This window comes from Emydura macquarii, unplaced genomic scaffold, assembly GCF_026122565.2.
Source record: "Emydura macquarii macquarii isolate MOO-44397 ecotype Brisbane River unplaced genomic scaffold, CSIRO-AGI_Emac_v2 contig_2699, whole genome shotgun sequence".
In the NCBI taxonomy this organism is placed as follows: Eukaryota; Metazoa; Chordata; order Testudines; family Chelidae; genus Emydura; species Emydura macquarii.
This window is the reverse complement of record NW_027132836.1, coordinates 1,160,317-1,442,937: the sequence shown is the minus strand read 5'-3', so window position 1 is coordinate 1,442,937 and position 282,621 is coordinate 1,160,317. Positions and strand designations below refer to the sequence as shown.

Genomic DNA, 282,621 nt, shown 5'->3' with positions numbered 1-282,621 from the left:
GAGGGGAGTTTGGGAAAGAGTTAAGACTCCCAGCAGGACAGAGAAAAGGCAGCTTCTCTGCACTCCAAGAGCTGTTTTTCAGAGCCTGTTGATGCTTTGAGCATTGGACACCAGGCTGCCGAGGGATCTCATTCCTTTGTAACCCTATATCCCCTTATCCCTCCTTCACTCTTAATTTCCTCTCCTTTGAAACCTGCTTGCCACTATCCTCACAAATGGCCAAAATTTCCTTAGCTGTTTTTAAACAGTCCAATTTTATCCTAAATTACATCTAACGCTTCAGCTTTTAGTTGACCTAATAAATGCACCGGGCATGTGCTTAGCTACTCCTCACCCTAGAGCAGTGAGGTATATCTGAGTACCCCCTTTTCTGATGTCTCTGATTCAGCAGGAGCCCAGTCTAGCTAAACTTTGGCACTGCCTGTCTGTACAAACACCTTTTCAATAGTCTTGTGTAGGCAGCAGACTCTCCCCGTCTTCAGGAAATTGAATTCAAACATTGCTGCTGAGTCTTGTTCAAGTCTTTGTGCTAATCACTCTTCTCTCTTGTGCTTGCTTTCACATTTTCCATCGCTCCAGCTATGTCTACAATGCAGCCTACAGATCCTCGCTGTGTGTAACAGTATGTTGTTCTCACAAACATGAGGTCAGCCGCTGCCCTCAAAACAAGTGACACCATAAAATGAACTGTGCTGCATTTGTTCTTTAAAGCCTCTAACTTTTTAACAGCACTTTCAGAAGCTGTTTCATCCTCTCCTTTACCTCCATGTGTGCACTATCTGGCTTACTGGATTTCTCCCTGCTGTAACTACATCTCTTCCAGCTTGGTGTGCCTCTGGCCTGGTTTTGTGGCTTTTTTAATGTGCCCAGACAGTGCCGTAGACACAGTGGATGGTAAGGAGAGGCCTCTACGGCAACAGCTAGGCACGGGCTAGCCAACCCGAGCTAGCTTGAATCTGAGCACGTGGGTACCAAGGGTCGTGAAGACAGTGCTCGCTTCTGTATGAGCAGTGCAAGGCTGGCCCAGACCTGGGTGTACACACAGCTCGCTAGTCTGTGCAGTACTGGCTTCCCTTCGATTGCTGCCCACGCTAACTAGATACAAGTTAGCTGGGATGCGCAGCCCCTGGGAGTTCCTGCAGTGTGGACACACCCTTACAAACAACACAAATGGAGGGTCACCATCCAAGGTCCTGCCAAAACCCCTCCATAACCAAAGCTTGTTCTCCCCCTCCTCCAAGGAAGCGGCTGTGGACAGATTGGATTTGCCCCGTGATCTCAAATTGAACACACTTGGTGAACCAAAATGGGGCATGTATCCTACAGCTGACGACTCCTTGTGCAATTGCACAGCACTTGAGATCATACAGGGTAACCAGGACCCGATCCCTGCACAGTTTTGTAGGCTGAAATCAACATCTTCCAGAAACACAAGATGCCAGTGCAGACATGGTGCATAGGTGTAACAGGAGCCCTCTGTAGCCAATCATTGCATTGATTAGAGGATGCATTGGGTATAATAAAGCACTGGGTGATGGATGGCTTTAAGTAGGATCGGAGCGTAGGAGTATAAGATTGACCAGCATTTGAGTGATGAATCTGGGGTGGGCACATCCGCAAAGGCTGTACTGCAAGGCTTACAGGGTGAGGCCTGTAGATTTCAGCTTAACCAGACCAAGCCTTCGGTCTCAGGCCAGCTGCCATACGTAGCTGACCCAGGAATAACCCTGTACTAGCATGAGAACTAGGGGAACTTTTTTATATTTGTTTGTTTATTTACTAAGTATTTAACAGCTCTACAAATCCTTGCCATGTACACATCAGGAACCAAACAATCATTACAACACTGAGCTTTTGTTTAGAGAGACCATATCTAGGAATACAAGCATCAGATCTCTGTTTAACAGGGTACGACCGTATTGTGGAGTGAGCGTCATTACAGCAGCTACGATGTGTCTGTCGTTTCTAGTGAGTTTTGTTAAACACAGGAGAACTCTCTTGAAGGGGAGTGATCATAGACTGTCACCCCAATGCCGAGTGAATCCTGGCTGCTGCTGATAAAGGCAGTGTGGGACTCTGGGGTGAGGTCCTGCCTCTGAAAGGAAATATTTGGCCCCTTCTGGATAAGTTTTGGCACCACAAGTAGCTGAAAGAACATGCTTGATGGCCCCCAGGAATGATCACTTCATAGCATGTGACCCCACTGAGGCAGTAGCTGGCAGTCAAGTGACTCCAAGTTAGCCTGGGGGGTTAAGAAGTGGTGTTGGACACACGTCCAGAGTAATTTTTAAGCTACCCCAGGAGACTTAATTGTATCCATCCAGTACCAGCTTTAAACAAATGTTCTCTTACGAAACATCTCAAACGCTGGTTTTTAAACACCATCAGAAGAAAGCTATAGCCAGAAGCTAGTGCATAGAGTAGTGTGAAACTACAACAAAATGCATCTCCTACGAGCATCATAAACTAGGAATGGAGAGGTGGCTATAGAAATAACCAGTGAATGTCTGTTGCCAAACAGCACCTGCTGGTATGAAAAAGCAACTGTGATGAATTCATCAGCCAAACACAAACCCAAGCCCCCGTGAGAAGGGATTCCTTTATTTTTTTTCCACTCTGGGGCAGCAGGTTTCAGTAAAAACCCACTGAAAGAAACTATTTATCCTCCTATTTCACTCTGAAAGGTCCCCTGCTCTTCTCTCGTGGCAGGGACACAGAGTAAGAAAATGCCAGTGAAACAACATGATATTTGCAAGGGCCAAAGTTGAAGTTGTGAGTCCAGGCCTGGCTAAGTAATTGGAGCCGGGGGGATAATCACGATGCGTATACAGCCGACATCCAACGGACACCCACTTCGCACCAGCACACAGAAAAGTTCCCTTAGAGGCTACCTTAGCTCTGTGTTTAGGCAGCTGCAGCTGCAACCACAGTGTTGCCTGTCTAACAGCACCAGAAGTGGGGTCCAGCCAGAGGAGATGAAAGGAGGCAGGCTTCCTTTTTCAACGCAGTATTAGGAATGCAGTGGAAAAGCTGCAAAGAACCCTATACGATGGGGCTTGCCTCAGCCCAGCCACTGTCTCCTGCTCCCTTGGGAACAGAAGAACTCTTTTCTTCTTGGAAGATCGCTGCACTGGTAGTTGGAGTAATGTCAAGCAGACTGTGAGACCGTATTTGTGTTCATCCAGGCAGTGCTTTTCTCTTGACTATTTCCCACTATAAACAAATTCATGTTTGTTCTGTTCTAATGTAGCCTACAGCGAAGGAAGAAACCGATGCCCCAGGAGGATCTGCATATTTATGTCACTGTGTTAGATGTGGTCTGTCTTTCAAGCAGATGCCTGCCCTTTCTCTGCTGACTGACTTCCTGCCCGTTGCTAGACTGTGGTTTTGCCTTAACCCTTTGCTAAGAGCTTTTCTGAGGCTGCTCTGCTTAGGTCTGTCCCCTCAGCGAGCTTGCTGCAGCTGTGCTCTGGTCGTTTGGCTTCCACCTGCTACTATTGGTTGCAACTCCCTTCCTCCCAGCGCATCAGCACTTTTCTCTTCAGAGGCCAAACAGCCTGTGTCTAGTGAAGGTGTAGGAGATGGACACCCGACCACCGGCAGAGACGAGGCACAAAACTACACCTTCCTGCAAGTCAAGGGTGGGATGAGAACCAATGGAAGAGGCCCTGTAGCATGTTCCCACGTTCCTGAGCCATCCAAACCTTTGCTAGGCCCTTTCCACCAGCTGCTGGGAGGGGAAGTGAGAACAACCCAGACAAGTTTGTTCTCCAAACCCCGTGCAGGCAGGGAAGTTAGGGGTATGGGAGATTACAGTCTTGCTAATTGGTCCAAGGAGAGAAGACACTAGAACAAAGTCTGGGGGGAGAGAGGGCTTCTCTCAAGCTCAGGTGCCCTGTCACCTGCTGCAGTAATTATAACACTGGGGATTAGTGGCACCCCAGGACTGGTTGCCTTACAATTCCCCTGGAGTTCAATTACCTACCTGTAAACACCCCTTCTGCCTTGTTCTTGGAGACTGAGTCAAAACTGACTCTTCCCCAAGCTGCTAGGAGAGAGAAACTACCACAAGTGAGCCCTTAAAAAGTCAGAATGTGTTCTTGTCGTGTTCCGACTCAAGGATTCCCCACTCTCCGTGTGCCGCACGTCTGTCCACCAGCCTGCCACCCAAGGAGGACGAGACAGATCTCTAGAGATGCTGGATGCTTTCTAAATCCACCTCCCAATCATCTGCAATTGCTGATCTTTAACAGCTCCAGGGCTCAGTGCGATGGGACGTGCAGCCCTTCTCTTTCCCCAGGGACTCAGCATGCTGTCTCTGTAGCATTCCAACAGCTGGCAACCAGCAACTGAGACCAGCTCTTCCTCGAGCCTCATAGACTTTAAGGTCAGACGGGACCGTCGTGATCATCTAGTCTGACCCCCTGCACAGTGCAGGCTACAGAACCTTACACACCCACTCCTGAAATAGACCCCAAACATCTGGCTGAGTTACTGAAGTCCTCAAATCATGGTTTAAAGACAAGTTACAGGGAAGTTGCCATTCGCACTAATTTAAACCTGTAAGTGACCTGTGCCTCCTGCTGCAGGTGAAAAATTCCTTCCTGACCCAAATATGGTAATTAGTTAGATTCTGAGCACAAGGGCAAGACCCACTGGGCAGACACCTGGGAAAAAATTCTCTTTAGTAAGCCAGAGCCCTTCCCAGCTAGTGTCCTGGCTCCAGCTGGTGGAGATTTTTGCTACTCATAGTTGCCGATGGGCCTCTATTCTATTCTCGGTTCTGCCACTTCACCTTTCTGTTTGTTTGTCTTCCTATTTCACTGTCCTGCCTATTGAGTTCGTGTCTCACCCTGTGTATGCAGGGGACGCGAGGCACTACTGTGATGTTGTTCATGGTGCCTGGGGGGTCAGTTCCAGTGAAAGGAACAGACTTGCTTGTTCAAGGCCTTCTGGGAAAAACAGATAAGTAACGAACTCTCTGTTCCACTGCACCAGCCCTGCTCTCAGCAGCCATTGCCTGCAGAGGGGCCCATTATAGGGCCTTCCACTGAAGCTCATGCCAATCGGCTGCTCGAATGGGAAAGGCTTTTGCTCTGCCTGCTGCAGAATTAGTTCCTTGTCTAATTTCCCTCCGATCAGTTCAGACTGAACGGCCTGAATTCTGAAGGGGAAACGGGGAGGGACGGTTGTGATGGTGCTCTGGGGATGTGTGCACTAAGACGGTCTGATGCCGCAGGGCTCATTCAGGTGACGCTTCCAGGGAAGCCACTGTCTCAGCACGCCCTGCAGTACTTTCCCTGAAAGCCAGCCCAGCCCTGGCTGCACCGCCCCTTTCTCTTCATGCACATTGCAGCATGTACACACTTCGCTTGCCTAGTCTCCATCCCAGGGAGTTGCTAGCAGTTGCTCCTGACGGGCTTTCCCCCAGCAAGCTGTTTGCCACTGGGATTTACACAACATCTTGTGCAATGTTCATGTGCAAACAAACCCAGCCTGTCAGATTCATTAGCTGAGCCAGCTGACTGGGCAGAGGCAACGACTCCCACTGGCTTGGCAGGAAGCAGCTGAGTTGGCAGGTTTTGGAACCACCCAGATCTGCCTGGGAGCTGGAGCCAGACCGATCCCTGAGCCCTTTGCCCCACATAACCTGGAAACGGGCCATGCAGAGCTGGGCTAGGAGAGCTGCTTACGCGAAGGAGCTGATAGGATGTAGGGCTTGTTTGCTGCTGTTCGAGTGAGTCTCCCGGTGCTTTTCTGTTACTGCCTCTCCACGCACCCACTTCCAAAATAAAGCACCCAATCATTAGAGGAAACTTTAGATACCGGTGGCAGGTGGAGTGATCGGGGTGGGCAGGGGCAGCCGAAAGCCAGCGTAGAGCTGTAGATCTCAGCTGGGGTTGGGTGGTCCTCTGACTAGGTCCGGTAGGTTACAAGATCAACGGGAGAGCACGTAGCTTTCTAGCACCACCTCATGGACAAGACTGATGCAGGCGCCCTGGCCCAACCCCCAGAGCCCAGCACAGAGATGTTCGTTTGGGGGTTTGGATTGATTCATTCAGACACGTTGGCAACCAGCATCCCTGCCACCGAAACCCCACGCGCATCACTCGGGGTGTCTGCACCGGGGCAGCACGGTTGTGCTGCTGGAACCATGACCGGGTTTTGCTTCCCATCAACAGAGGTAATCCACCTCCCCAAGAAGCGGCAGCTAGGGCTTCTGTTGACCTCCTTGCCTCTATGCTGGGGGTTAGGTTGACCTAACCCCACTGCATAGGTGCAAATGATTTTACAGCCCCGTGATGTCGCTAGGGCGAGCTAATCTGTAGGTGTAGACCAGGCCTAAGACCCTTGTCCACAAAGCTATTTAGGGCCTAATCTTAGCCTCGGCTTTTCCATGCTAGATATAACAGTGAGAGTAACTGATGCTTTGGAGAGAATTCCAAGTAAACTTGGTACTGGAGCATTGTGAAGGAGCAGTTCAGACGGCACAGCAGTGGGAAGCAAGCTGGTTCTGAAACTTCCGTAGAGTAAGTCAGGCCCTCTCCCAATTCCCAAATTCTCTTCTTGACCTTTGGCATGCACTCCGCATGTGGTTGAATTAACACACCTCTTTTTAACAAGCATCCTGGCCAAATCCCAGTGAAGGGGATTACAGGCCACCTCCCTCACAAACCAGCTGCATTGTTAGCCACTGATTAGCGTATTTGCCTCCTGGCCAAACTGTTGTGTGATATTGCTGTACATAGTTAACTGGCTGCTGTGTTCAACCCCCAAGGGTGTCTGCACCTCAGTGGTGGGTGTGGTCATCTGTACTTTGAGTTTGTCAGTGAAGGCTTTTGAGATTCTTTGGGATGAAAGGTGCTGTACAAAGGTGAGTTAGTAACAATTTTATGCAATGGGGCCTCTCACATGAATCCACAGCTGTGCTTCACGCCAGCCTGAGTGGACTATGGAGTTCACTGGACTTGAGTTACGTAATTCTAATCTAACTGGGCTTGAAGTGAGGCTGTACAGGCAGCTGTCTCGTAGGGTGATCCTGTTTGGACGGGACTGGCAAGTTTCCCTGACATTACAAAGGAACGTGCAACACAGAGGCTAGGGATGCAGAAAATGAAAAACCACCTGTGAGAGTCTAGCCGAGTGCCTCAATCTCCTCACTCTGGCTGCCCTGGCCTGAGCCCATGTCAAGACTCACCAAGGACTAAGACACGCGTGGGCTATATGGGGAACCAAGACATGTCAGCCAGCCCAAGCATTCCTTGCCCCAGCCTCTGTTTTCATTCTCTTCTCTCCTGTCTTATTCGTCCCACTGCACACGGTGAGGGTATTTGCTGCCCGAAACAAATTGGAAAATTTCTTCCCCACCCAGAGTCAGACACATATGGAAGCTGGTTTCAAGGATCACTGCTTACATGGATCATTTGCCCCTGACATATACTACTCACTGGGGATTCAGACAAAGTAATTTCTTTGGTTTTCTTTGTTTACAAAGACTGGGCAGAATTTCACACCACTGAGAGCCATCGGCCACATGGAAAGAATCTTTCAGCTTGCGAGTGGCCGGGGCGAGCCTGTTCTATACAATGGTCCTCGCATCTTGCAGAATTTTCTGCATAACATCTCTAAGAGATGACATTTCCTATCCATCTATGCAACTACAACTTTCAGCCTGGCTCTCATCATCTCACATCTTGATGTTTGCAACACCCTTTTGTGGCCTTGACCAATGCAGTCTTGCCCAGCTCATCCATTCAGAAATGATGCTACAAAGATCATTTTCCTACCTGTTGTGTTGACTATGTCATCCTTCTCTTTGAATCCATCCACTGGCTCCTTCTTTACTGCATCAAACATAAACTGCTCGTCTTCACTTTCCAGACCTTTCATGACCTATCCCCACCTCTGTCGTCTCTTATTCGGTGTTGAAATGTCAACTCCCACCTCTCATCAGCCCATGACGCAGCCTCCATCACCCCTTGTTAAATTTTCAAACAAGCAGTGTCACACGTGGGAGGAGCTCCCTGTAAACATCTGCAAAACTAGCACCTTCTCCTCCTTCCAATCTCTTCTCTGAGGTAATGCCTACAAAAAAATTGACAACTGTTAGGCTGTTGGCTTGCTGAGACCACTGCCTGCCATGCTGACCCCTGTTGTCTCATTGTTTCCATGTGTTCCCCAGCTGTCTGTCTGTCTGTCTATCCATCTGCTGTCTCTTCTCTTATGTCTAGATTGTTTGCTCTTTCGAGCAGGGGCCCATCTTTTGTTGTTTGTACAGCACCTAGCACAATGGAGTCCTGGCCCACAACTGGGGCTCCAACGTGCTATGGTACAACACACAATAAAGAAGAATAATCTGCCTGACCTACTTGGGTGTTAAAATATGTGGGAGGACTCACTCAAGGGCCATTTTGTTTCTGTGCAGCTGTCTGCTTGGGAAATTCATTCTTTCACACATCTGGAGGTCACTCAGACAGAATGAAGCAGGGGGTGGGGTTAGCCAGATGGACCCTTGTCACATGATGTCACTGTAAACTACTTTTCCTTCAAACCCCCTCACATCCCCCTTACCCCAAAAAAAACCCCCAAACTGATTTTTTTTTCAACAAAGACGCTTAGGAAACGGACTCTGGACATTTCTCTCCCCAGAATCTTTCTGTTCCAATACAAAGGCAGTTTGCTGAGATATGTGGATCTAGGTGGAGGGTGGAGCAGCAGACATGTTTTGTGCTTGAATGAATCTGCTATTGACACATGGGAGTAGGAGCTTTGCAAACCAATGCAGCTTGACCATAGTAAAATGAAGTGGAGAATTTATCTTTGGGAGCAGAAACCTGTTAGGAAACAGGTTGACGTGTGACTGGGTCAGATGTTGCTGGTGGTGTATGGAGACTCTTTGTAATCGTCCCTCTGAAAATCATAACATTTCTTTCCAGGCTTATCTTTTTTTTCCCTTTCCTATCTTTATCTTCTTTACCCCCCACCTCCCGCTCTCTCAGCCCATCACCTCTTCCTCTTCTGGGACGTAGGTGCAGTGAAAGAACATCATCTGGATATTTGACAAGGAAATCAAGTGAGAGAGACTGAGACCTGGAGGAAATGGAGTTAAGATTTTAACAAGTGTGGGACTGAGACGTCAAGGTGCTACAGTCTAGTAAACAGTTCAAGGTGGGAACAATGGCCCAGATCCTGAAAGAGATTTAGGCACCTAACTCCCACCAATTTCAATGGGAGTTAGGCACTTTATACCTTTGAGAATCTGGGCCAATGTACGTAGAATTCTATAGAACTTGCCAATAACTACAGGCAAGAAAATAACAGGCAACTAAATATTAAAGGCCCAAAATTAAGCATACAGACGTGGGTGTTGTTTTCTTGAAAACACTGTACCGGTGACCCTGGGCTTGGGGCCAAATTTCTTTAGTGGGAAGGGCAAATTCAAAGTAGGTTGGCGTTAGGGGCTGGGTCATGTTCTTTGCACTCAGTGCTGTCGAGCAGTCCGGGGAGAAGCTGCATTTAAGGTAATTTCTTTTCATAACAAGTCGCTTTTGTTAAAGCTTGATAGCAAACTACCTACCTACCAGAGAAGGGGCACCATGGATAGTTACTATGAAACATCAGCCCTTTGTTTTCTCAGGCAAGGAACTGTGCTCCTGCAGGAAAAGCTTTCCTCCTCCTGCTTAGATATTTTTATGTAATGGAACTGCTCATAGTAAACTCTGCCAGAGCCAAACTCCACTTGCAGAGAAGTAGAATGAAATCCCTGTATCGTTTTAATAGATGGGGCTGGGGCGAGGGCAGTCCCAGCTTGCATGAAGTCTCCATTTATAATGAAGTTCTGTGAGCACAAAGGACTTCAGTAAAATCAGGGGATCCCCTCGTAGTAAACTGTGCAGTGGTCAAGCTGTTTTGCAGGCGGGGTGCCCAGCTAGTAGAGTGAATGGTGCCATGCTCCAAAATAAATTCCTTCTTGATATTTACAACTTTAAATAAATGAAGGGTGGGGGTTATTTTTAAATAAATTCCCAAAAGCTGGGAAAGAACTTGGCCAGATCAGATTTGTCAACTGCCTACCTGACCCTGGGAAATGACAATGAGAGCACTGGGTACCACATGCACCCCTCTGAAATATACTCATTCAGAGAGAATTCCAGAGGTTGAGTAGCTGTTTTCTGTTTGTGTATTTCTGTAAGTTTTTGCTATTTGCATGAGCATATGGGTCATTTATTGCTCAGGAGTCCCTCTGCCCCCTGCTGCCTGTTCCCCTAACTGCCACCATAATCCTCTGCTTGCAAGTTCACAATCAACTCAGAATTAAAGAGCAGAGGATTAGTACCCCTACCAACCGTCGCAGGGCAGTGGCAGAGACACCAGCTCCCTTGGATGGGTATTCCAAACCTGGGCCCAGCTGTACCTGCTGGGAGGTGTGAGCTAGCTGCAGGCAAATGCGTATGTTCCTGTTTGTTTAAATGAACCTTACATGTCTGCAACTATTGACGCAGATGTACAAGCCAAGCCTGAGCCTGCAAGAACCCTATAATTGTCTGCAAATTTGCACAGAGGGATTTTCCCCATGCCTAGCTGGCAATGGCTCCTTCATTAGCTGTTCCACCCTGGCCTATGTCTCTATCTTCATCTCTCCTACATCCCACCCCTCCCTGAAGCGACACCTCTCCCCTGTGAAATTCAGATCCAAGCACTGCATGCTTTCCTTTGTTTGTTCTACATCATACCTGCTGCTCCGGCCTTTGGCACTGCAGCTGGGGTCGTGCCTCTCAATCCCGGTAGGCAGATGGGTGCTAGCTCTGCTCCCGCTAGTGCGCTAAAAATAGCAGTATAGACATTGTGACATGAGCTAGCCACTCCAGTACAGACCCAGGGAACCACCCAACCTTGCATCCACTCTAACACTGCCCCCACCCACCCCTATCGCTGCACCCGCTCACCAAGGATCCATGTCTGCCCTCATGCACCCACTCTGACTCTCCACCCACACCACCAGGGACCCATGCCCACCCTGATGCTGCCCCCACCCACACATCATACCCCCCCCGCACAGTGCACCCCCGAGAAGGACGCACATCCAGCTTCTCTACAAACTCCTCGTGTGCTCAGGCGCCAGTGGGGCGTCTGGGTCCTTCCATTCACTGGATGTGTTTGGGGGCACATCTGGGTGACTCTACCCAGGAGTCCCTCCGTTCTCTCTTGGGGGGATGGCTGAATCCCCCAGGGACCCCTCCATTTCCTCTTGGGGGGGCACTGAGTCCCCCTGAGAACCCCTCCATCCCCTATGGGGGGGCTGGATCCCCCAGGGACCCCTCCATCCTCTCTATCTATGGGGGGGCTGAGTCCCACCATGGGGCCCCTCTATGTTCTCGGGGGGGGTTCCCCAGGGACTCCTCCATTCTCTGGGGGGTTGGGTCCCCCATGGACCCCGCCATCCTCTCCCGGGGGGGTGCTGGGTCCCCCCCCCCGGGCCTCCCGTCTCTGCTCTTTCCATGGGGGGGGGGGGCCCTGGAGTGGTTGGAACAGGAAGTGCAGCGCCCTCTCCCCGTCAGGTGACCGGCCCGGGCGGAAGGGGCGGGGCGGAGCGGACACACCGCCGGGCAGAGCCGCTGGTGGGGCGGGGCGGTGCTGTGCTGTGCTGTGGGCAGCCTGCCGCGCGCCACACCCAGAGCCGAGCCGAGCCGAGCCGAGCCCAGACAAGTGAGCGCGAGGGCGGGAGCGCGCGGCGCTGTAACGGCTGCCCCCGGCGCGTGAGCGAGCGAGCTCGCGGCCGGTGAGGAGGCGTCGGCCGGCGGGAGGGGGGGTCCCGGGCTGACCCTGCCGCGCTGGCTCCTCTGCCCCGGAGGGAAGCCGCCAGCCCCAGCTCGCCGCGGGCTGAGCGGGGTTTACCCGGCAGCCGCTCCCCGCGGCCGCCTGGCCTCCCTTGACAGCGCCTGCGGCGGGTAGCGGCTTGCAGGTGTCTGCACCGGCCGCCGACAAGCCCCGGGGCGGGAAGGCAGCCCAGACAAGCCGGGGTGGGGGGCGGACACCGGCCCGGGCCGCCGTCTGACGGGCCTCCTCTCTCGGCAGTTCGCTAGGAGCCGCGGACAGGATGGAGCAGGTCGTGGAGCGCGCCAGAGCGGCCTTCGACAGCGGCCGGTCCCGCTCCGTGGCCTTCCGCGTCCAGCAGCTGCGGGCCCTGGAGCGGATGGTCCAGGAGAAGCAGCCGGAAATCACCGCCGCGCTGCAGGCGGATCTGAGCAAGGCAATCCGTTCTCTGTCAGCCGTGTTACCTACCCTGGGGTCGGACAAGTCAGGATGGGAAAGGGCTTCCCCGGGCAGGCCTTAGATATTAGAAAGAAAAAAGGCTGTGCCCTCAAAATACTCGGGTCGCAGAGTTCTCGCCAGACCTGCTCTTTGCCTACCATTGCAGGTGTGTTCGAAAGCAGACTGAGGTGAGGGAGCTAAGCATCAGGACTGGGATGGCGAGACTCTCCCATTCCTGCAGGGTCATGTCAGCCTTCTTGTCACTGTGCTTCATTTAAGGCCCAGGCGGCCGACGCTGTTATTTTGGCTGAGGCTCTGAAGCCAGGGTCATGTCTGTGGTATAGACGTGTCTTCTCACCTCCCCACTGTTGGGCAGTATGTGGGCACCAACTATAAGTGAGACCTTCTCAGAAGAACTGAGAGTAGCCATCAGTTAGATGCAGATTCAGTTTGTGCTAATTATACGTGCCCTCATCCTGTTTCTTGCTTTGGGTGTTTCTACAATAATATGGCACCATTGCTTTGGCGTTCACTTATCGAGCACCCTGTTGTTACAGAGTGAATGCAATGCATACTCCTATGAGATCATAGGAGTGCTGGGGGAGATCGCCCTGATGGTGGAAAAGATTCATACCTGGGTCGCCCCGCAGCCTGTTGCAAAGACCATAATGACGCTGACAGATGAGGTCTACATCCACCATGAGCCATTGGGCGTGGTCCTGGTTATTGGGGCTTGGAATTACCCCTTTGTCCTGGTGATGCATCCTTTAATTGGAGCCATTGCAGCAGGTGTGGTACAACCCTTATGCCTTGTTTTGTGGGCCTTTACACATGATCATCTTTTCTCCCTTTGGAGTGTTAACATGCTCACAAAGACAACTCATTGTCCTGGTTTTGTCTCTTAGGAAATGCTGTAGTAACCAAACCTTCAGAGATAAGTGCAAATACAGCAAAACTTGTAGCTGAGCTGCTCCCCCAGTATATTGACAAGGTCAGTAAAAGACAACATTCCCACAGTTCTGTTGTTTCTGGTTGTTGTGAATTTGTCTCATAGGGCCTGGGGGCCCCTGATCAGAATTCCACCGTGCTAAGCACTGTACAGGCACATAACAAGGATGGTCTCTGCCCTGAAGCATTTGGAATCTAAGGACAAGATGAGAGCTGTTAGGTGGATACAGCAACAGGGTGAAGGCAGAGCACAGAGTAACAGAGAGACTTATGAACAGCAAGATAAACAAGGGTGAGTTTACAGAGGGATTGGAAGGAAAATAATGAGGTGGCTTTGCAGAGTTCATGAGGAGTGCATGTATGAGGGAATGTTCCATGCAGTTAGTGTATTGTGAAGTCAAGCAGGCTGTAGCCTTTCCATTTAGTGTTCTGAATTGCATCTTAACGAAAGGGTTCTCTGTGGGACTAAGTGTGGTATCATTCCTTTTAGGGTCTGCTTCTCTGATAGAAATTAATAAGAGTTTTGCTATTGACTTCAGCAGCGGCAGGTTCAGGTCCCCTAAGGTTTAAATCATGAAGGGTGACCTGATCTCTCCAAAAGTATCCAAATGCTGCAGATAGGGATGCTGGGATTAGAACTCTAGCACAAAGGAGATCCCAGCACTATTGCATTCTGACTGCTATTGTGAAATCCTGCTCTCTTTAAATGTTTTGCAAGTGAACTTGGGTGCTGTAAAAAGATAGCAATACTGTTTAGTAGCACCAGGGCTGTGGAAGCAGCAATATTTCTAAAGTGAATAGCTGCTGCTTTTGTGCCAGTGGCATTGAAATCAAAATGTTGCACCCACTCTTAGTCTGCAGTCACAGGTGTAGAAACTGGGCTGTTTCTGGCCATCTCTGGTGGGCTAGCAGATCTCTGAACTCTCAGTGAGAAGATAAAGGCCAGTCCACCTTTGAGCCTGTATGTGTCCTACCAAATCACTCTTAGGGTGAGATTTGCTGCTTTTACTCTTCTTTAAGGCTGGTTTTGATTCTCCTATGCTAGCCCTGACAGTACTTGCAGTGTTTGAGTGTTAAAATCTCAGTGGGGATAGATATAAAAATTACCAATTTGTTTGGCCCCAGCTAGGAAACTGCTCCAGCCTCCATTTAGTGAGATCCCCAAACCCACTAGAGCTGGTGCAATGTGATACGTGAGGGGTGGGTCCCTGCAAGTGGTTCTGTATTAGGGGAAGGGGGCTATTTGGGAGCTGGCTTGAATGCCAAACATTTTGGAGACTTTCATTTCCAAACTCCTCCATTGTCTAGTTCTGTGCAGGGCTGGCAGGTGGTTTGCCAAAAGGGAATTCCTCCTTCCCCCAGTATTAAACCAAACCATGGTTTTCTATGTCTTTCACAAGCGGCTGCATTAGTTTATTAATGAGCACAACCAGCTGACCAATGAGTCAAAGTTGCAGCTGTTGCAGGTATTTCCTATGCTGCTGTTGTCAGGGCTGTTTAGAAAGTGGTCTAAAGATAATGAAGCCATGAAAGTAAGCCAGACTTCCCATCATGTTGTATTGTTGTGGTGTTTAACCAGATGGCTTATACTGATAAATCGGTAAAAATGTCTGAGAACTAAGAAACAAATACCATTTCTGTACCAAAAACTGCTGCTCTTTGCTTTGGTTTCATCTTGGCTCCTGTGACATGGTAATGGAATAATTACCTCCCAGCTGGCTGTAGCTTTGTTAAAGGAATTGGTGCTTTGCTTGCAGGAATCAGACTCTGAATCTGGAGTTAACAGCTCATATCAGGTGTGAGAAATGTTTTGTCGTGTTGAGATTTCTAGGCAAACAATCCAAATGCGATGCTGACTGCATTTGCCATGAGCTTGCTGTGCAGCAACAGCAAAGTAATGAGACAAATGTTACAAATCTCACAAATCTCTTGGCCTTTATTGCACCAAAGTCAAGTCAGTTACACAAACATCTTGCTTTTTCTGTCTGCATTTTAAGGACTTGTATCCAGTTGTTAATGGAGGGGTCAAGGAGACAACTGAGCTGCTAAAGCAGAGATTTGATCATATCTTCTATACCGGGAGTTCCCAAGTGGGCAAAGTTGTCATGGAAGCTGCTGCCAAGCACCTCACCCCTGTCACTCTTGAGCTGGGTGGAAAAAGTCCATGTTATATTGATAAGGACTGCAATATTGAAATTGCCTGCAGGTGAGACTGAGTCATCCTCAAAGGGTTCAGTTGCGGGGAGTGTGGAGTGTTTGTGGCTCTCACAGTGGGATACGTACCTCTCTGACTGTGGTGGCGGCTTGTAGCCAGACTGTCCTTTCATAAACTGGTTTCTCTCTGTCTTGGGGCATTGGTAGGATCCTGGGAGACAGAAAGTGACCCCACTTCAGCCTGTTTGAGTTCTGACAAATAGAAACAGAAAGATGAACCTTTCATTTGAGCATATCTGGCTCTTTATTAATATTTTCTAAACACTTTTACATAATTAGTTTAAATTAGAGGTAGCAGTTTGTACAGTTGATTATACTTGACTGACCACATTGGGCTAGGGAGGAGACTTTAAAAAGTGCAAAAATTAGCTTAACCTGCCCCTCATTATTTAAATAGACCCCAGTCTTGCAAGTTGCTACATATGCAAGCAGGATGAAGGCCATGGTTTTGGATTTTTGTTCATATCATCCCATTCAGTTTCACAGCCATCCTGCAGAATCTTATTTTAAAAAAAAGGGGGGGGGGGGAGCATGATTCGAGTCAAGTCCCTGGCAGCCACCTAAGAACACTCCCCAGCCTTGTGTATGGCAGCTGCCATGCCTTGATGGGACCCGTTCTCTGAAGTATTGAGCAGGATAAAACCAAACATTTAGAAAGGTCTTTTTTACAATAGGAAGCAGCATTCTTTAAAGCAGCTGTTAGAGGCCTAATTCCATAACTCAGCTTATGGATGCTAGGATATTAAAACTTTTCCTGCAGCAGCACCAAAGAAAATGGCTCAGATTGAAAAGTTGTGGAGAAGAAGTGTATTTTATTGTACACTCCTAAGTTCTCCATTTGCATGAACAGAACTTGAGGATCTTGTATGGAGAACCCAAGGCTTGTGTTAATTGTAAAAATGTAGAGTTCTTTAACATATGAAAATCATAGCATGGCAAAAATGGCTTAGGTTGCATTTCAATAATTGCAGCCACTGAAAGTTTTAATCTCACTTGGTCTTGCTTTGACTTTCTTGGGTTTGGTGAGTGGTACCATCTTTTCCAGAACACCAAAATATAAATGCTTACATGCCTGTGCTGCTGTTTAATGTGAAATGAGACCAAAACCTGTACTCATTAGTACATGTCTGTACAAACTGTCTTGCTTGGCAGAGACTTTGGAATGCTGCGGCCTGTAGATAGGATAGATTGATAGCCAGTGCTGATGCAGAATGTTACAGAAAGATAGTCACTGTACCTTGCTCAAGGCTTTTGCTCTAATTCTTGGCAATTGTCTTACATTTATCATTGAAACAGAACATGGCAGGGTTCGGCTGCTCTTGAACTGCTGGGGTTGTGCTGTGATTGATCCATTACTCTTTAACATCGGCATGCAGCACTGGTTTCACACATTCCTGTCAACATCAGCTGGGGGGAAATCCTCTGACTCTGAATGGGGGTCCCAGTGAGATCAGTCTGTAGTTTATCTACATTTCAAAACTGATTTGCAAATCAGTAGAAGAGAGCATCACTGGGGTGTAGTCTCTTGTAAGAAACATCCCTCATCTCCTCCACGTGAATCATCCTCTTTCAGGGAGGTGTGCTCCTAGAAGAAGCTGAATGTCAAGCTAGTAGTCACTTCAGAATGGTTTGGGGTGGGCGCGATGAGTCAATAGTGCCCCAGGTAAAGATGGCTCTTCTTGTCATAAAGCACTAGCATATGAGGATAAATCCTTTTCTTCCTTCCTTAGACGGGTAACTTGGGGCAAGTACCTGAACTGTGGGCAGACCTGCATTGCCCCCGATTACATCCTCTGTGACCCATCCATCCAGAATAAAATAGTGGATAATATCAGAAAGACTCTAAAGGTTAGTGTTAAGTAACTCTTGCTTTGGAAATATGCAGCTGCTTTCATTGTAATGGTAGCTGTGTGGTGTTTTGTCCCCAAGTTCCCATGATTATAAACCTGTATTTCAGGTGTGTGCTTTGGAATGTTTGTAAAGCACCTGATATCTCCAAAGCCCTTCCTGTAGCGGTGCCAGGTATGATTTATTCTGTCCGATGGTCCCCCTTTGCATTTCCTGGTGTCGAGTCACTTTTCTCAAGCCTGTCGAGTTTCAGATATGTGCTGTGCAAGTGTTGATGAAAATCCACACCTGCAGAGAGCACACTCATAGATTTCAGGGAGATAACAGGCACTTCCAAGTCTGAGCAATGGCCTCATCTGAGTAATGACAGAATTTACAGCCTCCACAGTAGTTCATCTGATCTCTGTGCTGACCCTGGCCTAGGTGGGTAAGTGCCAGATTATTGATCAAACATTTCCAATTTGTAAACCCCTTTTTTACAGGAATTCCACGGAGAAGATGTAAAAAAATCTCCAGATTATGAAAGGATTGTCAACAAGCACCACTTTAAAAGACTCGTAAGGCTGCTGGAAGGACAAAAGATTGCTTATGGAGGAGAGACTGATGAGGCTACTTGCTTTATAGGTATTCCTTCCACATTCGCTTGGGACGAGAGGGAGGCATAGGTGTTACCATGATCCTTATGCCCGCGTGTATCCTCTCTTCTGAGCTGCTGTGTAGTCAGACTGCTAGCTCATTTGGCCTGTATTTAATCCAGTTGGTGCATATGATTAAAATAAAAAGCAGACACACAGGAATATATCCTCCTACTGCAGCCTAACCTTCCTAGGGGAGAGGCATTTGTGGAGGCCTTTCAGTGTTTTGATAGCTATTCATTCTCCTCAAGCCTAGTATGAACAAAGCACGGGTGAATGGCAGTACAACAGACCAGCTTCAGTTTCCTCATTTTCAGGTCCCTTCTTAGAAGCTCTATGTTTCTGTTAATCTGTACAAATCTCTTGTAAGTGACAACACCCTCAGAGACTTGTGGTACCTGTTTGGAAGTCGCGCCATGGTGCAAAGCCTCTTGCTGCGCTCAAGTGGTGCTAATAGAACAGCGATGAGGCCTGCCTATTTCATCTTGCAGCATAGGGCTGGAAGCCAAGCGACTTGGGTTTGTTCTCAGCTCTGCCATTGACTTGCTGTGTGACCTCGAGAGTCACTTCACCCAATTCCTAATGATACCTACTGTAGCTTGGTCCATCATGAATGCCAATTGGTACTCAGCTAATGAGGGGCATGGACTAAGGTTCTTGTCCCAGAATCAGACACAGCAGAGTCAAAACTGACAAGTTCAATATCTTGTGGGGAACCCCAGGATTTGGCAAGAGCATTCACACGGAGAGCAAAATACAACCTTCGCCACTTTTATTAATACAATTAATAGAGACAAGAAAGTTCCAAGCCACAGAAGCAAATAGCAATAAGATGATTAGAGAAATCTTAAAGGTTATTTCTTGCATAGCCCATGCTCATAGACTTATATACTCACACCTCTTTACTGGAGACCAGACCTGTCTCTGGCATGCCAAATGGGTTCAATGGGCCAGATCCCCAATGCTTGAAGATAGGTAAGATTATAGCAATAAAATATTGAGAGGGGAGGGCTAACTAGTTCTTCATGCAGGTTCTTGCTTCTATAGGGCCTGGGAATCCTCATGCATATTCATACAACACCCAGTCTTCTCTGCCCATATCCCACTTCCTCACCTTCGTAATATTGGGTTGCCTTTCCCTGATTGGCTAGCATGTTAATCCCTATTGACTCATCACCATATTGCTAAAGCAAATTTGTGGTTTGAGATCTGTCAACAACCCTATCTGAAAACATCCAAGCTTAGTATCAGTTCAGTAGTCCTCCAGTTGCTTAGTCTCATGCTATGTCAACGAAGCAAGCTATTCTCAGTTCCCCAAAATCTAGAGTGACTGTTAGACCACTTTATCTATGCTAAAGGTCATAGACTATGCTTCATTTATGTTAACTTGCTTAAGCCAGTATCTTACAGGATGTAGGCCTGGAGGGATAATAGCTGCAATTGACCATTGCTGGGCTAGATGCAGGGGGGCGAGGTGGGACTTCCTGCACCCCAGCATTTATTTCTCTCTATCCTTATTCAGTCTTCTCCCCTGTCTGTCACAGCCCCAACTATACTCACCGATGTTAGCCCTGAATCCACAATCATGCAGGCGGAGATTTTTGGCCCCCTCCTTCCAATCGTGACTATAAAGAGTGCGGATGAAGCAATTCAGTTCATAAATCGGCGGGAGAAGCCACTCACGCTTTATTTATTTTCCAATGATAAAAAGGTAGGTTGTGGGCGCCACTGTACAGTTGGACACACAACTCTTCACTGCATATTATAAACACGGAGCCAGGTTCATCCCTGGCATAGCTTCATTGAGTGTGTTTGGCTTTAGCTCGTGTTAAATCCCAGCTCTTGGGTCATGTGGCATCAAATATTCTCAGAGTTTCTGGAAACTCCCATACACTCCCTCATTGGTGGTAGGAAATAATTTAAACCAGTCTAATCAGAACTGACATCCATCCCTCTCACCCGGTGGGAATGCAACATAGATGGGTCATGTTGGCAGGCTTCTTACCACCACTCCACTGCTGGGTCGTAATAGCTCAGGGTGACCTGCCTCTTGAAACAGGTCAGGCCTGTTTATACACCACCAGAAGAGTGTTGTGTAAGAACGAGTAGCTTGGGAAGGCAGCAGAGACTGAAACACTAGCTCAGGTAAGGACACAGTCAGTAACGGAGATCGGTAACCTTCGATTACAATGCTAGGCAGGTTGAGTCCTCTGGACTTGCAAAGATTCTAGCTAGTACAGATCTTGTACTGACCCTTGAATCAGCTGCTGCTAGTGGGAACATGATAAAGCCAAATATATTCTAAGCAAAAGGGAAAGATGTCTGTCTGGGAAGGCTAACTCTAGCCCAGCTGCTGGAGCAGTTCCACTGACGGGAGTGGGCTTGTTCTTGATTAGCTAAGAGAATTTGTTGTCTATGAATCTAAACATTTCCAAGTCCTAAGACAGCAAAGAACCCTGGTAATGCAAAGTACTAAGACTCTGTCCAAAGGGTTAGGTCCTCCTGGAAGAGACAGTTATCAGGCAGCTCAGAGTCTGAGCATCTAAGAATCTTGTGCAGTCAGCACCAGCTTCCTCATTGTGGCACCTGGCCCTAGTTAGTCTGCTTGCCAGCTCTTGGAATGTAACTGCTAATTCAGCACCAACATTCTGAGATTTAATTTCCTTTATCGCTGTATAAAACCTGCATCACTTACAGGTGGCTTATTACTCTCAGGGAACCTTTCAACCTTTACTTTGTGTCAGGGCTAATGAATTAGCAGCTGAATTCCAGAGCTGTGTGATGGTAACCCTCATCAGGCACCAGTTCTCACCTCTTGATTCTCATTGCATTTAGCTTTGAAACATTTGTCCCTTTAAACATTTCTAAAACTTGATTCCCTAGTGATGTTCTTAAAACATTGATTACAATGCTGTAATCTGACAAGATGCCAAGGAAAAGAGGGTGTGCTGTGTGAACACTACATGGCACTGGTTTGCAGACTTCTACATTAAGTTTTGCCCATTAAATGTGTCTGCAAAAACAACATTTCTGAAGGCATAGGCAGTAAATTTCATGGGTGGGTTCCCATCATCCCTACATTTCTTTTTCAGGATGGATAATCAATACAGTGATAGAAGCTATCTAAAATTTGATACTGAATGCAGCCGGTAAGTTATCTGGTGTTGCACCTTCTGTTTGTGTTTTATTAGTTGATCAAAAGAATGATATCTGAGACCTCCAGCGGTGGTGTCACTGCAAACGATGTCATTATGCACTACACTGTCCCAGATCTGCCCTTCGGTGGAGTTGGTGAGTCACAGGAACTTTGTGTAATAAATCATGACTGCTGTGTGTTCCTGCTCTCTGTATCTTAACCACTGGTTCTTTCTAATGATCTTGTGACTGATCAGCACCTTGGAGTTGTGTACAGCAGGAGGCCCCTCATCCTCTTTAAAAATAAACAAACATACATCAGGTTCCCAGGGAAAGGTGCTGGCCTGATAAACCTGGGATTTCAGTCTCCCAGGCTATCAGAACAGTTAGACACTCCCATACACAGCTTCCAGTACACCCACATGGGCTGTACCAGCATGCCTACATCTTGGCCTGGAATGACCTCTTCAAGGGGCAAGCTGCTAACTTAGCTTCCAGGCTCATTCAGTCCTTGATCCCTCTGCTGAGCGTGCCATCAAAGGATCTAGTTGTGATGTGGACACCTGTACTCCGGGAACTGGACTTAGACCCACCAAACATTTGACAGCTGTGTTTCAAAAGGAACTTGTCTAGTGAATTCCAGCCTACAATTCACATTAGGTGCCTGTTTTCATGTGACACACTGCTTAACTTGATCAGCCAACTGCATGCTAACCAGAATATGTGTTGAAACTCTCAGGGTACAGTGGAATGGGTGCCTACCATGGCAAACACAGCTTTGAGACCTTTTCCCATCGCCGCTCCTGCTTAATTAAGTCTCTGAAGATGGAAAGCGTGAACAAAATCCGATACCCACCAAACAGTCAGAGGAAGTTGGAGTGGGCAAAGTTCTTCCTTTTGAAGCGATTTAACAAAGGCAAAGTGGGGTTCATTGCCCTTGCCCTGCTGAGTGCCATACTGGCTGTGGTGATAAAGGTGAGCTTTTAGGGCTCTATTTTTCTGTACGATTGTATGTTTTAAATGACGGCTTATTACTGAGCCCCTTTAGCGCTCAGGTCCCACTTTCCGGCCTTGCTCCTCTCCTAGAAGCTAGTCTGTTTTAACTTCTGATCTGTGTGAAATCAGGGCCAGCCAGAAGCACTAAAATCTGTTTCTATTTCACTTAGTCATGCAGGATCCAGCCTGGTAACAGGGCAGAGCTGAATCTTGGGTAAACCCTCTGAGTCTGTTAGGCCATTTATTACTCTAATTTGATGGATAACACATGAGAAACTGAGTTCTCCTGGAGAAGAGATGTTTGGGACTTGGCTGGATGGGATCTGCAAGGGCTTTGGAAAGCAGGAAGCATGAGCTGCTTCCACAGCTCTTTCAGCATTCGAGCTTTTTTGGCAGTAGATTGGTACATACCTACCCAGCTAACAAACTGAACATGTGGCATCTGGAGCTGCACAGTGCTCACAGGGATACTGTGGAGGTGACTGGGCTGAGTGTGGAAAGATGGCTCGTGGCTCTGCTGCAGACACCCCTTGTGACCTTGGACAAATCATTGCCCCCTTGAGCCTCCATTTCCCCATGTGTACGTGGGGTACTTACTTCCCTCCTAAAGGTGGTGTCGAGCTCTGGAGGGGGGAGCAGGGCTGTGTGGGTGGCATGAAGCTCTTTTGCACTTGGGAGTAGATGGAGGATTCAAGACGATGCAGTAAGAAAAAAGTCTTAAAGATCTAAATGAACAACTTCCAGCAGTGCAGCAAACCGGGCATTCCACGCTGCCTTGATGAAGTGAGGGTAACCGGGTGCTGCGCATGCTGTTGTACCACATAGCACACCTGCACTGGTTTGTTCATGTCACATCTAACCTGTGTATCTTTCCGACCACAGGGACATGAATAGATCTGCACTTCACTAAAGAATAGCCATCCCGTGTCCCTCCAGTGCAGTGTCCTGTTTGACCATGGCCAGCCCCAGCTGCTTCAGAGGGAAGTGCAGGACACCCCCATCAGGCCATTGCAGGCGAATCGTTGCCCAGCATTGTCTCCTGGTCCCCAGTAGTCAGAGATTGGCTTAAATCCTGAAGCACACTGTTTACTATCCCTTCCAGGATTCATTGTTACCATGAGATGAGGTCCCACTTAAACTATTGTGCAAGACTTGTGACCAACTGTGTCTTTAAAATAAAACCTTATTCTACCATCTCTCTCTCTCTCTCTCTCTCACTCACACTCTCACACACACACACACCCTCTACCTCTCTCATTACAAGCCGCCTTAGTGAAGAGAGGGTAACTAGTTACACTTCTAACTCATCAGCCTGTCCTGAAGAGAATAGCTCTTTGTGGTGTTTTGGCTCAATCAGCATTCATGAGTAGCAGGTTTCAAAGTCTTGCTAATCCTGTTAAAGCAAGATAGGACTTTCCTTGTGTGGTGTCAGACGTGGTTGGAGAGGGGGAAAATCTTTCAGAGCAGTGAATGGGGGTACTATATGGGATGATGCAGACTGTCGTCCTGTCCATCACTTGGAATCGTCCCCCTTACAGTCTGTTCACACAGGAGTTGGGAATGGATGATTTTTCTCTTGCATGCAGCATCTAAGTGGTGGATTTTACAGAATGCTCAAAGTAGGAGTCAGAAGGGGCGTGAGAATAGGGTATAAGAGAATGTGACAAGCGGGCCAGGAAGAGCAGTGCTTATTGGATCTAGTCTTGTTGAAATGGGGAGTGTGTACCCACCTTTGTTAATATCTAGGAGTTGGAATTTACTCCATCTTGTTGCAGGGGTTATACAGTGTCTTTCTTTGCCTTCACAGGTAGCCTATTCTTGAAGAAAAGGAGTGATGTAACATGCTGTAACCAGTCCGCACTACTTGTATCCTGAATGCACACTTTATGTAATGGAATGATCTTTAACTTGAGAGTTTTACTTTTTTCTATGAAATAAGGGCACAAAGCAGTTAAGTAAAGCAAGACTGTACTAGCTAGTAACAGAATGCTTGGGTGGGCCCTTGATGTTGATTTGAAAAGCCATGCTGCTATAAAGGGATTAATGCATCAGTCGTGCAACCAACAGTGCATTAGAAGAGAACTGCAAAGCAGGAAGCATCAGCATGCTCTACTGCTGCTCTGTGCTGTATAAAGACCACTCAGAGGTCTTCTGCTTGTTTTATCAGGCATATCACCTCCTGAGCTCCCCCAGCCTTTGTTCCAGAACTAGAACTTGGGTTTGTCTGTGAGCCACCACAGTTCAGTTCCTCCAATAATTTTGCCAGAGTCCTCCCAAAAGAGGCAGCTCAGGACCAACCTGATACACTTAATGTAAAGAGTAAACCCAAAATAGAGCTCAGGTAGCCTTTTTATATCTTAATGGGCAAAAACCTTTTCGTTGCAGTTCCCTTTAATGAATCTGCCTAGTGGTGTTGTAACTGCCTTCCACACCTTGTAATTAGGCTGGCATGTCTTCCATTTCTGGTATGCTGGTGACAGATCTACTCATGTTCCAGACCTGTTCTGAATAAATGTACATTGAGGCTGCTGTTCACCATCTAACCAAGGACATGTATCCCTAGAACTCTCCCAGGAAAAAAGATTATCCAGTAGTCAGCCCTGTGATTTAATCTGACAGCAAATCAGTGAAAGACCTGCTACAATTATTGGAGGGCTGCAAAGTATCTTTCTTGTGATGCTACGAAGACTTAGGAGCACGGGTGATTGCAATCTTCCAGGCTTGCATTTTGTGATGCAGGGGCTGTGTTAGAGAAATAGAAATTAAAGAACTCACTCTAGGCATATTTCCATTTGCTGGTGGAGGGAAACCGGAACACACAAGTGAAGTATACCTAATCTTGCAAAGACATCACCTAATTAACAGGGGACTTGTTTCAGCTAAGGGGGAAGATACGGGGTGTAAACGTAGGCACAGAAGAGGTTCCAACTTTTAAAAACAAATATTTTTAAAACTATAAGGAAAATAAGCAACTTGCTATACTAAAGACTATATTGAAAAATTATTTGCCTTTAGTTCAGTAGATGTGAATGTATTATGTTTAGTTAAATCTAGCTGCTTAAGCAATGTATACATGCATCTAGATAGATATATAAAAAGAACTAAAACACTGACTGACGAACAAGAATTAATTGAGACTTCTTGGTTCAATAGAGAAAGCAGCCAAGAGCCAATATTGATAAGCACCTGAGAGAGAGAGAGTCAGGAAACCAGGTTTACGTGCAGCTGTGCGTTGATTCACTGTGTGATCTCTGGCAAGTCTCTTCACCTGACTTTCCCCATTTGTAAAATGGGAATATTTACCCCCCATAAAAACATTTTGACCTCTAGGTGAACAATGTTATGAGTAGTAAGTTATTACACATGTAATAACATGGTGCTCTAATTCAGTGCTCTGATGTACCTGACTATGGGCTAGAGAGGGAGCCAGCAAAACGCTATATACTGGATGCTTCATGCTGGATCAGCAAGTATTATTGAAATCTCTTCCTGGTGCAGAGACAGGCACTGAGGTAAGGGAGACAGATCTGCACACACTTCCTGTTTTGATACTAATGCAAACTCCTTTGGAAAGCTGTTCTTGTGGTGACTACTCTTTCCTATGCAGCAGTCTTCTAGGCAGCATGCGTGTAAAACAGATACACCACTGTGGAAAGCAGACAGTGAGAATATGCTCTAAAGAGGTTCTCTGCTAACCACAGTTCAGTGACTGGCTCTGCCATGGCAGCCAAGCACGAATATGAATTTCAAACCACAGGAGCTCTTGCAATACACCATACATATCCTCATAGGCAACTTGAGAGATTTATTCATCATTGAACAATGCCATTTAATCACCATGCCAGCAGTCCTGTACACAGAGAAGCTAGAGCTGCTGTTACAGTAGAACCTCAGCGTTAAACACCTTGGGAATGGAGGTTGTTCGTAACTCGGGAATGTTTGTTACTTTGAACAAAACGGTGGGGGTTTTTTAAAAAATTTACAATGGGACATTGTACCTTTGAGGCTATGGTGCAGAAGAAAAATGCTGCTTTTCCTTTTTTTAGTAGTTTGGTTTTAACATGATACTGTACTGCATTTGCTTTTTTTTTGGGGGGGGGAGGGTCCCTGGTGCTGCCAGATTGCGTACTCCAATGAGGTGTGTGGTTGACCAATCAGTTTGTAACTCTGAGGTTCTTCTGTATCTTCTTACAAGCAATAAAAGTTCAATGGGGTGATAAGTCACCAGTGCTTGCAGGTGAATTTCCTACTAGCTGCTGTGGGTAGAATGAGGCCAGTGCACCAACGTATTTCCAGCCTATTCAGCCAGTGCTAGGACTAGATTCCCATAGCAGCCTGTGGACATTTCCAAGGGCACCACACAGAGCAACTCATAGCTCTGGTCAGCTAGTGTCGTCTGATGAAGTGGGCGTCTTTGCCCTTGCTGTGACACCAGGACCCATGGAGTTAGATTGTTTCATAGCTGAATCCATGTTTCATGTATCTAGCAAGTCAGAAGGATCTCCTTCCTTTTACCCACACGCCTGGCCGGTCGCTGACATAACATCAGTGTTTGATAGTCAGGACCCGTATTAGAACACCTATTGTGAGCACAGCAATAGCTGCGGTGATGGCCAGCCCACGCCATATGATCAGCTGTTTCACAGACAGCATTTTACCAACAGTTGAAAGGGCAGGAGCAGCTTCTGGGAGTTTTATCTGGTACGTCTGACCCTCGCTCTTGGTGATGCGCATCAGAACAATGCCATTCTGGGCTTCTGCTTCCCCTGCAACACAGAGGGGATGTTACTGCAGGGCTGCTCACAATGTGGGATTTAGTTTGCAGCTGTCAGTACTAGGGCAGCTGGTAGCTCTGGGAGTGCTGTACTTAACCTGCTTCACTCCATGCTTGTTTTTGTGTTTCCTCTTAGAAAGGGAGGAATGAAAGACCTTCTGCAGCCCTTACAGCCCAGATTATACCCTCCTCTTCTGCTTTCTGTGCACCGCAAGTTCCCCTGCTTCCAGCTCCTGTTTTCCCCTTCTCTCCAAAGCCTGCAGGAAGAGCGTGGTGCCAGCCTGCCAGTACAGGTGGCAGGGGGGATGGAGCTGAGTAGGCAAAGCACACAGCAGAAGTAGGAGGGGTTTTGCTGCCTCTGCTCCTTAAAACCCATGTATTGTTTTAAGATAAGCTAGATTGCAGGCCACTGCCGCACTGAATAGGTTACACCCTCCAACGTGCACAACAGGCGCTCCAGCGCTGGGCTCAGCGAGCTGGTGCCTAGAAACTCCACTCTTTATGAAGCCTGGATCTTCACTGGGTGGGAAAGAAAACAAAGCTAAAGCAGCAAGGGCCAGACTCTACTCAGACTGGAGCTCTGCAGAGCAACTCGCCTGGTTTCCTTGCAGTTATTTCAGGTTGCCACATCAGGACTCGGGTTCCTTTCCCAGTGATTACTCTCCTTAACCTGTCTTGTGCTTCCTTTAACTACTGCAAAGCACAGTAATGCTTCTTTACATGTTATATAATCAACGTAGTAAAATCAGCTTCCCCCAAATGTCTGTCTGTCTCACACACACACACACCCCCAACATAGTTGCCAAGGACAGGAGTGGTTTTAGTTAGCTATCTGCTGTGCAGCACTTCAGTTACTCAGGGTTCATATAGGCAGTACCTACACATCTGCATGCCATGATGATAGGCCATTAATAAATAAAACTTGTTCCATACCGGAGGGGAGAGAGATCTTGTGTGGGACAGGAGCTGAGTTCGAATCCTCTGCAACCAGCTGGCTCACACCTGCCCGTTGCTGAGCCTAAAAACAAAACCACCCGATGCTCAGACGATCACTGTTGTATACCGCAGATAGGAACTGAAAATGTGTTTGTCTTACAAAGCAAGTTTTACCATCATATTTCAAATACACCAGTTTGTCTCGCAGGAGATATTACTGCCCAGCCATGAGATTTGTACTGAATGAATATGAAGCTTTTGCTGGTATGGATGGTGTGACTAAAGCAGAACCCAGAGCGTGACCACAGTCCAAAAAGTAGCCAAGGTCTGAGAGATTTTAGGTGGTGTATGTTTTATCCAAACTGGTTTGCTCACAAGCTCTCTATGCAGAGCTGGCATTAAAACCCTGCTAGGAACCGATGAGTTATAGGTGAACTGAACTGCTTTTTAACTATGTATGAAAAACTAGCAGGAGCCCAAATCATGGATACACAAACCCCTCCCATTAAGCCAAAATAGCTGAAAACCAGTTTTCATGGTCCTGTCCAAACTTCTCCTGCAACATGGACACGCTCAGCAGTGCAGGGAATGGCACCTTTTGCTGGGCTTCGCATGTTCAGACTGGCAGCAAAGATTGCAGGTGCTCCGTGGAACTCAGACCGGGGCCGGGAAGAGGCCTGCCTTCCAGTTCACCTTTAACCACCTGCCCAGCTGGCTCCCTGCCAAAGGGGAGGCACTGCTCATGGCTAATGCTTTGAGAAGCATGACTGGGAGGCCCCTAAAGACATCACTGATTATTGATCATTCAGGAGGGATAAACACAGTGCAGTGAGTTAGCCAGATCATCATGATTTTTAACATTGCTGCATCAAGCCCACAGCCTCTATCGGAGACAGAGCTGTTTAGGGATCCTAAGACGTTCTACTAATACCTCTGCTCCAGTGCCCTCCCCCCGTGCACACGGGTCAGGTGCAACCTGAAATACACTAAAGTAAAGCTGGTTACCTCCTCAGAAGCCCTTTTCCAGTTCATCCGGCAGATGTAGATGATAGAGCAGCTGGACGGTATAAAGGCACTGATCAGCAAGCCGAGCCAGAGGCCTGGGAGGGGGAACGCTGGCGTTAACCAGATGAAATCTATGGCAGCAGGTCCTTTAGAATCACTTTAGGCAGGTGGAATCTCCTGAGGGCTTCGCAAGCCTTTGCTGCCTGTATGCCACCATCGTGGGACAGACCACGTGTGCCTGGCACTTTGGATTGGGCACCTGGGCACCTGCTCACTGGGGCAGGGCCACGCCAAGCCCCCATGCACCCCTGCATGCTTGGCCTGACTGCAGCAGGCTGTACCTGGCAGGGAGCTACGCAACACTGCTGCCTGGTGGGCACCGCAGCACAGGCCAATCAGGGCCCTTAATACTTGCACCTGCTGCTCAGAGGGCTCCTCCCCCAGCCCAGGCAGGACGCCCAAGGGAAGCAGGAACTACTAAGACCCAAGGCCCACAGGGACCTTCTACCTTCCAACCAGCCAGGGCGAGAGGCCCTGAGCAGCCACCAGACTCCCCCAGCCCCGGTCAGCAGGGCAGGTGAGTGCTAAACAGCCAAGGTGTAGAGGAATGTGGTGGTGGACGATGGAATGGGGGGAGAGGGAGTTTGTGTTGATGCTGGGGGGACAAGAGATGCATTTTGGGGGGTGGGAGGTGGAATTTTTCATGGCTGGATTGCTGGGGGGTGATGATGAGCTGGGGGCTTGGGGGGTCAGTGCTGGCACTGTTCTGGGGGGCAGAGGGAGTGAGATGTAGAATGTGAGGGGGTAGGATTTGTAGGGCAGGGTGGAGGATAGCTGGAGGAGGGGGACAGGGACCGAAGACAGACATCCCGCTGGTCCCTTCCGGCCTCTGAAAACCCAGCTTCGTAAGCACGCTTCAGCTGTGTTTTGTATGCACCAAACAGGAGCAGAGTCCAAAAATCATGCCTTAGATACCCACCCCCAGCCTCTGACCCATCCCCGCTACCAACACCAGCCAGCACAAGGACTGTGTAACCTTAAGGCACATTTTAGAGGCAACAAAGTTTTTATGCCTTGGGTTTAAAAAAAAAAAGCAGCCAAGAGATGTGCCAAAGGCAGGATACCTGAGCCCCGTTCCCAAGACACGACCAGTGGAGTCTGACCTAGGAACAGCTGGCGATGGTCTCATTTTGCCCTGGGATCTTGGCCTCTGTGTTTCCAGGGCTAAAAGGCCAATTTCTTTCCCCCCGCCCGTCCGAGGTTTGTACCTATCATTCCAGTCCTGACCACAAACAGCAGCACGATTCCCACCGGCAGGCCCACGGCGTAGTAGCCAATAGCGTTCAGGATTGCGCCGACCTTCTGCCTCCCGGAGCCGCGTAGCACTCCGCTGGTTACGCCCTGCACGGGGGAGGACAAGCCCTCGCTGAAGGTTGTGTGCTGTTTGTAGGGCGGCCCTGAGGCACGGTGCTGGTTGCAGCACTGCCCACGCGGACTGGTTGCTTTACTTCTCTTTATTGCCCCCTCTTGAACCCGCGGAGGGATGCCCTCCCGGGAGCTGAGACTCTCACTTCATGGCGGGCTGCAGCTGGTAACCCCCTGGGAGCTTGCAGCTGAGCCTCGCCCCAGGAAAACCTGCTTTCTTCAAACCAGTCATTGGCAGCCATGGGCTGCTTCCCAATGACCATGATTTGTCCTCCTTGCTCTGTCTCATGCTCAGAGATGATCCATACAGGCCTCAGGCAGGGAATGTTTCCTATATTCCTTCCCTTCTCTTCCCCACACCTGCCCCCTTCCTCTATGCTTCCTTCCATTTGTACGCACCATGCATCGATTGTGAACCCGGTTATAAAATGATTTTCCTTTTGGCCAGTTTACCCCATTGCATAGGATGTATTTGTTCCTCTGAGTCCGTCCAGAGGGCCTGGGATCTTGGAGGCAGATACCGGTCAGGTTCTTAGCCACGGGAATAACTCTGAACTGTCTCTTTTATCAACCTGGAACTGAATCTCACCAGCAAATACAGCAGCACAGTTAATTCCCTGATGTACTTACGCAACCGGCTTCAAACAGGTGGACGCCAACATATACTGGCATGACCCAAGCCACCAGTGCAATGATTTCTCTGTTTAAGGAATAAAAGAGACAATCACATTCAGGAACAAAGTGTATCTGTCACAGCTAAAATAATTCATGCCCCCAGCATACTGCTGCATTATGTACCACCTGCTGACCTTAGCAGACTTGCACGAATGTGCCTGGAGAGAGACTCTCTTGCAGCACACACTTTATATTGCAACTAGCACACGGTACTACACGGCCGTCCCGCAGGCTGGGAGTGAACTGTGAGTTACAAGGCAATCGGACCCTCGGTTCTGCTCCTCCACTGGGAAAAGTCAGCACCTTGTAAATCATGCTTCACCCTCGGTTGGTCTTTAACCAGCGAATGAGGGTTTCCGGTGTCTTTTTGTGTGATCAGGCAAAGTGAGTTGGTCCGGGTGGGATCTGCCCGGCCCTGCTGACTAAGTGTTTGCAGCAGGCTTTCCCCTGTGACTGGATCGGCTGATGTCTCCTGAAACAAATTTTACTCTGATCCAAATAAAGAGGAACATGCTCCGAAGCACTCTCTCTAGGGAAGCCCAGCGCAGGTGGAGTATTGGGTCTCCAGGGAAATTCCTGCTTTGTACTCAGATGACGAAGTGGGACTGAGTGTAGGATAAGGGACCTGTCTCCACCCATTGCAAACCTTCCCCCTGACTACAATGAGCTGGGAGCAGGCGCTAAGCCCCCAGATAATTCTTCCCTTGGCTCAATCTTGAATAGTAACTTGTAATACTTGTTTGTGCTGAAATGCTGGTCGTATAGATTCAGAGCAACTCACTTGTCACTGGTAAATATATATCCCAGCACGTCCTTTGTGGCTGCTAATGTGATGCCCACCAGCACGCAAAGAAACCCTGAAAAGCAGAGGCAGGAGTCAGTAGATCAAAGCAAGCACCACGCTGACTGCTACGTGAAATCCAGTTCCTGCCAGAGGCGAAGCAACCTGGCTCCAGTCACAGGTGTAATCAAAATTGGTGCTGTCCCCCGGGTCCCTGCTTGTTCATATCACTCAATACCTGCAGGCCCTTCGGCCTGGTGGGCTGGCTGAGTCCCAGGACTGGAATAAATGGGATGCTGCAGGGGAGAACTGAGGTGCCACTGGCAAAGATGGGTGTAGGACGCTTGCAGAAACACCTGCCCGTGTCCTAGGCAGAGCCACGAGCATCTCGCTGTGACTGGCCCCGTCGCGTATGGGCTGCGCCGCCAGTTCCTGACCACAGCAAAGGGATTGAGCCAAGGCAGAGTCACGCACCTGTGCACCGCAGGCTGGTGGTGGAAGATCTCTTGGCCTCCTCTATGTTCCCAGCACCCAGCGCGTTCCCCACCTGAACACTGACGGCTACACTGAATCCATAGTGAATCTGAAATCCCAAAGCATCAACACATTGCTCTGGGGAGGGGACATGTGTGACAACACCTCCAGCTGAGGCAATTACCAAGAGGCGGCCATGAGCTAATGAAGGTGAATGCGGACTGAGTTCTGCAGAGAATGGGGCAAAACTTTAGGCTGGGCAGAGGGAGGGACCACAGCCAGGTGTGATCAGGGCACAGGCAGGTAGCCACGAAACTCAACGCTCTAATCCCGCCTCTGACCCTGATTCCCATCTGTGACCTTGGGCAAGTCACTTCACCTCCCAGCTTCAGTTTCCCCATCTGTAAATAAGGGATGATGCTGGCCTGCCTGATGGCTGGGGAGTGTTGGTAACGTGTCTCTAAACCCCAGACTGCTGGGTATTATTAGGATGGACAGACCAGAGGCAGGAGACAGGGGCAGGTCTGGGCTCATGGGGCGATGCTGCGGAAGCTGGGCCTTGGAGACAGATGAGGGAAATGGTTCGGGCTGACTGTAGTTGAGGCTAATGCTTCAGTATGACTGGCTGTCTGGGGACAGGCGCTGGCGGGGGAAACATGAGCCTGGGTAGCGTGGATAAACTCCCACAACAGACGCACGGAGAGCAGGGTGAGGCGTGCCAAGGGAATGGCTATAAAGGAATACAGAGATCAGTCTAGTTTCACCCCTGCCCGCGACACAGGTCCTGACTGAGGGGGAGGTTAAAACACTCGACTGGGACTCGGAGCTGGGTTTGATCTCGCTGCTCTGCCACCAGACTCCCCGTGTGATCCTCAGCACGACTCTCGGGGCCTCAGCTCCCGCTCTGCCCAGTCTAATTAGACCGTAAGCTTTTCAGAGCAGGGACGGTCTCCTTGTCTGTACAGCGCCTAGCAAACGGGGCCCCACTCTTGGGGGGGGCCTTTAGGTGGTACCATGAGATCAATAATAACCCCAAATTCTTACCATGTACGTTACGGTGGCAACCTCGTAAATAATTGATTGTGCCGAAAGCTCCACTACGCTCAGCAAGCCTGAATTGGGGGGAGGGAAAGTCAGAATTCTGATTTCCAGAAAGGAAAGTCCTTTTAAAGGCCAACTGAAACGCCAGCTAGAGCCTTCCTGGTGAGACTATTTCTAGTGCCCCAGCGCATGCCCAGCGCTGGGCGGAGCATCCGCCCTTCACTCACCTATCAGGAAGCTTCCGATTTCGTAGGTCCACCACTCGATGCATATCATCAGCATGCTGGGCACGGCCAGGGCGACGAAGGTGTCCCACTCCTGGAGGCACTCGCTGGACCAGCCTGGCACAGAAGGACGGAGCGTGGTGTCAGCCTGGAGGCCCACGGAGGACCAGGAAGTGAATGTAGGCCTGGGTCTGTTTTCACTTTCCAGGGCAAGTCACGTGCAAAGAGGAAAAGGCCCAGATTCAGCTGCACCCAAATCCCAAGCGAGTTTCCTGCTGGATCTAATCTCTTTGGAGCCTCGGCTGTGCTAGAGAGGGCTAGGGACCGGTTGGACATTTTTGTAAATCCCAGAGGGAAACAGCCACCTTTTCCGTACTCCGTGGGCCACACCACAGCCTAACATAGGCGCTGTGACAGCTGTGCCCTCAGCAGGAACTCCAGCAATGGCAAGTGTGCGTTCTCCCTTAACACCTCCCGGTGGGCCCACATCGACAATCCCAGGGCCCAATTCTACGGGTGACTCCTGCACCAGTGCAGAACTGACAGCGGGATGGGACATGTGCCGTTCCGACTGCAGCGCCGGGACCTACAGCAGCTTTCGAAGGGAGGGGCGGTTCCCAGGAACGCTGCACACTGGTTCTTCCCAGGCTTCCCCAGCATTCGTGATACGCTCTGCTGGGATGAGCTGAAACGTACACACCATGGCATCTGGCAGACACGTGCATAGCCAGGTTAATATTCCCCGCCTCTAACCAACAGAATGAAATCATAGAAGGGGGAGCTTAGAGGGTCCCTCATGTGAAGCAGAGATTTTTGCAGACACGAGCGTAAGGCAGAAAGACATCACACCTCCCCAGGTCTTCACGTGGAGCTTCTTCGCGACAATAATCAGGAACAGGAAGATGGCTTGTGCATACTGAGCGATGGTGTTTGCCAAGGCAGAACCCCTGGGAAAGGGACAGAAAAACTATTTGGACCTTCTGCTCCCGTAGAGAGCCCTGTCTATCCTGCAGTGGCTCTAGCTAAAGCCTCGCTTAGCTCTGAACTGAAGACACTTGCGTAGATGACCATAGCATCTGGCCCACCCCGCACAGCATTGCTTGGTGAGCGGGTCCTCTGAGAGCAAGGAGTCGGCCTCCCACCGAAGCACTAGAAATCGGTCACTTCAGGGCGGGGAGGGGGGCAGGATGCTGGAGTGGCTGGACTCGCCCCCTAGCTGGTTCTGGCTAATCCTCATGGGTTGGTTTGCTAACGCACGAACATCTCCCTACGTACGATCTGATTGGTCTGCACGCCGTATCCCAGAAGGCTCCATGGAACCCTTTGCTACCAGCCAGCCGCCGCTGGCGCGTGTAGGTTTGCCTTGTGGTTTTACCTGGATAAATGCCTCCGTCCTACAAATAACTAGCACTTTAATCTCCCAAGCGTCGCACAAACATGGACTAACAGAGTCTTCACTGCCTAGGCTAAAGTGTTTGGGTCCTGAAGTCCTTTCTCCGCCAAAGTCAGCGTTGACAAGGACAAGGGGGAGTTACGGAGGAAGGCCATCAGGGCAGCAGCTGTACCTGTTCTGTCCCTGGTGAACGTACTTAGTGTTTTGCTGCATTTCTGCGATGGGCAACATGATCCCTAATGATCATCTCGGGGCCTGGTTTTCTGGATGAAGAGAGCTAGATGTGCCACTAGGTCAACTCTTGAGCACCTTGCTTAGTTTGTTTTTTGTAACAAAAAACATTGGCTTCAATTGGAATCGGTGTGCAAGTGAAGAGAGCTAATGATGTGGGGATCTGATTTTTCAGAAGTGATGTGCACCTGCTCTCTGGAAAACCAGGCCCCTTTGTGGGGTCTCAAACTGGCCATCCAAAATCACTGTCACCTGGGATCAAGCCATAGTTGGAAGTCTGTTTTCTTTCTTCCAAATATTCAGGCACTACTCACATGACTCCGAAGTCCAGCACGTAGAGAAAGACATAGTTTGCAATTGCATTTATGACATTGCCAGCGACGCCGCTTAGTACCTCAGGCCAGATGATCCTCTGAAATGAAACCAAACACAGATCTCTGGTTTTTACCGGGGCCAATGGATTCCTGTCTCCTTGTCTAAAGTACAAACATGGCTTCTGGAGAAGGAAGCACATCAGTGCTTCACTGATCTGATCAATACCAAACTCTTGGGGAGCAATGGAGGAAGATGGGGAGGGGGTGACTGGGGAGGGTAGAACTAATGATGCTGTTGTGGAATTTTATTCAAGGGAGCAGCCTTGTATGGAGGGGAAGCATCTGGAGGTCATTCCGTATTCTGATTGGCTAGGCGCCTCCAATTGTATCAGAATTATTGCTCTTTGCAAACCCCATTCAGGAAGCAGCAGGTTGAGGGGTGACAGCAGGGGACTGGGAAGCAGGAGATCTGAGTTCTAGTCCCAGTTCCATCACTAACTTGCCATGTAATCCTGAGCAAGTAATTTAGGTCCAAATTTTCAAAAGGGGCCTCTAATTTAGGGTACCTTCAGACCCCTAGGGCCCGATTTTCTGAAGCACTCAGCACCCACAACCCCATTTGAAGTCATTGGGAGCTGTTGGTGCTCAGCACCTCTGAAAACGTGGCCACAGATTTAGAGGCCACTCTTGAAATTTTTAATTCTTAACTGTTCTGTGCCTCAGTTTCCCTACCTGTGAACTAGGGATAATGGTACTTTACACTTCCTTGCAAAGCGTGTTTGAGATCCTCAGGGCTGCGTTGTTTTTGAGGAATGGAAATACCAAGTTGAGCGGCAGTTTTTGCTAAAGAGCGCTTCTCCGAGAAGGAATACAGATGAAGAACTAATCCCCTACTGTCCTGTCAGCTGCAACTGCTGCTGTTATTAGCTAAAGTCAGGAATGCCCACAAAAACCCACGTAACCAAAGCTGGCCAGAAAGATTGGCCTGTGGGGGAAAAAAAGCCAGAGAGCAAAATTCACTGTCACTGTTGCCTTGCAAAATAGGTGTCATGTAGCTAATCCACTGAAATACTAGTATGTGCAAAGTAAGGAGATGAATTAGCTGGAATTAAAAAGCTAAATGGGCAGATAATGCATTCGGAGTGAGCTCCAAAGGAAACATCATTTTGTAGAACCTTTGTTTTCCTCAAACTCGTAACAGGTAGGATTGGCCAATCATTAGCGCACATGCAAACAAAGCTGCTGCAATGAATAAAGGCCTGGCAGTCTGCACAAACTGCAGCAATACGGACACTACCTGGCACGCATGTTTTATACTGCCTACTGGACATGCTGCAAAACAGCTGTGAGTTCTTGGCTAAGTTACCTGAGAGAGAAACCCTGAGCAACTGCACAGAATGAGAGATTTCCCCCCGTTACTCAACCGAGATGTGAACATGAAGGCAAAAGATATTACGGCAGCCTACCTGGTTCTGCAAATATCTCGTCTCCAGCTGGTACAGAAAAGCTGCCTGAAAAAATCAATGAATCAGTGTGTGAGATCTGCGCTGAACAGAGTCTAGAGAGGACAGGAGAAGAAGAAAGCACAGTGCCCAGCTGGTGTTCATGGGACTCAGGAAGTAGGGTCTGGTTTGGACAGCATCACTGCGGCTGCGTTTGTGCAAGACAAAAACGTACTTCCAGTGCCATTCAAATGACGTCTAGGGTAAGAGAACTCAGGACTAACTGCAAAATGAGGGTGCGATGCCGGGTGCATCATGCTTCCTGGATTAAACGTACTCAGGCAGCTTTGCAAAACTTGTAAATGAAGAAAATCTAACAGCCCAGGCCCAAAAAACCTTAAGAGACCTTGGGAAAAATAACAGCAGTAATAATCATATCTACTCACTAGCCCTTTGCAATTATGATAAAGCCAAGATAGTTTACTAGCCTGTCCTAAAAAATCCCACAAAGCACTTGCCCTGGGCCAGCGCCAGTCGATTCTTGCCAGGTTCCACCCAAGGCTGTCTCCAATTTTGAACCTTCCTGCAGGAATGAGGGATTATTTCACAAGCGGGAACCCACTGCAGGCAGAGACGGGCCATGTTTAGGGTGACCATATGTTCTGTTTTTAACTGGACAGTCCCTCTCGCAGATGTCCAGACTTTTTCTTAAAAATTGGCAGATTGTCCCGTATCTTCTCCCTCTTGTTCAGTACTGGGTTTACAACAGCACTAAGCATGGAGCCCGCACTCAGAAGGGGCCCATAAGGGGATGGTGCTGTGGTTGCCAGATCCCTGCTCGCCAGCTGCCTGCCCACCAGTGGTGAGTCGGGGGGGGGCCTAGTGGCTGATGGGGGTACAAGGCCACAGAGTGCAGGCCCAGGCCACTTCCCCTGCTGGTCCGGCACCGCAGCCACTGCCCACCTGCCATGTGCCAGCTTGGCAGGCGGCGGCCTCGGACTGGGAGGGGAAACCGCCCCCGGGACCAGCTGGGCAGGGAAGGTGAGTTGGTCAGGAAGGGCTGTGGGGGGGGAAGGGTGTGTGTGTGTGTGTGTGTGTCACTTGATCGGTTCGGCGTGCCGCCCCCTCCCCAGCCCCCGCAGCATGTAGGCCGTCGCAAGGGGCTCTCGACCCTCTCTCGGTAGGGGCAGCGCAGGCTGGCACCTGTGTTTCTGGTCCATTTTGGTGCCCGGTTGTGGGTCGGGTGTGGGGTGTTTGTGTCCTCGGGGGGCCGCACCCCTGCCTGCTGCAGCTTTGCCCATGGCTGGCGCCGGGTGACAGGCGCACGTGGGCTGAGAATCCAGTGGCATGTGCGTTTCCGGGACTCTGAGCGTGACACCAGGTCGCGTGGCGGTGGGTCTGCGGAATGGCCAAGTCTGCAGGGCCTGCCCCGCTGGGGGCTGGGTGTGTGTGGGCGCCGGCTGAACTGCATCGTTCTGGTGGGTTGCCATTGAATTCACTTGAATGCGAGTCATTTTACCAGGTGTCCCGTATTCGGCAGAGGGAAATATGGTCACCCTAGCCACGGGACTCCACAGAACTGGGGCGGGGGGTGGGGGGCAGAGGTGGCACCCGGCTTTGAGCTCTGGGAGAACTGATTTCCTGGCGGTGACTGAGGAGAGTCGAGGGCAGTGAGAACTTACGGGAAGAGCTGGGATAAAAATCATCACGTAAACCTGGGTTAACCTGGGGGAAGATACAAAACCCCACAGTTAGTAACAACCCTCTTTCCCCTGCCGGCCCTGGCCTGCCCTCCCCTCTCGCGCTGTAACGCAGGGGACGTGGCTCAGAGCCGGCCCAGCCAGCCTCTACTTTCCTGGCTGCTCCTTCATGTTTGACATCCCTCGCGCAGGGGAAGGGCGGGTCAGGCACGTCTTCCACGGGGGGAGAGAGGGAGAGACTTTGCCTTCGGAAGACGGCAAGATTCAGGGCCAAATTCTGCCTCGGGTTATTCCCCTGCAACCCCAGTGAATACAACGGTGGGGCTCCCAAGGGCAGAACCCACCCAATCGGGGGAGAGGGGGTTGCACGTGCGTCGCCGAGGACTGGGCCCAGCCAGTCAGGGGGCTACTGGCGTTAGTGAGGGCTGGGCCCAGCCAATGGGGAGAGGGGAGTGCTCCGCCAGGGTTCCTGAGGGCTGGGCCCGGCCAATGGGGAGAGCTCCGCCAGGGTTCCTGAGGGCAGAGCCCGGCCAATGGGGAGAGCTCCGCCAGGGTTCCTGAGGGCTGGGCCCGGCCAATGGGGAGAGCTCCGCCAGGGTTCCTGAGGGCTGGGCCCGGCCAATGAGGGGGCTGTTCTTGTGTCGCCGAGGCCTTGGCATGTCATGGAAGGCGCCCGCCGCCTTGGTTGCTTGGCAAGCGTGTGACCTGCAGCCCGGCGCTGCACGCACTGGACCACGCGCCCGACCTGGAGACCTCCGGGTCCTGGCGCACCAGCAGCAGGATCTGCTCGGTGTTGATGAAGACAGCCCAGCAGGGGAAGCAGCAGAGCAGCAGGACGAGGGTCCCGCGCTGCAGGATGGTCCCCACCCGCTTCATGTTCTGACCGCCGTACGTCTGGGGAACGAGAGGTTAAACCCAGTGGCACCCTTCAGCTGCCCCGTCTCCACCTCCAACCCCTCGCCCCGCTGACTGGGCTAGAGGCCTGCGTCTGCCTCCGGCACGGGGACGGGGTCCATCCAGGAACGGCCCAGGAGTCACACACGGCCTGTTGTGGCACCGGGGCAGGGGGGGACTTGGGCTTCATGAAACATGCCCTGGGGCCCTTCCGTGTCCATGCAAAGCAGGCAGGACGCGGCTTTTAGGCTGGTCTAAGACCTGCTAGCACAGCTCTCTGACCCCACTTAGTGGCTGAGGAGTTTGTTACAGCCCTGGAGTTAGTGGCCCTGGTCTGTTTGGGAATCCTGAAGGGCAACACTTACACAGTTCTGAATTTCTATGTGGCTATGGCTCTTACAGAAGCTCAGACACCCAGTATGACAGCACTCTGCAATATGGGGGCTATGTTAAAACACCCACGTCAGCTCTAAAATAAAGAGATCAGAGTCCAGCAGCTGTTACTTACCTGGGATATTAATGTGTCACATGCTGAAGATAAACCAACCCCCACGGAGATGCCAGTAACGTTTATAACCTGGAAATAGTCATAACGATAAAACAACAATGTGCAATTTCAGCTGGTCACAGGTTTCAGCTAGGGCTGGGTTTGAAAGGCAAAGGAGATGTCAAAGGGTCCCCCTCAATCCAGGCTGTTACCAATCCTTCAACCATCAACTCACCTCCCCACCTACCTCATCAGTATTTTATAAAAGACGCTTAGGGCGAATGAGCTGGCATTCAAGGATATGAACTATGCAAAGACTCAGAACAAAAATACTTACAGAGATAGCAAGTGTGACAGCGGCCAACTCCACCTTCCCCAGATGGCCACAGAATATAGAGCTTACAACGTGTATCATAAAGATCAGCAACTGGATCAAGATCTAGAAAGGGACGGAAGGGAAAAAGCAGAGACCATGGTGACTGCAGGTTGCAGAGTCTGAGGTGGGAATATACAGAGAGTCTCCCGAGAACACACTCTTCATGTACTGTGCAACACTGAGAGTGAGGAATCCTCTGCATCCAAATGGGTTTAATGAATAACATGAGAATATTAATAAAAAACAACCACAGATGAAGCTGCTTTTAGGTTTATCCACCAGCCATTGAAAACTCTCTGATTCTATGACTCTACGTCACAAAGTTGTTTCCTCACGGCTCAGCAACCTGTTTTCAGCCGTGTCCCTGTTCAGCTCGGGGTTAATCACTCCACCCGAAGCCCCACGAGGGCTGGTGACCTCAGATGCCGGCCGCTCTCAGTGTTTTGGCTAAATAGGCAAAATTCTGATCTTTGCTACATCTGGGTAAGTTTAGAGGAATTGCAGCCAGTCCAGATTGGAAGGGGTGCGACGCAGCCCACGTTTCCAGCCCCCAGGCCCAGTTTATATGAGGGATGTTGTTCAGAAGTTTCTCGTGTTTGGTAATAGCTGATCAGTTCCATTGATGGTAAGAGCCTTAGTTTAGATGGGCCACAAACTGCTGCCCCCATTTTAAATGCTTTAACTAGCCCTGCTCTGTTCCTCTTGGGTCACAGCATCTCCTCAGCCACCCTCTGCAGGCCCCGGCTCTCCTCTGGCTCCATCATACCCAAGACACCAGCCCCCAGGTGCACGCCAATAAGACTTCACTAGCCCAGCCCAGGAACAGCCCTGCCACCCACTGATCTCTAGCTCCTTCCGGGAACAGGGACTGCTCTGTGATTTCTCGTCCTTTTCCCTCTCTGAGTGAGTTCTACCCACCTGTATCGCTAGTGCTGGGGGCCCCTTCACCCTCACCGTACCTCATCCTACGTTTCCTCCCTCCCTTTCATCTCCCCACCCGTTTGCCCTTTGCTGACACATCACAGGAAGCAACGAGTGATAGTTTCAGCACGAAGCAAAGGGGACGGGGGGGGGGACAGCACCAGGGGACAAATTGAACCAGGAGCCTTAAGCCTGGACTTTCTAGGCGAATCAGTGGAAGAAGGGTAAGAGCTGAGCTGGGCGGGCCAGCTTGCCTGCCTGCCAAGGGAGGAAGATCCAGGATGGGGCAGGACGACGGGGACCAGCCACCCAAACGCCATTTAAAATCTGCAGGAGCTTATCAGCTGGAAGTCTGGAATCCATCCAGCAGCACCCGGCAAGCAGGATTCAAACCCATGGGGCGCGGGGATCTGCTGATCCAGCTTGTGCAGACCTGTGGCAGGGGGCCCTGCACAAATGTGTTGGGCAACCCCGGCTCTCTCTCGCCCTCCCTCCCCATCGCGCCTCTCACCAGTGGCCCCGCCAGCATCATCAGCTTCTTTGCCTCTTCCCAGAAGTTGAATGGGATCAGCTGGCGAATCCAGTGGCTGCTCTTCTGGCCGCAGCCGGAGGACGGAGGGTGCGGGACGATGCTCCTGGCGTCTCCCAAGGGGCTCTCGTTGGTGGGGCTGGCGAGCTCCATGCTGCCGCGGTACCAGGGGAATAAATGACCCTCTTTGCCTTCTCCGTTTGGATTCACCCAACCCAAGCGGGTGAACGTTATGTAACCGCAGCAGAGTGCACTTCGGCCATGGCTGAGTGAGCATGCCCTCGTATCCACCACCCCCTTTCCTGGCATGGCCCGAGAACAGGGGATGGTTAAAGTCCCTGGGCCGTATGGAGGAGGAGCGGGTGGGCTGGGAAGCAGAGTTGGATCCTGTTCTAGCTACACGTGGTTCTGTCTCAGCGCCGGGGGTTGGCCTAGCTGACCTCTCGAGGTTCCCTTCCAGCCCTGCCCGTCTATGGTTATGGGTTGGAGCTGCATGGGCAGCCATGATGCAGGCGGCAGGAGACAGCAACCTCCAGTGACGGGGAGTTCCTGCAGCCAGACTGCCTTGCGATGTAATCCTGCCTGCTCAGCACGGCTGGGCCTGGGCTGCGATTGAATGGGAGACCCAAGGAAAGAAGAGGTGCTGCACAAGGTGGCACGGCTGATCCGGACGGGGGCATTCCTCTTTCTGAGTCCGTAGTGAAGCGGTGTCCCCTGCCTGGTGCGAGGTGCACTGTGCCGACAGCAGCCCTCCTCAGTAAACCCGTGGCATTGAGCCTGGGTGTCCTGTCACAGGCTGCTTGCTGGAGGCAGTGGGGCTATTTGGCTGACGAAGGAAAGCGGGATTTGTCCCTGGGGATTTGTTTGCCTGCCCGAGGCCTTGTCTGGACTGGCAATTGTTTGCGTGGCAGCAGTGCCAGCAAAGTCCCATTGTACCGAACGCTGCACAGACACGGTAAGCGGCATTTCCTGCCCGAACACGGGTAATCTCCAGGAACAAGATGGAAAGGGCGCAGGAGGTGAAGTGACTTGCCCAAGGCCCCAGGCTCCATGTCAGGGCCAGGAACAGAGCCCAGGTTTCAGACGAATAGTGTAGCCACACTGCTGCGCAGGCGTGGCCAGGACTGGGGTTTTTACCCACCGTGCTAGAGTCTATGCAATTGGTGACAGAGCACCCAGCGACTTCAGGGCAGGCAGGATCGGACCCTTAAAGCACTGCCTGCCTGGTTTTTGACTAGCTGAGGTTTTCAGCTGATCCCTTCCAGGGACTGCTGCACTGTCCTCTTTACAGCGTCTCTGGGTTGCTCTCTAGTCCACCTCGCTCCGAGGGTTGGATTTGCTTGGCTGCAGGGGGGGAGGCAGTGCCATGCACAGAGCTCTGCTAGTCTCTTTCTTTCGCATTGCTCTGCTCTGGTCCATGCTTGCTCACTCCCGTGGAAGGAAGGCATGGTTGCCTTTTAGCCCAGCTGTGTTAATGAAAAACCAAGTCAGAGGGAAGCCGGTCAGAGGTGATGCTGGGTTTATAGCCTGTCAGTCTGCCTTCACCCCGTGCTCACAGTCAGTGCCTGGGGTTTCATTCAATGTATAAGCCATTGTACCCTTAAACTGGCTTGCTTTGTTCTCTTGCGTTCCCTGCTCGCTGCAGTTCTACCCCCATTGGCTCATTTTGTGAATTGAACATTAATTTGGACTCGGATTTCTCTCTGGGGGAAAGGTTTTTGCCTGCAGGGACTTTCTGCATTTCAACAGATGCAGCCTCTGCTCATTTCTTTCACCCCCTTGTGGGTTAGCATTGCCCTTTATTCCCTAGGCTCATTTGTATTCTGGTCAGTTTCACAGTAACCTTTGCTACAGGTTACTTATCTATAGAAATTTCTTACAGCCCAACGCTGGGCCAGGAGGCCACTGCCATGTGCCTTTGAAGCCGGCCGTGTGGGGTTAAAGATTGCAGGGCTGCAGCGTTTCACTGCATGAATCACATTAAGCAAAATTCCAAGCTGATGCCTGCACTATAGAGTAGAGGGGGCAGGTATTTCTACCATTGTCTCCTCTACCCCTACGCTGCGCATGATAGGAAGAGCAGTAGGAGGGCTCTAGCCCGGCTCTGTTACTCCCTGCATTTTCCCAAGTGTAGACTAGGGGGAAGATTCACCTGGACCAAGGAGCTGGGAGTTCAGATTAGGAGGTAACGGGGTGTTGTGGATCTTTGCGACTCAAGGCATAGCGAAGCATTTCTTGAGCAGCAGTCCATGGCGTTCATCAAACCCCCACGCTCAGTAAGGGAGCCAGCGAAGAATCCCCGCACTGTGTCAAACACAGGGGTCCTGTTGAACCATGTGTGCCTTCGTAATTAGAAAAGCCAGCGAAGCAGGGGCAGCCAGGCGCCGGTTAAGACATCCTGCTAGTAAATGTGCACAGCTCAGTGATGTGGCGGCAGCGGATTCAAGGCTGGGCTACACAGCTGTGCTGCTGCAAGCTTTATCGGTACAGCTGTGCCCAGTAAGAGGCTTTGTGTAGCTGTGTCATGTCTCTCCCGCTGGTATAACACAACCACTTACACGAACGGCGGTAGTCATGCCGGAGGAGATGCTCTCCCACTGATATAGCACTGTCCACACAAGCGCTTATGCCAGCATAATGTATGTCTGGCAAGGGTGTGGAAAAAAAATCCCATGAGCAAAGTAAGAGCTAGTCTAGACAAGACCTAATTGAGGGAGGTTCCACTTTTACGGTGGGAGATGTGTGTGTTTCAGGATGAGCCAGTTCATTAGAATGGGAGGGACTCGGTCAGAACTCAATGGAGACTATTGTATTCACTTCATTCCCAGTTACGGATGCAGCAGGCTTTGCAAAGGCCTTTCCAAAGCAAAGAGAACTGGATTGCTGGTAATGTTTCCCGGAGTACATAGCACCAAATGCATAGTGACCAGCTCCAGATCTTTTTCCTGATACCTTTCTTTGACCATGCTAGGGTGACTAGAGACTAGTAACGGAAGGACAAATTGGAAGCAATCCCTCAAAAATCAATTAAACAACCTGAATGTTTATTCATAAAAAATATACGGTATCAAAATGCTCATTACGAAAGTGCAGAAGAGAAGATTTTTGTAGGCAACATGCCTGCTGCATGCTAGAGAATGCCTCATGAAGCGTGTCAGCGTGCTCCCACTATTGCTGGGTGATTCCATAACCACTTTCCAACAGAGCGAAACTTGCCCTCTGTTTGCTCTGTGCTGCACTGTAAGAGTCACAGATCAAGTTTTGAAATGTAACAAGTGCTCAGAAAAAGGTCTCGACTAGAACAGGGGAGGCACAAGGCACATTCAGGGCAAACCCTGTATTTTAATCAAGCAGTAGAACAAAGACAGGAACAAATACTTCTCAGGATAAGGAAACCGTGAACCACGTGGTAATGTTTGGGCATCTCCGTCAGTGCATCAGTACCCATTCTCTGCCAGCGTTGTACAATCTGTCCATCAGCTGCGTTGGGGACTTGCCTTACTATCCCCGTCATGCCGCTGTAGAAGGAATAAGCAAACATCCACTCCTCAGTATCACGCGTAATGAATGCATGTGTGCTGAGCCCTCACCCAGGAACAATCAGGATCCTAGACAGGACATCCCATAATGCCAAGAGAAGTGGTTCTTGGCAGGCTACCAGAACAGATGAGTGTACTGTTTCACCCCAGCATGGCCTCTTCCTATAGCACCAAAGCATGGCCTCCTGCTCAAGTTCACCAATCCCCATCTCCCCACTGCTGCGCCTAGCCATTACCCATCAGGAGCCGGACTAGAACCCCCACTAGCAGGACAGCAATGGCCACAGCCAAAGCCAGCCCGCGACGGAAGATCAACTCCTTCCCCGGCAAGACGTTCTGTCCTGGAGAGGCGAAGCCGAGTGCAGAATCCTCCTGCAGGATGTACTGGTGATCTGGCTGGCTCTCTCTGCTGGAGACAGGGTCAGGCAAAACCGCCGCATCCTGGACTTCCGCTTCAATTGTGAAATACTCTGTGTGGCAGATTGGTTACGTTAGGCCTGGCCTTCCATCAGGGAGGTTGGAATAGGCAGGGGCTGAGCTGCAAAGGCAGTGGTTCCCAGCCATTCACACCTGGGCCGGGACAGGCTCTACTGACAGATCTTAACCCTCCTTCCCTTACCTCGATGAGCCTGCCCTTCGTGTGTCCACTTTTAGAGACAGCCGCCAGCATGCTACTGCCGATAAGACCTGGCCCAACTGACGGGCAGCAGTGGAGGAGGGCTGGCTGATCTAACAGAGGTCTGATTCAGAACACTGCTGCAGTCCCAGCCACACTCAGGATCAGGCCCTCTCTATTCCAGGCTTGGTCCCATCCCCGTGAGAGGCCGGAGCGGCTGCTCTCAATCTCTCTGCATGGGCAGCTGTCCCTGTTCTACACACGGCCGCAGGTCACTTGTCCCCACGTGCTATTTTGCACAGTTTTACAACGCAAGTGATCCAGCTCCAGTGTCTTCCTGCCAGGCAAAGGGCATCGCCGGGGATTTGCCTGCTTGGAGACTGTCACTTAGGGTGGGAGGGACACGCGCGAGCAAGATCACATTCCCACAGAGGTGCTGCTGCCTGCCCAGGGGAAAACCCACCCCATGCACAGGGTCCATCCCTGATCTGCTGCTCTGCTCAAGGGCCCACAGCCCACCCACTGAATGGCCTGGTGCTGCAGGGTCCGTTACTCTGGCACTTCACCCCACCTGTGCCTTACGCCAAGCTGGGCTTTTCCTGACCGTGCCAAGGGGCTGTCTGCACAGACCGTGGCACACAGCCTCCCTGCATTGCAGCTGTTCCTGGCACGGGCTGCGGGGCTATTCCACAGGCCTGGCAGAGCCCCCCAGGCCACTCTTCCTCTCTCTCTATGGCCCACTGAGGAGTGTTTCCAGGTCCAGCCTGTTAGCATTAGCTCACGGGGCACCAGAGAACTGCAGCCCTGTCCTCAATGCCAGGCCACAGCCACATACCTGAAGCAGCTGTTTTGTTAGCTCCAGCATCACCGGAGGAGACAACTAGTGGCTGCTCTTTGAGCCCGGCTCGGATCTGAGCCTAAGATAACACAGAGAACAGGGTCAGCATCTCCATGGGCTCCGTGCAGCCACTAGTGCAACCAGGGACACATCACAGTATGAACCTCCTCCCGAAAACCCTACCGCCGTCAAGCAGGACACTAAACACAGCACTGCCTGCGGGGAGAAGGCGAGCGAACGAGCCGCACGTGACAGATGGTCGTCACGTTGCTTAGTGCATTCAGCTACTAGTGATGAAGGCAGGATAAGAGGCGGCCCAGAACGGGATTGAATGCAGCCAGAAGAACAGAACGGCTTGTTGCACGGATAACTGCCCGTCCCGTTGATGGCGTAACAGAGACCGTTAAATATTCCATTTGCTTTAGATCGTCTCTAGAACTAAAAGGCTAATCCCACCTTTGCCACTGAGCTGCTGTCTTCGGAGAGTCACTTCACCTCTGGCTCTCCGTTTCCCCATCAATAAAAGAGGGTTAATGTAGACATTAAGGGAATGGGAAGTTTAATTAATTGACACTCCCCCTTCATCTGAGGCCCCTCATGTTTGAAAAATACTTTGAGGTCCTTGAAAGAAGAGCCCGAGGGATGTGCAGTTAAGATGAGGAATCACAGGGAACAGGGAATCTTTCCTTTGATTGCCCATACACAGGAGAAGATCTTCAGTCAAGGCTTGTGGTATTTTCCTTTGTCTGGAGAGCGACAATGGAATGGAGGGATCACTTCTTAAACGGTTTCTGCACCGCAACGGTTGAACCAAGGCAACCAGAGCCACAGCACCGGATGCAAAGCAAGACCCCTGCAAAAACAATACTGCTAGGGCCCAAGGTGAGATCTCTGAAGTATCTCAGAAACCTTGTCCTGAGAGTGATCGAAAGAGAAATGACTCTTCAGTTGGGTGTCTGTGACCCTTCCAGCTGGCAGGTGACTTCTCTGGTAAGCTGAGAACATTTTACACATACTCCCACCCAGTTCCACTGATGCTGGAGAGCCAGTGTCCTTCCAACCCCTCATACTCTCACAACGTGCCTCCAAGGACATTACTTCAGCCTGGAGAATCTTTTGTAGGGAATAACCCTGTCCTGCCCTCCACGGGAGATAGGCTAGATGGGATCCAAGAGGTTCTTCCCACCCCTAATTTCTAGGTCTTCAGCTGGAACATGGGAATTCCATAATCAACAAGTGACTCTGAACCCAGGACCCTTCTGACATCTCCCTTTCTGGTTTATATCCGGTGAACTGCAGCGCTCACCCCCAGTATTGAAGCATGGAACTGGAGGGACACATTGTGCCATACAGTGCCCTGGAGGTCTGATTTGCACCAGTGCAGGATTTGGCCCATACTCTTTGGAAGAGATTAAAGAGCTAGCATGAGTCTTACCTCCTCTGCAGCTTTCTTCCAGTCCATGCGCAGGACAAAAATCAAGAAGGAGAAGGCTTGCAAGGAGATGCAGATGGCCATCCCGATCCACAGGCCTAGAGCAAAGGGAAATCTGGGTCAATTGGCTGATGGCCTTGGATGAAATCACTTCCACAGACTTGGATGGGAATCAGCATTTCACTCCATGTGTCTAGGTGGTTTCCTGACACTTCAGTTCTGATCCTGAGCTGTACAGACATGCACAACTTGGAGTCAAGGCCAGTATCATGGACTCCCCTTAGTGATTCTGGAAGACCTTCTCTTATGTTAACTGGACCCAAGGTTGAGTGCATCTTTTATCACAGAACAGGTCCTGTGCCGAGTTCTGCTCCTGCTTACCTGGGCTAGCTCCACTGAAGTTGAATTAGTGTTACCAAGTCAGTACACAAATACAACTCGTTTCTTTGGAGTTTAACTCCACATTTCTGAAGATAATGGAGAGGAATTTGGCTAAGTGTCTGGTCCTTAAAATTGCTGGATCCAAGACACGATGCAAGTGCTGGAGTCAAAGCGAGACTTCCATCCCTTGGAGGCCCTGCACGGAAAGCAAATGCTTATCCGAGCCCAGGTTCAATAATACACGTCAGAGCGTGTGGAAGTCCCAGTGCGCCCATCAGAACTGAAACACAGGCTCTGCTGACTGCTGGCCCGTAGGAGGTTATCCCTGCGAGCAGCAGTTCACCAAGTTCACCAAGTGGAACCAGCTCTCCCCACATCACAGCCAGTGGCAAGACTCCTAAGGACTTCAACCGAAGCAGGACTGAGCCCCACTTGAGCAGTTCAGCATCCCTCACGCTCAGCACCAGCAACACATGTACCTATCACCCCAAGCTTGGCGGCGAACATCAATGAGATTCCGATGGGGAAGCCGATGACATAGTATCCAATAGCGTTGGCAATGGCGCCGAGCTTCTGGTTCCCAGTACCTCTCAGCACGCCACCGCAGGTGGCCTATGGAAAGCAGGAGCAACATGCACAAGTCACAGCCATGCCTACTGGCCTCCGGTATGCAGTGGGAACCTGATGGACTCTGGGGAGAAAGGGCGCCTTTGTAGCTATTAGTTGAGCAATACTGGAGTGCTAGCCCAATGAGCCGAGAGGGACTGAAGTCCCATTTCACAGATCTCCCTCCAACAGGGAGATTGCATGGAAAGATTCCTACTCGACCTAGTATCGAAAGCAGCTGATCAGTGCACATAACATAAAGCTGCCCTCCAATGCCAAGAGGTGTAGCAGCTGCTAGACTCAGCAGCTGTCCTTGTGTGGGTGTCCTGGACCAGCCATGCTGCATGCAGCAGTGGGCACCCCGACTGTCCCTGGGGTGGGCTGGTGGGCGCAAACAGATCTGAAAGCACCATCTCAAGGGCCATACCTTGGTGCTATCAGGAGCTTTTGTGCCTTCAGCACCCCTCAAAATCAGGCCATGTGTGTAGGTGCCTAAACAGGAATCAAAGGACCCAGTGTTAGTCGTCCAAGTTAGGCAATTTTGACCACAGATTTTTAACCTTTTGGTGGCATAAGCTGGGATGTCCTGGTTGTAATGACAAGTGGTAGCTACAGGCACTGAGGGGTTTCAAGTGCCCCAGGCTGACACAGGCGGCTGCTTTCAGATGCAGCTGGAATTTTTTCTCTTTAACAAACGAATTTTGGCAGATTGCAGACAAGAGTAAAGGACCCAAGATGACAGTTTGCAGCCAAGAGGATGTCGCTGGGTGCACTACAATACTCACTGCTGTTGCATCAAGCAAGTGGAAGGGAGCGAATATCAGCATCACCTTAGACACCAAGGAAACAATCTCTCTGTTGGGAGAAAGATGAAGTGATCATTCTGGAGTGTGACAGAAACAGCATGGTCTGAACACAGGCAATAGAGATGCCCTCTGATTGCCTTTGGATGAGGCCCTGAGTTCTGCTAGAGTTCTGCTAGAGTGCTTCACACTGGGACCCATGCTACGCAATGACTTCCTGTGGTGGGGAGATTCTCTGGGGGTGGACTTGCCAGATTTAGGGTTACACACCCCAAATCCATCTGGCTGCTTCTCAGTCTGTACCTCAAACTCAGCAACTGGAAAATAACAATTCTAGAAAAGCCCTTTAAGTCAAATCATTGTCTGTGATGGAATCAGATTACCCACTTGTCAGTAGTAAAGATATAGCCCACGACGTCCTTCAAGGATCCCAGTAAGGCAGCAACCCCCACGGCAAACACTCCTGAAAGACAGTCAGGCAACAGGTGAGTTGATCAAGACAGTTCCCACATTCTTTCTCCTCCCTAAAATGAAAAAAAAAAAAAAACCCTCACTGCCGCTTTGCATCCGCAACCCTTTTGAATATCTGGCCTTTCATTATTCCTTTAAACAGGAAGAGGTTTTTTTTCTTCTCCTCCCCCTGAATTTAAGAAGTTTCTGGTCTATGTTGGCGCGCTGCCCCAGCCCTCTGCTGTTGTGCTAGGCCCAGACAGGAAACGGCCACGAAGACACCGGTCTAGTTTAATCAGCTGCAGTGGAGATTCCACAGAGGCGCCAGTGGTGAAAAGGAAATTCAGCCTTTCCTTTTTAATGCAGTAGGTAAGAGGGAAGGAATTTTTCTCCCCTTGGTGGTGTCCCTGTAAGAGCCATGAGGAAAACATTCCAAGGGAAGAGTTCTACTGTTAGCAGGGTGCATCGCTCCATCCGGCGCTGGGGAAGGGAATATGCCCACCTGTGCACAGCAGGGCTGTTATACAAGACTTCTTTGCCAGCTCTGGGTTCCCCGCTCCCAAGGCATTGCCAACTCTGACGGTGGCAGCCACGCTGAAGCCCAATGGCACCTAAACGTGAAGAAATAAAGGAGAACGTGGTGTGCTCACGATCATGGATGTAAAGACTGTGACAGCAGGCCAATGGCTGGCACAACCTGCAGCCATCTAGTTCTCCCCTTGCAGGAATAGGTACAAACCAGCAAAATTTGCACCCTGCTGCCTCTTCTGTCTGTCTCTGCCCCTCCCTGAGCTATTCTGTGCCCTGTGGTAAGTACAGCAGCATGCTGGAGATGCAGCAGATCCTCACTGGTTTGGAGAATTTTCCTGCTGGGTTTAGCATCCCTGCATGTTGGAGAAATGGCCCAGGAATAAGGAACATGTGACAGGCAGGGGCCGTGCTAGCTTCTTCAATGCAGCAGTCAGACCCAGCGCAGTCTTCTTCCAGACCTGTTGTGCCTCCCATTTCAGTCCTGCCAACACACCTCTGTCCCAATCTGCATTCCAGAGCATTCCAGTCCTGGGAACCACCCAGCACAAGCCCTGCGTTCACCAATCCATCTCAGCCTCACTGGGCAGCAGCCCCTGCTACGCCAGTCTTCGGCTCCCCGCTAGAGCTCTGCCAACCCGCCTCAGTCTTGCAGGAGCGCCACCTGCTATTCCAGCCTTGGCCCCCTCCACCGTTCTCAGGGCACTTCCATCCCGATGGGCAGAGGGTCTCACAAGCTTGAGCTCTTACCATGTATGCTGCAGTGGATAGTTCATAGATGACAGACTGTGCTCCCAGCTCCACGATGCTGATCAGACCTAGAAAAGAGGCATGGCTTTTGTGTTTTAGATTACAATTAAAAGAGACCCACATTCCCGGGGGAGGTGGGGGCAAAAGTGCATAGGCTGTGATCCGACAGAAACAAGGAGCTCTAGAGGATCATCAGCCTACCAAATCCAGGAGAGAATGACAGGCTGGAGTTGCCTCTGGGGAGCATCATGAAGGTCTGCTCGGCCCCCTGGGATGGTCCCCAAAGAAGGCATGAACAATGGGAGACCCCTGCTAATGTGAGGAAGGGAACAGGCATTCGTCTATGGCTCTCTCACCTGCAAGAAAGCTCCCGATCTCAAAGGTCCACCACTCAATACACACCATGAACATGCTGGGTAAGGCCAGGCGAATGAAGGATCCCCACTCCTGGAGACATTCCCTGGTCCAGCCTGCAACAAGCAGAGAGGGATAAGAAAGATGGAGCAACTGCCTCCCTCACTCCCCACAGGAGGCCGGAGTTATCTCTGCAGGCGGCAGCTCGGTGTGACAGATGAGAGCAGCCTGAAGCCCCACAGTAGAACTTCCTGGGCCCCAGCCCAACCGTTTCTGTAGTCCGGATATGCACTGGTGTCACGGGGTCAGAGGGACTGGACTCAGGCCCATGCTCAGGCCTTAGCCAGAGGCCATTCCCCTCCTGCACCGAGCACTTTGCAAGTGTTGGATAAAGAGGCTGAGGGGAAATCCTCTGCAAGCAGCTTCTGTGTTGCACCTTGAATACAAAATCTACAGGGCTGGCTCCAGAGGGATCAGAAGCCCAGGCCAAGCTCCTCTCTGCTCGAACAGCTGCAGGAGTGGACCAGTAATATGCAACCAGACGGAGCCATACGCTACCTCCCCAGGTCTTGGTGTGTATTTTCTTCCACCACACGTACAGGAAGAGGAGAAGAGCCTGAGTGTATTGGGAAACGGTGTTAGCCCAGGCAGAGCCCCTGCAGAGAGAGGTTGAAGAGTTACGAGGGGCACGTCTCCATTAAACTGGTATCTTTCCCTCCCCCCATGTATTTACTCGGCATGGATTCAAAGACTAGGAAAAGCTGGCATGTTATCAGTCTTGAGGCAGGGGAAGCTTTTACACACAGCTCTGCTAATGCACTAGGTGTGCTGTCCAGTCCTGCCTCTCCTAGGCTCAGCTTTCCCAATACACCTGCATGCTGAGCCCTAGCCCCTTGTTAGACCATAACTTGGCTAAACAAGGCACTCGCATGTGCAATCCTGTCACCCGTGCTGGCAAGTGCGCGTGCCGCGGCCCTGTACTGAATGGACGCACCAGGGATGAAATGTAGCATGACGCCAAACAGGCGTTTCCATTTGCAGCCACAGCTGGTTCAATTCTCTAGATGCTGGCTGCAGCCCTGGACAGAGACCGAGCGCCACTAAGTCAGGGAGCGCCTCTGAAGAAAGAACAGCATCCCTGAGCCGAACAGGCCCCAGGATCTTCGCTAAAACCCAGCGATGGTCTCTGGCCCTGTTCATACTTACACCACTCCCAGCTTCAGTGCATACAGGAAGAGAGCATTCATGGCCACGTTGAGGAGATTGGCCGCAACACCTGTCACAACCTGAGGGAAGATGATTGCCTAGAAGGCAAAGAAGAGAGTCTTTGGAAAGAGTTTCCCTAGCACCACACCCATACACCCAACCCCTCGGCCAGCTTAGGAGCCCAGTAACCATTTCGGTCTGTAACGGCGTCACTTGGAAGGGAATTAAGCTGCTGCAGGACCCCAGCAGGCGGCCAGGGTAATGTCTCCTGACTAGACAGAGTTTTCAGCCAGGTCCGGCTGAAGGCGACAGTGTTGGAAGCGAAGAGGAGACCTGAGGGCAGCAGAACCTGCCATTTGGGAGGCCAAGAGCCACTGAAATCAGCTATTAGTGCACGAAGTTCCTAAGCAGAAGGGATGTGACTGGCTCTTCCATCGCCCTCTCTTCACCCCGCTAAGGTCATGTATCGGATAGACGCGTCTCTCCAGCCAAGGAGGTCTGAACAGATCCCTCTGGAGTTCACCAAAGCAGCTCTGAGCGTGCGTGCCAGGAGGTACCACACTGCCCCACTGCAGGGCACTGATCAGAGCCGAGCACTCTGCTGTGGTTCCCAGGCTGTGCCCGCACAGAGAAGAAACGAGCTGGGATCCTCAGCTTTCGTGACGGCCCTAGAGACATGTTTCAATCTGTGGCCCAGCTAGTTACACAGCACGCAGGAGCCGCACCTGGCTTTGTAAATATCTGGTCTGCAGTTGGTACAGAAACGCTGCCTGCAAGACAGAGAGGTAGGTTGTTTCATTAAAGCCACCCTGACGACAAAGTGCTTCTTACCATGACTCAGTGGAGATACAGGGATTGGAGATGCCCCATGTCACTCCTGGGGCAAGAGTGGGTTACAGTGAAGGTCAGAGAACGAGATTCCTCTCTTCTTTAACCACCTTCCTCCCCAACGCCATGTCCAAAGCACTGTGGCATGACCAAACAGACTACAGCAGCTCCCTATGCCATGCTTTGTTTTATGCATTAGTGGCTCCTAAGTCAGCTGCTCAGCCCTTAATGTTAGCAAAGGGCAGCGGTTTGCTTTCCATCCTCCCCTCGCTGGCTGGTGTGTGTTGCTCATCTGCTGTTCTGAGCAGTGCCCTTTCCTCACATGGGGACCGAACATCTGCTCTCCTGCAGGGATGACGTGATGGTCTCTGAACTGCAGAGAGACACATCCTGAGACTTGCCATTCCGGATGAAGGAACCCAAGAGCCTCAGAGAAAGCAGACAGAGCACTGACTTACTCCAAAGCCCCACCACATGTCTGCTAGCATGTGGTATTTAGATGGCCAGAAAGGCACTTTGTCCAACCAAGGCCTGTTCTGACCCCTTGCCAGGAGCCTGCCAGTTGCTAATGTGTGTGAAATCAAGCAGATTGCAGGTGCCTATATCTTTAATATGAAGCTATAGCCCATGGAGACTTCAGGTCCCAATGCTCCTGGTAGAGAATTTAAGATGCAAAGCTGTTGCCTGCAAAAACTACAGATTCTAACCTGCGGTGCTCAGTCTTTGAGTGACAAGAGGGAAGTCTGCATGGTGGGACCTGTAGCCTCGGCATGCTCCACCTCTGTATTAAAGATTAAGATAAAGTGGGGCACATTGTCAAACTCCATAAATGACACAGGCCTTTTGTGTTCTGCAGAACAGAACCCAGAGAGGTAAAGTGCATAGTAACCTTAGTGGCAACTTACGGGAAGGGCTGGGATAAAGATCAAAACGTAAACCTGGGTTAACCTGGAAAAACAATATAATTTCCATCCAGTTAACAGTACAGTTAGAGAAAAACCAAACCAAGCAAGTGCACACCCAAAATTCCCCTCCGCTTTATACTATATCTCCTTGCCTGGTAACCCACCAGCAGCCCGGGGCTCCTTGCACACAGGGACAAGAAGGGGACAGACCCTTGAAATAAGCGACTTGGAAATTTGTATGGAATCTAAACAGGTCTTTTTCTCTTAATTCAGTGCTGGAGAAGGATGCTGGAGCAAAAGCCCTGGTGCCAGCAGTCTTAACGCACAGAGCAGCTGCAGCAAGAGCTCCTCCACCCAACATGCTGACTTGGTCATGACCAGGGAGGGCCACTAAGGATAGAGAGGGGCATGGAGTCTCCATTGCTCATTCCGCCCTTGTTCTCTGTTGGTTTGCTAAGGAAGGCAAATGTGGTTCTTTGGCTCCCCGACTGACTAAGGTGGGCTCATGCTGCCTGCCATTGCTACACAGGGTCTCCTGGAGCGGCCGCCAGGATCAACAGGGGAATCAGCGTGGGGGCAGAGCCTGAACTGCTGCAGGGCGGGGACAGGCCAGGATTAGATCTCATGCCAGACCTGGAGACTTCCGGGTCCTGTCTGAAGAGCAGCAGGATCTGCTCGGTGTTGATGAAGAGAGCCCAGCACGGGAAACAGCAGAGCAGCAAGATGAGGATCCCGCGCTGCAGGATGGTCCCCACCTGCTTCATGTTCTTACTGCCATAAGTCTGGGGAAGAGACAGGTGGCCAAGAGGTGAGTTACCAGTGGCAGGAGGTGTCTGAGGAGATAGGGTTAGATGAGTCGAGTCGGGGAGCGGGGGTGTGACATTTAATTGACCTTGCCATGGTGCAAGACTTTCTAACAAAGGCCCCAGCCTTGTACCCAGGGTCTGAGATGGTCTGGTCAGTAGGACCAGCAAGGACTGTCCACATACTACATTACAAAAGCTCACCAGTGTCAATGGGAGTCTCTTAACTTCAATGGATTTGGATCAGACCTACACATTAACCCCCTACATTGGGTGGGGGCAGCCCCACTGGACCTGCAGCGACAGAGAGGCTGGAGATGTGCTCCAAGGCCCAGATTGGTGGTGAGGCAGCCGAATGGAAGAGCGAGACAATGATGAAGTCAGTTCTCAGCCCTCCTTTCCCCACCAAAGACGACCTCCACAGGTGCAAGACGCAACAAAAGGGAACAAGTAAACGAGGCGGCCATAGGGCTGTTCCCCACCTGTGACATTAGAGTGTCGCATGCCGATGCTAAGCCAGAGCCGACCGAGACCCCGGTAACATTGATAACCTGGAGATGAGACCACAAAGAGACAAAGCAACCAATCAGGACATGAGGAAGCTCAAGCTGCCCAAGAAGATTCAGAAAAAGAGCCAGACATCTGCAGCTGTATTTTTTCCCCAATTAGGTGGGGGTGCAGTGGTGGTTTCAGTGCCTATTTTTTTAGGCTTCTAATCTTTTCAGAATGCACATTAAGACCATGTAAATAGCCTCTCTCACTTCATCTGACAAGGTTCCTCTCCCATTAAAATGTAAAATTCCCAAGAGTACAGATAACTACCTTTCTTCTGCCCCCCACTGTTCTGACGAAGGCTCTAGAAATGACAGTGGACCAACATCTGGCCTGTGAATGGACACGATAGGGCAACATCTGGTTCACTGTTCAGAGGCTAGATGTTTAAGGGAATGCACTCTGAAGTAAGTGGATAACCCAGTGCTCTCTCCCTGGTCACCAGCACCCTGAGTTATAGAAATAACTTATCCAGAGGCAGTAATAGGCTGTTATCCTTTAGTGGACCAGCCACTGAGGCAGGATGGTACTCTGTGCTTACAGAATGGAATTCTTCAAAAAATCTCCCAGAAGGACTTTTTTTTTTTTAAATCACACACAACCAGAGTGGATAAAAGTAGATATTTAAAAAATAAATTCCATTTTGTATTTAAATTGGATTTTTATTTAAAATTAAATACAGGTTTATTTTCAAAAATAAATCCAATTAAAACCAAATTTGAATTTGACAACCTATTTGAAGGCCTAATCTATTAATCTAAACTAATCTAGTAATCATTTAAATTAAATACAAATAATATTAAGCAGTCGATATTTCCTGATGAAGTTTTAAGGAAAGTCAGAGCACTGAACTGCTGGAAATCATTAGCTCTGCACCTGGAGCCATTGTTTGCAGAAGGGCTAAACCAGCTTTTGACACCAGTAGTCTATTCTGCAGGAACAGAAATTTTTCCTTCCTTTCAGTTTATTCAACTAGTTCAGTGATTAGTTCATTCAAGGTTAAGGAACCAATTCGGAATTGAAAAGCTTATTTTTCCCTTCTAATCTAGGACTAAAAACTACATATGAGGATGAGATCTATTAGTTCTAAAATCTCAAAGGGCATCGTGACCAGAAACAATCAGGTCAATTCACTAACTATAGATGATACTTCCTTTGTTTAATAAATTAGTTAGTTTTAAATCAGATTCATAAACTTTGATAAGAGTTTTTCTTATATATCCAGCACATTTAAGGAAATTTTATTTAACTAATGAAAGTGATTAAAAAATGCTGGTTTTGTGCATTTAGTTGAATAAGAATTTCCAGCCAAAGACAGCGTTAAACAAATCACCTGTAAAAAATTTAAAAATAAGTAAAATTAAGAATCTGAATAAATGTAATTCTAGCTATATAATTGCTTAAATAAATGTGTATAGATATAGTGTATCCTCCTTGTAACCACAGAGAAGTACTAAATTCAGTGTAAGGGCTATCTTTAGTGCTATAAATCAACATGTTTTAATGGTTACTAACTAATGAGAATAAGCATTTCTTTCAAAAATTAACTAAAAAGTACAAATGCAAAACAAGATTAAAATTGATTATTTTAATTGAGGTTTCCTGTTTGCTGATTTTTAAATAATGATTAAAATTGGTGATTTAAATCACTGTGATCTAGATCAATCCACCCATCACACAATTTAAACATTTAAGTAAGGGAAAACTGAATAATACGTACGGATACAGCAAGTGTCACAGCATCTAGCTCAGTTTTCCCCAGATGGCCACAGAATATGGAGCTGACCACGCTGATCAGGAAGCCCAACAACTGGGCTAGGAACTGGGGTGGAAAGGAACGTGTGATAAAAATGAGAAGGAAGGCAGTCAGACATGATTTGAAGCCTCAGCAGAGGTCACTGCCCCACTCTCCTAAGTACAGCACATACATTGTAAGATAAAGACAGTCCCCGACCTACAGAGTCTAAACAGAGGAGACAAAGCAAGGTAACAATCGGAAAGGAAGACCCGTCAGTGCTGTGAGGTTTTTAAAGCTTGCTGCTGCCCCAGTGGGCAGTTTGGATGTTCTAGTCTATAGTCTGGCAGATCGCTGGTCCTGCTTTGAGCAGGGGATTGGACTAGAAAGACCTCCGGAGGTCCCTTCCAACCCTAATCTTCTGTGATTTTATGGTTCTCTCTTCTTTGGGGTTTAAACACTCAGCTATAACCTTCCATTCCAAGAGGAAGATGTTTCTACAGAGGAGAAGGCAAAGCAGGCAAAAACATTGCACTGAGTATTTATACAAGCCTTACAGATACTCATGCGGCCTAGTCACCATCACTACCTAAACACTATATTGTCCACCCCATAGATGGAGGGAGAGCAATGCCCTGGTTCTTGGTCAGGAGAGTATGTAAAAGGGCTGCAAGATGGAGTCCTGGCACCACTCCATTGACACTTCTTCTTTCCCAGTCCATTGGAAGATTTTCAGCAGGACTTGATGAGTTCAAACAAAGGGTATCTCTATGTGCAGCGTGTCTGGGGAAGACGCTCTCTGAGAGCTCTCCCGTCAGCATTAAAAAAAAAAAAAAATCATCTCCACAAACGGCAGAAGCTATGTCACCGACATCAGGCTGTGCACAGAAGCTCTTATGTCGGTGTAACTTATGTAACATTTGCATTCCCGGGCAACATAAATTTTGCTGACATAGACTATAGCGTAGACATAGTCTAATGGAGAACCCCAGCTGCTGGGTAAGTAATCCCCCTGGGGCCACATCCCTGGCCTCAGCAGCATCTGAGGCATGTGTTTGGGCAAGAACTTGCATGAAATGTACATGTTACTTTCGGCTAAATTTGGAGACTGGTTTTAACATAGCCTCTGTGTTTTGCACTTAATTGTTGCAGTGTCTGTGCGCAAAAGGGGGGAACACAAGCTGGCAAGGCATGTGGCACTACAAAAAACAACCACCAGTGTTAAACTCAAACCACTAGTTGATTCTCTCACCACTTGGTCTGAAATGACAAAGACGACAGTGAATAAAAGGATTGTGCCTCAGTGAATATTTTCAGTTAATGCTGATTTACCAGATAAACACTAGATACCGCCTCAAGTCACAAGATCCAGATCTAGGTTTCACACACACCAAAGTTCAAGGGTGTTTGGATCCCTGGGCCTGCTTCTGGCCCCATTCTTATTAAAACAATTTTTTGTTTTTATTACAGCAGGGCCTACAGACCTCAGCAGACGCTGGGAAGCCTATTGCGCTAGGCGTTGTCCAAACATATAGTGAGAGAGAGGCCCAGCCCCAAAGAGATTCCAATCTAAATAAGCCCAAACTGCCAAAGGAAGTATTATCCCTATTTCACAAACAGGAAAGGAGGTACAAGAGAAATGGGGGCCAGCCTTTCAGAAGAGCTGAGCACTCACTGTGCTGATCCTGAGCGCTCTTGACAATCTACCTCAGCTTGTGGCGCAGAGTGAAACGACTTGTCTAAAGACACAGGAACATTTGTGGCAGAGGCCAAAACTAACCCAGGTTTCTCAAGTTCCAGCCTAGTGCCAGACCGTCATTCCTCTCTTAAGGCAACATTCTTCTTTTCCTCACATAATAGCTTATCTGCCGCCAGTGCAGATGTCGGCCCAAGAACAGCAGCAGGAAAGGATGGAATCCTATTCGCACATTTCTTCTGGGGCAAAAGGGACAGGCAGAGGTTAGCTCAGAGGAGCACGGAAGGGGAGCGAGCTCAGAGTCAGAGAGACTGGTGGAACAGTGCCTCAGTCTCAAAGGCAATGGCAGCCCTATGTCTTAGGGAGAGAAAGAGGGGGGAACCAGAGGGCCTGTTCTGCACCAGCCAGATATAACCTCATCCATCTCTAGTTTTTAAGGAACTGCCCATGAGAGGGAGTAAGGCAACGGACCCAGGGATCCACTGGAGACAAAGCTAAGAGCAGAAGGAACCCAAAGGGTTCTGGGCCATTAACACTATTAGGAAAGGAGGAACATGTGACTGGTCACACTAAAGAGAAAGGCACAGAGGGGAGGGATATTACCAGAAGACTGACATCATTGGCATTACTGCCGTGATGAATTAGAAGGGATCCAGGTAGGACAATTTCGCTGGGAGCCAGCTGATGCCATGTAGCTGCTTGGGTTGGTGATGAAAAGCAGAAGGAACTTTCTTCCTCACAAGGAATGCTGCTGGCCTGGGGCCAGGTCTGGGTCTTGGGCATTGCTCTGCAGAAAACTCAATTCTTGGCTTGGTCCAAGAAAGCAACTTAGATGTTTCATGCATGTGGATCTCAGGGCAATTGAACTAGGCCCCAAGTCTGATCTTTGGACACAGCAATCACGCAAACTTTGATTTTGATTTTGATTTTTTTGGTTTGCTAAGACACCCCCTGACCATTGCACTACATCCTGGATCCCTGAAGCAGAGATAAGAGAGAGCAGCTGGGACAGGCTGCAGGTGACACGAATGTCACAAAAATAATTAAACCCACAGCAGTTCAAGGGCAAAGGGACTTTGATCCTTCAACACAGTAAAACCCTTCTGGCCTTTTAAGGCATGGCAGACTCGCACATTTCTTAGCACTCATTTTTTCTTCTAGGGAGACGTTCAGGATCATCTTTCAGCCCCGATTCCCTGGGGCCATCGCTTGCCCAGTCCCCTTCCCTGCCGCCCAAGACGAGAGGACAGAGCCGGCCTTACCCCGACGTGCCTAGACCTGCGAGGACAGCCAGCACCACGGGTGAGCTGCCCCAACCCGGGGTCGGGGTGACTTTCACCACGGCGGCCCCGCAGCTCCCCGGGGGGGAGAACTCACCCGGGCCCCCCCTCAGCTCCACGCCGCCTCCCCCCGCTCCTCCAGGGGAAACCCTGCCCGGACACGTCCCCCGGCCTGCCCCGGCTCCCGCACCCCCAGCCGGCTCCGCTCTCTGCCCCCGGGCCCCTCCTTACCACCGGCCCCCCGATCCTGGCCAGCTCCTGGGTCTCCTGCCAGGCGCCCACGGGCAGGAGGCCGCGGAGGCTCCGCAGGAGGCTTCCCCGCAGCGAAGCTGGGAGCGCGGCGGCGGTGGCGGGGACTGGCTCCATGTGCCCGGCGCGGGAGGAGCGCGGCTCGGCCGGCTGGGCTTATAACTGCCGCCGGGAGCCGCCGCCTCCGCCCCCCGAGCCCGTCAGTCCGCCCCGGTCCAGGCAGGGATCCCGGGCCGGCGCCGCCGCCGCCCGCCAGGGCTCGTGTGTGCCCGGCCAGCGCCTCAGGAGCGCGGGGAGGCGGGGAGCGCGCGCGGGCTGCGGCTGAGGGACAGGCCGGGAGCCGCTCGCTGGGGCGGAGGCAGCGCCCCCAGAATGAGCCGCAGGGACTCCCTCTCCCCCCCCCAGAGGCCCCCCCCAGCCCCACTGATTGTCACTGCGCCTCAACCCAGAGAGCCCCTCCAGCCCCACTGATTGTCACTGCGCCTCAACCCAGAGAGCCCCCCCCCAGCCCCACTGATTGTCACTGCCTGGCCCCAGAGAGCCCCCCCAGCCCCAGTGATTGTCACTGCGCCTCAACCCCAGAGAGCCCCCCCAGCCCCACTGATTGTCACTGCCTGGCCCCAGAGAGCCCCCCCCAGCCCCACTGATTGTCACTGCGCCTCAACCCCAGAGAGCCCCCCAGCCCCACTGATTGTCACTGCCTGGCCCCAGAGAGCCCCCCCAACCCCACTGATTGTCACTGCCTGGCCCCAGAGAGCCCCCCAGCCCCACTGATTGTCACTGCGCCTCAACCCCAGAGAGCCCCCCCCCAGACCCACTGATTGTCACTGCCTGGCCCCAGAGAGCCCCCCCCCCAGACCCACTGATTGTCACTGCCTGGCCCCAGAGAGCCCCCCCCAGACCCACTGATTGTCACTGCGCCTCAACCCCAGAGAGCCCCCCCAGCCCCACTGATTGTCACTGCGCTGGCCCCAGGGAATCTCCCCAGCCCCAGAGAAAACCCTCCATCCCACTGACTTGCTGAACCCCTACCCCAGGGAGACTCCCAACCCCGCTGACTCTCACTGCACCCCCCTAGGCTCCCCATAATTTGTATGAGGCCTGTTGCCTGGTTTAAAAGCTAACAGTAAATAGGTATCAATAGCGTAATGAGAGAAAAGTTGCCCAGCAATTATGTACTATGTGTATAAAAATGGCTGGTTGTCTATGTCAAGCACATGAAAAGCGACTTTGGCTGGGGTTGTGATAGATCTCCCACTTTTTTCAGGCCACTTTAAGCACTCTCAGGTCTTCCAAGGACCTCGAATCCCACCACCTCAGGCACACTGGGAGAAACTTTCTCTTCAGGGGCGACTCAGCCCTGACAGCAGTTACATGTGCCTGGAGATATTAATCCAGCCCCAGGGAGAGGAGGGGCAGGCAGCCTGGGACCTGCCATGTGGGAGGGATGGTGGATGATTTCACTGTAAATTAGAGGAGAACCTTAGAAAACAACTGAAAAGGATCTGATCATTCCAGTCTCTGAGGCTGGCATGTTTAGTAGCAGGTAACAGATTGGAGGCAAAAGTATGCGGATTGCTCTGGTTTCTCTGTGAAAACAAATCACTGTCAGCCTTCCTGGCACAGGCCAAGGGTTTCAGCTGCCTTGCATAGAGCAGAGCTATGGGAACACTTCTCCTCTACACCAGTCTTTTGCATCGTCAAAAAAAATCCTACTGGTGCAGCTGCACAAATTACAGGTATGGGGGGAGCTGTGGTGTAGACAAGGCATTGCTCTTGTAACCCTGCTCAGAGCAGATCTGAGGATGTTAAAGAGGAGCGTGGGTTGACAACACAAGCTTTTGCCCAGGGAGTTAGCAATGGTGGAAAATTTGAGGGAAAGAGGCTAGTAGAGATGAGACCTTCAAATCAGGGATTGTGTTTGACTCTGCATTTGTACAGTGCCTGGCACAATGGGGCCCTGATCCTGATTGGACTTTGGGGCGCTATCATAGTGTAAATAATACATAATAATTAATAACAGTAAGTGCTTTTAACCGAGTGTCTATAATCTTATGTGTTTACAATGCATGGAAAATGACACTTGGAATTGAGCACTGGTTTCATTACTAACTACTAGAGTTATGAATGATGTGGTACCCTGTCATGCAGTCAATCTAAAGTTGCAATGTCACCACTCTGGAATGTAAAACCTAAGTAATGTTTCACTTCCTCCTCATCCCCTCAATTATAAAATGGCACTAAGAAAAACTGAACAGTGGCAGCTGGTAAGTCATACCCATGCGATTAATTGACCTATCATGATGAAATCTTAGGCACACAGCATCGGAGGGCCCGCTTGAGAGGTGTGCCAAGTGCCCTGACTTTGGTGACAGTGGAGGGGACTCAGCACCTGCAAATTGTGCTCACATTGGTTGTCATTATTTATGACTTTTGTGTTATCTGAATCCCTAGTCATGGACCAGGTGATGAGCTGTTGTTTAAAAATATAGAGTGTAATCCTCATCCCACTAAATCCAGCGTCTTAAATGGAAACAAGGTTGGGCCTGTGTTTAGCTCTGTACTTTAACACTGTTAGTAACAGTTTTCACTTCCTTAAGGGACCAGCCAGTGCTTATCACCTGTTGGGGCTGGGCCCTAGTAGGTGATGGAATGTCACTGACAAGAAGGAAATTCAGGACAAAATTTTCAAATGCAGGGGTCTAAATCAGGCTCCTAAATGAATATTTGGGCAGATGAATAATGGCTGATTCAGCTCCCACTGAGGTCAATTGCTCAGCACCTTTGAAAATCAGGCTAAAAAGGGAATTAGGTATCTAGATTTAGGTACCTAAGTGTGAAAACCTTAGCCATAGCCCCTTAGGGAAGGCAATGGACTGAAGAAAAGGAAGAGATGCACATCACCCCAGTATTTTTGATAGAAAGGAAAAACCCAGCATGGTTTATTGAGAGTCTGCATAGGATCACTCCCATCACCCCCAAGTTAAGACAGGGCCCAAGGGAGCAAAAGTCTTTGTAAATTTCATTCTGCTCCCTGGTCAGAAGTGTACCCTGCTGAGAAGGACAGTTTGATGTCCATGCATGAACTTCTGATCAATAAGAAACCCAACACTCAGAGACTGTTGCCTGGTGTCAAGGATGTGGAAGTTGCCTGTCATCATCTCTTAATATACGTTCCATTTGCTAGTTTGATTGTTATTGTGTTGTTGGCTAAGTGATAACCACTGTCTTGCATGTGCACAGGAAGGGAATTTTGGAATGGGTAAAAATCTGAGTCCCTGAACTCTGATGAAAAAGACACAGGGACAGACTGTGCCCAATCCCAGAAGCTGGTGCATGGGATAAACTAGGCTTACCTATGCTTAGGTAAGACAGATGTGCGTAGACTGTTCATTGTGTTGAAAACCCTCTCCTTGTTATGATTTGTTCCCATCATTGAGATTAAACAACACTTTGATTTTGGAAAGGCTGCTTTATGTCACTGTAGTAATGTGCTGGTTGCAGACCTGGAAGGAAATCTTGCAGGGCAGCTGAATCCAGTAATCAAAGTTGATAAACAGGGCTCCAATCTGAAGAGTGGAAGAATCACAGGCTCCCACCCCAGAGAGGTGAAAGCCCATGGCCTGTCATCTGGAGGGATGCACTCACACAGACTGAGAGGGATCAAAAGTGTTGCTAGCCCTGAACTGTGGCGGCGGGTTGCCAGGTGAGTAATGGTTTTATCTATATTGTAACACTGGTTAGGAAAAAAAAAAAGTAGTGGGTTACATTACCCATAATGTGTAACATCATTGACTTCAGTGGGTTTACATCTGCAGTGAATTTAGCCTGTATTTTTAGCCTGTTATTTTGATGTATCCCTTTTTAAAAGAGGCAATGTGTGACTGGCTGTAAACCGACTGGAGCATGCAGATGGTCTGCCCTCTTAGAGCTGATTTCAGCATCTGGGGCCCAGTTCTGTTCTCGATTGCGCTGGTGTAAATTCAGAATAATGTAGTTGAAGTTAATGTGGTTACTCCCATTTATACCATTCTGAGAGCAGAGTTTGTCCTTTTGTCTGCAGATTTGGTATCTGATGACTTTTAAAGGCTTCCTCTAGACACACACACATCCATATTCTGAACTGCAGCCAAGATCCAGTTATAAAAATAAAAACCACAAATGTACCATGTCTAGAACCTTTAAGATTAAGAGCTACCAAATGAGAAAAATGTCAGAATACAATAGGTTTATGTCAAAGGCTTAATTGTTTGAAGAGCGTCCCTTTCTTGTAAGAGTCTGATGTCCAGATGCCATGGAAAATCCAGTCCCCTTTATGGTGGGCTTTTGCAGTTCTGAACTGTGAGTAACACAAAATTAAAACCTTAAAAGGGCTGTTAGAATCAAGTTAGTTTTTATTTAAGCAACAAAGAATCACATGATCAGAGGCACTGGCTGTCAGGGGGTGCAGCGAATCCACAGATGTAGGGCTTTTCTGTACAGGGAAATTGACCAGAACAGTTATTGCAGAATAAACTATTCCTCAACAGCAATTCAAGAATAGATCCCTGCGTGGACACTGTTCTATAATAAAAGTCACTTTAATTCAGAGTAATTAGGGAACTTGTGAGTGCCCTAATTATTCCAAAACAAAATGATTTTTATTGCAGAGTAGCTTATTTCACAACAGCTATTTTGGTCATTTCCCCCATGTATACAAACCCTTAGGCTCATCCTGCAGATTGTGCTGCTTCTCAGGACCCAAGCTTTTAACTGCTTCTCACTGCTGCCTCCTATTCCTAGGGTCTTGGGCAAAAAGCACCTCCAGCAATACTACAAACAAGTTGCCTTTGAAGTGCTGGAGCAACCATCACACAGAAGTTGTAGCAATGTTTCAAGAAAAACATTGGAACCTGCTTGCAAGAGGAAGCTGCCAGCTCACCAACACTGGATGGAGACAACCTCCATTTGTTACCTGCTCATTCTCCAAAACGCTCTCAGCTGTGCTGAGACCCTCATCCCAAAATAACTGAGGTGATAAAGGAGAAATGGATGGCAGAGAGGACTGACAATGCTTTAGCCAAACACAAGATATTGGACTCAATACAGGGATAAAATGTTATGGCCTGTGTATACAAGAAGTCAGACTGCATGATCTAATAGTCCCTTCTGACCTATGAAAGGGGTAGAAGAGAGAAAGATGCACAGTAGTAAGGAAAACTTCTGTCTGTGAAGGGATGCTCCCTCGATGCCTACCCTTCGGCCATGCCAGCCATCTCACAGCACAATCACAAGTGACAGGTTTTTGTGTGTGGACAGGGGTCAGGTAAATGGGAACATTCCAGCTATAGCTCTTGTTAAGTCGCCAGTGAAGATAAAAATAGATAGAGGAAGGAAAATGCAAATCACAAAATAAGGACATCTGGAAGAAAGCGTTTTGGAGGACCTAATAACGGAGAGACAAAGGATGAAAAATAGTCTGAGGGAAAACAACACAGATGAAACATTTGGCAATTATGGATGCATCAGGATATGGAAGGAAAAGTAGGAAATAGAAAGACTAAAGGAAAAAGAGACAGAAGCTTCAGGCCAATTTCCCACCTAATGTGCACCTGCAGTCCCTGTGAATTACACATGATATTGAACACCTACTTGCCCTAATATCCATTTATGCAGTTTGTATGCAAATTAGACCATTATTTGCATACACATTTTCTCCACATGATCCTGGGCATCTGCTTTTTTGAAAATCAGATCCAACAAGGTGGATTTTTTTTTCAGTTGCATGGAAAGTTCTCTTATGCATCTGCTTTTAATTTATGGCATCTAGTGATTTATCCACTGCTGCCTAAAACACAAAAACAAAAAACTTGAGTATTTTCCTGGTTTGGGGCTATCTTAGTTTCTTCTCCTGAGCTGGCCCTCTTTTGAGGCTGTTGATTCCCCTCAATTTCATTTGGATTCACTGACAGGCGTAAATCTTATGCCTTTGTTTTAGTTTTACTTTCTCCAGATCCTGATCTTCCAAAGGCTTGGGGTTGCTTGAAATCTGGAATTTTGATATGGATCCTTCTGTAATAGTAAGATACTCAGATGGTCATTTACAAATATTTATATATTGATAATATCTGTGTTTAATTTGTTAAAATTATCTTCCTGCTGCCCTCTCCCCCTACTCTGCCACCAATGGGTCGCCTGTGTCCCCTCTCATCTTATTTGCCTGTATTCTTATTCGTCCTAGTTCACCACAATCCCCGCCACCTTCCCTTTTCTGGCAGCTTGTCTCTTCACAAATGGTAAGGATACACCTGATCAGAAGTCTGTGCAGTATCTAGGCAAAAGTGGGAGCGTTAAGGAAGCACTGACAATCTGAATTTTGCCAGCTCAATTCATTTCAGTCTGGTTTTTAAAGCTCATTCATTGTGTGTTGAGCTATAAAGTAAAATTCATTGCTGCCTGTAGCCACTAGCTGTCACTAGAGCCTCATTTACTGACCTGCTGATTTCCTTTTTTTATCATATTACTACAGCCCATAGCACCATCAATTTGAAATTCACATTTATGTCTGACATTGTTGTACCTTCACTAGTTACAGGTAATACCCCAGGTTACTAGAACTGAAAGAAATTAGTGATAACAATGATTTCCCTCTCTTTTTCCAGTTTGTTTCCTTTTTTGCTTTTGACAGCACTTTGTGGATAGTCAATTTGGTTGTCTCCCCTGTGCAATCAGCTAAATAGTCAATTTCCTGCTGGTTGAAAGAACCTGTTATGAACATCAAGAGGGGTGCAGATAAACTTTTACAGATATTTTTCTAAAGAAAAATTCAGGACATACTATTTTAAAGTGGACTGGAATTTTTAAAAAAGTATTTGAAAACTTCAGGTTGGTCATCTCCCTTAAAGACAGGAAATAAACATATTAGAAGGCCTTGACTGGCTTCCTGTTTCTTCTCTCCCTCTCTGTCCAGATGGTTTAGTGACATATGTTCTGGTCTTGCAATGAGCTTTGTATGGGAACAGGGGTCAACTTCTGTTGCAGAATTAGGGCCTTATGCTTTTGCATAACTTTACTCATATAAGTAGAGTTATATTGCTTAACTTTTCTCATTCTTAAAGCAAAAAAGCAGAAAACAACTGTTCATTCATTCTGTATTTCTTGCAGAGCATCATAACATCACTTGCTGAAAACGGGTCAGAATAATTTACTGTGACTCAGAGAAAAAAATTCTTATTATTATTTCTTAGAGCACAATGTTTATATCAGACTGTAGATTTGTCTGTGGATCAGGACCATACATTAAAAAACATGTTCCCTGCTTTGAAGAGCCTGATTAGCTAAATAAGGCAGGACAAACAAAACCAAGACAAAAACGCATCTCTCTTTGAACCATCTCTGGGGAACAGATCTTGGCAGAGGAAAAGAGAGATTGTAATGCTTTAATAATAGTAACGATAATTAATAATAATGTTATTTATAAAACACCCCCTGCAGTGCTTTGGATGCTGCACAACAATTTTAAATATAGTAAAAAGCAATAACACTATAATCCAAATGAAAAGCCAAATGAAGCATCATTAAATTAAGGGTATCCTTTACAGCAACTGGCAGAATTTAAAACAATTGTTTTAGGGTGCTTTTTGCAAATGGAAAAGGATGAGCTGTCTAATATATACTTACATCTGAGTCTATATAGCTACATGTATCTATATATCTCTTTATGTGTCCAGAGAAAGACACTTATACACAGAAGTTATATTTATAGACCAATATTTTCAAACTTGGGAGCTTAAAACTAGGCACAAAAAGCCATATTTTGGACCCAATCCTGTAAATACTGACACACTTGCTTAAAGTTACTTGAGTAATCCCAATTCATTCTATTTATTCTCATGATCAGATATTTTGCTGGTGATGCCAGGGTTCTCAGTATCTTATAGTAGGGAGCCCTGGCAGCAGAATAAGACAATCATGTTCTTTCTTTAGCTACGTTTCTGGTAAGTACTTTGGGGAAGTTTCTTTGCTTGTGCAATATGTCTCAGCCCCACTGAAGTCCATTTTCACTAGCTGAGCACCTTCCCCTTAAACCCCAAGCCTGCAATGAGTTATGTGCACACACAGGGATCTGCCTGCAAGGATCAGGCCTTGGATTACTAAAAGAGAAGTTATTTTTCAAGCCCAGTTTGGATTTAATTGTTTATGTTTTGTTTCCGTTTTGCATTTCTACCAGATGGACAATATAATTTGATTAAATCAATTTCACTTTTAGATTCTTAGTGTAACAGTGTTTTTGAAACGTTGCAAGAGAGAAACGTTTGTTTGAAAATCAAATGTTTTCATTGGACTTTATTAAAAAAAAGATGGAAACATTTCCTATTGCTGTTAGGCCGGGTGAAAGCTTGGTTACACACAACTTATGTTTGGGGCCAAACTGAAGCTGACAGTGTCCCTGGAATAACAGGACAGGATAGGCAACCTGGCTGAATTAACTTTCAGGTGATTTATATGTGCAGTCGCTATGTTCCATTCATGAGGGTTTGCTGAGTTATTTGGCTCTTTCCTGCCTAAAATTTATATACATAAAATATAAATTACTTAATTAGGTAAGGCCCTGATCCTGCAAACACATATGCATGTGCTTAAGTTTGCTATTGTGAGTAGTTTCTGTGGGATTGCGTATTGTAGTGAAGTGAAGCACCTGCCCAAGTATTTGTAGGATCGGGGCCCCAACTCTTCCAACAGGGATTAAACCAACTAGTACCACATACACGATGTCCAGTAATATTCAGAACAGTCCATTCTTTCTGTCTTTGTGACACTAGCTGCATCCAGACAGCAGCTCAGAAAGTTCCTAGGGGTTGAGGAAGCCACACCAAAAATCTGGAAGTGGCAGACCCTGGTAAATAGCAGGTCTGTACTATTTGTCACATGATAATACAAAAACAGCGAAAAAGTACAGAAAAGGGGTGGGGACAAATTGCTTGCTGGGTCTTCCATTTAATGCTTCCATTGATTTCACTACAGCCAGGATTTCACACTAAGGCCCCAGTTCTGCAATCAGGATGCACACAGATGCTTAACTTTACTACCAGTAGTAAAGAGAAATGCGTGTTTGCAGGGTTGAGGCCTAGCTGCTTAGAACACATGGTTTTGAATATGTGTGTGTGTGTGTGAGAGAGAATGAACTCCCTGGTACAAGTAAATCGTGTAGTAGGGAGTGGAAGGGGGCATTCTCTGACTACTTCCCTATCAAGAAAGCACTGAAGGACCCTTGGGGAAGGGGGGGACGGGACGGACAGTGATATTATGCAGCAGCAGGATTCTTGTGGGGGGGAAAGCAGCTAAGGGGAGGGTTGCCCTGTAATTGCAGGGTTGTTGGGGGGAGGGAGAGGAGGGATGTTAGGGGTCTAAGAGTTGCAGTTGCAGGACTAGAGGGTGAGGGGGGCTGTGGCTGGCGGGATCCCGGCGGGTGGGTGGGTGTGTTGTTCTCCAGCGGCTGGCTGGGCTAGAGGGGGGGGCGGGTGAGTTGGGCGGACCGTGACCTGCCGGCTCCGCGGAGGGCGGGGGAGGGGACGGCGGCGGGCAGTGCTGCGCGGCAGCGCCCCCTGGCGGGCAGGCCGGGCGCAGAGCACGGCTCGGCTCGGCTCCGCCGGCGCTGGCTGCGGCTGCGGCTGGCTCGGTGCTGGCGGAGCGGCGGCGGCCGGCGGCATGGCGGGCGCGCTGGCGGAGGTGCTGGGCGAGGTGCTGCTGGCCCCGGACGGGGAGGAGGTGCCGGTGGCGGCGCTGGCCGCCCGCGGGGTCTCGCTGGTCGGGCTCTACTTCGGCTGCAGCCTGAGCGGCCCCTGCGCGCAGGTCGGCGCCAGCCTGGCCGCCTTCTACGGGCGCTTCAGGGGGGAGGCGGCCGGGGCCGGGGCCGGGGCCCAGCGGCTCGAGATCGTCTTCGTGTCGGCGGAGCAGGAGCAGCAGCAGTGGCAGGAGGCCGTGCGGGCCATGCCCTGGCTGGCGCTGCCCTTCGCCGACAAGCGCCGCAAGGTGAGAGCGCCCGGGCGGGGCGGGCGGGGGGCTCTGAGGAGAGGGGGCGCCGGGGGGGAGGGGGGGGCGCCGGGGGAGAGGCGGGGGCACCGGGCGGGGGGGGGCTGTGAGGTGAGGGGGGCGCCGGGGGGGAGGGGTCTGTGAGGAGAGGGGGGCACCGGGCGGGGGGGGGGGCTGTGAGGTGAGGGGGGGCGCCGGGGGGGGGGGGCTGTGAGGAGAGGGGGGCACCGGGCGGGGGGGGGGCTGTGAGGTGAGGGGGGGCACCGGGCGGGGGGGGGCTGTGAGGTGAGGGGGGCACCGGGCGGGGGGAGCTCTGAGGAGAGGAGGGGGCACCGGGCGGGGGGGGGTCTGAGGGGGGAGTTCTGAGGGGGGGGCACCGGGCGGGAGGGGTCGGGGGGTGCCGGGGCTGGCGCCGCCTGTCGGGGAGCCGCCCAGGGGGGAGCGGCCGGCTGGCTCTCGGCGGAGGGGAGGCTGCGGGGGCAGCGGGCCGAGCTGTGCCCGGCGCGGGCAGCCTGGTCTCCGTGGGGCTCGTGCTGCGCGGGGGGGGCACCAGCGCGGCTCCTCCTGGGGCTGGGCGGCTCCACCCGCCTTCTTGGGAGCCCTGGAGTTGGGGCTGCGGCATCCTGCGAGGCGAGCAGGTGGCGTGTCCTGCCCTCCCCTCCCCTCCGGGCAGCCCCCCTGGACGGGCGCCGAGCGCCGGCCCTCGGCCTGCCGGGGGTGCTGCTGGCTGCGCGGAGAAGTCTCTGCCCTTCCTGCTTCACTTCAGATGCGGATGGGCCGCTGGGGGGGATTGCAGGGGGCTGGGCACTTGGACAAAGCTCCCCCCTAGGTTTGGCTGCAGCTGCTTTAGGGGCCGTTGCAAAGATGAGCCCCTTGGTCTGTGGGAGTTGCCTGCCTTGAAGTCAGGGGTGTAGATGCTTCCCATCCACCTACGTGGGCGTTCAGGAAGGGAGGACCCGGGTTCTTTCTTTGTTCCCCTTTGTGCGGGGATGTAGCAGGAGGAGGGGAGGGTGACTTCAAGTCATTTCAGTGCCATGGGGGTGACCCATGTGCTGCCGCGCGTCCCACAAGCCCCTCTGGTTAGAGGAAAATGGAAATCATGTACAAAACCACAGTTAATGTTTTGCATCACTACCTCTCAATGCTGGAAAACCATTGAGCTGAAAAACATAGCATATGATTTCAGTATGGTCAGTCGAACATCCCACAGCATTTAGTGGGCGAGAGAGACAGCTGAAGTGTAAAATAGCATTTACTAAACTCCCAGTTTGTAGGGTTTGAGTTTGTGGCTCCAGACAAATTGTCCTAAATGTTTAGTCAATAAAACTGGTTGACACGCTTATAACCCTAGAGTCATCATCTGAATGAGTTAGTTGTAAGGTTAGACAGTATTTAACATTGCCATCACTTTGGCACAGGGTTGCTCTTCAGACTTTGGGCTTGTCTGTACATAGTCACACCAGTTTAAGGTGTGATTTCAAACTGATTTAGCTAAACTGATGCCAGAGGCTATGTAGATACTCTTAGTTTGGTTTAAACCAGACTTATTTTGCCTTAACTGAAGTTGGTTAGGAACTGGTTTCAGCTAAACTGAAATAAGAATGTCCACACAGGGGATTGCACTGGTTTAACTAAATTGGTGCATGTTTGTGTGTAGTCAAGGCTTTGGATAAGTCATTTATATGTGGGAATTACTAGTGTATGTGGATAATATTTCATCGTTTCAAAGTACTGGGGGTTGTTGGTTTGTGATGGTTTTTATGATCCTTCTAGAAAAAATAAGTCAAGGTTAGATGGTGTTTAAAAATAAAGTTACATTTTGTAATACCAAGGCCTACTGATTTTGCTGTTTAAATCAGATGTCAGTTTATAAACCATACCTAGGAGGGTAATAACGTTTTATCAAACTGTATAAATGTGAAAAAATAAAATCCACTGCCCTTCATTAGGGGAGTGGGACAGAATCTTTGCTTGCATAGAACTGAGGCTGTTTGTTTTTCATATATAAACAAAAGGTAACTATTCATAAGTGGTGTGTGAGGGGAAGAGGGAGGAATTATGGTGTTTGTAGTTAGAAAAGTCATTATATAAAAATGGTATTTTCTTGATAAACACCTGAGTTTTTGGTTGTTTGCTAGTGAAGTGGGCAGATATACTTTAGTGTTTAAAAACCCAGGCCCCAGCCCTGCAATTTGATGCACATGGGCAAACACTGGCATCTACATGGGGTACATTGACTTCACTGTGGTTTTGTGCAGGCTTAGGGGATCTGGTTGCTGGACTGGGCCCTTGGTTATTGGTAGCTTTACAGTGCCAATTCAGTTACAGGAACATGAGTGGGATTCTATACTGCTTTATGAATTATCAATAACACATCAGCTGGATTCAAACAGTATTAATTACTACTATTTATTTAAGTGCGGATGAAATACTTGGTGCTGAACAAGACAGTCCCTACCGCAAGCAGCGTAATCTAAAAGACAGACAAAGATCAGACAATAAGATGCTGGAAGACCCAGCGGCAGAATGGCCAAGCCTGGATTTGAAGATTCAGGTTTGAGCATGCAGCACTGGTGAATAAGAAAATGTGCTCTTTACAAAGCTAAAGATAATCTGTTCTGAAAGCCATTGAGAGCGAATGAATATGGAGCCCTGCAGTGTCATTTTTAGGCATCTTAGAATATGACTACACCTGTCTATCTGAAAGTGATGGTTATTTCTGTGCCTGATGATTAGAGGCTCCTCTACACTCTTCACAGAAGAAAAAAATAAGTTTGTGCGGTTTGGAATGAGAGTGGTTTCCCAATTGAAGACTTCCAGTTGGGCTTTGATTAAAATACTTATCTATAAATTCCAGATTGGCCTGAACTGCAAGGCATCCAATCCAGATTTCAAACCTCTTGAGGGTGTTTGGATCCAGGGTTCAAGTTTGGTGTTTAGATTCAGGAGCCCTCTGTCACCATGCAGCTGGGACCAGACAGCGAGCGCTCTCCTAAGGGCCTCTGAATCCCACACTGTCTGCAGGCTTCCCTGTTCTTTGGGTGAAAGTTTCATTGTAAAGAGAAAGTCCAGTGGAGTCTGGGTTTCAAGTCTGATGCCCTCTTCTCCAAATATAATTGTATTTGTTCTGGGAGCTAGAATTCTGGTTTGGGCTTATCTGCTATCAGACTTGTCACTAAGGTCCTGATCCGGCAAATGGATAGACAACAACCTTAACTTGATGACCTGAGTAGTCCCATTGAAGTCCCCAATTCTTGCACATTGAAGTCAGGGCAACTACTTATGCGTAAAGCTAAGCCTATGTATGAGTGTTTGCAGGATCAGGGCCTTCTTTAACAAGAGGCAATGCTGCTTCATCCTTCCGAGAAACTGAAGATCCAATTCCAATTTTTTAAAAAATGTTTTCTTTAGCATCAGCTGTTTCAGGTGGTTTGCAGCTCCTCTTCCTATTGGTGCATGAGAGGATGATGGTGCCAATTAATAGCTGGCATTTTCTTACAGAATATTGAGAATTTTTAGCTAGTGGGAATTCTGGTAAGCACCTCTCATCTCTTAGATTGTGAGAAAATATTAAGTAAAAAGATTACTGGGTATGAAAATCTCATCCCAAGAAACCCTGAGTTATTCATACTTGTCTTTGTGAGGCATGTAAAGTAATTGACGCTTAAGCTGTATATTTTCAAAACTAAACAGATGTGATGTAGCTTTGGAGAAAGTTTAATCTATGGCTAACAGAGAATGTACTTGTAAGTTATAAGGGCAATTATGGCAAGATATAAAATTTCTAAACAGCAGATTTATAACTTGTAGTTCAAATGGTTAGAAGTTTCCTGGTTTATTAGGCAGGTTTTTACATAGTAGATTTAATGATGTGACTCATCCAGAAATGCACAAACTTTTGGTTTTTCACATAGGTACCATTTATTACAAGGACCTGATCCTACATCAGTGGGAGCTGAGGGCACTTAGCATGTGTTCATCACCTTGCAGGCCCTGCTTTTGTTAGAAAATGTATTATTGATTATGGTACCATGGCATCTAGAAGCTCTGACTGAGATCAGGATCCATTGTGCTAGAGGCTGTATGTACATACAGAATGAGACAGCTGCCCCAGAGAGCTGCATGGGCTTGGCAGGCAAAGGTCATTTTACAAATGTGGAATGGAGGCACAGAGAGATTAAGTGACTTGGTGAAGTTCGTACAAGATGTCTGTGGCAGAACTAGGAATTGAACCTGGACTCTCTGAGTCACAGTCTAGTGTCTTAGACTTGAGTCGATCCTCTCCAGGGGTAGACGACTCAACTGCCAAGATTGTAAGGTCTTCGGGGCAGAGACTACGTCTAGTTCTGTAAGCCTGTAGCACAGTTTCAGCTGCTCACAAATACTTAATAATAGAACAGCGAAGGGGCCTGGTTTCATGTTTGTTAGAGGTACTGGGGTCCTTTCTGAATGCCCAGGCTGGACTCATTATATCAGTACTAGTATTGCTATGGGGATGGATGCTATATAAATGTGCATAGTAATTAGCATTACATTTCGATCATTGCTCAGTGGGTTAAGAAAATAGTCTTGGTAAAACAGTTTGAAAAAATATTTCAAAAGATCAGTGCGAAGTTCAGTCTTACTCTTATACTTAAATGAGATCAGGATCAGGCTTTATTTGGTAAGTGTATTGGATCTGATGTATTTACCAGCACTATCCAAGTTGACTATTAACCGACAGTGTTAGACCTATATATGTATGGAACTAGGATGTACCAGCCAGAAGAACCTTGTGCCTTATGGTGAGCTTGGCTGAGATACAGAAGATGCCAAATTTTCTTTTAAAAGTTGTTGTTGTTGGAAGGAAAATGCTGAGAGTTGTGGGGTTTTGTTTTTGTTTTTTGGATTTTAATGACAAAAGAAACATAAAAACAAGAAAGTACAGCAACCATTGGTGGGTTTTTGTGGTTTTGTTGTGTAGTTTCTGTAAAGTGTGTAGCATATTTGTGACTGCTATAAAATAATAAATAGTTATTGCATGGATCAAATAGTACCGGTGCAGCATGCCAGACTATATGACTGATCTCACAAAGGACAGAATGTTGCATAGAATGGACAATTCCTTAAGGAAATGGGGCTAAATTTGTGTGTGTTTTGATCTATCGAAGTTGGGTGGTTTGTAATGACTGTACAACACAACTATGTTTCTGGATATACACCACTTATAAATGTAAAACAATGATCTATTTTGCGTACTTATCCAGCCCCTGTTGTTGTTGTAATGGAACACCTACACAATCTTTAATCCTCACAACATTGTAAATGTAACATTATTATCACAACACCCTTGTGGGGAAGTAGCATTATTCCATTTTACAGATGGGGAACTGAGTCTCAGAGAACCTAGTTAGTTGCCCAAGGTCACATGGAAAGCTTGCTGTGGAGCAGGGACTTGAACTTGCATCTCCCAAGTCCTAGGTTAGTGCCCTACCCACTGGATCATCCTTCCCTTCATCAAACTAAGGAAATCCGACAGATGCCAGCAGTAATGTTTATAATCCTCTGAAATCAGTTATATTGTTATGTGAAACTTCTGGATTAATTGTAACTGGAATAAGCCACTTTAACTGTGACTAGGTAAATATTCCACCACATGTCACTAAGGTTATTCTATAGCCGCCATCACCATCATTACTTACGGTGCCTCTGGCAACATTCTAAACAGAACCTAGAAATTGCATTGGGTTTTCTTTTTCTCTTAAGTAGCCTCTGCTCTCTGTTCTTGGGATAATCTGGAATAATACCAGTTAGTCTTGTACAGATGTTACATAGATGACACTTGCCTTATATAACCCTTCTTGACCCCTCCGCCTCCCTCCCCCTCCCCCCCAAAAAAAACAAAAAAACCCCCAAAGCTGAACAATACGGCTGAAATATTTGACAGTGAATGAATTTTCCCTTCATCTTAAATAAATGTTGAGTGCACAGAAGAGATTGCTCCTCCCACCATAAAGTCCTGACACATAATTAATAAATATTGCAAACCTCAGTCCCCCCAGCACTAGAATTCCTACAACCCCAAAATCAAGACATTATCTCAGTCCCTTAGTTATTGGTAGCAATGGCTGGGTCTGTATCTAGGATACCAGGCCGCCTTCTTCAACTACCACAGTAATTTAATAACGCTCATGCTGCAGTTACCAAGGATATAACGGTGCTGAACTGAATTTGGATAACATCAGTATATAACAATCCTTGTCTTTCAAGCAGGAAAGGTAAGGGTGCAGTGGAAATCAGCAAACGTCTGGCCATTGGAGGGCCTTTGATGAAGGATGGCATTGTGCCTCATTCTGAGCCATGGAATGTGATGCTATGAGTTTGCTCAAGAACAAAACCATTATGTGCTTGGTGTGAGCTGGGGCCCTTAACTTTTAATAGACATCCTCCAATTAAGTTGTTCAGGCCTGGATTTGGGTAGCTGTTGGCAGCTGTTGCTAATTGATTTGCCTTCTGATAACAATTGGAGCTGCTGAGTGGAACATAGGAGAGAGATGTTGGTCGTGTCCTTGTTTTTATGTAGGGGTTTTGGTTTAACATCACCCTGTTGTTATCTGTTTGCATGAACAGCTGCTCAGTTTTGGAGGGTTGATTAAATAACAGCCTTAATTCCCCACTGCTAAACAAGGCATTGAGAACCTCCAGTAATGTAAATATTTCCCCCATGGATACATCTGTAAGTTTGCATGAGACAACACCCTCCCAACTACTCCACCTTCATCAGCTTTCATCATCTTCATATCTGGAGTTTCACTTCCTTAGGTGGAGTAGCAGAGTCCATTCTGAATTCTGGCATGGCACGGACCATGGTGTGTTAGCAGGCAGGAAGTGGCTGAGGGTCAGGGGCTCTCTCTGGAAAGGGAGCTAGGTAGGGATCACGTGTTCCAGCGCCTTACAGGAAGTACCTGATGGTGACTGTGAGGCATGGAGTCACAGCGGGCTGTATCTTCACACACTACCTATGTTGTTCCTCTTAGAATGTTAGTCTGTACTCCATTGAGTAGATGTATACCCTCATCCTTTAATGTATAGCTTAGGTATTGAAGAGGGTAGAAAGAAGTGGGGTTGTAGTGGGAAAAACAACTAATGAGGGTGTAAATGAATGTATTTTGGGTGGGAGGCTGCCCCTCTCCTTACTTGCTTTTCCTGCTACACTTCCCCCTTCCTTGCACTGTTATTTTGCATGTCCACTGGATGCCAAAGAGGTATAAATTACATGCTTTGCCACTTGGTTACTGATCACCTTACACCATTTTTATGTATCTGCTTGAACTTGGCCCAGATTTTTCCATGGGAGTTGCGCTAGCTTACTGTGTCAATTAAAAAACAAAACCATAAACAGCAACTCTGAGTTGTAATGGAACTTCTAAGTGCTTAATGAGAAGTGATGTGGAGTCATCTGAAAGGAGAGTTGTGGGTGCTGGGCAAGGAGGAATCTCTTCAGTGAAGTGCTTGATCTTTATACACACTGAAATGAAACATAGTTAAAGATGTTCCCATTGGGCACATGGTTTCCTGAGCATCGGGTTTTGTATGCCTTGGTTTCATTTTTCTCCTCTGTTAGTATGAAAAGGAGGCCTCTCTTAATATGCTCTGTGGCCAAGAGGAATACAGTCTCTTTTCTGGTTTAAAGAAAAGAAATTGAAACTTTTGTGCACAAAGGCGAGGGAAATGAGCTCATCAGTCTCTTTCTTTCTCATGGCTGGAGTAATAAAATAAGGTTAATTGTAACTGGCCAATAACTCAGGAACATGCATGCTGTGTTTTAGGGACACCACCCATGGCACTATTGATAGAGGCTCATTGTTGAGGTCAGTAGATAAGAAATGTGACCTACTTCTCTTACACATTTGCAAATCTCTCTCCATAACTTCTTTTACAACAAATATCTTTTCATTACTTACATGTGTTTTTTCTTCTTCCCAAAACAAAACACCATCATATGAGACACCCTGCAATAACAAACTGATGTAACGATCCAGGATTCATAAGAGAACTGGTGTGCAAAGCCTGGCTCTAGTGAACCACCCACCCTCTCATAACAAACCAGTGTGTGCCCAGCTGTGTGCTCAGGAGCAGTCCTATGCAAGTTAGTGGTCATGTGTGATAGAGACAGATTTTAGTGTCAAGACAAAGGGTGGAGTTTTATAAACAATCATTAAATTAATGCTTAGACAGTTATGACAAATACAACTGTATTCAGTATAAACCATGATTTTCAGAGGCTTATAATTTTGCCATTTGAAATGACATCTGGCCGAGATCTGGGGAGCAAGTGGTCAGTCCAGATATAGGATTTGTCTTTAACAAAAGATTTCATAAATCATGTAAGCTGCTTTTGAGTTTCAAAGTAAAAATATATGTAGTCACTTTCAGCTGCTGTCTGATGTGGTATTTTTTGGGGAAGAGGGGGCAAACAGACTGTGAAATTTTTGGGTCATGGAGATGTGTATTTTAAAATAGCGGTCCTTTCATGGTCTGAGGACATCCCAGTGAATGACATGGTGGTAGCAGCACCAGGAGATATTTATTTTTGCTTTGTTTCTCAGTGGTTCTGAAACATAGAAATGGGTGATATATGAAGGCAACCAAGAGCTGCCTATGTGCTGCTCTTCATTGTAACATTTTAATCCAGATGTGGAGATGACAAAACACATTTTTTTTTAAATGCAAAAGTTGATGATTTTGTTTAGTTTTCTCAGTTTGCAGATCTCAACATCTATTATTTTAAAAAAACATAATTTGAACAAACTCTCCTCAGAAATAGCCTGTGAAAGGGACCAAAGGGAATATTTATTTGAGGAAGAGTGTAACTTTACTGAAAAAATACAAAATGTGGAATTTTTCTCTTCTACATAGTTATATAGACAAACACAACAGTGAAAATTAAATTGAGATTGGAGATATTTTGATCATGGAAAAGTTATTCAGTATTTCCACCTCAGGAGGATGGCAATGGAGCCAAAACATTTGCTAATGCCTGTGTTTCTTGTTTCTGTTTTTCTGAATTACTTCTGAGTACAGTTTTTATAAGCTCATACAGTGACATTATCGATTTCTTCCCATGCAAGGGCCCTATTCCTGCAATTAAACCCTAGCAAGGGTCCACCAGTATGGATTTGATTGCAGCATAAGGGCCTGTGGATGGAATCTCAGTCCCATAGAAGAAGTCAGTGGCAAAAATCCATATTGACTTAAATGGGGACCGGATTTCACCCTATATCCATGTGTATGCTGCTTTAGTTCTTCTTTACTCAGAGGTAAAACTGTACCTTAAACATCTTGTCTATATGCTGGCACTGCTTTGTTCTCTTCCAGTAGGTTATCACAGGAAATATGGGGCCCAATCTAAAAGCCACCCGTACTCTATGATGAAATAATAAGCATGCTCTCTGCTTCATAACTATAAGAAATAATGGAACTTTACCTGCTGTTATATGCAATCAAGTCTTGTAATGGAACCTGCGGCTTCTGTGGCATTTGGGATGAAAAGCTGGCATACTTTTTGTATTGCCTTTGTGTCATGACTTTTAAACTATAGCCCTAAATTTTTGTGCGATTTGAATACAAAATACAGCAGATCCTTTTTTTTTAAAAACACTTGAGACAAATATCTAATGTTACCACCTATAGTACTGAGAGAGCTCCCACAAAATGTTTCATTGTTAGCAGACACCAATTATGAGAGACTCAAGGAATTTTCTGTGGTTCAGTATTTTGATGCTTCCTCTTGAACAGGCTTGTAATGTTATAAAGAAGCCTATTCCTGGTAAGGTTAGCTAGCACTGTTTGGGGTAGGGTTTCACTTCTCTTGCTCATCTGGGTGAAATTCTGTATTCTTATTTTTCAGCCTAGTCCTCCGCATGGAAACTGGGGTATGGTTTTAATCTGTGTAGTCAGAAGATACTGCATTTCTTTGGTGTGATCACATCAGGACAGCTTCCCCCGCCGCCCCCCACCCTCCCAGATCAAGGCAGCTTTGGCATAACAATCATCTGTTATTCATTGCTAAAGTTTTGATGTGAAGTCTAAAGACATGGGCAATCTGAAATGCTTTCAGAGGGTAACTGTGGCATGGCTAGCTGAACTCTGAATTCAAAACTATGTATGTTTGAGCAGCACTTATCAGTGCATTTTGTATAGTTAGAATTTCTCTCGTGTATGAGACACATTCTCTTTCTCACTGTCTTTTACACACACACACACACACACACACACACACACACACACACACACACACACACACACACACACACACACACACACACACACACACACACACACACGTGCCAAGGAAAATATTCCAAAGTGATTTTTAATTACTCTTCAAAATGCAACCTTGTCTCCTGTCAGCTGTGTGGATTTGTGTTTGCTGCTTTGATTTGGCAGTTAATGGTTTGTCATTTTTTAAAAAGCTTACACACTACAGGAATCTGTGATTTTGATGCTTTACAAAGTAGAGATGTTGAATTAACTGCAGCTTTGAACTATCCAAGGATAATTTCAGACCTCCTGCTTTCAATGGGTGACAAACTGACTGCTGAGCTTTCAGGTTGGATTGAATATTGAATAACCAAGACTTTATAGCAAAAACAACGAGAATGCTGTAGCACCTTAAAGACTAACAAATTTCTGTGGGCATCATCCTTCCCCTCTGGTTTGTTCGTTTCCTAGGAAATGAGACAGATATCAGGGTCATCATTCCTCCTCAGCTAGATGGTGTTCGTGCAGGGCAGCCCTTGCCTGCTTTTGTGACTGTCACTGTGAGGAAAGTTTTCTGTGTCTTAAGGAGAACATTGAGAGGCCTGAAACCTGATCTGCAAAGAGCATGGGCAAACCTGGCGAGGGACGACCTGGTTCAGAATTAGAGAACAAGACCAGACAGTTAATGCTCCAGTGTGGGGAACTTTACTCTTAATGCTCCAAGAATATGACACACCTTCCTATAATACAACTTACTTTTTGTGCTACATCTCTCAGCTGTCTTTCCAAACATTTTAGAGCCAAACAACAGGGTTGCAGAGTTAATGGCAGAGAAGTGGGGTTAATGAATATCCTGTGTGTTTGCCCAGCTATAAAATAGTTGTACAACTTGAGATCTCCTAAGGAAATGTAATGTCTTATTGTACAGTACAGAGGATTCCTGCGGGAAAGGATTAAAAAGATGTAGAAGTGACTGCTGAATACTTTGATGTCTATCTTAACACACCGTGAACAATTGAAACCAATTGAAGATGTTGAGAGTTTGTGGTCTGGTTTCAGAATTACTTGTTCTCATTCCTATTGCATCAGGACAAAAGGCTGGCATTTTGAAATGCTGCGGTCCAACCTCCTGCTGGGAATACAGTATGCAGCTCTGGTCTTAAAACAAACACTCAGGAGCCCCAGAAGAAGTACAGCAGAGTATAAGAGGATGCTGCCTCTCAGACTGAACTGTAGAAGAGTGAATTTTAAAAAGAACCATATAGAATGTAAATTTAGGAGGGGAGGAGCTGATTAAGAAACCCAAAGCCCCAAATGATGTCCTGTAGATGATATGGGCCAAAATAACTGCAGCGAGCACAAACCATGCTTCCAGCGCAGTTAGAGCGGGGTAGGAGGCGGAGGTACATAAGTGGAATCTCAGAAAAGCAAATTGAGGACCGAAGAAGTGCTCACTCCAAAGCTGAATGAATGCCTGGAATTGAGGGCAAGGTTACCAGGGAGCTTGGAAACCTTCTTCATCACCCTGGGGAAAAGTGCACAGATGTGACTTTCAGATGGAGGGACGGACCTAGTGAAGGTCTGATGCTGGATCAGAAGTTGAGCTACTCTGCATCCTATGTCAGCTTGACCAGCAGCGAGAGAGCACTCCACTGAGTTCTCTGGAAATGTTTTTTTGCCTTTTAAAACTATTACTAAACCTGACTTTACAATATTTCAATCTGGAAACAGAATGCAGAGATCCCCCATTATAAATAATTTGCCAACACAGGTTGGTTTTTTTCCTGTTCTACATGTAGAGGAAAACGGTGGCATCATCAGACCCTAGCGCATGGTAGCTGTTGGCAAATGGCAGCATAGTTTAAGTGGAGATCACTGTGTGTGTGACTCCTTCCACAGGTGATGAGCTTGAGGAAGGAGTTGACAGCTGGAATGTAGGAGTCAAGGGATCTTCCCTGGGAGGGGATTAGAACTGGGTTGGGTTTGACATCTGGAAAAGGGGCCCTCTGTGTCATGTTTTCAGTGCAAGAATGTAAGAGTTGGGTTAGATTTAGGAAGATAATTTTTCTTGTAATTGCAACTCATCCAAACTGCAGTTGCACAAGCAAGCTGGAGTGTGAGAAAGAAATTCTAGTTCTGTCTAGTTCCAAAGAAACTCCACCAGAAACATGAAGTTGCACCCAGCACATCATCAGTATAAACTGTGCTCGTACTGCACCTAGACAAATGATGTTAATCTCACCCATGTAAATCTAAGTTCCGTGTATAGTGCAGGCAGATGGGGTTAGGGTCTCACTTCCAAGTCCAGCAGAACTGTGGGAGTCTTTTGGAAGGAGTATGAAATCTATTCTAATACATGCTGCTAATCTTGTGACAAATCCAGGCTGCTAGACCTTCTAAACATGAGCCTGTGACTTTCCTGACAGGGCCTCTCCCTCTGCTCTCCCTCATGGGTATGGTTTCAGTGCCTAATATATTTCCATACATGGAAGCATTCCTCCCCGGCCCTGGGCTAATACTGACAGGCCAGTGCATCTGGACGTTCATTTCTTGCAGCTGACACTGCACTAGGGCAGATATCTGAAGTTGATTTTATTTTAATATGTTTGATGAAACAAACAAAGTCTCACCCTGCCTACTAGCCAGAAAAATCTGTCCTTTTCCCTACCTTTCCAGGGTGCTGGGAGGATTAACTAGTTCACTTTCTGCTGAGCTTTACAGATGCTTATTATTTAAATTAGGAAGAGACCCAAATCACTCCCTGTGCTCAGATCTGACTCTAGCACATGCAGAACCAGCCTCCTTTTGATTGGACCCCCATTGTGTGCAGTAGATGTGAACTTTTCCATAGACACGCCCTCCTCTTTTTGCCCCCTGCATCATGTCACAGTGTAGATGCCACCATCTCCTTTTTTCTCCTGTCCATCAGGTTTCTCTCTCATTCTCTTTGTTTTCTGTATGGTTTTTCTCTTTCCTTCTCATCAGTGATTTTTGCTCTTCTCCCCTCTTCAAGCGTTTTTGTCTGCCTCCTGCTCTTTGGGGGCTCGCCCTCTTGCTCTGTAGGGCTACCATTCCTGAGCTATTGTGATTGAGTTGAATGCCAAAGTAGCGTAGAAGAAAGAGAAGCTTGTGCTGGTGAACTGCTGTTTGAGCCCTGGGCCTGTTTATAATACCTCCCTCGCAGGAGGTGGGTTGTGATTTTTAATTAAATGTTTGTAAGTGCTTGGAGATCTGCTGCTGAAAGGCCCTGCGTAAGGGCAAAGCCTTTAAATAAAATCTGCAGACCTGTCCCACCCGTTGTGATAGATTGGAAACTAAAATGGCAAGATTTGGTCAGTTTGATCTCAACAGCTTTCTCTCCCCTCTCCCCCATCTTTTGATGGTTCTAAAGAATTATTCAGACTCTACTCTTCCCCCCTCCCCCCCCCCCCCCCCCGGCAAAAACAAAAAAAAGAGAGAGCGCAACAGTGCTTTTATTAGTGTTTGCTGGAGATCTGAGTTCCGACCCCTCCTGCTCCTAGATAAAAGATTCCATGCTGTGCTAGAAATGTACACAGAGAGTGTTTCATTTGTGAGATTCAGAGCACTTTCTTTGGAGTTAAGCACCCGCTTGCCAGACTCTGTGACCCTGCTGACCTGCTAATTGTCCTGCAGCCAGCGAGGCCAGTCCTCTGCCTGTATATGTGATGAGTAAATTACTTAGTGGCTTTTGCACTGCTTTTCCCCAGCACTTTCTTCAGAAGCTGCCTGTTGTGTAGCCATGTTGTGTACTAAAGGCTGCGGGGCTGCTTGTTCCTCAGGCAGGCATCTTTTAGGGCTAATACCGTGGCTTTATCCTCTCCTCACTTGTCTGTTTCTTTTTTAGACCAGCACTGGGCACAGAGGAGCCAAAAGATGTAACAAAGCAGGATTTGAAATGAAAAGGGAACGGGCTGGTGGTGGGTAAAATGCACTGCTAGTTTGAAATAAATTAGCTAGTTTAATAATATGAGGAGATGGAGAATTTTAGTTAAAGTTTCACCATTTGAGCCAGACCAAACTGTCTTTGATTTTGACCTCCTGGTTGATCTGTTTGCTCCAGCCCAGACTGGGTCCTGAGGCATGAGTAGGGGTCAGCAAGGCACGGGTCAGAGAGACACTTGGGTTGTCTACATGAGTTAGCCAGTTTATTAATCAAACGTCATAATTCTCTGCCTTTCCACAGTGCCTTCCAAGTGTTGCAGTACCCTGGTGAGGTAGGCCCTGTTGCCATTTTGTAAATGGGCAGCCTCCCTGTGTTTCGGTTTGAGTGACAATACCTTGACGGGAATAGAACTCAGGAGTCTTGATTTCCAGCCCTGTGCCCTAACCACAATCCTTCCTCAGGAACAACACTGCAGCCAGCTCTTCATACCTGTGCGCTTACACGTGGTCCTGAAGAATCTTGGCATTGGACACATTGCCAAGGCATTTGAGACACTTCTGATTTCACAAGGTTTTTTTGAACTCTGCTCAGACACTCTTAGAGCAAATTGCAGGGCACCAGACCATGAACACAACCTAAGGGATCTTTGGCTTGAAAGAAAGCACTTTTCATACAGATTGACACCTAAGATTATTTCAACAGGGTCATGAGTTAAGCCCATTTCTTTTCCAAGTAGTCAGTGACTTGTCTGTACAAAATTGCCTTCTTGGCTGCTACCTTACATGCGTCTCTTTACTATAACATTAAGCCATTATGAGTTTACTCAGCCGCATGAGAGTCCACGTTTAAAACCCTTTTCAACCCACAATGTGAGCTAAGAATTACTTAGCATTCCTTTTCCCCAGTGCAGCTTGCTTAGGAGAATATCTGGAAGCAGACAACACACTGCACCTTTCATCAGAGGATCACAAAGCATTTTGTTTTAGGAGGCCTCAGAACACTTGAGATACCCACAAGATTATCCCTATTTTACAGATGAAGGAACTGAAGCACAGAGAGGTGAAATGATTTCCCTAACGTTGTACAGTGAATGAGTGGCAGAGTCACAGTCCTCTGCTTTAACTACTAGAACACACTCCTTGCCTATGATACTGTAAGTAATTTACCCCATGCTCCTTGAGAAAGCTGGAGGAATTACTTAGCGGCACAGATGGTCAGAAATTGAGGGCAGAGAGGACTTAAGTGCTAACGTATAGCATAGCTTTGATTTTTAAAAATAGGAAAAGCCATGGGCTGCTGTATTAGCATTTTTCCTCCCATCCACTAAACAATTCCCTCCAAAGACTACAGGCCACCTCAAGCCTTCCCTAACATCTCTATCCCGTTAGCTAGCCCGTCAGGCAGACTTGCAGGCTCTGGAAGAACCTGCACCGGTGGGGAAGTGGGGTGAGTGAGATGGCCCTTGTGGGACAGTTTTATTTTCTGGCTTGCACAATGCAGCATCATCACATTCTGCAGATCGCACTGATCTTTATGATGTTAAACCCTGCTGGAAGGGTTTAGAGAAACAAAATATAAACCCGCTGCCTATTCTCCCTGTACTTAAATTCACACATTGTTTCTCCTAAAATTCACACATTGTTTCTCTTAGTGACTGTTTTCAGAGCAGACAGACAGATGGGGGAAAATTCTGGCTGTGTTGACTTCAATGACAAAATTCCTATTGACTACAGTGGAGCCAGAAATTCACCCTAAAAGCACTTTTCCTCCCTTTTCCTAATTGGTTAAGGGGTGATTTGTTCACATTCTATGACTATGAGTACCTATGTGGGGAACAAAAATTTCATAACAGAGCTCGTCAGTCTAGTAGACAAAAGTATAACAAGATCCAATGTCTGGAAGCTGAAGCAGGACAAATTCAGATGCAAATTTTAAATGGTGAGGGTAATTAACCATTGCAACAACTTACCAGGCCTTGTGATGGATTTACCATCACTGGAAATTTTTAAATCAAGATCAGATTTTTTCTCAAAGATCTGTTTTAGTTCAAACAGGAAATAATTCAGGGAAGTTCTATGGCCTGAGGCATACAGGAGGTCAGACTAGATGATTACAATCCTCCCCTCTAGTCTTAAACGCTATAAATCTGCAATATAGTAGGTACCCAGGTGGGACTGGCCATTGGAAAAACCAGTTCTCTATGGGAAGCCTGGGGGAAGGGAATGCCTTTAGCTTTGTGCAGACTGTCCGGCTTTGCTGAGGGCTTGGCTAATCACCAAAGATGCACTGCTTTGACATTGCAGCATGGTTAAAGTGCACAGCCCCCCGAGGGTGGACACGGTTACATGAGTATAAAGGTGCTTTACAGATCTCCTTGTTTTACTATTGAAAAAAGCTGATTTATCAGAAGTGAAACATAGTGGAACTGTGTTGGTTTTGACAAAGTTTTGTGTAGAAAAAAATTGAAAAACAAGTGTTTTGAAACACTTTTGGTAATGGAGTGTCTTGATTTTCTGTTTTTAAATGACTGTTTGAATGTTTTTATTGTATATGACATAAAATGAAGAAAAATAGAAATCAGAACAGAGTGTTTCTATTTTATTTAAATGAAATGTTTTGATCAAGCTGATCAAACTTATCAATCAGTTTTTGGGGACGATTGTTTCCCAGGAAATTTCAGTTTCTATTTATTTTCCTTTCACTTCAGAATGGAAACAATTTAGAAATTGTAGATTTTTCTGTGAAATGAAAAATCCACTTCCTCTCCAGCTGTAATGCTTCATGGCAGTATAGCTTTCCTCTGTGAGAAGGAGAATAAGCTATACAGCAGGGGTGGCCAAACTGTGGCTGGTAAGCTGCATGCGTCTCTTTTACAGTTAAAGTGCCTGTATGGCTGGTGGAGCCCACATGCCCTTCCCCCCATTCTCTGCCTACCAGACTGGGGTGGGGAGGTCATAGCGTGTGTCCTGCAGCAGGGTGAGGGGCTAGAGGATTCTGCCCAGCGGTGAGGGAGGTCTCGGGGGTCAGTGAGTTTGGCCATTCCTGCTGTACACTTCATACTAGTATCAGTGTTTTTACACTAGGTGTTGTACTGGTATAACTATATCGGTAAAAAAAAAATCACTCCCTTGCCCAGAATGGCTACACTGGTATCAGAAGAGTCTGTCGAGTAGGCCTTTGCCGCGGCGCTGTCAGCTGTCGCAGGTTATTGCAGCTCTCACAATATTTGATGGTTGTCTCAGAGCCGTGGCTCCAGGAGTCCTGTCGATATGTGCAGCTCTCCGCTTTCATTTGACATTTAAAATGAGCACCTCGCTTTCCTGATCATGGAGAAAAGCTTGAAAACACGAACTCTAAAGGTTCAAAACACAGACGGTGAATGAAAAGAAATACATTATTTTTTAAATTGCATGATTTTAAAGCAAATCTCGTTTTTTCAGTGCTTGGGATTGGCGGTACTGCAGCGGCTTCTTTCAGCAGCTACAGTTTTCCTCTCTGTGTGTTTTCAGGGCTAGCTTTGCTATACGGACAGGACGCTACTTTACTAGCATCTGGATATGACGGTGCTCGATGCCTTACAAATACCTGGACATAGCATTAAAGTCACTGACTAGGTCTTCACTGCAAAAATGGTGCGTTTTTACACCAAGATCCCTTGATGTGTAGGAGGTGTAGGGCTTGAGAGATAGGGTTGACCTCAGCTAGTTACATTGAGATAAAAACTGTCGTTCCTTGTCTTCATTAGGGTTTCCCATCAGGATAGCTATCTTGATGTTTAAATAAAAACAACCTTTCTTTGAAGTGAAGAGAAAGCCAATGCGACTTTTGACTCTAAAGTCTATGAAAGTTGGATCAGACTGTAAGACCGTAACTGGGTTAGTGGGAAAACATCCTGTCCATATATGTGGTTGTCACCAGTTTTTCCATCCTTAAATGCAAGTGGGTTCAATTGAACTGGCCCGTCTAGTAGATAGCTGAGCCCTTTTTGACCTGCTGCTGAAATAGATGAGGCGTGATAGTCAAACTACAAAAGTCTGTGTTTAAATTGTTTTCTCTAGGGTGTGATGATTGGATGAGCTTTTTCTGCCTTCAGCCTTGTGCTTTCCTGGCACACCCGGCCTAGGTGTGGTGTCTATTGATTGATTGATTGGCATTGTCAGACCTTAGTAGGGCTTTCATTTTTTGTCCGGATTAGATTCGATTTCGGTTAGTTTTTATTTTGCTGCTGCTGTTCCAGATTCCAGCCTGGGTAATTGCATTTTCTTATCTACGCTCCATGTGCACTTTCATTCCTGTATAGAATTCTTCACATCCCTTGGCCTAAACGCTTACTGTTGTTTGTATGACAGCAGCATACAGGGTATGTCTACACAGTGAATGGCAGTCCGCAGCAACCAGTCTCCAAGCCCAGGTTGACAGACTTGGCTCCCCTTACTGCACTAAAATTAGCTACACAGACATCGCAGCTCCAGCTGATGCTCCAGCTCTGAAGTCCTCCCCCTCCATAGACTTCAGAGTCCTAACTGCAATGTTTACATAGCTGTTTTTAGTGTGGTGGTGCAGACTCCCTGAGCCTGGGCTCAGAGGCTTGCTGCTGTGGGCCGTGTAGACATACTCATAAAGACCTCATTCAGTGTAAGTGACCTGGTGTGCTAGGTGCTGTACAGAGTAAAAGATGATCCCTGCCCCAAATCACTTACAGCCAGAGTAAGACAAGATGCAACAAGAGGGTTCAACGAAGTTCAGAAGGAAAAGGGGCTAGGTAGTTTCAAGCTCGTTAGTTTTTATTTTGTAAAATATCAGATAACAATTGCAGTCCCTGCTCGCCATCTTCCTAGCTGTTACCAGCTGGCAGCTTCCTGTAGGCATCATGTGTAGCCATGGGTCTGGAGGAGAAATTGGAAGGATGAGGACAGGGTAACAGCTCTATGCAGTAGTTTGGATTAGGTGTTTCCCACATAAGAGGAAGAAAGCCCAGAGGTGCTGGTGGGAGGAATGGGCATCTGGGTGGATGAATCTGGCATTGTTGGTGGAGTGGAGGGGACAGGGGCTATGTGATAGGCATGAGTGGGATAAATAGGCAGGGGCTAAATTGTATTTATGGGATGTTGCTGTTCTCCAGGCACTTTGCCTTGAAATTACAGTGAATGCTGGCATTTTATTCCATTTTAAAAATAAAATGCCCTATTAACCTGGCGTGTTTTATGTTGTTCTTTGGCTCTAGTTGACAGCCTGCCTGTCTTGGGCGTCCATCCAGAGTTCTGCTTTTGATGTTTGTCTCCAGGAGAGTTTACTGGAGTCTGTATGGCTGAGAAAGTGGAGTTGTCTGGATAAAAGCTGATCTCTCTTTTGCAAAGGGGAGACAAAACCAGAATGTCCCTCCTTTGTCAGTTCCCATCTCTCTTATAATAACGAGCCTTTATTATTTATTTGTAATAAGGTAGAGTCTACGACCCCAGATGTGGATCAAGGTGCTAGGCGCTGTACAAACACATAGTAAAGAGACGATCCCTGCCCCAAAGAGCTTATACTCTAAATAAACTTCTCTTGTGACTTTCATCTGAGCATCTCAAAGTGCTTTATGAGCTTTAATGAATTGAGCTGCCAGCAATTCATGTGACGCGAGTATTATCCCCATGTTACAGATGGGGAAACTGAGGCTTAGGGAGGTGAAGTGATTTGTACAGGTTGATGGCAGAGCCTGAAATAGAACAGATGCCTTAACTCCAGTACCAGTCTTTAACCACTAGACCCGGAGACTAGTGTCAAAGCCCTAGTCTCCAAATATTTCTGAAAACCTTACTGGGGTAAGACCAGGGTGACGTGGCTGGCCAGGGTGCTGCTGGGTGCTTTCACCACAGCTGCAGAAGACCTGTCCCATCCTGCAGGCTGCTGGGGCCAAACAAACCTCAGCTTTAATTATCTTGGAAAGTTTTATCCAGTAGTTTAGCAGGGCCTGAAACGTGCCCCTTTGGTGGTGTTTGGCTTCCTTGACTATCAAAGATGCACATCTCTCCAGGGCAGTAGCAGGTATATAATGAGCCATACGGAGATGGTGGTGGCCTCCCAGGCAAGTTTCAAAGGAAGAACCTTCCCCTTACCTTGCCAATAAAACCATTTATTGTGGCCAAACTCTTGTAGGTTGTAGATGTTGCTGTGTGCAAGGGCAAATCGTTTTGCTAACCTGGGCATGGGTCACTGACTTTTCCTTGGACTCCATTGCTGTCTGGGATGGGTTTTTCCCCTCCAGCTGGGAGTTGGCCATGGAGATTTGCTTTGGTGCTTGGTGAAGTCAGCACTTGGCCCTCATGGTGCCCAGGCATTGTGCTGTGAGCAGCATGTCTGAAGAACATACTGATTTTATTCAGAGGGGTGGCCTGCCTTACCTGCCCAGCACATCAAGTCCTGGTCCCCTAGAGAAACGCATGCCTTCCAGCAACCCAGTAAGCAGCCAGGCTGGAATGCAGCAGCCAGCTACTCAAGAGTGGCTAAACCCCAGACAAAGAGCAGCTGTTTCAGCCAGCAGTTAACCTGAATGCTTGTACTCCAGATGTTTCCCAGTCCAATAAAATGGGTGTTTCTTGCATACATGGTCGAGTACCTGGTTCATGCACATCTCTGGCCAAAGCTTATTGCCTTTTTCCAAATGTTGTTTTGGGAGCGGGGGAGGTTTGCATTAAAACTGAAATCTCAGTTCAATTCTGCAGCGACAGTAAGAGGGGATGAAGAATACCTTCCATGTTCCTGCCTTATCGTAAAAATCTGGCCCTGTTGCGCTAGATCTCTCAGTGACTGTTACGTACCTCCTGCTTGTCTGCTGTGGAAAAGTTATTACAATGGTGGCAGTGGCAACAAAGTGCTGCCCCCTTTGGCCAAACGAATCTAGAGCCTTACTCCTTGTCTTTAGGAATCTCAACTGCTGATAGCAGGCCTCAAGAACACAGATTATCCAGAACAAATCCTTTTAACAAGCTATAGAGTTCTGTTAAAGAAACCAGAGGAGCGCTGGAATGAACCCTTCCTTTGTCACACCACCAGCACAGGAGCCAATGCAAACATCTGGCACTGAAATGGAAGGCTGTGCTTCTCTTGCAAGACGGGGTTTCTGTAAGATAAGACTGTGTTTCTTTCAACCTCCCCCCTTTTCCAAACTTAGGCTGTCTTTGTCTAGAAAGTGTGGGTTGGCTTTGGAGAACACAAATCTTCCATCTAGTTACAAAGGAATAACAATTTTATAAAGGGAGGGTGAGAGCGAGACAGGGGAACATGGCATTAAATAAGTCAGACTTGCTGTTTGCAGGTCATTTTTGCAATGGTTGAAGCCCGGATTAGAAAATGAGATAGTTTGGGTTTCTTTGCCCAAATGGAGTGATATATATGTATATATATATATTTTGGGGCTTATGACGAGGAATTTGAAAGTATGATTCCAATCCTACAATAACTGTTGTACGAAGGTGGGGTAGGGTAGGGAAATCTGTGTGTATTCAATATTTCATTTCTCATTGGGAGTCGGGAATGAGGAGCGTTCTGTTTATTATTGTATTTAATTGGGTTTGAAATATTGAAGTCTCAAGGGCATCTGCATTCATGTCTGTTTATCAAAAGCTAAATTGGCCAACAGAAACGTCTTCACATCCAGCCACGTCAAATGGGAAATTCAGTCAAACCAACTGAGGAGAGAAATTCTTGAAATTATTTGGACTTTTTTCAGCCAGCCAATCAGATCATGAAAAATTCCCCATAGAAACCATTTATGTCTTTGCTGACTAAAGCCACAGTTGCTAAGTTATTTGGGTGAAGCAGCCTCTGATGCAGAAAAAGTGGGGTGATTCAGCACTGACACAGAGTTTGGGGAGTTATTTTGGACTTTTTGCTTTTTAATTATTTTTCCAGCAAATAACATCTGGGATAAATTAGCTCTCCATTGCTGCCCCATGTACGTTACTTGCTAAGTCATTGCTGGGCTGCAGAAGCTCCAGTGGATTGCTGAGTCTTAAAAGAATGCAGCTTTATGTTGAAGCAGATGCCAGCACTGAACGGTTCAAGTTATCATGTGTTAAGCTGAAACCACATTGATAGTATCTCGTAAACCTAACCAGCCTTCTCCCGCAACCGAAATAATATGCATTATTTGAATAACCTTTGCAGTGAATAATTACTGCATCCTCATAGCTCTGTGTGTGTGTGTGTGTGTGTGTGTGTGTGTGTGTGTGTGTGTGTGTGTGTGTGTGTGTGTGTGTGTGTGTGTGTGTGTGTGTGTGTGTGTGTGTGTGTGTGTGTGTGTGTGTGTGTGTTCCTGAGTAATTGTAGAGAGCATTGTCTAATGGCTTAAGAACAAGACTGGAACACTAGAGTTCTAATATTTGCTTTGCCATTGGCTTGTGTGACAATGGGCTGGTCACCTAAACTCTCTCCTTAGTTTCTCCACTTCTTAAATGAGAATAACAACTAACCAGCCTTGGAGTAATTAAAGTTTGTACCGCATTTGATGATGTAGAGTGCTGTAGTAGTGGTAAGTATTATTATGATGATGCTACAGAGTCAAGTTATTGGAAGGAATATGTTATCTTTGCAAACATGTAAACAAGAAAATTAAATGTGGTGGTGGTGTATCAGAACAAATCTTTAATTAACTTGTATTTAGAAAAGGAAGTCGCCCAAGTAAGCTAGTGCAAGTTTCTTCTAAATTTGCTTTTTTAAAAATATTCTCTTTCTAAAACGTTACCACACCTTTGTCAAATGGAGACATAACCCCACTTGCCCACCTTCGTAAAGTGCTTTGAGCTCCATAGATGAAAAGAGCTACAGAAACAATGGGGAGTTCAGGAAAAACGACGAGAATGACTTGATTCTAAACATTTTGATCTTGCAGTTATAGGTGCTGGTTGTTTTACATGTATGTTATCCAGCCATGTAAAAACACCTTCCGGCAAAGAAGCTGATATTGAAATGAAAAATAAGTCTGCTGGCAGTATGGAACTTGTTTTTAAACTAATGCACATTGCACTGACAGCACTCGTGTGAGTGAATAATAAGTCTCCAAACCTCCTGTTAAGAAGCATTGAAGAACACTGCAGGGTTCCCCCCTCCACCCCCCCGCTAACTGAATTTTACGAAAGAAAATAAGTTTAATCAAGACCAGACCTTTTTGCAGGAATCAACATGCCATTCTCCCCACCCCATGCTTTCTCCCCTTCCCACTGCAGAACACAGGGGGCACTGTGCAGTCTCAGCTGTCACTCTTTGATTATGGAGGAAAAGCCTTGTTTGTTTGGTGGAGTTTAAAGATCCCACAGCAGCAGTCAGAAAACCAGTAAAATGTTAAATTCTGGTGGTCTGGCTGCCATCCCTTTTTGTCCCCCTCATACCCTACTGTTCAGGACATGCCCATCAAATCCCATCCAAGAATTATTTTTGTTCATGTATGAACTGATTTCCCTTCGGCTTATGCTCCACTTATAAGGAGTGGTTGGAGCCAGCTGATTTTTCTGATACTGCAAGATGTCATTTCTTGGGAGGGGAGCAGAGGTTTGTAAAATGGCCCTTGGAATTAGTAACAAAAAGGCCAAGTGATGTCTGCTCCAGTAGGATTCCCCCCCTCGTCCCTCCCCCTTTGGAGGAGTAAGTGGATGTGTGTGCGTGCCTGCGCGGCCTCTCTCTCTCCCTCTCTCTCTCTCTTGTGCGCTCTCTCTTTTTTTTTTTTAATGAAATTTCTTGTTTCCATTTGTGTTGATGCCCTGCCAGGGGTTCTAGCTGTTTTAGCCTTCAGTTCTGCTGGAGGCTACTTTCTCTTGGAAGCAGTTCAAGAAACCATCAGTCCTTTTCTCGTTTTCATTCGGCAGCCTAATGGGGGGAGAGGGGGGGCTCTTAAGAGCTTGGATGTTTTATGTTTCAAGATGTGAGTTTAAAATTAGTTAATCTGGTAACTGGAAAAGCAAAACTTAAAATAATGTCCTGAAGGAAACATGTTTTAATAATTAGGAAACATGAAACAAAGTCTGTTCAAAATAACAGTAAAGATCTCAGTTAAACCTATCCAAGCAAGAAAATTAAAGTCAAGGTTGAAGCCTGTGTGATAGATTCTCTGTGGTTTGGGCAAGTAGGAGAGGTCGGCTTAGTGGATCTTTAGAAGAGACTTAGCATGGCCACTTTTAGACCTCCTGTGGCCTGATCCTTACGTTTTTACTCTGACAAAACTCCTGTTGAAGTCAGTGGGTGTTTTGACTAAGTAAAGGGCCTTTCGGGAGGGCCTATTTGTTTGCTATTTGGAGCTGGTCTTTTGTGGCCTCCCTGAAATCGCAGCAGAGACAGTATGCTCCGTTAGCATTCCGCTCCGCTGTCACTCCGCTGACAGTGTGCTGCTGGCAGTACCTAACCCTCCGGCCCAGGCTGATTTAGGAGTAACCATGATGTGCTTTGAAGAATGTTCTGTCCCATTGTGTTCCAGGAAGTGCCCGCCCACAGCTAAAGGCTCCTCCCCCAGTCTAAGGGGAGGAGCTACTGAGCCCTGGGCTCAGCTGAGTATGAGGGACAACTAAAGAAAAGGCAGGAACAGGTGTGGGGTCAAAGGGTCAAAAGTAGGGAACCTGAAGTGGAAGGAAGTTAGAGTTGCCGTAGGAAGAGCTAATTTGATCTGGAGCTATTTGTCCATCGTGGCACAACACGGTGACCCTTTGTCATGATGATGTAATGTGATGACTCACAGGGACCTAAAGTGCCTCCAGGAACTTTAATGTGCTTGAGGAGGGTTTGTTGCACTAAGCTTGGGATGGCTCCAGGAAATCTCAAATGGCTGGCACCCTTAAGTTGCCAGGATGTGGGTCCTTAAAGAAAAGGGCTGTACAATGGGGAGGAAGGGGAAGCAGAACCATTTCCTCTTTCCTAATAAATACTCTAGTTAAGGGCCGGTCCCCCATTATCCAGATGGTGGAATCCTAGGGCTACACTTCAGTCTTATCATTTATCTTTGACTCTGTGGGTTTGAGTCAACTTCATAGCATTACTGTAAACTTGTAGGTACATTTTCCGTTTTTAGGGTAGGATTTTAAAAAGTAAATAATACTAAAGAAGGGAAAGAAAACCCAAAAAGTTGTCTCAAAAAGGAAGTCAGTGAGACTTCGTATTACATCATGTTGTGTATGGTCTGGGTGGCTGCCTGTGAGAGATGCTGCTTTGTGAGAGCTCTGGGCAGTGTTTATGATCTTGATGGAAGTGTATGAGGCAGATTTAGAGTGTGGTCGATCAATCAGTGTTCAGGAAGAGACTTCTGTGTGGACCTGCCTCCTGTGTGTCCATTTCAGAAATGTACCTCTCTGCTTTCCATACCTCCGTCTTGCTTTGACATAATAAAATGAGCTAAAACTGCAGTTGGCCTCGGTGTAGCTGGAAAATAGTTTTCTTAGTGGTGACTCATAGGTTCTTTGGGTTTTTAAGGAAGATGTGTGAAGTCTGCTGACTGGGGCACTGGCCGAACACATTAGCTTTTGTTGTCAACCAGAGCCTGTGCAGCATTTGATGTGCCAACGTGTTTTCAAAGAATTCCTATCACTGAGGTGTTGGCAGATCTGTTGTTAACACCCTGGCCTTCAAGGCTAGACTATTGAAAAATCAAGTTGAGCTTAAATTTTATTTCAGTGGCTTGGAAGGTTGCAATCTGATGGGCTAAAAAAATCCAGTCCCAACTCCAACCAACCCTTATTAGCAGCTTGATCTGAAATCCAGTGACAGCAAAAAAAAAAAAAAAAAAGGGAGTCAGAAAAGCAGCAAAATGGAACAAGAAATGTGCATCCAATGTATAGTAATTCTGCGCATCCTTAGTTCTGCTCCCTTGTGTGTATCCACTACGGTATAGTCTTTAATTACACAATTACCCACTATTTAGTCCATAGGGTTATGTAATGGGGGAATATGTTGTCTGTAGGATCCCTGCTGCATTTGTTGCAGAAGTTGGAAGGTGTGTAGTGAATGAGGCAGGGGATCACAGGAAGAGAGAGGATGGTCTCATGGTTAAGGCAGCTGAATGCTGCCCTGGAGAATTTCATTCTATCCCTGCCTCTGCCACAGAGTTCCTGTTTGATGCTAGGCAATTCACTTTTAGTTAAACTTTTCACAGGTAATCACTAAATCACTAATTGTGTGTTCCTCATTTTCTGGCACCACTGTTGTGTGTTGGAGCCTTGGTTGCAGCAAAGTGCTGAGCTTTCACAGCTGCTATTGAAGTCAGTGGGAGCTGTGCTTTGAACATAACAAAGTGCTACAAAAGGCTAAGAACTCTGAAAAATCAGACTGTAAGCCTCTCCGATTGGCCACTCAAATCAGTGAATACTTTTGACTGTAGTATCTCTGTGCCTCAGTTCTCTATCTGTAAAATGGGGATAAAATTATCCCCTCATCTCACAGGACTGTTGTGAAAATAAATTCATTGATATTTGTGGTGCACTCAGATACGGTAGTGATGAGCGCCACAGAAAAGCGCATGAGGAAATGAGTAATTCTGTCTTCAAAGTAGGTTTGAATAGCAAGCAGTAAATAAGGCCTAGGGCCACACATTGAACAATCAGGGCAAAACCAAGTATCGAATAGCTGCTTGTTCAGTGAGCACCAGCCAGTCTGTGCACCGAATGAGGCAGGGACCTATGTTAAAAGTAGTATGTGATCATGAAATTAAGTTCTGTCTCATAATGCACGTGGGGGCTGAATGAAGGTTGCACGGGCAGCGTTAATTCTGGCATTTCCTAACTTTTGAGTGCTTTACTTTGCAAACTTAATGGTCTTTTAATGTAGTCTCTTGGCTGCAGTATGGTACAAATGACAGGAGACGGGGTGTCAAGATAGTATCTGATGGGTAAATGGAAGCATGCAGTACAGCACCTTGTTGCCAGAGGCTCTGATGGCTTCTCAGCCCAGACGTGGTAACTTACTTGCTTTTTGACCTGCAGCATAAAGCTGAAGCTTTTTCAGATCAGGCAGACGGACTCTTGTGGATAGTTTAGGTTAGCAGCACCAGATGTCTGCTTTTGGCTTATCCTCACATGGATTTTGTTTGATCTTTTGATTGCACCACCACTGTTGTGTGCTGGAGTCTTGGTTGTAGCAAAGCTCCTGTATCCATTGACAAAAGTGCTGGAGGAGGGTTATTTTTCCTATGGTTTTATGGAACTTTAGACCCTAGTTGGTTGCTAAGGAAGACCTGACAGGTGATGGCTTCACAGCTGTGTAACTTGATGGGGAGGCATGTCGCTCTGAATGTTGTAATGGGGATACACTAGTAATGGGTTTTCAGTCTTGAGCCAATAGTGGTGCTTAGTTTGCTGCTCCCTTTTTCCTTGCCAGCCGAACCTGGTCCGGTGCCCCACCTTCCCCACAAAACATGGGATCAGGGGCTTGCCTTCCAGTCTGTCCACCTGGAGAAACAACATGGCAGCCCAAAGTGCTCCTTGTTCTTGGGGAGAGCACTAAAGCCTGTCCTTCATGGAAAGCTCTTTTGAAGCATTCCTCTCATCCCCTCTCCCCGGGCTTTACAGGATTTTGAGTGGAGCTCTCTCAAATCAGCAGATGTTGTCAGGCATGCACAGGCAGACTGTTTGGTCTAATCCACTCTAATTATTAAGATTCTTGGCAGAAGCTCCATGTGAGTCAGCTACAAAGCATCACGTTAAAAAAGTTAGTGTTCCAAGTCTGACTTCAGCCCATGAAAGTGAGGGAAGTGGCAGTTAAGTCTGCAAATCCAGTCTGTCACTCCAGCCTTAACTCACATCCTTCTTGTTTGGAAGGAGTAGGGGGAGGGAGAGACACGACAGTGAGAGTCAAGACCCTGGTGTCAGCCCAGATTTGCACCTTCAGCTCTCTGAAGCTGATAAAGGGGGGAGTGGTGTGAATCTGGGTGGATTGTGAAGGCCTGTTAGTTAGTTGCTCAGTAGCCCTGGGAGGACACCTTCTCTCTTTGCATTAGTTCAAGGTGTAATACGTTTTGTAGGCACCAGAATATATTTGATTACCAGATTTTCTTGAACAGGACTCATTTCAGTGGGTGCTGAGGAGCGGCTGCTCAGTTTTAGATCTGGATTAGGCTTGGAACAGGACCACAGTTTGAGGCTGAATCAGGGCAAGGCATTGGTTTGGTGACATTCAAATATAGGAAGCCATTCGCACAAGTGTTCAGCCCCAAATCATGCAGGATTCTCATGAGCTTTCTACTAGAAGGGATAAAGCACTCCTGAGGCTTCAGCCGTGTCTGAACCAGAACTGGGAAATAGGCTTCTTCTAGATTGGCTCCGAAACCAGAACTCAAACCACCACTGGACTAGAGGCTTTGTAACTATGGACTCACCAGATTTAGAAAGGAATTTCCCCTGCTGGCACAGGAGCTGCCAACCTTGATGTTTTTTGCCTTCCTGTGGAGCGTTGACAGGAGCTTGCCAAGTTGGCATTGGAAAGCCATGTGCAACGTCATCTGTACCCTGCAATTTCTGGGGGTGGGAAGGAGATTGCTTCTGTTTAGTCCCTCCCTTCTTGTGTCTTTTTTTAACCCTAGAATACCTGCAGTTAAACACAGATTATACAGCACGTGCAGCTTTGGGATATTAATAGTGTTTTAGACAAGGAACTTGCCGTCTGGATCAATAGATGAAATAGGGGAAGGCTCGGACGTTGGCAGCTGTGAATCAGCCGTGAGTGCTATCGGTGCATTTCAGAACACTCCCCTAGAAACATTGATGGGTTGTTGGTGTTTTTTTGTAAAGTCTTTTTTAAAACCACATAACTAATTCCTCTTATTCTCCTTGGAATCTTTTGCAGGCGTCTGCTCTGAGTGTGTTTTGGCCTGCTGATTTTGAATCCCAGACCCAGTGGTGGGAAGTTTTTAGAATGAATGCCAGTTGTATTTTTTTAAATAGAATTGCAGTGTCCGCTTGTGGGTTTTAAAATATCCTTCCCTTTACGTTTTGCCAGCAAGTAGTCAGAATCCAAGGGATACATAGCCGCAACAGCTATGCTACAAGGAAAGGACCCAGCATTTCCCCTCTCATCATAAATGACTTTGGGCTTTTCTTTTAATCCATCCTGTGCCTCCTAAGAGGAGATTCTGCAGCTGCCACATACTTGGAGCCATTTCGTTTGCTTGTCTGTCCTGCTACAACACGCAGTATGCTGCCGGTATTGTTAGGCTGCAGCATGGTCTCCCAGGGGAGATGGTGCAGAATCCCCATTGCTAGTGTCATTTAAAATTAGACCTCTAGAGGATGTACTGTGGGGAACAATCCTGTCTGGCGCCTTGGGGGGATGGATGTGACTGAATAGGTCTAATATCCTTTTTGGTAAGGCAGGCAGAATCCCCTATCAGTTATGTGGAGATTGGCTGCTTTTTTTGTTTTAGCCACTTGCCCTGTACCACGCTTTCCAAAATGAGTTTGCTGTTCAGCAAATTTTTAAATTTTAATTTTCCTCCTTTTAATCCAGAGGTTGCCTCGATTTCCTTTCCGCGGTATCCTTGATCACATGGCCATAACGTGCTTTCTTCCGCTGAAGATATCCCCCTGTGCCCAGAGCAGGCAACTGAGTGCAGTGTGTGCTGGCAGCCCTCCTGTTTCATGAAAGATGGACTATTAAATTCTCCAAAGTGCCCCAGCCTGGGCTTGCCTACTAACTGCTAGGAACCAGGAGGGAGAAATATTTTGTAGGGGAGGGCAGCTCATGGTATAGTTAGCTCATTATCAGCACCCGTGCGTATGTTACAGTGACACTGTTGTTAAGGTGGTTGTCAGTATTTCCGTTACGAAATGTGGATTTCCACAGTCCTAAGTTGTCTTTAAGGTTGTTTTTTTAAATAGACCATTCCCCAAGGATACTTTATGAATGTGAAGAAACCATTCTGTGGTCTCAGATGCAGCAGTGATATCTGTGGAGTGTTGGTCAATTGCAGTGGTGTAGTGTAACTTGTTCCCCATGGTTGGTCCACTCCTCCTCCTGTCAACAGGGTGGTTTGGAATGGGTCAGATACATAATATTTCAAGATCTTGTGTGCTTTGAGCTTAAAGGGATGGAAGGAGCCAAGAGAATTGCTGACTGTGGGGATGAATGAAGGTGCCCTGCTTTGAAGAAGATAACGAGCTGTCCTATGAAAGACACAAAAAGGAGAGAGGCTGTGTGTGTGTATTGGGGAAATAAAGATCAACTCACTTCCCTTCCTCAAATATAGTTAGATCTGAGCTGGCAAAGGTCCTGTGCACTTTCCATACTGCAGATGCAAACACTTACTGATTGAGACCTTATTGCATGAAGTTGTCGATAAATTTGGGACTTGATTGTACCATCCAGACATTTATGAAAAAATTGTACAGAAAATCCTCCCGGAGAAGAGACAGGAATGCCAGGGTAGGTGACTGTTTTTTTTAACTGGGGAAGGAAGACTGTAGATGTGCCTTTTATTGGCGTAGGGGAATGATGCCAAGTGCCTGATGCTCATGAAGACAGGTGTGAAAAGGGATTGTGTATTTTAGTGAAACACTGTAAATGTCTTTTCTGCATCCCACCCTAAAAAGACTCTGTCACTGACTCAGTCCAGAGGTTGCAGAGCATGCATTAGCCATACAGGCCACCAGCACATGTGTTGGCCATACAGACCCCGTAGCTGTACTGTAAATCTTCTCCGTGTTTGGAAGGGCTTGTCAAAGCGCTATGTTAACCAGCTAGGACTAGAAAGGGGATTAAAACAGAATCCCTCCCTGTTTATAGACTGTCTATGTGAATAGACTGTAATGTTCTTTCCTTTGTAATAAAATAAAACATAACCACAACAACCCAACATTTTAGAAGACCTATGGACTGAATTTTCTTCAGAATTATCTCGTGGGGTGGGAGGCAGAGGGCATAGACTGTATGACATGAGATTTTTCAGCCTGCAGATTTGAAATGTTTTGTTAAAACTTGAATGATCTGCCATGGCTAACTCCCTGGAGAGTATAGAGGGGAAGGGATAGCTGATAACAGCATTTGGGACACGCACTTTTCCCCTCCCCTGTTCCCCAATGAGGGATTTGGTCTTAAATCTTTGGTTATTTTATAATAAGTAGGTCCGGCTATGTTTAATGAGGCTCTTGCATTGAAGTTGCTTACCCCTTTCCTTCCCACTTTTTAAACCATCTTATACATTCAGATCTTGTGTATTTGGGTCTCTTTTTGTTAGACTGTAGGAGTGCAAGAGTAGGCTGGGTTCCAGTGAGCCAGATGGCGTCTGGAAGCGTTCAATAGAGCTGCTGGCTGAGAGCAACTTTTATGCCCTTTGGAGAATTCAGGAACAGGGAACTTGCCAGAGCAGACTTTTTTTTATAATGCTAATGACCCAAAGCACCAACTAATTATGCTTGGGATTAAAACTTTAGGGTTGGTCTCCAGTTTCTCCCCGGACAGGGATGACACTTGGTTAGTGAAGTGCTGGGTAAAAATCAAAGAGATTCAGGGTTCAGGTTGAGTTCTGTTGCTGGATAGCCTGGAAACTTGGGCCCTGATCCTGCAAAAGGATCCATGCAGCCAGACCCTTATGCCTGTTGAGAGTCCCACTGAATTGTTGGCTTGTCCGTGGCATGTCCGAAGCATGGCACTGTTCACCAGGCAGCTTGTAAAACTCTGTGCAGTTTATAATACACAGAGCAAATGCCATTAACTCCATAAATGGAAGACAAGCCAAGTTTCTTTGTGGGGTTTCTCTTTTATAAACCACCTGGCTTAATTCTTTGTTTCTCTGTGGGCTGGAATTTTCTTGGGTTGGGCATTTATGCAAACTCTTGAGCTCAAGGCAGATCCTTGGGGCATGTGTCTGCACGTGGTGGTGAGTGAGGAGCACTATAGTAGGTGACTCTTAAAGTGCTAGGTTCTGCTACAAAACGGTTTCACTTGATAAGGACAAGCAGGTTTCTCCTCTCCCAGGCGCCCCCTTCCTCACTCTTCTATTACCCTGTGTAAGTCCTTCCTTGAGTCCTCATGTCCTGGCCGCTTGTTTGGGCTTGCTGAGAGACAGCATAGATTGACAGGGGGTGAAAAACTAATGCTACATGTCTCTCTCAACTTTCCATGCCTGTTTAACTGCCTAACGCTTGGACTTCCCTTTTTGTTTACCTTAGGGTTTATTATGACAAATAAGATGGATTTTTCCTGGCTCTTGCATTTATAGTATCTAACCATCAAGATGCAGTACATGGGTGAAGGCATGAAGTGTGCTGTGATCCAGGAACTTTGGCTGTTTGTCTTTTATCTTGTTAGTGTTTACTCATTGCTATGTGTGCGGCTCACATTTCACTTCCTCAGATGGGACAGCACATCTCGCTTCAGATTCCCGCCAGCTCACAGATGCACAGTCTTGTTCCTTCATTAATAGGGACAATTGAGGTTTTAAAAAAAAAAAAAAAGACATATCTCTGAAGTCCAGTGAAACCCATTGGGTGAGGTGAGCTGTTGGGGAGAAGGCGCTGGAAAAACGGTAGGTGTCTTGCTGACACATAGGAGGGTCCGGCTTGTGGCATTCTCTTTTCCTCCTGTTCCCCATGTAGATCCAGGTTTTTCACACCCCACAGTCAGGATGGTTTCTGTGTAATCTCTTCATTGTTTCCCTCCTGGATTGTTGGCTTCTTGTCCTTCTCCGCATAAGTTCTTCTTCCCCCTGACTTGCTAACCCATAATGGTGATTTCATGTAGCCTAGCAACACTGTCTCTTGCAGAAATGTCTTGAAAGAAAATGCCATCTTCTTTGGTTCTCAGCCAGTTGTACACAAATGGAAATACCAGGTGTCTAATCCGATTGCTTAGCTTTTCCTTTTGCAAAGTCTGAACCCCAGCACTTGGCTGGGTCAGAGGAGACCTTGGATGCAGGGAAGAGCTCCACTTTTCAAAAGACCAGATCACTAACAAATTGATCAGCGGCTTATATCATTCAGACAGCGGTCCGGCATTTCAATCAATGTGCGGCTGATTATTCATCTTAATCTTGGGATTCATCCTTGTTCAATGGCCAAGACTTTAGGATTGTTCCCATTTCACTTCTGATCATAATTTCTCAGTGAGAGGGAGAAGGGGGGAGGGCCCTCAGTCAGTGGGCAAAAATTCAGACAAATGAGCCAGCTAAAAGGACCTGTTAAACTAAGATCCCTGCTGCCCACTCCTCTTTGTCACTTGTCCTTAAGTCACTCAGAGAGAGCCCCCGGCATTGGACTGAAGAGATTTAGCTGCTGCGTAAATGTTAAGATGATGATTTGCCATAACTGATCGAAAAGTTCATACTAGTTATCCCAGGACTGCCTTGTGTAGAGCTGCCAGGGGAAGACATAAGGCACCTCTGTGCTTGCATCCTTCATCCATTCAATGGGTATGGGATCTCTGGGGGTGAGCGTACATGTGCACAGCAGGGTGTGGTCCTTGGTTTGGTTTATATGGGAAAGTTTTACCAGCTACATCAGTATCATTATACCGAGATAATTCCCCAGGTGGATGCTCTGATTCCTGTATAAGGGGTCCTCTTCCTGGTTTAGCTAACATCGCTTTGAAGGGGTTTAAGCTAAAACTGGAAGGAGATGCTCTTAAACTGGCATTAGTGTCCACCAGGGGAGTTGTCCCGGTGTAACTATAGTGCTTTAAATTCACACCCTATCGTACAACAGTGTGTAACTCCTCTGAGTAGACACCCCTGGGTCTTTATGGGCAGGCCAAGGACAGGACAAGGGTTTTGTTTTCTGGAGGTTTCAGGCAGGGAGGGGGGATGTAATGGAAACTGATCCTTGCAGGGCTCTGTGCTGTGCATTTGGCCTGTGCAGCAAGAAGGCAGCCAGTTCCTCTGGTGAGTCGTGTCATTAGCGAAGAAAACGTCTCCAGCATTTACTGCTGAAGAGACGTTTGTAAAGCTGAGGGGGGAAGACATTTTTTGGGTTTTTTAAAAAGATATTAAAGCTTGGCAACTGTTTGATCCTGTTCAGTATGTCTCACCAGCCCTACCCACAGGTTCTTGCCTGCCTGTCCCCTTTTCCTATCCCCCGTAGTGTGCCAGCACTGCTGCTAATGAATCCCTGGAGCGTGGACCCTGTCCTCTGTGACAGCCATTCGGAGTGTTATTTCTTTTCTACCCAATGGGCTCTGGAGCGTTTTCTGTTCCACTGACCTGTCCAATCTCACGCTTAGTGGTAAAGTGGTCTCGTTCAGAGGGAACGCTGTTTAATAGTAAACGAAGTCCAGGCCCAAACGAGCTCTAAGGGACCTGCTTTGCGGCCTCCCCTCCCTCAGCTCCTGTGTAAGTGTCTGAGCCTGAGTTATTGCTTTAGATTTAGTGTGAATGTAAGAGGCTGGGTTTGGAGTTTCTGATAACATCACTCACCTCCCACATGAGGACCAGGGTTTGAGTCAGGCCTGGGATTTAAATGCACATCATCTGAAGAGAGGGAGAATCTTCACTCTCTAGAGAGATTTTGATGGGCACGTTCAGTGATACAAGTATGTTCCTGAATCAAGATCCATTTAAGTTTCAGTTCTGAAGCTGTGATTACTTATAGTGCGGGGATGGGAGAGGGAGAGAAGTGAATAATAGGGGCTTTTCCCACTTACCAATCTGTAGTCAATTTCCCTGGGCCATGTCGATTGCTCCCTGCCTGCCACACTTGTACATGCAAGTCCTCCATTTCCTGCCTCTTTGGGTTGGTTTCCCAATCTACCTCAGACGCTCATGAAAGATTCCTGGCAAACTTGCGCAATGCCCACTTAATGTTGTGCGTGTTTTGTTAATGAGTGAACCCTCCGAGCGTCCTTGCTGGAGGCTGCTGGCACGCTGACAACACAAGCTGGAAAAGTTGCTGATTTCTCATTTGTTCACTCACAAGCTCTTGCTGTAGTAAACACCAGTGAATGGAACAGAAGTTCCTTTCACATCTGATGGATATGCTAAGCTTTGTTTCCATTATTTCTAAAGAATGGGCTTCCCTGGGGGTGTTGTGACGGCTGCGGCAACCAACGGGGCTTTCATTTCCAAACATCAGGAAACTCCCTGAAGCAATATTTTTGTAAAATACAGAAAAGTCCCTTGCTTCCAGAATAACCACGGGTCGGTTTTTGTTGATAAAGGCTTTTAAACACAAGCTTTGTGGCCAAACCAGACATCAGTGCTCCACTCTCCGATGTCTCTGGGCCTGTGGATCAGAACCAGAAGTGTGGCTTCAATGCTGAGGAGAACCTTATTAACAGGGTGTAAATTGAAAGGCCATTTCATCTCCCTCAGGGCCGGGTTAGCAACAGGAACACCATAGCTCGTGGTGTTCCCAGGATGTAATCTGCTTCTAGCCTCTTATTTAATAGCGCATGTGGATTAGATTGTGATGGTTTATGGCTGCTGGTAGCCGAGGGTCCCAGTCTCCTTTAATCAGGCTCTGACTTCACTGATCTGTTGACACTTGTATTTTGCCGTGTGGTAAATGTAATTGAGATGTATCTATAGCATCTTGTCCTTCAAAGTCCCTGGTGAATAACGTAGAAATCAGGGGTTTTACCCAAAGCCCCTGAATCTGCTGGGTATCTTTCCATTGTCTCCAGTGGACTTTGGATCAGGGCTCAGTGGAACATTTTTCAGTCCTTTGATCTGAACTGATTGCCAATCTTTGTTGCATGCTGGGTTTTCCTCTTTGGGGTGTAGATTCCCAGGGCGGTATCTAATCTACAGTGGAGCAAATGCTAGGACATGAAAATGGAGCACAGCAGTACTATAAAATAACTTGTATTACTGGCATGAAATTCCAAGTTTTCTTGGTGACCAGGGCTCTAGCATTCTGGGGCCCCGTGGCACCCTTGTCGGCTGTATGCTCCGAAGCCCCGTGGCACACTTGGTGTAGCCCTGGTCGGCTGTTCTCCTTCATCGCTTAGAACATAACACTTGGCCCCAAATTTGGCAGATGAAAAGTTTATAGCTCTTATCCCAGAGGGATGAAATCTGTATTATTCCTCATAAGAGAAAGCCGGGCACTTCACGGCCCCGGCAGTGATAGCAGCAAAAATGCAGGCCCATATTTTCTCTGCTCTGGAACACAAGTGGATCAAAAGCTTTGGGACAAGAAATGGCTGATGACTATAACCCTGACCAGGACTGGACCAGCAGCGTGTGTGCGTGCGCTAGTGTCATGGCTCTTTTTAGACTTCCTGTCCTTTGATGTGTCTGTGTGTGTAATGGATATCTGCCCTCTGAAAGGAAACAATTGCTTAATTGTTTTCACGCTGATACAGGGGATCTTCTATAAGAGCAAACAGCATCTGCATCAAGAGTAGTTTAGGCTGCTCGGCGCGTGTATATAGCTTCTCCATTCTAGTGTGGAGATTGGAGTCTCTGTTTCTGCTTCCAACAACCAGCTTCATTCCTCCCGTGAATTAGATCAGTGACTTCTCCCCCTTACGTTGTCCAGACACGCTCAGTTTTTTAAAAATAACTGGGGAACAGACAACTCTGCTGCCTGAATCCTGCTGGCAGAGTGCCAGAAACAAAGCGTTGATTTATGTCCAGAGCACTTCATTAAATACACTCAAAATATGTTCATGATGATCCATTGTGAAGTCATGGGGAACAGGTGGGTTTATTGCTTATATTGCTCGCAGATCTAAACTCCCCGAACTATACCCTGCCCACCAGCGTAAAGAATCTTTAGCGGAACAGCAGAGTTGCTACATAGAGCAAAACAGCGAGACTCCTTTGGCACATTAAAGACTAACACATTTTTTTGGGCATAGGCTTTCGTGGGCAGAAACCCACTTCGTCAGATGCATAACGTTACATACAGCATGTGACTACGGTAGTGCAGTTCAGAGTCATTCCATCTAGTGACAGTGCGTCCAGACTAGGAATGGGACAAATTCATGTTCTAGGGAATTTCAAGTTGATGAATCCAAGCTCCTTTTTTTCCTCCCCTTGATCAGTTACTGTATGCAGCCAAGGATGTCATGTCTTGTATTAACCATAGCCACCATTTGCTTGGGTTCAGGTTGTGTTTCCAACAGTTGTACGTAGAGTAGAATAAATTCTGATCAATCAAATCATGCTACTTTGATCTCTTGTACATTTATGTACGTGTGCCTATTCTGTGTGCTAAAGGGAGGGCTTCTCTTACCACCACTGTCAGTCTGTCGCTGGTACCTTTCAGTCTGCCATGGTGGGATGGCTGTGTAACAAAGACACCAAAAAAACCCATTCAGCCACAAATACTTAAAATACTCTGGGATTCCTTTTTTACTTTAAACAACTGATTCTGCAGCCTCCAGTTCAGGATTTGCTGTTTCTGATAAAAGGAATTTTCAGTGGTAAAAGCAACTTTTCCAAACTTATGAGGAATGTAGGTAACTTTGGGACTAAAGGCAGTGACATATCTGGAAATGAGGTGCTCTTCAGAACTATGCTGACAACTTTTTGGTATCAGGGATGGTTGGAAAATTAATAAACAGCCAATTTCCCCTCTCCTCCCCTCCCCACGCATACACAAATTACTTTTCACACATGCTACGCGCTGTTGCTTCTGTGCCCAGCACAGACTTTAAACAGCCGCCCTAATTAGAGAAGCCGTAACATGAAGAATGTAATAATTATGTCTTAACCTACAATTAGCTGACAGTGATCTCATTGTTTGCGTCTCTCATATAAAATTCTCTCACGTGGGGAGTGACCGAGCTGAGGCCCCACAATATCTGGGGTCCGTTAATACCTGGGATACCAAGGGCCTTTTTCCAGAGCCTTAGCATCTTGTTTGGAGCCCTGCAGACGCACCTAATTGACACCTTACCAAAAATAATTGCATGCCACTTCATTGGCTTGGGATTGTATCTTCCTGGTGAGCAGACAATTGGTCTCCAGCAAAGAGTTATCTATTTGGCTTCCATTACTGTAGTGTATGGTCTTTAATGGATTGAGCCCCACAGCCCCCCTGTGAGGCAGGGCACTGCTTTGTCCCCATTGTACATTGAAACAAGTGACTTGCCCGAGGTCGCACAGGAAGTCTGGTGGAGCAGGGAACTGAACCCGAGTCTCTCAAATCCCAGGCCGGCTCCTTAACTACTGGACCCTCCCACTGTCACGTGGATTTGGTCAGTTGCCTTTAATCACTGAGCACAGCCACGGGATGCTGCTTTGGATGCTATGGGGTGCTTTTGGCCCTTGGCACACTCTTTAGGAGCCCTGGAATGAAAGCTTCCAACTCTTTATCAATAAATGTCACTTGGCAGAAGAACATGATAGGGGCAGGTTTTTGTGGTTCAGCTGGTTGAGCTGCATCAGGGTATTGGTCTGAATCTCAGCTGTGGGAACAGACAGTGTTCAGCCAGTCCTCTCATCAGATGGGGAGATTCCATAGCCTGGCTTTAGCCCTATTTGATCTCTGACCATCACATGAGAGACAAAACAGAATCCCACAATACAAGGTGAAGGCCAGGTGCAAGCTTTGTTCACATCAATAGGATGCAATGAGAAAGGATAAGATCCGGTGCTTGTGCTTTGAAAGAGAGAGAATTAACTAGGGGAGAATGTAACCAAGAGAGACACTTAGGAAACAAATAGGTCAGATTCTTTCTTTAAAATTTGAATGGGTGTAGTAAAAGGTCATCTTAACTGCAGAATCTCTCCTTTGGCTCCTAGCCTGCTGGTTGCAAGAGCCTGTCGCTAAGTGTTCCTGGAAACAGAATAAAGATGAAGCAAGATAATTGAAGAATGACCAGGGGAAAGAGAGAAGCTCAGAGCTAATTGTCTAACTGCAGAGCAGCCAAATGAGATGACTATGTTGGAGTTTGACTCTTGATGCATTTAATTGGTTCTGACTAAGGGAGGGAGAGGAGGGTGACCATGCCCTGAGCTTCCAGAACAGATCCTTGGAAAAGGCTGCTTTGGTTTCAAGCAGATTAGTCAATTTCTGCAGTTTCTGCAGCTCTCTCATTCCCAGATCTTTGCTTTCTAACAAACATTTAGTGCTTGACTACACTTAACACATTGTGGCTTCACCGCTGTACACTGATGGGAGGGATTCTTCCATCCGTGTAGGTACTGCACCTCCCTGGGAGACACAGGAGAATTCTCCCGTCGACCTAGCGCTGTCTGCATCAGGGGATAGGTTGGTTTAATTATGTTGCTCAGAGGTGTGGATAATTTTCACACCTTTGCGCAACGTAGTCATATCAACTTAATTTCCCAGTGTAAACCAGGCCTTAATTTCAGGTACTTTATACCAAAAGGGGAAGAAGCAAAACTTGTGTGTGGTGATTATGTCAAAAGAGTCATTTCTCAGATTTGTGTTTGGCTTACAGGGTGTCAGGGGGCTTTTGTGTTAGCATTTAGAAACCACAAACAAATCCAAAGCTCTAAAATCCAGGCGACCTCTGAGGAATCTTTTCTGCTAACTTCGTTTAGACTTCCTTGGTCAGTTTGGGAAGCAGCACGTGGTTGGGGTAGGAAAGTGCAGATTAGTACTGTCTCCCAGACTCTCCGCCTAAAGGGATGTTTGGCCTATGTGAGATCTTCAGATCATGTCTTTAGCTCTCATCATAATTAGCAGGGAAGGAACCAGTTCACATTTCATATTGTTTTGGTCCCCTTGAAAAAATCCAATACTGGGGGAGGTACAGCACAACCAAAGGGTCCAGTCAGAGTGGAGCCTCTTGGTGCTTCACAGAATTGGGTCAAGAGGAAGCTCTTGATGCTCAATTCTGAACAAAAGAGTGACAATAACATTGTTATCCAGGAGCTTTTCATCCAAATCCCTTCTGAAACAGAAAGAGATTGCTTTCAGTCACCACAGTATCCAGTCAGATATGAGCTCAAAGGATTGAATGTGGACTTCTAGCTCCCCTTATTTGTCTGTGTGCATGTATCTCAAACAGTTAAGAGTAGATATGCAAGATTATCTATCTATATCCATACAAAGAAGAAGTGATTTCTCCGAGCTCCAGAGGGATTTCCCGCTCGTAGTGTAGACATGTTTCTGTTCCCCCGATACTCTGAAAGAGTCCTACAGCTGCAGTCCTTGTCACCACCATTTACTTCCAGGAACTAGCATTCACCTGGTATGTTGCAAAATCAAATAAAACACTGAAAAACCTCTTGCTCTGTTTTCTAGTCTTTTCAGTAATGGTGTTTCCCCTTTAACATTCTTGCATTTCCCTATTTAAGGTTTTAAAACCATGTTTTCCCCTCTCTCTCTGTGTGGATCAGTTACCTGACTACAGTTTTAATAACTGTTTTAGAGTGATGGTCATCATCCCAAAACATTTAACAAATTCTGTTGATGCAGCGACCATTGAAATGCGGCCACCTCTGAGGAGGAGGGCGGCAGCCAGTGCATGAAGAAGTTTTGGAGACAAACTTAATCTTGAACAAAATCTTCAGGATCCCCACAGAATGGACAAGGCCTCTCTTTACCGCAACAGAAAGAGTGTGGTGAGATTTGAACCCGTAGTTGCTGGGAATTGAGAGATTTCAGTGCTGGTGTAGAAGCCTCTGAGCCACCCCTTCTGGCTGGCTGTGAGCATAGGAGGAGGTAATGAATTCAGTGCATCTTATCTGACATTTTGAATGCCCTTATGGGATTTGTGTTGTCATCAGTTATTGGAATGAGTGTTTCATTCAGTACAAATTGCTGCACTGCTCGAAGGCTCCACATAAACTACAGGGCCGCAGAGTGAGCATACATGTTGCAGGATGAGTTCTTGCTTTTCCTCTTGTAGGATTAACTGACTCCATCCCGAATGATAGGCTCCCACAGATGGACTCGCCCCTCCAGGAGATTATATATATTGTGGCTTCCAAGGGTGAAGTCAGGATATCACTGAAGGTTCTGCCCTTGTTGCTGATTAATAGCTGCTGTCCAGTTTTTTCTTTTTAATTGGTTCTGAGCTTGTAAAACATGCTGCTTCGGCTTAAAATAGAGAAGATAAAATCGCTCCCTCGCGTGCTTCTGCTTCTCCGGCTTGTAGCTGCTGTCTGGAGTTCTGGGCCTTGGGCAGCTCGGGGCTTTGCAGGAAGAGATCAGGTTTCCTCAGCTTGCTTTGCACCTGGCCCGCCATGTATTTTCAAATGTTGAGTCTTGAAGGCTCAGGAGGCTTTGCCTCAGCTGCACCAAAATCTCTGCAGCAGCTCAGCTTTCATCTGGTACTCACCAAATGCTTTTCTCCTTCATTGAACAGGCACAGGTTAGCACGTGTATGTATATGTCATGAACTCCTTCATCCCATGTCTCTGGTCCCCAAGTCTGCCTTGACTTCCCCTCTCTCCCATCAGTGCAGCTGTGGCATCGTTTTTGCAAGTGCCTTTTTCTCTGTAGCTCCATCTTGTTCAGTCTCCTACTCTGTCTGCCTCATCAGTTCTCCATCTCCTTTCAGAGCTCAGCTGAAAACAGCTCTGCTGCTTTGCCCTGTGCTGCTCCCTTTCTTTGTAATTTTAGTTAATTCTGTAAAGAGTTTTTAGGAGAGCGTTTGATGAGAAATGCTCTCTGTAAAATAAATGATTAATCTAGTCCCTTGTGTACATGCATTCGCTCAAAGGGGCCGGAACAATTTTTATAGTGGGGGTGCTGAGAGACATTAAACCAAACTGTGAACCCTGTATATAATGGTAACCACTTCAAGCCAGCGGGTGCGGTAGCATCCCCGTACCCCTAGTTCCAGCACATGTGCATTCACTGTTCAGGTGTAAACATTAAATCTGGACTGTATTTGACGTTACTCTGGAGTGGTTTCTTAACATATGGCTTTGATTAATGGCTAATGCTAGACATAACGGTGATATTTTCGTATTTAGACGTCACTGACTTCTGTCAGCTTTGAGTCTCCAAGCTGCAGTCTCTTTGGAAAAAGGATTGAGTTTTGCTTTTGGACACAGGATAGAAAAGAAAAGGGAAGTAGTTTTGCATGCAGCTTTCTGAAATCATCTGTGTATTTGTACATTTTAAGGCAGAAGGGACCATTGTGGTAATCTAGTCTGACCTCCTGCATAATAATGGGCCACAGAACGTCCCTGAACTAATTCTTGTTTTCACTAAAGCCGATCTCTTAGAAAAAAATCCAGTCTTTTTATTTAAAAATCACCAGGGTTGGCGAATCCATCACAACCCTAGGTAAAGCTGTTCCAGGGGTTAATTCCCTCATCCTTAAAAATGTGCACTTTATTGGGCCTTATTCAGATCATTAGCCTGTTAGGTGCAGATTTCTCCCTTTGTTTTCCATGGCCCACCATTGCTGCCTCGCTGACTCTTCTGAGAAATGGGGAAGGAGGAAGTGATATGGGAAAGGAGAATGTTTTCCAAGCAGTCTTGGTCCATGAAGTCATGCGTCATGCTTCCTGGTTAGTGGTTAGCCTGACAAGGATTCCTCTGCAGCAGAACAGCCCATCACTGTCACTGGGGTACAGTTGTGGTTGCAATGTCCATTAACGGCAAGAGAATTGGAGGCCCTGAGTCAGCTCTGCAAAGGGCATCGTTTACAGCATCACCTAAAGCCGTTTCAGTGGTGAAATGTTTATGGAAACAGATTTTAATGGCTCAGAAAGAGAATTCCCCTGCCAGTGCACACTGTGTATTTGAACAAATGAGCAGCCACTACCCTGTGTGTTACTGTAAGCTTCTCCAGGAACACAGAGGGGACAGGCTGGGGTGGCAGTGCTACCAGTTGAAGGTCTAGAGCTCACCAATGAGTGCTTAAGAACAGGTGGATTTGGTTAATTCTTAGTGCTTTAGCCAGGTTGCGTGAAGGAGTAAATCACTTGCATTGTTTAACCCCTGGGAACATTGAAACTGAACTATTCTCGGTCCCGCCATGGGGTGGAGATGCTAATATGTTGTTGTAGGGTTGCTCAGGTGTGCTTGGGCTGTTGGAGGAAGGATGGAGCTTGGACACCTGGGTTCTCCTATTCCTAGCCCTGTCATTGACTCACCACGTGGCCTTCGGATGAAGTGTGTCACTTTGTTCCTGACGTGGCTCACCTGGAAATGGGAACCACACCTGACTCTCAAAGGGGTTGTGAAATTTAATTCTTTAATATCTGTACAAGCACTTTGAGGTCCTCAAGATGGAAGGTGCTTGTTGCAGTGTTATTGTAGGGTTGCTTGGGAGTGCTGGCATTCCACATGTCCGTGCCTTCTCAATACTAGAGCGTTGTGTGTCTTACATGTTCGGGTAGGTTTTAATGTTTAATGTAATAGTTTGCCAACATTTTCTAACTGTGCATCTTAAGAAAATGCATGTCTCTTGTGGCTGTGCATGAAGGCATTAGTGATACCTTTGGTCCCTTGCCCTCAAGAGCATCCCCTTCAAACAGTCCAGCATTTGCACACAAGGGGGGCTACAGTCATGTAGGTTTGGTCCTGTGGATAACTTCTCTGGTGGTTGTGTGAATACCCTGGAAATATCCCGCTACTCTGCTGCTGCTGGAAAGCTCCAAGTGGCCATGGAAACAGGTCAGTGACATCCACAAAGGGCTTGCCCAGCTTTGGATTCATTAAAGGAGTAACAAGCGTGGCATTGTTTTCTCAGTGAGAGATTTTCTGATCTGATTGTTTCAAGGTCTCTTTCTGGATTGGCTGCTAAAAACCAAATCAAACAACCAGTAATGCCTCATTGTGTGCCTTGAAAATAATCCCAGCTTTTTTGTGGATTTTGGAGGCCTTTGTGTTTGGTGGGAACCCTGTTGAAACCTCATGCTTCAAACATTTTGTTTGTTTCTTAATGACTTGGGATTCTGAGGCCTGGACCCAGACATCGCTATCTGTGCTGGGTGATGGCTGCCTCCAAACCAGCAGAAGCAGCAAAAGCAAACTTTGCAAATAGGAAACCCATATTGCAATGGCAGGTAATTTTGGCAGCTGGCCTATTAAAAATGACAGATGAGACTTGAGACGGTGGGAGACGCTTACTGCATATTCAGCATCCCAAATCACTGCTCTACCCCTACTCTTTTCTAAGAACATATGGAAAAATATCCCTTCCCCATAGAGAGATGGATAAATTATTGTTTTTTCTTATTACATTTGTGTTTATATAGCTGTTTTTTACTCCAAACTAGTCATGTGGGGGCATAACTTATAGGGCCCATGTTTGATGCCCTTTCCCATCTGTCTTGCATTTCTTTCCCCTGTGTTGTCTCCTCCCAACATCTAAACTCCCTCTGTTCTTGATGCTTTTTATTTCCCTGTGCTGCATGGCTTTCTGCTTTCCATGCTTCTGGTAGGGAAACAATAGAGAGGCTACAGCCAAGTTCAAATGCCCCATATCATTAATGGGTGAATGCTAGTCCCTTAGTTGAATATGGATCAGAGTATTTCCCAAGGTGCCTCTCTGACAATCCTGGAGAATGAAGTCCCTCTGTATCCCCAGAACAGATGCTGGTTGGGCAATGGCAGTGCAAGCTTCCCTGGCAATGGCTCTTTCCTGACCTGCAAACTGTCCCCTCTCTAGAGGTGCGGGGGAGAGTTCAATCCTAGTTCTGCTTCTGTCTTTGACCACTGCCAACAAAGATACCAATCAATGGCAACTGTAGTGGTGGTTCCTGTGGTACAGCTAACTCTCCACTGTGAACCACCAAACAGCCATTGGATGACAATGTGAGCTGGCCACCCCTGCCCTGAGCGAAATTTGAAACAGTGCCTGGGATGTAAAAAGCTGCCCCTGGCCTGCGCCACCCACTCTTACATTATTCACAGCATCTGTAATATTGTTCCCAGCAGTGCCAGAATGCGCTAGGCTCTGCACAGAGAAAGGAGGGTCCGTTCCCAAAGAGCTAAACAACCTAATTCAATGGGAGGAATTGGCCCGTCATTTGCTTGTGACAGCTGTTGCTTCCTGGTTCAGCTGTCTCAGTCTCCTATAGACATCTCCTGTTTGCCAGCTTACTACCAGAACCACTCAAACTCTGCACAGGTGTGTTTGCCGGATCGGTGCCTTCTTTCCATTCACTTCTTTCCCATTTCCAGGTAAGGAAGTTTTGTGTCCCACACTGTAACTGGACTCCTTTCCACAGCCATGTTCTGGAGCTGCAGGTGTGCCAAGCTGAGAGCTGGACGTGCAGAAGTGCGAAGTGTTCCCTTTATATGGGGGGGGCAACCAGTGATGAACTGAGAGGAAAGTAGGTTTAAAGAGCGCAATAACCAGCAGCTAATGGCTCCACCTTGAAACATACCAGACTGACACCCAAGCCTGTCATTTATTCTCAAATACCACATTTCCTCTGCTGACCTTTCGTTTGCGTGTTGTGAGGAGAAAGTTTCGGTATGTTGACTAGTCTGTTACTATTGTTGGTTTAGCAAAAGCTGCTTAAACACTCACTCTGAGTTTGGTGGAAATGCAAGGCTTCAAGGACCAGCCAAGTTGGAGGTTTTATCCAACTTGCTTTTCTGATGGTGATTTATTTGTTAGGAAAAATGTATTTTAGTGGACAAATGAAGTCCAGAGGACTGAAATCCAGCCCAATCCTCAACAAATACTGTGGTGTCTTTTGGCTGGACCTGGGTGGGCATATGGAAATCTGACTTGACTCATTTATTTTTCCCCTTCCCACGTACTGCCCTGTCTCTAGCTATGTTCATGCCAATGTGACATTGTGGTAGTAAGATCATCACAGAAAATATGGGATAACAGCAGCCAAGGCTAGTGACTTTGAATCTCTGATACTTTTCCCTTCTTGCTTGTTTTTGGAAGATTGTGGTCATGTGGATAGAGCAGGGTGACTTTGGACCACCTAGCTTCTGTCTCCAGCTTTGCCACTGATTTGCTGTGTGGCTGTCATCGCAGCCATGTGCCTCAGTTTACCCATCTGTGAAGAGGGACTGCTTAATTACTTCACAGCAGGGTTTGTGGTGCTTAAGCAGTGGAGTGTAAGACACCATGAGATCTTTGGGTAAAAGGCACAATATAAATGCAAAACATTATTATTAGGCTTGTCAAATCTGATTGCAATGGAAAAATGCCCTTCCGAGCAATGGACAGTCTGTAGTGAAGTGTGTACTCCAGCATGTGGATATCTGATTTATTTATCCAGTTTTAAAAGTTCTTCCTTCTATTCTCCAGGCTCCGACTCTCACTCACTATTTGGGGAGCCTTGCTTAGCTCACGTGGATTAAGCAGTGCATCTGAGCTCTGTGGTGCCTTTTTGTCTCTGCCGTGTATGGGTGCTCTCTGAAAGAAGAATTGATGGAGGACAACCAAACCAATAGGCCCATCATAGATTCCCCCATAAACTTTTGACTGACCAAAATCCCATCCATACGTTTAAGAGATTAGTAAGGTGTGAAGTTGCTGAATCATCTGACGCTGTATGTATAACTTCTTGCTTTCCTTGTGTACCATGGAATCAGTAAATCTATTGCTTCTGTAGCATGTAGACATTCCAGGTTTCATGGCCCATACAGCAAGCGGAAATTCCTAGGAACTGGTAGGAAACAGGTGCAGCCTGCTACTGTTTGCAGCATGAACAAAACAATGTTTTTCCCTAAGTAGAATCTAAAGTGAAATCTTTGACCAATTACATTTGTGTAAACATGTAACTTTTCTTTTCAATCCATGCCTGAGACAAAGCCGTGTGACACTTTGCCCACCTCTCTGGCTGTGTTCAAAGCGCAGGTCTGTACTGTTGATATTGTTTTATATTATAGCAGGGTCTGCTTATGCCCCGTGGTGACTGCACAAACACATAGTGAAACAACCCCTGCCCTGAAGAACTTACTGTCTAAACAGACAGGACAGATGAAGGATGGAAGAAAGGAAGAATTATCCTCATTTTATAGGTGGGGAGTGTGATTTGCCCACGGTCTCTCAGGAAGTCTCTGGCAGAGCCAGGGATTGGACCCAGCTTGCCTGAGTCCTAGTCCAGTGTCTTTGCTGTCAGGTGGCCTGTATAAAGCGATCCCCATAGGTCAGAGTTGGTGGGGCAGTGTGGGGGAAGCTTGCCTTGTGGCTGCCTGCACTGTACTTGTTCTGGGGATCGATTAGACCATCAGCCTGTCAGTGCAGCACCTTTCAGCCGCCCTGAATTGTCTTTAAAAGTTGAAAACATGAAACAAACCAGGCCCTCTTTAGTCTCCATTTCAAGCCCTGAGGCTTTCACTCTCCAGAGGTCACGTAAACTGCTGTTCAGTTGCTCCAACCTCTGCTCAACAAACTGGATGTTTTCACGTCCGACGTGGGCTGCAGGAAATCCCCTCTGTCAGCCTGCACAATTTGTATCCTGAGGAAAGGAGACTTGTGCTCTGGAGTGTCTGCCAGAGCCTGGTGGCCAGATGCTGCTCTGCCCTGAAATCAAGTGCTGGACTCCTGCTTGGGAGGGTGGTTAGTGCAGGAAATTGTAAAGCATAGTAATTGGGGTGGTTTAATTGGCTATGTAAGTGGCTTATACTGCTGCCTGTGTGTGTGGGGAGAGGGAGCAGGGTGACAGGGAGGTCAGGATGGAATGATGCGCTGGTTGAGGATGGAATCTTAATGGGATTAGGTGTGTTGGAAGGGAGAAACCTATCTGAATCTGGCTCGAGGATGAACCTAGTCTACACTGGGATTACTGCCACCAGTGTAGCTGCACTAGGACATACTCCTTATCGTGACCATTGCTGGAATTCTGTGTCCAGTTCTGGTGTCCACAATTCAAGAAGGGAGTTGATAAATTGGAGAGGGATCAGAAAATTGCCAAGAAAATGATTAAAGGATTCGAAAATATGCCTTATACAGATAGACTAAAGGAGTACAATATATTTAGTTTAACAAAGAGAAGGTTAAGGGGTGACTTGATTACAATCTATAAGTACTTATATGGGGAATAAATATTTGACATACTGGGCTCTTTTTAGCAGAGAAAGATGTAACACAGTCCAATGGCTGGAAGTTGAAGCTAGACAAATTCAGAGTGCAAATAGGATGTAGTATTTAGCAATGAAGGCAATTAACCATTGGAACAACTTACCAAGAGCTGTAGTGAATTCGCCATAACTGGCAATTTTAAAATCAAGATTGGATGATGTTCTAAAAGATCCGCTTTGGGAATGATTTGGGGGAGATTAGGAGGTCAGACCAGGTGATCACAGTGTTCCCTTCAGGTCTTGGAATCGATGAATCATTTACACTGATCTTGTATATTGCATTCGCAGGTCCAGTGCCACCTCCTCTGCTTATTTAATGCTCTTGGAGGAAATCGCTCTTGCTTTTTTTTTTTTTTGCAATTAGTTTTCATTGTGTTTTAGAGGGAAATAACTAGCAATAAGTAGAAATTAATTTATCCAACTCCCATGTATTCAACTCCTTATCCTTCCTAAAGTCAGTCCTCCCGCATGCAGAATTTACCTTGAAAAGTCCCCCTCTCTAAGTAGCTAAATTTCATGCCCCCATTCTATTTGGCTTTAATGAGGTTTAGCTACACAAGGAGGTAGTGGAGAGTTATGAAGGAAGTGGGAGAAGTCCTTCCCTTCTGAGCTAAGCTTGAATTGGAAGGACAGGCGTTAACTGGATTTAAATTGAGAGGGCTAGGGCACGCTTTACTGTCCTGCAGACCTCATCCTCCCACCTGCTGCGTGCAATATCCCAGTGGCCCCCTTGCACTTGTAAATCTGTTAGGGCACAATGTAAAAGCTGCGAGTTAGCATGAGGATGTGGGGAGGGGTCCCCTTTGTCATTCATCTCGCGGCACTGACCGTGAGAATAAAGAGTCATGAATAATTGAGGATGTCTTGACATCCTGGAACCAATCCACAGGACAGAGTTGGAACCAGTCTGTGTTCTCCAGATCCCAGAGCCACAGTCATTTTTCCATCAGAGCAATACCTGTAAGTTCTTCTTTGAGTGATTGCTCGTGTCCATTCCACTATAGGTGTGTGCATACCTCCGTGCACAGCTACCGGAACGTTTTTCCCCTTAGCAGATCCCGTAGGGCCGGCTCCGGTGTCCCTTGGAGCCCCGCACACATGCCGCGGTATATGAGGTGCTGCCGGCCCTACGCCCCCTCAGTTCCTTCTTTCCGCCTGTGGCGGTTACTGGAACTGCCTGCGCTTCCATTGCAAGCGCTTTATTCCCCATGTTTAAACAGGCCCAGTGTGTACCTATGGGTAGCAGGAAACCCTCCACGCAGGCCGTGTACCGGGTTAAGTGGAAATGCCTGTTGCCTGCCAGGAGCAGTCCTGAGATACTCTGCCCAGCCTTTCACCAGGGAGGCGATTCAGGAAACACTTGCCGCAGCGAAAGCTCCAGGGACCGACTGTGCCCTCCCTGGAGCCCCACCTAGCAGCCATATCAGCTGCCCATCAGCTGCTGGAAGGGGGATTGCGGTCCTCCCGTCGGATGGCGGTTCGGTCCCTGAAGGGGATGGAAGGCTCTATCCGTAGACCCGTGACCCAGTGCTTACCTGGGATCTTGACCTGGTCCTTCCCGGCCCACGGCCCCTTCCCCAGAACCCAGGGCGTCATGGCCTCCACTCTAGCCTTCCGGGAAGGAGGCCTCCCTGGGGGTATTTGTCTCGGCAAGAAAGGTCTCCAGGATCAGGGCTCTGACCCCAGAGCTTCTCCCTCATACTGTGGTCTATAAGATAAGGTTCAGTGAGGCCGCACCCAGCCCAAGGTGGTTGCCCAGTCTTATTGGACCAATTATATATTCTCCCCAAGTTTCCCCAAACCACACGGTCCGGAGGAGAGGAGAAGGCAGCACTCACTAAAACGCAAGTGGGGCCCTGGCTTCTACATCACGTGTACGAGGCCGTTCCGGAGAGCGAAGCAGCTCTTCCTCGCAGCTTCCGACCGGATGAAAGCTTCACCGGTCTCCGGCTGCCGCAGATTCCTTGTGAATAATTTCCTGCATTGCGTTTGGCCACAAGCAGGTGAAGGTGCCGCTTCTGGATGCCACAGCTCACCCAACAGAGCTCAAGTTCCATCCACAGCCTTCCTAGCAGAAGTGCCAGGGCAGGGCATCTGCAAAGCAGCTGCCAGGCTGGTGGTACAGACCTTCACTTCCCACCATGCCTCTGTCCAAGGCGCGGGAGTAGTGGGCTTCAGCAGAGCTGGGCTGCAGGCAGCTCACCGCTATCTCCGGCCCACCTCCAAGGTATTGCTTGTTAGTCACCTATAGTGGAATGGACATGAGCAATCACTCGAAGAAGAAAACAAGGTTACTTACCAGTAACTGCTGTTCTTCGAGATGTGTTGCTCATGTCCATTCCACACCCACCCCCCGTCCCTGCTGCCAAAGTTGGCGGAAAGAAGGGACTGAGGGGCCGTAGGGCCGGCAGTGCTTCATACACCGCGGCATGTGCACGGGGCTCCAGGGGGTGCCGGAGCCAACCCTACGAGATCTGCTAAGGGGAAAAAAGTTTCGGTAGCCATGCACAGAGGTGTGCACACATCTGTAGTGGAATGGACGTGAGCAACCCACCTCGAAGAACAGCAGTTACTGGTAAGTAACCTTGTTTTTCTCAAACAGGCCTCTCGGTATTTCAGCTGATGGCCCTGTAATGAGAGACCAACAGGAGTTGAGCTCATGTCTGTCTGTCTTCCACTGGAGAGAAAAATGACTTGTCAGCTTGATCCCTGTCCAAATAGCATATGTATTTACATGTACAGGAGAGAGGAAGAAAAGAGGGTTGGGTTTGTTTTTAGTGTCCTAGTGAATAACTAAACTTGTATTGCATTGATGGCAAGAAGTTCCACCCCAACAGTTCTAAACCTGTAGTTTGACTTGAGTCCCCTCCCCAGGAGTTTTCTGTTGTGTGAGGAGGAAGGTGGATTGGTCTCTCCTATTCCAGGTTTCCGGTCTCCTGCTGAAACAGGTTTGCCAGTTTTAATGATCTTGCTTTACTTTTTGAACTTCACTCATGGTGGACAATGAGCGTGCGCTGGTCAGTTTCAGTGTTGGATTCTTGGTCATCACTCAGTGCTGCTGTGTTTGGATTGTAGACATTGCAGGGAGCAGTTTAAATCCAAACAGAAAACTTTCTCACGTTAGGTTTTGTAAACCACGACTCCCCCACCAATTTAGGGGATTAAACTACCAGACAATGTACCTTTAAACATGGTAAGATTTATTAGTACAAATGTGCTTCTGGAGGGGAAATGTTTTATTTTAATTTTTAATTTACAATATCACTTCTCTGTTTGTTTTATTTGGTGAGCGCAATCCGGTCAAGCCAAGCCACAGTGTTCTTATCGACAGTGTTCAAGGCATGAAGACCTCCAGAAAGTTGAGTGATTTTTGCAGTCCTTAACAATGTGTGTCATGATTTGTGGCTACCCACATTGACATGTTGGACTGTCTTTGTAAGCTGGTCACTGTGTGTAAGGGTTCTGCATGATGCCTGCATAGACAAGATGTGAATCATGCTTTATTCATTGAGAACTATGTTCAGCTCTCTGCCCACTTGTGCATGATGTAAGGGAAAGACACTCCACACAGTCTGACTTCCACTTGGTCTCAGGCACCACCAATGACAATAATTGGCCATAGCCGCTATATCTGCATTCAGAACACTCTCAAGTATGTCCAGAGTGCGACAGAGTGCCGAGACACGCTATCTGCATAAACAAACTTGAGAGACTTCTCTGTAAGTGCAACTTACAGTAATGGTAACTGCCCCACCAGCAGTCAAGTGCCTCCAAGTACCAAATTAATTTATCTGCTCAGTTGAAACTACTACCAATATACTGACCTCTCCAAAGAAAGAACCTAAACCCCGCTGCACTGAAGTATGTACATTTGTAGGGTGGTGGAAAACAGTATCTTTTAAAGAGACTTCAGAGGAAATTAACAAGACTCTGAAGGCATCGCCTCCAAAGGAGAATTTGGAGGAAATGTTGCGTCACATTTCATTTAATGGAAAGCAGCAGCACTCCATATTGGGAACACATTCTCATTGTTGTTGACAGATCTGCCCTTGAGTTTTTAAATTAACTTTGTCTGCCTAAATTTCTCAGAGTCAGGGCAGAAACCTGGGCTGCAATATATATGATGATATTGTTTGGATGTTGTTGATGGGCTGCAATATATATGATGTTATTGTTAGAGGCAAATGCCTCTAAGAGCCTTCATCTGAGGTGGATGAAGACAGATGTCTGTCCTAATGAGGGTTGAGCAGTGGTCCCTAGCACAGCTTCAGGCAACTAACATGACAGAGGAACACCTTTTATTATGGACACCATTTGCCATAGTGGGCTGCCGCTCACCAAGTTCCTGTGGGAATAAACCTCATGCCTAGGATTCCGCATGCAGCAGTTTCATCTTATCTTTGCCAGTGGTAACTATCCCAGCCCAGAGCTTCACTAGTGATTTAATGCATCCCACACAGATATCAGGGCTGAGAAGTCCATCATCATGACCCAAAATAGCACCCTGCAGCTGTTAGTAGAGGAGGAGATTCTCTTTCCCACCAGCATGCCACTGGGGAAAGTAAGAGTCCTCTTCCTCCTTGACACCCAGTCGAAGTGGGTTATATTTAGTCCGTAGCCTAGTAGGTTTATAACCTGTCCCCTGCCGTTATGTGCATCAGAACAGAGAAGTTTCCTGCTGTGTGGACTTTTAGTTACACACTTATGATCTGATTTTTGTGTCCAACTCCAAAGTTCTCCCATGTTCTTCATGCAGATGCATTTCCAAACCACCACGATGGAGGAAACAAATGAGCAAATGATTAGTGACTGCAGTAGCATAGCAACCAATAACAACACTTTGCCCTCACGTAATGCCTCTGGTCTGAGGATCTCCAGGCACCTTACCAAAAATAGTGAAGGAAGCAGCATATCACTCCATACTCTTTGTTCTGTTTTACAGGTGGGGGCAGAGGCACTGGAACGTTAACTGATTTCTATGTGGAATCACACAGTGAGTCAGGATTTGAACTCGGGTTTTGATTTCCCAGCTCCAATCCATTGATGACTTTGTGTTATGGATAAGATTACTAGAGGAATCCGGTGACTTGGTTTTCCACTGGAACAGGTCTATTAAGCACCTGTACAAGGTGCCAACTGTATTTTTGTATAAACTGATCACTCTCTGTCTTGAGAAGAGAATACTTCCGCAGCTCCTATTCCAGCTGGCCTTCTGTGCTGAGTAGACTATTCAACTTACCAGGAGTGCAGTATGAGCTGGGAGGGAGGAGCAGTCTGAAAGGATCAGCTAATTGCAGGCTGAAGAGTCTAGAATAATTCCACATCTGTGTTAGGTTTGGCTTGATCCTGCAGATTTGCAACAGCTGTTGGGAAGTGGAGGAAAGATCCCCTCTTTAAATGCATGATCAAATCCTCAGAGCAAGAAGCGTGTTATTTCAGTGTCATTCTCAAGACAGGAAAAGCCGTTTTTAAAAGTTGCCGAGGCAGCATTCTCCTGCAGCATATGGTGCATCCTCTGATCTTCCTGTGGTTTCTGATGAGCTCACTTTTGGCTTTCCATCCACCATGCCTACTACGATAGATGATCTTTTCAGGAGCGATTGTTCACCTACTTGTAGCGTGGCTGCCTTTTCTCCCTCTTTCACTTGCCTCGCTGTGTGGATCACAAATGCCAAATTGCTCAGAATAAATGTAGCCAGCTTCCCATGCCAGTGGGGTAGAGGAGACACTTTGCCAGTAATCAGAGTCTCTTTGTGCTGCTTTGACAGCCTCGGAGAGATGGTCCATTAGTGGCTAGGACTTTGCCAAGCTCTGTGCTTTCGCTTTGCACAGGCTCATGCAAATGTTAGCTTCATGTCTAGATCGCCCCTTCAGTTCCAAGCCCCATTGGTGACTGGCTTGGTTCTAAGGAGGCCAGAGGGAATTTCCATAACATGAAACACGTTGCAGCCATTCTCGCCTTCAATACAGCTGTGTGGTCTGCTGACGCTACAGGATCACAGCACTCAGTGTTCTGTCTTCAGTCAAGCAGCATCAAGACAGAGCATGCTGGGGACCACTCTGGCCTGTGTTAGGCAGGAAGTCAGACTCGGTGATCATAAGTGGGCCCTTCTGGTCTTTACATCTCTCAATCTACCTTACTGTTCTGTATCAGATGCTGATCAGTCTTAGGTTTTTCTGCAGTGCCCAGCCATTTCTGTAGTATCTCAGTAGTGATGGAATCTCTTTGCTGTCTTCTACGTTTCTAGCTGTTTCACTATGATTTTAACGAAGAGAGTTTTCAGCCACCAAAAGGTGGTTTTTAAGTTGGAGTAGTTGTAAGGGTAAAAGCTGGGGCTGCGTGGCAGTTACTAACACCACTGTTACCTTTCAACTCTTAACAAAACAGAATATTCTTCTTTGTACAAAGGGGCGGGGAGGAGGGGGGAATCTATCCTGTTCTTAAAGTGGAGAGGAGAGAATCAAAGAGAATTTGAATTACAGAAATAAGGGGGAGGGGGAGGCAGAAAATGATCAAATCCAGTTTCCTATCAAGGTTATGTACTTTCAGGTCAGACCTGCAGTAAAACGAGCCATTAGACTTTCTCTTAGAAGTGTCTGATGTGCTTTGGAAAGCTGAGCTTGATTGAAGGTGGCCATTGCCATGGGAATGGTGGTAAATCTTGGCAATCATCCTTCAGTGTATGTGTTTTTCATTTCCAATCAGCTTTTCCAATGCGCAGGAGAATCATCAGAGCAAACTGCTTTGACTTTGACATTAAAATTAATTTGGTTAGTGCTTGGAGACCACTAATTTGCTATTCAAGCCTTTCATAACTGGGTTTAAATGACAGCACATTCCAGTGTTCTTGAATGCAATTGTCTTGTTTGTTCATCCGTGTCTCATGAAGTATTTAAATTATAGCCCAACTAATAGTCTGGATTTATATCGCTGTTTGTCAAGGGATTTATTTATTACTGTCATCACAGAGTTCTTCATCAGCCTGAGCTGGTTGAACTTCACAGACCGCTGCATTGTGGCAGGTAAGCAAAGCTGTGCAAAATGTTCTCAGCCTGCACTAAACGGAGTGTGACATTTACCAGGTTTCAGCATCTGTTACAGATTCTGAGCACTGGCCAGCTTTGATGAGGTTCACAGATGTCTGGAGTGGACCTGGGACTGATGTATGATTTTGAGTTGAAGCTATGTGATAGTCACAGCTCTGTGAGGATTCAAAGTGAAAATCTAGTCATTGTGACTGATCTTCCTTGTTTTGCTTGAGATCTGTGCGCAGGTGAATCTGATGCGGTGGGTTGGTGCTTAATGCCACAAGAGAGACCCGGCTCAGACCCTCCCTCCCGCTTTGGCCCTGTAGCATGTGCAGCCCCAGAATCTTGGGTTGCTCTGCAGTGATACCTTTGGTTATTCAGACAGCACCCATCTATGTGCCTGACAGGTAAACCCTGTAGATTATAAATGACTGAGTTAGGAATTGGTTGGGCATAATGCAGAGATGGCTACGAGTGGTCCTCCAAAAAGGAAAGCTGCTGCAGCATACCGTAGGGCCGCAAGGAATTTAATATGGCAAAGACATGACAAAATAAAGTAAAATGTGAGCAGCTATTTAAAGAGAGCTCTCCAGTTACTTTCTCTAACCTCTTCATTGTTTGCAACACTCTCTTAGATGCTTGAAAGGCATGTGATCCCTGTAAAGATCCCTTTAAACTTCACAAACTTGGATTTACTTTCTGTGTTTTGAACCAACCTCAATTTAATAGGTCTGGTTTGCATTTAGCAGTTTTTGTGGCCAAACCCATTTAGTTTGTGCATCAGCATCATCGAAGATATCAGCTTAGCCTTGGGAACAGTGGAATAGCGTTTGTTAGAAAACTGGTGCCAGCAGGGGGAGCATAAGGCATTGTGTTTCTGTAGGTCCTAATAAATGGAGATTAAAAAAAATAAATCATCATGAATCTGTGTATATACTTTAACTATCTGTGAGCTAGAGGACTTAGATCATCAGATAACAAGTTTCAGGTAGGGCAAATCTTTGTAGCCTCTCAAGTCTCTCAAAAAAACAATAACCTAGACAAAAGAAAGATTTTGCACAGGGACAAGTTCCAGAAAAGAGATTTAGAGACTGGCATTAAAAGCTAAATATCTCTATGACGAGTATCCTTAGCTAGAACGGCAGTAAGTATATAAAAAGCAAGATCATCCAGTTCACTCTGGCCGAAGGTTGAATCCTTTCCCCACACTCTTCTCTGTCTTGTTCACTAGATTGTAAACTCTTCAGGGCTGGGACTGTCTCTGCACACGTAGGTTACAGCACTTTACACAATGGGGCCCAGTTTCAACTGAGACTTGTGAGTATTACCCAGATATAAATAAAATAATAAGATGGATCAGTATGCAGCAGAATGTGCTTTGAGATTGATTCTGGATCCATTAGTTTGCATTGCAAAATATCAAAGCACGAAGTATCAAAAGTTGTGGAATTCTGAGTTTTATTAACATTGAGGCTCCATTCGGCTGTTATTCCGTTGTGGTTTTTTGTTCTCCACTGGCCCAAATGAAAGTCATAAATATCTGTGGAGCCAGGGAGGATTTGCAGCACCGTTATTTGATGATGTGGGAAGCTAATGATTCATTTCCTTCCCTCCCTTCCCCTCTGTCCTCTCTGGTTCTGTGTTGTGATCTGATTGCATTTAAGAGGCTGATAATTCATCACTGGGCTGTTTAGGTTGAAGTGCCTTGGAAAAATGGAAGTGAACTGCTCAGATTGGAATGTTTATGTACTTGAAGCGCTGAGATCAGCTGCTCAGGACACAGCCTTTCCTGGCTTTTAGTTATTGCTGAAGATGCATTGGAGTGGTTACCGAAGGCATGGGGAAGTTGTGAAATGCAGAATTCCCAGGCCTCATGTGCACCTCCAGCTTATGCCTTGCCAGCAGCTGTCTTCCTCCTATTATCGTTCCTTTTGGGTTTGGTGTTTAGCTCTGAATTTTTTCTGCATCTGAAGTGTACATAAAGAAATATGATGCCAGATGAGAAGTGTGTGGCCCAGGTGTGTTTCAGTTACTTGCATTGGATGAAGTTACGTTGAGCAGTGAGCTCTAGTCTGCTAATCAAGATGGGCAAAATGCAGCAGGGTCTTGGCAGAATCATATCTCCATGTTTCTGTGTTTTCAGTGTGAATATGGACTGGGGATTAGTTTAATGAATGGGGAATTGGGAATGAAGGAAGCAGCTGGAACAGGATTGCCTCATGGTGGTGGTGGTAGCACATCACACTTCCTGTGCCTTCCAGCCGAAGATCTCCAAGTGCTCCACAAGGCAGATAAGTAGCATCCCCATTGTACACATTGGAAAACAGAGGCGTTGGAAGATGAACACCCCAGATCCCATAGCAGGTCCATGGCAGAGAGGGGAGTAGCATGCAGATTTAGCTCCCAGCCCTTGGCACCAACTGAGTGATGCAAAGAAGTTGCATATGACACGCTGCCATTTTCTTCTGAGGTCCCCCGGCCGGCGGTAGGTAGGCTCCTGGGTGAAACCTTTGGCTGCTCTGCTGCAAACTGCCACTCTGCCATCTGCTGCTTCTTTCAGATTGCTGGCCTGTGAAATGCTGCTGCTCAAAAGTATTAATGGTCAGGCTGCTTAGCATTTAGCTCTTCTCCTTCTCCCTCTCTTTTGCAGCTAAAACTATGGAACAAATACAGAGTCTCCAACATTCCATCGCTGATATTTATAGATGCTTCCACGGGGAAGGTTGTGTGCCGAAATGGCCTGTTGGTGATCCGGGATGACCCAGAAGGTAAGATCTGGAGCACTGCACGCCATATGGCTGGCTAACAGTCAGCTTTTCTTTTAGCTCCCTTTCTGAAGTGTGCCTTGAAGCAAAAAATGGAAACAAATGAAGATCATTAGACTTCCCTCACCAAAGTGCTGGATTGTTTTCAGCGTGAAATTCCCTGCACTGTTCCCATTAGAATTAGGGTTTCATTTTTTTTAATGAACAAAGGCATCCCTTCTAGGTTTTTTGTCTGAAGTGCTAATGAGGAAAAAGTTAGACGAAATGAAACACTGCGGTTAGCATTTCAATGGGAGAGACACAGACAGACAAACTGAGGGCCCACATTTTTCATAACTTAAAATCTGTGTTGTTCTCATGTAGTGAGTGGTAGGTATATTAGTAACACCCCATCGTTTGGGAGAACCATTCCCTTGTTACTCACAGAGGATGCCTAAAAGAAGCCAGTTTTCTTTGCTAAATCGTACCGTGCTGCATGTTTATATCAGACCTCGCCTTCTCGCAATCACCAAGTGTGAAAACAAACCGATGGTGCTGCACATACGTGTAATCCCTACACAAAATGAAAGCTAGGCACTTGCGTGTGCGCCTCTGACCCTTCAGCGTATGTGCATCAACCTTCTGTGTGGCTGTCAGTGCTGGAATGATAGATCTTGAAAGCAAGCTCCTAGGTATAACTCAGAGCAGGAGCTGTGCAGCATGACAGGCGAAGTACAATTTGTGGTCTAAACCATCTGGTAATGTTTCTTCAACTCTGGCTGAATTTACAGGCTGCTTATTCCGGGAATTGGCAGCAGGAATATTCAGAATATATATATGCTTTTTTAGGTGGGCAAGGATACCTCTGTGTCCATTATCCAGCCTTATAACCATGCACAAAGCAGCTCTGCACATAGGAAATGCAAGCAGAGACAGCGTTAAGGAAACTTGCTGCTGTTCCTAAAAGACACAGACTGAGGTGGGAGTTGGGCGGCAGTAACTGAGGCCAGGCCACCTTCTTCTCAGTTATGTTATCATTGTAGCTGTTCCTGAAGCAGCAAGGAGCATGGTGGGCAGATTGACCTGGTCTCAAAAAGACAAATGGTCAGAGTGGCCTGCTGGACCCCCAGGCATGAGCAGGGAGAATCCTACCCTGCAGAGCCTGTGCCAAGCTCATTTAAAAGGGAAAAATGAACCATGGACTGCAGCAGGGACCCGGCCTCCCGCAGCAGGGCTATTTGCATTGTTCCAAGGGAGCGTTCTGACATCTACAGACTAGGCGAATGCAAGCAAACGTGCTTAGAAGGCACAGGAATCCCCAAGGGTCAGATCCTGCCCTTTTGCCCCTCCATGGGCCCCGAGGGTCCTGACCACAGCAGAAACTGCTGCAGTTCTGCTTCATGGGGTTGGGGCCGGGAAGAGGATACACAGACCCTACGTAGGAGATGTGGACTCTGCACAATACAAAGCATGGCTCCTCTGGGACGCCCTGCGTGGAGGGGCTGCGGGATGGAGGTGTGAGGACAACAGGTAGATTTGCAGCTGCATAGGCTGAGGACGCCATTGTGGGAAAGAGGGGGACAACGTTATCCCTGAGACTACTGCAGTAGTGGCTGTACCCAGGGAGAGGGTGAATCTCTGGGGGAGCCCCCTCCTCTGTGCAAAACCTGATTGCCCAGGACTGGGGGGGGCAGAGTATATGGCCCTTTGTAGGGCAGCTCTCCTTGGTGTCCTTCAGGAGGGCGTTTTCCCTTCAGAACAAACGTGTTGGTTAACTGATTCCTCCCGCGGGGACGTGGCCTGGTGTCTGGGTGGGAGGGGACAGAGGAGGTCTGCATAGAAAGACGTCACTGCGGATGGATTAAGCGAACTCTCCGCTCCTGTCTAACGCACGATTGCCCAGCTAGATGCCTGTGGAGAAGGGGGGAGGGCCTCAGGAAAGCCCTTTAAACCCTAATTGCTAGATGTGCCTCTCACTCTTCTCTCTGCCTTCTCCCCTCGCCCATCCCAAACTCCCCTAGGGCTGGAATTCCCCTGGGGACCAAAACCCTTCAGTGAGGTTGTGGCAGGGCCTCTGCTCAGAAACAACGGCCAGTCGCTGGACAGCAATGCCCTGGAGGGCGCACACGTGGGGGTCTATTTCTCTGCACACTGGGTGAGTAGCTGGCACCTCTCCATCGCAGAGAGTAAATGGAACGTGGTCGAGGTGAGCGGCAGCTCTGTGGGAAGTCGCAGCCCTGCCTGCAGCTCCTCACGCTAGACAACCGCACCCCACACTGGCTGGGCTGCCGGAGGGCTGAGACCTTGGGCTTGATTCACTTTTGCAGAGGCAGCTGGGCCCAAAGTGAAATTCAGCCTTTCAGGAGAGCAGGCGGGTTCTTCCACCTTCCCGTTCTAGGTGGCTGGCGCAGGTTGTACTGGACTTGCTGAGTCAGTGCTGCTTGTCCAACAGGCCCTGGCTGCGGGGCTGCTTCTAGGCACCCTGGGAAAGCAGGGATTGAGAATTCCTCATGGTGCTCGCTGTTCCCTTGCCGTGGGATGCTGTGGACTGAATTGGGTCCATTGACGTCAATGATAGCCATCTCCCTGGTGTCCAGGTACTAGGTGCTTCTCTGTGTTTTCTCAGTGCCCACCCTGCAGAAGCCTCACGAGGGTCTTGGTGGAGTCCTACCGGAAGATCAAGGAGGCGGGGCAGAAATTTGAGATTGTCTTTGTTAGCGCAGACAGGTAAGGCCCGCTGGTTGCTTTGCAGAGAGCTCTGTGCTGTGCGTGGTGCAGGGGCTGGAGGGGATGTTTGCAGACCAGACCGCAGACAGCCATGCCCCGAAGCAAGGAGAGAACTGGCGATGACATGGGGCAGTCAGGTTTGGTGGTAGATTCAGCTGTTTGATTTGTGCCCAGTGGGTGGAAGAAACTCCAAGTATTGATGGAATATGGCACCAGCTTTAAAGAGCGAAACCAATCAGGCCTCTCCCTCAGAGGGCTGTTGGATATGCTGGCGACTGGGCTCCGGGTGTGGGGGTGGAGGGATGCAGGCTGCCCTGTGCTGTTCCTGTAAATAAGGACCCTGCACCCCAACCTAGTAGCAGGAGATGGCTTTGATTCTGCAATGGACAGATACCTTCACCCTGCTGGTTTCGGGGAGAGATTGAAGGCGCTGTGGAAAGCTAGATTACCTAGGGCAGGGGTGGAGTTAAGAGCAAGCCTGGAACCCTTGTGGGCTTGACATTTTGCTTTGAGGTTCCTGCATGCCCTGAACACAAGCCCGGGGTCTGCGGGGCCCTTGAGCAGCAGCTGTCAGAATTGAGGAGATTTTAAATCTCTTATTGAAATGCTGCAAGCATCTTTTTTGGGAGAGGCACTGGCTTTAAAATCAATACGGTGGCGCCCTGGGTGGGTGCGACTTGGCCTGCTCTGCTTACAGGGAAGTGCTAGGTGTCCGCTGGGCTGGGTACGGCTTTCCCGGGCGAAGTGTTAAACAGGGAAAAGGGAGGCACAAGGACGGTAATGAAGGTGCATTTGTGCAACCCCCGTTTGCATTGCACAGGTCAGAGGACTCTTTCAAGCAGTATTTCAGCGAGATGCCCTGGCTAGCCGTCCCATATGCTGACGAAGCCAGAAGATCACGCCTCAACCGGCTCTATGGCATACAAGGTAGGAAAGACCCCCTGAGCCTGGCATGAAAATCACGCCTGCCCGCTCTTCTTGTTGAATTTTTTTCTTAAATGGCTCCTCTTGTTTAAATAAAACAAGAAAACAGCAAAACAAAGGGCCTCAGGCAGAGCTGCTCCATGTTTCTCTTCTCTGCGGACCAACCTTCCTACCACCTGCCGGCCCGCTAGCCAAAAGAGCCCTTCAGAAGCAACCTAATCATTCTTCTCGGAAATGTGCAGCCCTCCCTCGCTTGGTGTTTTATCCCTCGGTTATTTCGTTTGTTTTTCTGTAAGGTCTATGTGGTGTTTTCTTGCTCTTTTATATGATGGGAATTCAGGCCCTTGTTCTCCGTGGAGCGTGAGGAAGATGGAATCTGGTTTGTGTTAGTGACATGAGCTGGATGAGATTTGCATGTTTGATGTAAACCATGGCTTTGCTTCTGGCTGCGGAAGCAGGGGGGCAGGGAGGGGAGTGAGAGAGCGATTTGGTGTGGGTGTGGGTGGGTGGTTTTTTCCCCCAAGGTGTCCCAAAGACTGCGCGCTCACAGCAGCTCTGAATGTAACTGATGTAATGCACTGACTCTAATGAACAAAGGACAGCACTGATCTGGGGTGTAGTAAGGGGTAGGATAAACGGGGCCATTAGCAGGGAAGTTTTCAGTATTTAGGCATGTTTCCTCCCTGTGAGTGGGGGACTGGAGGGATTGATTTGTGGTGGGAGATGAAAAGAACTGAGGATAATTTGGGTAAGTGATGGCTCAGGGGAAGTGGTATGATGACAGCCTGCAAGTGTCTGAGATGCAAATACCAAGGAAGGAACGGAATTGCCGAGGGTGGTCCAAGGTGCAGCTACGCGCCTGCCCTTACACAGGGTCTCTCAGGACCTGACTCTGTTACACAAAGGCCCCTTTAACACCACTGGGGCAGCATCTGTGGGCCATAAAGTGGGTGTAAATGTCACGTACCTAACCCTGCCAGTAGACTCTCACGTCTATTCTATCCAAAGCTTCCTGAAAATCAAGAGAGTAAATAATGGCTCTTCGCATCTGCACCAAGAGTTATTTCATGTAACCAAATAATCAGCTCTGTCTGGGCTGACCTGCCTTTCCCAAATCTGTGCTGGCTTTCACGTTTCCAGAGGTGTCCATGAACCATCTGTTCTAAACCGTCCCAAATGTCCCTCTTTGGAGCTCTGCATGTGTACCGGAGGCAGACTTTAGCCTGGAGATGTTGGGTTAGCCTTTGCAGGCTCTTCTCCAGGACTGAGATAAGAGTTGAGTGGTTTAACTGTTTCATTCTTGGTCTTTTCTAACCTTTGCAGGTGTAAGTCCCTCTCCCAGTGTCCTGACCAAATGATTGCCTCTCACTCTGTTACCTCTGTCTCTCCTCCAGCTTGTCCTCATTAATGTAGGCAAGGGATGTGTTGTTAAAATCCTCCTGGTTAAGTGTGGATGTGAAAGAACTACTGCTGCAACTACCAATACAGTACTTTATTACTCTGCTGCCTTGTGACTGGCCTTTCTGGGTTTGACTTGTTTTCCAGACCTCTGGTATAGTTTAAAAATCATGTTGTTCATCACTGATATTCCTAGCTCTGTTTGCTGCTCTGTTTGCATTTTACTCTTTGAACACCCCCTTGACATTTCCTCTGTTCCACATAAAACTCTGACAAAGCTGCACTGCTCGCTGCAAATCGGAGCTCTGTCTTTGCTCTCTCTGATCCTCCGTTTCAGAATTCCAGAGACACCTGTCCAGGGAACCCTTAGCAGCCCTGCCTTCCCCCTCGTCATCCCTCACTAAAAGTTCTTGTGAATTGTTTGAGTGGAGCAGCCATGCAGAGGGTCAGTCCTGTCGAGGGAGATTATTGCCATAGGCGGCCTGGGGGAGCTAGTGCTGAGCCTGCTAGCTTCCAGACCAGGAGATTGACTGTCCTTGGCATTTGCTTTAATTCACTCCCTCTTCTGCTGTGCTTCCTAGAGGGCCACTCCAGCCTTGAGCAGAAGTGCGGCTTTCAGCTTACCGGGCCAGTTGTTGCTGGATGAGGAATACGTGGAGTGTGCAGTCAGTGCATTTTTGGGGAAACTTTTTATTAAGGTGAAGTTACAATAAAACATTAGCATGCTGCATCGCACATTACCGGTTACTGATTCAGGATTAGGTTAATAGCCAAAGAACTGGGGTAAAGGTTCAGGCTGGGGACCCCTCCTCCTCTGAGTCCACTAAAATGGAGGAACAAATTTCTAAACACTTGTCCTTTTTTTGGTGCTTCTCTTGTGTACACGCACTTGGTGTGAAAGCTTTTCCGTTAGAAGGACAGTCTGTATTTTACTGCGTCACAATTCCGTACGAGGAGAAGTCACGTTTTCCACTAAAGGGCAATACAGAGTCTTGCTTCTAACAAAACAAATACATTAATTTGCCATTCTGTTTGAAATGCAGCTCCCTTGCTGGAGCGTCACATGAGCAGGTCAGGGGGTGTCGAGGAAGCTGGAGAAGATGACTCTGTTGAAAAGTTTCCGCTCAAAACTGACTAATCCCTGGACATAACCACCTCAAGTGCAAGTATGTTCCTCTTTCCCTGCAACCCATCCAGTAGAGCACCTCCCTTGTAGCAAAAACATGATGGATCTTAACTGGAGTCAAATACCATCTGTACAGTTACTTATACAAATATTTTTATGAGCTACCCAAATTGAAGATGTAGATCCCCTTTCTTTTCCCACATAGAGACCCACTCATCTTGATCTTTGTTCAAATCCCTCTCCCATCTTTCAGTCTGGGTTTTTTTCTCATCACCCTCTTTTTTTTCAGTCAAAATTGTATTGGTCTCAGAAACTGAACCTTTTGTTCCAGTTTGCTCCTTTGTCAACTCTTTACACGTGGTTAAAGGTCTAGATCAGAGCCGTTTTGTATCCAGGTTTCACAATAAAATGTTTGACTTGTAAATATGGGACCTTTATATTATTTACACCCTTACATATCTCTCGGTATGATTTCGAATCTGGACCTGGGAATAGCTATCCGAATTTAATAGTCTCAGCTCTTACCCACAATGAATAGTCACTTTAATATTTCTTAGGGATAAATTCCTGATGGTTAATTAAAGTAACAAAGGGAGATAGCCTCGGCAACAGGAATATAAAAAAATTGTCCAAAGCTGCTAAGGTGGTCTGGATGAATGGGTGATTTTTTTTTTTGGTGACCTACATTTCTTTTTCATTCAACAATGACCATGAATAGCAATATTTGGGCTCCGGTCTTGTTCAAATTGAATCACTGCAGATTTTAAACTTGATAAAGGGACACTGTCAGATTGAAAATCCTAAAATCCACGCCAAATCTCCTTGTGTGTTTACGTGAAAACAGTAAAGGTTTATTCTTTGAACCTGGTGTTCGGGATGTAGTTTTATACTTGCAGGTAATTGAATTGTGATCTATCTGATTGTGCCCGGAAATCAAGTGGAGGTCTAAAACACTATGAGTAGTGCACACACATTGTCTGCAGACACAGAATTATGCCAACGAAACGAGGCCACCAGTCAAAACCAGGCCCTTAGATTTCCCTGATAAGCGAAGCTAATGGGAGATCTTTGCCTTTGTATATAGGGAATGGCTGAGAGATGAGATTCAGAGACTTGCCCCCATGGTCACACAGGAATGTGTGTGACAGAGCTGGGAATTGAACCCAGGGCTCCTGGGCCCCAGCCCAGTGCCTTGACGCAGAACATACGACTGGAGTCTCTCAGCAATGTTACATGGATGTAGAGGAGGAGAGCGAGTTGGGGGTGGGATTGGAATTTTAAGGGGATAAAGATCCCAGTCCTGTGAGCTGTGTAACCCCCTGTTTCTGTTGACGTCACTGGGCAGGGTGCTCTCCTTCTCACAGGATAGGGCTCCAGATTCCTCACTAGTTTTCCAGTCTGTCCCCCCTGCAGCTATCTCCAATGCCATCAGGTGATGAGTAAACCCTCCTGTGGGGCAAATCATTGTCTTGGCATAACTTTGGGACTTGTAACTCAGCCACACCGATCTGGGTTACTGTGCTGTTCTTCCAGCTAACCTAGGGGTGCAGCCTTAGCACGCAGGAAGGAACGTAAAGCTGCGCTGCCTGCGGCTGGAATGAGGGGAATGCAATTGCTCGCTGGGGCGTGCAGGCAAATGTCAAACAGACAAATATCCATGGATTTCTTAGTGAAATGCTGAGAATGCAAAGACGCTGTGTGAGTAGTCTACTGCTTTCCACGTGTGTGTGCAGTTCCAGGAGTGCAGCAGGAATGTCATTTGCTTTCTGCTACTCTGAAAATGGTTCTGTGAAGTCTTTGGAACAAGACTCCTGGGCTGAAATGCACGAGTCCCCGATAGGAGTATTTGACTCATCTGAATTTGCCAGTTCTAATTTATAGGAGGTTGCCGGGAATGGTAGGAGCAAGACACTCGATAGGAAATAGATCAAAGTGAGAGTGGTGAGAACCAGACACCGAAACGCTGGCTCCTGGACTCTTGGTGGCCCTGGTGTTAAATTGTCTCTGCCCTTCAATGCTTCTCGTGGGAGAGACAAAGAAGAAACATTTTTCCAGCTTGAAAGCGCCAATGTCAGGTTTTTAACTTCCAGATCCTAACGTTTCAGCTCCCACCCGCTCTTCGAGGTCGAGATAAGCATCCGAAGCAGCCCTGCCTTGTTCAGAGATGACTGAGCAGGCAGCACGCCTCCTCCTCCGCTTTTAGACTGGTTTGTACAGAAGCTGTTCCTTCCTCAGGCTTCCCAAGTGGAGAGAGCCCCGTCCCCTTTTCACTGAGTCCCAGCTGCTGATGCTTCCTATTATTCTGGTTGCTGGTCTCTTCTCGTTCCTGAATGGCTCCATTGCTCAAACCTGACACTCCCATTTGAGCGATAATCTCTTTCCCTGACTGTTTGCTCAGCTCTCCCCCTGGCCAGGGAAATGGAGCAGCACGGCACAGTCTGCAGCAGCATTTTCTCCAGCTTCTTGGAACTTTATGAGCTGCTTTCCAACCCAGCAAATGGAGGTCCTACCGTGGGGATCCCTCGTGTGTGTGAATGGCATGTTCTGGCCGCTTCGGCTGTGCCTTGGACTTCCTCACACAAAATGTACCTCACTGCTTTGATCTGAAAGCTGGCTCCAAGGAGTTGCTTATGGAACCCCTCCGGTCCGTGTAAGTTTCACGGGTACCAAGGCTGTGGGTCACATCCTCAGCTGGTGTCAATGCAGTCAATGGACCTATGCTGATTTCTATGCGCTCCTGTAGCCTTGGTACCATTGAAATGTTATGCAGACTGGACAGTCATCTAGTGGTTGGGCGTCCATAAAAATCAAGGTAGTGAACACTACAGGGTCCTCTCGCTTCTAGGATCTGAGCATTAACATTCAAGCATGGAGCTGAAACTCGGAGCTCTTCTGGGACGGGGGGAGGTTAGGCTAAACGAAGTCTATGGCCGTGTCTGCACAACAAACTTTTGCCGACACAAGTTATGTCGGCATGACACTGCTGTGGTTAGCACATCACTTGTGCGCCTGCATGCATGGCTCCTGGCGTCGGCCCTGCGCATGCTCACCAGGATTGCTTGTGTCAGTGCACAGCGCAGTGTGCCATGGGCAGGTATCCCAGGGTGCAGCCCACCACCGTCCAGCGCACTCCCTTTTGGGAAGTTTTGGCAACGCATGGTGGGGCAGAAACAAGTTGTGCAGGGGTGACTGGGATCAAGGGGTCAACTTCCCAGGGTGCAACTGTCTCCATCCCATAATGTCATCTATTCCCCATAACTTTCATGTCTTTTTAAAAAATCCCATGAACCCGCACAGCCCTCCTTGCTGTCCACCATCTCTGACCTGCCAGCTCTGCACGATTGCCATAAGCATTGCAAGCACAGGACGCATGAGCCCCCGGGATTTGCAGAGCCACAAGAAGAACCAGATCGGTGGGGAATATGATGATTTCTTGGAGGATGTATTGCTGTGCGTCATTGCAAGAACCAATTCAGGGGTGTTGGTGGCACTCACGCAGCAGCTGCAGATGGTGGAATGCCCTTTTTGGGCCCGAGAAACGAGCACTGACTGTTGGGATCACATCGTAATACAGGCTTGGGGTGATGAGCAGCGTCTGCAGAAGTTCTCGAGGGGTAAGGCCACGTTCCTGGATTTGTGTGCTGAGCTCTTCGGGGACACCAGAATGAGAGCTGCACTGACACTGGAGAAGCGAGTGGTGAGCGGACAGTGCAAACATGCAGTGCAGGATTGTCAGCAGTCTGTGGGAAATCATTTTGGGGTTGGAAAATCCACTGGGGGGGCTGCTGTCGTGCAATTGTGCAGGGACGTTAATCAACTCCTGCTGTGCAGGACGGTGGCTCTCTGGAATGTGCAGGATGTAGTGAATGGCTTTGCAGCAGTGGAGTTCCCCAGCTACAGTGGAGCAACAGTCAGCACAGGTATCCCTATTTTGGCACCAGACCATCTTGCCACAGAGTACATCAACAGGAAGGGGCCCGTTCCTTGGGATCCTCGGAGACATCCGTGGTGGTCGGGTCTCCGCCAAGAATGGCATGCAGCTCTTTGTAAAAGCGACAGGACTGCAATTCTGCACCAGGCCTTCAGATATTCCATCCCCTTGTGCTGATAAACACACCCTCGCCATGTGTTTGCAGACACTTTAAAACGGCCTGCTGAATACAACGTTCAGCTAGAAGGGCAAAGCCCATTGGGACCTGAGTGAGTAATCCAGCGCAGCAGGGGGACCCAGCGCTCTTCGCTGTGGGGAATAGGAGCAGAACTTGCTCATGTTTTTGCAGGGCTCTTGTAGAAATGAAATATGTGCTCGTGACCTCCAGGAAGACTGTTCTTTAACACATCTGCTTTAGCCAGGCGGGATGAATTAAAATATCTATAAAGCTGCATCCACAGCAACTTAAGTGCACTAATCCTTGGGAGAAAAAAGATCTGTTAACAATTGTCAGGAGTTTTTTTTACTTTCATTTCCAAGTCCTTGTTTTAACAGACTTCCCACCAGTCTTTTCCTGTAAGACTGACCTTTCTCAGCCATATAGCTGTGTGAAGAATCAAACACCTTTATCTTGGCACCAGAACTTTCCCTCCCTCCCTCATCCCCCAGGATACTATCATGTTTAGCAGGATCCCATATTTGTTCCAACATGTTGGGCATTCTTGGTGCAGCTGTTGACTTCCCGGAAATGTCTGTGATCAAGGATGAATCTGACTGAGTTTGTGTGGATATATACAATTACCCATTTCCTGTGGTGTAGGAAAGCGTGTGCATTCTCCCTGCTGCCCAAGGTAAGAATTGCCCGAAGGAGTAACGTGATATCAGTGCTGCAGGAGGAAGGACAGCCGATCCAAGTTCTGCTCCTGCGCTGTTGGAGTTCAGTGTGGAGTTTTGCCGTCGATTTCAGTGAAGCGCACGGTTGGACCCCAGGAGCTGACGTTAGTTTGGTTTCCTGTGATACGGATCTGCAGGCTAGCACCAGTGTGAAAGGCTTTGTCTACACTCGTGGGTATGCCAGCAAAACTTTGTCACTCAGGGGTGTGAAAAAACACATACCCACACCCCAGGCAATATAAGTTTTGCCAGCAAAAGCAAGAGCGTAGCCGCATTGTCAGTGGGAGAACGCTCCTGCCGACATCATAAAACCACCTAACTGAGGAGCGGCGGCGATGTGACAGTCTTGCCAAGATAACCGCCAGTGTAGACAAGGCCTTAGAGGATCTCCCTTCCCTCCTGTCTTTGCAGGCACTCTCTTCCCTTGCAAGCTGATGCCTTTTCGCCCAAAGTGACGATAGCTAACTTTCAAAGAGCAAAGCACATCGCCAATAACGACGCTGCTCATAACCAGCCTGAGATACTGCTGCCTCAGCAGAAACCACCTGTTCCGCTTTGGCTTGGTCTTTGAGACTTTAGAAACTGACACCGGGCTGGGGGAGGGGTGGCTATAATTCTGGATCTTGGACCAACAACTCAAGGGCCAAGAGGCTGGTCTCAGCTTTACATCAGAGAGGGCTGGAAGGCAGCGGGGAGCATTTCTGTCAGGACTGCATTATACCTCGTTACATTTCAGTGAGGCTGATTACGCTGCATGGAACGTAGAGGCCGCGTGAAATGAGTTTGTTTTCGTTGTGAAAGTTTCACCCAGTTTGAGTGCGGGTTGTGAAATGAGCCCGGTGCTGCTGTGTACATTGCTCAGGACGGAGCTGTGGGAAGGGAAGCTGGGTCCCTGCAAGATGGACAGTGACACTCTCCTGATAGTGTTTGTGGCTGTGGCCAAGAAGGAACTCTCCCCACCCAAGGGGGAATCTGCGTTTCCTTTCATGGCAATCACACCCAGCTCGTGAGTTGCAGTCTGCCTGAGAGCAGGGAAAGCCGCGAGTTGCATGGCGTGTTTCTGTAACACAGCGCAGGTTCTCAGCCTTCGCTCTGGGAATTCTTGCCCGCCATCACGCTGTCAGCAGCCTCTTGATGAGACCCATGGTTCTCCCTCCATAAACACTTTTCCGTCAGGCTCAGAAAGCGGCTGTGATTTGAGTCTGTGGCCGTGTGTGGGAAAGGAACTGATCACATTCCCCCTATGCTTGAAGCGTGGGGACTCAATCCTGCCAGGTGCTGAGCACCCGCCACTTCCATTAGCTTCAGTGGGAGTTGAGAGCATTCAACATCTGGTGACGGGTCCTTTCATTACCGCCACAGCCTGAGTCCCGAACAGTGAAATCAGTCTCTATACAAGTGATACCCCCAGGGCAAACTTCCTGCTTCCTCTCTTCTGTGCATGTGAAAGCAAAGGTGATATAAAGCGACATAATGCAAACTAGACAGAACAGCCTAGTTCCACTGCCCCAGCAGAGCGAAGAGCATAAATGATGCAAGTTAAATTGGTCTTAACCAATTCCTTCAGCGTGTGAATGCAGTAATTCAGGAAAAGAAGAATTGGGGCGAAAGGGGAGATGTTCTTTTTTTGCTAGTGATTACAAAGGCTGGGCAGCTGGCGTGCTAGAACCACTGCTTATTACGCTAACCCCAGTCCTCTCACAGTTACCGCCATGTGCTCGCCTGTCTGCTTGCTGGATCCACCATTCCTCTCCTAGACTGTAAGCTCTGTGGGGCAGGGACCTATCTTTTTCTTCTGTATGGACAGTGCTAGCACAGTGGGAGGCCTTCATGCTATGGTACTACAAATAGTCATTAATGCTGCTCCGGAGGGTGTAAATCTGCACTACAAGCAACTGTTGGAGGGAACCACGTGCAGCTGGAATTTACTGTACAAGCCCATCAGGGGAGTGTTTCTGATCATCTAGTAGTCAGCTGTGGAATAATAAAATGTGAAATGATTGCCTGCAAAATGTCTTTGTAATCCATGAAATAGTGACCAGCTCTGGCTTCTCACGCCTGTGAAATGCCACTTCGATTCCAGGAGCTACCTAGATATACCATGGAAGGGGGGGGGGGAGGAGAAGGATTGTGGGAGAGCTTTATGCTGGCCGCACATGAAGGAAACAATGCTCTGTAACAGCTGGGAAGCAGGTGGGACTCAGACTGACGGTTGCCCTTTGCCTGTTCACTCTGCCCCAGCGGCGCTAGGAGAGTGGCAGCAGGGAGACAATGGCCCAGTGTGAAAAGGAAAAGGGTTAGGAGGAAAAGTCAGGAGTTGGCTCTAAATAAATCGTTTTCCCTTTAAAAGCCTTGTAACATACCTTAGTGCCCCACCTGTGCTGCTGCGCTGTTTGGCCCCGTGTTTATGTCCTGGATTCTCTTAAACACTGGCCTCGGCTGGTTTTGCTGATGGGTCCCCTCTGCCACTGCGTGTCCTTGTTAGCGAAGCGTTAGAGTGCGCAGCCGCTGTTCCCTGGGCTGCATTCCAGCTCCCCAGAGGCCAAGGGCCAGGGATGGACGGTCCCCAGCTTGGAATTGGCTGACATGGCATCAGTAAATACAAACCGTCCTTGCTTGACTGCTCTGCCTCTCTGCCTGAGCAGTGCGTCCCCTCTCTGCTCCGTGGGGATCCATAGCCCTGAGCGATTATTATTAAACTAACGTCCAGCCTGCTGCGCAGCTGCTTCCCAGCCATCAGGCCTTTGTCACATTGTACGTGTCGGCAGGCTGCATTGCTGAGGCACAGTCTGACGTTCGAGAGCATCTAAACCCAGCCCTGCGTGTGTGAACTGGGGACGCATCCAGAGCCTGTTACCAGAATTAAACGGGGGATCTTCAAACAGCTCACAGGCGGCTTTGAGGCCTTGCAGTGCCACGTGTCATCCCACTGCTGGCAGTCAATAGCCACTGAACTGTACGATTTAGAACGGCAGCAGTGGCACCCTTCCTCCCGGACGCTGTGTAGGGCTGCTGTGCACAGCACATCCAGAGCCCAGTGAACTCAGTGGCAAGACAAGACTCCCCTGGATTTCTGTGGGCTGTGGATCTTAGCTGCCATATTCCATCCCAGGGGTGGCTGGACAGTTCCTGTACGTAACGTGTGTAGCACCATTCACCCACGGATGTGAAAGTACTTCACAAACTGTAAGTGTGGCAGGAACCATCCCTGTGCGGTAGGTAAGGATTTGTACCTGTCTCACCGAGCAGTGACCAGAACCACCAACGTTGTAATGATGCGTCCCCAAGTTCACGCAGTGAATCAGTGGCAGAGCCGAGGACTGCGCTCTGGAGTCCTGACTCCTAGCTTTCCTGCTCTAAGCACCAGACTGCTCTCCCCGCGCACGGTCAGAAATAGAACCCCGGAGTTGGGACCCCCAGGCTCTCGAGTGCCCTCCCGCACGCCGACAGCCAAGGTGCTGCAGAAACACGACAGGCTTTGTTTCACCCCAGAATGACAGGCTTTAATCCAAACTCTTGGCTCATCAGTTCCCCAGCACCCTTCCCATTTGGTTATCGCTGTGCCTGAGCCATCCCTTTGTTCTCCCTCTGCTGCAGGCATCCCCACGCTCATCGTCCTGGACGCCAAGGGAGATGTGATCACGCGGCAGGGGCGGGTGGAAGTGCTGAACGACACTGAATGCCGAGAGTTCCCCTGGCATCCCAAGCCTGTGCTGGAGCTGACGGACTCGAACGCTGTGCAGCTGAATGAAGGCCCGTGCCTCGTTCTCTTTGTCGGTATGGAGCGCTGGTCATTTCAATGCAGCCTTTTTTTTACTGATGTTCTCCTGTGCACTGGCTTTATACGGATATAGTCAGTCTCACGCACACAGATCTTGGGGAGCGAGCACTGCCCGAAAGCAGAGGGAGGGCTGTTGTGTGGGTCATCCCACAGCCTTGTCGACAGCAGGGAATGTCATTGTTACAACTTGGAGAAGCTGTGTGTAGTGGGCCATGTTTCTGTGTTCAAGGACAGAGTGAGCTGCCTGCAGGGTCACCTCCTGCCTGTTGCATGGCAGCTGGGCAGTGTGTTACACTGAGTGTGGCAGTGACAGTCACCAAGAGGTGTGTCCGGGGGAGTTTACAGTGGGGGAGGAGAGGAAGGGTCAGTTTTTTCCTCCTTTTCTTGATGCTGCAAGTCCCCTGCCTTGAGATCTTTTCACCTAGCTGCTGCTCCAGGACGTGTTGTGTCTCTCGCTTCCAGCCAAGCGTTCGTACTTCATTTGTGGTTGCTGTTGGATGGATGATTTCCTCTCTCTCTACGGCACCTCTGCCAAATCAAATCTAGTTTCATAGAGACTCGCAAGAGGGAAAGTGACCGAGCAGCCGTTCCAAGGGGGGATGGCAGTGAGAGAGGGGAGAGGCAGCATCAGATCAGTGTGCTCTCGGGTCTCCAAAACATCCAGATGCTTTTCAAATGGCTGAGCAGGGTCTTTGTCCCTGTGTTTCTGGACTGGTGTCAGGGGGAGCAAACGCTGAAATGCTTTGGGAGCAGGAGCGGCGCCGCTGTTAGGATTTATTTCCCAGTCCCACATGAAAGTACGTTTCAGCTGCTCCCTAATTGCTACAAGGCTGCGCTGGCTTTGAAGTTGCTGCCGTGCGTTCTGGCTTCTGTTTTTTCCATGGACGAAAGCCTCCCGTAACACGGTGTCTTTGGATCTGTTTGATCGTAACCTCCCTCTTGTGTTGCTTTTTTCTCTCCTGCTGCCTGTGCCCCGCAGATTCGGAGGATGACGGGGAGTCGGAGGCAGCTAAACAATTGATTCAGCCGATAGCAGAAAAAATCATTGCCAAGTACAAAGCCAAAGACGAGGAGGCGCCGCTGCTGTTCTTTGTGGCAGGAGAGGTAAGAGGGAAAGGAACTTCCTTGGCTTTATTTCTTCTGCTTTTTAAATTAAGGGCCAAATTATGCAGCTCTTAGGCCTGTAATTGCTGTTGAGGCTGGGAGTTTTGTGTGGGGCAGGGCTGGAGGGGCAGGCTTTTCATCAGCGCCACAAGCATCTGCTTCTGTCCAAAAAGTCATTTTGGGGGCTTCCTGTGTGTCGTGAAAAGTGGGCTGACTTCCCATCCCCCCACAAGCCCCTGCCCCCCCGATGAGTTCCATGTGCTTCACAGATGTGACTGTAGTACCTAGCCCCGTTGTACAGGTGAGTAAACTGGGGCACAGAAATGCTGTACCCCATGGAAGATCACAGAGCGAGCCTGGTCTAGAGGCCAGGAATCTTGGCTCCCAGCACCCCGCCTCTAACCACTAGACGCTGTTTTTTTAGCAAACAGATCAAAATAGTGTTTTGGGAACACACACTCCCCAGCTTCAGGCCTCTTGTCTGATAAAACCCAAACAAGTTTCCGAGCAGCATCCAATCTGTGCCGCTCCTCGCATTCTTGAAATGCTTGGCCCTGATGTGAAGTGGGGGTTGGCAACATGGCACCGCAGGAGTTGTTGGCTTTAAACGCCTCTCGTGCCTTCTGGTGTCAGTTTTCTCGCTGACTTTCCTATCCGCTGAGGCATGTGGTAACACAACAGGGCCTGGGACTGACTTCATGAACAGGTTGCTTGTCTGAGGGTGATACCTGGGAGCAGGGTGGAGATTTGAGGATAGAACCAAGGTTTTCTAGGTTCTGAGGCTGGCATTTAACTGCCTTGAGACCCTCAGTGCGAGACTCGGACTGACTTGTCCGTTCCCGACTTCCAAGCCACAGGCCGCTGTAGAATAGTCTCCCAAGCCCAGAGACCTTTCCCTGGAGACACGATGGATGGGACAGAGCTCTAGAAAATAGGCCGTGGGGGCCAGTCTTACTGTGCTTTTCAGCAAAGGGGCCTGGCTGGGACCTGACAGAAACTCTCCATTTCTGGTTTATACAGGCAGCTACTGCCTTTGCCTTCGCAGTCAGTGTGCACTCGCCCTCCGTCTGGGGGGTGGGGGCTAGAGTGTGCCACCCCTGTGAGGAGCAGAGACCACTGTGCTGAGGGTTCAGAGGCTAAGAATCTAGAGCCAGCATCTCAATGACTGGACAAAAGGTGTAAGATTTACACATCTCCTTTGACGGGGAGGGTGTGTTTGAATCTCAGAGCGCTGTCACGTGGCCGTAGGGCTCCCCCCGACTGTGCTGCTCTGGGGACTCAGTGCCCTGAGGGGAGATGCCCAGGGAGCTGATGCTTTAACCAGGAAAAGAAGCTGAGTGGCACTTGTTAATTGCGCTCTCTGTTGGCACCACCCGCAGCCACTCAGGAAATGTACAGCTCAGGCTGGCGATGCACAGGGCGGGTGGAGGGTGGGGGTGAAATGCACAGCTGAGCACAGAGCCAAACTGCCCCACTTCTGCTGAACGCGCCCCTTTAATGAAGTTTGCTCGCCTGGCCTCTAATTGGAGGCATTCCTGCGTGAGATTTATCGAGAGCTCCCAAGCGGAGCCGACAGCCCTGTGATGGATGTGTCTCTGCGGGCCAGCTTCTGTCTGTCTGGAGAAGGAGCAGTCAGCATGCTGCTGGTGTCCTGGAGGAAAGCGCTGCCTCTCAAGCCCGGAGCCACAGGGATGGGTGGGTCTCGTGTCCAGAGGTGCCCCGGCCGTTCAGAGGCGTTGCGGGCGGTGCCTCTGGCTGGCGGAGCCCACGTGCGCTGGCAGCCTGCTGAGAGCTGTATCACCTGCCAGGACAGCTGCGCTGGCAGCAGGAAGGAGGAATTCTCTTGGTCTGTGCTTTCGGAATAAAGTAGATCAGTGTCGTGTCATCTGTGCATTGCGCTCCCCCCAGCCCCGCTGGGTGCGAGAGGTCCTGAGATCACATCTCAGGGTTTCCCTTTACGCCCTCCCCACAGCTCCACACTGCAGGTGAGCAGCAGTGCTCTGGCTGAGGTTGGTCAAGAGGTCGCTGCAGGGCCCTCCCTCTTCCTGCCCTGGGGACTGAGCTGGCTGCCTTAGACGTTCTGTCATGGCCCTGGAAGCGAGCAGGCGACGGGACTCCAGGAGATTAGTGTCTCTCCAGCCTTCCGTTGGCTCCTGGCTCTGAGCTGGGTGACTCCTCGGCTCTGTCTCATTCCTGCACCAGGACTGGCACTGAAGGAGAATGAGTTGGACGTCACTGGCTCACCGCTTGAATGTTAGAAACTGGCCACCTGGGTTGGATCTAAAAAGAACGGACCTGAACCTTCCCCAGAGACTGACAGGACCCCGAAAAGGCTGGGAAAAAACAGGCTCCTTTTCCTGACTCCACTTGTATTTCGCTGCCTGGCACCTTTGTGGGCATGTCTAGAAGAGGAAGAGGCTAAATGCAGCCGCAGAGGCAGGACCCCCAGAGCTCCTAGGGAGTCTGCGCATGAGGCTGGCAGCTGAATTTTCGGCTGCTGGACGGAGCTTTGCTGGTTGCTCTTTCCAATACCGGAATATTCCTCTGTGTTTACTGCACCGGCAGGAGGCTTGGCAGGGCAGGAAAAGAGATGAACAAATGCAAACCAGCATTTCACGTCAGTCCTTGCTGGCTGCCGGGTACGTCTGCCCCCAGCCAATAAGTCCTTCATTCAGAGTGGTGTGCAGAGGTGCTGCTTTAAGGGGGGGTCAGGGGATCGTTCCCTGGTGCGTTGGCAGCTGACCAACTATTTGCTGCGGTGCCAGCACTAACTGCCCATAATCCGCTCCACTCTGGACCGTGGGTGCGCCAGGCCAGCCGTTATATAACAGTCTCTACTGCAGATACTCTGTTATGGAGCCGCCCTGCGCTGTCTGTGCAGAGGAGAAAGTGAATTCCAGGATGGATTGGGAGTTCCAGTGGAGGAGAAACTAATAGTTTCCGAGTGAGACGAGGGTTCTTTCTAAACTCTTTGAAATCTGCTGCCTCAAATCCACCACTTGCTAGGGTCAGTGTAGGAAATGGGCTTTTGCTTTAGACAGAGGCACCAGGAGCTGACTCCAGTCTGGGTGTGAGAGAGTGCAGCTAGCTCCGTGTCGCCAGCAATGCATTCCCCAGGTACACGGATGGATGCAGCAGGCTCCAAGGGGAGAGCCTTCTCTGAACCGGCGGTATTGGTGGGGGCAGGGGGCGAAGAGCCCGTCTCCAGAAACTCGCCGAAGTCCGTGCCCTGCAGGAATGGCAAGCATCTGTCAAAACGGGGATAAATCCTGCCCTTGGGAACTCATGTGTAACTTCTCTGGAAGTTGCCGGGGGTGGTGCAACAAGCCTAGAGCTGGATGCTGCACCCACGCCTCCCCCCGCGCCGCCTGCATTTATTGGAAGGCTGCAGTGGTTTTGCGACAGTCAAATAAAAGGGGGGACGCTCCTGACACCTCGGATCTGGGCTGGATCTTGTGACCCAGGAGCCGCCTGCATCTTCAGGCCCAGCAGCAACCGATGCCAGGCCGAAGGACGCGCAGGTTAGCGGCGGCTAGGAAAACATGGGGATAAAGCCCTCAGTGGTTTTACAGCAAGAAAACCCCAGGGGCTGATCGGAGTCCTCCCTCCCCAGCCGCATCCACCAGAACCCTCCTCACTTACCAGGGAACAGTGCTATAAATTACCTTGCGTGGCTGGCCGCAGCTAAGTGCCACAACGCTGCCCAGGTGACACTATTTTTAAAAAAATTTTTTTTATTACCGTTGTTGAAAAATGACTCTGGAAAAAGGCCCAGTTTCAGATGCTGCACGTTCTGGGCTTGGCCACGTTCACTGGAGTGCAGAAAAAAGCATCGTACGATGGTGCTTGGAGCCAGGAGCGAGACATGAATCATCCCGGCCCTGGCTTTTTAATGCCACAACTCTGGCAGTGACAAATTGGTTTTTACTCTTTCCCCAGAGCTCTGATTTGCTTGCACACATTGACCAAAATTAAAGCAACCCCTGCTGCATTTCCCCTCTCCTCCCCCTGCAGCTCTCTGGTTGGATTCATTACAGCCTCCACATGTGTCTGGAGACATCTTGGATGAGGCTCTATTGTTCCAGGATTCTCTCCAAAACGTGGCGTGGGTTAATTGCCATTCGTTAATTTGTTGTGTGCTCGGGTCTCTTCCGCATCGGCCGTTTGCGAGCGCAGACGTCACGTCTGTGACTTGGCAGCGCGCCTTTGGCATTTCACACCCTTACCTTCGCGCTTTGCTCTTCTCTGGCACGGTGTAGCTGAAAATCACAAAGCATTTCACAAACCACAGTTCAGCCCCAGTGATGCTGGTACTGAAACCGATCTGAGGCCATTTTAGGTTTTTCTGGTTGGTGCTACGCAATACACCATGGCTGCTTAGCTCCTCCTACCCAGAGCTGGGAGAGAACTCAAATTCCCCTGCTTCCAAAGCACAGGCCCTTAGCATTTGAATTAAAGTAGAGTCTCCATTAGCTGCTAGAAGTAAAGAGCCTTTGTCACTAAATTGAGCTGTTCTGATTCCAGCCAGCCGGGCAGGTATGTACCCACATTGACCACTCATTATAGTGCTGTTCTGTTTTACAGATAAGGAAACTGAGGCACAGAGAGGTCAGGCGACTTGTCCAAGGCCACATAGTGACTCAGTGGCAGAGTGGTGAATAGAACCTGGAATCTCCTAGCTTCTCGTCCTGTGCTGTAACCAAGAGGTTATGCAAAGAGCAAGGCCCTTTGGGAAATGCCAGTTTGTATGAACTCAACCAGTTTGCTAGACTGACTTGGGCCTCCCAGCTGAGATGCATGTTGCCCTGGCTCCCTGGCGCTTGGTCCACCCAAACCCCAGCCTTGCCTCAGTGGCAGGTCAGAGTGGGCAGCAGAGGCACCATGCCCAGTAGGGAGTGAGGAAAGCGCATTCGCTGGCAAAGGCAGCAGTGCTAGTACCTGCATGACTGTTCTCCCATCCCTTGTTCTCCCCTGCGTGTGCGCGGTGTCGGGGTGGGGGCGCGGGCGCGAGGTGAGGTATATCTGCGTGTACTGGCTAGGGCTGGGTGGGTGTGTTAAGCGGAGCATTGAGAAGTGAAGAGCAAATCCCTTCCAGCCCTCACGGGTCCTGAGAGAGAGACCCGTCTGTAGCAGACAGCTGAGCGGGTGCTTTCCAAGCAGCTAAGGAAACGATGGTGGCGTGCTGAGATTGGGGTTCTGAGCTGAATCGTGTTGCCTGGGGTGGGCCATTCTCCCAGGACATGCTGGGCAGGAGCACTTGCATCCTGGAGCCCTTGGGGAGAGGGGTCTTTACCTCTCGCCCCTGCTTTCATCTCGTAGCCTGGGTGGCCTTTACTTGTTCTCTGAGCTTTCGTAGCCGCTCTCTTTGCCTTCTGGCAGGCAGCTCTGGGCACCAGAGTGCAGACAAGGCCCAGCTAGTACTCGGAGCTCGTACTGGCTGCGGGGTTCAGCTGTAACTTTCCTGCAGCCCCCAACCCTACATCTGCTGTTCCTCTTTCTGTGGGGCTTTGTACCGGAGCAGTTGGCCCCCACTCAGCTGTCTCTGCTAAGGGTGGCACGAAGCCTAAAGGAATATGGGGTGTTCTGGCTCAGCCATCCTCATTCAGTCAGGCCCCCCCCGTGCATGAAATCACTGCCGGAGCATGTCCCCCTGGGATTGTCAATACGAATACTGGAACCAAGGTGGCGCAGTTCAGGCATGGAAATGGGGTCATCTCATGCTTCGCACCTCTCAGCTAACGGCTGGAGCGCAGCCGCTGTCCTCCTTACAGAGAGGAGCAGCTTTGGGAGACTACAGGTCTGAGTGAGCAATGCTCCATCTTCATCTGAGCAGCCAGGACTCGATGGGATTTGTCGTCTCTCTGGGCTGCCCCGCTGTGTGACAGATGATGGCGTTTGTAGCGTAGGGCTAATCTACACAGACACGTTGTCCCAGTACAAGGATGGGCAAAACTCAGTTGTGCTGGAGCACGTTGCAGTGCGTGTTCACACGGCAGCACGCTGTGTCGCTACGGGCGTGGGGCACTGTGGGTATGTCTCTCAGCCTTCTGGCTTGCACAGCAGCAAACAGGGCTACCGAGCCCCAGACTTGGCCTTAATATTTGTGAGAGTCCCGTCAGAGAATGGAGGGACAGCTCCCTGCTCTGGGGACAGGACGTGGCTGACGGGAATACAGACAGGCGGGGACACGGGGGGTTGGACGAAGTGAGCTAAATAAGCTCACAAGACACGTAAGGTCATGTCCACTTAGCGACCAAGGCTCATACCCACAGGCTGCAGGTGGAAGTGAGTCTTAGACGGATCTGAGTGAGGCAAGGCTGGTGCTTGCCCTCGCAGAGGGTTTTCCAGGTGTGTGGGCAGCAGCCTGCAGGTGTTTGTGAGAGGAGACCAAGGGGAGTGTCCAGACTGACCAGAAGGGAGGAGAGGCGCAATGCTGGGGTAGACGGGCTCCCACCCACTGCCTGCTCTCCAGGGATTTAAGTTTCCTTGGGTGAGATAACGACAGTGTATGGGGGAGATAAGCATGTCTGAGCTTTTTCTGTGCTCTGTAGATTTGACTTGAGAAACCAGCCTCAGTGGCAGAGGCACTTCGCCTTCATCTTCCAACACATTGATCAGATGTGGGCAAGCGGGACATCACAGCTGGATGTTTGTCCAAATCAAGAGCTCGCTGTTAAGAATTTCACCAGAGTGCATTTTGCAAACGGCCTTTCCAGCGAGGTGTGTTTGAAGGGAACTTGCCTGCAGAGAGAGCGGTTCGCTTTGTTCTGGCTTTCGCTGTGTCAGGAAAATAGACCAGAGCATCTGAGGCTTGGGATAGAAAAGACTTGTCAGGTTGTCGTGTTCGTCCACTTCCCCACCACCGCTGCTCCGTCTCCTGCAGGATCTTCAGGACTTGCCCAGTCCTAAATTGCTCATGCAGTGAGGCTCCCACCACTTCCCTCGAGGGCTCCATTCTTCAGCTGTACAGTTTTGACATTTGAAAGCTGGCCTTTCTCCCTCCCTCCCTCCCTCTGCTCCCAGCTGTCCCCGTCTCCTTAGGACCGTCCTAGACAATCAGCCTCTCCCCCTCCTTGAGGCTTAGATGCTCCAAACACCCCTTGGGCGTCACGTAGCCAAGCTGGGCAGGTGGGTCTTTTAACCTTTCCTCCTCCATGAATCCCCGCCCCCAACCCTGATTATTATCCCTGCTCTTCTCTGAGCTCCCTTCAGTGCCGCTGGGACGGTGCGCTCGGCTGCGCCATGGCCCTGAGTGCCGGCCAGGAGCTGAAGGGCAGAGTTCGCTGAGGAGTCGGACAGGTGAAGATGAACGCCTGGCAGTGCTGCCCTGTTGAGCATCGTGTGGGACTCCCAGGTCTTCCTGAAGGGCCTCAGAAAGCAGGGCCAGTCTGTTGTGTGGGAACAACCCTCCCCGGCCCAACGGGAGCTCACAGCAGTTCAGATAATGGCAGGCAGGATCATCCGTCGCACTCCGTAATCCCAGGGGCCTCTCAGTGTTGCTGCTGGCAGCTGTGTGGGGATGCGCTGGCATGATTCCCTCCGTCACCCGCAGCTGTTCCATGTCAGCGTTGGCTATCGGTGCGAACGGATCACAAGTGCTCCTGGATTGTCGTGAGGTACCCCAGCAGGGGGGCTGCAGTCATAAAATGAGAGGCTCTCCACGGCGCGCTGATTGTGCTAGGAGGGGACCCATCAATGCTGCGGGTGTCTAATTACCCATTGCGACTCGAGATCATTTTCTCGCCTTCTGCGTGCCTGCATTGGTGAGTACTGGCAAGATTAGAGGAGCTGAGATGATGTTTCCTCACCTCCAGGGAAGTGGCAACTTTCAGCCCAGATCAGAATCTACCAAGTCCTCTCTTTTCTGTGGAGGTCTGATAGCTCCCCTTGCCCCAAGTCTGTCTACCTGGGACGGCCTGCAGCTGGGGACAGGAAATGAGGCTCCCTGCTGCGTGTGGCTTGGTGTGTGTGTGGCAGATGCCTTTCCTCTTGCCACCGACCAGAAGTTGGACAGACCAGGCTGTCCCAGCAGAGGAAGCTGCTCCCTAGGGACTTTGTCCAGTAAACAATGACTCTGGGAGCCGTGTTGTAATTTGGGATTATCTACCCCATTTTAGAACATTCCCCCACAAAGGAAAGCAGCCCCCGAATCTGCCTGCTGCGTTCTCCTCCCCCTCACTCTTGTGGGTCTCCTTAGGGACCTGCTGCGTGGCTTTTCCCACATTTGTAGAGAAGCCTGCTGGAGTGCGTCAATCCCAGCTCGGTGGTGAGGGGCATTCCATTAAGTTAGACGGAACGTGCGGACGAAAGGTGTTCGTTACTGTCCAGCATTCAACAGCGTTCAGCCAGGGCCGGGGCTGGCGTACAGAGGCCTCAGCCTGCTTAGTATCCTGGCAAAAACACTATTAACAATCTTTTTAACCTTTTATTGAAGACAGAGAAAAGAAGGCAAAACAGGAACATACGTTTGCAATGTCAAGTGTTAGGAAAGGCTTTTGTTTGAACCACATCCACTGTTCCCGCTCCCTTTCACTGGGAGAGCTTTTAGACAGCAAACCCCCCTGTTGGACCATCTCCAGATGGTCAATGAGGGTAATTGCCCTTGGGGGAGCAGCAGTAGTTAGCTGAGATGGGCTGGAGCGGATGTTGCTGTTAAGGTCTGATCCATCCCAGGCGGTGGCTGGGGTTCAGGTGGAGGCAGTGATGTCATCTGAGTCGCTCTCTCTGGCCTGGTCTGGTCAGGACACTTCTCAGGGCCATGAGGAAGCAGCCCCGAGGTTCCAGGAGATTGTGGGCTTGGCTGCTACACAATTTTTCTCCCCAAAGTCTTCAACAACCCACTGAGAGAGTGGTTGGCGGAATAACCTCTCCCCTTATCGTTTTGTCCACCAATTAGATCTAGTTTCTGACACACCAAATTTTGATTCACTGATTCCTAGTTCCAAACTTTTCTTATTGACCAGGCATGATCTCAACACGGTTTCTGCGTTCTGTCAGCAGGCCTTTTTGTTTAGACAATTCAGCTAGTCTCCTTTTCCAGTCAACATTTGTTGTTAGTGATTATTGTGACATCTTATGAACTTCTTTGTACAGCTGAACTCACAATTTGGGTACATTTGTAGGCACAGTCATTGCAACAGGGACTTCTGTGTGGCCCTAGGAATCTCAATTGTGTGTCTTCCTCCCCCATCTATGGAGTGGGGGAAATCCTGACCCAGGCCAGGGTTGTAACCATTAGACCATCCTCCACCCCCGATGACTCAGATCACTAATTGTCTGACAGTCCAAGGGCCGTCAAATTGAAGAGTGAGGATCCCAGTGTTGCCCAGGAATCTGTCCCCCTCACAGCCTTCTGTGTAATGCAGGAGACAGCCAAGTCCTGAGGCTGGACAGACAGTCACTGTTCAGTTTGAGCCCCTCGGAGTTTAGCTGTTACTACAGGTGACCCATAGACCAACACATTGTAATAACAGCTGCCTGTTAGTAGAAAGGAGGGGGCTGAAGCCAGACCATTGTGATCCTGGATCTTGACACACTCCCAAAAAAAATCAGGACTGTTGCACTCAAGGCGGAAGGGGCTTGTGGTTCAATTCCAGTTCTGGATAAATTGTGTTTGCTACTTTAAAGGATGAGTCACACCAAGACCAGTGGGGGGTTGGTTCAGGGCTTTGATCTGTGTGGGGGGGGGGGAGGAGAGGAAGGGAGGGAGGAGGAACTGTTCCCATTGGCTTGGTCACTGAGCCAAGCGTATTGTGCAGGGCCAGAGTTCCCCATGAAACGCCCAGCTCGGGTGCTGTGTCACACCAGCCAATTCTCTCTCACCACCCCTTGGGCTTCAGTCTCTTTATTTATGGGCTCTCTCTCTCTTGCTGGCTTTCAGGACGACATGACTGACTCCCTGCGGGACTACACCAACCTGCCCGAAGCAGCGCCCTTGCTCACCATCCTGGACATGTCGGCCAGAGCCAAGTACGTGATGGACGTCGAGGAAATCACGCCTGAGATTGTGGAAGCTTTTGTGAGCAACTTTCTAGCAGACAAGCTAAAACCTGAACCCATCTGAGGGGCTTCCAGCACCGACAGACGTTATTTAAAACTAGGCCTCGTCCTCCGCTAGCAGATTGCTCGGCTCGGCGTGTTCTCTCGCACGGCCCAGTACCCAGCCTTCCTCTGGTGCCTTGTTTACGCAATGAATCCTCCTCCAAAGCAGACTCCTCGAGATGCACTTTCAGCAGGGAGTCATTGGCATTTGGAGACTTTGCTTGTGCTTCATGGTGATATATTCTCTAATAACCAGGCCAGAACTGTTACCTTATCGTTATTTTATACATGGCACTAGCTAGCAGGCAGATATTTTGCATGGTGTTCTTGCCAACTTACGCATCAGGCAGTGGACTGGGGTTCTTGGGGCTCTAATCCTCCTCCTCCTCTTCATCTTCACCTCCTCTCTTCCCTCTCCTCCCCCCCCCCCAGACAGACAGACAGACAGCCCCAATGAAGCAATAAGAGAAGGCTCCACTTTGCCACCCCCTTCTTTCCCTAGTCAGCAACAGTGACCCCACAGTGCCCAGTCCAAGTGTGACGGCTGAAAAACCCAGTGTGGATTGGTCATGATGCAGCAAAGGTCTTCCTCATAGTTCAAGAACTCCTGTTTCTAGGTTGTATTTACCCTCCCCACCAAACCCAACACAGCCTTAGTTAAGTATCGGTCGTATGCATGTATGGGAAATCCCCTGTACCTGCATCTACCCCCCCGCCCGAGCGAAGAGGAGAAACAGTGCAGGACTTCCATGATCCTCGTCTCTTCCGCTGTTCTCTCTGACATCTTCTCGTTCTCTCTCTTGCTCTTTTCTTCCCTCCCTCTCTCTGGTATGAAACGTCGACCCCCCCCTTACATTCGTTGATTGAGATGTTCTTTGTAGCCGTTTCCCTAACTCAACCTTGATGGTGCTGTTCTAAACACAGCCCAAGCAGCACAGCCAAGCCCCCAGGAAACTGACCTTGTAAAAACTGTACATGGTGATTGGAACTTTGTAATAAAATGGTTACAGTAACCTGGTTCCTGGAGGTGCAGATTCCCTCAGCCCCTCTCACAACAAAGCCACCGTTACGGCTGGGATGCGGGTTTGAAAATGGGCCCGGCTATCTGCAGTGGGCAGGCGGGGGGTACTGAGGGAGAAGTGTGTCTGGTGGAGACCTGCAGGCCTTGCTCCTGGGTGCAGATCTACTGACCCGCATGAGAAAAGGTTTTCGGTTTTGGGCCCTCAGCGTGGCCTTTCTGTGCCCACGGGGCTTCTGTACCAGTCTGTGGCTGGAACCAGCCAACCTTGGTAGATCTTGGCGCTGTGTCTCATGCAAAGAGTTTGCTGTTAAACTAGAACGTAGCTTCTGCATGCTGCAGGTTAGGGGTTTGCCCCATGGAGCCACCTGTTAGAAGGGGTTCAGGTCGGGCCGAGCACCTCCTGCGATGCAAGGTAGGGCCGGTACATGATGAGAACAATGCTGTGCCAGCCCCTGCTCCTTCTGCTGGCACGGGCCAGCCTCTCCACGTGGGGTCCAGACCCTAATAACAGGGGCCTTGTTAATACAGAGGAAACCTAGAATAAAGAGACCTCATTCAGCAGCACAAAGTGTCCCAGCAGCTCATCCAGCACAGAGACACCCTCCGTCTCCAGAACCACTTCTGTGCACTGTCCTTCCTGGGAGCACAGACTGTCTGTCCAGCCCAGAGCCACCTGTTGCTCAGACTCCTGCTGTGGCTCCAAACCTTCCTGATGCTCTGGCCTCTGAGAGGCAGCACTTTCCTGGCAAAGTAGACGTGTGATGAGGGAGGGAGCCGCCCAGAGCCCTATGAACTTGTCTCTGCCCTTGCCCTGACGCTAAGAAGTGAATTAAAGCGCTTTCTCCTGCCCCGGTCTGTGGTGCAGCACGGCCCCAGGCAGCCTGTGTTTTGTGGGACAGTGTTATTTCCAGGCCAACAGCCTGGAGTCTGTGACGTTCCGCGGTGGGCAGGGAAAGTTGGGTGAAGTAGAAGCAGGTTACAATAGTTTCCCTCCAGGACTGTGTGACTGCAGGCCCCAGGAGGGCCGCAGCTGCATGCCTCCGGCTATGTTCTCAGAGTCCTGGCTCTTTCCTGAGAAGGGTCACCCTGCAGGGGGTATGGGAGCAATTGATCGAAAGAAAACTGCTCCCTCACCTGAAGCCCTGGAGTGAATGAAACAATGGCCAGGTGAGCTGGGGTTTCAGCTCTTCTGCAAGCACTGCTCCGGGGGTGGCTGTCCCCTCTGCCACCTTAACACTGGCAGGGCAATGGCTCTGCAGGCTCTTGCCAGCCAAGCCTATCTTTTGGAGCTGAGGCTTCTCCTGGATTGGTTCGTTCATCCATTAGCTCCTTTCCTTGACCCAGCAGTAACAGCCGTTAGCAGAGTATCCCGGACAGCAGTGGAATCTGAGCTGTGATGGTGGGAATATGTGTAGTAACCATTCACACACACACACACACACACACCCCTTGTGTATCAGCACTGTGTGTGCGCCAAACAGCTGAGGAATGGAAGACGCTAACCAGGAAACAATGCTAGCGCTGCCATGTGCTGCCACGGCCCCTTCCATCCAGGTAAGTCCCAGTGCCTCACCAACACTAAGCCCCATGGCACCTCGGAGCAGCTGCTCCGTGTAGTTGGCCTCGTTTCACCGGGGGGAGGGGTGTTACTGAGAGGTGAAGTGACTTGCCCCAGGTCTGCAGTGAGTCGGTGGCTTTTCCAATCTACGGGGGAGAGTTGTACATTTGTGCATTGGGCAGCTCCCAACATGGTTGTGTTGAGAACAGCAAGGCCTCGCCTCTGCGCGTGTACACAAACGCAGACCCGTATCGAAGGGGTTCTTTTGAAGTTGTTAGTGGTGGCGTCCTCGTGAAACAGACGGCATTGTCCCCACTTTACAGGTGAGAGAGAGGAACAGAAAGTGGCAGAGCAGCTCGAGGCCAGCTGCCTGGACTCTCAAGCCCCTGCTTCATTTGCCAGACCGTGCTGCCTTTCATAACACATCAGTCGCTGAAAGCTGGGCCGAGAGTCCCTGAAGGCATTGACTCAGTCATGGAGCTGCGTCTGTGATCATTTCCTTTAACAAACCGACATGCATCCTTAGGGAGGGGTGTGTGGCGGAGCCGTGTGAGTTCAATAGCTGGGGGTGTGCAAGTGGTTGCTTTCCCCTTCAGCCCATTTGTCAGTGATGGCAGGATTACAGCCTCCCCTTTCGTCAATGGTACAGCAACCTACGAAGGAAGGAGCTTAGAAAACCAGACAGTTTTGTGTGAGACAGGAGTCGTATCAAGGTAGCAGGCTTCAGAGACTGTATTTTATTGAGTGATCTTTAACTAGCTAATGAATAACGTACAAAGCAGCAGCATTGGCTGTTGAGCTGTAGACAAACACTGCAGATAGTTATGCAGAAGAGGGACTGGATGGCTCGGGATTGGTTATTGGTAGCACCTATCTAGGTGTTCGTCAAGGGGCCAATGTTCATGATGCTAGGTGCTGTATAAACACCCCAACGACTCCACCCCAGGGAGAGACTGAAGGCTGTTACTCTGGTGGCTGTTCAACGGCCAGGGAGAGGAGTCTCAGTCCAGTTCAGAGGACAGGCTGCATGCTTGGCAGCATGGCACTAGCCTGCAGAAAGATGCAGGAGGCTGTTCCCATGCTGCTGGGTGTGACCGAACAGCCCCGCCACCAGAGCTCTCCACTGGGCCCTCGGGCTGCTCTGTCCATTTGGTGATCAAAGGGGATGGGGGCAATTTGTCCCCGTCTTCTCCCAGCTTGTGCATAAAGAGGATTTTTGTTTCTGCAGCAGCTAACCAGGCACCTGTCTCTAGCGCTCAACTCACTCAAATACCCCATTGTAAGTGGAATCTGCAGCAAAATACCTTAAAGTAGCTTCAAATCCACCTGGCAGGGGGAGTTAGAAATTCTGCCGTCCTGAAGTTGTGACCAAAGCTGCATGCAAAGAGGTGGCTGATGACAGACTTGTCTGCGCAGCGTAATTGCTACCTAGTGCGTGTTGTTTACACAGCCTGTGTGTCTGGGGGCTTAGGGGGAGGCATCTCTACGTGATTTGAATGAGAATCACAATAAGGCCTCAAACTAGGGCGGTGTTGGTTCATGCAGCACTGGGCGGATTCTAGACATTAGGTTAGGAGCAAAAGAACAAGCAAAAATCCCGCCTGGCCAAGGGCCGCCCAGGCTCCCAGAGCAGGACAGGAGCAAGCCTGAGTCCATGATCACTTTATGCTGTGTATGTTCGAGTGAATGTGGCAGCTGCTCAGCCAGGGCTGAGGTAAAATGCAGATGTTCGCGTCAGCCTGGCTCTTCCCCTGGCCAGGGACTGGCAGCAGGCTCAGAGAAATGAGCTGTTCTGCGCCTGCTGCACTTTCAGTCTTGGTACTGGCAATACCTTTGCACAAGGGAACCCGGCTGTGTTAAATGCTCCCTCCCACCAAGAAGGGAAAGGTGGGGCCTGGTGCTCGAGGGAGGGACCGCCTTCTTTCTCCAGGCACTTATCAAGCATCCAGTCCCCAGGATGGCTGTGCGCTAATATTGAACACTAGAGGAAAAGAAACTGGTGGGTCACTGGTAAACGATTGTATGGTCATGACAGGCTGTGTGAATTAGGTTTTTTAATCCGGACCAAGAAAGAAGGGCATCCATCGATTAGCAGCAGCTCGTAGTGTAGTGGGAGAGCTAGCGCCGGGGGTGTCCGCTACACAAAACTGTTTTAAAAGTTGCAGAAAAACAGGGCAGGGCACCACCCCGTGTTGTTCCCAAAGGGCTTCCTGGGCTCTCTCCTACCACTCCTCTGTGCCAGGATATGATGGAGCTTGGAGAACTCAGTCCCAGCTGCAGTGGCTCACCCAGGGCCAGGTTTACTGCACACGGTCTTGCCACCACGCAACCTCCTGTCCCAGGCTGAAGGGGTGGCCATGAGTGGCTGAGTTTTCTGGATTTCTCCTCTTTGCACAGCCCACAGCCTGACTGCTGGAGGAGGGAAGAACCCAAGGCATTTCGCATAGAATAGGGCTCATTTGGCTGGTCTTTCCCTTCCTCCCCGTCTCCTCTTTCTTCCCCTTCCTTCAGACTTTAAAAACTGTGCTTTCCTGGGGGCACCCGGGAACAGCTCTGCTACCCACATGGCTTCAATCGTGACACACACTGCCACCTGCTGGCAGCAGGCTTACCCTCGGACTGAAATTAGAACACAATGCCCCTCGCTCAACTCCAGCCAGGCATGTTTGATGGCGGAATTGGAAACCTGAGTCTTTACAAGGAGGGAAAACCACCCTAATTATGACACAGTGTCACCCAGAGACGCCTGTATCCCCCACAGGTACCTCCACCGTGTGTCTCTGCTCTCGGGACTAACACCCTGCTGGTGGTTCCCTGGCCTCTTGAGCAGGTTGGTGTTTACTGAAGCAGTGTTGATGTTACTAAGGAACTCCATGCACTGGAATAGCATCAGCCCAGCTTCCTGTCCACTGCACCAGCAGCTGCGTTTACCTCCCGCTTCCTTTGCCAATGCTGGACGGGACATGAAGGTCACAGTGGGAATCTTGCAGCTGACAGGGATTTCCCACAGACTAACACTGTGACAGACTTGATCCATAGAGTTTGGTGGGTGTGTTTCACTTCTTCAAATGTCAGCATCCTGCAGCCATACAATGTGCTACTGCTCTTACCTTTCCTGTTAGCCTGGCCTGCTGATGGCAGAGACAAACTCAGGGACCGCAGGTTTAGGGGCAAGTGGGGAAGGGTTTTGGAACTGATTTAAGCTGTTACTATGAACACAAACAGCTGAGAGTGCTTCATCACATTTGTCACCATGTTGCTTTGGCCCAGGATTATGTGAAAGGGGGGAAAACACCAGCTTGACGCCCTCCACTAATGGAGTAGCAATCTTAAGGGATGCAATGGAAATAGTTTGCTGGCTTGTGCTGGAAGGGACCTGGCCCAAAGCAGTGCTGCAGGCAGAGAGGAAAGCCATTACTCTGGAACTGTTTAAATAGCGCACAAGGCTTCCTGAACAAACAGGCCTGGGGGGAGAGAATTGCATTCCAAAGAGCAGCTACTGTGATTTAAACTGCCAACGGGCTCCCTGCCATAACTTCTTATCCACTTCATGTCCTCACCGGGGGGTTTACAGAGCACTAGTGACACTACATTAAAACTGATTTTACTGCCAGCTGCTGAGGCTTCAATCCAGAGGTTTTTCCCCACTGAAAAACAGAAGCCAGCAGTGTTTTTCCTTCTGTGAAAACCACACATCAAGCCCTTGTATAGTATAGCTTGCACTTCATCCCTGCTGCACGAGCTCTTTTACCTTTCCCATGCCATGGCAAAGCCAAATGAAGCTACCTCTGCCTGACAAGGGATGGGATAACCTGTGTGTCAGAGTTAGTGAGTGGTGCCCCGGTGAGACTCCCACCTGCCCTTTTCTGCAGCGGGTGGGATTCATCCACCCCAAGGGAACAGTCCCTTTACAGTAACCGTCTGTGAACTACACATGATGCACAACTCCTCCAGGAGCCTTTGCTATGTAGGCTCAGAGCCAAGAAAGAGGGTGTATTACTGATCACCAGATGGCACCAAATCCAACGCAGAGTGAGCGGGCATGTGTTTGAGGACTTAAGGCTGCTTGGCAGGGACTTCAGCTGCTCCGTCTTACAACTGTCTCTGAGATGGGCTCTTTGCTAACCACCGTATGGCATTCCTCGGGAATCAGGCAGAGCAACAGCAGGTGCTAAGACATACACCTTGATGATGGCAGCCACAGGTAAGTGTGGCCCTGGGTGCGCCAAAGTTTGGGCCCCCTGCTTCAAAGCGTCACTTGTTCCACCACTAACAGGCAGCAAGTGTGGGTGGTAGGTACTCAGCGTGGAGTGGCTGGGGTGTTGAATAGGGGCCTAGACCTCTCAGTGGGCAGGTCTGTTTTAACAGCTGTGCAACTGTAAACTGACTAGCAGTTGCTGCCAAAACTACTTTTATTGATTCCTCTGCAAGCTGCCTGCATGGGGACATACAGAAGAAGTGGCTCTTTCTGTGCAGAATTGTCACCTCCACAGTTTATCCTGAGGCAGGGAACTTCTGCCTTGTGCTTCCTTGCTTCTCCCGCAACTGCAATTGTCTCTTTCCCTCAAACAACAGGATGCTCGCAGCCATGGCTGAGTTCAAACTGTCCACGCCTGGGACCACAGGAATAATCAATCTCTTCCCCCCTGTGCTCTCTGCTAGCTGAAGTGCTTCCGTGCTCAAACCATGGATCTCCCCCCCAATCACCACTGCCACTGGAGCCTGTCCCCAGCTCTCATGGTAACACTGAGCATCAAGCTCTGAGACCCAGGCTTCATCTGCTCTCTGCTCCTCCTCCTTCTCCTCACTCTCAGAATCAAAAGCCAAGTCCTCTCTGCCTATCTGAGCCTTTAGGTTGTGAGGTCTGGAGACCCAGCCATAGCTGCTGGCCTTTCCCGACGCGTCCTCCGTCTCCTCCTGCGTTCTTGGGTCATGGTTGTCAGCCACATGGACTCGGGTGTCTCGGGGAAGGTAGTTGGAAATGGATTCCCACTCCAGATCAGCAATGATAGGCAGGCGGAAGTGAGCCCCCATGCCTGCACGAAGCACTTTGGGTTCCCAAGGATCCACACAGCCTGCAAAAGAAAACAGTGAAGGTGCAAGTGGTCGGTGGAGAGCAAAGGCTCCAACAGGAGTATGCATTCAGCACCCCCTGCCAGTGAGAAAGCACATCAAGGGAAGCTGCTTAAAAGCTCCCTGGAGCAAGTCGTCATCCGAAACAGCCGGGAGGGGTTCTATGGGCCTATGATACGGTAGCACCACACAAACTGGAAAACTAACCTCTCCCCGGCTCCCTCAGTATGCAGAGTTATTCAGGTGGTTCTGAATTTGACACTGCCTTTGTTCTAGGTCCCTGGGCTTGCTAGGTGTCGTGGGAGTATCCACAGAACATCCAACACGGTGAGCTGTTGTGTATTTCCATTCATCTCAAGGGAATTCTCATCACTTTTCCAACCAGCTGAGTTTTCATTAAACTCCCCCCAGCCCCAACCCCAGGGGTGCAGTCCTCACAGCCTCCTGCTCCCCAGAGGGAGGGGCCTACCTTTGGTGAGCAGCACTTTGCTGCAGCCTGCTCCAGCTGCAGATCTCAGTATAGTCCCCAGGTTTCCTGGATCACGGAGATTGTCACAGATAAGGGACAGGGGCAACGCACTCCTTAGCTGGACAGGGGGGTAAGTCATTTTGGCATGGTCAGGTCTGGAAAAGATTCCTGAGGAAAGAAAGGGAGAGAAGCCCATTGGCAAATGGGGCTGAATGGCTTTTCTGACACAGCACTGCTCCTGGGATGCATCTGTTTTAATCGCTTCTGATTTAATTGATACTTTCATGGTGGAACTAAAGTACTGGAGATAGGGGGAGGAGCAGTACTGCTCCAAGAAAAAGTTGGAGGAAAACACTTGGTTCTCTCCAGAAGATTGTTTTCCTAGTAAAGCATCATTTAAAAAAAACAACCCTTATGGGCATTATCAGCTCCAAGATCTTCGGTACCATTTGTCCACAGCCACAGCAGAACACCTGTATCACTGAGCACCATCAACCGTGCCACTAAGACATGTGCTTCAGGGCCGCCATCTGCGTGCCAAGCATCTTTCAAGCTTTGAGGAAGTCGATGGAAACAGTCCCCTCCTCAAGTGGAGGGGCAGTTGACAAGATGGTCTATCAAGTCAGTTTGAGTGAAAGCAGGGAAATCCTTCCTCTAGACTATTCCACTTGATACCACATCACTGGCTGACAGGAATAGGCTAGTGAAGAGACAGTCAAGTTGTATTCGTCTGCATGTTTATTTTAATAAGTGTAACTACCCTTTGTGTACTATTTCTAAAGAAAACTTACCCATCAGTCCTTGAGGAGCGATGAGGTCAGACCAGTTCTTAATGTCCTCAAACTTCACCTTAACTAGAGTGGTTTTCTTCAGCTTTTCCTCAGGCAGCTTTTTCAGGTGCCCCACCGTACTGAAGAAGAGAGTCTGCAGCACTGCTCCAGCATCCAGAGCATCCTTGATAAGTCTCTGACCCTCCAGCAGAATTTTCCCATGCCGATCGCGAAACTTCTTCGACTTGGCAATTGTCACCACTTTTCTACAGGGAAGATGATCAATTAAAACTGCTGGGATGCTAATCACTTCTTTGATCTGCTTTGAAGTTTGCCACTTGCAAGTGGGGGATGTCACTCAAAACTTTCCTGGACTGAATTTTATTCCTTCTGTCCAAAGATTGTCTGCATATATGTTTTAGAGTGGCGGTAGCTAGTACTGCTATTGGATAGGATCCATTATTCTCACCCTTATTAACCTCTACAGCAGGATCAATGAGGCACCCATTCTCAACCAGAAGAGGGTGTAGGAACCAAACTTTCTAGGGGGCCTGGGCCACACAGCAAGCCTTCTTGGAGCCTTGCATTGATCTGCTTTCCAGTACCCAACAACTCCAAATCTCTCACCAACTGACCCCAGCAGTAATACAGGTAAGGGGTGTTTGTACAGTACCATTTGACTTGCATTTTGAGGTAAGTAATTTGCTGGGCATCTCCTGAACGAACACATTAGCAACAGTAGGTGGCAGTACCCTTCTCACTATTCTAAAGTGGGAGGGGCCACCTCCAATTAAAAAAAATAAGGCGGGACATAATTCCAAAAAACTTGGGAATCCCTGAAACCAACACAGAAATGGGACTCTAATCCCACACTTACCACAGAGTAGCTTGTTAGCAAATTCTTTGCTAGTGTTTTAGCTGAAATCTTAAGTTAGGTGGGGAAATGCAAAAGCAAGAAGGTTCATGTACTGGCAGGCAATCACCGGAGTCAGAAATGTAGTGCCTCTCTCATGAGCCAACAGAAGAATTTCACATAGGCAGCATATTAAGGCTTTGCTATGCTCTAACCCTTTAGATTTCCTTGACTGTATTCATTTAAAAAGTTCTCTCCCTAACATTTCCTGGGTGCAGTCTGATGACTAACAGCTGGGGTTTTGGAAATTGTTCCCTCTACTCTCAGGATTTGCCCTGAGGTTATGAATGTTAGGGGTGGTCCCAGTTTCTCTCTCTCTTCCCACCCCTCCCCCCATTATTTCAGGTAGCATTTTTATTATAGCAGTGCCTAAGGACCAGGCCCCATTCTGCTAGGAGCTGCACAAACAGCAGAATAACCAGTCCAAACAGACACATGCAGGGTAGGAGAAAGGGTATAACATAAGCAGAATGAACAACATGAAGGCAGCAAACATCATGCTAGTCCCGTGATGGGGGGAGGGGGTAAACCCCAATGAAGAAAACTGAAGGGAAGTCGGGTGGGGGAGGGGGCAGGGGCGAAGAGAGCGAAGGGAAGGTGAACTGGTACCATGCTTTCAGGTCATGGGTCATGCCTCCATTCCAACAGGGAGTTCGCATGTTCCACCCGTGGTGGCACCGGCAATCAGTCCCTGTGCTCGGCGACGCTGCCACTAGGGGAAGGAGCCCCGGGCAGCTGGGGGCGAGCTGCCCGCCTGCCAGGGCACTGACAGCAGCCAGGGTATTCAGGGGCTGCCCACCGCACTGAGTGGAGTCCCCGGCTCGGGAGGAGGGGGGGGGGGGGGGGGCGCATGTCCTTACATAGTCTGTAGCCATGGTAACGGTGTGTGGGAATCCCGGGGCAAGCGGCCTGGGGCAGAGGGACGGCGGCCGAGAGGGGGAGTGTCCCAGGCCCTTACCCCAGTCTCCTGTCTCCAGGCTCGGCCTTCTCGTAGCGCAGCTCCTGCCCGGCCAGGCTCTGCTCCGGGGCCGGGGCCAGTTGGGGTTTCTTCCGCTCCGCGGGGTCCCGCCGGGCCGGGACCGCGGCCGCCGCTTCCTGCTCTCTGCGGGGAGGGTGCACGCGGACCGGGCTCCGCCTCAGCGCCCGCACCCCGCGCCGCCCCGTGGCCTCGGCCAGACACGCACCGGCTCCGCCCGGCTGGGCCCGGAGCAGGGGGGCGGCGAGACCCGGGCCCAGCGCCAGCGTGAGGCGCCTGAGCGCCGCCATCTTGCCCTGACCCCTGAGGTGACCCGACCGGAACCGGATATCTGGCCGAGCACGTGATCCCGAGGGCTTTCGCTGGCGGGGAAGGGGGGGGGGGGGGAAAGAGATTTTTACGTTATCTCCGGGCGCCGGAAACAGGGGTAGGAGTACGGACAGAAGCCGGAAATGGGCACCCGCCGCGCGCTGCACTTTGTGTTCAAAGTCGGGAACCGCGGCCAGAGCGTCCGCTTCTACCGCGACCTGCTGGGCATGAGGGTGAGCGGCGGGGGCGGGGCGGGGCGGGGCGGGGCGGAGCGGAGCTGGCGGGGCGGGGCTGGGACGCCCCGTGGGTCTCGGGTGGCTGCGGCCGGCCCGGCGCTGGCGGGGTCCCGCCGTTCGGCTCTAGCCCGCCCCGGGGTCGCGTTCGCTGCCTGCGGCCGGGCCGGGCCGCGATTCCTACGGGGCGCGGAGCTGCTTTGGCGCCAGGCCCGCAGCGAGGTGCCCGGCCCTGCTCGTGCGGCGGGCGGGGGCAGCCGGTGCCTTTCCCCGGGGCGGGGCCGGTGTTTCCCACCGACGGGCCCGGGGATCCCCCTGGCCCCGGTATCGGACGGGCTGAGAAACGCTGCCCTGTGGTGCAGCCCGTCGGCTGCCAGGCCGGCGATGGGCGGGGGGGATTATTCCATTAACGCCTCCACCCCTCCCCCCATCCCGCAGTGGCTGTGCGGTCACCGCCTGTGTGCCTACGGCCGGGCTCCAGGCGTGTCTACACGGCAGTGAAAGACCCCCTGCACAGCCGCGGCTGCCCCCGATGGGCTGACTCCGGCACGGCGAAGTTGCAGGGTGCATGTTTGGCTCCGGCTGGAGCCCGGCCTCTGAGGCCGTGCCGGCTGGACGTGTCTCACTCAAGGTGTGTCCACACCGCAATTCAACACCTTTGGCTCGCCTGTGCCAGCCGACTCAAGCTCAGGCTACAGGGGTGTTTAACTGCCACGTAGCTGCTCATGCCTGGGCTCTGGGACCCTCCCCCCTTACAGCGTCACGAGTAGATGCACCTGGAGTGTTTTAGCGGGCATGCTTAGGTTTATTTTCTTTTAAGGACTAAGTAGGCTTGATTTGTTGCATGTGCTCGATCTGCCAGATTCTAAGACACGAAGAATTTGAAGAAGGCTGCAAAGCTACTTGCAATGGGTACGTACTGTTACGTCTCTCTCTAATCTTTAACTAACATGACACTGATGCTGACTAACCAAGTGGGATCACATACAGACCGTGGAGCACACTTGCAAAGCGTTGCTCATTTCACTTGAAGACAATAAGAATGCTGCTCCTTGTGTTTGTGGTGCTTACACTGGAACGGAAGCATTGCTATACCAGATCAACCGTCTGCTTAGTCATGGAGGCCAAGATCTTCAAAGGGGGTTAGGTGTCTAAATACCTTTGATGATCTGGGCCACGGTTCCTGATTGAAATTATTGCTTCATGCTTCTGGGATTTTATTTTATTGCTCTATGAATGATGTTAGCGTGCCTAGTGCCTTGGAGAGGCATCTTCTCTTAAATCCAAATAAATACATTAAAGTAAAATATTCTGCTACCACCAGTGGCCTTTCATTTCTTTTCAAAATGAAGAAGCTTATAATATATTGTTTAACTGTACAATTTGCCTATATCACGAGGAGGAAATAGCTTTTTGACTCCACTTGGTGAGTAGCTTGTGCTCTAAAAAGGGAGGCTTGAGGGCACTTTTTATCCTAGATCTTGCACTGTAGTTGCCGTTCCTATGCTTGAGGAATTACAAATCAAATCATATGAAACCTATTGTTGCTTATTCTTTTGGGGATGTGCAGTTGTCTTCCTAGTCACACATTAACATAGCTAAACAAAGAGAAGGTAAAGGGGTGACTTGATTACAGTGTATAAGTACCGACATGGGAATCAAGTATTGATAACAGAATGCGCTTCATGTTATATCCTTTCTCTGCTAGTCTGATCTAGTGGCTGGAAGTTGAAGCTAGAAAATTTCAAACCGGAAATAAGGCTTACATTTTTAACAGTGGTGTAATTAACCACAGGAACCATTTACCAAGGGTTGTGGTGGATTCTCCATCACTGGCAGTTTTTAAATCAAGACTGGATGCTTTAGTAAAAGCTGTGCCCTACAAATGGTTTTGGGGATGTTTTATGGCCTGTGTTATACAGGAGGCCAGACTAGAACCTTTTGGCCTTGGAATCTATGAAATTAAGAATTATTGGAAAGTTATCATTTTCTGTCACACTTTTTGGGAATCCCTTGGTGCCAGTGCCTTCTCCTCCTGTTAGCTGGAAATTGCTTGTGTGAAACCATCTTTTTTTAAAGTTACTTTTATATGGTGTATAATTAACCAGTGGAACTTGCTGCTGCAAGACATTATCAAAGCAAACAGTTTAGTAAATTTCAAAACAAGATTAGACTTTTTTTGTAGGAGAGCTGCATCTGCTGTTACATAAGAAACTAGGTAGGAGAGGATAAATCTATACAAATCTTTTCATGATTGAGGACATGAGGTAGGTGCACCAACTGGCATTAGTAAGAATGCTCTTTCACTGATGTTGTATAAAAGTGGGTATGGTATTAGGGGTCTCTGCTCCTTCCGCTGAAGCATCTGGCACTGATTGCTGGCAGGGGTAGATTACCAGATTCGCTGGACCACCAGTTTAGTCTGGAAATGCAGTTCCTGTCCTGAGGCCCATCTTACTTGCGTTGGGGTTTTGTTTGTTTGTGATACTGACCACAAATAAATGTGTTGTCCTAGCCCGTATGATGGAAAGTGGAGTAAAACGATGGTGGGATATGGGCCCGAAGATGATCACTTTGTTGCAGAACTGACCTACAATTATGGAGTTGGAGAGTATCGACTCGCCAGTGACTTTCTGGTAAATCTCACTTGCCATCCTAACGTTCTTTTGTTCTTGTTGTGAGCTTTTTGACTAGGAGTCTGTCCTGTCTTGGATGCTCTTTCCTGATGCTATTTAATTTCCCATCCATTTTTGTTGCCTGAGGGAAGTCTTGTGGGTGCTATTTGCCAGTCTTTTATGCAAAGAAGAGGAGGGGGCCAGAATTTGGCCCTTAAACTCTCTCTCTGCGCTTCATCTTTTCTTTTTGTGTAAAAGATGTATTGAATGCAGACAGTTATACTAATTTGATAGAGGCAAGATAACTGGTCTCTCGGAGGCAGTTTAGACCTTTGTTCAGGATAGCTCCAGCTCTTACTGCTGACCACTTTTGTAACTATTGCCCCTCTCATCTTTCTCTTGGAGGAAAATTATTGAAAAGGTGGGGGCAAGGAACCAGTATCTGGGCTGTTGAGTTCTCCTTGACACCAGTACATGTTTTAGTCCTGGGTATAGAGCAGAGACTACATTGATGGTTGCTGTCTTCCTAGCAATGGATGAAGATTAGGATTCCATGTTGATACTTCACGATCTATCAGCTGACTTCAATAACACTGACCAAAAAGATGGTGTTGGTGCATCTTTGTGCTTTGTATTCTTGGTAGGGCATGACTCTTGTGTCCAGCCAGGCAGTGAGCAATGCCCGGAAGATGGGCTGGCCACTCAATGAAGTTGCACAGGGTACATTTGAAACTGAAGCTCCAGGAGGATATAAGTTCTACTTGGAAGACCAAGAACAACCAAAGCAAGGTAACACGCACAAACCCTTTTCTTTATTCATCAGAGACTGAGAGCTGGAACCACAGAAGAGGTTGCAAATCTGGCTTGGCAGAAATTTATGGGAATGTGTGCCTGCCTCATAATGTTGCTGTTTGTTTCCCATTATCATGAACAAAGAAACCTAGACTTTAAAACTACAAAATACACATCACTAATAGGAAACTATTACAATCTTGCAGATCCTGTGCTAAAAGTAACTTTGGCGGTCTCGAATCTGCAGAAGTCTGTTGGCTACTGGTCTGATCTGCTGGGAATGAAAATTTATGAGACGGATGAGGAAAAGCAAAGGGCTTTGCTAGGCTATGCAGATAACCAGGTTGGTCCTTTAGAGAAGTGACCATTCTTTGAGAATAGTATGTTGTTGTGGGGATTGGTTCATTTCATAATGACCAAACCTTAAACTAACTAAATAAAGCAATCTTACTGAGAGCAGCTGTTTCTCTAATCTTCTAAATGCTGGCTTCATCAGTGTGCCTGCCGTTCTGCTTCCCCATACACGTAAAAAGGTGGAATTCTCAAACTGGTTAGCAGTTGGGCTCTTTTAATCTAAATAATTTAACTATAGGCATAATAGTGCCCTTGCTTCATTTCATATTTAGGGCTTTCTTTAAATCAAGTGAATAGCCATATCAAAATGAGAACCCCAGCTGCAACTGCTCAGGAAAAAGGCACCCAGGTTCAAATAACATGACATATGGTAAATTTGAGTGAAAAGGGAAATCGGGGATCTGAGCTGCTCTTTCTGCAGAGATGTTAAAATGAACATGAGATTATCAATTCAGGAATTTGCAGTCCGACTAAATTTGTCAGATATTCAGGGTGAATCATTCTGCTTTTGTTTTAATTTGTGTATCTGCTCTCAGCCTCTGTTTCTACTAAGGTGTTGGAATTACAACCCAAATGCACTAGGAAATAAGCATATCTGGTTTTGATGTGATTATCTTATCGTGTAACACTGATTAGCATGTACACAACAATGCAGTAAAAACTGTATGAATTCTTTGTCATCTTCAGATTAGTTTTCCTGTAAACTAGATTGTTTCAATCCTTCTCTTTCAGTGTAAATTGGAACTACAGGGCATTGGGGGAGCAGTGGATCATGGCACAGCTTATGGGCGGATCGCCTTCTCTTGCCCAAAGGAAGAGGTAACAATCTGATTTCCTCCTTCCTCTGGCCTTTTCCTTTATTGCCACGGCTGGCCATGTGGAGGGTGACTCCTAGGTCATCAGTTGAAGGTCTCTCACCATCTGTGTGTGAACAAGATAACATCAAATAAAAATTCTGTTTAATGTTCTCCTAGTGAGAATGTGAGTAATGGGAACAGTAAATGATCACAACCTGATATGACACATCTGACCTTCAGCTCACTCTTTGTTTTCAAGTTGCCAAGCATTGAAGCACTGATGAAAAAGGAGAAGCAGAAGATTTTAACACCGCTAGTTAGCTTGGACACTCCTGGAAAAGCAACAGTGCAAGTGGTTATCCTGGCTGATCCCGTGAGTGAAATAGTGACAGAAAAAACTTTAATTCAGTCTCCCTTCAGATAATTTCACTTTGTCTCCTGTTAAATCTGGTCTAGGATGGCCATGAGATCTGCTTTGTCGGAGATGAAGCATTTAGAGAGCTTTCCAAGATGGATCCTAATGGCAACAAGCTGTTAGATGATGTAAGTAATGTATTCTCGGAATTGTTTGTTAGTGGAGAGGTCTGAGCCTCAGGATAGAAATGCATAGACTGCTTGTATGTGTTAAAATCCCAGCATGGTCCATGTGTCCCTCCAGTCCTTCAGAGACCACTACACAGAGTTCTAAATGGGGTCTTTCAGATGTGTGCTTCATGCAGTTCTTCAAATGCTAAAGATCCCAATTTGCTGTTGAGGTTTGCCTCAGTGTCATGGAAAGAATTTTCCTTTCTTGTTCTTTTTGGTAGCCACTTGGTTGCTACCCTTCACTATTGAAGTGGTTGCAGGAAGGAAGATGCTAGTGGGACAAAGGATCCGTTACAAATCAACCTAAGTAACAATGGAAACTGGCTTGTTGGTTGTAACTATAATAAGGTCAGTGCAGTAGAACAGCTACACAAGATAATGGGCTGCTGCTACAGAAGTGCCAAGCTGTTTTAGGAAAAGTCCTGTCTAAAAACAAAGGGACATTTCAGAGCAGGAGGCACTGATCCTGTCATGCCAGGATCTTACCAAATCACTGTCTGATGCAACAGTGACAGTTGCTCACCCTACCTTTTTTTTTTTTTAACTTGCTTCTGAAACTGGCTTGTATGGTAGAATTGTTTGCTTCAGGTAATCACAGATCAGCTTGATCAGAAACATACTTTTAAAATTTGTTTTGGGAGATCAGTGTTGGTCAATAAGTCAGTCATCCAGTTGTTTGGATGGTGCTAGCCCAAATAGAATCCTGGATACATTAGCTTCTGTAAATGGCTATTGTTTCAATCGTTTTATCATTCTATAAATTGTTCACTTCTATTTGTACAGGTGATGGCAGCGGACAAAAGTGACGAGTGGTTTGCTAAGCACAAAATGCAGAAGGCTTCCGCGTAGCTGAAGAGAACTGTCTGATAAATGGTGTCTTTAGCTGCTGAACACCGGTGAAAAGTGTCCAGATTTGCAGTCATGTTGTCCCCATTCCATGAGAGAGTCTGCAACGCCCTGTGCTTTTAAAAAAATAATTGTCAAGCTCTTAGAGGCTGGATTCTCCTTTCAGAAGTCTGTGGGAGAAAAGGGGCAGTGTTTTGCTGTACAGTGATGATTAGATTGAGTGCTTGATTTCATAACATGGGGGCCATGGGCTTGTAATAATCAAACCCTCTCGAGCATTTCTCTTTCCTGTTGGACTTGAAAAAGAAGACCTTAGGTTAGCCTGGAAATTCACTGCACCTTTCTGGTATTTTAGGTAGCATATATCTACTGCAGCATGTGTACTGAGCTATCTTTCTGCAGAGATTTAGAAGTGAAGAATAACTCAATTTCAAATTCACCTTGTTGAATAACACCAGACCATGCACTAAAACAGAACGCTGGCAAGAGAGGAGGATCAGAGAAGCATTAACTAATTAGACTAAATCAAGATATTTTATTCTAATTGGCAGTTCTCTTCCAACTAATTCATCCTGACTATAAAAATTTGTGGCTCAGAGAGGGGCCAAAAAAAGCTTCTTGGAAGTGTTGAAATACTTTGCTTAACCTTTCAAAGCAAAGTATAGGTTAATGAATAAAAGAAATGTTATGTTGATGGTTAATTCCATTCATGGAAAATGTATTGGCCAACTCCAGAACTTGGAACTTATTGTCTTGAAGTGAAAGGGACAGCATTCCTGGTGGTAGAGTTGTCATGTACGCTACAGAGCATTTTAGAATTCCAGTGGCTTTAGCAATGTTGGGTCTGCTGCACGTGAAACAGAAAAGCATTGGGGGTAGTTACTGTTTGTTTGTGGGTAGGGCCTGTATTGTGCTTTTATGACATAGATTAAAGGTAGAAGTGAAATAGCTATTCTGCTATAGCTATGTAGGTCAATTTCCCTATGTAGGCAAACCCTAAAACTGACATCTAGATTTTTATTCTGAGAAAAACCTCACTGAAGCCAAATGTAGACAGATAGCTAAGTTGCTAGTAGCTGGCATGATTAAAATGTTCGAGCGCAGTTTCCAAATGAATATTAAACACATCACTGCAGAACTAATGAGAACACTACTGAGCTTGGTATAGATACCTAAATCAACAAAGTAAGATACATGTAACAAGCTTCTTCGCTTTCAAACCATCCAGACACAAAGGTGTGACACAGACCTTAAAATACTGGGCAAAATCAATGGATGAAATTGGAATTTTTTTCCTTGGACATATTGACCAATTTTCAGTATGTTTTCTGTAAGAATGCTGCAGTGACTGATTTGGGAAGAACCACTATAGAGTAGAGTTTAAAACGTGTGACTGCATTGATACAGCTAAGAAGTACGCTCAAGTACCCTGTTCAAAGATTTTGTTTTGTCTCTGTACTGCCATTGTAACTGTTCTTGCATTTCCCCCCTTACCATAAAATCCAGGCTCCATCTCAAGCCATCCTTGAGGTTAGAGAGAATGAGGAAAGCTGAGGCATCCTTGAAAGGCTTTATTGGACTAGGTCTCCTATGGCTTCCATGCAGGTTAAGCTGCTTTATATCGATCTGCTAACCACATTACACAGACACTTGACATTCCAAGTGGGAGTTACCTGTTTGGCTGGGGTTATGTAGCAAAGTAGAACTGGTCAGGATTTATTATTTAGGTCAGGGGAAGAGTAAACTGACAAATGTGCTGCTATCTTGAAATTAGCTTTAAGTTACTTGTGTTAATTTCACAAGTTGAGTTTTCCTTTGGGAGAATTGACTTGAATGTCTGCTGCTGTTTCTGGAACTGTAATGTCAGAATCTGCTGAATAAACACCTGTTGCATGTGCTTCCTGGTTTTAATAATTCTCTGGGAGCAGTTACATTAGCCTCTTGTGTTACAAGAACAAGTGAACAAAAATCCACTAGTAAGCAAATGTAACCCAGCTACTTTCATCCACTTCCTTAACATAAAGACCATTGCAGCACTGACAAACGCCTAAAAGTCACTGCATCATTCTTTACAGGCCTACAATCTACATGGGTCGAGGGATTGCTTGGAATATCTTTCAGTTAAAACATTTGTGTTGGGATTGTGATGTGAAAATGCACCATGCCCCCTAGTGCCTCCCATTCTTTGCATCGTGCTAAAGGTTAGTCTAACGTTCATCATGAAATGCGATGTGAACATATGCTATGTGCTGGGAATAACCTGCTCAAACGAATCTCTGGCGGGTTGGCTCCCAGTTGCTATTCAGCGAGAAGTTCTCGAAGCCCCGAATGAAACTATTGAGTTTAGAGCATGTGCTGGATATTCTCTTGGCCCACTATTACATACAACACTTTTAAAGAGATAGGGTCAAAGACCCTTTTTAGTACAGGTGAAGCTGACTATAGGAAGCTGTCAGATACAGTCAAACAACAGAAATATTTCCATCAAGTTCTTTAAAGTACAGTAAGCTTAAGTATCACTTATAAGGAGGGTAAGTGCAACTTTTTGAGACAGTCACTTTCAAGTGGAGGGTCTTATGTAAGTCAATACAAGTAAGGATGTGTCAGTTAAGTCTGAATTCTTGGTATCCGTTATATAGACACCCTAACCAATACCTGGCCTATTCTTAACCTGCAATGAACTTCCACGCTTGTGTGAACTCTCCAGTAGCTGTGTGCTGTAACTGTCTGCAAAGTTAATGCTGGGGGTGTCTCAGCCTTCCCCTCTTCCAACCCCCCTTCTGTGGTGCCTCGAGTGAGTCACAGCATAGGTGCTGCATATGCTGACATCACAATGATGGGGAGTGCCTGGATCAGTCAGGCTTGGGCGATGGGGACAGTAAATCCCTGACCAGCTCAGCCAGGCAGTGCTGCCAGATCCCTGAAAAGCTCTGCCTGGATCCAGGTGCCTCAAATACCATACAATTAAAACAGGCCGTGAAGAAGCCGTGAACACACACACAGCTTCAGACTGTGTGCATGACCCTGTAATGATCTGGCTCTAACTTTTATATTGAAATGGATTGTGAATGTACTACAGGGGTGGGGGGTAACACTCATTTTTACTCTCAAACGATTGGCTCCCTACCTGTCCATTCACAAAGCCCCCTATGAAAGTATATCCATCTATCTGTATATCAGTGTGGGGGTGTCTAGGCGCCCAAGCTGTGAACAAGGGCCAAGGCTGCTAATGCAGTACAAACACAAAGAGCTGGGTACATTTTAATAATGCAGGGGATGTTGTAAGTCACAAGGATAAAGACTGAGCTTACCCTTTATTTTTAAAAGATGGCATTAGCAGGGCAGCTGGGGCAGTGAAATGGTGACTTGACTATTATTATTAAACACAAACTGGGGGCTGCTGCTTGTGAAGTTGAGCTTTGACTATAATGAACTGTGGCTGCCACGGTATGCAGTTAAAAGGGTTTTAAAAATAAAAATACCGGTCATGAATGGATGTGATTGTCCAGGCCAATGCCGACGTTCTCTCTACACTATTCTGTGTATTTTCATATAGCCTATTCATAAATGTAGAATAAGACCCAGATCCTCAAATGTCTAAGTGCCCAACTCCCCTGGAAATCAATTAGTTAGGTGCCTAAGTACCTGTGAGGATCTGGGCCAACGTGCATTCCTGTCATGCATGAAGAGACTAGTATCTGTCTTGTCTGTTCTTTCCTCAGCTCAGCAGGGGCAAAAATGCATGCATGGGGGGGTTGGGTGTTTTTGTTTTTCAACTGTATATTAAATACATGCCACATTGCTATACATTTGTTACAGAAGGTCAAAGAAATGACTGGGAGATGGTAAGATAGGGGATGATCCTTGGTTTGTGGAGGAATTCATTCCATTACCTGGGGCTGGCCTGCAAGGCAGCTCTCTCCTGCACAGACAAGTTTAAGCACACAGGAACTCTTTCCAAGGATCAAAAGAGTGGAGTGACCAACTGCTGTCTTCCTCCTGACCCAAATTCCCTGCAGCTGTGAAGTGACATCAGGGGGTTCTGCCAGTTTACAGCAGCAGATGTGGTGCTGCCTATGTAAAGAGTGCATGGAAAGATTTCTAAATAACACACTTAGAAGGATTAGTGTGTTTTATTTAGAGGGGCAAGTACCTGCAAATGGCAACTTGGAGGAATTGAGCTGCTTCTTGATCCCTGACATTATCATTCTAATGACATCATAATCTTTACCATAGCGATTAACTTAAAGTAGGGAATGAGCAGTGGGAGCTGCTCATCTCTCAATGAGCCCCAATCATCCAGTTTTGTTTTTTTTAATATTTCTAGTAACCTGTCACCTGTGAGAGAGAAACAGAATGGTTCCTAAATCAAAGGTTTGCCATGAGGTTGTATGGCTTTAGCTTCCTAAACTGATGTGCTTCATGAGGAACTGAGCATCAGCACAGCCCCTGAATAATAAAAGGGTTAAAAGGAAATTAATGTTGAGGGGGAGACGTTTCTGGATTAACAACTGCCCAGCATTTGATCTCCTAAAGGCTACATGCAGAGTAAGTATTATTAATCGCAAAGCCTCCGCTATGTTTTCTCCACACCACCCAATTACACACATTTTCATAGGGATATTGTCAATATGATTTCTTAATTGTCTGATTTCCACTGGCTCACTTTAGTAAGGGAGAACCTGACTGTAAAAAATGCTATAAAGTCAAACGATAGGCCGCCAAGTTCCTTTGTGTGCTGTACGCTTGAGCATCACTTGTTACTCTGTAAGGGCAACGTTGTCAGCCAGCGATGTGGTTTTTCAAAGGAAGGGTGTGCCTTTAAGCAAATACACTGGCTTGTGAAGTAAGCCTCTTAAGTAGCAGTAGCAGTTTAACAGAAATCATAAACAATGACTGGCCTATTCTTATCCTGAAATGAACTCCACAGTTGCATAGCCTCTCAAAGGGTAGTATGCAAACTATGCATGATTTTTTTCAGTCATATCCACTCTATTGTTGATCAGAGTTTTATTGGCTTGGCAGCCACGCTACATCAGCTATGTTAATGTAAGGGTGAGAAGAAACTCCATTGTAGGGATGCTGGGTAAAAAGGCCTGTTAATGGGACGTGGCTGCCTGATCTCTATGAAGGCTTAATTTTACGTTGCATGCTTTTTCTTCAGCTCTTCTGCTTTTGCTATGTAATTCTTCATGGCATCGGCCTTACTCATCCCTTTGCGTCCATTCCAGGCCTCCCATTTGGCTTTGCCCTTTAGATCGGTTGCACAAGGGCAGGGGATGTTGATGTCCCCGATGGTGGCTTGTTTGTAGAGGCTATAAATCTCCAGTTTTTCTTGGTCTGAGATCGGCCCCTTCATTTCCCTGACCATGGCAGCAGCTTTCTCAAACTCAGCCTGAGACATGGTAAGAACTAGAGTCTTTCCTTCCGCTGTGGAGGGCTTGCCAAGATTCTCAAGGGCTGACTCAGGCCACGACAACTAGAATGAAGAGAGTTGCAACAGTAGAGTAAGATTTTTAACTGCCCCATTGAAAGACCTAGCAACTGCCTGTAGTGGGAGCATGACCATTTTCAAATGGCCTTAAAATCAGAGGAGTTAGCAGGTCAGTTCTTGGATTTAACATTACCTTCCCCCCTTGGGAGACAGGATCTTGGGGTCTGCTTCTATGCATGGCAGTTAGCGCTTCTACTGTGATGCACATAGTATAAAAATATAGACAGTTTATAAATATAGCTTGTTTGTAAAGTGTATTGTCATCCATTCAGCAGAGACCCACTAAATAGACGGACAGGTTTAGTCTCCCTTTTTTACCAGTGTGGAAGAAGGTCATCAAAGGAAGACCATTATTCAAAGAAAATTTGAGGTCGGACTTTGATTCTCGCTCTACTTGGGTTAGCCTGGATTTCAGTGGGGTTGCTCTGGGTTTCTGCTAAGTGGAATGTAACCCTCTGTGATTACAGGCACTTTGCCCAGGACAGAAAATGCCCTGTTGCCCGCTCCTGTGCTATGTGTTTTTCTTTAACGCTCCAGCTGCTGGATTCAGGTGATTACCCTATAATCTTGGCTTTCATGTAAGGGGCAGAAAAACTGAAGTTTCTACCCCTGACCCTGCTGGAAAATGTGACTCTTGACTTATTAAAAATCCAGACGGCAAAGAAAAAGAATCCAGCTATTTTAAATCTAGTCTTTGAACGGCCGGACCGGTGATTGCGGCAGGCTTGAGTTTGGCAATGCCGGAAAACAACCCAGCCTCTGGCTAGGGAGGAACCGCAAACCAGGCCCGAACCGGTGGGTGGGTGGAGTGGTTCCCCCCCTTAACAACCTGTTAACCTGCCTGCCTGCAGCGGGGAGGAGGGCGAGGGGTCCCCGGGTCTCGCCGCACCGCAGGGGGGGAGGCTCGGCGCTCAGGGGCATTTGCAGGGTGTCCCCCCCAGAAGCCGGGCGCCCCCTGCCCGGGAGGGAGGCAGGCGGGGGTCGGTCGTTACCGGCCGGGCAAAGCGCGGGCTGGGCTCCGTGCAGCGCCGGGGTTGCACCGGCAGAGGCAGCAGCTCAGCTGGGCCCGGCCCGTCTCGCGGCGCAGGCGGCAGCCGCCACGTGGCTCGCTCGGGGCGCGTCACAGAGGCGGGCGCGCGGGGCTCAGGGTCACAAGCGCCGCCTGCGGGGGGAGGGGCCGCCGCTCAGCCGGGCTCGCCCCGCCCCTGCCCCCGCCGGAGCCGCGTGCGCTGGAGGGAGGCGCGCAGCGCAGCGCAGCGGATAGGCCGGGCCATGGAGCTAGGTGGGTGCTGCGCTGGCGGCGCGTCTCCCCTCCTCTTCCCTCCCCCCCGGACTGCCTCTCGCCCCCCCCTCCCCCCGGGCCGGATCACGCCGGCGGCGCGGGGCGCTCGGGGACCCCGCCCCCCACAGCGGCCCCCGCCCCCCGCCGGGGCTCGCTCGCGCTGCCTGCGCGCGGGGCCGGGCTGTGATGTTTAGCTCGTGCAGCAGGGCGGTGGGGCTGTGTCTGCACGTGCGGGGGGTTGTGTGTGTGTGTGTGTAGGGGGGTGTTTGCACGTGCGGGGGGGGGTTGTGTGTGTGTGTAGGGGGGTGTTTGCACGTGCGGGGGGGGGTTGTGTGTGTGTGTAGGGGAGGTGTTTGTCCGGGGGGGTTGTGTGTGTGTGTGTGGGGGGGGTGTTTGCACGTGCGGGGGGTTGTGTGTGTGTGTAGGGGCGGTGTTTGCACGTGGGCGGGGTTGTGGGTGGGGACGTGCAGCGCCTTAAACCCGCCTTAGGAGCCTTCTTGCCTCACCTGCCTGATATTTAATAGGTTTTTTTAAATAGAAAATAGGACCCACATTTCAGGCCTAGAGCGGCTCCAGGTATCCCAGCCCTGTCACACAAGCTAACCTGAGGCTAGAGTGTGCCCCCCCCCTCCCCACAGCATTGCATTATAAGGAGGCTGATCCCAACAGGGCCTCAGCCTTCCCCACCCACTTATGCCCCTTTTGTGCCTCGATTAGGACCCTTTGACTGAGCTGAGTAACTGCGTGGGGTGGCTGAGGAGTCAGTGAGGGGGTTAGCAAATAAAGGACCAGAGAGAATCCTTTGCCCAGTTTGTACCTCCTTCGGGGATTGTGATTCCATCTGTGCGCGTGAGAGAGACACTAGCAATTCCCTCCCACCTTGCTCTTTCTCGTCTGCCTCATGCTGGTGCTAGAATGGCCCAGCAGCCTCCCAGGACGTTCTATCACGGGGCCCTTAATGCCCTTTGGAAACTGTCCAAAGGGGAGAGTGCACCTTGTGTGAGCAGGTAGTGTCAACAGCCATAAAGATTCTAATCTGATAACAAATACACACCCGGAACCCACCTGTTGTGGGAAACCTGCTGTCAGCCCTCTTGATCTCTGCGCTAGAGGTTTAGAGTCCAGAGCGTTACGCCAATGGAATTTGTTATAGGAAGCATGCAACCTTATCCGTGCAGGTCGATGGATGTCTTGTGGCAGCGTTTTAGCCACACGACTTCTAGCTTCGACTTTGCCCTGGAAGCGGGGCCCAGTTTTTCCTCTCGGGTGGGCACTTCCTGTAGGCAGGATCGCTGCAGGCTGGTCCTGGAATGCAGCGCTATGTTTTAGAGCTGGGCAACTTTTCAAGGTGCTGCTAAGTTTGTCACCGACGTCTGATGTGTGACCGTGGGTGAGGGACTTTGTCTGTGCCTCCAAGGTACACAGCATGACAACAGCTCCCCCCCCCCCCTTTGTGATCCTCCCTTGGAAGGTGCTGTGTAGGCTCAAAGTCTCACAACTCTGTATTGATGTACAACACGCAGGCAGTTGGCTGTGTCAAGCAGACACAGTGACTAGGAAGTGGGGCCACTTCAGATCCACGCTGGCCACCTTTTTCCTTCCTTCATCCCTCAAGAAGCCTGTCATGCACCCTTTGCCTCCATATCAGTGGAGGGGCAGCAGTTTCACAGGTTCAGATCCCAGCTCACACCCAGTCCTCCTCGGAGGCAGGTTAGAAATGGTGAGTTCTCTGTGTGTGAGAGAGAAAGGGGCAGGGTGGCAATCTTAGAAACCAAAGCCCTGTTTGCGCTGTGTGACCAATACCGATCCCATGACACGTTTTGTAAGAGGAAGGGTTTGCACTGGTTTCCGGAGAAACACAGGGTGACGTTACAATCCTCAGGTGGAAAGCATCCCTTTCTCTGCAAGCTGCTGCAGCATCTGTGTACGTATGTAATCCTCTTTCCCTCGCTAACGCCTTCCCTGGTGCACACAGGCTGCCCTACCCTAAACAATGAGTTCCCGCAAGGTGTTTAAACCAACCATGTTTTCGTGTGTAATTGGTATCTCTCATTCTCCCGTTGGGGGTGCAGGACAGTCGCATTGTCTCTCTAATCACAAGATCTGGTGGACTTGCTGCATTAAGGGTTAAGGCATGGTTGTTTTCCCTCTATGAAATGGAAGATTGGATCTTTTACTTCCTTGTAGCGTTTCCATAACAATCCATTAACATTCCTCGGGGTCAGTCAGTTTAAGTAAACTGTGTTACAGCAGTGCCTAGTGCTAGGCGCTGTACGTACACATGTTACGAGATGGTGCCTGCCCCGAAGAGCTTGCAGTCGAAGGAGATGAAACAGACAAAGGATGGGAGAAAGGAAGTATTACTAACCCCATTTTACAGACTGACTAGCCTAAAGTCAATCAGAGAGGCTGTGACAGAGCATTGAACCCCGGTCTTCTGAGCCCTGGTCTAATCACAAGAGTTTCTTCCCTCTCAGGTTTAATTACATTCATTACTATGTGCCTGTGTGCTTTTCTTTAAACAGGGCCCTTGAACATCTGTGAGGAAACCACCATTCTGCATGGCGGATTCCTACTAGCAGAGAAGTTGTATCATCCCAAAGTGTTGACGGAGTTGACCAAATCCGACTGGCCCCTGGTCAGGCAGCCCATAACCGATGCCTTGAAGGAGATATGCACCAGCCATTCCTCTTCCCCACTCCAACCCAATACATGGAAGAAGAAAGCAGTTATCATCATCTGGGCCAAAATCCTCCTGCCCTGCCCCCCGTCCCCGGGGGGCTCCCCCTCAGTCGACCAACGGTGGAAGGACGATGTCTTCTTCTCGGTGGGCAGCATGATCCCGCCAATAAACCACACTGTCCTGTTCGAACTGCTCAAAACTCTGCATGCACCACGACTCTTTGTGCAGCTGCTGCTGGTGCTGCCCACAGCGGCGCGGCAGCGGGAGCTCGAGCTATTTGTCAAGTACGTTGCGAATGAGACGTCCCCGGCGGATGTCACTTTCTTCCTGGACGTCTGGTGGGAGATAATGAAACACAAGGAGGGTGAGCAAGACCAGATGATCCTGATGTTTAGCACTCTGGCCCATCAACATTTGTCCGAGTCTTCAGATGAGCCCTGCCAGCCCCCAAAGAGATTCAAGGGCGACCCCTTCTCCCTGCAGAACTCCCCCATGGCCACCGGCCTGTTGACAGCCCTGATTGACGGGTTAAAGCAGATCTACGGGAGCATTGTCCTCCCCAAGATGAAGTGCTATGCTTTAGCCAACCTGGTGGAGCTGCTGTCAGTTTTCACGATGATAGAGTGTGAGTCCAACTCGCTGCCCGTCAAAGCATACCTAGACAAGATTGCGTCGGTGATCACCATCTGGAATGGTGACAGTGAGAACCGGTACAACAGAAGGGGTCTGGATGAGAAAGTGAAGGAGGCCGAGAGGAGCGTGAGCTTGCTGTCCGTGGTCAAGCTGTCCAGTGAAGAGCTGTTTATTGGCTTGAGCTTCCTCCGTAGCTTGCTCCAGGGCTGGGGGGAGGAGCTGCAGTGCATGCTGAACAACTGCGAAGAGATCTGTTACGAAAGCTACCGGCTTCTTGACAGGCTCACTGCCTTCGGGAAAAACCTGATCTCCTTTGCCAAGTCCGGAGACCTGAGTGAGGACGAGATGCAGATGGTGTCAGAACTGGGACAGATCATTGTGGACTTCCTCAAGAAGATCAATCCAAAGCTGAAAGGCAGGAATTCAGACAGTAGTGTCATGGCTTCGGTTGCCATGACCATTATCGAGAGGAAAATGGACCGGCACATGGAGATGTGCTCCATTTTTGCTTCTGAGAAGGCCTGGGCCTTTTCTAAGGACTGGGTTGCCTGTCTTGTTAAAAACAAAGCCTTATTCCAGAAACCGGAGCTGGTCTTGAAATTGCTGGAGACCACGGTGGCTTTTAGCCTGTCTGCCGATAACAGAGTGAGCAGGGAGCTGCAGAATCAAGTGATCAAAACCATCCTGGAGTGTTACGCTGAGCTCCCGCTACCCGACAAGAATAAAGTGATCTCGGGCGTCCTGGCTTCTTGGGGCGGGCAGGGCCTGTCTGTGAACTTGAAAGCTTTCATGGAAGGGTTTCAAGAGGAGCTGAACTTGGCTTTCAACCAGATCACGCAGAGTGCGTCAGATCAAGGTCTCACCAAGGCGGTCGCCTCTGTGGCGAGGCTGGCTCTGCTCCACCCGGAGGCTACGGTGAAGAAGGTCTGCAACCTCGCTGTCATCAACCTGGGAACGCATGAGTTCCTAGCGCAGATCCTGTGCTCCTTTCCAGCGCTGAGCTTCCAAGAGGCACAAGACAATCCAAACAGATCAGGCAACCTGCTAGAGAGATGTCTGAAGGAGACGGTTTGGGGGAGACTCTCCTCTGCTAAGGAAAAGGAGCAATTTCTAGAGTTCTTGACCTTCCTCATGCAGCCAAGCTCCGGTCATCCTCTCCTCTCACCCGCAGAGGTGACCAAAGCCTTCGTCTTTCCCCATTTGAATTCAGACTTTGCTCACATCGAGCTGAGCTTGCAGATCCTCAGTAAGGTTCTGGGGGTCCAGCCAGGTCAAGAGGAACAGTGGGTCAAGTCCTGCTACCCTTTCCCACTCCTTCTGGGCCTCTGCAAGCTCCTGGATGGCTACACGAAGTACTGGCACCGGTTTAAGGACCAGCACTGCCCTTCACTGGAGACCAAAGACCTCATTGCTACCACCCTCTCCCAGCTCTGCGAGGTGGTGGAGCAGAAAGCAGCCCCCTCCCCAGAAGTGTGGACCCAGTCGCTGGCGTGGCTACACCGGAAGGTGGAGCGGCTGGACTGGACAGTGGGTCTCCGGCTGAAGAAGCTTTTCGGGGAACACTTTAAGAATGAAGTCCCGGCTACGCTGTTTGAAGTTTGCAAGCTGTCAGAGGACGAGTGGACGTCCTGCCCCCTCCCGGCATATGGGCCAGGCAGTGGGCTCCTGGCCTGGATGGAGTGCTGCTGCATATCCACTCAGCTGAGGGAGCAAATGCTCTCCCTCCTCAGTGTGGATGTGGACAACCCAGAAGAAGTCAACATGTTCAGCAAGGGGTTCCTGGTGGCCCTGATACAGCTCCTTCCCTGGTGCAGCCACAGCGAATGGCAGAGACTTACGCATGTGATTGAAAACCTGCTGCACAGGCAGGTCCTTCATGTTCCTTACACCTTGGAGTACGTGCAGTACATGCCACTGCTCAACCTCAGGCCTTTCGCCCACTATCTCCAGTTCTCTGTGCTCTTCTTGAGAGGCTTCCAGTTGCTCTGCAGCGCCAGCTGCTCTAGTTGGCTGCCAGCGGAAGCCTGGCAGCACGTGGTGAGACTGTACTGCAGCAGCCTCACCGACCTGCTGGGCTCGGTCAAGAGGGATTCCCTCTCTCACTGGCACTCTGCCGAGGACAAGAACCCCACGCAGGAGGTGTCCTTCGTCTACATCCAGATGTTCTGCCACGTGCTGCACGTGGCGGCCATGCTGCCGGATGACGGCTCTGGGGAGCCGCTCCTAGTCCTGGCCCTGGAGATTCTCTCGCAGTACGAAACACTCAGCGCCTCCGACAAGTCCCTGAGCAGCACGCTCAGGAAAGCCAACGAGAAGCACTTCCTGCAGTCCATCACCGACAACGTCAGCAACAAGGAGCTCCGGGCCATGCTCCTGCAGAAGCTGAGCAAGCTGTGAGCCAGCCCGGGTGGCAGGCAGGTCACAGAGTACACCTGGAGCTAAACGGTGTATCTCGGCTCCATGGGACTTTAAAGCTAAGAGGCGTGACAGAGCACAGAACGACAGACAGTGGCGCTGAATGGAGACTAAACCCTAGAAAGATGAGGTGAAGTTACTTGGAGATTTGTCAGATCTATAATAAACCTTTTCTTTTGGACTTATTTTTGTTGATGTATTTTTTCAGGTGCCTGGGCATGTCCTGGTGCACTTAGAAATTGACGACTGCATCCTCTGTGAAATCTGCCAGTGGAAGTAGCCTCTGTCTTCATTGCTCTTGACTTGCACTTCAGCCATTGCACCCGCAACTCCAATCTGGCCTATTAGGATCTTGTCACTGTGTTTGTTGTCAATGAGTTTCACGTCAGGCCTACATCCCGGTAACCTCTAGTCCAGAGAAGGTTACATAAGCTCAGCTTCCATTAGCTATTCAGTTGCTGGCCCGCTGCTAATTCTGTCAGCAGATGGGGTTTAGATATTATGGGCAGGTTGCGATGTGACTACCTGCCTGCTGGGGTAAACTAAACGACACCCCCAAATCTCTAGCAGCTTGGTAATGAATGTGGGTTCTGTGCTGGGCTGGATTGAAACTGGTAACCCTGATCCCGTTCAGCCAGCTATAGTCTCTCTACACACAAAGGACACATGCCGTACCAGACAGATTCACCATCGTGTGGCTTGGAAAAGAGGGTTTTATTGGTCTCTCTTTTGAGAGGAGTTGGAGTAAGTAGGGGCAATGTTAGTGCAAACTTAAAAATGCCTCCAGGGCTTTTTTCCTTTCTGTTACATGAGGCAAATTATTTGAAACAAAAACAACAAGATAAAAATGTCTGCAACACTCAGAGCATGGTACAAAGTGGAAACCCACCCTACTGGCTAGCCTCGGTAGTTAATAATAATAATAATAATAAAACCACAGTGGTAATTGGACAGTCATTGCAGTGACATAGGGTTAGAGCTAAGCTTGGAAAGAGACATTTCCTTTATTCTATCCGGCACACGTGACTGTGTCCAGGGGAAGGTCTGATGCCTGATGGAACTGGGGTTCGGAGAGCTAAGTGCTTTCAAACACAGTCTTCAGCTCTTGCGCATCGACAGAATAAAAGATACAAGGCAGCCTATCCCTTTGCTCTATTGAGACGTAAGGCCAGATTCACCCTTGGTCCCACTCCACTATCTGCAGTGGAGTTACTCTCCACGGATGAATGTAGCCCACTGATGCTGGCACCAGCGGTTACCAAGAGCAGGCGGCTATCCTGATGTTTCTTGTGCACATGGTGATTGGCTATCAGGGGTCTGTGCTCAGCCTGGTTGGTGTTTTGCTCGTGCGCCTGCTAGGGTCTTTATTCCACAGTTACAAAGAAAGATCTGGTTCTCAGTATTACAGCAAAGCGCTGCAGTTTGGGGCCGGTCTTCCAGGGGGTGCGGTGCTAAATGGGGCAGGAGGAACCCTCATGTCAATTAGTGCAGCAGAGACTGTGGGCCCAAGTCAGCGTTGGTGTAAGTGGGTAGAGAAATAGACTGAGAGTGTCAGTCAGTGACCACTGTTCTGGTTCTGCCGCCTCCAGCAGCTTGTTGCATTGCACCTATAATTCCTAGATCCAGTTTCTTCTCTGTGGTTCTTTTCCCCAGGGCTGAGTTAGTGGTTGTGTAAACCCTGTCATGGGGAAATATGGCCCCTATCTCTGCATGGAATGTCGCTGAGAAACAAACTCATCCTTAGCAGCAACTAGAAACTTCCCCGGAGGCAATGGACCGAATTCAGCCCTGGCACAAGGGTAGTGTAAAGAGAGCAGACTGCTCAGAATATTACCCCCCTTTTCTGTTCCCTCAGCTGCAAGAGTGTAAATGAGAGTAATTCTGAACCTGAGTGAGATGAATCTGCCCCACTACACACACCACGCTGGTTTTCCACAACCACTGAATGCTAGATCAGCACCAGTTACACCCCACAGCTCTCACACACCATTCAATTTGGCCCAGAGTCTTCCGTAGCTTATTCCAGGGCTGGGTCTGTGCTGTAGTCTTTCAATGCCAATTTCACCCTATTAATTGACCAGAACATTAGTAAAAAACCCTCTTGCCTCCCCTCACTTCATTGATCAGTAGCTACAGAGAGTCTGACCCCAGCGAGGCTCTTTAGTGTTTTACCTACATAATCCTCCCACCAGCCGGCTCACGACCAGATTCTCCCGCAGACAGAAGGACACAGGACACTTGAGTGTTACAGAAAGGAAGTCCTTCTGTAACAGGCTGGTGCTGCTTCCCTGAACTGCAACGGAGACAACACTGCTGCTTTAAAGTAAAACAACCTCTCAATACCAACGGGCTATGATGATCCAGTCCCCCCCGGTACCTATAACACTGATTTTAATGGCAAGGTGTTTGGGAGAAAAGCCAGGAACTCTGGCTTACTTTCAAACCTTCTGGTCTGTAGCCTCTGCCGGCAGTTATCTACCCTTGTCAGAGGGCGAACTGCTGTAGAGTCGGACGGCTTTCCTGCAGATCAGCATGAACCAGTAGAGCTGTGGGGCGATGAGGGAGGCATTGGCCACGTTGCAGTGCAGGGGGATGTGGAAAGGCACCATGTAGATGGGGAGGCCCGTCTGCCTGGCGTAGGCCCCGTACATGAAGGGGAAGAGGAGGATTCGGCAGAGGAAGAACGTCACCAGGATGAGAATCCCGTTCACCTTGTGCAGTAGCGTGTCTTGCATTTTTAGCTGCGAAAGAAACAAAGGGGAGGGGAAAGGCTTGGTAAACGCGGCGTGTAAACAGAGTGACTGTCCATTCCGATGTCACTGCTGCATACCCTGCAGTGCCGTACGCAGGGAGATGTACAGACAAGTAGGGAACCAGTCCTTGCCTCAAAGGGCTCACAGTCTATCAGCCTGATCTAGTACACAGAGCAGACCATGGAAAGACTCCCACTGGCTCCAGAGAGCTTTGGATCAGGCCCAAGGACAAGGCACAGACAGGATGGTCTGCGAAGGGAGGAAGGCGGCCAGGGTGGCTGGCGACTAAGGATGTCCTAAAGAGACAGGATTGGTGAGGAGAGCTGCTGCTCTTTGGCTGGTGACTAGTTAGTTGGTTTGGACTTGGTCTATCAATCTTCGACTACGGTGTGATGGAAGCAAGTGGGAGCTTGGAAGCCATGTGGCCTTAAAACGGGGGTTTCACAAACTGCTGCTGTGGGCGTCCTGACCACCTGCTTTCCCCACAATGCTACATGAAAGAGGGCTCCTAGTTGGATGGAAAGTGGTTCCAGGTGGGATGGGATGGGAACCACTGCTGGATTTCCCAGGTAACCTTGCTCTTAGCATTCGTGCTTTCTTTATCCCAATATTTAGAGGTAGAGCAGCATGGATGAAACAATACACCCCACCCTTTTCTTTTTAAAGATACAGATGGGCCAGGCATACCTGCATCAGGATCTTGCCCAGTGACACGAATGGAGTGCTCAGTTCTGCCACAAAGATGCAACCTACGAAGAAATCTCCAAGCTCTCCTCTGAGGTTCTGTAAATAACCAGAGTGATTAGTACAGGGACGTTCTTCATGGCCAAGGAGGGCCCAGTCCAACTCCCACTGAAGCCTACTGGAATCTTCCCACTGCATTCAGTGCAGTTGGATCACACCCCTCCTGAAGGAACCTGGAAGGAAGTAACTTTAAGGATTACTATGGGGATCGCAGCTTCTCTGTTGGGTACAGATGGCCCCCCAGGACATGGACTTGGAAGCAAAGATTTCTGAGCTTACTAAAGATGATGCCAATCAGTGGTGACAGATACAGATCCAAGGTATACAGACTGATTACAGCTTCCACTTCACTACATTTTATGTTTGGACTAAACTGGTTTGGTCCCAAGAGGGTCAGAATAAGTCTAAGAGCAGAGTTTGGCACGTGCTGCTTGTAGACTGTGGGAAAGGAGGTGGAGGACTTTGGCTGTCCCATCGTTAGAATCCCATCTACTGGTCAGTCTGTGCAATGGCCTGAATGGGAGCGAGAGGGTGTGTCCTAAGTTTGCAGGTGGAAGACGGTCCCCTGGAGCAGGGGGTGATGGAAGGGTGGGGGGAGCCCATGGAGGGCTCAGGAGCAGAGTGAAGTGGATAATGGTTGTGGGGAACCCGGCTGCTGCAGTGGGGGGACAATTGAGGATGAAATCCAGGGCAAGCCTTCCATGGATGTCAGTAAAGCCAGGATTTCACCCCATGTTCAGAGATCACCCAGGAGGTAACGGGAACCAACAAAGATCACAATCGAGGGCCGTATGCGCCCAGGCATTGCTCCTGGTCTGGAACCAAGTGAGCGTTTACAGTATGTCTCACTCTGCCCCTTGGTTAGACAGGTAGGCAAAAGCCTCTGACCCCAGTTGCTGCCCCTACCTGTGCGACTGGTGTGAGGACAACGAGAATGAAGAGATGATGCGTCACCATGAGGCGCTCCTTCTGCAGGAAGCTCCTCACGCTGGCCAGGGAATGCTTCTTCTCTGAGGCATCTTTGCTTTTGTGCCAGTGGCAGAGGTACATGACGTATATGTCGTAGATCATGTACGGGACGATGACCCAAACATACTCTACCGCGAGCCAGTACCTAAGGGGAGGAAGTGAACTCGCATTACCACGGCCTCGGGCACACGTGGATGGCTGGAAGGAAGGTGGAGGTCCATGTGCCTGGCTCACCAACGTGATACTCCAGTTTTAGGCTGGTCTAACTCCATTGTCTGCAAGACCTGAAGGAAAACTTGCCTCTAATAGGCCGCGCTCTGCTGTGGGAACCCACTTTACCTCGTTGCTCGCATTTCCATTACAGTTTTGTGCAACCTTTACTTCAGAAGCTAGGCTCTGGCTGCTACTCCGCAGAATGTCCCCCTGTCAGTGGATTTCATAGCGATTCCCCAGAGGCGAGGAAGTATTGCCCTCCTGCTCTACAGATGGAGAAACCAAGGCACGCAGAGACAAAGCCGCTTACCCAAGGTCACTTCAGTGCCACAGGCAGGAACAGAACCCAGGAGTCCTGAGCGCTCACTAGCTGAGATGCTACCTCGGCATTGGCGCCGGTTTGCAGGCAGCTCCAGTGTCAGTCCTGGGATTCCATCCTGCCAGGTTCTGAGGGCTCTGGCCCTGGTGTAGCACCTTACGGGATTGAGTTCTTCAGCCCTTGCTCTCCTGAGCAGCCCCATGAAGTCAGTGAGGCACTAGCAAGTGCTGCCTACTGGGAGTAAAGCTTAGAGAATTGGGCTCTTAACGCCGCCGTGCCTCGGTTTCTCCATCAGTAAAAGGAGGATGAGTGCTTAACTAACCCACGTTAATTACCAATTGTAAAGCACTTTGAGATCCCTGGGTTAATCCTTGTTAGTAACTTTTGAGATCTCTGCCTGAAAGGCATGAGAGAGAACTGCAGTGTGTTTTTGTTAATGCCGTAAAGTCCCCAAGGATATGTGATTACAGCTGCAGGCTGCAGCCTCTTCTCAGCGTATCTTGGTGTCACAATTGCACAAAGTAGATTTAACTGTAACCAACGCCTTGCAAAGAGACGGGAGCTCTTGTGAGAACTGCTAGTAGTGTTGCTGATAGATCACTTCTGTGCAGGAATGTCTTTTATGGCCTGAATAACCACTGTTGTCGTGGTGTCTACAGAAAAGTTTTCCTTCTGTTCCTATTTCAGACAGGGAGTGGGACAGGTCACAGAGTCTAAGGCCAGAAGGGAACCACCAGCTCATCTAATTCCTCTTGACCACCAGCACCCACACACTAAAGCCAACACCAAAATTAGATCCAAGTATTACAGTCCACGGTTACTGTGTTTTTACAGCACTTGGCACTATGGGGCCACAGGCCTGGTTGGGGCTTCTAAGAAGAGCTGTAGTACCGGTAATGAAATAATAATTCTTTGCCTGTGTAGACTGAGTTTCTAATTACTGTGATCTTGAGATATCCCCTTGTAACCAAGTTCCAGGCTGTGTGGACCATGACCATAGCCACTGTGATGTGGAACTCTGTTAAATACTGGTTGAAAATCTAAGGCTCTAGCTACCTATAGAGCTTACAGCAGTGTAACTGCACCGATGTAGCTGCCGCACTGCTAGTGCAGATGCTCTAAACTGACGGGAGAGAGCTCTCCAGTCAACTTAATTATGGCAGCCCCCGTGAGTGGTGGTAGCGCTTAGATTGGGGTAACTTACATTGCTTAGGGGTTGGCTTAGTCACACCCTTGGGCGATATAATTTACAGCGATTTAAGCTGTAGTGTACACATAGCATTCGTCTGTAATAATCCCTGAATTATCCCTCCCGGCCATTACATTTGAAAGCGTGACAGGTTGATAAACACAGCTCAAGGCAATAGGAATGATGTTAAACAGGACTTTGCCTGTTCACATGGAGCCACAGGGGGTTTTAACTGTGGCCTATCTATACAATGGATTTTCTTATAATGAAAAGCTGTGCCCTACAGCCCAATCATTGTGCCTGATTTCTTCAGATTCTTCGTACAATAAGCAGGGTTGAACAAGGGTGACAGCTGGATGGAAGACCTCAAATCATACCCACATGTTGCAGGAAATAGTCCATTCTTTCCTCTGAGTTAAGAATGAACGCCAAGTTGGTTGGGCTGTTTTTTTATATGTAAACCCAAAGTTCTGATCAGCTGTAGTCATAAGAAATCTTGTGGAACTTTTCAAAGTCTTAACTCTGGGGTCCTGGCCAGTTGTATCTCAGGTTCTCACTACCTGTACTTGCCCCTGCTGTTCCAGGGAGCTACAGTATATTTCGTTTCCTGGCCTACATTGTTATTCTGTTATGAACTATTTAGACAGATGTTGCATTTCACTCTGGAGGTGGCTGCATTTCAATATTGGGGGAAGTGATTTCTCTGTGTAGCACAGTTCTGATATCAGTTTAGTAGTTGTAAAGGACTTTAGAATCCTTTGAGATGAAAAACGCTATATGAAACGCCTTTAACACATCCACTTTCAGTATTCTCAGTAAGTTTTTCTTGTTAGGAACTAGGACTTCCCATAAGTGTGCTTAGTATCTGTTGGGAGAGTGATATCCTCATTATTTTCTTTTGTCCAACCGAGCAAATTAAAATCTCAAATGCAGCAGTAATGGGGGAGATTCCCTTACCCCAATCTCCATTTTAAATAAACCAGTGTCTGCGCACATTCTAAAAGTCACCATTTGTCAAAGGACGGCATTACTGCAGCATTTCCTCACAGCTGATTTGAAGCGTGACGGAAGGAAAACACAGGAAGTTTTTTCCTAGCTACTTCCTACACCCCTCCTTTATCATAAAAATCTGTTTACAGGCTGCCTGACAAACAGTGTAGCACCCCGTTTAGGTGATTCTTGCAAAATTGCAGCCTGGCTGTAATTAATGTTAGGTTTAATTACCTGTCATGTACCACATCCTTGCAGTTAAGGATAACAGTGATCCCAGAAACTGTAGCCATTGTAGCTTGCACAGAAGACACCATCCTGAAATGGACAAATAAGAAAAAAATCATACACATGCTAATCTTGCTGTGACTTGCGTGAAAGAGGCTGAATAGTTGGAGGGATCCCGGTGACACAAAGGTGCACATTTACTTGACACCTGCTCTGCCCCCTGCAGGTATCTCCCTCCTCCCGCCCACACTGTGTGTGTCTGAAACAGGCCGGTCCTTGGGTGAGGTAAACTGCCCTAGTTCTATTGAAGCCAGAGTAGCTACACCAGTTTATATCAGTTTAGGATATGGCCCGGGTTGGGTTTTCCCTCCCCAAGGCCTAGCTCTAGAAATAATATTTGAAATAATAAAAATGAATAAATAAAATAACATTGCCTAGAAATAATAATATAATTCCTAGATTGTACATGGTCTTGTCCAGTAACTAAGCTGTGTTGAACTGTCTGTTCTCCAAAGACCTTACAGTCTAAAGATACAAGTAAGTATAAAACAGTACAACACAGACAAACAAAACAGAGCTGGACCATGCGGTTTGTTTCTCGATGCCTCTTGCACTCACACACGCTGGCGTACATGAGAACTGTACTGTGATGGTTGAGATGCACATCACACAAACGGGGGTTGCCAGAATTGTGCTGTTCTCTTCTAGACACACATAACCCACAGTCTGCACAAGTCAGCAGTGTTCTGCTGTTCTAGATGTATGTTGCACAGAATCTGCACACCTCAGGAACAAGCTCTTCTGTTCTAGGTGCCCATCACATCTCCACACATGCCTGGGGCCCTTGGCAGGATCATGCTGTTCTAGTCTCTCCCAGATCTATGCGTATGTCTATGCTGATGGCGGCATGCAGAGTAGCTGCTGTACGCCCAGCTAGCGTGCGTGTAAATAGTGAGGCATAGCTTAGGCAAGCAGAGTGCCCCACATGCCTGAACCTGCAGGGCCCGTACCCTACACATGCTTTCTACACGCCCAAGCAGCGCCTCCCATGTCTACACTGCTATTTCTCACAGCATCGTGTCCTGCTGCCTCCCTGGTGCCGGAGCCTTTCCCCCCGCACGCTGGAATGCACCGCCAACATGGTAGTGACAAGAGTGGGTGCAGCTGGCCTTTCGCTACAGCAGGTGCTGCCTGGACTCTGCACGCTGCCCTCCGCGTAGAGATAGCTAGCCTGGGTGTCTCTGGCACGCGGCCCCTGTCAGGCTCATGCCACTGTGCCCTAGGTCATTGTCTGACTCACACACACACACTGCCCATGTCAGGCTCATGCCACTGTGCCCTAGGTCAATGACACGCGCGCACACACACACTGCCTGTGTCAGGCTGATACCATTGTGCCCAGGTCAATGTCTGACACGTGGACGCTCCCCAAGCCGGGCTCACGCCTCCCTGCCCTGGGTGCCCGTCGCTGCCCCCGGCAGCAGCACGGAGCCGACACACACACACACGCTGCACTAGCCAGAGGGCGCCAGATGTTGGCAGCCAGCTGTGCCGGCCTGGAGACAGCGGCTGACCCCCCGGCCCGGCCTCCGGTGCCCGCCGCTACCTGCTGCTGAGCTGGATCCGGTCCTTGAGGCTCCATGCCGGGGCAGCCCAGCCGAGACTCCGAACGGACAGAGCGAAGAGACCCGGGAAGAACACCGAGGCGATCGCCAGCGTCTGCCACATTGGCTCGGCGGCGTCCCCTGCCCTGGCCCGCCTCGCCCCGTTGGCGGCGGGGCGCTGACAGCTGCCGGGCGAAGGGCTCCCGGAGCCGATGCCCAGCGGGACTCTCCCCGCACCTGGTTTGTCAACAGCAGGCCGGGCTGCGGGGGGAGGAGCCGAGCGGGTGAGGGGGGGGGCCGGGGCGGCTTAGCACCTCCCATCGGCCGCTCGGTCAGCCACTCTCCGGGCCTTGCGCCTCCCTCCCTCCCCGGGACCCCGCCGGGGATTGGGAACGCCCGTGCGCTGCCTGGCGGGGCGGGCGAGTGGGCGCGAGCAAGGATTCCACCCTTGGAACGCTGGCGGGGCGGGCGCGAGCGAGGATTCCACGCTTGGAACGCTGGCGGGGGGGGCGCGAGCGAGGATTCCACCCGCGGAACGCTGGCGGGGCGGGGACGCCCGGCGGCGTTCCACCGGTGGAACGTTCGTACAGCGGAGGGGGCCGCCCGTGGAACGTTGAGACGCTTCCCCGCGGCCGCCCGTCCCGGCGGCGTTCCCGCTTAAACTCCGCGTGGCTGGGGAGAGCGCAGCTAAGCCATGCACGGGTTGGTTGGTTAGTTAGTTAGTGAGTGAGTGACCAGAGCGCGCCCAGGGGGAGGGATTGCGGAGCTGGCTGAAGGGTGAGTGTGGGGGGCAGGCTGCTTCTGTAAGAGATCTAGGCCGGAGGACACACAAAGGATCGGGTCCTTTATTTGCCACCACGTTAGCTTGAGCCACTCGTTTCCCCTGAAATCTAACTGGAGCTATGCAGAAACCAATTTTTTTCTTTAAATGAATCCTCCATTCAATAAACGTGAAGCTGTTTATAATGATCGAACTCACCCTTTCAGAAAGCTCCTGAAAATTTACCAGTCCATGCACCAATTTGCTCCCCTGCCCTTTTCCAGGGTGATGGAAACGCTTGTGATATTTTACAGCCTGTAAAAAAAAAACATGGCAATTGCCTCGTGCAGGTGGATGAGTCGAACTTTGCCAGGCTGGTTTTGATAGAGTTTGTAAAAGAGCATTTCTTCATCTCTGAGGCAAGGTGCTGTAGATATTTAAAAACCTGCCTGTAGTCCTAAGGAGGTTTCACTCCGTCTGAGTTCTCATCTCAAGCACATTCTGCTCTGATTCTTACCCCATTTCATTACATTCTATCATTCTCAGGCAGAAGATTCGCTCTGCAGAGCAGGGACTTTATTTGTTTGTAAGAGGCAATGGTGTTAAATAAATAAGGGCAATGGTGAGAGTGTCTGGGAGATTCTGTCATGCATCAACCCAACCTCATCGTCACAGGAGCCGTTTTGCCGAGTAACTCTGTGCGTTCAGAAGTAGTAAAGCAGGTTTGGCCATTTTACCCCTCAAGCTGTGCAGACACATGTAAAGTTTTGGTATTGCCAAACCAATTTGAGGAAGAAACTGCCAGGAAGATCAAAAGGGGGATTATATAACAGTGTGGTACTGGAAGAGGCACTAGCACCATCTCCATCTTTCCAGGCGAGAGATGAGGCCATTATACAGCTTCGCACTCCTAGTGCAGCCTTTATCTGACGTGCTTAAAGTGCTGTAAAAACATCATCAGTTAATTTAGTTTCACCACCCCAATGAGGCAGCTGAAACCTTGCTGCGGGTTGTGTTAAAACCTCACTCAATCTGTCTGAAAACAGCCTTCAATTAAAACAGTTTTAAGAGATGGGTAAGGGGCTATGCCTAAAACAAGGCCTATTAGAGTCTGCCCAAATTTCTTGATTAGGGAAAGTCCTTTTAAATAGATGCTGTCAAAAAAAACCCCTAGTTGATTTAAAAAAACAAACCAAAAGAAATTTCATGGATTACACCTGCCTCTGGGGCCCCCATGACAATATCTGTGATTGTAAAATCAACTTTTCATATTTTGAATATTCCCTTCATCTCTATGGACTACTGTAAATAGTCTATTTTAAGGCAACTAAACATTCCCCTGCACCATTTGCAACCCAAACAATGCAGCCCAGAGTGAATGAGAACCGAATGTGAATTTGACTGGTTTAGTCTTATTGTCCATGCTGAGACAAATGTAAAAAGTGAACAAACAGGATAAACTGTGAAAGGTAAGGACCAGCTTTTGCAACCCTTAAGGCCTGATCCAGAGCGTATTTATGTCAATGGGGAATCTTTCCCTTTACTTCACTGGGTTTTGGATCAAGCCCTTACATAGGTAAGTAGTCCCACTGAAGGCAATGAGTAAGGGCTGTGGGACTGGGTACTATATGAGATTGTGAAAATTGTTTCAATGATGTTTAAATTAAAGTGTCCATTTAAGAAGTCCATAAATCCAACTCGTTTAAACTGTGCCTCTGTAAGTTAGTCTTCAGTGGGTCTGAAGCAGCAGCATGCAGGAACATGTATTGGGCTGCCCATATTATGTAAATCCTGCGAACAAACAAAGGAATTCATTTTCCAAAGTGACAGGAGCAAAACAAATCCCAGGATTAAAATAATTCAGGACAGGCAGGAGAATCCCACCTATTTTTATTCCTATATTTGTAATATAACAAGGAGCAATGGTCTCAAGTTGCGGTGGGGGAGGTCTAGGTTGGACATTAGGAAAAAGTTTTTCACTAGGATGGTGGTGAAGCACTGGAATGGATTACCTAGGGAGGTGGTGGAATCTCCATTTTTAGAGGTTTTTAAGCTGTGGCTTGATAAAGCCCTGGCTGGGATGATTTAGCTGAGGTTAGTCCTGCTTTAAGCAGGGGGTTGGACTAGACACCTCCTGAGGTCCCTTCTAACTCTAATATGCTGTGATTCTATTATAAAACTTATTTATAGGCAATTTTTAGGCTAATTTGTTTCACCTATTACTTTCTATATTGCTATATTACTTTCAGTATTTCACATTATCTGTGGGGGAGAGAACAAAAGCACACTTGTGACACGGTGTGTTTCCAATTATGTTTCACTGATAACATCTTTGCTTTGCATCAGCCGTTACTGTTTCATTGTATGTTCAGTGTTATCTTCTAAGCAATTCTGGGGAGGGGTTAGTAAGTCCAAGGCCAAGTCTTTGGTGTTACATACAGATTAAATTTAACCCCTTTGTTTCAGAAAGTTTTGGGAAATAAAGGTGGGGGTGGTGGGGAGTGACAATCCACAGGAGCTGTTGGAGGGACAGGGATCATGTGGAAGAGGCTAGAATAAGGTAGGGTGGATGACAGAACCGTGTCAGAGCTGTTGGCAGGCCTGATGTTAACAACAGTAGTTGCGCTATTGCAGGCGAGGGCTTTGCCAGTTAGCACACAATAGGCAGGATGGAGGGGGAGTGGAGAGGCTGTGATAAGGACGGGGAGTCGCCGTAGAGCCAGATGAGTAAACCAATTATTTGCAATATAAGCATGCTCTGGGTGTACTGAGATTTTGATCATTGGGCAATTCCTGATCCATCTCTGAAATGGCATGTCAGAAATAAAGGGTTATGTTTATTATTACAGTGGGTTCTCAAACCTTCCTGGAATGTGAACCACACTGGCATCTGAAGAAGTGGGTTGCAGCCCACGAAAGCTTATGCCTGCAGAAATTAAATTTGTTAGTCTTTAAAGTGCTACAGGACTCTCGTTGTTTTTAACTTAAGAGATTGTTTCACAGGCACCCACTTCTGTTTCTCACTGTATAGAACGTCTCCTCTCCTTTGTGATCGCATAGCCACCCCGAGGGCAACCAATGCAATTGCTACATGGGCAAGTCATACTAGGAAAGTATTTAATGTAGTTTTATCTGACTTCTAATACAATGTGGCAGATGGGAAAGAGGCAAAATCAAACCATGTGACCGGCAGGTGTTCCACAGCCCCCAGTTTGAGAATTGCTGCAGTACAGTATGCTCTTAATAGGTTTTGTTTTTTTGTAGGACAAAGGTCTTCGTATGTAAGGTGTGCAGAATGACTCACTCTCACACATGCGCACACAAGTAATTGCATGGACTCAGTGGGACTACTCCTGGGCAGGATGAGGGCCTTGAATAGTTCCGTTGGAATCCGTGAGACTATTCCCAGGAGTAAGGGTTGTCACAGTTATGGGCCACTGCATCTGTATATCCCTTCAGTGGTCCAGCAAGGGCCCCACACTCAAGCTTCCAGTTCCTGAGCGTTTTTGGGTGGAGACCTGTGTTTCTCTCCCTTCGGACTGGGGTGTTCCCGGGCTGCACAGTTCCCTGCCTTTACTATGTGATTCCTAGCAGAGACAGGCTGCCCAAAACACTTGCTTCTTTCTCTTCAGAGACTGGTAAGAGCCGTTGTCACCGGTTGTAAGTTACCAGACAGGTCTTTATACAAGCCTCTTTTATTCTTAAGGTAAAAGCACTACCAAGGAAATATATTAAAAACAATAAATAACCTACCCACATGCTAATAAGCTTGCCAGACACCTTCCCTATTCTAAGATGGGCTCTGGCAGGAGAAATCCTTCAACACCCCACCCACAGGGTTTCCTTTGTGGTCTCAAGTTCATAGCAGCTTCAGCTCAGAACAAGCACCCTGTCTTATAGGGCCTCAGTAGGCCCAGTCCTCCAACCCTGCCCCAAGGATTGGGGTCCTCCATGGATCAGGAAGAAAGCCTTGAGCCATCGGGCTATTTATCTAAAAATTCTTTCTTTGTCTGTTAGTCCCCGGACAATATAGTTTGAACTAGTATATGTGCATCTCTCCGGGGGGTGGCTTCAAAGGGTTGGTAACAGAGGAAGTGTATGAGCCTCCCCCTCTAACTAGCAAAGTGACATACAATGCCACAATGACACCTACACATTTACATTTTAATACAGTGGATCCGTAAGTGTATTAACCACTCCACTTCAATAAGATTTAACTTAATTCAGCACAGTTTGATTAGGATATTACAGGTTGTTGTCAGTCTGTCAAAAGTACAACTAGGTCACATCCCGAGGCCCAGATCCTCAAGGTGTGTAGGCACCTAACTCCCACTGATCCTCTTGGCCTAGGAGCCCCGTAGCATTAAGAGCCAGATCCTAAGTGGGACCAGGCACTCCTCATAACCCCTGCTGGAAAGAAGTGGATGGGAGATGAGTGTGCTTAGCAGCTCTCAGGGTCAGGCCCTGACCCTGACCCTTGAGTTGACTCTGACTTTCATTGCTAAGAACAGGTTTTGAAAATCGCAGTTTGGTAAGATGGGAGGGTCAGCACGGTGTAAAACCGAAACTAAACAAAGCTGGAGTGCAACAAAACTGGAGGTCTGGGAGCAGCTTGCTTGGAAACTAACTAGCGGAAGATCTTGTTAACCAAAGAAAGAAACTTCCCTATGGGTAAGTTGACACTTGTCTGCACAGATGTGGAGGATCATCCAGCCGGGAGTTCTAACAGGATGTGTAGACTGCAGGGAATGCCCATCATGGTGATTTAGCCTTATAGACAAATACGTTGGGTTTTTTTGTTTGTTTTTCCCATCTGAAATCCTGGAGCCTACAATCTGCTTGTGTTTTCACCCTTCCCTGAGGAAGTGTTGGTAATGTGGTCTAGTGGATAGAGTGCCATACTGTGAATTAGGAGGTTGGGGTTCTGTTCCCTGATCTGCTGTGTGACCTTAGGCAAATCACCACTCTGTGCCTGTTTCTCTTCCTATCTGTCTTGTCTATTTAGACTGCTAGCTTATGGGGGCAGGGACTGTCTCTCATATGTTTTCAGAGCACCTAATGCACTGGGACCCATAGGAGCTACTGGAATACAAATAAATCATTATAGCAGAATATAAAACACTGCAACACGTGTGGTGAGTGAACTGCGGGCCCTGCTGGAGGGGAATTCATCAGTACTCTGCTGTGCTACATGAATGCAGCATTTAAGGCAGGCAGAAATTGTGCAAAGAAAAATGCGGTCGAGACGGACAGATTTCCATGAGTGTAGTGAGGTGGTGGGACAGCCTGCGCGTTCCAGCCTCAGGGGGAATAACGGACTTTTGATCAGTGAAGGATCATCATAAAGAAAATAAAACGTCCTTTGTGGCCAGGCGTGGGCTGGTGCTCTGCAGACAGAGCTGGGCCGCAGGAGTTCAGTTGCCAGGTCTAGCCACGGCGCCCAGCCTTGGGCCCACCACTTCACCTCAGCGGGCCCGATCCTGTCCCCGCGGGCGTCTTTCTGTCCACACCAAATTCTCAGGACAAAAGCAAAGGCCTGGCGAAGTAAAGATTCGACTTCTTCCTGGTCTCTGACCTCAGAATAACGCCCCAAATCCAACCGGGTGCCCCCAGCCCAGTGCCACCCCCCTTCTCCTCCAGAGCTGCCAGCCCACTGCCCCTCCCCCACCCCAACGCCTCTCATCCCACCGGCTGCCCCAAACCCCGCCCATCGCGGTCACGCGCCGCCCAGGAGCTTGGCTCGGCCGGAGTCCTCCAGCGTCCCAGCGTGCCGCGCTTCCCGGAAGCGGCGCGGGGCCGGGCCGGGCCGGGCCGGGATGGAGGAGGACGAGCTGGAGTGTGTGGATGAGCTGGAGGCCGTGCTGCAGCTGGCCCCCGAGGTGCAGCTGGCCATAGAGCAGGTGAGGGCCGGGCCGGGCCGGGGATTAGGGGCGCTGGGGGGAGGCGGCGGGGCTGGGGCCTGAGGGGGGCAGGGACGCGCTCCTGGTGGGGGGGCGGGGCCGGGGGGGGGCAGGGACGCGCTCCGGACTGGGACTGGGACGGGGAGGGGGGGGCAGGGACGCTCTTGGGGGAGATGCTGGGGTGGGACAGGCCTGGCCTGGTGGGGGGCAGGGATGCTGCCCGCTGGGAAGTGGGTGGAGCGGGGGAGCAGGGATGCTGGGATTCTGGTGAGGCTGAGATGAATTGATCATCAGTTAAGAAGTTTGAACTTTCCTGTTCAATAATTGTTTATCCATGCCTCATCCTGTTGCAGCAGGAACGTGGCCTTCTCCGTCCTCTTGCTTCAGGCCTGGACTGTAGAGGAAGCCACCCTGGGTGTGGTTTTAGTCAGCCGTTCTAGGCTCACGAAAGAAACCCCCTGCTGACTTGGATCTTGGGGGGACTTCACCCGGTTGTACTCTTTTCAGGGAGGCCATTGGTTTGTAGTGGCGTGCTGCAGGGTAGTGGAAGCTCTTTTCACATGAGCAGCCCACACGTATCCTCCTGGAGCCGGAGTCCTCAGTTGCATCCTGAAGTTCTTTTTGCTCCAAAGCAGGTCCAATGGAGTCTGCTACAATCTGTGGTGGAAATCCTGGCCACACTGAAATCTCTAGCAAAATTCACATGGACTTCACTCAGTCCAGGATTTCACCCCCATGTCTGAAGAGGGCCTATTGTGGGTGAAAATTTAGAGGCAGGGAACGTGAGCTGCCTTGCAACACGTCACTCAGATAAAAACTTCTGACCCTCTTGGGTGTTAAAGTTAACAAATTAAATTGCAGGCTTTCTTTGAATGAACTAGAGGGGTTGATAGAGACTGACACAGCTGCAGGGATGCACAGCACCTGTCAATAAGGAAAGCAACAGCATTTCTTTGTCATTGTTCTTGTGGGCGTCATTTATTCTTTGAGGTTAATGTGTTTGTGTGTGTGGGTTTTGTTTTGTTTTTTAAAGCAATATCTCTGATTAGCTTTAAGGCTAATGGCAAATGTTCCTATCAATAATAATAAAAAGCAATGCAAATGGTTATTTTAAAACAAATATTCTGCTCCAGTGTTGGTAACTGCACTGACTGCAGTGCTAAGAACCTGAGAATGAAATTGACTATAAACCAGGGGTCGGCAACCTGTAGCACGTGTGCCAAAAGTGGCACGCGTGCCAACTTTGAGTGGCACGTGACACCCTGACCAGAGCCGCACTGCTCTGTGCTCACTGCCGATATTGCTGCTGGAACGGGCTCCAGACCGCTCCCGCCACGAACACTACCACCGGAACGGGGCTCCAGACTGCCCGTGCCGCTGACACCACCGTAACGGGGCTGCAGACCACTCCTGCCACTGAAACGGGCTGCAGACTGCTCCCACCGCAGACACTGCCGCCGGCACTGGGAACGGGGCGGGTGGGAAGATTGGGCACAGCCCTTTGTTAAGGTTGCCGACTCCTGCTATAAACATAGGTGAGTTTTCAGTGACCAAGCTGAGAGCAATGCAAAAAGTTAGCAACCCAGAATTTAATTTGTTTATTGCATCTGATTTGAAAGTTGAAGACTTCAGGTCTTGCCTGTGATGTATCATAATCACCATGTTAGAGTTGGAAAGACAACACAAAACTGCAGACCATTGACTTTAGTGATAGCTTTAATTCCTTCAGGGTGGTGAGACTTTTCCACTCAAAAACATTGTAAGTTCTATATGGGGATGGGGAGTTTTATAAGGAGATTGACTTTGGTCTAGTGTTCATGATCAAACCTGTTCAATATAATCACAACATTTCCCATTACATTGGGCCAATAAAGTTTGTTTGGGGAACTAAACAAAGCTTGTGATCTTTTTGGTTATAGATGCACAGTTTAAATCTCTGCTTTTGGTATAACTTTTTTTTTTTTTTTTACACACGTTGCTGTAGGCAAATGGTCCTAACAGGTGAACTTTGCCAAACTGCTGATTGGTTCCCTGTCCCAAAGAGTTTACAGTCCAAGGACAGTGTGCAGAATAGCAAGTGATCTTGAGGCTGAAAGCTTCACAGAGCAAGTAACCCTCCAGGAGCCTTTTGAAGGAGGGAAAAGGAAGGGGGCTTGGCAAATATAAATTACAAGACTCTGGTGGGTGGTCTGTGGGATTGCATGAAAGGAGGCACAGAACGGGGAGTGAACAAAGGATGGTCTTATGGGTAAAGCTGGGATTTGGAAACCTGAGTTCAATTCTCAGCTCTGCAACAGGCAGGGGGAGGGGATGGGGGAGATGCTGGATTAATTAGATAATGTAGTTAGACCTAATGGTTCACGTGGTCTCTTCTAGCCCTATACCTGTATCTTAGTGCTGAAGCCACACTGGCTTATTTTCTAGTGCTGTATCTTGTAAATAAAAATTCTGATTTGCTGTTTAAAAAAGAATCAGTGTAAACTTCAAAAAATAATATAAAAGTAGTGATTTTTAGCTCCCTTGGGATTTTTTGTGCTACGAGACATTAGCTATAAAGGTTGATATGAGTCAGCAGAGGAGACAGGCTGTCAGGGCTACCAAAGGAGACTTCACTATTCTGCTGCACTAGAGAATTCTGCAGTGAAAGTAACATTAATTTTGCCTGCAACTTTTCTTTAGTGGTTGAGGAAGCTTGACCCAGGCTAATACTACTGCCCCTTCTCTACAGTATTGTGACCTCGTGGATATTTAGCGTCTCCTTGTTCTCCCTATCTCCCCTCCCTCATTACCTTTATTATAAGCCTGAGATGCTATACTTTTTCATAAATACTGCCTTAAAGTTTTATGTGGTGTCTTCTCATCACCTCTCCGCCTGGTTGTCCTGTGGTACTTTGCTGGTTTAGGGGCACTCAGTTCGATTCCACTGCTCTGTTCATTTGTGCCCCTGCAATGTTGCCAAACTCCACACTCTCGGTAGCTTAGATTCCTATTAGCTTTTCTCTTCAAATGCTCAGTCAAATACACTTAGTGTGTATCTGCTCCATTACCTGCCCAGCCACAACCCTCTCCCCACATCCTGAATGTGATGGACGCTTTTAAAAATTGAAACTCCCGGAATCCATGACTCTCCTTAGAGCCGTTGCCAACCTTCGCCTTTCATAGTCTGTGGGTACTGTCGCCACTTGCCCTCTAGGAACATCAGACAGAAACAAGACAAACGCAGGTTTAGTAGTCAGACTGCAGTCGCCAGCTGGAGTAAGAGTCTGAGCCAAACTGAGTTTTGTTTAGTTTTTTTGGCAAGACTAATAGCTATCTTAAATGATCTGTTCTTGTGTGACCTACAAGTGTGGCCCCAGTAGAAGACCAGGGGAGTCCAGTCACCTGGTTTCTATTCCTGATTTTGACACTGTTTTGCTGTGTGATATTGGATAAAATCATTTAATCTCCCTGTGCCTCAGTTTCTAGAGTGCCCCAAGTTCCTCAGATGAAAGGTGCACAAATAAAGTAGTAGTAGTAATGAGGCCTGCTAAGTTATGATGATTTCAGAAACACTATATTTGCCCTTTAAAAAAAGCATATAAAATTTAGATGCTTCATGTGCTAAGGTAACAAAAGGGTTGAATTGAAGGTTTTGGGTAGGATTTTCTTTTGCCTAATGCAGCTGGCTATAACCAACTTGCAACAATTAGAATGATACACATGGGTGATACTGCACAATGGCTGATGTGATTTACTGTATGTCCCGGACGTGGTTTAGACTGGGGAGGGAGGGATTGACTGCATAGGTACAGAACAAACATGGTAGCTGAGAAGGTAATACATCATATTTTAGTTTACGATGGGGGGGAAAATAATTTAATAACCTTACTTGGATCATTTGAGCAGCCCCCAAAGACAGATTAGACAGATTTGCACCACAGCTGCTATTTTCTCCTTCTCTGGGATAACTAGGATCATTTAACAGATTAACTCTCTCTCTTTTTCCATGTCTGCATGGTGAAACCCAGGCCTCCAGGGGTCTGGTTTAACCATTTTCTTAATTCATCATGTTTCATATTACAAGTTTGTGAAAGGAAAAGGCTCCATCTCTCACCAGAGGGCTCTATCAAGGAGAAGGGCAGGGTCTCAGCGTGAGCTTTTAATTTCCAGGCAATGGCGAAAGCATCAACATGGTTTTAGATGCATAATTAATAGTTTCTGTCTCTTGGGAATTTGTAGCACATGATGGATTATGCTGGTATTGAATCTTGGGATGTGCATATATATTACATCTGCGTTTACCCAGTCTAATAACTGCAGGAATTTTAATAGCACAAAGACCGCCTTGGGTATAGTCAGTAAAACTATTTATTCTCCATTGAATTAAGGCCTGACTGCTCTCCATGTAAACCTGTCAGGACCATGCTGTTAAACATAACCCCATGTGTGTGTCTTGTTATTAAAATAACAGATACTGTTTAAAGTTACAGATGAGCGAGCTGATATTTTTGTGTGTCTTTCCCCCCTCTCTAGGTGTTTCCCAGCCAAGATCCACTGGACAGGGCAGACTTCAATGCTGTGGAGTATATTAATACTCTCTTTCCGACTGAGCAAGTAAGTCAAATGCTTGGAGTTCTGCTCTCCCATCAGTTACAGTGTAACCTTAATGGTAACTCAGTGTTTGAATCCCCCTGCATGTCTATAGGAGGAGAAGTTTAAAAATATACCCAGGTTTTCTTTCTAAAGAGCAGCAAAATTGAGTTTCAATGGCAGCTACTTCCTAAACTGAGACTTAGTGAAGCAGAATGACAGTCTCCACTGTGCTAGCTGCAGTTTCAAATATAATGAAAACTCCATTTTGGAGCTTTAGAAAGAAACAGTTTCAATATGCAAGGGTTTGTCTGTCTTTTGAAGTTGAATTTCAGATCCTACTGGATCAATATTCTGATAGGCCCCAGGAATTCTAGCCAACCAGAGATGTTTTGAACATGAAGTGTCAGCAAGTACAGTCACAATCAGACTAGATTTTAAAACTATTGTTTCCTTTCAGGGATAAGGTATGGAGATCTAATGGAGTCAAATCCTTCCCCTTGGAGTCACAAACTAGGCTTGGCGTGGGGTTGGGAGATCTGTTGGGCTGGGGAGGCCCATTCTGCAGCATAACAACCCTGTAGGCAAGCTCCAGAAAACTTGTTAGAACTTCCTAGGTTCTGCTGCGTTTGGGTCAGCTGCAGCAGCAGAGGAGACAACAGGATTGTTTCTTTTAGGTTCTTCTCTTCAACTTGTTGCTTGTTCTGTTTGGTTTGCTCACACCCAGATAAAAGACAAACACCAATCAGGCATTCTTCATCCCAGTGTGTCCATGGATCTCAGGCATTGCGGCCTATTGCATTCATCTGGGGGTTGCTGAAGTTCAAAGTACTGTAAGGTTGAATCCTAACATGCTTTGATCCTATTTGGTCTTTGACTGTGTTATCCACTAGAGGTCACTATCCCCATTCCTTTTAACAAGCACCAACTGTTACTTCTGAGGGAGGATTTGTGAAATTGCAAAGAGAAATAGTAGCTTTACACCACGTGTTTGTACATGTGCAGGGGCAAGTTGAAGAGTCATTGTAGCCTGTAGATTTGGCTTCTATTCCAAGCTCTGCCACTGACCTTTGTGTGACCTTGAGCAAGTCACCAAACTGTTCAGTGCCTCAGTTTCCCTGTCTATAAAATGAGGATCATGTGACTGATCCATCTTTGTAAAGTGCAATGAAAGAAAATGCCAAGTATTATTCAAAAGGAAGTTTGATTCTGTCGTTTGCATGGATGTAATGGGAAAACCATTGTCTTTTGAAAAATTGTTTTTTATCTACAGTCTTTGGCAAACATTGATGAAGTTGTGAACAAAATCAGACTGAAAATAAGGTAAGTAGTGCTCTGTTTCCTTTCATTGTCACACAGGTGGGAAATGGCATATTTGCATTGAAGATCATTCTCTGCACTGCTGCTGGTTCTAACTCATTTTATTTGACCAAATAGTTTTACACTCAAAACTTAAATACTTTTGAAGAACGAGTTGGGGAGAGGTGGTTTTTTTAAAAAATGAAAATCTTTCTAGGACATTTTGTAATTTAATTAAAAAGATTTTTCATCCAACTCTTTCATGTTGCGTATGCCCTCAAATAACATCTCTCTAGTGCAGTGTTTCCTCATATCACGAAAGAGAATTGGGGGAATCATGAGGCACTGAAAATTGTGTTACAATTTAAAAGCAAAGAAATAAAACTGCTCGAATAACGTTGGTGGCCAAAACCTTTAGTGTTTGTGAGATCAAATGTCGTAGCTGTAGTAATAGTTGTAGTGGGAGAGGGTTTATTGTTGTCTATCTTATATTTACTCTAAAGGTAAGAGTAAAAAATGTTACGGGGTTATGACACTTTTTTTACTCGGAAGCAAGGGTTGTCTATGTAAAAAGGATGAGAAACACTGCTCTAGTGAAGGCGAATCAGAAAATGAAACTGCCCAGTCTGATAATATTGGCCAAGTGGAGTGAAATGCAAAAAGAGAAGTGGATTTTAAAAATACTAATTTTCATATTTTGCCAATAGTTAGTGCTGTTGCTAATATTCAGGAGAAAATTATATTCATAAAAACGTCAGTTTTATGTTGTCAGCACCTTTTTTAAAAAAACCCAACAACCCAAACACAATTTTTTTTTCTGTGCACCAGTTTTCGCAAACTACCTGTGCAATGTATGCAGTGGATTATATTGACATTGTCTGCTTTTCCCCGCAGGAGACTGGATGACAATATTCGAACAGTAGTGAGAGGACAGACAAACGTGGGACAGGATGGCAGACAGGTATGTGTGTCTTCTGTCACATAAAACCCTAAAGCTCTCTTTTCCCTCTGCTAAATAGAAAACCAGCTATGTCATGCAGAAGCCTTATCTATTTGTCATGGAGACGCTACTAACATCTTGCGCGCGCATAAGTAACACTGTATGTGCCACGGTGAATGAATACACTAAGTCATACTGAAAAGCCATTTACAGAGACAGCTGTCATTACCTGTCTTCTGATCAGCCTGTAGAATGAGGCAAGAGAGAAATTGAGTTTAATGAAATCACAACAGAAACCGGATGCCTGCAGTCGAGTCAGCCTCTGAAGTTGATTGCAGAGGTATAGGAGTGAAGCAGATAAAAGTAGGCCTGCTGTTGAGTGGGAATGGATAGCTCGGGGGATTGGTACTGGGATATGGAGCCTCATTACTAGGTCACTGGTTGGAATGTCCTAGGTCATTACTGTATTAAGAAGAGGGAGCAAAGTTTAAAAAGCAGTGCCTGGAGAAGGGCCTGCCTTTCCCCCATTAGTAAGACCCTCTGGATGTGTGTTTCAGTTTTTCTTGCAGTACAGTTTTGTGTGGGTTTGCTCCTTTCCTTCTGGAGCACACAGCGACAGACTCTGTTGAAAGCCTCAGTCTGAAGTGCACCTGCTCGCAAAAATCTACCATGTCGATAGAATAATTGCTAAGCAAATAAAAGCACTTGAGGCCATATGCCAAGTGATGAAAGATGAACTGTTCTGCACGGAAAGGACAAACCACCATTAAAACATATTCAGTTTGCCCACTCCCACTAGACGGATCTTGTAGTTTATAGTCACAAATAAAAGAACCCACACAAGTAGGTCTTTATGAAGTGTGGACTGAGCCCAGAGCTAGGAGTCAGGGACTTCCTGAGTTCTGATCCTGTTTCTGCTACTGATTCTCACTCTGGTTTGAGTAAATTATTTAACCTCTCTTTGCCTCAGTATTACTAGCTGGAAAATGGGGGTTGTTTGTTTATCCCAGGAGGACTATTTAACATCAGTATGGTTCCTTGAGCACTAAGTATTACTGTGTCGGGGACACTCTTGGCAGATATCATGGGGGAGACTGTTCCAAGAATATGGGGCAGTGTGAAAGATAGCTTGGGTCAGGAGCGAAGCGTGGGGCCAGCAGAGTGGGCAGGAGAAATGAGCTCAGACATACAGGTGGGAGGGGAGTTGTTGAGGCTGAGGGGAAGCCAGTGCAGCAGTTCGAGAGGAGAGTTGAAGCATGGTCAGGGTGACAAAAGTGGGGAAGATGGTTTTGTCAGCAGCTTCTTGGACATACTGAAGGGTAGTGGGGTGATTGGGGGAACACAGAGAAGAGGAGAAGAGTAGTTAAAGGGAGAAATGATTGGAGCATGTTCTAGGGTTTTGGCAGGTCCAGGAGATGGACTTGACAAGGGACATAATAAATAAGAGAAGCTGTGATTTGCCAAACTGTTCCTACGTAGTGACAAAAGGCCACTGCTCGGCAGTGTGTCAGTGCTGAGTGTCGGCTGGCCACTGCTCGGCAGTGTGTCAGTGCTGGGTGTCGGCTGGCATGCTGTCTGTGGAATTCTGCTTAGAGCAACCTCTTATGAGAATCACTGGACAGAACACAAGGAGGCTGCGTGGAATTACCACGGGAAATGACGACTTGCTGGATGACTTTCCTAGGCTGTTGACTGATGTGAACTTTGCAGGTTCAGCACCCACCATGTAAAGCTCTGCCTTAGGTATACGTCTCACAGCCTTAAAAGCTCACTGTGCCATATTGAAACAGCTCAGGCCTTTGCCAGTCCCGTGTGTCTTAAATGTGAAGCCCCTAGTTAGTTTGCTTGCTAAAGGACTAATTAAAATTCCATCAGTTGAAAGCATTGTGTCTCAAGGATCCATGTGTATTTTAAAGAGTATGTGTGTGTACACACAATATACATGGTTATATATGTGTGCACACACGTTTCATACATGGATCGCTGGAAGAAAACTATGTCAAAGTGTCAATATTGGGAAGGACAGGCCTAGAAGTATAAAGCATGCAGGAATGTCAGTAATTCCAGGCCTCAGATATTAACTAGGTCAAAGAGTACTGCAGTTGAGCAGGTCATATTACAGAGAGAGAGAGAGAGAAAGTTTGAATAGCATTTTAGTTAGAGATGGAATTTTGCATTCATCTCCCCAGAACCCAGACAGAAAGGAAGCCCAGAAGAAATAATTGCTATTCCTGTCCCCTCCATAGTTCTTTCTCAGTGGCTCACAATGCAGGCGAATGAAGAGGCCCTTTCAGATAATGGCCTTGTTAGTGGTTTGTGGGGGTGAAAACCTTGATCTTTAGCACCAGCTGCCTGTTCTTTTGCTGAAGGGTGCCTTTGTTTGACTAGCGCATGTTCAGTGGAAATATGGATGCTCAGAAATGTTAAGTTTTTATAGGGCAAGAGGCCCAGCTTTTCCCTCTTGGATGGAACAGAGGAAGAGTTTAATTTTCCAAAGTATTGTAAGAATTTGTTTCGAAGTACCAACAAGTGAGGCTAAGAAAACCAGATGCTCTGCTCTGGAGATCATCAATGCTGTAGGAAAGGGAGTGGGGTCTTTTTTTTTTTTTTAAACAGCAGCACGCCTCAAGAGTAAAATCCATGCTGACCAGGAAGCTCTATTTATCCCCTTCTGTCTGAATCGTATGTTCTATGTGTCATCTGAATGCTCCAACAGCCTCGTTTTTCCTGGCAGAAATGTCCCTGCCTGGTGATTCCGGGTGTCTTCTCGTTCCTTATCACCTTTCTTTGGTTCATTTTGTCTTTTGGATTTTGCTGGGAATTGATGCATGTGTAGAATTGGCAGCTACTACGTAACCTTTTTACTTGCTAATCTACCCTTTCCTGCTGTGCCTTCCCCTCTCTGCTCCCAGACACCACGCCATAGCAAACTGTTCTGTGCTGTTCAGCTTGAGGAGGCTTTCCCTTCACCAACATGATGTTAATTTAAAGTATGTGGCAGATGATGTGATCAAGGTTTGTGCACGTCGGTGAAAGGATGTATAAATTGGTCATAAAAACTTGCTTCGTTCCTGGATTGTGGACTCTTCTGTGTGCATGTTTGGTGAGAGCGTATACATGGTTCATGAATTTATTCAGTTTGTAATGTTAATGATCAGGGAGATAGAGGTGTGTCTGAGCACAGGATAGGGAGTTGGGAAGTCTTGAGTTCTAATCCCATCTCTGACACAGACTCACTCTTTGGCTTTGAGCACATTACTTAATCGCTCTCTGCATCAGTTTCTTCATCTCTGAAATGGGGGCGGTGATAATATCTGCCACATGTCATCCAAGCTTTTCCCTAGAACATGGTTCTGGTTTGCTTTTTTTGCACCAGGTGTGTTGTCACACTCTTGAGTCTGATGATGTGCTTACACTTTGCATTTGACTCTTTTTCGAGTGTTGGACCTTTTAAAATAAAGAGAAGAATTCAGTAAATAACATTTTAAAATAAAATTCTCTTTGTGGCAAGACTCAGTCTCATAGACTTTAAGGTCAGAAGGACCCTCATGCTTATCTAGTCTGACCTCCTGTCTGACAGCATGACCGGTTTATCCAAATAAAAACTGTTATTGCATTTGGACACTCTTTTGCATAACTGCAAACCGGCCTTGCTTACTAAAGAGGAACTTGGCCCGCAGAGAGTTTGCAATGCTCACTAATCACATTTGGTATTTTGAAACCAAACATTAAAAACAGCCACGACAAGAACATTTAAACCTCAGATACCATGTCCCGTTTGTAACGGTTTCTTAATGGCTGAGACAGCCGTTGTGAGTTTATTACACAGTTAGCTAAAATGGCTTTAAAGAAGCCACTCCCATCTCTTAACCATATAATGACACAAATGTGACCAGAAGAAGCTGTTCAGGTCTGTCAGGTCCATTGAGAGGTAGCCAAGTGTCATATTTTTAGTGCCAGTAATAGTAACATGGCTCCTGATGCTGCCAGGGGCTGAGTAACTACAACTGGTGATTTCTGTGGGAGTGGAGGATGCTGGGTACCTTGTAGAATTGAGGGTAAATCCATCAAAGAGGTTTTATAAACACCATGGAAAGGCTTTGACCTTCTTCTCAAAGAAATAAACCCCAGCAAAGCTGCTAAAACAACATGAAAGGTTTTATTTAAGCCAACGAAAGCCAAGAGGAGGTTCCAAGCTGAACCAGGCCCTCTGCCCTGAAGGAGGCCGTTCATTGCAGTGTGAGTTATTTCTGTATGTTTGGGAGCAGGCAGAACTGTGCGTACAGAAATTTATTCTCCCCTCTGTTTTTATTAAGGGGAGTGACGTGCATTGTAGGAGTGGGGAAAAATATTCAGAAACGTCACCCTTGTCTTTGAGTTTCCCATCTCTCTTCAGCATAACTTAGCTGTTGAATGAGGAAGCAGGAGTCTGGAGCTGGGATACTGAGGCTTTCATCTGTAGGTGACTGATTCAAATCCTTTTTATTCCTGTGGGAGGGCTACTAAAGAGCTGAGCACAAACAAAATAGGGTGCTCTTTCATTCTAAGGCCAGTGCTTTACCCACCTTCCTTGCCAACTGCATCTTCCCCTTCTGTCCAGGACAGGGGAGTTCAATGTTGCTTTTGAGACCAGAAGAACATTTGGTTTTGCTAATCAGTTGGTGGAAAAGGGGGCGTCTGGGAAGGTATGGTCTGTACAGTGTCTCAGATTTCTCACCCAGCTCGGGCAGCAGAAATCACAGCTACTTCTGGTCGTGGGTCTTCACATAGCACAGCAGGATGCACTACCAGTGCAACATCAGGCCTTGAGAGAGAGTGAAACACAGGACCAGGAGCTGGGAAGTATGGAATTCTAATCCCTGGTCCAGCACTAACAGCTTCTGTGCTATAAGCAGACCACAATTACTCTCTGTCTCTCCTTCTGTATTATGGGGATAATACTGCTTGTGTGTTTCACAGGGCTATTGTGCACATTAATTGGTGTTTGTCAAGTGCTTTGTAGATGAAAAGAGCTGAATTTTATTGCCTAACTCTTAAACGGAGTACCCCGAATATTTTAGATTACCAAAAAAAAAAGTAAGTTATATGATTAGTTTTAATTTTAAATTCAACTAAATGTAGCACCAAAGGAACCATTTAAACAGCTTTAAAGGCTGGAATGCTCCATCTTCTCCATATAGTATAACGTTTCCCAGTTCAAATCCATCTGCATTTTTGAAATGTTGCCCTAGGATTTTCTCCAAATGCAAAGGTCTTTAAATAGTCTGGCTCATTTGTCTTCCCTTTTCTTGTGCGATATTTTTGTGACGTCTGTAGACAATACCATGAACTTCAAAAATTAACTTGCTAATGATCTCTTTATGAGGGGAAACAAGAGCCGTGAGTGGAACATGCCACGGCGGGGGGGTAACAAAACTTTCTTTGGGCGTCCAGGAAATCAGCTACAGTTTCTGGTGCCCTAGGAGGAGAGGCTGGGAATGCAGAAGCTGCTGTGGGTCAGTTGTAACAATACATAGTTGAGGCTGTGCCTGAATTTTGTAGGGAGCCAGTGCTGTAGGGATCGCATCCCCTCTGCTTAGTGTTTTCTCAGATCTGGCATGGGAATGGAGCTTACACTGCCCTTGCTAAAAAGTTAAGGTCCAGTTACTGCACACTTCATATCTGCCCCAAGTTATGGTATAGAGATTTTTCCGCTAAGCATTTAACACGCTGTCAGTACATTTCTAAATTTGCTGCCGTTTAGTCCTGTTTATTACCAAAGCTTCTAAATATGTGAGCTATAATTTTTCTGACAATCACTGACATTTCTTTAATGTTCATTTGGCCTGAGTTTCTTCACCCATTTACTCAAACTCCCTGTTTGTAATTTATCCCCTGTGTTTTCAGACTCTGATTTAACTCTTTTGTTCTGGCTTTGCAACCAGAACATTTGCAGGCCCAAGTTATTAAAGGACAGTCAACCTGAAATCTAGTCCATTTCAAAATTAGTTAAAATTACCTACACCATCAAGCCTTTCTCCAAGTGTTTGTGGTTTTACTATCACATTTCTTTATTTAAATTTAAAAAAAAAAAGCTTCCAGATCTTCACAAATAACAAGAGAGACAAGGAAATAATTTAAACTGACACAACAGATTGTCTTTTGCAGAGAAAATATCTTTCCTTCCCAGTCTTTTGTTATAGTGACCTTGGGTTTTACTGTTACAATAGTAGGTAAACATTTTCAGATGGATGTGTGAATTTGTTTTGAAATTGATAGGCTCCCTTTAAGAAAAACAAAACTTAATTTAACTTAGAGGATTTCCTAGCACAGTCTAATATTCAGGATTTTTTTTGTGGAGTGTATGTTTGAGTGGGAGGGGGGAATGCAGATTTAAAGAATGTGTCTTAAGCTTTGTTGTAAGTGTGTAGTATGTGTTTTTAAAAAAAAATCCACACCGCATTTCTTAAAGCTCAGGTCCTGTGATTAGTCACACAGAGTTCTTAAGCTTTTGTAGCCAATGAATAATAAACAGAATTTGAGCTGCCAGAATAAATCAAACTTAAGATTCATTTAGACTCATTTCTCTAGCAAGTTATGGCAGTTGGATGGTCTCTTCCAAGCCTTAGGAACACAGTAAGCCTTTCTAGGCTTAAACATGCTTATTGAAAAGGGTTTTAGGCAAATGGCATGCCAGGAAGAATTGCTGCTGTTTATTATCCTTTTGGACATTTGCCGTTAAAACTGGCATCTGCAGGTGCACAAGGAGGTCAGGCGTAACTTTTGCCATCTGCTGCATAGCCAAGTTCAAGGGAGAAGCAAGTCCAAGCTTGACCTTGTCTTGTGCTTCTGTACCAAAAGTGGGCAAATACGGTTTGCTGCCGTCTTTTAACTGTCCAGGCTGTAACTCGGGTCGTGTTTTGTGCTGGCAACAGGCAAACTTCGTTCCCAGATGGACCCAAGCCCAGAGTAAGTTACAAAGCAAGATCTTGCTGGGTCAAAGCTGATGCCAGCGGCATGAGGAATCCAGTCCAACAGTAAAAATCTTGACAACAGGCAGGAGTTTGAAGCTTAGTTTTACTATGCGTCTCCACTTTTTCCCCCATGGGTAAACGTTTATTCCAGCCATTATGTTCACATGCCTTGAGCTGAAGATCTGTCAGCATTTCCATTTATAAATCCCTATTTTCTGGGTTTGTGATGCAGTTGTACATCTTCTTTCTTGCTCTGACTTGGCCTCTTAGGTATCAACCCAAGGGTGGATTTATCTGACAAAATCTGAGAAGCATCATTTTGGTCAGGTTTTGGAGGTACACCGTATGCAAACCAAACAGGGCGGCTCTGATTTATCAATTGTGCTTTGGTGATGGTAACTGAAATACTGAGTTCTCTAATGAGCTTGCTTGGCATGTAATTGACAAGGGCTCTGCTCTAAGGAGTTTACAGGCTAACTAGACACATTTGATGCCCAAGATTCATGCAATTCAAATACACATGGAGGTGCAGGCTATGTTGGAGTGGAGATCAGGTTTGTTGGATCTGGAGGAGTAAGTGGAAGTCATGGAGTTCAAGAGATAAGGGCAGCTGTTTGGAGCATAGCGGGTGGAACGAAAGGAGGCATGGAATTGCGTGTGAGAGGTGGAGACAAAAGGTAAAGTTAGAGAGGAACAGGAGCATAGAGGGGTAGAGACTCAACACTTATATATTCTGAAAAAAAATTAGATCAACAAGAGAGAATCATGGCTTGTTTACAGAGGGAAATTTACCGGTACCATTATACAGGTATAGTTATACTGGTATAACTCCTTTTGTGAACACTCTTACTTTGGATCAGTGCCCACGTGGTGTGTTATATCAGTAGTGTAGTGGAACAATTACACTGGGGTAGTTTTGCTGGCCATTTTCCTTGGGGGACAAGAAACTGAGTCCACAATAGGAGCAATGTTGTTTTTAAAATCCTGTCAGCTAACGCGTTTTCCAGTACAACCTATTTTCCTAGTCTCGACAGGACCATAGACTAAGTTAAGAGGTGTCTGTGTGGAGGCTGAGGTGGAGACTTTCAGCAAAACAAATTGTAGGCATAAAAAATAAGTGGTCAATTTTCTGTAGCTCATGCTCCTATTTTCCCAAGGCTTGAGTATAGTTCAGAGCACCTTAATCAGAGATTGTGTTTATCTTTGATGTAAAGTTTACAGTATCCTCAAACATGGACTCATAACAAAGTATGTTTTTTGCCCTTTCCCAAACTGGAGGGATTCACATGTAATGGAAGAAATTGTAAGGTAGGTCACAGTATACAAAAGTCTCTTTGAAAATGCTGCCATTGAGGTTCCTTTGAGTTCTTAGATGAGAGTTTATTTATAACCATACTCTAGATTTTCATTGATTTCAATTGTAAGTGTGGCAAGGAATGAAAGGAGACTTAACTCTCTGCAGTTGAGAATGGGGAGGTTTCCAGAAGTACAAAGCTCTCAGTATCCTGACCGCAGTCCAATTTGTAACATAAAGGATACATTTGGACTCTGAAGAAATAGGACAGATGTGTCAAGTGTCTACAAAATACTTAGCACTGGGCAGTTTTCCAGTGTGAGTAATAACATCCAGTGGAAATGTATATTAGCCAGAATCAAATAAAACTAGCAAGTTTTTACTCCACACCAATCAGCATGTGGAAATCATCTAAGTATTTTAACCATTATTACTCAAGGGGACAGAACAAAGTGGTTCCTAGTGGCCTCAGGCTTTACGGTTCCTAAGCAAGCGACCTATCCCAGCACATTTTTTCTTTCCCCAATGAAACATTGTTCTGTAATAGGGCACAGGCCTCATGTTGTTCCTTTCATCTGAGGATTAAGCTCCACAAGACCCCAGGAAAGATGCGTGGGGATGTTTAGAGATCACTGCACCCACCACTGAAATGTCACCACATTATTGGTAGAAATATGGCAGCTGTTTAATAGAGCGCAACAACTCCACCCATCTTTTTAGGGCTGGAGGTGAAGATGGCTACCATGTCAACTTGAAACTGCAAGAGGAATTTAGAGAGTAGAGTGTAATCCCGTGTTGGATTTTGGCTAGGATGCTATGGGCAACACCCCTATTCCTGCAAAAAAGTGCTAGAACATCCTTTAGTTGCCATAAGTGGCAAGAACATTGGTTTTAAAGGGACACGTTAATTCAAAATTGAATTGGTTTAAAAAAAATAAAAGTTCAGTCATGTCAGGTACTGTCCGACTTCCCCTGCCAGTTATGTGGTTTTACAATCACATTTTCATCTCTTAAAAATGTTTTTCTGTCCTTTGCTGTGCAAAAGACCCACGTGAACAACAAAGGAAAACACCTGACTAACAAGGGGAAACCGTGTAACTGACTATATCCAAAGTGATGTTCTGGGTTACTTGTGGCAATACTGAGGTATGTTCTACACTATAGACCTATATTGGTATAATTACATCACTTAGGGGGTGTGAAAAATCCACACCCCTGAGCAACTAGGCTGACGGGAAAGCTCTCTCCCATCGGCTTCGAGCGTCTTCATTAAAAACGCTACCGTGCTGCAGCTGCATCAGTGGAGCTGTGTGGATATTGCGGTTTAGGTGTAGCCTTGCCCTAAATAAACACATCTTTTTCAGACAGGGTCATCTTTCTGTGCCCAGTGCCCCTTTAAACTGGGGGAAGTGGGGAAGGGAACAGCTTTGCTGGGGAGAAATCCTAGTGATGGTGTTTTTAAAAAAAAAAAAAAAAAAAAGTTGACCGGATGGTTATTTTCCTGTTGCACCTCATGGAGAAAAAAGTGAAGGGCTTGTGGTTTGGTAGCAAGCCATGTGCTTTTCCCCACCTTGTTTGTGTGATGTTTTAGTTGTGGAGTATGGGGAAAACCCTGGGGTAACCTGTGTTTACAGTGTGGTTCTCTGTCCCCCTCTAATGACCGGGCCTGGCTTTGACCTAATAGACTGGGGTCTATTCGCTCTGGCAACAGAGGCTCATGTTTTTACATCTGGAAGGTCCAGGTTCAGACCATGCTGCCAACAATGGGCCAGGGATGTCATGTAACACCTGCAAAAAGCTAAGTGGCTTCTCTATTGATCAGCTCTGTCTTTGGTTCACTCCAAAACTCTGCAGAATCCTCGTGACCAGAAAAAATCCGTGGACACGCTGAAGAAAAGATTTCACTTTTGAAACTCTGATTTTATGGTTTCTGAGGTATTGACTCTCCGACGCTATTCTTGGAGCTGGCATGCTAGTTAACAGGCTGATGCACATGGCTGTCAGTTGTTTCCTACTCGAATCCAGAAGTTGTTTTTAAGTCTTGCAGAGACAGAAGATAAGAGTATAATGTTATAACCAAAGGATGCAGAGCCACTCCTTCTCTGGTGCTGAGCACAGTGATGGTGCCTCTCATGCACTGTCCAGGTCATAGTAATTCCCTACGTGTTGAGCAGTTGAGGCTAAATTCATTAATGTTTGGGTGGCTTGCAGGCTCCTGTAATGAGCAGCATAAGAAAAGCCTATAATTAGCAGTAGCTGTTCTTCGGGCTTTGGTGACTGATGCCTCTGGCTCTCCTGCCCCACCTTTAAAGAAAAGTGTTGGTGGTAGGCACTAGTGCAGGGCCGTTGCTCCTACCCCAATCGTTTGTGTGGTGCTTCGTTGGGCATTGGGGTGTAGATGGCTTATGTCTGCTGCCTAAGCAGGTGAACATACATCTAATTAAATGGGAGGAGGTGATGCAGCTGATGTTTTAATCCAGTAAATTGGTACAATTGTCCAGCCAGATTGGGAAAAACAGGCCGAGAGAAATGGAATGATGCAGGATCTAGATTTCATTATTGCATTTTGTAAACGGCTGAGTCAAGTTCCCAGAAAAGCCGGTCACAACATTTCCAGCTACATTTAATTTTGTGGAAATCTGCTCTTTTGTGAAGATGTATCTATTTTGATAAAATTCTCATCTGGGTAAGGTTCAGAAAAGAGCTAGATAAGTTCATGGAGGATAGGTCCATCAATGGCTGTGAGCCAGGATAGCCAGGGATTGATGTTTGCCAGAGGCTGGGAATGGGTGACAGGATGGATCGCTTGATGAGTGCCTATTCTGAAGCACCTGGCATTGGCCAGTGTCAGAAGACAGGATACTGGGCTACATGGACCATTGGTCTGACCCAGTACGGCCATTCTTATGTAGCTCTTCTGGATCAAAACAAGGCAAAATGCAAGCTTGAGACTCTGCAGTGACTGTTAAAGCAACAGCACATCATGCATTTTTTGTAGAACAGATTAGAAATGCTGTCCTCCAAATGAAATAATCTTGATGGATGGTTGTAGGTCTTGGAGTACAGATTGGAAGATGTGTGTCAAACCCAGGAGAATACTACTGCTCTTACGTTATCTCTGTCCAAGTCCATGATTAAAATGCAGTTATCACGGAATAGGAGGGTGGAATTTCAATAAAATACAGTGTGGGCGTTTGTTATCACTTATCTGGAGTGATCCTGCTGAGTTTTTCAATAACTTCATACTGTTATGGGTAAGCGTTAAAGTGGGCCAGTGACTATAGTTTATAGAAAATGTTACCCAGGAGACTGGCAGTGGATAGCAAATTTGGCAGTAGTAAGGTTAGCTGATACTGAATCTGAAGGGTGGTGAGATGAAAGGATAGCCCTCCTTTCCTTTCACCACCTCCTAATAATGACCAGGTCTTATCAAGAGCTTGATAACAGATTTGTATTTTAGTACAAGATGCTGGCCCTTTCCTTGTTTCTTTTGGAGATCTTTAAAAAAGAACCTCTTGTAGCCCTTGATCCTGCTAACACTTACGCACGTGCTTCACTTCCTGAGCTAGAGTAACCTGTATTCATTCATGGTAGCAAAGTTAAGCATGCATATAACCACTTGCAGAATCAGGACCCTATTGGTTAGTTTTTTAGAGAGAGGTCTGTCTATTTTTATCTTCGGCTGTTTCCTCCTGTTGTTTTTGATAACTGAAGTGGACAGGACTTCAAAAAGCAGCTTGTCATTCCCACACCATCTATTTTGTCTAAGTACCATAGGGTAAAAATAACAAAGTAATCTTTAACTCAGGATACTTATAGTTAGTAATACTGCTTAGACCTCGCATAGCACTCTGCATCTTTAAATCGCCATCCACACGTTCTTCGCGAATGTGCAGTGCAGCTGTCACGTTACGGCAAGATGCCCAACGTCTTAAAAGCTCTTATCAAAGCCACCTCTATCAAAATACCTGCATGTGAGCTGCAAGGTACGATGGATGGTGTGCAAAGTGGGGTGTTGGCAGGGGATGAAGGCAGAATTAAGTGGCTTGGGTGGCTGGGAATTTTCCTGCCATCTAACGTTTGCGCTCTAACTATAATGTAAATATGGAATTTTTGGCTTTCTTACCTTATGGTTTTTGAGAAAATGCCAAAATTCTCTCAAATAATTGACAGATACTTCAGTTTACTTAAGCTTTTTTTTTGGTCAGTGAATTCTAAATAATGCAAGTAATCCATGTGAAGTGACACTTCACAGTTAAGGTTGGATTCTGATTCCCGTACTCACTTTGAATGGCATCTCACTGGTTGAATAGCCACAGCTGGATGACCTGCAGAGTAAGGTGCTGCTCGGTGTGAGGAAAGGCGGCAAATTCTGGTTCTGAATGTAGCTCTTTTATAAGGTGCTTTACATCTCCAAAGACTTTTTAGAAACACTAATTAGTAATTAAGGCAAGAAATAATCTTTTGATATTTGTAACAAAAAGTAATGTGAAGAACTTTCCTGTAAAAGTAGATACAAAGGGATGCCGTTTCCACGGGCGGTATCACCGAGCTCTTTAGAAGCATAACTAAAGCAAATATAGTGCACCCTGCAAACAGCTTGTGTGCATCCTTCAATGTCTAGAACTTGCTGCAGTGAGCATGGGCATCTGTCAGTTAATGCACTGGGGCTGTCATTTTATTTACTTGTGAAATGTCCTTGGTGTTTGACCATCCCCCTGATAGCCACTGATGGTGCTCTGACTGGAGCTCAGTTTAGCTAATTTCATCGCTTGGCCAGATCTGGCCTCTGTATCTCTTTATTTAGAGCTCTGTTTTCAACATCCCTCTTGGCTTCCATGATGTGAGTTTACTTTAGGAAGTGGTTGCAACCCTGGTTCAGCACCTAAGTGGCATTGTAAACATAAAACATGGTTTGTTGCTATTTTTTTTTAAATTTAAAACATATTGAAACTTATGGACTTCTTTCCTTTGCTGTCAGAGCTCAAGCTTTGTTGTGTGAATAAAACAGGAACCACTCTACAGATTGCCGGGCATCTCTGCATCTGTCAATATTGCATTGTTACTTACAAAAACAGAAAGGGAACCTGGAACTGAGAGATCCGCAATGTGTTTCATGTGTTCTTAATGGTTTCCCTGTGTTTCTGTATGCCTGACTCTGGGCTACACAAATGTTACTCTCCTTGGGGGCTGTCCTTCTTTTGCTGTTTCTCTGTTATAGCGCCCTATGGCATGATTTTGGTGCAGAGAGTTCGTATTTTTAGATCTCGGTGATGAGAAAAGAGCAGCCGGACAAGGAAGTGCCCATACAGCAATTTATTTACGCAGCATTTCAAGCTATGAGAGTTACAAATCTTAAGCTATTGCAAGCTAACAGTTGGGAATTGGGCGCTTACCAGCACAAGGGTGAGGAGGCCCATTCTTCACCCTATGAAGTGAGTTGCAACCAGGGAGCCAACCAACCCAGGGCATCCGGTCACACATCGACGGATCCACGGAGAGCCTCAACAGAGCAGCACCCGGGGGTCCCTATTATACCCCTTACCCGTACTCCAAGCAATGGGCTTCACCTAGCAATAGGTTACGGATGTCTCAATCCACTTGGGGATTGGGCCTTAACGCTTAGTTTCCGTTATTCTATTGGCAGTTAGCTAGGAACCAATCCGCAATAAGATGACATTAGCTGTTTATCGCCAAAGATGACCTTTAGATTATGCTGTGGTCAGCTTACTTCTATTTTTCATCCCAAGGGTATTTTCAGGCCCGGAGACAGTTCCTCTTCTCCCTTAGGGGCTTTCCAGAGGGTAGTTTCAAGCCCGGCTCTTGAGAGGCCTAACTCTTGCTTACAAGCCTGCTATTACTTTTAGGGCCTGGCCTCGCCATGCTAAGCTGGTCTCGCGTCACAATGGTCTTGCACGCCCTACAGGGGGAAGTTCTTCTTTTTATTCATTATTTGTATTACAGTATTAGCTAGAATCTGAAACCAAGATCCCCGTTATGCTAGGTGCTGTGCGTACACCTTGTAAAAGAGTGTTGCCCTGAAGAGCTAACTTTCTAGTTAAACAAGATTTATAAGGAATGGAAGAAATTTAAACTTAAATATTATGATCCCCATTTTACAGAAGGGGAACTGAGCCCCAGAGACAATGAAGTGGAAGTTTGTGGCAAAGCCAGGATTAAACACAGATTTCCTGAGGCCTAGGCCAGTGCTTTAACTAAAAAGCCGGCTTCTCCCTTCATTTAGCAGCTTATTCATTTAGCAAACACAGCATGTTCACTTCCTCTGTCCCCCAGGTAACACACTTAATACTTTTTCCATTGATGGCACCTCTTTATCACTTTTTTTTGGTAGTAGATATTTTCTTCTCCTGATCCACTGTAAATAAATTGATCAGTGGAAGTTTTAAGTGTCTCTCCAGTTTCACTAGATAGATGGAAAATATTATGGTGGTCTTAAACATATTGACATACTAGTTTGTAACAAATAGAAACCAATTCTTAGAGCTCTTTACTCAGGCACTTAGCATCCCATTATAAAATTAACATTGAGCCATTGACCACAAAGAAGAAAATCCTATCCAATTTATTAAAAAAATAAATAAAAATTGGGAAAAATTCCTTGTCTTGGGTCTTTCTATTCAACATTGGAACAATACAATTGTATATTGGCCTCTGATAGACTAACTGAATTGTATGTGTAGTAAAAACGATGCCAAATTTGCTCTAGGGAGCAACTGCATAGTTCCTTTGAAAGTGGAAACTGAGCGTGAACCCTTTCCTTCTCTCACAGGCTCTTGAGGAGGCCCAGAAAGCCATTCAGCAACTCTTTGGTAAGATTAAAGATATCAAAGACAAGGCTGAAAAATCAGAGCAAATGGTGAGTGGTAGTTTCTTCATGGTCTTTTAAAGGGAGCGGGAGATGGTCTTTTTTGTTCCCAGCGTTGGTTGTGTCCCCACCCTAATGATCGCACATCGGTAGCACATGCTATTGAGAGTTCATTCTGGCTCTAGCACTACATGCTGTATGTAGGTTATGCCCTTGTCTTATATTAATGTGGCCCTAGAAGATAGCAAGGTTCCAATCCCGGAGAGGACAGGGCTTTTTACATCCTCTCCTTACAGATTTGCTGCAGTGGTTTTGAGGTTTAATCCGTCTCTTGTTTTTAATCCACTAGGTTAAAGAAATCACACGAGATATCAAGCAACTAGATCACGCCAAGCGGCATCTGACCACCTCCATCACGACCCTCAATCACCTACACATGCTGGCTGGGGGTGTGGATTCACTTGAGTAAGCCACAGGGACTTTCAGTGGGGCTTTTATAAATAGGAGGCTTTCCAGCTGTCTTTTGGAGCACTGTGCAGCATTCTGAACAGTTCTGTATTAGCTGCTGCTTCTTCCAGCAAACGTGCGCTCCCAGAATTCGCAATGGCTATTATAAATTGTGTTGACAAGTCCTTTCTGCACATTCCCAATAGGTCCTGCAATCCCTGTCCTGTATGAATAGGAACCACTGGTTGCAACATTGGACCCTTGAGTTGTCACTGACTGTCAGCATTAGAGTACCATAGTTGCTAGGCCGGTGAATAATATTGTTCCATTCAGTCCGATGTCCTAATTCTAAGTGTGGCCATTACAAATTAGAGCATCCCTCATGTGGTATTTGAGATTAGTGAAATGAATCTATTTATTTATTTAGTTGCTTGCCAGGTGCCCACCACTAGTGTATCTAGGCGCTGTTACATAGATTACAAAATAGGTTTAATGTTCCTTCAAGAGAAGGGAACTAGTTTTTCTCTTCCGCCTGCATTTTGAAAGTGCACTTTATCAGTAGTAGTCTCTGGTTGGTTTACGTGAGGAGCACGCTGCTGGGGTAACTCACAGGTTTTTCTTTTTGATGAGATGAGTTTTGCACGCAGCTGGAAAGTTGCAAGACGGGCTGGGCCTGGTCTGCATGGTGGTGAATTACCCAGCTGAGAGCCTGCTGCAAAGAACCTTACGTTGCTAGACACTTGGAGTTGAAATTCAGCCTTCCCAGCTGTACAGAGCCAGAAGGATGCAGAAAAAGAAATAATTCAATATGACTTTTCCATTGTTTGCTCATGAAAGACATTAACAATAAAGTCAAAGCCAACATCTTTTCAATATGATGATTCTCTTCCCTATGAGGCTCTAACACATACTCTTCTGGGATGAGAAATAGTTTGATTTGGGTCAATATGGCAAAATACATTTACTGCCTTCAAACCATATTGCGAAGTTGATGCATTCAATAGTTTACATGTTCTTTGCCAAGTGTTACTTTTGACATCTGTATTTTTGAAGCATTATTAGCTGTATGCTGTCTCTGTTTATTTTAGCATCAGTTAAAACAAATTCTAATGCCGCAGTGGAATGTTAATGAACATTTGTGTATTTTAGAAAAATAAATTTCAATATGCATTGCTGTGACCCAGAGGAAGATGAGGTAATCTATGGACTTGCCACCCAAGAACTGCCTTTTTCATTGAGCCTGGTTTTATAATCTCTGATTTCCTCTTTAGGGCTATGACCAGACGGAGACAGTACGGAGAAGTTGCTAATCTCCTACAAGGTGTTGTGAATGTGCTAGAGCACTTCAACAAATATATGGGGATTCCACAGATACGACAGCTTTCTGAAAGGTAAAATAAGTCTTTGTGCACTTCACATGCCTGCGGGGAAAGGAAGTTAGAAAATGCATTGCACAGGGTAACTTTTCCAAGAATTTAGAAGCTGGATACATTCTTTAAAGTTTATATCCAGCCAAAATTGATGGTTTAAAATTGGATGCAACTAGTTCATCTTTTTAATGGTCCGTTTTATTCATAACAATGATTAATATGTATACAATTTATACAATTCATAAATGACCTGGGTTTCCCATTGCCAGCTTTTTAATAGGCATAGTGTTTAATTGATTAACAGTGAACATAGTTTTATGTGACCTCATATGAATCAGTATTTGTAATAAACCCAGAGCTGATGTTTTCCACCACTTTCTTAGCCTCATTACTTTGGCCCAGAAGCATAACACAAAGTAGAAGATATGTACATTTAAAACAAAATAATGCTCAGGCTAGTTTCTGCCTTGATTCCGCCTGACTTCTGTGGTGTTGTACAGAGCTTAAGCCAGGGCAGAACTTTTCCCCATAGCGTTGAGTCTAGAGCTTCGTGTGTGTCTGAGTCCCATTGGTTCATGCAGCTGGAATCATCATTTTCTTTCCTCAAAATAAGCTACTGGCTCGCTTGGCTCTGAGCTCAGCAATCCTGGTGCAAATTGAGGTTTGCAACAACCACCCCACCAAGAAAGAAAAAAAATTGGACAAAACACGCTTGGTTCTGTTGTGAAACTTTTTCACCCTGTTTGGTCACAGTACCATTTTCCTGGAATTGATTTAACAGAAAGATGAACAAACTGCAAGATGAACTTGTGGTCTTCCCTGCATTGCTGCGTTGGATACTCAGCCTTGATCTCTGGTTGCTTACTTCTTGAATTAGCAATGTATCTTGTCACCCAATAATACCCCCTTCTAGCTGATTAAGGATCAGTGCTGACTGGCCCACCCAAACCTCCTTGGGATGGGATGGTTTCAGTTGGGAATTTGAGGATGGGGCTGAGAAAACGTCTAGGAGACAGGGATGACTTTAAGGTGGGATGGATGAAATCCAAAGCGACTCTAAAATGAACTGCCACAGCTGGTATGTTTTACCAATCTCTTACTCCTTGGTGGTTAAAATGAACAGAACTGTGTTCAGAACTCCCTGAGTTGGTGCTAAAAGCAGATCTAAAGAATCAAATTAAAACTGTGCTGCTAGCATTCCTGCAGGGATGGACTGGCAGTGTTTTTATAGTAATGTGAACGCATAGTCTTTAGCCTAATGTTTGCTTTTTGCGTGCATGTGGCTGCCATTCTCAAACATCAAAGCCAGGGCTTTGTATACGAGTGGGGCTTGCAGGATCTCTGCAGATGCAGTGTTTCGAGTGGCTTTTGATGGTGTCTTTCCTAGGGAAAGCAGCTAGCTGTCCAAGGCTGTATAGCATTACAGACAATATTGGTGTAATTGGTTTGGTGCGGCTGCATGCTGAAAACATACAGGCAGAATTTGGGAGCTCCTTTGTCCTGTGCTGACCCTTCTCCCAGAAAACCCAGTGGGGATGCATGAGACAGGAGTGTTTCACCCCACTTCAGGCACCCTTCAGAGTCTACAGAGAGGCCTGGGGATAACAAGCACGTGCCCTGGTTTAGCAAAGCACTTAACCTCAGGCTTAACTTCAAGCACTTGCTTAAGCCTTGTCATCATCCATGAGTTCTAAGCAAATTCTTAAATGCTTTACTGAATTGAGGCCATGGTCCGTGTACACACCGTACCCCAGCAATAGCACGTATGCCCTTGTTCTTCCAGATTGCTCCTCCTGTATGTAGTACCAATGCAGGGAGCCGTGGATGACTATTGCTGCCCGTTAGACAGCCATGCATTAATGCTGCTTTTGCATCTAATATGTGTAGCTGCTTATGCAGTGGGCCAGAATTTGGCCCATAGTTCCCTTTCTAATGTGTAGCCGTTGATTTTACAGTGGCTTGGACTGAAAAATTACAATTTTTTTGTAATGCTGGTAAAAGACAAAGCGGTGTCAAGTCACACCAGAAAGTCTGCTGGGGCGCCGTGAAGAAAATGTTTTTATTTTCTAAGATAAGGGGATGAGACACTTAGGGAAAGTCTGTTCTTACTATTTTTAAGATCCTCTTTGCAGGATTTTTCTTTCTCTGTTTAGACGGTTATAGATGCACCATCTGGTAATGATAGAAGTGGTCATTTGTGGGGTGAAAGAAGAGCTACACCCAGTACGTTGCTGGAATCTCTTTTGTACTTTGACAGGCAGCAAATTATTGTAATATGATTTATTCTGTAATGCCTGACTGTGAATTTGATTACACATGTCCCTATTCCAGCATGAGTTGGATTTTGCATTTCTTCTTTCTTGCTTGGAAATGTTTTAATGATTAATGTAATGAAGCAAATTTGCTTAGCTTTATCACTGTTTTCATTCTTTCAAGTTATCGTTTTTGGTGTCCCCATTCATTTGTTCTTTTTGATTAATAATCAACGCAACCCAAAGTGGACCGAGGGGCTTGGATGTTTGTGAAATCAAGCAATGCGTCTTAAGAGTAGAGTCGGGTGAAGAACTAAACCGATAATACTAATGATTTGAATATTTTATTTATTAAATTGCTACATGACTATTTGACTAGCTCTCTTGTTCAGAGTGAATGAGATGAAGCCAAATATGAAAACTAGGGGGAAAAAAAGGGACAGCTGAAAACTACTGGGTGGATTTTAGCAAGTAATATGGTTTTAATTTAAGTTCTTGCTGCTGCCAAACTTAATTGTATCTCATTTAACTGTTGTATGTCTACAGTCTCTTGTAAGTAACGGATCAGGTGCTTATAAGAGATTTGATTGGATCCTCTTCTGTTCAGGTTCTCAGACGATGATTTAGATGGATTTATCGAGTATCAGATTTTGCATTCAAGTTCAGATATTTTTTCCAGCCATGCTTCTAAAAACAACTACTAATATGGTGAATTAAAGGATGCTGATTACAGTAAACAGAGATACTGTTATCTCTCATTTCTGCTCTGTTTTCTATCTGCGGAGGGAGGATATAATTAGTGGTCAGAAACCCACCCATGCAAGTGGTTTAAAAAGATTTGCAGATAGTGGAAAAAAGCCTGGAAAATATTTAAAAGAGACAATTATAAGTCTACTGCAGAAAAACAGGCTAGTTCAGCCTCTTTTTATCTCAGCAGGCTGCCAGGCGCAGTCTAATATTTCTGGTAGCTTTGGCAAAAGAAATTGTGGTTTCTAGTAATTTACTGTTATTTGAAACTTAGTTAAGTTATTTAAAAAAAAAAAATGGAGGGGGATAGGAGAGAAACAAAGCATTTGCTAATACACATGTAGCCAAAGGTTTGAGGCATGTGTGAGAAGTCACGGGGAAATGCCCAGCACGGGGAAATGCCTAGTCGTACTGTTTAGGTTCAAGATGGCTGCTTTGCAGCCATCCCAGCACTCTGCTTGCTGGGAATCAGGTAAAGGGATGTTGTCAGCATAAAATGAACAGTAATAAACCTCCAAAACTGGGTTAAGCTAACAACATCTGGAATGGCTAAAACTGCTGAAATTTTCAACTTCTAATTTATATTTTTATTGGTGCTATTAGTTTAGTCTTTGCATTTCAGCTTGGGCAGTGAAACCAGACAAGGCCACAATTTTGTAAATGCTTAAATGTGTGCTCTCTGTTTGACACATGCAAGTAGGCGTGGGACTGCTAACACAAGTGAAGTCACTCACGTGTGTAAGTGTGGCAGGATTGAGGCCTCAATCACTACACTTCCTATTTCCCTGTACTAGAATTTTGAGTTTGTCACGATGAGGGGAACGTTTAAATAAAATATAAGAGAATAAAACGTGTCATCCTTGACTTCTTTTAAAAAGATATTTCTGTTCGTGTTAGATTTTTGTTGAAACCCCTTTTAAAGCTTTGATTCAGCAAAGCACATGCATGACTTTAAGCACATGAGCATTCCCATTGCAGTCACTGGGACTACTCACGCGCTTAAAGTTAAGCTCATCCTTAAGTACTTTCCTGAATTAGTGCCTAAAACAACAAAACCCAAAGCTGTGTCTATAACCACTTGACAGGGCCTCTTTAATTCTTTCAGCTTTTAAAAAGCCAGCAGTTCTCCTGTTCTGAGGTTCCTTTGTACTTTGTATTGCAGCTGGAGTCAAATGCTAATATTACTATATCCTGTCAAATCTAAGGAAACAGGAATCACAGCAGACAGGTCCACATGTTCATATAAAGTCTTTTATTCACATGGCTCCAGACATGTTTTGAGCCCAAAAGCTCGTTTATTTGTTGATCCATTAAAAGATGCCGCTTTCTCAATCCACATTTTTTTCCTCGAGGATCAAGAGATCTGATCCTCCAGTCCTTCCTCCCATGAGTTACTCATCTGACTTGAACAAGCTTACATGCATGAGTCAGGGCTTTTGGAGTGGGTCTCTCTATTGCTACAATTCCCCTCCCCCCTCAGGGGGAATATATAATTGTATTATATTAATATCATTCCTTTAATATCTGGACTGGAGCTGATTGGAAATTTTCCAACCAAACAATCAGGCAGCCCTGGGGAGCAGCTGGGTTAGAAGTCTAGAAGCCCTGGGGTCCCCAGTCTTGGGCAGCATTCACTGGAACCACAGACCCTGCCAGCTCCGGCAACTGCTGACTGAAATTGGTGAGATTCTTGTCAGTCTAAGTCAGCCATTCTGGGCAACCTATTTGTTTCAGAAACACCTTCTATTGGTGTTTCCTAAAGGATTTTTTCCAAAATTTCCAGATCTCAGAATTTGGTGCAAGTCCGAAATGCCAAATTTCAGTCAGCTCTGATCTTGACCCCAAAACAGAAGTACTAATGTAGATCTCAACCTGGAGGGTTGTCTAAACTTTCAAGTAGCTCTGGAAAGTAAAGCACTTACATGAGAATTCAGTGTTCAGGTGGAAGGCTTTCGAAGGAAGATCTGTGTAAGTAAAAACTGAGAAAAGGCAGATCATATAGTCAGAGAAATTCTTAAATATATATCATAATATAAAATCTCACCATAATTTTTACTAAGAATTTTTCTGCATTTTGGCACCTAAGGAAAAATGTCAGTTAAAGAATCCACTTTATTATTGTCACTTTTAGCATTTCAGCTGTTGCTGGAAATGAACTGGGAAGATTAAAGAAACAAATCTGTCGTAGATATGGCTGGAGGGTCTTTTTAAACAATCCAAATCCACCCTCGTTAAACATTTTCAAAAAAAATCCCAACCACTCTTGCTCACATATCTATGTGGAAAAATGCACTGTTTTGTATAATCAGTTTTAGTCCTTATAGCAGTTTCAGTACAGTAAAAAGTGATGGAAGGTTTCAAGGGCTGCAAAGGGACTTAAGTGCTTCACTATTTACTTTGGCATGCTTGAGGATGTGTAGGCATTTCCATTTCTCTAGAAGTATCAATTAAGCCCTGTCAACTTTTATTTCTGGAAGTTAGAAGCTTTGTTCCCTCCGCTAAATCAAACAAAAGATGGATTTTGTATATGCCTCTTAAAGGAAACAAAAGATTGAGCTGTTTAAACTTTTCCACCCTCTTCAAGTTGTAGAGCTTTCATTCTCTTAGAGAAATAAAGGACTTATTGTGTGTGACCATAGCCAAACAATACTCATATGGAGGTATTTATCAATAGGCCAGTCCACCTGGAGCTGGATAATTCCACTCTGGAAACGGGTTTTGCAAAGCTTTTCATACGTTTAAAATATACTTTTAATGAAATATCAATGGTGCCCAGGTAGATCGACGCCTACATTATTTGCTGGCGTAAACTGGGGTAGTTAGTTCCAATGGAGATAAAAGAACTACTCTGATTTATACCAGCTGAGAAGCTGATCCAGAGCATATACATTAATTTGTATGGCATTAATTTATAGTGGGGCAAAAAAAATCAAAATTTTTTCCATTAGAACTCAATGAACATTATCACATGGCTAACAAGTTAGCAAGGTGTACTTAGCAAAAAATATCCCACCCGTTCCAGTTTTGATGAAATAGTTTCCATAATGTGAATATTACTTTTATCTACTCTGTTTTTATGTATTTCATCTAGCTGTTTCGGTTGAAGAGCATGTTTTAGCAACATTTGCAGATTTAAAACACAAAACTGCTAGTTGTAATTCAGGGAACAAAGTAATTGCTTGCTCTTTCTCTGGCAGGGTAAAGGCTGCCCAAAATGAGTTAGGACAACAAATCCTGGCCGATTTTGAAGAAGCTTTTCCTTCCCAGGGTACAAAGGTATTGTTCTGGCTTTTTTCTCCCTTTAATGAACAGTCTGTTGTTAAAATGAAATGTCAAACATAATCATCATTGACTTTTATTTCCTATTTGATCTATGTGTGGCTTCTTCTGTTGCAAGAGATATTTTAGAAAGAATCCCAGTCTGTTGAGTGGTAGTGTAATGTGTTTAATTTTTCTTACTGTTTTCCATCAAGTAAGTGTATGTAAATAGGATGAAATTCAATAAGGACAAATGCAAAGTACTCCACTTTAGAAATCAGTTGCACAGTACAAAATGGGAAATGACTGCCTAGGAAGGAGTACTGAGGAAAGGGATCTGGGGGTCATAGTGGATCACAAGCTGATTAGGAGTCAATAGAGTCACACAGTTGTAAAAAGAAGCAAACATCATTCTGGAATGTATTAGCAGGAGTGTTGTAAGCAAGACATAAGAAGTAATTCTTCCGCTCTACTACGTTCTGGTTAGGCTTCAACTGGAATACCGTGTCCAGTTCTCGATGCCACATTTCAGGAAAGATGTGGACAAATAGGAGAAAGTCCAGAGAAGAGGAACCAAAATGATTAAAGATCTAGAAAATATGACCTATGAGGGAAGATTGAAAAAATTGGGTTTGTTCAGTCTGGAAAAGAGAAGGCTGAGAGGGGACATAACAGTTTTCAAGTACATAAAAGGTTGTTACAAGGAAGAGGGAGGAAAAATTGTTCTTGTTAACTTCTGAAGATAGGACAAGAGTCAATGCGCTTAAATTGTAGCAAGGGTGGTTTAGGTTGGGCATTAGGAAAATCTTCCTGTCAGGGTAGTTAAGCACTGGAATAAATTGCTTAGGGAGGTTGTGGAATCTCAATCACTGAAGATTTTTAAGAGCAGGCTGGACAGACAACTGTTATAGCTGCCTTGAGTGCAGGGGATTAGACTAGATGACCTCTCAAGGTCTGTGCCAGTCCTGCGATTCTATGTGAGAGACATGGTGTTGAGTTTCTCTCTCAGTATTTGGATCTATACTAGGTAGTTGTGCGATTGCAATCAATTTCATCTGACATCTGCAGGATCCTTGTTGCAGAGTAAATCTATAGTGTGCTTGGCTGAATCAGCAGCATGTTGTAGTGAGCAGAGGACAGAGCTGGGAGCCTGGATTTCTGAGCTGGGATTGTAGTACAGCCACTGCCTGTCACTTAATTTTACTGCTTGTGTCACATCATCTGTTTTAATCTGGTTAATTTTACCTCCCTCCCTTTAGTTCTTCTGGGGGTCTTTTCTAACCTGCTTTCCTTGGGTCAGGGTGGATTCTCACAGGGAAGTTGGTTGGCATTTGGAGCAGATGACCGTACCGCTTCAGAGAGCATTGGGTGACCATTTGAGAGAGTGGGACATTTTCAGTTAGAAACGGATCTTTTCATTTGACTTGGATTCATACTGTTTGGTGTCTTTGATCAGTCGGGGATGCTTCCTCTGGAGGGCATCCTATCGGAAGGCTGTCCAAGAACCACATTCTTTTCATGGTGAGAAATCGTCTTCTAATTTCCAGCCTAAATTTATTTGTGGCCTTTTTATACCCCTTTCTTCTTGTATTAATGTTGTGCTTCGTTTAAATAGCTCTTCTCCCTCCCTGATGTTTGCCCTTCTGGTGTATTTTGAGACAGCAAGTTCTTGTGCGTGATCCCAGCTTTTAATAATTCTGGGGGATACCCAGCTGTTTAACTGTGCATGGCTCCCCCACAATGCACTGTACTGAGCTTACACGGCAGCCACCAAACATCTTGTCTACAAAAGACAATACTAACAAGAAAGGTTAGGCCTCTCTGCACTATTGCCAGTCCCTGGAGATGCATAAAAATGAAGATTCCACTATGCTGCATGAGCCGGGATGTTTGTGCATACTAAGAAGTAGAAGAAGAGCAATAATTTTGAATTGCTGCTTGCTCATTGGAGAATTTGGATTCCTTGCACGGGACGAGCTAACTCTGTCTTCCAGAGCACCACCAATGCTCCTTGCCACGTACCTAATAAATCATTTGTCTTGTTTCTTCAAGGAACTAACAGACAAAGAGATGAGGGGAAAGGAAGCTGGGCTGATATTTCATCGCCCAGGGACATGACCCATGAATTCAGCAGAGTCCCATCAGCTTCATGGTTTATTTGTAATATCTCAAATGGGAGCCTGAAGGTGCATTTAATGCACTAGGTTTTTTCTTCTCTAGAGGCCTGGGCTCAAATCTGGTTTATTTGTCTGAAACGAAATGAGTCTTGTAGTCTGAAGGTTAGTCTACATCAGAGATCATAGCGCTGCTTTATATCGGTAGCAGACCCTGTTTAGGAGCAGTAAAAGTGTGTTGCAGGTCAAGATTGAGCAAAGTTGTGTAAAGGAAGCGCTGGTTTCCGACCACTGCTGTCACTCGCGCTTTAAAGAGCTCTTGCTTTTAATTTAAAAAGTCACTTTCAGGGTCAGATTCTCAGCTGATGTCAGCTGTCAGACCTCCATGGAAACTGGGGGAGCTGCACTGTTTTACACTGGCCAAAGATCTGGGCCACGCTTTTTAAAAAAGGTAACAAAAATGGGGCAGGCACTGTCTTTTTGTTCTGTGTGTGTACAGCACCTAGCCCAGTTGGGTGGGGGCTGCTAGGGGCTATGGTGATACCAAAAATGACAATACATATAACAAATTGCTAGGCTTGGCCCACTTCTTTGTGCTTATCCCTCCTGCCAAGTCAGTAGTTCTCAGTGAACAACTACCTTGCATTATAAAGTATATTACATGCAGACGGGCCCCAAAACACATTAGAAATGTTACTAAGCCCTTGTATAAGTCTAGGGGTCACATTGTCCACCACTGCAATGGTGAAATGCAGCAAATGTTTAAGAACAGGGACTGCACATGGGCAACCTTACTTTTAAGCTCATTGAGGTCAATGGAGAGACTTTGGAACACTCCCTAAAATGAAGAGTAACACTGTGTCCACTTGAAACTGCGCCTGGATTTTACTGAAGTTGCTTCTAAGTGACTGATGTTTGCTGTCTTCTGCAGCAGAGCTGCGGTATGTGCCAGTATTGATCAGCAATCAAACAATTTTCTAAGTGTCGCAGCTTTGATCAACTTTTGTCTGCTTTCTGTTTTGTTTTATTTTATTTTAGGGTCTCTGTTTGGGTGGAAACACTTTTGCTTGTCCCAGGATCGCTGTGTTGGTCATCATTCTTAAGAGAATTATTCTGTATTTAGTGCAAGGCTTAACAAAAATGGTACGCTGAGCTGCCTCATAAAAGGGTGCTGGCTGTGCTTTTCCAGCAGGTAGCCATCTGGCTGTCAAGCCACAGGGCAACTTTGCTGCATGTTGCTGAAAGATGCTTAATTGTTCATCCACCAGAAGCCAAATACCTGAGTGTCAATAAGTGGTGGCAGCAACAGTGTTGGGAAAAGAGAACTAACAGTAGAAGGCAAAAACAAGAGGAAGCTGTAAAGGCCAGTAGAATTTACAATCTCTCCTTTAAGCTTTTTAGCTATTAAATCTTTTGTTCTCATTTATTTTGACAGAGGCCTGGTGGACCCAGCAATGTCCTACGTGATGCATGTCTAGTTGCTAATGTCCTGGATCCCAGAATCAAACAGGAAATCATCAAGAAATTTATTAAACAACATCTCTCAGAATACCTGGTACTTTTCCAGGAAAACCAAGACGTAAGTGGAACACAGCATGCTATGGATAGGTTTTACATTTTGCAAAAGGAATAGATTTTGCTTTGTTGGCATTTCCTAATTTCAGATTTACCCAGCTTGATTTTGTAATATTTGTTTCTGAACTGTGTCAGAGATGAGTAATGACTTGATGGTGTGCTGTTGAATGGATGGTGATTTAAGAGCTGTGGTCTTGTGCTGTACTTTTTCAGTCTACGCAGCGCTAGTTAGAGTCCTGCAGGCAGCTGGTAACCCAAGTGCCAGAGCTCGAAAGCCCAGCTGAAAATGGGAATTCTTGGGTTCTAATCCACTGACTTCCTCTGGGGCTTCAAATTCCCCATCTATAAACCGGGAATAATATGTGCCTTACACCAGGGTGCTGGGAATAAATGAGTGAACGGATGAGATATTCAAAAGCACCCGAGTGATTTAAGAGCAAACTCCCATTGATGTTCAGTAAGACTTGCGCTCTTAAGTCACTTTGACACGTCTGAAAATTCCACCTGTATTTAAGGAGTCTGACAATGGGCTAAGTGTTATTTTGTGGGCCAGTTCCATATGATTTCAAAATTCTTAGCCCAGCTTCTTCTCTAAAGCAGCTAGAATATCCTTAGGCAACATGTCTAAATATTAGCAGCTGCAGGCTGTACAATATTCTCCATCTCGTTCAGGTTGCCTGGCTAGATAAAATTGACAGGCGCTATGCTTGGATTAAACGTCAGCTGGTGGACTATGAGGAAAAATACGGGCGCATGTTTCCCCAAGAGTGGTGCATGACGGAGCGTATCGCCGTTGAGTTCTGCCATGTCACAAGGTGAGCACAAATGCAGCTCATGGTGCTTCCTCGCACGGTGAGTTTTGCGCAGAGGAAATACCGTGGCAATCGGTGGTTTTTGCTGAGCCGATGGCAGATCTGTAAAATTTTAAAATGCTGCTGCTAAGTGTCTTTGTAGCATGGTTACTGCCTGTGACTTCAAGGGAAAAAACGGCTGTTTAGGTGATAATCCTGAAAGAGAGTCACAGAAATATATTGAAGATGAAGATTCTGATATCAAAAGAAAAGCACCCTTCCCTGCCGCAGAGCTATAGATCAGTAACGTTAAGGATGATTGGGAAACCTGGAACTGCCACCTCACAGAGCCAGCTCCTTGAAAGCCAACACCCACGTCCCATCCCATCAGGCTAAGAACAGGACATTGGATGGTAGGGGCTGGTGTCCTGTTACACACACACCTCAAAACAACTGTGGGTACGAATTCTGAAACCTAATCGGTATGGGAGTTCAGCAGTTAAATGAGAGTAGTTTAGGAATTAGCTTGAATTTAGTGATGAGACCTGGCTCCCTATAGGAACTGGACTGAATTACAACCATAAGCTTCAAATCTTTTTCTTAATATGAACATAGGTAGTTGATATTTCTCTCCAACCAGGAACTCACAGCCTTTCTTTCCCCCCTCTCTCCCTCTCTTTTAGGACAGAGCTGGCTAAGATCATGCGCACACGGGCGAAAGAGATTGAGGTGAAATTGCTTTTGTTTGCCATTCAGAGAACCACCAACTTCGAAGGGCTGCTGGCTAAACGCTTCTCGGGATGCACTCTGGCTGATGGGACAGTGGTAAGGAAACATCTAAAGAACAGCCCTGCAGCCCCAGCTGTTACGGGACGAAACGTCCATCCCCAGCTGTAATTGGGTCAGTGAGGGGCTGTAAAGAGTGTCTTTTGCAGCCCTCCTCTGCCCAAAAGATGTTAGCTGGATCAGAGAGCAGAGTGTTTGTTTGGGGGTGGGAGTTTTGGAGGAGGGATTCCAGAACCTTCATCTGGGGCACAAGGACTCTTCTTCCTCCCATATCTCTTGCGGGTGCATGAAGGAATCAATCATTATGCTACTTCAACTCTCCTATGCCTCTTCAATTTATAGCTGAAGCACCTTTGCTATGGAGAACCACAACATAATTATGCCACGATGTATGCATCCTGACACAAGTTTTTTGCAAACTGATGCAACATCGTAACTGAACATTCTCCTCCTTTCTCAGTGCTCCTTTCCAGCTACTGCATAGGAAAGACTTTTCTCCTATCCAGTCTTAGCCGTGGGGTTTACTCTTATTTGCTGGGGAAATCCGTTTTCGAAAAGGACCCTGTTAGCTTGCATGCTGCCTTCTCAGTGTTCCCAGCTCTGCCTGTTACCATCATGTCCAATAGCTTAGGGAGTGTGACTGTGCTCGTCATTCTGCTTTTTCTGCCTGGAATCTAAGCTGAGCAAGTCAAGTGCTAATCAAATGCTGCCTAGACACTTGTGGCTCAAGGACCATGGGTCTGAGGATTGCTGCTCCGCACCGTTGCTCTGTGGACTCCTATTTGGACTCTTATCTTTGCGGGAGCTGTGTAGGTGCAATGCTTTCCATCAGAGCTCACCATGACGGATTGAACTCTTGCTATTTGGTGTAATGCAGTAGATGCTGCCAGTTAAAGGGGGAGTCCTTTAACACTTCCCTTGATTTATTGATTGACTTGAGAGTTCTTAACAATCTGCTTTTCATTTTTCCAGAATATTTATTAACAAATGCACTGTTAATTAGCTGACTTAATTGGGTTGTTCTCGTTATCCGTTCAGAAATGGGGTGCACGGAAGCGATTAGAATTGAAGAACAACAAAGGAGAAGACGGTTTGAAATAAGGAAAATTAATTTCTCTTTCCTGGCAGCCTTTCTCCCACTTCTGATTCTATTTAGGAGCCATGAAGCCTTGGATTACTGTCATTTGAACTTTTTTTAAATATAAAGCATGTAATTCCAGACAGTTAAATGGAGAATACACAGTGGGGAGAGTGGCAGAGTGGGAGCCATCATACAGGATTTGCTGCAGCAGCACCGTTCTCATGTCTGTAGTTAACTGTTGTGTCAGCAATTCTGTATTAAAGCCCCTGTTTAAAGGGATTAGAACCAAGCCTTACCCATGCAGTCTGGGCAAGAATTGGCCAATGGAGTATTTGGGCCCCTTTTGAAATGCAGAAATGTAACCAGTAAAGACCCATTCTGGCTTTGAATGTTCTTTAATGTGTTTCTGTAAGTTAAAGGGAGCTTGTCGAGGTTTCTGTGTGAGGGGGGCACAGATGGTGAGGAGCCATCTCACTTTCTACCAAGCCCTCTGTAGACCACTGGTCAGAACCTCCAGCCAGCAATGATGAATGATGCTACCACTAGCAGCAGAGTTTAGTCCTTTTCCTTGGAGCTTTCGTGCACCAGTTCGTAGACGAAAGATTCCAGACAAAGCCAAACAAACCAAAACCAGAACAGTGGGTCCCGATTGCTGGAGACTTTTTCCAGCTTCTTAGCCAGCTGCGGAGGGTGGGGCGAGAAGGACACTCAAGTTAGCTATGCCACAGCCACTTGCTCTCTACCTTTCTTTGTCCATCCCCATTACTTATTTGATGGGCAGATCTCTGGGTTAACCCATCCCACCCTGGGGTTTGCTACCTTATTACACTCACATATAACCTGTGATTTGCCCCACAACACAGCCTGTCTTGGCTGGCGAGGCCAGTTTGGAAACCATGTGATTTGAGTCTCACATGGGGATGTTCCTCCCACCCCCATCGCTGTATTGCCAATTATGCCTGCCCAAGAAGTGATCATACAGAGTAGGACGCAACACCGGTCCTCCAACGGGACCCACTCTGCTCCCCTTCCTCTAGCAGACTGTTCACTCTCTTCAGCCTCTTAGTGCCTGGACAGCACCATCCCCTCCTCAGCCAGCAAGAGCCAGTGCTGGCACTAGCTCAAACTTGGCTTCTTTCCTTCTGGGTGGTACTTCTAATGCTTGATGGAGCAGCAAGCCGTGTTTGGAGCCTTGAACTGTGACCCATGAGCCACCCAGCTTGCTGGATATTAAAGAGCCCAGGATTAATTTTGGAAGAGTAGGAATTCGTTGCGTTGTCAGCCAAAATTTCCCTTCCTGAGGTGTATTGGCAGAGTTGTTGCAGCTGGGGAGCCCGGCACTGGAACAGAAGAGCACGCTGCATGTCAGGAGTGAGATGCATTGATAGAGCAGTGGAGGAGGACTGGGGAGCGCCCAGTTCTAGTGTCGCAGGAGATCAGGATTGAGGTGCATTGCATGCAGTACTTGGCAGTACTTATCACAGTCAGTCTTTCACTTTATTGAACCGTGAATTCATCTCTGCATTTTTAGGAAGCCGACCTCTGGACGATACTTCCCTTCGATGTTCTGTGGTTGTCAGTGATCTGTAGCTTTATTCCCACAAGACAATCCGCCAGGGAGGGGAGATGCAGAGAAGGTGTAGGAAGGCAAAGTGAGAATGCAGCAGTGTGTCTGATGTCCCAAAAGGAAACTTTCTCTCCCTTTACTGACTTTTTTTTTTTTTTTTTTTTAAACAGAAAAAGCCAGAGCTGTCAACTTCCTCCACCAACCCATTTCTGGAAGATGAAACTGGGACAGAGATGGACGAAACAGTGATAGAGAAAGGTGATATAGACAGAGTAAGTCTTCAGAGTGCCTTATGTGCAAACAAATGTCCCAGTTTCTGAGACTCTCTGGAAGTCCCTAAGCTTGTATTTCAAATCCATTTGAGAAGTTCGTTTTCATTACCACATATTTAGTGTGATCTTGGTCCAACAAGCACTATGTAATAATGGTCCTTCACTTGACACATCTGCCCATGTGACACATCTGCCCATAGACGCTCGCTTTATTGAAGAAAACCAGGTTTTACTCCTGCGGTGTCGGGAGAATGAGCTGGGTTCTGTTGTACCAGCACGTCAATAACAAGATCAGCAGCTGAAATGTAACCGCAGAACCTTTACTGACGAAAGACACAAAAATGCAGTTGGGATTTCAGATCCCAGGTGATATTTGCTTCGCTGGCAGTTTGAGAAGTCATATTTTGCTTTTTAAACTGAGCAAATTAAACCTAGAATCAGGGAGTGAGAATAAATACGGGAAGCTCATTCTGTATAATTTTTCACTTTCACTCAAAAAATATGAGTGGAGGAATTTTTGTATGTTGTTTTTTTTCTCCTTTTCATCCCCAGTGATGGGGAAGCAAAGCACTTCTGTGACACTTTGCATCTTCAGAGCATGATACAAACATTAAATGAATGTGCTAGAAAGGCTGTTGTTCCTTTTAATAGGCACTGATCTCAAAGCCAGCAAGCTACTTTGTTTTGCTCTGTACAGTTGAAGATTGTAGAGTGTTAATTGTAAGCTGTTGGGGCGGGGACCTTTTTATTCTGTTTCTTCAGCGCCTGGTACAATTCGGTCCTAGTCCATGACTGGTGCTCCTATGTGTGACTGAAATGCAAATAATTAATAATAACTAGGAGCAGTGGGACGTTATCTTGATGTTCTTGGCAATCAGGGAACCTGGGTTTGACCCCCGCTCTCTTGAGCTTGGAGGGTCTGGAAGTGATTTGGAGGCAGGATGTCGAGGGCCTGGGGAGGTGTGAGCACTGCGTGTCCTTCTGAGAATGGCCTTTATTACCAATGGGAGGGGCGCGCGTTGACTCATTGCTGTCTACCCTATGCTGGCTAGGAGACAGCCAGCCATGAGGAAAGGTGTCAGGGAGGGAGTAAAGCGTAGGAAAAACTGAGGGGATTATCCGGGGCACCAGAAGGCAGGCGAGAGAATAAATGAACTGCAGAACCATCCCCTGTTTTTAATGAACAGCTGAATGTGCTAACTTGTCAGAAGGCAATTCAAGTATTTCTGAGCAGGGAATTGTCTAGTTTCCAGCACGCAAGGAGGTTGGTTTCCTTCCTGGCATCAAGTCTGTGCCAGCCCATCATGCCATTCCCTGAAGTGCTGCTTGCAGGGGAGGTAGCCCCAATTTTGGCATTCCCCAGGCTAATACTCCTGAGAATGGTACCATGATTGGCCGGAGCGGTGAGTGCACTTAGCAAAGTCCCACCCAGCCAGCCATGAGTGGGACTTTGCTGAGTGCACTCACTGCTCCAGCCAAGCATGGTACCATCTGGGGAAGAGCCCCAAAGGTTCATGAATACTTCGGTCCCTAGGCACCAGTTGGAGGCTAAAGATTGCAAGTTAGTGGCAAAGGCCTCATATGTTTCACTTGCTTTTGCTGGCAGGAGAGGAGCAGGAAAAGGAAAAATTGAAGATGGAGGGGGCTGACAGGTAGAAGGCCTCTAAGACATTAGTGTTGATGACTGAGGATATGTGTAAATGGAAGAGGGCTACTAGGGGGAGCATAAGAGTGAGAGGAAAGAAATCAAAGAAATCCATGTTAAAAAGAAACCCTTCTGGTGATCCTTGCAGTTAGATTTAATCTGTTTACTTTGGACAGTAATAAAAGGAAACTGGGCCAGCTGCAGACCTCCTTACTGTGACAACAGTAACCTTTTATTTTTCCATCAAACTCCAGGAGGAAATAGCTTAAACATCTGCAGCTCTTGGACAGCATTCATGCACTCTGAAATATTGCTTCACTGCTACTGTTGGAAGATTTAGGATTCTGTCTCTCTAAGCAATGTGGGGTGCAGGAAGATGCAAAAACTGAGAGAGAGAAGCACAGGCATACACAATCTCTGCTTTAATCCAGCTCCCCAGCCTCAGGAACTGTAAACACTTCTAGTCTAGTGAATCCCTGATTCCCTGCTGCACAAGGTGGTCCTGTCGGATATCCCGTTCCAGGCCTCTGGGAATGGTACGTTTTAGACATGCCACCCATTGCTTTCTTCCTGAAGCCAAGGAAAATACACATCCAGCTGGAATGCACAGGCCCTGGCAAAGGCACAGGATCGGGGAATGCTGGGCAGCGGCTCTCTCCCAGAGTCGCAAAAACTCACATTCCTCAATGTTATTGTTCACGAAAAGGTTAATGAAACCAGGTTCATGGAGTGTTCTGGCCTCCATAAATCGTTTGTTCACGTAGGCTTTGCAGCCGCATGTCCTTACTCATTTTTATGTGTTCTAGTCTTAATTATTTCTTGAAAATGCTTGCGTTTCTGGTCTCCGTGCACATTCCACAGGTGACCCAATACCTACTTGTCTGTTGTTTAGGAAAGCACATCCTCCCTAGTTTGCTCTTTTAGGGTGGAAAGGCTTTTTCAAAGAGGAAATCTCAGCTCTTCATTGGCTGGGAGTTGAACCCAGATCTCTAGCAAGGGAGGTGAGAATTTGCAGGCAGTGAAATTGTCTGATTGCTAAGAAATGGAGACAACAGGAGACAGTGTCAATATCAACATTTCAAAATTCTAGCTATAGTACAAATAATTAGAGCGTTTAGAGTCCCAATTCAGCACTGTGCTTAAGCACATGCAGAACTTGAATAGTCCCATTGGCTTTGGTGAGACACACTTATGTGCTTTGCTGAATCAGTGAATGAGCTGGGCTCTGCAAATGTAGAATCACAGGAAGGAGGATGTGTCATGGTTGTGAACTAAGGCTCAACACTTTAAAAATGTGATATGTAATCAAATGAGAATAAGGCAGATGACCCCAAATTGGGCATGTAATTAATGGTGCAAATCTGACATGAAAAATAGTAGTATTAGTGATCATTTTAAAACATAACCCCACCCCCTTTAAATGCGTTGTCATAGTGAAAGAGATGCCACAGCCCTCTGTGCATTGATAATTGCAACTCTGGGAATTGTGATCTGCTTACCTAAATTCCATCTGCAGTTTCACCGGAGTATAGTATATTTCATGTCCTAAAATGTGGGCATGTGTTCATTGTGCTTTTGCACAGCAGCTGTGCCCACCTCTGATGGGGTTGCCTTTTGGTGGTGGTTCCTTACTACTAAATAGGGATGTTGTAAAGATTGGTTATTTGCAAAGTGCTTAGAGATCCTCTGCTGAAAGGTGTTATACAAGCACAACCTGTTCTTTATTGTAAGGGAACTCTATAAGTGATTAAGACAACTCTGAAAAACAATACATTTATGTTGCTGCAAACTGGGAGGGATTTCAAGTGCTTTGGTGGGCAGGATGAGAATTCAAAATGCCTTGGACAAATTGGAGAATTGGTCTGAAATCACCAAGGTGAAATTCAATAAAGACAAGCACAGATTACTTCACTTAGGAAGGAAAAATCAAATGCACAACTTCAAAATGGGTAATAACTGGCATGGTGTTAGTACTGTGGAAAAAGATCTGGGGGTTATAGTGGATCATAAAATGAATATGAGTCAATAATGTGATGCGGTTGTGAAAAAGGCTAATGTGATTCTGGGGTGTATTAACAGGAGTGTTGTATGTAAGACATGGCAGGTAATTGTCCTGCTCCACTTAGCACTGGTGAGGCCTCAGCTGGAGAACTGTGTCCAGTTTTGAGCATCACACTTCAGGAAAGATGTGCATAAATTATCGAGAGTCCAAAGAGAGCAACAAAAATGGTAAAAGGTTTAGAAAACCTGACCTATGAGGAAAGGTTAAAAAAAACTGGGCACGTTTAGTCTTGAGAAAAGAAGACTGAGGGGGGACATGATAAATCTTCACATGTGTTAAGGGCTGCTAGAAAAATGACAATCAGTTGTTCTCCGTGTCCACTGAAGGTAGGACAAGACGTAATCTGCAGCAAGGGAGATTAAGGTTAGATATTAGGAGAAGCTTTCTAACTAAATTATTCTGGAATAGGCTTCCGAGAGTGAGTGTGGAATCACGATCACTGGAGATTTTTAACAGCAGGTTGGACAAACACCTGTCAGATCTGGTCTAGATTTACTTGGCCCTGCCTCAGTGCAGGGGGCTGGTCTTGACGACTTCTTGAGGTCCCTTCCAGCCCTGTTTTTCTATGATTCTGTGGACATCTGACAATACAAAGGGTCCAAAACCAGGTTCTAGACATTATTAGAGACACTTCATCTTTCAAAGCAAATAAACCAGGCAACTAAATGCAAGAGAATATTGCTCAATTGTGGCAAAGCGTGACCCTCTGTACGTTGTTGATTACCTGACAGTAAAGTTCTAGGTTACAATAAAGTCCTAAAGAACGTAGGTCCTACGGTGCTGGTTTCATTGCTGTTTTCCATAGAAGTTTGTTGGCAGATTTGCAATCATTGCTCTAAATGGTTTCGTTGCAGCCCAAGAAGCCAAAGGTCCCAGACAACCCATTTCATGGCATCGTTTCCAAGTGCTTTGAACCTCACCTCTATGTATATATTGAGTCCCAGGACAAGTGAGTAACCAGCATCCACCTTTTTTTATTTTGATTCAGTGTGTATTACGGTGAGTGTTTCCTCAAATTGTGCTTTGCTTGCTTTAATCTGCAACAATAGTGTCGCTCCTCCATCTCTTAAAGGATGTAATGTTCAAAGATGAGCATCCCAAAATCAAACTGCAGAAGGATGTTTGTATTTGACAGAGACAACATGCTGTGAAAGATGGCCAAAAATATGGCCAACCGAGTCCTATAATGCAGTCTGATGCATCCTTGTTGAGAGATGACTCGCAGACATTACAAGTCCCAGCATGCACCATCTTGACAGTCCACACTGCCAAAGTACATTGCAGGGTCCATCAATTTCCACAGCCCTTGCTTCCTTATTTAAAAAGGAGAGTGGCTACTATCGGGTTTCTATATTCAACTCAGGAACAGCGCTTAGGCTTCTGGTAAATTACTAGTATGGCCTTGGGTTATTCAGTGCCCCTGATGTGACTGGATTATGGTGTTGTTTGTAGCCCACAGGCTTGGAGCAGTGATCCATGTTGATTTCTTGGGGAGAAGGCTTTTCTCCTGCAGCATGAGCAATGAAGACTCAGAGCCGTCAGCTGCCCCTCCATTATAAATGCTCATCTTTCATCTCATGTCCTGTGCAGATAGTTTTACTTATTAGAGTTTTGCAACTCACTTATCCTTGCTGTGCATTGGTTTACCCCTCTGTAAAATGGATACAAAACCTACCTGACAGGGGTGTTTTAGATTTCCATTATTTGTATACAGATCCTCACATGAAGAGTGCTATGAATGTGCTCGCTATTCTTAAATGAGTGTTTGTCACTCCTGACCCATTGCTTTGCTCAGTATATGAGTCTCCATATGCTATTAAAGCATCATTTTTTCTGACTTACTGCGGAATATTTAGAGATCCTGTGAATGGAAGATGTTCTAGCCTAAGGGCTCTCAAAGTTTTCCATAGGCTTGACCACATCTTCATAGACAGTCACCTGGGCACTTCCACTCCCACTGGTGATCATAGAACACCCCAGTGACAACTGCAGTGACTGAATCCAGGGAAGAATGACAACAGGAAAGTATTTAAAATAGTTTAGCTTCTTTTAATACAATGTAGGGAGGCGGAAGAAGAGTCACCATCATGTGACCTGCCAGTTCCCTAAGGGCTACCAGCAAGGGCTGTATCGCCATAGTTTAGGAGATAAAAATGAATGGGCTTGAACCGGATTGAGGCTCGTGCTGGTAGTGTTATAATTATTATTTAATATTTGCATTATCGGAGCCCCAGTCATGAGTCAGAACCCCCCTGTGACCCAGTTATATTGAAATGCCAGGTAACAATTCTGGGGCAGTTTTTCCATGTCCCATAAATCTTTTATGCTTAAAAAAAAATGTGCAACAGTTGGCCCTTCTGGGCTAGATTCCACTCTCACAGCAGAACAAAGGAAAATGGTTTGTTTCCTTCCTCCCTACAAGCGAAACACCAAAGTGTATGAACCTCCCCCCGCCCCCCTTTTGGCTAATTTAATCCCTGTTTTCAGTAATTCTACCCCACCCTGCTCCTGCTCTCACAACATTTTTTTCCTTCTCTTTTCTTCCACAGTCCCCAAGATGTTTTACATTAGCTTTATAGCTACAGGCTGCAGGGAGCTGAAAGAAAAACTGTCACATTAGCCAAAAAAAAAAAAAAAAGTTTGCTTTTCTGTGCAATCTTTTCTCCTGGGCTTGAACTTTTGAGGGATCTATTTGATTGATATCTGCATACGGGATGTCACTCAGACAATTAATTTGTATTTGGGCAGTGAACAGAGAGGTGGTGTGACAGAAGTTTTGTTTAGTGAGCCCTTAGTTCGTGGCAGAAAGCAGCTAGTTCCTCTTCTGCTGGAAAATTGTTTCCATACCAGTGTAAAGAATCCTGGTGCCAAAACCCGTAGCAGTTTCACAGGAGATACCTGAAAGAAAGCCTTTAAAGAGTCGTTTTGTATTGGGTTTTTTCCCCAAACTTGGTTACAATTTGAATGTCAGGTATCAGATTGCACTTCAGTCTATCTGGTATATAAGCGTGAGATTCTTATGCCCAACTTAACTGAGCGACATGAATGTATATGTAAGAGGTGGCCAAATTTACTGACCCTCTGAGCTGCATATGACAATCTTCAGAAGTTTGAAAGCCGGGGCGCACCTGCCAGGGCTCAGGGCTTCTGCCCCACAAAGATGACAGGCTCGGGGCTTCTGCCTTGCTCCTGCTGAAGCCCCAGCAGGTGCACCCCATGGGGCAGAAGCCAGCCCCTAGCCCCAGCACCCTGCTGCAGGGGAGAAGCCCCAAGCTTCCCCCAGACCCCAGCCTGGTAGACAGAGGATGGGGGCGGGAGTCCTTATTATGGTCCAGCATAGGGTTAATGTTCTGAATCTGGGCTCATTTCAGCGCGGAGTTCCAGAGATATCCAGCAGAGTGTATACCCTATAACTGATTTGGACTTCTTAATGTTGTTAGCATGCATCATCTCAGTATTTGGGGCAATCTAGATTGAACAAACTGGCTTGTTAAACATAATGCATTCTTTATTTGTGTTGCTTCATGGCTTGATACCCAGGTCATCTTCATGAAGATTTGCATCCTCCCATTCACCTGATGGAGAACAAAGCACTGGCTCTTAATTCTGTCATTGTTTAGCTGATGGGAGTGTCAGTGTCGTGATAGCTCTAACTAAGAACTTGTGTTAATTGCATACTGTTGTAGGTCTAGAAAAAGTACTGATGTTCCGGAGACAAGGAGATCGAGAGTAAAGAAAAGTGTGAGCATGCAAAAATAGAAGGGTTTGAGTCCCAAAGAAAGCGAGTAAAATTCTGCACTTGGGTGATTTCGTTGCAGTCTCTCTTTCCCTCACCTCACTGATGTGCCCTTGTTTGGAGAGGTTTCTCATTTGCATTTGGAAATAAAGATGTCGTGTGTGTAGCAGTCTCAGTTCCAAAACCTGGAGAGGAGAGATTCCCTTTCTGTGTCTCTCTTATCTTCTTCACACTTCACCTTTGAAAGGCAGGGAACAACCTTTCCCTGTCTGGTGCCTCACACTGCTGAGGCTCCAGTGTGTTGTTCCTGTGGTGTGTTAGCGGAAAGGTGCCCATTTGTTCACAGTCCAACTGTCACGACTTTGCCGAGTCCCAACCAACAGCTGCTGCGAAGAATTGTCAGTCTCCTGGCTCATCAGGGCCCAGAAGCACATCAAGCCCACATTGGACAAGACCTCCAGAATGGCCTGGGGAAGAGTGAGAGTGCCCTGCTGATTCCGGTGCGCCGGCTCACAGCAAAGGTGGTGCAGGCCACCAGGAAAGTGACTAACTTAAATACACCTATCCACTGCTTTAGGCACGTGTACAGCGTTTGGGCCTGCAGCTCCTGAAGTCAATGGGAAAACTTCATTGACATGAATAGAAACAAAATGGTGCTTCTTGTTTACAATAACTTCCAAATGCAAATTGGACCCGCCCACAATTAAAATTCCTTCAGCACAGAACTCTCTCCTTTCCACCCACATCCATCTATCCTATCCAGCTCGCTCACCTGGAAAAGCAAGGAGGAGTGGAGAGCTTTGCAACATGAACAGGCCAGCTCATTCATTCAGTCTCTGATATATGAAGGGAGGGAAAGTGAATTCCAGAGTTGAGGATCCTTTACTGAAGTGGTGGTCCGTGGTATTTGGCTACCCCAGGAACCTGACATTTGCCTGTGCAGATCCTGTTACATAGTGTACGAAGAGTGGTCTCCTCAGCCTGGGCTAAACTGGGGACTTCTGAGATGTACTCGTGATTGTTGTAGTTCAGTTGCTTTATGGCATCATTTTCCCCTATGGGCTGGGCTTTCTGGCTGGACTACATTTACCAGGACGCACCACAGCCAGGCACTCCTACGATGCATCCCCCGACTTTCATCAAGAGGAGTACATCATGGGAGATGTAGTCTGGCCAGAAAGCCCAGACCATAAACAAGAATGGGAGTGTAAGGATCCAAACTACAACTCCCATGAAGCACCATGGTGCCATTTTGAATAGAAATTTCAGTTTTCAGCTGAAATATTTTGGATATTTTGCCGAAAACCCAATGTTTTCTGTTGAGGGGACTTTATTTTTCAACCAGCTCTATTTAAACATATCCCACAAAGACCAGTAAATCCATCCATATGCTAAGAACAGAACCTGGTATGCTAACCCTGAAGTCTTTGTCCTGGAGGAGTGGGACCGAAGGAGCCCCCTTTGAGCAGAAGGTTCATGTTGATTCTGCCTCAGCCTTCTGCCAAGCTGAAAAGCCTTTTTTCTCCATGGTAGGGTAGGTAATAAGCGAACTTCATTGGGCCCTACCCATCAGAGTGTTTAACTTCCCTGTAGTGAGTACGATTAGCAAAGAGCAGATTAACCCTTGTGCACCACAACTCAAAGGAGGCAGCAAAGAGCAGCATGCTTGCATACAGTAAGTAGTCGGTGTTGGAAAAGAGCTTGAATAAAAAACACATTTCCACGTGTCAATAATTGTTGTCTATTAATAAATCTTCTTTAAAGGAGCAGTGTGTTTTCTGTACGGCCCTTCGGTAACCAACAGAAACTGGTAAACAGCAAATGCTGCCAATGCTGTTCCCTCGTGAGCACGTCCCTTTAAAAGGTGTGGTCCACGTGGCCTCATTTGGAGGCGGCTGAGCTGTGCACTGCGACTGTTACTTCAGCTGGTGCCAGGAATGAAACCTGAGTGTAGGCTTTATGCACTTGCATTTCATATGCTGAACCTGGTCCTGGCAGGGGTTGTAATATTTTGTGTGTGACTGGAGAACCAATTGAAGCTGCCATTAAAATTCTGGGTACAAAAGGTCATTACTCTTCTGCCCTATTCTTTATTGTTGAACAAGCTTTGTGCTGGATGGGTGGGGACACAAGAGGGTCTGCAGAATCAGGCTGCTGAGATTTGAATTCATTTTGACGGTATCCTACAAGAAGACATCTGGTTTTAAGCGTCTCTTTTTTTATTTTTTTTACCACCGTATTAAAATACCTCTTTCTTTTTCTTGCATTAGAAATCTTGGCGAGCTGATTGACAGATTTGTTGCTGATTTCAAGGCTCAAGGTCCTCCCAAGCCAAATGTGGATGAAGGGGGAGCTGTCCTGCCCAGCTGTGCTGACCTTTTTGTCTATTACAAGAAGTGCATGGTGCAGTGTTCGCAGCTCAGCACTGGTGAACCCATGATAGCGTTGACCACCATATTTCAGAAGTACCTCCGGGAATATGCCTGGAAAATTCTCTCTGGAAACTTGCCCAAGTGAGTTTAGCTTTCCAAATACTAGGCCACAGTCTGGGGATACAAGGTGGGAAGAGATGTGTTGTGAAGGCAACTGTTTAATACATCAACACTTTTGAATGCCAGCGTTGTACTTTCAAAGGAACCGCGTAGCAGCGTTGCGGCTCCCATATGTAAATTCAAAGTACTATTATGTTGCAGTGAAAGACAGCAGGAGGGTGGACAGAAGAACCAGTGCTGGGATTTTCAAGAGCATCTCTCAGAGTTAGGGCCATATCCTATTGTCATTCAGTGGGAGTTGGTCTCCCTGCCGAGAACAATAAACACTTGAGATCTGACTGTCAGAACTACTTGTTCACAGCTACACCAATGGCCAGTTCAGGCTCCGAATCTCCACTGCCCTGTACCTTGTGTCATGTGCAAAGTGAGTGTGAAACTACCAGATAGGAAAGGTAGCATTGTACACAACTGTACACTGTGTGAATATCATCACAAGGGGGAAGGCGTAAGGTAGTGGAGAGTCAGGCCCCCTTGCTTTGGGTGTTCATGTGTGCAAAAGACCTGACGGATCCATACCTGTGCTAATCACACATGCAAATTTAGAAGCAAAATTGTATTAGCACAGTTTTGGAAATTCGGGCAATCAAGTTGATGCTGGTGGGATTCATATAATAACTAGTAATAAAGGTGATTTCTTTGTAAGGTTCTGAAGTGTCCTGACTGGTACTATTTTAGCCATGTGTGTGTACAAACACTTAATTAATTGATCTAAGCCACATGTTGCTCTATTAAACAGTTGTCAATCCAGCGAAGTCATTAGAGTCACTATGAATTTACATTGGTGTAAATAAAAGTGAAATTTGGCCCCGTGAATTCACTGGGAAATCATCAACATTTACTACAGATAATGTACACATGTGACTATTTGGTGTGTCCCGGCTGTCTCCCTTGCTAAATCCGGGAGCACCAGAGTGAATTTCTGAAACCAGCTAAAATGTTTTACATATGGGAGTGGGGTTACATTTAGAAAAGTGGAAAGATGAATTTAACGTGTGTTCTCCAGCAGACCTCAGTTGCATTCTTTGAACATGTGACTTTTTGTGCTCTCTTTCTGCTGTCCAAGATAAATATCGCTGTCCTATGTTTTTTAAAAAAGGATTTGGATTATAGAGAGTTGAAATAGGCAGGGAATTTCCTGACTCCTAACTGTTCTGATCCTTTGATTAACTGCTGTGTATCAACAAAACAGTAGACAATACAGGAGATAATTCCCATATGCTGTTATTTATTGTCCTTTTTGTTATTACAGTATTTGAAATGACTGCTAAACTTTGAGCTCTATCTTGAAATCTGTTTAGTTATCAGATAATAAATAGCTTATTACCATGTTGCATAATAACTATTGAGATCTTCCTGAAACCATAAACTAGAATATCGAAGTAGTTGACAACCAAGGTAGGATTAGCCATTGTGCATTAAATTTGATTAAGGTCTAATACACTGGAATGTGCTGGATTTTCCATCACTTGACGTCATTAAATCAAGACTGATATCTTTCTATAAAATATGCTACAGCTGAAACAAAAGCGATGGGCTTAATGTGGGTGGTATTGGGTGAGATTCTTTGGCCTGTTTCATGCAGAAGATCAGACTAGTTCCTCCTGGCCTTAAAATCTATATGTAGGGTATTTGGTGGTGCGTGTACGTGTACCAGAAAGCACAGTAGATGGCTGAGCCTGTCAGTATTTGTCTTTTCCCCAGAACAACAAGCAGCAGTGGTGGATTGACCATCACCAGCCTGCTGAAAGAAAAGGAGGGCTCAGAAGTGGCTAAGTTTACTGTGGAAGAACTCTGTCTGATCTGTAGTATCCTGAGCACTGCAGAGTACTGCTTGGCAACAACCCAACAGGTGAACTTTCCTCTACATCACTTGTAATATTGTCTCTTGTCTATCCTGCAATAATCCCATGTCAAGTCAGGCAGTAAAGTGCTGCTCTTTGGCGCTCAGCTGTACTAAGTAATACTACAAGCTATTTAAATGTCAAATTAAAGGTCGCTACTCATCTAATGAAAAAAGTCAAAGATTCTGTGCCGAAGTTGACATAGTAATTTCTGCTGTGCATAATGTTTTTTTTAATTATGGAACGATGATGTTAATTAAAACTGTATTTTAGAGAAAGGGATTGTTGATTTTGCTGCCATCACTGGATCAGAACAGGTTTGTGACGATAACCCTGACTGGCGTATCACTTTCGGGTAGAATTCTTTCATCCTGCTTTAATCCAATTGATGGAGAATAATCAAAATCCCTTCTTCTGTTATCCTTCAAGGCTACTTTGGTGCGCATAAATTAATGTAGGACCAGGAATGTGCTTAATCACCTCATTGTGTGCCAGGGCACAGTGAAAAGAGGGGACATAAAGCATTCTCTTCAGAATGCTCTATCATTACTGTTAACTCTACATTTAAAATACTCTCAGAATTCCCTAGGTGAGTAGATGCACCTATGTTGGCTGCCATCTTGGCCTATACACTGGGGATCTCCAGAGCTAACAGCATGAGCTGCTAATGCTTTCGCTAAAGAACCGAGGCTGTCTAGTTGGGGCTGTAATAGATCAGACACAAAGAGGACCTGTAGTGCGTATTGATCCGTGGGTTACACGCCTGTCCTAGGTGAGTTAGTGCCCTACTATACTGTCATGTTAGACTTGGGTGTGTTACTGGGCGAGAAGCTCTGATGTTTACAACCTTGGAGGTTAACTGCTTCAAGGACACAACGGCATTGTGTCTAGAGCTTCTGACAGACAGGAAATCTCCATTCCATATACCGTTACCCACTAGATAAATCTCAGACACGTTGCAATGGTCTAGGACTATTTCCTGGTTTAAGACGTGGCTTTTCCAGGAGTTTAGGCTGCTAAATTATGAATTTAGTTAGAAATCTGATGTCTGTCTGTCTATTTATTTTGTCCCCTGACAGCTTGAAGAAAAGCTCAAAGAAAAAGTGGATGCAAGTCTCATGGAACGAATCAACCTGACAGGAGAGATGGACACATTCAGCATGTATGTCCAGCAGGGCATCTTTCCATAATGCTTGTAAATGTTGTAACTGATCCGTTCAGTGACAGAGGCCAGTACTAATAGAACGGCTGGTAGATGTAGGATATGAAGTACCATGGCATTTCCAGTTTCAGTCTAGAAGTAGGATTTTCACAGTTGAAAAAACAGTCTTTCTCCTGGACAGCCCAAGAACAGTAGTGATACTGACGATAGATGTAGTTGTTCCCCCATTATTACAGCCAAAGGAACAAAAAGACTGAGAGGAGGAAAGGAAATTACTGTAGGAAGGAGAATGTACCAGAATGGCTTCCTCCTTGAAATGTAACAGTAATCTCAGACAGCTGCCAACATGCAAATGATATTCCAGATGGGAACTCACTATTTCCCAGTGTAAATCAGCAGTATTTTCATTATTATCAAACCCCATTTTGTGTGACATAAAAAGTTCGGCCCAAGTTTGCATTCAAGGATTGTAATTGAGGGGAAATTGTGATCATGCTTTAAAATGTAAATAATAAGAAGACAGTCACTGGCACCTTCCATCAGAGGAACGTGAAGTTCTCTCCAGCCATTAATGAATTTAACCTGTGAAGAAAGTAGATCTTATTATTCCCATCTTTCAGGTGAGAAGCCCGTGACACAGAGTGATTAATTGACTTGTCCAGGGTCACGCAAAGCTAGGAACAGACCCCAGTTATCCTGCCTCTCTGACCTTTAGTCTCAGAACCACTGTTCCTTGAAATCCTCATTTAACAAGTTTTTAATTAAATTGTATAGTCTTACTGATGCTTCTCGCCTGGCCTGGAGCTAAGATTCAGTGAAGATACCAAGCCCATGTAGCTCTGCTCCTACCAGTAAGGCTGTCTTAGGAGACTTCCTGTCTGGCTTCGTCTAAGACAATTCCTCCTCTCTTGCTTTAATGAGCAGGATGACAACCAAAATGCCCCTGCAGGATTTTCACCCTCTCTAGGGCTCCCATTGCTTCTCCAGCCTGCTTTCCTTCTGCTCTGAGCAAACTCCCTTTCCCTGCGCTACCTCTCAAATCCTAACTAAGAAGAGTGAATCCCTGGTCGATGGCTGAGGTTGGAAAGACTTTCCGTGGCTTGGTTGAGACAGCAAAGCAAATTAGCCCGGAAGTGGGAATATAATTTGCCATTCTGCCGTGTGATAGAATTCTCCTAATATGGGCAACTGGAGGGTGAATGTTACATTCTGTCATGACCCGCTGTTACGAGCCAGCTATTTTGCGTCGCCCTTTGGTTTCAGTTGTGGTTGTCTCACTTGGCGGCTAACGAGGTGAGGTTTTGGAAGTTGTCTTGCCGTACTGTTCGCACATCTGCCATTTTGCAGAGCTTTAAAGTTAGACCTTCAGCGCTGATGCATCTCGTAGTAGAGGCTTTTAAATGCCTTTAAATCAGAGTAGCACTTTTGGCCAGTGTCCTGTCAGTGTCGGATACGCCTATAAACCTCATTTTGATATATAAGCATTTTTTTCTTTAAACAGTAAACACGTCTCTTCTGCTGGGATCTGATGCCTAGTTATGCCCAGGAGTAAATAAAGCCATAAAATGTTCCTGGTAATGCACCCCGCCCTGTTTTACTGAACATGTTATTAGGCCTAGCAGCTGTTTTTTTTTCTTCTCTTTGTAATTGCATAAGAGAAGGCGAAAATCACTGGGAATGCATATAAAGAATTTGTAATAGCTAGGAAAGCTTTTGTCATTGGGATGACTGTGCAGGTCATTTAGGAAATGACAAGAAGGCAACAAACAGCCTTTTCTTGAGGCAAACTTGGAGGAAAAATTGAGTTGTGGTCTGAATGTGAAACCAAGAAACTCTTAGTTTCTCGCCCCATCTCTGCCACTGCTTTGCTGTGTGATTCTGGGCAAGTCACTTAGATAGGGATTTCTCAAGGGCTTGCCTTGATCCTACTTAGAGGGTGTCTACTGGTGAACTTCCTTGGCTCCTTGGAAAAGGCCAGCCTTGGTCTGTCTGTACCTCCGTGTGCCTGTCTGTAAAACAGGGATTACAGGGGTGGGTGAGGAGGATTAATTGGTTCGTTTGTAAAGTGCTGTAAGCTTTTGTGGGGAGAGGCCATCCATGCCTACGGCTGTGTTTGCACAGCACAGAGTTCAGCGAAGCCCCAGTTCTGATCAGGGCTTCTGGGCGCTCCTGTGACATAAAAAAGCTGCACTCTGTGTTTGGAGCTGCTCAGCGTACACGCTGCTGTAAACCAGGCTCTACTGCAAGCATCTTGCCCCTGTAAGCAACTCAGGCTGATTTTAAAAAGTGGATATCCCCCCCTTCCCTCCCCCAATTGCTACCTCCTGCTCTTTACACCAGACTCTGTGCCTGGTGACAAAGCCGCAGGTAGGCTCCTAACACATGGAAGCCAGTCACAGAGCTGCTTGCCTTCTATTAAACTGGTCATGTTTCGTTTTGGTGCTAAACCACAACTATTTTCTACATCTCGCTGACAGCAGACACCCTGTGTAACTCAGACATACCCCGAGCAGCCCAGTTATCTCAATCCCAGCCATCTTGGTATTGCTTGAGCTTGTGTAGTTTCCTTAGGGAGTAAATCATGTGGCGCCAACCAGATGGCAGAGAGGCACCCCAGCCAAGTAGTAACGGCCACAAGTGTTTTCGGTTTAGTGCAAATGCCACATCATTTATTTTTAAGACGACATCCGCTCCAGCTCAGATATTTTTCAGGCTTGTTTTTGACAGGCTTGCCTGTCAAGGTGACTTTTTTTTTAAAACAAATTCTATGTTGGACAGGAGCAATCTTCCTATTTAGGGCGCTACTCCTGTCTTGATGAACTTTTAGCTCTACCGGAAAGAGATGACGGCTTGCATGGACTTTGGTGTGTTGTGTCGGGGGAGGGAACAGTGAAGAGTGAATTGGTAGTTGGTTTATGTCTCCCATCTTTGTCAAGAATTACATTTAACTGTCTAAAGGAAAATTCCAACCCTTTAGCTGGTAAGTTGCAGAGCAGCATCTACAGAATTTGACTTATGGCGGGGGGAGCTTGAGGGAAGTAGTAGTCAGGACTTGTTATGCGCTCAACAGGTTCCAGCTATGACCACATCGGTTGCACGGCAAATAGCAAAACATGATAATGGGGAGTGAAGAGGTCACTCACTATGAAAGGCTTGAGGCTTATACTAAGGTTAAAATCTGTTTGTTTATTGGGAAGGTGGTTCATCTGTTCACCTTCTAGCAAAAGTCCACTGTAAAGGCAGTGCTGGGCCACATGTCTGTGGGGATGATCTGAGATACAGAAGATGAACATACAGTTTTCTTTCACTCTTGTTTTAGATTAAGCAGCATCTAGGGGTCCATGATTTTTAAGTCCAAACTTTAGTGTAATGAGATCAAATACGGCTTTAAGTAATATTAGTCATTTTTTAAAAGTCCACAGTGTAGCATGTCCTATGATGTGGAGAAACTAAAACAATGGACGGGTGCCATTCTAGACGTGTTGTAAATGAGACATGTGCTGTCACCCTGCCAAAAGGAAGGCAGACATTCAGAACTCATCCAGATGCACAGTCTTAGGTGTTGTTTAAAAGCCTTATTGTAAGATTTGTATGTGAACAACAAAATATCTAGGGTAAAGTCTTCCAATACTGCATGGCATAGAACTGCATATTGGAAATGAAATTGTAATTTAAAAAAAAAAGGATGAAGTTTGAAACAGAATCACAAACAGACTTCAGGAGTGAGCTCTTCCCCCGGTGCAGGATGATTTAGTCATTGGGAGTGACCCCTGTAAGTGATCTAGCACATTACTGGGATCCCATTCCACCTTTGTATATCAAGGCATGGTGAAAGGCCAGATATAAAATGGTCTCTGTTTAGATTATGCCACCTCTGCTAGCTCCCCTGTAAATGGCATGCAACATTGCTTGTGTTCTGAAAAATAAAGATTGTAGCTGTGCGTCTCTCCACAATTCAGTACAAATGTAGCATCGTAGATGGCTTTACAGTCAGAGAAATCAGTTTTGGCACTCGGTTGCTGAGTACTATCGTAATGCCTGTGCTTGATTTTTGCAGCGTCATCTCAAACAGCATACAGCTGTTAGTGCAGGACTTGGATGCAGCCTGTGACCCGGCTCTTACCGCTATGAGCAAGGTAGGTTTTAGAAGAGGTAACCTTAACTCATGTTTTGCAGCTGTTGCTCAATTGAACTGTTCAGCTTCACTTTGGATGTTTCCTTTGCCCCATTCTGAGAGTAACTGTGTGCTACCTGCTTGGTTTTTAAAGCCGCCACCACTTTATAACTAAAGTCAGACTTGATTTCCAGACGAATTCTTGTGTGACTCTGGAAAGAGCTTCCGTTCTCACATAGCAAAGCAAGCCACACCAGCAGTAGAACACTGTCTGTAAATGTTCATCCCGGATCCTTCCTTTCAGCTCTCAATGCCCATGTGAATCTTGGAGATTGGAAGACGTTTGATTAGCTCTAAATGCACTTTGTCTCGCTATCCCCTCCAATACTCTCTGTCTAGGAACTTTACCAAGCCTTTGCTGGTCCCAGTTCTAGTGCTGGCCTGTGAATTTTTCGTCTGTAGGTACCCGAAGGGCAATGTGATGTCCTGTCACTTCTCTGATGCGCCCAGTGACACATGGGGCTGTGACTAGAGAGGCAGAAGCCCAACCTTTCTTTCTGTGGCACCAGCTCTTTTGAATTTTGTGGCAGTTTCATTGTTCTCTTTTGCATATAAGCCAAAACATAGAGCTGTGTTTTGTCTTGCCAAGGTATTGTGAAAGCCCACATTGCTTTAGTCAGAGGTGAGGACAACGAAAGTGGATTGAACTACAGGTTGGGTTTTTTCCCCAATTAGAAACATTAAACCTAGGTCTCCCCTTTGTAGAATTGATGTACTTCCTAGCTGCCATGAGTTTTAATAGCACTCTGGTTTGTGTTGTATTCCAGCTGTCACTAACCTCCACCGCCAGCTAGAGTCTGAGTTGGAATGCAGCTGGTAACAGAATCTGTACATGTCCCAAGTGGAAAGGGGATTTTTCCAGGAAAATAACACTATGGGGAGGAGGTTAGCACTTCAGGTGTTGTTTATGTACCCTGTCAGTTCCTTAGACGCTCCTTCTCCCATTAAGACCATATATCCAAATGACTGAGCTCCGGTTGTTTATACCACAGCCGAACCACAGGGCTGGGAAAGCAGCAGCTGGTTGGCCATTTATTTTTGTCTTTGGAACACCAGCGAAATGAAATCCATGTGATGGAAACGACCAGATATAAACAAGCTAAGCACTGTGAAATTTGCTAAGTAAATACTTGTCATTTGCACAGCCATTCCTCCATATGCGCCAGCCAGCCGGTTGCTTGTGTGTGATTTTTTTACTGGAATTTTGAAAGAGCTGGATTTGATGTAAAATATTTTTTTTTAAACTTCTCAAGATCTAGTTATTACTCCTCTAGTTGAATAACAAAGACATAAAAAAATTAAATGTACCATTAACATTTGGAAGCGTAAAATTTCATTCTGCTTTGGAGGGATGAAGGATGTACCTATGAATTCACTCTTATTTTCCTATAATATGAATATATATCTGTTCTAGAGCCATTGCTCTTCTTTAGAGCAGATCTTTTACTGTAGGTAAACCCTCAGTAATCTGCGAGGCTGACTGTTCTGGTTCTTTTTAATTCTGAAATATGGCTAATTTCTTGGGAAATAATTTGTTCAAAATAAATGCTAATTATGAAATACCAAAGCCTCTAAGCATATCTTGGCTTCATTGTTCATAGAGAGGTTTCACATGGAAAGTAGATAATGAGAATATCAGTTTCAGATGGAAACAGTTGCAGTTTTTCTCGTACCTTCAGTGTTTTGGGCAAAACTTAAATGAAGATATGACCCCATCTTCTAAAATGTCCAGCCTTTGGGTGTCATCTTTGCTTCCAAGTAGACAATTACTTTTAATAACTGCTTCCATAGCTACTGGGGACACCACTTGCGTTTTATGATGTCTTCTCCTGACCCTTCAATTTTAGAGGTGATATTTATAAGAAGTGTATGTAGTGCTGCAGAAAGGCATGAAGACAGTGCTATCCAAAAGCTTAAATCTGACTTGGATAAAAATGGTGCACTAGGCTAACAGTTAAAGAGCAAGAATGTGCAGGGACACCAGTGTGAGGCAGTCCATATTGGAAGGGTTCATGAAAGAAGTGGGTTTGAAGGAGGAGAGGAAGTGGTTGGCTGTAGTTGTATCATGAAAACATGTAAAGAAGAGAGTGGGAAAAAGATAAAAGTTCTTCAGGGAGAGGGTTAGGAGTGTAAGGAACATATGGGGTTGGGTGGTTTGGAGAGAGTGGTTATTGCAGGGGTGTCAAACATCAGGCCTGCGGGCCGCATACGGCCCACCAACCTTTTTAGTCTGGCCCTTGGCGGCAGCGTGCGCTGCTGCGACATCTCACAGCGTTGTACTCTCTGGCGGTGTGGAGCGCTGTGTGCGCGAGACACAGCGCTCCAAAAGTGCCTAGCATTTTGATTTATGGTATGTATGGCCCACTTCAAATCTGGCCCGCCATAGCAAATGAGTTTGCCACCCCTGAGTTATTGTATCTACCAGAAACCGTATGAGATGGTTGGTACTTTGAATATCATTTAGAAGACAACGTGTCTTTGCCCCAATGGTTGATGGCCTCAGTGTGAAAGCAGAAAAGTAGGTGAGAGAGTCTTGAAAGTGAAGATGAGAAACTTGGCTTGGATGCAAAAAATGAGAAGAGACTCAGTGAAAGGCTTCAGCCTGAAAGTGACCTGTGTGAGGAATTGGGGAGGCCCTTTGTTCAAGGGTGTGTGCATGTGTCTGTATAGAATGTACAGTGAGCTAACAACACTCACAATACACATCTGACAGCAGAAAAGCTGTGGTTTGTAGTGCTGACATAACTCACAAAGCTGAACGTTTCTCGGGGAAAGTAACAACATTTGCAAAGTAAACACGATTGCAATGAAGTGACCACGTTGCTGTAACATGAACTGCCTTCATCAGAACATTTGCTATACATTTATATAATAAAAAGCAAGGACTTCTGCAGCTCTAGTTACATAGCGAACCACTGGAGTTTTGCTGGTGTGTTTTTAGGATGCTTTCCGAACCCCTCAGCAAGTATGCTTTTATCTGTGCAATTCTCAGTTGCTCATCCCTTATTCTCAGTGTCAGTGTCTTGTGTGTCACACTTTTTCTCTCCCACACACATGTATGGGAGACCTTTTATATACTTGGTTGTTTATATATAGCTATCAAAAACTATCTGGAGATATCCCAAGACAAACATAAATGGAAAAAACATTTTAGAGTCCAGAGGAGTAAATTTAAAGTGACAGGATCAAAGTTATCCTTTATCAGAAAAATTGGGTTAATATTTCTTTGGATGACTTTTCAATGTGTGTGCACTATTCCTTTCATTGCAGCTGCTGTTGTACTGTGAAAAATGCACTCCCAGAGCTGTTTTGAATTTACATTTTTATAAGATTGGTTAGCTGATTCGCTTTAGGAGTGAAGCCCAGCAAAACAAACTTTTTCCTTACAGCAGGGGGAAAAAGTGTTGCACCATCGGCTAAGCTATATCCTTCTGGTGGTTTTGGATGTGCTCTGTATTGTATATCCTGGTCACGTATTCATTTTAAGTTACCATAGGTGGAGAAGGTGTGCCGGGAACGTGTGAAAGTGTGTCAGGAAACATTTACTAGCTATATGTCTTCAGATGTGGTGGTCACTGTGGGCAGCTGAAGAGCAATTGGACTAGTCTGAACAATCCTGCTAATGGGAAGTTGGCAGAGTACGAGTTACAAACTACTGAACAGGCAGTGAGAAAAATGTCCCTCTTACCCACCGAGTGCCTGTGGGTTTCTCTTCATTTTGTTAACTAAAAAGCCTTTGCATGGGACATGTCTAGACTCTGCCACTAGAGGTTGGAGATTTGGCTGCCCTGACCCACTAAATCACCTCTGCCGCCACTCATTTGGCTGGAGTTGAATCTGGAAAGTCATATGGAGCAAAGCATCTGTAGTAAGATTAAAACTATCAGGGGAGCATCATGCACAGATCTGGGGCTTTAGGTAAGCACGTTTGAAGGTAGATACTGTGCACACGCATCCCTCAAAAGAAACAAAAATAGTTGTATATTTCTCTCCCCTTTCCCCAAACCACATCCAATTTTCCACCGTGATTTTCTGTTATTCCATTCATTCATAATTCATCTTTATGGCTTCCTTAAACGTTAGGGCTGCAGTGCCAACCAGTTACCTGAAACCATATTGCAACATGGAATCATTAGTGCTTCCCATTACTCTTGCAGTACGCACACATTAATGAGTATTAAGCAGCACCTCTCTGGACGTTCCTACTCCTCGGGGCGAAATTGCTGTAAACAAACATGTCGTGCCAGGGACACCGACACCTGAGCTATTCACCTCCTTTCAGAAGGTTTCCGCTGTATATTTTGTGTGTGTTTGTTTTGAACATCGTCAGAGCAGTCAAATGTCTTATTAAAGGCAGCTATTCAGTTGTACTTCTACTAAAGAGATAGGAGAATGAGAAGGGAGACGAAGTCATTATTCTTTTGCTGTTGTGTAATTTTATGTATGCATTTCAGATGAGCTGGAGTCTTGAATTCTAGCCTTCCACGCCCAGTAGCATTACGAGGTTTGCTGCCAGCTGAGCTCATGGGGGATGTTTCTGAGTTGTGCTGTTTTGTTTTGTTTTTTCTCTTTTACATCTAGCTGTTCTCAGCCTAACCAGTGTAAATGCTTTTACTCCGATACAGGAGTCAAGGCTTTTTCCAGTCTTGTAATCACTTTCTCAAATGCCCAGAATCAGGCTTTATGGGGATAATTCATCTCAAGAAGTTGGGAGCAGTTGTAAAGAAACTTTCAAACAGGTTGGATTGTCCCTTTAATTTATACCAAAAGGTGTTTAATCCCTGTGTTCTACATATGTACACATGCACACCCGTCCAACACCCATAAGCACTGGTACATATTCTGATCTCAACCCTGTGTTTTGATATGTTACAGCTATTCTATATCTTCTTTCTACACATCTTCTTTATAGTTCTTAGACAACAAGTAACTGTAATTTTGGAAGAAAACCATTCTTAGTTTCTCTGTAAGGGGTTTGGTCATCAATCAGCTGACAAAGAAGGCAGTCTTGTTAAAGAATTACTGAGACATTCTCTTGGAGACTCTCTACAGAGCTTTTTAAAGGATGGATTTGTAAAAGTCAGTGCTCTACACTGTTCTGTTTTTACATTGTTTAAAGCCTGATGGATTAAGAGGTCTTTTATTTCAGATGCAGTGGCAGAATGTGGAACATGTTGGTGACCAGAGTCCTTATGTCACTTCAGTTATTCTTCATATTAAGCAGAATGTTCCCATCATCCGCGACAATCTGGCCTCCACGAGAAAATACTTCACTCAATTCTGTATTAAATTTGCAAAGTAAGTCACTGCCCTGTCACAGCATCTCTGGAAACTCTGGTTGTTGCTAGCCTGATTATGTACTTGCCTTTTCATACATTGTCAGTGGCTTTTAACATGTAGGTCAAGACCTTCCCAAATCTAAGGGAAGGAGTGGGGTCACCTGCAGCTGTGAGTGAGATTGAGATGCTTTCATTCCTCACCATGAGTCTCTTGCTGAAGCAAATTTGCTCAGCCATCTGCATTGGCTCCTTCTCACATTCATGGACCTGCCCATAAACCCTTTTAAGGATCACCACTTTACAAGCACAGGAGAGGTTGACAAACTGTATTTGGTGGATATTTAATAGAACACTTCAGCTTTGTTACAGGAACCTCTTTTCCTTGATATAAGGCTCTGCTGGCTCCCAACTGCCTATGAAATCTCATCACAATTCTTCTAACAACCCATTTTTTAAACAATCAGCAGGCTGTGAAGGTGCATTTAACTAGAAGTAAACACAAAGTACCTGATCCTGTCGTAGAGCTGCTTATTTATGTAAAGACAGTGACCAAGTACAGACTGGAAATGTACCTCAGTTCTGTGGAGCCACTGTGATGGGCCACTCCCTGGCCCCTCACTTAGTGCTTGACAGGTTAATAGTAATGGAGGGGTGCAGAGAATAAAGCTGGGTTTTTGGAGGTAGGTGCCTAACTCCCATTGATTTTCATTGCAATTGAGTGCCCACCTCTCTTAGATCCCCTTTAAAATTCCAGTTTCTGAGTCCTATCTGGTCTTTTTAAAGCCCTGTTCCCTAAAGTCAAATTAACTTTGAGGGATATGGGCAATTTAAACTCCCTTTTGTTCATCTGAGACCAGTCAATGCTGCAGGCCTAGGACCCAGGAAAAAACTATTAGAAGGCCAAGGGTGTTAGGGCTACTGGTTGGAGAGTTCTGCTGAAGGTGGGTGGGGAACACTGCGCACGCCATATTTCACTCTTAAAAATACCTACACATTTCATTCAGTTCTAATAAGTGAATCTCTCCAGAGTAAATCGTATGGACTGGCAGTTGTTGGGTGGGTTTTAGAATCGGAGCTTCGGTTCCTACTTCAGCAGAAAAGGATGTAGTGCCGTGTCTTGAGAGCCATTAGCTTCGGCGGCAGGGCGGATGGCCTGAGAGTTACTTTCCCTTTCCTGTCTCTGCATGCTCATTAGTTTGCATTAAGGAGCAGTTACTGATAAATTATATTATGGCACGGCCCATAATCACTCTTGAAATGCTGTCTCAGTGAAAATGTATTGCGCATAAGCCTCCTAGGTGGTCACACTTGAATTGTATATAGCTAACAAGGTGATAAATAAAAAATCCATTTACTCAGTTGGTCACAGCAGAGTCTTAATGCCTTGGCTTAGTTGCCTCCCTTTTAACTGTATTGCTAAGCACATACCAAGTGAAGTGTGGATAAAGCACCCAGCTCTCCTATCTGGGATGAGTTCAGCTCTAAGATGGAATGAATGAGTGGCTCAAACTTAGTTCCTTGGTAGAGCTTAAAAAACTGCAACACTACCACTCGAAAGAGCTCTGAATACAATTGTGTACCTGCTCCAAAGCCCCTGGAAGTTGAGAGAGAGTCCTGTTGTCTCATTGAGCCTGGATCAGGCCCTGCATGTGCAAATTCACTTTCTTTGGCATGCCTGATGATGATGATTTTGCCAGGTTACATTTGAAGTCTTTTGTAAGACTTGCTTCTAAACAGAACCAGTATATAGGTAATGATACCTTGATCTTCCTCAGCATCCATGTGACATTTTAACTCCTACACATATCTGTGTGCCTTTAGAATGCTTAATCCATAGAGTATTGATGTTACAGGCTGGTCTGTCTAGTAGACGTACCTTTTGTGTGTTACACAGCACTTAAAATCCTGCTTACATGCCTTTGCATTTTATGTGTGAATATCTGTATCTTTTTGCACTGGCAGCCACTTCTTAAATCTACTTGTATTACACAAGGGCTAGTTTAGAGTTACATGACCCCAGGGGAGAGAGAGCATTTAAAGTTGCAAAACTTAAAACTAGTTCAAGAAATTTGAACCAAATTTGGAGGAAGAAAATTCCTCACCAGGGACCTGATATGTCTCTTTGTGTGTGCCATTTTTTTTTCTTTTGGGCCGAGATGCACATGCTTCCTAAATAGATTGGTATAATAGAAATTCTAGAACCCTTCTCTTACATTCTTACAGTGCCTAAATCACTCCCCTGTTAGATTAAAAAAAAATTGCATGGAGGAAGAGGCTTCCACATCTGTATGGGCATTTGCTCAACATAGTTTTGGAAGTCGCAAGGAGATTAGAAAGCCTGGAGTATGGCAAGTCTTTTAAAAATAATCTTCTTTTCCTCTGCCCCAGATTGGCTTGATTATTAGCTACCTACAGTAGAATGTTGTGGATAATTAGAGTGCGAGTTTTCCTAGTGACCTTGAAGGGCTTTGATCAGGCGCTTGATGAGCAGAATTATGTGAGAGAAGATTGTGATGTTCAGGCAGCATGTCCTTGAAGCATATGTCTTGAAGCAGCCTGGAGTAAATCTTGTTGATTCGGAGAAAGCGGCTGATCTGAACTTCAGAGAGTTATTTAAACCTCAGCAATTCTGTGCTGCTCGTGACTCAGGAACAGCTGGAGGCCTTGAACAACATTGTGTAGCGGTTCATCCCCTATAAGACAAACGTACTGTGGTTGCACCTCTGTCTGTCTTGCTTAGTGAGGCATTGTGTTTAATGCATCATCAGTACAAGGAATTAGGAAAACACAAGCTTGGCAAAGCCACTCCTGTTGGGTGGGAGCCTTTCAAGTGCTGTGGTTTCTCTTTTAGGCTCCTAATCTGTCTTGCTCTGCTTTATTATTACCTCTGGGACTAGTCTGACTGTGTAAAGTGTTTGGATTTGATTTTACAGCTCAAACTGTAAATGAGTTGTGGCATTAAAATGCAGATCTCTGAGTACATTGGGGCACATTTTTTCCAAGTGCTTAAACCATGCACTGAGAATATGCAATTGAATAAACATACGTTCATCTTGTCAGGACTGTCTGCCATGTGCTATAGGGGAGACAGGTTTGATGCTGACTTTCGGCTGTCGAGGCCATCAGAGACAAGAAGCTGAGATGAGCGGAAATTCTCAGTCAGGCCGTCTTGCTCTTGATGCCCTCTGCCAGCCAACCCGTGGAAGAAACGTTGGAATCAACCTTGGGTAGCGTCACTCATCTTGCCCGCCCTGCTGGACCTGAGAAGTAATTTCCAGTTAGACAGGGCATAACATAACAGGCAGCATCCTGGGATGGAAAGTTCACTCCCTCCACCCATCTGCACTCATTGCTGGGATTGCAGGTGGCCATTCTCTGAGGCCTTGACATTTTCATGCTAAGCAAAACCTCCCCTTATTGAAGATTATGGCTGGACAACTAAAAGTGGGAATCCTTGGGTCATGTGCATGCAGATTCCCTACTTGAAAGGCTGCAGAATTGAGCAATGTCACTGTCTCCCATACTCAAGGTGGAAGCATTAGTACCAGACCTGCCCTTAGGGTTAGACCTACATGGGAGATCAAAGATACATATAATCTCACATGCTCTTCCATTTGCAGTGAACTGTTGCAGCCAGAGCTGCTACTGATTGTCCATTTTATAAGCTCGCATAAGCTCCAGCTGTTCTTGGCTCTCTCTAATTGCCCTCTGGGATTTATTTAGACACCTGAAAAATGGACTCATAAGACAGACAACTTTCATCTTTGCCTTAATGCTTTCCTGCAGTAGGGGCTGGTGTTTGTTTTTTCTCCTGTTATTTATGCTGTGTCGCCAAGGATAGTTTTCTCATGTGGTTAGATTGAAAGCCCTTTGGGGGCAGCTCCGTAGCTTGTTCTCAGTAATGATTTAAAAATTGTTCCCCATCTAGGCTCCCCTCCCATCCAGGAAAAGATTATTGATTGAGAGAAGTCTCAGCCATGCGTTTAAAAAGAGAGTGGAGAAAATCCTTCCATTGAAAAAGCTTCTTTTCAACCATTGTTTGCTCATTTAATCAGAGCTTTCCATGTTGTTCACCTGTGTGTGCTGCAGACACACAGCTTGTGTCATTCTGACATGAGTAAGGGCCAGATTTAATTGCCTGGCTAGAATAACTGGTGTTAGGACAAAGAGGGTGCTGGCCAGGCTGCTTCCTTCACTTCTTTCTTTGTGGGTTGGAAATAAATAGCTTGACCGATGCAAAGGGAAAAACAAATTAAATTCAAATCCCTGCAGTAAATTGAGCTTTCTGCAAGGGGAAAGAAAACAGACCAGGACTGAACCGTTAAAATCTAAACCCGTTGCCGGGTCACGGACACGGGACAGGAAACATGAGACATGCAGGTGTTCAACCAAATGGAGGCCATGTGAAGGAAGCCAAGCAAATTAAAAAGAAGCAAAGAAGAGGAAAATGGAGCATTAATGACGTGGTCCTGACGAACTGCTCGCTGGGTTCCACATAACTTTCTTTTGCTCATGCTAGCCACTCTCTTTGAGTTCAGCTACCAAATGCAACTAGTGCTGCACTTTGGGTTTATTGGTCGGTATTGTGGGCCTGAGTCTTATTTGTGTTAAATCCCCTTTACATCACACTGACGGCATACAGGAGCCTTACAGTGGGTGTTACTGCCAGGGTGGGGCAAAGGTCGTGTGACTGGGTGGTGTCTGCAGCGTGGGTGCTCAGGCCTAAACCTTTTGATTGTCAACCCATGTAAAATTCAGACATGCATAAAATACTGTGTTTGCCTTCTGAGTGTGTGGTTTATTTTTGATACACCGTGGTCTAGACACTACAATACCTTAATCATATCTTTTGTATTGAGGTGTCAACCAGGGAGATCCCACCTAAGCAAACATTTGAGAACTGGTTTTTCACCCTCAAAACATAATGGATCTCTTTGGCAGTGTTAGGGAGGGAGCTGCTGAGCCCTAGAACAACCATCCACCTGCTGGGAGCCCGTTCTTGGGAGCATGGAGCTTCAGAGGGTGCCAAATTGGGGTATGGTTCAAGGAAAACATATTTAACATGGATGAGACTTTCCTCCTCGAGGAGAGGACAGGGGAGATGGGGGAGAAGCTGTTTGTTTCCCTTATAAAAATAACCATCAGCAAAAGCTAAAATCAAGAAAAAAACCAGAAACCTAAACCCAGAAAATCTGTCCCCTACAGTGTATCATTCAAGGTGGGCTTGTGTTTAAGCACTGACCTAGGATTCAGAAGATTTGGATTCAGTTCGCAACTCTGCTGGAGACTGCCCGTGTGACACTGGGTAAATCACTTAACCTCTAGCAGCTTCTGCTCCCTAGCTGTAAAATGGGGATAGTAAAACTGCCTTTCTTCCAATCCAATGTCTTATCTGCATGGACTGTAAGATCTTTGGGACAGGGACTTTCTCGTACTATGTATACATACAGCTTCTCACCCAGTGGATCCCTGATCTTGGTGGGAACCTCAAGGTACTTCTGTAATATACAAAAGTAAAAATATACGGTATTTCTATACCAGTACAGAATAGGTTCTTTTTGTAATCAAGATGCTTCCACTCCAGGAACAGTTGTTATCCCGGTGTTTTGATATTTGTTACATTGTATGATAACTTATTTAACTGATACTTGAACTGACACTATAATATATTGCTCAATTTTTACAGAAATACACTTAAATATAACATGTACTTGGCCTCCAAATTAACTTTTAGATCAGCACAGTTAAAGAAAAAGAACTATATTTATCCTGTTTATAGATTTAAAAATATATATGCTCCGGATCCATTTGAGAGCTGTATGCACTTGCAATGCCATAATGGAAGATCCTGATTTATGCTGCACATTGTTAGCTTACGATATTACGTGACTCTGCATATTGAAGTTCAAACGTGTAATTTTTGTGCTCCTCTTCTCTGCAGCTCCTTCATTCCCAAGTTCATCAACCATCTGTTCAAGTGCAAGCCAATTAGCATGGTGGGGGCAGAACAGGTGAGAAAACTGAATTACGCCCTGTTATAGAGCTCTCCTAGCTTTCTGGTGTCTGTGTATCGAGTTGCCCAGAACTCGGGCGTTGGTTGCTACAGAAGTGGGGAGAGATTGTTATGCATTGTCTGAATTTCAGTATAAGTAAGTGTCCAGTGATTATTGTAGGGCTTTATGATCAGTGATATCAAGATACATTTTGAAAAGTTCCAGAGGGGTAGCTGTGTTAGTCTGTATACAGCAAAAACAACGAGAGTCATGTAGCACTTCAAAGACTAACAAATGTAATTTCTGCAGGCATAAGCTTTCGTGGGCTGCAACCCACTTCATCAGATGCAAGAAACAGAAATCAGATAGGGGGTATATATATACATCCAAAGGTAAGGGACAACAATGGGGAGGGTAGGTATTAGCAAAGTCCATTCAGTTAGAGAAGATGAGGCCTATTCACAACCATTGATTAGAAGGTGAGAATGTGTGAACAGTGACAATCACTTCTTGTAATGAGAGAACCCTTCCAAGTCCCTGTTCAGACCCAGTCTGATTGTGTCATGTTTGCAGATCTGTTCCAGCTCTTCAGTTTCTCACTGAAGTCTGTTTTTGACATTTTTTTGTAGAAGTATGGCAACTTTCAAGTCAGCTACAGAGTGTCCTGCGAGATAGAAGTGCTCTCCGACTGGTTTATGGATGTTACCATTTTTTATGTCTGATTTGTGTCCATTTATTCTTTGGCATAGTGACAGTCTGGTTTGGCCAGTGTACATGGCAGAGGGGCATTGCTGGCACATGATGGCATATGTTACATTGGTAGGTGTGCAGGTGAATGAGCCCCTTATGGTGTGGCTGATGTGGTTAGGACCTGTGATGGTGTCACTGGAGTCGATGTGCGGGCGGAGCTGGCAACGGGGTTTATTGCAGGGATAGGTTCCTGGGTTAATGTTCTTGTTGTCTGGTGTACAGTTGCTGGTGAGTATTTGCTTCAGGTTGGGGTCTGTCTGTAAGCAAGGATAGATCTGCCTCCCGCGGCTTGAGCGAGTGAGGGATCATCTGCTAGGATAGGTTGCAGATCCTTAATGATGTGTTGGAGAGATTTTAGCTGGGGGCTGTAGGTGACGGCCAGTGGTGTTCTGTTGTTTTCTTTGTTGGGTCTGTCCTGTAGAAGGTGACTTCTGGGTACCCGTCTGGCTCTGTCAATGTGTTTCTTCACTTCCCCAGGTGGGTATTGTAGTTTTAAGAATGTTTTATGGAGATCCTGTAGGTGTTTGTCTCTGTCTGAGGGATCTGCCTGCACATCAACTCCTAAAGAGCCTGGTGAAAAGTGCTCCTGATTTGTAAAGGGTGGGTATTTATGGTTGAAGCTACTGTAGGAAGTACAGATATCCTCATGAAAAATAAAGGCATCCTCCTTGGGTAACCCACCCAGCCTCCCACCATCACTTACTGTGTTATCCACCTGCAATGCTGTGAACACAACCAGAGGATGATGGAAATTGAAGCCTGGGGCTCCTCTTCTGATCAATCCCCATCATCAGAAGGATTTGTGCAGACACACCTCTGGATGGCTGTACCAGATGTGTCCCCAACCGCCCCCCACCCACCCCAAACTAGGTTCAACACAATGTTTAAATGGTGTAGAGGGCCCTGTGCAATGGTGAATTTCATCCATTCATATAAATATCTGATCTTGACAAAGGAATTGATGCAGAAAGCACTCTCTGGAAGGTGGCAATTTCACTATCCATGAGCTGGCTGCTGTGGCTTTTCCAAATCCAATATCTGAGGAATCGCCGGAGTCCACCATTTAGTTACGTTGGCTTCTTTTATGAGAAGCAGCGTCAGAGCAGCCGCAATGGGAAGGCAAAGCCATTTGCATAGGAAATAGTCAAGAGAGGAGCCCATCCACATTTGTTTGTCCACCTGGAAATCGAAGCTCAGCTGCAAACATTGACTCCTTAATGCTGAGAATTCTGATGACGTCCTGAAATTGCCTCCAACTCAAAGCCCACATCTCAGTTCTGAATGATTGTCCCTGCTTCAAAATGCACAGAAATCAATCGAGATCCATACCATTCTTACTAGTTTATTATTGTTCCTAGTCCCCAGACAGGTCCATGGCAATCTTAACATGAAGATAATAGGTTAGGAATGTTGCCTTTTCATTTGGTTGTTGCTTTACTAAATGCTAGAAGATTTGTAAAGATGTAAATGTCTGCGAGAGAACTGCTGTCTTGGTTTCTTTCGTTACTTAAATGCAGAGTGTATCAGGTTTTTAAGTTAGTCTCCTTTTAAGAGAAAAATTAAATCGTGATAACATAGCTGGATTCTTAACAGGGAAAATAGTGTGATTTTGTAAAGTTATTTTGTTTTATTAGAGTAGGTAGAAGCTGTTTTCTTGGGAACAGAAGTTTCGTTTCATTTTAACTAGAGAGATACAGCTGTGTTGATGGTATTAAGTACAGTTCCTGAGAGACTGGCTAATTTTAAAGGAAAAAGAGGCAGTTTTTATAGTAATCTTCCCACCACCTGTATGATCTCATTGGGGAATTGCTCTCAGCGCTTTTGAACATGGTTACACACTTGCTAACGCAGCCTTTGGCTTTTGAAGCTTCTCAGGTGCACAGCCCCTGACCTCTGTGTGTGTGTGTGTCTATATTTAGTAGTGGGAGCTGAGGCATGGCAATGCAAGGGGCAACGTTTCACAGGCAACACCCTCCAAGTGGCTTTTAAATAATGTAAAGCTTATAACCCAATCTAGCAGAAGCCTCTGAATTCCAAATTACAGCCAAAATGAGTCCTGCTGTGTCCAGGTGCTGAGATCAGTTGCTGATGGATGTGCTGTAATAATAGGAAGATTAAGAAAAATAATTGAGCTGTAAAAGAAGACAGAAGTTTCTGCCTCTCCATGACTTTGTTAGTTTCCCAGATAGTGTTTTGTTTAAGCAGGATGTTAGAATGTGGATTGTGTAGATCCTTGTTTGTGTTTCCTTTTCTAGCAGGTTGAGGAACAAAATGCTGTATCAAAGTGTGGGTTGCAGCAAGAGACCATGGCTAGCTTTGAAGCTGTGAAGGGCTTATGGTGTTTGTATTTTAAATACAAAAAAGACATCCTTTATAGGGCCTTGGGCTCAGAGGTGTAGCTCCCTGTGGTGCCATTTGTGGTTTTCTACAGGTGCTTGTGGCATTCTCTGCAGATTTTTTTCAGCATTTTTCCATCCTAAATAGCTGAGCCTGCCTTGGAAATGCCAGCAGCACGCACAAACAGGCTGTGTTCGTTTGGTGGGTCTTGTCTTTTTATGAAGATTCTAGACAGCCAGATGGGGGCCTGACGTTGGCCTGGTGGCTCAAGATGGACCAACGCACCTGTGAGTCAGTGAGAAGGTCTGGTTGGGAAGGGTTCGGGGAAGAGAAGATTGAGGAGTCCTTTTAGAAGTTGTGGGGACCTCAGAGGAATGTGATAGAGGAGTGAGACTGGGAGGAAGAGTCAGGTGGTTAAGGAAGAAAGAGCAAGAATTCTGGGGTGGAGAAAAGAATTGGAGGAGAGAAATAATATTTGTCAAGATTTTCAAAAATAACTAGTGACTTTGGAAGCTTCAATTTTGGATGCACAGCTTGAGGCACCTTTAAAGGGTTCAAAAGCATTCAAAAAATGCTGGACTTCCACTCTCTGAAAACTAGGTCCAGTTAAAAATCTGTTTGCATGAATTCCGAACCCGCGTCTGTACAGGTTTTATAATGAAAACGCTCAGTGTTGTACATCGTATGTTAGAGCTCAAGCTAAGTGAGTGATGGTCCTGCTTAGGATCTGTATAGGAAACCTCCAAGTTCATCCTATGTGCTGTGTTTTGGGAGAAATATAGAAGTAAGGTCTTGAGTACCTGTGACAATCAAAGATCTCATGGCGGTTTTGTCAAGAATTGGTGTTAAGCCATGTGTCCTGGCTAACGTCCAGTGTGGGCAATTATATTCTGCCTCCTTCAGTTCCTCTGATATTCCCAGATGGATTTGATATCCCTCTCTTTAAAAACACCCTTGTTCTGGTTCTGGTCCAGAATGGCTGCTGGGTTCCGTTCCAAAAGGTGACTGAGTGGAGTGATACAGAGCACGAGCTTGGCAACCCCTTTGGGGTGTTGCTGGATGAAAGATGCTGTGGCACTTATAAAATGCCTTTCATCCCGGGATGTCTAAGTGCTTTACAAACCATTTCAGACACACCACAGCATCGTGAAGTAGAGAAGTTGGCTCAATTTCAGAGATGGGGAAACTGAGGCACAGAAGTGATTTGTCTAAGGTCACACAGTGGGGTCAATGGCAGGTCAGGACTTGAAATATGAGCTCCAGAGTCTGTTTTGCCTCCTTTCTTCTCAATATTTTCCTAGAGAGCCAGAAAAGTAACAGACAGCAAATAGAATCCGTAAGGAAGGAAGAGGTTTTGTCAATGTCTTTGACATTTGATAGATGCCTTTATACTGAAACAGTGAACTTTGATGTATACCCGTGTATCAGGGGATGCAAATAACTGGACAGATCCTGAGAGTTTGCATTACCTTTGCATTCTGGGTGCAGCTGTTACCCTAGCGTATTCTGTCTTCATACACCTGTCTGGTGGCTGGGACAGCACTGCTCTTTGTTTGAAGATGTGACTTGGGTGGGACAAGTTTTCAGCTGCCTGTTATAGATACAGCTGTTTCGCTGTGGGCTGCCTCTGTGACGAAAATGCAGGATAGTCCCAAATGGGAGGACAGAGAACTACTGATTGATGTCTTAAAAGCTGCCTGCTGCCAAGGAATCAGAAGATAGGTCTCTGAGCAACATACTTTTGTGAAATGAAACAGGATCTTTTTTTAAAGAAAAAATGTTGCTGTGTTTGTGTAAAAACTGAACTCCTGCTGCTTTCCCTAATAGAAAGCAAATGGCTGATGTATAATTCCTTGTTGCCTTGTATAATAATAAACGTGATTAGAGACATAAGGTTGTTACTGGAGCTTTTCTGAATAACCATGTGGTTAAAGTGATTAACCCGTTAGCCAGCAGTGCATTGTGTGTCTTGTTATTAGGGTAATGGAATAACTTGTCCATTTCAGCTCTCTGATAACTGTGTTGTCTAATGCAAACTGAACAGTGCAGGTCTGTTAGTCTTTGATCTACCCTGAACCCAGTTCGTGCTGAGTGATGCTTGTTTTTTTGGGGCTGGATTGACAAAGTTATTTAGGGGCTTTTCGGATGTGGATAAGCTCTTCCATGAGATTTCCAAGAGCACCTGAGCGAGGCAGGTGACTAACGCCCGTTGATTGTCAATGGGAGTTAGGTGCCTGACCTGCTTGAGGAGCTTTTGAAAATCCCCAAAGAGGCCCCAACTGCATCTTTAGTTGTCTAAATATCTTTGTGAATCTGGCCCTTGGTGCAAATGTCACTGCAGTGTTGCTATTCACTGCCGCTACTGATCTCTGAAAGGGAGCGTCTCTGCTCTTTAACAGTAGTTCCATTCAAACCCAGGCCCCAGAACGCTGTTTGTGAACATGGGTTTTATTATATGGGATCTTGTCCTCACTGAATTGACCAGTGCATCTCTTGCCGGCCGTGAGACAGCCACCATATAGCAGTGATATGTTGTCACTTTTTTGATCTGGTCCACATTCAATACCCCAAGTATAGTAACTGAAACCCAGTAGCCTCCATATGTTAACTAAACTCCATGGGTCCTTAGTGCCATAACACAAATGTTCCTAATGTCGTAGGCCTTTCTGCAGTGCTGGTACTGTGCAGAGCACTGGAAGTGCACACTTCCACCTGGTTCTAGGCCCTCTGTGCCGACAGTGATGGAAATGCCAAGATGTTCTGGACTGTAAAGAGTTACGCTTATAGCCTTTGTGGCATTCTAGCTGCTAATGACACTGAGTAGATGGGAACAGTAGAACGTAAGAATGCGATTAACTATTACAGCTGCTGTTGGACACTCACTCTCTGAAGATGGTTCTCTTGGATCTGCCTTCTATTGGGTCCCAGGTGGTGAGGAAAGCTCCCGCCAGCTACACAAAGATAGTGGTGAAAGGCATGACGCGGGCCGAAATGATCCTGAAGGTAACGCTCAAGATTCTTTATTCTGATTATTGAGCCTGCTAGGGCGCTTGGCCTGGAAAGTCGGTGGGTGAATGCCAAGGGGCTTGTATTTGGAACCCAACATTACAGAGAACACACGCATGTATATGTACCTTTGTACGGTATGGCTGGCATTTCCAGGGCATCTCGGAGCTGGGCACTCAAATCCCATTGACTTTCAATAGGGTTTGGGCTCCTGATTCCCTAAGGCACCTTCAAAAATCTCTCCCCATATGCTTCAGAGCAAACGCTAACGTTGCTTCGGGACTCTCTCTCACAGCTGGTTGTGCAAAAATATGTGGGGAAGCTGTCAGACAATTTTATGACAGTAGATGTTGAGATGCGAAAAGTTAAAGCTTTATAACCGTTACGTTGTGAACATCCCATGTCAAAATATACAAAGTAAATATCCTTAAATCAAACTCCAAGTTCTCAAGCAGCATGTTTCTGACTTTGCCCAACTGTATATTTTGATTATCGATGGAAATATTTTTTGTCGGTTTGCCCGTGTGTAGTGAAATCAACATTTGCTAATATTTTACTGATAAAAAGCTAATTCTTCCAAGCCCATTGCCCACTAACAAGGACAATGTTACCTCTGTCAGAAGCTCGGTTCGGCTCCATTTATCTGGAGTGTTTTCAGGGATATCTCATACATATCACCTAGATGGTGAGGGGATGAATCCATTGCACGTGACAATGTGGGGTGCATTACCTGTATTATTAACTCTGTGTGCATCACTAAACCTGTGTATGGCACAAGAACGCAGTTAACGTGAATGCCACAAGAGGGCAGGTACCCCGCGGGTGGGTGACTGAGTGTGAAAATCCACTGGGTTGGGTGAGTCTGGGTGGAAGGGGGAGGCTGGGCACGTTTCCTGCTCCTCCAGCTTTACGAGTTGGCACAAAGCTTTACAAGGGTATAAATGAAGAATTTATATGTGCGTGCACGACTGTGTTTTTAGTTGGGCTGATGTGCTGGGAAGAGAGAAATGTCTGAGTGACAGAATACAATGCGGGGCGAGATGAGTCAAAGGAAACATATGGAAGTGGTTGGAAGGACAGGGGAGGTTTTATTTCTTCTCCCAGTAAGAGGTTTTGCTGACTAGCACTAGTGAAAGACTTTTTCTATAGAGTTTATTGTGCACCTAAGGGGTATTTTGATGTGAAAGCAGCTTATCATCTTTCCAGCTTTCAGTCGCCATTTTAATCACTCCTGATTTCCTGGGCAAGGATTCAGTCTCTCCCAGCCCCTGCTGGAAGTCAGGGGTCTCTGCACCACACCAGAGCCAGCTCTTATGGAGAAGTGTTGCATACAGATAAGTCCAAAGAGCCTTGTCAGAGATAGAGGGGCCATTAATGTCGGTAATGGAATAACATGGCCCGGTGTGAAGTGACTCTGGGTGCTCCGCTACCATGGGGCAGCTATGAGACATGAGGTTAAATGTCAGATGCCTTAAAAAAACCCACCAATGCAGGTAACCCTGGCTACCGTCATTGTATGTAAAAGGACAGAGTAGAATTGGGCAAACCTTCCAAAACCACGAGAAACTAGCCTGCTTCAGGCTTCTGTCCAGACCTGGAACTCTGACCAGGGCCGTGACTCTGACCCAGCTTTTGAATGAAACCTTCTTCCCCCCTCAGAGCACTATGGTTTCATTGGAAATCTGGTGGCTTTGGGACAGTGCAGCGCATGAGGTGAGCTCACATTAACCAAAATCCCCCCCGAAGCCAGTGCGGAGTACCAGAGTGGAGTTTCCCCACAGCTCTGCTTGCTGATCCCAATCCATGGGGGTGCCAAGGTGTCCCCATGTGGCGTAGATCCTCTGTCTCCTAATCAGAGTCTCAAGTAGCTTCCTCAGGCTTCAGCCAGCCTAGTTGTGAAATGGAGTAAAAAGCAGATTTGCTGCTAAGCAGAAGATCCTAAACTGCGCTTTCCTGGGGAGATGAATGGTTATATAAAAGCAGTCCTCTCCTGCTACCCCATTGGCTGCTGTGTCTGCTCTGTTTAATGAAGCAGGGCTCGGATAATAAGCAATTCAGGCTAGGGTTGAGGCTCATTGATGGGGCAGTAGAGGGAAGTCTAGGCTCCCACTGCCCACGTGCTGCCTGTTCTGAGCAGAGGATTTCCGGCTACAGGGCTGTCAGCTGAGGCTCTTCGCCAGCAGCCACGTGCAGAGCTTTTCTCCCTGGGCAAGTTCTTCCCAGTGGGATTGAAGAGGCCCCTGCTTCCCACTTTAATACAATGAACATTCAAACCCTGGCAACACACCGAGAGTCTGCCAGCACACCAGCTGGGACGCAGAGTCCTTCAGCAGCGTCAACACTACGCAGCCGCTGCAGCCTCTCCGATCTGTTCGGCTCCTGAGTAACAATTGGCAATTCGTAAACGGGACCCCTCTCCCCTCCCTGCTCTGGGATTCATCGTTGCTTTGCTCCTGCTAACCTGTTTGCACCTTTCAGTAACGTGAAGTGGGCATGACCTCTTTTCTGTTCTTTAGGCATCTTCGGTTCCCCTGTTTTGCATAGATGAGACCGTACACTGTTTGTTTGTCCTACGTGGACACCACAAGGGTGTTTGTGGCATGTTGCCCAGCTAGTTCCATTGTAAAACAGCCCTGCAAACACTAGGACTTCGGGCTGTGAATGAAAGGCCTTGTCAGTCTGAGAGGAGATCCTTGGCAGGACACAGCACAGGGACTGTTCGTTACTCTGGGACTAAGCAGGACAGTGTTGTCCTGAGTCCCCCAGGTAAAGCCGGAGCAGGACTGTGGCTCTCGTAAAATGTGCATCATTTCAAAACCATTCTCTCCAGAATCCCTCCCTCTTGATCTAATTTAAACTGTAACGGTCCTTCATCCTTCGTGGATGCCAGGTTGGGTGGGGGGAATAATCCAACCATATGAATTTCAGTTGGGCTTTTACAAGCTTCGCTTATATTTCAGGAGAAACTTCTCCCTCCACCATCGATACGGCTCTTTGTATTGCTGATTGGTGGGTTCATATGTTCATAGCTTGTATCTGATGCGTGTCTCTCTCTCTCTCTCTCTCTCTCTCTCTCTCTGCAGGTGGTTATGGCCCCTCATGAGCCCCCCATTGTGTTTGTTGACAATTACATCAAACTCCTTGCTGACTGCAGCACAGACACTTTCCAGAAGATATTAGACATGAAGGTTAGAACCAACCCAGCAGAATTTACGGTCCTATAATAAAGTCCCCCTCTGGAGAAACCTGAATGCCTTGGCAACCGTTTCAGTAGAAACGTGTAGGGCTTCTGAAGTATGAAAAGGCAATTTACTGAATAAATGCATCCTCCCTGCTGTGAAGGCATAGAGAGCTGCTACTGATTGATGGCGCGTACCCTGCTTTCCCTTTACTTACTGCCTTGAGAGTTCAGGCCCTGGCTTCAGGCTTCGCTTTCCTTTGTCCAGAACAGTGGGAGGGCTGTATCCTGGCTTTGCAGGGGAGGAAGAGGAGACTAAGATTTAAACTTGGGTCTCCAGGAGCTCTTCTCCTGCACCCACTGCCCAGGTTCAGTAATGCTCTCACTGTGTATTGTGATTCCACTTTCCTTTGTTTCTTAACAGGGTCTAAAGAGAAGTGAGCAAAGCAGCATGTTGGAACTGTTCCGCCAGAGGCTGCCCGCCCCTCCCTCTGGCCTAGAGAATCCCAGCTCCATGCCCCTGACTGCTCCCACACCTGAACAGGAGTCCTCCCGAATACGAAAACTGGAGAAGCTCATCAAAAAGAGACTGTAGATGAAGAGAAGCAACATCTGCTGCCCCCCAGCAACTTTAGCCAGGTCTTGTGCGAAAGTCCTCAGGCTCCCCATTATCCTACACCATGTCACTGGAAAATCAATGCCAGATCAGTGCCACGCCCTGAGATGCATTAACCGTGTTGCTCTGAATGGAGAAGCAGCAGGATTTTTGGCAAGGGATGACTGCTTCCCAGGGCTCTGGGCCCCCAGGGATAGATTGGCCAAGTGAAACCTGTCTCACTGGGGCTTCTCCAGGCCCACGACTTGGAGCAGATGAAGTGACTTGGAGGCTGCAGTCTGTGAAGATGGTTTGAATGGATGACACCCACGGTTTGCCAGCTGCTCAAACGATGCTGCTCGCTCCACGTCTAGCTGCAGTTCCCATTTGGGGTTGTCCAGTGCAGCATGTTGGACTTTGCCCTGAAAGTGACAAGACACCATTCAATCCCCATAATAAAGCTGCTTGTTTCTTTAAAAATAAGATCCCCTTAAATCGGTGGGGCCTGGCCCTCATAACTCTACTGAACTCATTATAAATGCCCAGAACAGGACACCACAATGTTTCTCTGTGCTCCGGGGACAGGCGCACGTGCTTCAGCTGTGAGTAACACAGGAAGCAGAACCCTCTTTGGGAAGCAAGGAGAGGCTAAATCGCTGCATTCTGCACCTCGGCAAGTCACCGCTCAACTCACACTTTACTGCTAACAAACCAGTAGCCTCGGTTGCTCTTGCTCCTTTCAGGTCAAATTATCCATCTGCTGAAGCTGCCTCGTTATTTTCTCACATGCGCTAGGCTAACCTGCCATCTCTGCCCCACACTTCCCCTCTCCCCCTCCTCCACAAAGGGCTGTTCTGGAATAAGCCAAGCATCAGATGGTCCTATCCCACCATGCTCACGGTCTCCTGTTTCATGCCAGCTGGAGCCCAGCCTGGGTGTGCCACGTTAGTACCATCGCTGCCTGGCAGGCAGAGCCGCTGGAAAGGTTTGTTTTAATTATAAGCCTGCTGCTGCCAAGGATGGAACTGTCTCACCAGCTTTCAATTTAAACCACCTGGCTCTCCTCGTGCTTAAGATGCTGCAGCTTAGATGGGGTGGCTTCAGATTTGCACTGGAATATCTGGGAGCAGAATTGCACCCAAAATGTCACGACGTTTTAAAGTAACCTGGGTTGCAGTCCAGCTCCCGTTGGAGTCAGCAGCAAAATGCGCCTTGATTGCAATGGGTGCGAGATTTGGGTTGGTTAATCTAAATTGTAAAGTATTGGTGTGAAAGAAGTGCTCATCTTGACACATGCTTGCCTGAGACGCTGTAACTGAGTGACACAACCACCCTATTGTTATCACCACTGGATTTCTTCCCAAACCCCATTGCAGCCTTTCCATGTTGTTTAAAGGTATATTTCAGACCGGCTGGTGATATAAGACCATAGGGATGTTGGTGGCAGGAGAGTTCATGTGCATCTTCCTTCCTATAATCCATGCTTTCCTACCCATTCTGCAGGAGGAGCTTGCATGAAGTGTTTGTATCAGGTGAGGAGTCACTGCAGTCATCTCAGGAGAATTGCACTCTGTGGCACGTCTGGCTGCCTTTTCATTATTGTATGTATTTGGGAGCTGCCGTAGATACAGGCTTGTTAGTGTTTGCAGCCCCTGTTCAGGGATGTGTAGTTCACTTGAGGGAGGAGAAGGAGAGCGCATTCCAGATCAAGCACAGATTTATTTTAACCAAACTCCACATGCACAAACCTGTGTATGAAATTAAAAACCCTGCAGAGTTTCAGTGACACCCAGGTGGGTGGGGAGCACCAAATGAGAAATTTCCTTGTTGAGGCTGAAAATCTGGTCTGACACTAGCTTCAGGTTCTCCCTTTGTGCTATCCTATCCCCTCTCTCTCACCTGCGCCTTCCCATGTGCAGAGAGTGGGGAGTACACACGTATGTGCACAATTAAACCAGGTGATTCAGCCCACGCTTTCAACTTTAGTCCTGATTTGGGGTTTCACTCTGATCTCAGTGCTGGCTTATGGCTTCTGTGCTTACAGCTGAGGAGACGGATGGTAGCCTGAGCAATGGTGGGGGATTTGTTTGGATCCTGTTAGAAGTAGGATAGATATCTGCTAAAAGCTAGATGTTTTAAAAAGAAAAAAGAAAACCCGAACCAAACTCTGGCTTACAGCAGCACCTATTTCTGGTCAGATAACTGATCGTGGTTGCAATATGTGCAATATTCTGCACTACTGGGTTTCCTGTACTGATAGCTTATTTGATGGACCTGAAATGAAGATAATTATTCATGTTACTGAGCATTAACACTCTCCTGTCCATCCTCTAGAGACGTTTATTGAGGTCCAGGCCTTGAACAAATCTATTTTTCATACTCCATCTCTGCATTGTTTCCATTGCCAATTTCGAGCGTGTGGTAAGGCCAGCTGCTGAAGTTCTTACCTTCTCCATATCTGGCTCATTCCCAGCATTCAGTGTTTGGGGTGACCCTGTTCCTGTTACAGGTTTTTAAAGGTGGAATCAGATATGGCTGTTTTTGGAAAAGGTTCCATAACTTTCCTCCACTTCCTTTAACATCCCCACGCAGTGTTCTCGTATGATTATATGGCAGCTTTGAACTGTTCTATTGGAATGAGAAGTTTTGCTCTTTATTTTTATTAGCAAATAATATAGTAAGCCTACATTTTCCAAAAGCAATTGGTGATTTTTGGATTCCTGGCTGGAGACACTTCACTGGCCTAATTCTCAGCAGAGGGTGCTCCGTGCCTTTTGAAAAACCAGCCCCCTTAAAGTGATTCAGGTTGGGGCACCCAAATCCTTAGTCATTTTTGAAAATGCAGGCTTCCCTTCTCAGCATTGTGTGAGTGGGAGAATGGATTCTGTGCCTGGGCTAGTAAAGTGTAATGGTGATTTTTGCAAGACTAATAAATCAGTCTGTCTTAATAGTTCGTGAACTGATAGATTGATTACAGTAGAATTGGTAAATCAGCTGATAAAACATCCTCACTGATCATTTGTATCTGATCACACCTGTTAAAATAAGAACTGACACTTAAATGAGTTGAGCTATTGTGACACCTGCGTTAACCTTGTCTACGCCAGGAAATTGTCACAAAAGACTCCTGCTATTGAAACTGGTTTGAATGATGTGCTGGTGTTAGAATGCAGGAAGCCCTATTGTAGACAGCTCTTGGAGGCAGTGGGATAGCTGAACTAGAGGTCCCGTATTGCTAAAAGCAGTGCATCTGAAACAGTATTAGCAGTAGTAGGAATTTTTGTAAACATGGCTAAAAGAGGTGACAGCAAGTTCCAGTTATGTGAACTTCTGAAACTTTCTCAGAGAGCCCATTGTTTGATTCCTACACTTCCCTCATGCTGGATCCTTGTTTTCTGATCCTTCTGCTAGTTTTACAACCTGCATTCTGAGGGAGTGGTGTTTGCACTTGATACAGATCAGTTTACAAAAGTCAACCTAAGAAAGGCGGGTGTGTGACTACCTTTCTTGAGGAACAAATAACCAAACCCAGTGTGGGTTGTTATTAGTGACTATGAAATGCAGTGGCCAAGACGTATGGAATGCAAGGTGTTTGCATAGATGCATTATCTGTGTGCTGGACTAGGAACTTCACTTCAGATTAATTTTTCCTTCCATTGAAAGTTAGCAATTGCCATGGTCAGTAGAAGAAATATACTGTGTATGGATGAAAGCCAAATAATTTCCATGTTTCTTTACCCAGAAGACTCCTAAGTTGTCATTCTCTGCCATTCAGAATTCTAGAGGTAAGAGGAAAGAAAAGGAACGGTTAACACAAATAATTTTTAAAAAATTAGAAGAATGTTAGAAACACAGATGCATTGAATTGTACCCGGTAAGGGGCATGTTTCCATTTTTCCAGCTTGATCTGAAATTTACTTCCCTTGTTCTTGTGTATTTATCAGAATGGGTGCTTCTGAAAGCATGTTAGATGGCTGCGTTATACATTTTCTGAGGATAAAGGAAATGTTTCTGTACGAAATAGCTTTTTAAGTTTTCTGTCCAGGGAATGATTTCTTGATGTACATTGGAATGTGACACTAAAGATAATTAAATCATTACTAATGACCATATTCTAGCCTGTGTTTTGTAGCAATTTATGTAGAACAAACTGGATCCGATTTGCCTTTGGGGGGAGGAACCTGAAAGCTGTGTGTGTGCATGTCCCCATACACACACCGTCACACGTGCAGAATGCAGCCTCTGTTCTGAGGACGATTGAACATGGAAGAATTATGTCCCTGTTTTGGTATTCCCCACAGTGTGTTGATGTGTTTTAAAATCTTCTTGCATGGTGCTATGCTTTAGTACGACATGTACAAGGCCAGCACACTTTTACAAACCTTTCTGTATCGTATTTCTTCCCTTCTCTTAGCAGACAGAGTTTCCCTCCTGTTAACTTTTCCACCTTGCAGATTTCTATGGCTCCAGCAAAGTGACCTCTGTATTTGTAGCAGCAGAGCCAATAGGGTTCTTCCCTCCCCAGCCACGTGGGAGGCAGTCCAGGAAAATTAATCTTGTGTTCCTCAATAATTGGATGATGATTTGTAATGACGCTGCTTATTTTCTGGAGAAGACTTCTCTGGGACCCTCCTGCTTCCTTTATTAATAATGAAAAGTCAATGACTTTTAGGACACAACAGATACTATTTTATATCAGATCTTTTTATTTTGCTGTGAGAATTAGTGGTTCATTCTAGTTCCCATATCTTTTCCCTTGCCCTTCCTACATCAAGTGATCAGGCAGAAATGTACATGTTAATCCGCCTCTTTCACCACATTATAGCTTTTGGCTCTTATTAAGGTTGTCTGACACTTCTCGTTATAAGACCGTGCGCTTTCTATTGCTGATAAATTTGCCAAACACTGACTGTTTGGGCTGAAATTTTCCATGCCAGGGGTGTCTGTCTCACCACTGCTGTGCTATCAGGGAATGTCTGTGAAACCCACCAGCAAAGTGTTCCGTACCGCTCTAGTGCTGCTCCAAATAAAGGAGGACATCCTACTACTGCTAATAGTTACTCGGTTAGCTCTGTGAGGTGGGTCTAAAGGTTCCAACCCTACTGATGTTGGTGTGGGTGTTAATATAATGTCCCATAATGGATTTTCTGTTTCTTCAGTTTGCTTTTTTAAAAATCTAGGAAGTTACATACCAAAAAACTCCATAAAAAGAACATTATTAAGGTTGCAAAGTCAAGAACTCAAAAGTTAGGAAATGCCAGGACTCATTTTTTCTGTGCACCCTTAATTCAGCCCCCATGCGTGCGTGTGATATGATACAATCTTTAATTACATGATTGCTTACTATTTTTTCCACAGACCATCTTAATTCTGGCATTTCATAACTTTTGAGTGCTTGACTTTGCAACTTTAATATTATTCTTTCTATGGAGTTTTGTGTGTGTGTAATAGTTATGCTGTGGTAGCCATTTCACTTTTATTAATGAAAGCATGTATTGCCGAACGTCAGCAGCAATCCTCCTGGTACCTTTATTAGATATTTGTTTCCTTGCATCAAGACAGGCTCTCCCTAATTCAGGTAGTAACAAATGAACATTTTTTCGTGTTCTTCTGGTTGGTTTGTTAGTTCATCAGGCTGCAAATAAGAAATTCCATTCCTGTTCATGTTGATTTTGTTCTGTTCAAGCCACCATGAAATCCATTCTCTATTGCTGCAAAGTTATCTAAGATGAAACTGATGGCCCAGTCACTGAATTAATTACAATATGAGAGGACATGAAATGGTTCAGTGTTGTTCAGACTCTG

General features: G+C 46.9%; 10 protein-coding genes across 18 annotated transcripts; 5 read left to right on the top strand and 5 right to left on the bottom strand.

The window, feature by feature from the left end:
* The first annotated feature begins 9,498 nt into the window (after positions 1–9,498).
* ALDH3A2 (aldehyde dehydrogenase 3 family member A2) lies at positions 9,499–24,561 on the top strand. 4 transcript variants are annotated; one of them, XM_067565816.1, is made up of 11 exons: positions 9,499–9,521; positions 12,076–12,250; positions 12,810–13,041; positions 13,158–13,243; positions 15,198–15,406; positions 17,145–17,262; positions 17,745–17,886; positions 19,442–19,608; positions 21,089–21,188; positions 21,772–22,007; positions 23,836–24,561. In XM_067565816.1, exons 2-11 carry the CDS (start codon positions 12,098–12,100, stop codon positions 23,848–23,850), a joined length of 1,458 nt encoding a protein of 485 aa, XP_067421917.1. In that variant the 5' UTR covers positions 9,499–9,521; positions 12,076–12,097; the 3' UTR covers positions 23,851–24,561. The 4 variants fall into 4 exon arrangements, with proteins under 4 accessions (XP_067421917.1, XP_067421916.1, XP_067421914.1 ...); XM_067565815.1 differs by lacking the exon at positions 9,499–9,521 and adding an exon at positions 11,677–11,706; XM_067565813.1 differs by lacking the exon at positions 9,499–9,521 and adding an exon at positions 11,691–11,779.
* On the bottom strand, positions 15,518–41,958 carry LOC137164837 (multidrug and toxin extrusion protein 1-like). Of its 2 annotated transcripts, none has more exons than XM_067565808.1 (17): positions 41,633–41,958; positions 40,162–40,263; positions 39,846–39,914; positions 39,189–39,337; positions 38,426–38,468; positions 36,768–36,812; positions 35,302–35,399; positions 34,213–34,310; positions 33,367–33,480; positions 33,143–33,210; positions 32,099–32,207; positions 31,625–31,700; positions 30,799–30,868; positions 30,012–30,144; positions 28,744–28,838; positions 27,736–27,820; positions 15,518–15,606 (listed from the first exon to the last, which is right to left on the bottom strand). In XM_067565808.1, the coding sequence occupies exons 1-17, from the start codon at positions 41,801–41,803 to the stop codon at positions 15,524–15,526; spliced, it is 1,608 nt and encodes a 535-aa protein (XP_067421909.1). In that variant the 5' UTR covers positions 41,804–41,958; the 3' UTR covers positions 15,518–15,523. The 2 variants fall into 2 exon arrangements, with proteins under 2 accessions (XP_067421909.1, XP_067421908.1); XM_067565807.1 differs by lacking the exon at positions 15,518–15,606 and adding an exon at positions 26,140–26,794.
* A 2,717-nt stretch (positions 41,959–44,675) lies between these two features.
* Positions 44,676–61,467, bottom strand: SLC47A1 (solute carrier family 47 member 1). 4 transcript variants are annotated; one of them, XM_067565810.1, is made up of 18 exons: positions 61,184–61,467; positions 57,962–58,063; positions 56,172–56,240; positions 55,520–55,668; positions 54,887–54,929; positions 53,879–53,923; positions 53,154–53,251; positions 52,506–52,603; positions 51,950–52,063; positions 51,594–51,661; positions 50,818–50,926; positions 50,253–50,328; positions 49,848–49,917; positions 48,936–49,068; positions 48,079–48,173; positions 46,641–46,722; positions 45,426–45,659; positions 44,676–45,168 (listed from the first exon to the last, which is right to left on the bottom strand). In XM_067565810.1, exons 1-18 carry the CDS (start codon positions 61,316–61,318, stop codon positions 45,161–45,163), a joined length of 1,728 nt encoding a protein of 575 aa, XP_067421911.1. In that variant the 5' UTR covers positions 61,319–61,467; the 3' UTR covers positions 44,676–45,160. The 4 variants fall into 4 exon arrangements, with proteins under 4 accessions (XP_067421911.1, XP_067421913.1, XP_067421910.1 ...); XM_067565809.1 differs by lacking the exon at positions 44,676–45,168 and having other exon boundaries at positions 45,415–45,659; XM_067565812.1 differs by lacking the exons at positions 45,426–45,659; positions 46,641–46,722.
* A 9,337-nt stretch (positions 61,468–70,804) lies between these two features.
* Positions 70,805–155,896, top strand: NXN (nucleoredoxin). Its single transcript, XM_067565806.1, has 8 exons — positions 70,805–71,212; positions 128,859–128,976; positions 130,974–131,107; positions 131,579–131,679; positions 132,500–132,606; positions 143,550–143,729; positions 144,713–144,837; positions 154,718–155,896. Exons 1-8 carry the CDS (start codon positions 70,889–70,891, stop codon positions 154,898–154,900), a joined length of 1,272 nt encoding a protein of 423 aa, XP_067421907.1. The 5' UTR covers positions 70,805–70,888; the 3' UTR covers positions 154,901–155,896.
* A 3,344-nt stretch (positions 155,897–159,240) lies between these two features.
* MRM3 (mitochondrial rRNA methyltransferase 3) lies at positions 159,241–165,975 on the bottom strand. Its single transcript, XM_067565801.1, has 4 exons — positions 165,641–165,975; positions 163,791–164,035; positions 163,000–163,167; positions 159,241–162,532 (listed from the first exon to the last, which is right to left on the bottom strand). The coding sequence occupies exons 1-4, from the start codon at positions 165,946–165,948 to the stop codon at positions 161,952–161,954; spliced, it is 1,302 nt and encodes a 433-aa protein (XP_067421902.1). The 5' UTR covers positions 165,949–165,975; the 3' UTR covers positions 159,241–161,951.
* Positions 165,976–166,066: 91 nt separating this feature from the next.
* On the top strand, positions 166,067–174,086 carry GLOD4 (glyoxalase domain containing 4). 2 transcript variants are annotated; one of them, XM_067565802.1, is made up of 9 exons: positions 166,067–166,200; positions 167,063–167,112; positions 168,716–168,836; positions 169,460–169,604; positions 169,814–169,950; positions 170,694–170,780; positions 171,018–171,131; positions 171,215–171,301; positions 172,127–174,086. In XM_067565802.1, the coding sequence occupies exons 1-9, from the start codon at positions 166,111–166,113 to the stop codon at positions 172,190–172,192; spliced, it is 897 nt and encodes a 298-aa protein (XP_067421903.1). In that variant the 5' UTR covers positions 166,067–166,110; the 3' UTR covers positions 172,193–174,086. The 2 variants fall into 2 exon arrangements, with proteins under 2 accessions (XP_067421903.1, XP_067421904.1); XM_067565803.1 differs by having other exon boundaries at positions 166,075–166,200; positions 167,021–167,112.
* Positions 174,087–175,526: 1,440 nt separating this feature from the next.
* LOC137164835 (diazepam-binding inhibitor-like 5) lies at positions 175,527–178,797 on the bottom strand. The gene is made up of 2 exons (XM_067565804.1): positions 178,676–178,797; positions 175,527–177,668 (listed from the first exon to the last, which is right to left on the bottom strand). The coding sequence occupies exon 2, from the start codon at positions 177,591–177,593 to the stop codon at positions 177,330–177,332; it is 264 nt and encodes an 87-aa protein (XP_067421905.1). The 5' UTR covers positions 177,594–177,668; positions 178,676–178,797; the 3' UTR covers positions 175,527–177,329.
* A 126-nt stretch (positions 178,798–178,923) lies between these two features.
* On the top strand, positions 178,924–184,877 carry GEMIN4 (gem nuclear organelle associated protein 4). The gene is made up of 2 exons (XM_067565800.1): positions 178,924–178,965; positions 181,491–184,877. The coding sequence occupies exons 1-2, from the start codon at positions 178,956–178,958 to the stop codon at positions 184,676–184,678; spliced, it is 3,198 nt and encodes a 1,065-aa protein (XP_067421901.1). The 5' UTR covers positions 178,924–178,955; the 3' UTR covers positions 184,679–184,877.
* A 514-nt stretch (positions 184,878–185,391) lies between these two features.
* On the bottom strand, positions 185,392–193,943 carry TLCD3A (TLC domain containing 3A). Its single transcript, XM_067565799.1, has 5 exons — positions 193,708–193,943; positions 192,108–192,191; positions 189,100–189,307; positions 188,137–188,232; positions 185,392–187,437 (listed from the first exon to the last, which is right to left on the bottom strand). Exons 1-5 carry the CDS (start codon positions 193,827–193,829, stop codon positions 187,168–187,170), a joined length of 780 nt encoding a protein of 259 aa, XP_067421900.1. The 5' UTR covers positions 193,830–193,943; the 3' UTR covers positions 185,392–187,167.
* Positions 193,944–200,266: 6,323 nt separating this feature from the next.
* On the top strand, positions 200,267–280,928 carry VPS53 (VPS53 subunit of GARP complex). The gene is made up of 22 exons (XM_067565776.1): positions 200,267–200,365; positions 204,878–204,958; positions 206,208–206,257; positions 207,128–207,194; positions 222,211–222,297; positions 222,596–222,711; positions 223,965–224,084; positions 230,260–230,338; positions 233,870–234,013; positions 234,682–234,824; positions 235,484–235,625; positions 238,405–238,506; positions 243,068–243,162; positions 248,220–248,462; positions 250,203–250,350; positions 251,422–251,504; positions 255,562–255,640; positions 260,828–260,976; positions 266,899–266,968; positions 272,903–273,040; positions 276,127–276,231; positions 276,646–280,928. The coding sequence occupies exons 1-22, from the start codon at positions 200,282–200,284 to the stop codon at positions 276,814–276,816; spliced, it is 2,496 nt and encodes an 831-aa protein (XP_067421877.1). The 5' UTR covers positions 200,267–200,281; the 3' UTR covers positions 276,817–280,928.
* Positions 280,929–282,621: the final 1,693 nt, after the last annotated feature.

Excerpts from the sequence above, each read along its gene's own strand:
- VPS53 (XM_067565776.1), top strand. The coding sequence starts at position 200,282 with ATGGAGGAGGACGAGCTGGAGTGTGTGGATGAGCTGGAGGCCGTGCTG. Across the intron at positions 255,641-260,827 it reads CTCTTACCGCTATGAGCAAG|ATGCAGTGGCAGAATGTGGA; the intron begins GTAGGTTTTAGA and ends CTTTTATTTCAG. Across the intron at positions 260,977-266,898 it reads TTCTGTATTAAATTTGCAAA|CTCCTTCATTCCCAAGTTCA; the intron begins GTAAGTCACTGC and ends TCTTCTCTGCAG.
- ALDH3A2 (XM_067565816.1), top strand. The coding sequence starts at position 12,098 with ATGGAGCAGGTCGTGGAGCGCGCCAGAGCGGCCTTCGACAGCGGCCGG. Across the intron at positions 12,251-12,809 it reads TGCAGGCGGATCTGAGCAAG|AGTGAATGCAATGCATACTC; the intron begins GCAATCCGTTCT and ends CTGTTGTTACAG. Across the intron at positions 17,887-19,441 it reads TGAGGCTACTTGCTTTATAG|CCCCAACTATACTCACCGAT; the intron begins GTATTCCTTCCA and ends TGTCTGTCACAG.
- LOC137164837 (XM_067565807.1), bottom strand. The coding sequence starts at position 41,803 with ATGGAGCTCGCCAGCCCCACCAACGAGAGCCCCTTGGGAGACGCCAGG. Across the intron at positions 39,915-40,161 it reads CTGTCACACTTGCTATCTCT|GTTATAAACGTTACTGGCAT; the intron begins GTAAGTATTTTT and ends GACTATTTCCAG. Across the intron at positions 31,701-32,098 it reads CACCAGCCTGCGGTGCACAG|GGTTTCTTTGCGTGCTGGTG; the intron begins GTGCGTGACTCT and ends TCTGCTTTTCAG.
- SLC47A1 (XM_067565809.1), bottom strand. The coding sequence starts at position 61,318 with ATGGAGCCAGTCCCCGCCACCGCCGCCGCGCTCCCAGCTTCGCTGCGG. Across the intron at positions 54,930-55,519 it reads CAGGACCCGGAAGTCTCCAG|GTTAACCCAGGTTTACGTTT; the intron begins GTCTGGCATGAG and ends TTGTTTTTCCAG. Across the intron at positions 49,918-50,252 it reads TATATCTTTACTACTGACAA|AGAGATTGTTTCCTTGGTGT; the intron begins GTGGGTAATCTG and ends TTCTCCCAACAG.
- TLCD3A (XM_067565799.1), bottom strand. The coding sequence starts at position 193,829 with ATGTGGCAGACGCTGGCGATCGCCTCGGTGTTCTTCCCGGGTCTCTTC. Across the intron at positions 192,192-193,707 it reads CGGATCCAGCTCAGCAGCAG|GATGGTGTCTTCTGTGCAAG; the intron begins GTAGCGGCGGGC and ends TGTCCATTTCAG. Across the intron at positions 187,438-188,136 it reads TGGGCAAGATCCTGATGCAG|CTAAAAATGCAAGACACGCT; the intron begins GTATGCCTGGCC and ends TTTCTTTCGCAG.
- GLOD4 (XM_067565802.1), top strand. The coding sequence starts at position 166,111 with ATGGGCACCCGCCGCGCGCTGCACTTTGTGTTCAAAGTCGGGAACCGC. Across the intron at positions 167,113-168,715 it reads TGCAAAGCTACTTGCAATGG|CCCGTATGATGGAAAGTGGA; the intron begins GTACGTACTGTT and ends GTGTTGTCCTAG. Across the intron at positions 169,951-170,693 it reads TAGGCTATGCAGATAACCAG|TGTAAATTGGAACTACAGGG; the intron begins GTTGGTCCTTTA and ends CTTCTCTTTCAG.
- NXN (XM_067565806.1), top strand. The coding sequence starts at position 70,889 with ATGGCGGGCGCGCTGGCGGAGGTGCTGGGCGAGGTGCTGCTGGCCCCG. Across the intron at positions 128,977-130,973 it reads GATCCGGGATGACCCAGAAG|GGCTGGAATTCCCCTGGGGA; the intron begins GTAAGATCTGGA and ends AAACTCCCCTAG. Across the intron at positions 143,730-144,712 it reads GTGCCTCGTTCTCTTTGTCG|ATTCGGAGGATGACGGGGAG; the intron begins GTATGGAGCGCT and ends TGTGCCCCGCAG.
- MRM3 (XM_067565801.1), bottom strand. The coding sequence starts at position 165,948 with ATGGCGGCGCTCAGGCGCCTCACGCTGGCGCTGGGCCCGGGTCTCGCC. Across the intron at positions 163,168-163,790 it reads CGCTCCTCAAGGACTGATGG|GAATCTTTTCCAGACCTGAC; the intron begins GTAAGTTTTCTT and ends TTCTTTCCTCAG. Across the intron at positions 162,533-162,999 it reads CAAAGTGCTGCTCACCAAAG|GCTGTGTGGATCCTTGGGAA; the intron begins GTAGGCCCCTCC and ends TTTCTTTTGCAG.
- LOC137164835 (XM_067565804.1), bottom strand. The coding sequence starts at position 177,593 with ATGTCTCAGGCTGAGTTTGAGAAAGCTGCTGCCATGGTCAGGGAAATG.